At 41.6% G+C, this 288,358-nt stretch overlaps 10 protein-coding genes across 21 annotated transcripts; 6 read left to right on the top strand and 4 right to left on the bottom strand.

The window, feature by feature from the left end:
* The first annotated feature begins 78,685 nt into the window (after positions 1-78,685).
* Positions 78,686-108,287, top strand: s100p (S100 calcium binding protein P). Its single transcript, XM_020499181.2, has 5 exons — positions 78,686-78,953; positions 101,996-102,115; positions 102,716-102,886; positions 106,145-106,340; positions 106,838-108,287. Exons 2-5 carry the CDS (start codon positions 102,063-102,065, stop codon positions 107,120-107,122), a joined length of 705 nt encoding a protein of 234 aa, XP_020354770.1. The 5' UTR covers positions 78,686-78,953; positions 101,996-102,062; the 3' UTR covers positions 107,123-108,287.
* A 5,939-nt stretch (positions 108,288-114,226) lies between these two features.
* Positions 114,227-130,314, bottom strand: LOC109902988 (zinc finger matrin-type protein 3). 2 transcript variants are annotated; one of them, XM_020499661.2, is made up of 6 exons: positions 130,132-130,314; positions 126,034-126,572; positions 123,906-124,046; positions 123,429-123,598; positions 121,419-121,519; positions 114,227-119,572 (listed from the first exon to the last, which is right to left on the bottom strand). In XM_020499661.2, exons 2-6 carry the CDS (start codon positions 126,559-126,561, stop codon positions 119,364-119,366), a joined length of 1,149 nt encoding a protein of 382 aa, XP_020355250.2. In that variant the 5' UTR covers positions 126,562-126,572; positions 130,132-130,314; the 3' UTR covers positions 114,227-119,363. The 2 variants fall into 2 exon arrangements, with proteins under 2 accessions (XP_020355250.2, XP_031641807.1); XM_031785947.1 differs by lacking the exon at positions 130,132-130,314 and adding an exon at positions 129,972-130,128.
* Positions 130,315-130,683: 369 nt separating this feature from the next.
* pik3ca (phosphatidylinositol-4,5-bisphosphate 3-kinase, catalytic subunit alpha) lies at positions 130,684-142,929 on the top strand. Of its 3 annotated transcripts, none has more exons than XM_020499184.2 (21): positions 130,684-131,357; positions 132,128-132,206; positions 133,220-133,619; positions 133,721-133,930; positions 134,161-134,411; positions 134,531-134,776; positions 134,980-135,065; positions 135,243-135,348; positions 135,884-136,036; positions 136,135-136,269; positions 136,435-136,559; positions 136,646-136,727; positions 136,863-137,027; positions 137,135-137,238; positions 137,349-137,520; positions 137,741-137,847; positions 138,247-138,368; positions 138,509-138,758; positions 138,857-138,974; positions 139,072-139,223; positions 139,595-142,929. In XM_020499184.2, the coding sequence occupies exons 3-21, from the start codon at positions 133,268-133,270 to the stop codon at positions 139,863-139,865; spliced, it is 3,207 nt and encodes a 1,068-aa protein (XP_020354773.1). In that variant the 5' UTR covers positions 130,684-131,357; positions 132,128-132,206; positions 133,220-133,267; the 3' UTR covers positions 139,866-142,929. The 3 variants fall into 3 exon arrangements, with proteins under 3 accessions (XP_020354773.1, XP_020354772.1, XP_020354776.2); XM_020499183.2 differs by having other exon boundaries at positions 132,128-132,246; XM_020499187.2 differs by lacking the exons at positions 130,684-131,357; positions 132,128-132,206; positions 133,220-133,619 and having other exon boundaries at positions 133,827-133,930; positions 134,256-134,411.
* A 50-nt stretch (positions 142,930-142,979) lies between these two features.
* On the bottom strand, positions 142,980-153,608 carry LOC109902650 (kininogen-1-like). The gene is made up of 8 exons (XM_020499191.2): positions 153,390-153,608; positions 145,462-145,781; positions 145,199-145,315; positions 145,025-145,103; positions 144,645-144,817; positions 143,953-144,063; positions 143,640-143,738; positions 142,980-143,491 (listed from the first exon to the last, which is right to left on the bottom strand). Exons 2-8 carry the CDS (start codon positions 145,669-145,671, stop codon positions 143,159-143,161), a joined length of 1,122 nt encoding a protein of 373 aa, XP_020354780.1. The 5' UTR covers positions 145,672-145,781; positions 153,390-153,608; the 3' UTR covers positions 142,980-143,158.
* On the top strand, positions 146,541-150,114 carry LOC109902651 (lysosome-associated membrane glycoprotein 3). The gene is made up of 7 exons (XM_020499193.2): positions 146,541-146,598; positions 146,770-147,090; positions 147,433-147,656; positions 147,938-148,063; positions 148,372-148,426; positions 148,547-148,720; positions 149,622-150,114. Exons 2-7 carry the CDS (start codon positions 147,021-147,023, stop codon positions 149,762-149,764), a joined length of 792 nt encoding a protein of 263 aa, XP_020354782.1. The 5' UTR covers positions 146,541-146,598; positions 146,770-147,020; the 3' UTR covers positions 149,765-150,114.
* LOC109902649 (methylcrotonoyl-CoA carboxylase subunit alpha, mitochondrial) lies at positions 152,782-160,681 on the top strand. Of its 5 annotated transcripts, none has more exons than XM_031785946.1 (19): positions 152,782-152,957; positions 153,751-153,794; positions 153,936-154,075; positions 154,168-154,263; positions 154,386-154,507; positions 154,952-155,099; positions 155,194-155,315; positions 155,407-155,518; positions 155,705-155,786; positions 155,998-156,125; positions 156,340-156,523; positions 158,001-158,110; positions 158,203-158,419; positions 158,541-158,627; positions 159,147-159,196; positions 159,301-159,438; positions 159,534-159,638; positions 159,994-160,065; positions 160,204-160,681. In XM_031785946.1, exons 1-19 carry the CDS (start codon positions 152,914-152,916, stop codon positions 160,318-160,320), a joined length of 2,118 nt encoding a protein of 705 aa, XP_031641806.1. In that variant the 5' UTR covers positions 152,782-152,913; the 3' UTR covers positions 160,321-160,681. The 5 variants fall into 5 exon arrangements, 4 of the variants coding, with proteins under 4 accessions (XP_031641806.1, XP_020354779.1, XP_020354777.1 ...); XM_020499188.2 differs by having other exon boundaries at positions 152,785-153,111; positions 153,712-153,794; XM_020499189.2 differs by having other exon boundaries at positions 152,793-153,111.
* Positions 160,682-164,317: 3,636 nt separating this feature from the next.
* LOC109902652 (probable phospholipid-transporting ATPase IF) lies at positions 164,318-201,887 on the bottom strand. 4 transcript variants are annotated; one of them, XM_020499194.2, is made up of 31 exons: positions 201,516-201,887; positions 195,085-195,201; positions 194,846-194,935; positions 194,389-194,469; positions 194,134-194,241; positions 193,198-193,326; positions 192,524-192,627; positions 192,263-192,310; positions 192,062-192,126; positions 191,851-191,932; positions 191,575-191,725; positions 191,025-191,222; positions 190,769-190,927; positions 190,365-190,543; positions 190,003-190,071; positions 189,822-189,895; positions 189,381-189,484; positions 188,678-188,859; positions 182,417-182,620; positions 181,479-181,632; positions 179,066-179,168; positions 177,322-177,467; positions 177,155-177,214; positions 176,688-176,815; positions 176,410-176,548; positions 174,867-174,932; positions 174,583-174,686; positions 174,138-174,303; positions 172,382-172,512; positions 170,039-170,175; positions 164,318-167,584 (listed from the first exon to the last, which is right to left on the bottom strand). In XM_020499194.2, exons 1-30 carry the CDS (start codon positions 201,540-201,542, stop codon positions 170,070-170,072), a joined length of 3,474 nt encoding a protein of 1,157 aa, XP_020354783.1. In that variant the 5' UTR covers positions 201,543-201,887; the 3' UTR covers positions 164,318-167,584; positions 170,039-170,069. The 4 variants fall into 4 exon arrangements, with proteins under 4 accessions (XP_020354783.1, XP_020354785.1, XP_020354784.1 ...); XM_020499196.2 differs by lacking the exon at positions 172,382-172,512 and adding an exon at positions 173,373-173,458 and having other exon boundaries at positions 201,516-201,809; XM_020499197.2 differs by lacking the exon at positions 164,318-167,584 and adding an exon at positions 173,373-173,458 and having other exon boundaries at positions 170,070-170,175; positions 201,516-201,809.
* Positions 201,888-202,877: 990 nt separating this feature from the next.
* On the top strand, positions 202,878-221,888 carry impact (impact RWD domain protein). 2 transcript variants are annotated; one of them, XM_020499198.2, is made up of 11 exons: positions 202,878-203,079; positions 203,292-203,420; positions 203,510-203,562; positions 203,694-203,756; positions 203,987-204,072; positions 206,655-206,783; positions 206,964-207,058; positions 207,868-207,941; positions 208,242-208,332; positions 217,602-217,736; positions 221,259-221,888. In XM_020499198.2, exons 1-11 carry the CDS (start codon positions 203,035-203,037, stop codon positions 221,316-221,318), a joined length of 960 nt encoding a protein of 319 aa, XP_020354787.1. In that variant the 5' UTR covers positions 202,878-203,034; the 3' UTR covers positions 221,319-221,888. The 2 variants fall into 2 exon arrangements, with proteins under 2 accessions (XP_020354787.1, XP_020354788.1); XM_020499199.2 differs by lacking the exon at positions 217,602-217,736.
* A 9,048-nt stretch (positions 221,889-230,936) lies between these two features.
* Positions 230,937-243,074, top strand: LOC109902990 (histamine H3 receptor-like). Its single transcript, XM_020499662.2, has 3 exons — positions 230,937-231,624; positions 232,101-232,267; positions 241,271-243,074. The coding sequence occupies exons 1-3, from the start codon at positions 231,372-231,374 to the stop codon at positions 242,126-242,128; spliced, it is 1,278 nt and encodes a 425-aa protein (XP_020355251.1). The 5' UTR covers positions 230,937-231,371; the 3' UTR covers positions 242,129-243,074.
* A 19,162-nt stretch (positions 243,075-262,236) lies between these two features.
* LOC109902654 (zinc finger protein 502-like) lies at positions 262,237-279,212 on the bottom strand. The gene is made up of 6 exons (XM_031785943.1): positions 279,138-279,212; positions 269,500-269,588; positions 269,161-269,364; positions 268,850-269,083; positions 268,484-268,598; positions 262,237-265,990 (listed from the first exon to the last, which is right to left on the bottom strand). Exons 2-6 carry the CDS (start codon positions 269,557-269,559, stop codon positions 265,272-265,274), a joined length of 1,332 nt encoding a protein of 443 aa, XP_031641803.1. The 5' UTR covers positions 269,560-269,588; positions 279,138-279,212; the 3' UTR covers positions 262,237-265,271.
* Between the last annotated feature and the right edge of the window lie 9,146 nt (positions 279,213-288,358).

Here is a 288,358-nt window from a genome sequence, read left to right as displayed (position 1 = left end):
TCGCGCTGGTAGCTAGCTAGCTACTGAAGTTAGCAAAGGCAAATTTAAATAAATTGCACTAACTGGACACAAAATAAAGTTCTAAACCCAAGAAAACAATGTATAATTTCCATCCTCCATCTCCTGTAATTTGAAAAAACTCATTTGAGTTGAATAATGTCCCAAAAATGCTCAATTATCACTCTTAATTCTTAATCTCTATCAAATAATGTCACCAAGTGTCACGCCCTGACCTTAGAGATCCCTGTTTATTCTCTATATTTTGGTTAGGTCAGGGTGTGATTAGGGTGGGTACTTTTTGTATATTTATGTTTTCTTTTTCTTTGTTGGCCTAGTATGGTTCCCAATCAGAGGCAGCTGTCTATCATTGTCTCTGATTGGGGATCATACTTAGGCAGCCCTTTTCCCCACCTTCTGTTGTGGGATCTTGTCTTTGTTTGGCTGCATGCATTTTTGCATGACGAAGCTTTTCGTTCGTTGTATTGTTTTTTTTATTTTTTGCTAGTTCACATTTTAATAAAATATGATGAACCCAAATCACTCTGCGCCTTGGTCTACCCTTAACGACGAACGTTACAGAAGATCCCACCACCAACGGACCAAGCAGCGTGGTCAGGAGGACTGGACCTGGGAGGAAATCCTGGAGGGAGCAGGACCCTGGACAAGGGCTGGGGAGTATCGCCGTCCGAAGGAGGAGATGGAGGCAGCGAAAGCGGAACAGCGACGATACGAGGAGTTAGCTCAACGAAGCAAGCACAAGAGGCAGCCCCAAAAATTATTTTGGGGGGGCAACACGGGGAGATTGGCGGAGTCAGGGTTCAGACCTGAGCCAACTCCCCATGCTTACCGTGGGGAGCGAGTGACCGGTCAAGCACCGTGTTATTCGGTTCTGCCTTCAGTGCGCATCCACAGCCCGGTGCGCTCTGTGCAAGCTCCCCGCAGTTGCCATGCTAGAGTGGGCATTCAGCCAGGACGGATTGTGCCGGCTCAGCGCTCCTGGCCTCCGGTGCGTCTCTTCGGTCCAGAATATCCTGCGCCAGCTCTACGTACGGTATCCCCAGTTCGCCAGCACAACCCAGTGCGGCATGTGCCAGCTCCCCGCACTTGCCATGCTTGCCATGCATTCAGCCAGGACGCGTTGTGCCAGCTCTACGCTCCAGAGAATGACACAAATATTAATTTTCACAAAGTTTGCTGCCTCAGTTTGTATGACGGCAATTTGCATATATTCCAGAATGTTATGAAGAGTGATCAGATGAGTTGCAATTAATTGCAAAGTCCCTCTTTGCCATGCAAATGAACTGAATTCCTCAAAAATAATTTCCACTGCATTTCAGCCCTGCCACAAAAGGACCAGCTGACATCATGTCAGTGATTCTCTCATTAACACAGGTGTGAGTGTTGATGAGGACAAGGCTGGAGATCACTCTGTCATGCTGATTGAGTTCGAATAACAGACTGGAAGCTTCAAAAGGAGGGTGGTGCTTGAAATCATTGTTCTTCCTCTGTCAATCATGGTTACCTGCAACGAAACACGTGCCGTCATCTTTGCTTTGCACAAAAAGGGCTTCACAGGCAAGGATATTGCTGCCAGTAAGATTGCACCTAAATCAACCATGTATCGGATCATCAAGAACTTCAAGGAGAACGATTCAATTTTTGTGAAGAAGGCATCAGGGCGCCCAAGAAAGTCCAGTAAGTGCCAGGACCGTCTCCTAAAGTTGATTCAGCTGCCAGATCGGGGCACCACCAGTACAGAGCTTGCTCAGGAATGGCAGCAGGCAGGTGTGAGTTAATCTGCACGCACAGTGAGGCAAAGACTTTTGGAGGATGGCCTGGTGTTAAGAAGGGTAGCAAAGAAGCCACTTCTCTCCAGGAAAAACATCAGGGACAGACTGATATTCAGCAAAAGGTATAGGGATTGGACTGCTGAGGACTGTGGTAAAGTCATTTTCTCTGATGAATCCCCTTTCCGATTGTTTGGGGCATCCGGAAAAATGCTTGTCTGGAGAAGACAGGTAGAGAGCTACCATCAGTCCTGTGTCAGGCCAACAGTAAAGCAAACTGAGACCATTCATGTGTGGGGTTGCTTCTCAGCCAAGGGAGTGAGCTCACTCACAATTTTGCCAGTGAGAACACTGCCATGAATAAAGAATGGTACCAACACATCCATGGTACCAATACATCCTCCGAGAGCAACTTCTCCCAACCATCCAGGAACAGTTTGGTGACGAACAATGCCTGATGGAGCACCTTGCCATAAGGCAAAAGTGATAACTAAGTGGCTCGGGGAACAAAACATCGATATTTTGGGTCCATGGCCCGGAAACTCCCCAGACCTTAATCCCATTGAGAACTTGTGGTCAATCCTCAAGAGGCGGGTGGACAAACAAAACCCCACAAATTCTGACAAACTCCAAGCTTTGATTATGCAAGAATGGGCTGCCATCAGTCAGGATGTGGCCCAGAAGTTAATTGACAGCATGCCAGGGCGGATTGCAGAGGTCTTTAAAAAGAAGGGTCAACATTGCAGATATTGACTCTTTGCATCAACTTCATGTAATTGTCAATAAAAGCCTTTGACACTTATTAAATGATTGTAATTATACTTCAGTATTCCATAGTAACATCTGACAAAAATATCTTGACACTGAAGCAGCAAACTTTGTGGAAGTTAATATTTGTGTCATTCTCAAAACTTTGGGCCACAACTGTATTTTAACCAATTATTTGGTGACATATGAACATATTTTGTATAGTTCTATCTAAAAAGGAAAACTTTTTTAATGTTTCACTATTTTTATATTTATGAGGTTATTTCCCCCCTGGGTATTCTTGTGTAACCCATAGGAAGTTGGATTATTAACGTTTGTTTTTGTGACTGTATTTTGCGCATTTCTCTTTTGCATTTTGGCTGGAGGTTTGATGCTGTTGTGTCCGTATGTTGTGCTTTTGCCCAATAAAGAGGGCGCCTGATCACAACTCTCTACTCTCCTGCACCTGACTTCAACACCAGTAGCGCATACGCTGACAATTCCCACAGTAATTCTTTGTGGATCCATCAAGTTATGGAGAAGAAAACAGTGCATGCTTAATGTGTCCGCATGCTTCCCAACTAAAACAGTTCCAAAACATTATATACAGTACCAATCAAAGGTTTGGACACACCTACTCATTCCAGGGTTTTTCTTAATTTTTGACTATTTTCTACATTGTAGAATAATAGTGAAGACATCATTATTTGCAGCCCAAATAAATGCTTCACCGAGTTTAAGTAACAGACACATCTCAGCATCAACTGTTCAGATGAGACTGTATGAATCAGGCCTTCATGGTCGAATTGCTGCAAAGAAACCACTACTAAAGGACACCAATAAGAAGAAGAGACTTACTTGGGCCAAGAAACAGGAGCAATGGACATTAGACCGGTGGAAATCTGTCCTTTGGTCTAATGAGTCCAAATGTTTGATTTTTGGCTCCAATCGCTGTGTTTTTGTGAGACGCAGAGTAGGTGAACGGATGATCTCACACCATGTGTGGTCCCCACTGTGAAGTATGGAGGAGGAGGTGTGATGATGTGGGGGTGCTTTGCTGGTGACACTGTCAGTGATTTATTTAGAATTCAAGGCACACATAGCAAATAATGGCTACTTCTCAGAAAGTATTAAAGAGAAGTAAGAGTACATGGAAGGGGTGTAAAAACAAGGTTGTCCACTATTAGCATATCTATTTATTATGGCCATTGAAATGTTAGGTATTTAAATCAGATCCAGCAATAATATCAAGGGGCTAGAAATCCAGGGCTTAAAAACAAAGGTGTCATTGTACGCTGACGGTTCATGTTTTCTTTTAAATCTGCAATTTGTATCCCTGCATAACCTCTCTGGATTACAACCAAATTATGATAAGTGCATATTAAATATCGGATTGCAAAAAAATACAACTTTTACATTACTGTGTAGTTTACAAAAACAATTGTCCAACGGTGAAGTGAGCATACTCGGTATTCATATCCCAAAATAAATAAATTATCTACTACAATATATTTTAATAAAGTTAGCCAAATTAGAAAATATATTTTTGTGAAAAAATCACCCTGATTAATTCTTTAGTCACATCCCAGTTTACCTATTTGAAATATGTAACTTTCATACATTAACAGGTGCAATACACCAAATGAAAGATAAAGTTCTTGTTAATCTACCCATCGTGTCCGATTTCAAAAAGGCTTTACAGCGAAAGCACAACGTATGATTATGTTAGGTCAGAACCAAGTCACAAAAACACACACAGACATTTTTCCAGCCAAGGAGAGGAGTCACAAAAAGCAGAAATATAGATAAAATTATTCACTAACCTTTGATGATCTTCATCAGATGACACTCATAGGACATCATATTACACAATACATGTATGTTTTGTTCGATAAAGTGCATATTTATATCCAAAATTCTCAGTTTACATTGACGTGTTACGTTCAGTAATATTTTGCTTCCAAAACATCCAGTGATTTTGCAGAGAGCCACATCAATTTACAGAAATACTTATAATAAACATTGATAAAAGATACAACTGTTATTCACAGAAAGAAAGATATACTTCTCCTTAATGCATCCGCTGTGTCAGATTTCAAAAAAACTTTACGGAAAAAGCAAACCATGCAATAATCTCAGTACGGCGCTCAGACAACAAATCAAGCCAAACAGATATCCACCATGTTGGAGTCAACAGAAGTCAGAAATAGCATGATAAATATTCACGTACCTTTGATGATCTTCATCAGAATGCACTCCCAGGAATCCCTGTTTCACAATAAATGTTAGATTTGTTCGATAAAGTTCATCTTTATGCCCAAATACCTCCTTTTTGTTAGCGCGTTCAGCCCAGTGATCCAAATTCATGACGCACAAGCAGATGAAATGTAAAGGTTTGGTTACAGTCCGTAGAAACATGTCAAACGATTTATAGAATCAATCTTTAGGATGTTTTAACATAAATCTTCAATAATGTTCCAACCGGAGAATTCCTTTGTCTTCAGAAATGCAATGGAACTCAAGCTAACTCTCACGTGAACGCGCGTCATGAGCTCATGGCACTCTACCAGACTTCTGACTCATTCAGCTCCCATTCCCCCCTCCTTCACAGTAGAAGCATCACACAAGGTTCTAAAGACTGTTGACATCTAGTGGAAGCCCTAGGAAGTGCAATTTGACCCCGTAGACACTTCGTATTCGATAAGCTAAGAGTTGAAAAACTACAAACCTCAGATTTCCCACTTCCTGGTTGGATTCTCCTCAGGTTTTCACCTGCCATATGAGTTCTGTTATACTCACAGACATCATTCAAACAGTTTTAGAAACTTCAGAGTGTTTTCTATCCACACCTACTAATAATATGCATATATTAACAACTGGGACTGAGTAGCAGGCAGTTTACTCTGGGCACGCTTTTCATCCAAACGTGAAAATGCTGCCCCCTATCCCAAACAGCTTTTAACTGACTTGCCTAGTTAAATAAATGTTAAATAAAAATAAATACATTTGGAAAGACACACACCTGTCTATATAAGGTCCCACAGTTGACAGTGCATGTCAGAGCAAAAACCAAGCCATGAAGTCGAAGGAATTGTCCGTACAGCTCAGAGACAGGATTGTGTTGAGGCACAGATCTGGGGAAGGGTACCAAAAAATCTCTGCAGCATTGAGGGTCCCCAGGAACAATGTGGCCTCCATAATTCTTAAATAGAAGAAGTTTGGAACCACTAAGACTCTTCCTAGAGCTGCCAAACTGAGCAATCGGGGTAGAAGGGCCTTGGTCAGGGAGGTGGCCAAGAACCCGATGTCCACTCTGACAGCGCTCCAGAGTTCCTCTGTTGAGATGAGAGAACCTTCCAGAAGGATAACCATCTCTGCAGCACTCCAGCAGATGGAAGCCACTCCTCAGCAAAAGGCACATGACATCCCGCTTGGAGTTTGCCAAAAGGCACGTAAAGGACTCTCAGACAATGAGAAACAAGATTCTCTGGTCTGATGAAACCAAGATTCAACTCTTTGTCAGCATGCCAATTACACGCTCCTTCAAAACTTGAGACATCTGTGGCATAGTGTTGTGTGAAAAAACGGCACATTTTAGAGTAGCCTTTTATTGTGCCAAGCACAAGGTGCACTTGTGTAATGATCATGCTGTTTAATCAGCTTCTTGATATGCCACGCCTGTCAGGTGGATGGATTATCTTGGCAAAGGAGAAATGCTCACTAACAAGGATGTGGACAAAATTTGAGGGAAACACGCTTTTTGTGCATATGGAATATTTCTGGGATCTTTTATTTCAGCTCATGAAACATGTGAACATGTCAAGCTGCTGTCAACCCTCTTTCACACCCGGCTCATTTTTAATTTTTTTAATTGCTAGGAGAAGGATTGTCACAAAATATTGAATTTTATGCAGCCTTCTTAAGTGTAAATGCTCGGGGAGGGGAGGAAACCCCCCCCCCCCCCCCCCCCACACACAAACATCTGCACACACCGACACCCAACCAACCATGATGCACATGCAGACAAGGGGGTTATGATGGTGAATTAGTCATACCTTTCAGTTAAGTCAAGCGAGATGCATGAAGGCATTAGCCACCTCTAAATCCAAAGCAAACCATATGGGAAAAATAAATACATCTTGTGCTTTCAGACCTACAGTACCAAAGAAAGCCAGACCAGTTCATATTGGGTCTGAAAACACTGGCTTGTGTTGTGTATATGAAACAGAACCATAGATGAAGAGAGCACACAGGGCTGCAGCAATATGTCACAACAGATGGCTTGATTGAATCTACATCACTCATTGAAAGGTAAATAAGGACTGAAGAGGCACGTTTTACCTAGGATTCATATCAAGCCTCCAGTCAGATACCTGAGGATAACATTATTGTTACCTGACATTAACTGTAACAAATTGTTTAAGCCTCAAGATAAACCTGTCTAACTCTAATCTACACCTGGCAGTGACAAATTCTTGTAAAGTGTTTAGATAAAGAATTCAATCAAACTGCATTAATCATACAATATTATTTTGCCCAACAATGCCTAGGGATGAAAAAGTAAGACAGATGTCTGCACTCACTATTGTAAGTCACTCTGGATAAGAGTGTCTTCTAAATGACAAAAATGTGAAATGTAAATGTAGGGAGTCTACGGTTTAGAGTCTGCAGTTGGCATGAGCCCCAGCCAACAGCAGCAGTATAGGGATACTTGTCTGCCCTCTCTGTTTTTCTCTGTGACACTATCACACTGTCACACGTTCTCCATGCTGTACTCTCTCTTTGAAGATCCATACAACTATAGTGTGGCTTCTGAGTGAGTGAGTTCAGAGAGGTCTAGAGAGTGAGAGGGGAGAGGATTGTTCACTCCCCCTCCCCCACTCTACCTCTAACTCATCCTGCCCACTCCCTACTCCTCCTCACTCACTGGCACTTCCCCCCTCTCTCTATCTCACTGGCTGGCAGCTGGAGGGAGCGAACAGCAGTAATACATCATCTATATTTTAAACCTGCTTGTTGAGAGGGGAGGAGGAGGCGGAATCTGAATCTTAAAGATATAGCGGTCTCCTCTGTGACCCAAATTATTTCATAGTTAAGAGAAAAGAGACTTGGCTGGTTATAGGCCTATTCTGCCTGCTGCGGATCAAAACATTTTCAACAACACATTAGAGCGTTTTGCCTCTGTATGGTGTTGGTCCACATAGGAATAGCCTTTGCCTTTACCGTATTTGCCCCTTTGCCCACACCAGAATTTTGGCTTTTGTTCTAAAATCTATGGAAGGATGAATGAATGATAAGTTACAGTACATGCTTGGGCTAGTTCATCTCCCAGTTGGCTTTCCCTTCTGCAATACAAACACTGCAGGATGGACTGTCAGCTTACCCAGTTAACCTCTCTGGGACAAATGCTTTTAGCATTACAGCTTTAATATTCTAAATTCTTTGCACCATCTTTGTGTTTATTCCAATCAAACTCCATCCCAGCCAGCGCTCTCCTACTGTCCCCATATTTCATCTCATTCTTTTTAGAGGACCATGGCATGGAGGCTTGGCTTTCAATGGTTCCATATCCTCTGCCAAATCTACCTTTTGGCCTTCTAAACGTTGGCTCACACACACAGCTGTGTCTAACTGAAGCTGAATTCAAATATTATTGTGACCTTTTCCTAACAGAGATTAGTTTCCCAGGCAGGTTGCTGAGATGGAGGAACTCCAGGTAATTAACTCCCAAATATGGCCCTGGCGAAAATAGTGAGGGACATGTTGAGGGACAAAGAACACAATCATTCACTGTGAGAGCAGAGGGTGGTTACAGTACATGCCCTGGTGCTGGAGGTCAGGGTTGATCTACATGGAATGTCCTAGCTTACCCCACATCCCAACATCCTCCTTCCTTCTGGTGGAGTCATTGAGAGGCAGGCAAGGCAGCCTAGGCCTGAGAAGACCAGACAAGGCAGGGATCTTCCTCCCTGGGGACTGTCTACTCTACTGCATGGCCTCATTACCGTAATGAGAATGGCTCACTAAACTACGGCTCACAAGGGAGGCACAAGTGTTACTGGTCCAACTAGAATTCAGATCTTTCAGAAGATTTTCACACATACAGTACAGTGTTGTCAGATGATGTCTAACTTGTTAGTGACACATATCTCAATGGGTGGTGCCACTTTTCCAAGTATCTGTTGAGATCCAAGAATTATGTTGCTCCCCTCCATATGGATGCAAAAAGCAATCAGTGCAGACTACTTTCATAGTCTTTGACTTCAAATCTGGAATTGACTGTATTTACAGTGCCTTCAGAAAGTATTTATTGCCCTGGACTTTTTCCACATTTTGTTGTGTTACAGCTTCAATTCAAAATAGATTCAATTGATTTTCTTTACACACAATACCCCATAATGACAAAGTGAAAACATGTTTTTAGAAATGTTTGTAAGTTTATTGAAAATTAAATATCTAATTTACATAAGTATTCACACCCCTGAGTAAATAAATGTTAGAATCACCTTTGGTAGCAATTCTAGCTGTGAGTCTTTCTGGGTAAGTCTCTAAGAGCTTTGCACGCCTGGATCGTACAACAATTGTTCAAGCTCTGTCAAGTTGGTTGTTGATCATTACTAGACAGTCATTTTCAAGTCTTGCCATAGATTTTCAATCCAAACCAAGTCAAAACTGTAACTAGGCCACTCAGGAACATTCAATGTCGTCTTGGTAAGAAACTCCAGTATATTTGGCCTTGTGTTTTAGTTTATTGTCCTGCTGAAGATGAATTTAACTTCCAATGTCTGTTGGAAAACAGACTGAACCAGATTTTCCTCTATGATTTTCCCTGTGCTTAGCTCTATTCCATTTATGTTTATCCAAATAAACACCCAAGTCCCCGAGGACAAACATACCAAGAAAAGGATGCAGTCACCACCATGCTTCAAAATATAAAGAGTGATACTCAGTGACGTGTTGTGTTGGATTTGCCCCAAATATAACACTTTGTATGCAGAACATGAAGTTAATTTCTTTGCCACATTCTTTGCAGTTTTACTTTAGTGCCTTATTGCAAACAGGATGCATGTTTTGGCTTTCTTCTTTCCACTGTCATTTAGGTTAGTATTGTGGAGTAACTACAATGTTGCACCATCCTCAGTTTTCTCCTATCACAGCCATTCAACTCTGTAACTGTTTTAAAGTCACCATTGGCCTCACTGTGAAATCCCTGAGCATTTTCCTTCCTCTCCAGTAACCGAGTTAGGAAGGACGTCTGTATCTTTGTTGTGACTGGGTGTATTGATACACCATCCAAAGTGTAATTAATAACTTCATCATGCTCAAAGGGATATTTTTTATCCATTTACCAATAGGTGCCCTTCTTTGCGAGGCATTGGAAAACCTCCTTGGTCTTTGTGGTTGAATCTGTGTTTGAAATTCACTGCTTGACTGAGGGAACTTAAAGATACTGTAATTGTATGTGTGGGGTACAGAGATGAGGTAGTCATTCAAAAATGTTAAACACTATTATTGCACACAGAGTAAGTCCATGCAACTAGTATGTAAGCAAATGTTTACTCCTGAACTTATTTAGGCTTGCCATAAGAAAGGGGTTGAATACTTACTGACTTAAGACATTTCAGCTTTTCATTTTCAATTCTTTTGTAAGAATTTCTAAAAACATAATTCCCCCATGACATTATGGGGTATTGTATGTAGGCCAGTGACACAAAATCTAAATGTAATTCATTTGAAATTCAGGCTGTAACACAACTAAATGTGGAAAAAGTCAAGGGGTGTGAATACTTTCTGAAGGCACTGTATATATTACACTCCACATCTCTAGGCATGGGCAACGTGTGGCACTTATGACCCCCATTGGAAGGGATGTAGGTAGCTCTAACAGACATTAAATAGAGCATGTATTGCTATTTTTGACAGGATACTATATTTTGTAATAGTACACTTGTATAATCTCACAGTGGATAAAGGTGTGACAGTACATACATTAAGAATGATTAATTCATTTCCATCCTCATGCTCTTGAGGGACTTCCCCATCGCTCTTGCAGCAGGAAACTGGAAACTCCGCGAGGTGACCTTACAGCGGATGGTGGCAGGTAGCCAGGAAAGCTTCTTGTATTCTCTCCATAAAAGCACTGATTGAAATAGAAGAAGTAGGCAAGCAGGCTGTGCCTGTGGGAGAATGGCTGAGAAGTGAGAGAGGGGAAAAAGAGGGAGAGACTAGGGGAGGGGAAGAAGGAAATGTATTTTGTTCTACCCCAGACTAGCCTGTCTGGTTTCCCTATACACACTAGAAAATGGGGAACACCCATGGTAGCCGTCTCTCTCTACAGAGGACTATAAAACTAAATGAGTTTTCAAACAGATAGCTAGCTAACCTAGAAAATAAGTCAACCCTATCATTGTATGGTAATGTTAGAAATGATATGCCTCCTGTTTCCAACATTCTTAGAATATCTCACCGAGATGACCTCTCCTCCCCCCAGCCACTTGGCAACAATTGATATGGCTCTCTTTGGAAACCCTGAATGGGGGGGGGGCTTGTCTATAAACAAAACTTACTAATCAGCATCTTTGACTTTGTACTTGGTGCAAAAGCTGGAAGCCTCAAGGGAAACTGCCTAAAATAAACATGACTCTTTGGCCACTAAAGCACACTGAAAAACAAGGCTCTAATATCTAGCCACTGTGAGAGAGCTGCTAATAAGCTGTAGATGAGTGCCTGGGAGGCAGTGCGTTGGAGTCATTACATTGAGGGTGTGTGGAGTGCTAATCCTACTGCCTCATGTACAGTGTGAACCTGGCCTGCAAACATTGAAATATGTGGTGCTTCTACTGAGGTGCTTCAACTGGTATTATACTGTTGAGGGGAGGCTGTTAATTGAATGATTATGTAACCTGCAGAAAAGTGTTGACAATCAGTGGGTAAATGGTGAGATGGAAACCTACTGATTCGTTATGAATCTCATAAAGAACAACTGGCCTCAAGAGTTACTGTTGCTAATGACAATCTTACAGATATTGTTCATAATATCAACCTAGAGTCATTTGTCAGGCTTTGCAATCAAAGCATGATCCATGGAGTGCAGATTACTATTACATTCATAGCCAATTAATATAATCTTAATCCAGTATGTGTGTGTGTGTGTGTGTGTGTGTGTGTGTGTGTGTGTGTGTGTGTGTGTGTGTGTGTGTGTGTGTGTGTGTGTGTGTGTGTGTGTGTGTGTGTGTGTGTGTGTGTGTGTGTGGTGTGTGGTGTGTGGTGTGTGTGTGTGTGGGTGTGTATGTGTGCGCCCGCACATGTGCTCGTGTGTATGAGAGAGGGGGAGAGCTCTCTGCTTTGCTGGGCTTGTTTTCTTCCTGACTCATTCTGCTTCCCAGGCATTAATGGCACTAATATGTGCACCCATAGCCCACGAGAAGAGTGGGTGGATTTTCAATGCAAAATCAAACATTTTGTACACTGTTGCAGGATCCCTTATCTTCTAGCCATAGAGTATTAAGGTGTCAAGATACAACTGCAACATGACAGCCTCCTTTCCATTCATTCTGATTTATTATCTACTGTATAATATGTCTACGGTACAGAGTCCATATGGGAAATACTTTTAATATATTGGTACATTTAAGTGTACAAGCATTTTATTGATGGTTTACTATCCACCATGATGCAGTAAGTTATGCAAAGGCATGTGCCAGCAAGGTCCCAATAATGTAATTCAACAAAAATCTGTTGTTTTATGTCTGAACATTGAAACACTAGAGTGAACATTTCTGTGTGCAGTGTCCTAACTGAGAGACACAGCTTAATACATCCTCCAATACATCCTGTGATGGGGAGAAAACTGGGGCGAAAAGGTGCATGCATATAACTGATGTTCATTAGACAATAACTGGAAATCCAAAAGGTGTGTGTGTCTGCAGACTGCTCTCAGGTTGAGCCTGGCTGGGCTTTCTGGGGAATGTTTGAGGGGTGTGAAGGTATTGCCTAACTGCCTGGATACAGCTTAGCCAATAAAAGCCATCGCCGTTTCCTTAGCAACAGTATGTAAGTACTAGCTCTAAATGAATCAGTGTATGCTCTGAAAATTATAAAGGGAAAATCATTGAAGATCCTTACTTTCTAGGCATTTATTTACTTATTTAAGACTTAAACACATCCTGTATTTTCTTTCTTCCTTAAAAAGCATCGGCACAAACATGAATCTTATATCAAATACCTAGCGGAAACCCAAAGACTGTGGGGTGTGGTTGAGCAAGTTTGATATAAATCAGGGTCATTCTACAAAGGCGTGGCATATCACGACTCAGGATATGACCCAGATGCAGACACAGGAGGCAGATGGTTCAGTTCTCAGAATATTTATTATTATTGGATTGTATTGGCTAAGCTGTATCCAGGCAGTTAGGCAATACCTTCACACCCCTCAACCATTCCCCAGAAAGCCCCAGCCAGGCTCAACCTGAGAGCAGTCTGCAGACAAACACACACCTTTTGGATTTCCGGGCATTGTCTAATGAGCATCAGTTATAAAGGGCAGGTGAAGGGCAAGCAGAGGTTTGTAATCCAAGGCAGAGTCAACAAGGGACAGAACGGCAGGCAGGCTCAGGACAGGCAGAAAGATCAGAAACGAGAAGACTAGAAAGCAAAACGAGAAACGGTAAGACACGGAAAACACGCTGGGACGACTTGACGAGACAAGACGAACTAGCATCAGACAAACAGAAAACACAGGTATAAATACACAGGGGATAATTATTATCACAAAGGGTCAGGCAAAAGGGCAGGCCCAGTTAAATTGAAAATGGATTAAATATATACCCCATAATTACAAAATGAAAACATGTTTTTTTTCTTTTTTGCAAATATATTGAAAATGAAATACAGAAATATCAAATTTACATAAGTACTCACAACACTAAGTCAATAGTTTTTGGAAGCACCTTTGGCAGTGATTACAGCTGTGAGTATTTCTGGATAAATCTTGAAGAGCATTCCACACCTGGTTTGTGCAACATTTACACATTATTCTTTAAAAAATTCTTAAAGCTCTGTCAAATTGGTTGTCTATCATCGCTAGACAACAATTTTCAGGTCTTGCCATAGATTTTCTGGTCTAACTCGACCACTCAGGAACATTCACAGTGTTCTTGGTAAGCAACTCCAGTGTAGATTTGGCCTTGTGTTTTAGGTTATTGTCCTGCTGAAAGGTGAATTCATCTCCCAGTGTCTGGTGGATAGCAGACTGAACCAGATTCACCTCTAGGATTTTGCCTGTGCTTAGCGCCATTCCGTTTCTTTTTTATCCTGAAAAACTCCCCAGGCCTTAACGATTACAAATCAAATCAAATCAAATTTATTTATATAGCCCTTCGTACATCAGCTGATATCTCAAAGTGCTGTACAGAAACCCAGCCTAAAACCCCAAACAGCAAGCAATGCAGGTGTAGAAGCACGGTGGCTAGGAAAAACTCCCTAGAAAGGCCAATACCTAGGAAGAAACCTAGAGAGGAACCAGGCTATGTGGGGTGGCCAGTCCTCTTCTGGCTGTGCCGGGTGGAGATTATAACAGAACATGGCCAAGATGTTCAAATGTTCATAAATTACCAGCATGGTCGAATAATAATAAGGCAGAACAGTTGAAACTAGAGCAGCAGCACAGTCAGGTGGAAGTTGAAACTGGAGCAGCAGCATGGCCAGGTAGACTGGGGACAGCAAGGAGTCATCATGTCAGGTAGTCCTGGGGCATGGTCCTAGGGCTCAGGTCAGTTGAAACTGGAACAGCAGCATGGCCAGGTGGACTGGGGACAGCAAGGAGTCATCATGTCAGGTAGTCCTGGGGCGCGGTCCTAGGGCTCAGGTCCTCCGAGAGAAAGAAAGAGAGAAGGAGAGAATTAGAGAACGCACACTTAGATTCACACAGGACACCGAATAGGACAGGAGAAGTACTCCAGATATAACAAACTGACCCCAGCCCCCCGACACATAAACTACTGCAGCATAAATACTGGAGGCTGAGACAGGAGGGGTCAGGAGACACTGTGGCCCCATCCGAGGACACCCCCGGACAGGGCCAAACAGGAAGGATATAACCCCACCCACTTTGCCAAAGCACAGCCCCCACACCACTAGAGTGTTGCATATACAAGCATATGCATAACATGATGCAGCCACCACTATGCTTGAAAATATGGAGAGTGGTACTCAGCAATGTGTTGTATTGGATTTGCCCCAAACGTAACACTTTGTATTCAGGACAAAAACATTTATTGCTTTGCCACATTTTTTTGCTGTATTACTTCAGTGCCTTGTTGCAAACAGAATGCATGTTTTGGAATATGTTTTACTGTTTACATGTAACGGGATTCTTCCTGGGAAGGAGAGGCGGACCAAAATGCAACGTGGTTGAAGTTCATGGTTCTTAATAAGAAAACTAAACATGAACATGAACATGAACATAAATACAAAACAATAAACGTGGAAAAACCAAAACAGCCCTCTCTGGTGCAACAAACACAAAGACAGGAAACAACCACCCACAAAACCCAACACAAAACAGGCTACCTAAATATGGTTCCCAACAGAGACAATGACTAACACATGCCTCTGATTGAGAACCATATCAGGCCAAACATAGAAATAGACAAACTAGACACACAACATAGAATGCCCACTCAGATCACACCCTGACCAAACAAAACATAGAAACATACAAAGCAAACTATGGTCAGGGTGTGACAGTACAGGCTTACTTATTTTCACTCTGTCAATTAGGTTAGTATTGTGGAGTAACTACAATGTTGTTGATCCATCCTCAGTTTTCTCCTATCACAGCCATTAAACCCTGTAACTGTTTTAAAGTCACCATTGACCTCATGGTGAAATCACTGAGTCGTGTCCTTCCTCTGCGGCAACTGAGTTAGCAAGGATGCCTGTATCTTTGTAGTGACTGGGTGTACTGATACACAATCCAAAGTCTAATTAATAACTTCACCATGCTTAAAAGGATATTCAATCTCTGCTGGTTTTATTTTTACTCATCTTCTTTGCGAGGCATTGGAGAACCTCCCTTGTCTTTGTGGTTGAATTTGTGGTTGAAATCCACTGCTCGACTGAGGGACCTTACAGATAATTGCATGTGTGGGGTACAGAGATGTGGTAGTCATTCAAAAATCATGTTAAAAACTATTATTGCACACGAAGTGAGTCCCATGCAACGTCTTATGACAATGGTTAAGCCCATTTTAACTCCAGAACTTATTTAGACCTACCATAACCAAGGGCTTAGCCAAGGTAGGCCATCATTGTAAATGAGAATGTGTTCTTAACTGACATGCCTAGTTAAATTAAGGTTAAATAAAAAAATAAAAAATAAAAAAAGTGGTTGAATTACTTATTGACATTTCAGCTTTTCACTTTTAATTAATTTGTAAACATTTCTACAAACATATTTCCACATTGACATTATGGGGTATTGTGTGTAGGCCAGTGACAAGAAATCTCAATGTAATCTATTTAAAATTCAGGCTGTAACACAACAAATTGTGGAAAAAGTCAAGGGGTCTGAGTACTTTCTGAAGGCACTGTAGCTGTCTAATTCTCATTGGGATTCCCCAAGTGCATGCCTTTGTATTGAGGAAGTGCTCATGTATCACAGCACATTTAGAGAACACACAACCACACCAAGGTGCATTCTTGTGAAAACTGATGGTTCCAGTCTCTCCCTCATTGCACAACAGTGCCTGCATGCCTGCATTCCATCCCCCATGCCCCATCCCTCCCCAGGGGTGAGCTGTTACAGGAACCCAACCCAGCCCTGAGGAAGGTCTTTCACCTACATTTGAAAAGGGGCTGGGCATGCCTGGGCTTGAACGCAGAGCTGCGCCACAGAACATGAGTGCTCAGCAATCTGTTACTAAGGATGTGCATGACATCCTATTTAAATAGTGGAGGAGGACGGGTCTTATTCACAAATAATAATACCAAAAAGTATTTTTACTCACAGTTAAGAGTCCTGTGTAGGCTGTTACTTTTGTTAAACCTACTGCATAAAGAAACAATAAGCAATATGAATTAACGTGCATGTAAAAAAAAACGAATTGCAAAACATGAATTTATTAAGCAAAGTGACAGATATTTACAAAGTGAGTGCTATTCACACCTCTCACTCTGCATATGCTTGTTCTCAGTTGTAATGGTGTGACCAATGGTTTATATGACTGACAAGGGGTGGTGTTTTGAAGCAACCCTGACACCATCTAGGAGCTATAGAAATGCATTGATAAATGTCTACATTTGTTTTTGCCACGTTTATTCTATTACAGACACCTTAATGTACACGTTTTAATTACACTACCGTTCAAAAGTTTGGGTCACTTAGAAATGCCCTTGTTTTTGAAAGAAAAGAGTCACCTGTAAATGCATTTCAATTAACAGGTGTGCCTTGTTAATTAAAAGGTTCAAAGTTCATTTGTGGAATTTATTTATATCTTAATGCGTTTGAGCCCATCAATTGTGCTGTGACAAGGTAGGGGTGGTATACAGAATATAGTCCTATTTGGTAAAAGACCATATTGTCCATATTATGGCAAGAACAGCTCAAATAAGAACAGCTCAAATAAGAACAGCTCAAATAAGAACAGCTCAAATAAGAACAGCTCAAATAAGAACAGCTCAAATAAGCAAGAGAAATTACAGTCCATCATTACTTTAATACATGAAGGTCAGTCAATGCTCAACATTTCAAGAACTTTGAAAGTTTCTTCAAGTGCAATCACAAAGAACATCAAGCACTATGATGAAACTGTTTCTTATGAGGACCGCCACAGGAAAGGAAGACCCAGAGTTACCTCTGCTCCAAAGGATAAGTTTATTAGAGTTAACTGCACCTCAGATTGCAGACCAAGTTCAAGTAACAGACATATCTCAACATCACCTGTTCATAGGAGACCGCGTGAGTCAGGCCTTCATGGTCTAATTGCTGTAAAGAAACCACTACTAAAGGACCCCAATAGGAAGAGACTTGCTTGGGCCAAGAAACACAAGCAATGGACATTAAACCGGTGAAATCTGTCCTTTGGTCGGAATGTGAGATTTTTGGTCCAACCACTGAGTCTTTGTGAGATTTTTGGTCCAACCACTGAGTCTTTGTGAGATTTTTGGTCCAACCACTGAGTCTTTGTGAGATTTTTGGTCCAACCACTGAGTCTTTGTGAGATTTTTGGTCCAACCACTGAGTCTTTGTGAGATTTTTGGTCCAACCACTGAGTCTTTGTGAGATTTTTGGTCCAACCACTGAGTCTTTGTGAGATTTTTGGTCCAACCACTGAGTCTTTGTGAGATTTTTGGTCCAACCACTGAGTCTTTGTGAGATTTTTGGTCCAACCACTGAGTCTTTGTGAGATTTTTGATCCAACCACTGAGTCTTTGTGAGATTTTTGAAAATGTATTTCACTTTTATTTGATTTAACCAGGAAAAGCCTATTGAGACCCAGAGTCTATTTTTCAAGGGAGACCTGGCCAAGAAGGCAGCAACAAGATACAGAGTAAGTGAACGGATGATCTCTGCATGTGAATTTCCCACCTTGAAGCATTGAGGAGGTGTGATGGTGTGGGGGTGTTTGCTGGTAACACTGTCTGTGATTTATTTAGAATTCAAGGCGCACTTAACAAGCATGGATACCACAGCATTCTGCAGCGATACGCCATCCCATCTGGTTTGCACTTAGTGGAACTATCATTTGTTTTTTAATAGGACAATGACCCAAAACACACCTCCAGGCTGTGTAAGGGCTATTTGACCAAGTAGGAGAGTGATTAAAAGGGAAAGGGGGATACCTAGTCAGTTGTACAACTGAATGCCTTCAACTGAAATGTGTCTTCCGCATTTAACCCAACCCCTCTGAATCAGAGAGGTGCGGGGGGCTGCCTTAATTGACATCCACGTCCTCAGTGCCCAGGGAACAGTGGGTTAACTGCCTTGCTCGGGAGCAAAACGAGAGATTTTTACCTTGTCAGCTCGGGGTGCTGCATCAGATGACCTGGCCTCCACAATCACCCAACCACAACCCAATTGAGATGGTTTGGGTTGAGATGGACCGCAGAATGAAGGAAAAGCAGTCAACAAGTGCTCAGCATATGTGGGAACCCCTTCAAGACTGTTGGAAAACATTCCTCATGAAGCTGGTTGAGAGAATGCCAAGAGTGTGCAAAGCTGTCATCAAGGCAAAGGGTGGGTACTTTGAAGAAACTAAAATATAAAATATTTAGTTACTACATGATTCCATATGTGTTATTTCATAGTTTTGATGTCTTCATTATTATTCTACAATGTAGAAAATAGTCCAAATAAAGAAAAACCCTTGAATGAGTAGATGTGTCCTAACTTTTGACTGGTACTGTATATAAAAAATTCTTAAAGTGAAATATTTTTTAAGTACTAATGTTACTGACTTCAAACACACAGAAAAGGCTACTCTCCTCGATGTTATCCTTACAAATAATCCTGCTGTTTTCTGCAATGACCTTAGTGATCACTGTTTAATTAACATTGTGTGGTTGTAATGGTTGCTCAGTGAAACGACCTGTCTTGATCTGTCATAGGCACTTGCTAAAAAACTTTAATGAGCAAGCATTCCTTCATGACCTGGCCTCTGTAAAATGGTATAGAATCCGCTTGATCCCCTCTGTCGAAGACGCTTGGACCTTCTTTTTTTATATTTTCATTGATATTGTTAACAAACACACCCCATAAAGAAAATGAGAATTAAAAACAGGTTCAGCCCCTGGTTTGACTGTGATCTTGCAGAGTTACTACACCTCAATAATTTGGCGAAAGGCTCGGGACACGCATACTCAAGCTGACTGGCTCTTGTTCAAGCAAATGAGAAATAAGTGCACTCAGGCAATCCGGAAGGCCAAAGTTAGTTACTTTAAGGAGCGGTTCTCTCTCTGTGGTTCTAACCCCAAGAAGTTCTGGAAAACAGTTAAAGACCTGGAGAATAAACCCTCCTCCTCACACCTGTGCATGTCCCTTAAAGTTGATGATGTGGTTGTTACTGACCAGAAGCACATGGATGAGGTTTTTAATCACCACTTAATTCAGTCAGGATTCCTATTTGACTCAGCCATGCCTCCTTGCCTGTCCAACATTTCCTCATCTCCCACCCCTTCTAGCACGACTATCCCCGATGCTCCTCCCTCTTTTTCCCCTGCCCCACTACAAAGTTTCTCCCTGCAGGCGGTCACTGAGTCCGAGGTGCTAAAAGAGCTCCTTAAACTTGACCCCCAAAAAACATTTGGGTCAGATGGTTTAGACCCCTTTTTCTTTAAGGTTGCTACCCCTATAATTGCCAAGCCTGTCTCTCCTCTCTGGGGAGGTTCCCATTGCTTGGAAGGCAACCACGGTTCGTCCTTTATTTAAAGGGGAGATAAAGATGATCCTAACTGTTATAGGCCTATTTCTATTTTGCCCTGTTTATCAAAAGTGTTGGAAAACCTTGTCAATAGTCAACTGACTGGCTTTCTTGATGTCTATAGTATTCTCTCTGGTATGCAATCTGTGTCACTGCAACCTTAAAGTTCCTCAATGATGTCACCATTGCCCTTGATTCTAAGCAATGTTGTGCTGCTATTTTCATTGACATGGCCAAAGCTTTTGATACGGTAGACCGTTTAATTATTGTGTGCCGGCTAAGGAGTATTGGTTTTCTCTGAGAGTCTTTGGCCTGGTTTGCTAACTACAGTACCTCTCTCAAAGAGTGCAGTGTATAAAGTCAGAACATCTGATATCTCTGCTACTGCCTGTCACCAAGGGTGTACACCAAGGCTCGATCCTAGGCCCAACGACATATCTCAGTAGGCAGTAGGAAGCTCTCTCATCCATTTATATGCCAATGATACAGTGTTATACTCAGCTGGCCCCTCCCCGGACTTTGTGTTAAACGCTCTACAACAAAGCTTTTTTAGTGTTCAACAAGCTTTCTCTGCCCTTAACCTTGTTCAGAACACTTCCAAAGCAAAGGTCATGTGGTTTGGTAAGAAGAATGCCCCTCTCCCAACAGCTGTGATTACTGCCTCTGAGGGTTTAGAGCTTGAGGTAGTCATCTCATTCAAGTACTTGGGAGTATGGCTAGAAAGTACACTGTCCTTCTCTTAGCACATATCAAAGCTGCAGGCTAAATTTAAATCTAGACTTGGTTTCCTCTATCGTAATCGTTCCTCTTTCACCCCAGCTGCCAAACTAACCCTGATTCAGATGACCATCTGTTATGAGAATTTCGTTATCAATGTTCATAAACTTCAATTAATCTACTCAGTCTGCAACCCAGAGTATGTAAGGTTCTGGTTTAAATGAAACAGACAGAGTTCCCAGCTTACAATAGTCAAAATGTTTATTCACGAGAGCACTCTGAAGTCCATTATACAAAGACATCCATTTTATACACTGCTCCTTACTTACGCACATACTTCCACACAAACAGTAGATATCCTACGCACATACATACACACACACAGTAAGTCAGTTGTATCCTTCTCCAGAGTTCTCACCACTGTGTATCACTACCCAGCCGACAGTTCCATTCCCCCGAGATTAGGGAAACATTGAGAAGTACTCCCTGTCCTATCATAAGTTTCTCAGAGTTCTAGCCAGGTCAGGTCAAACACAGTTCAATTGTTCTCTGTATTTTCTTAGGCACACACATACACACACATTTCTCTCCCTCACAGGTCTCTTCTGAGCCATGTTGGACTTACATTTAATACTTTAATTATTCCTTATACCTGCTACATAAACTATAATCCCTAATAGTTAGGTTTCAGGGTGGAATTATTTAATCATTATCTTTAAACATATAAATTCCCTTATCACCATCCTACCCATGCTAGATTATGGAGACGTAATTTATAGATTGGCAGGTAAGGGTGCTCTCGAGCGACTAGATGTTCTTTACCATTCGGCCATCAGATTTGCCACCAATACTCCTTATAGGACACATTACTGCACTCTATACTCTTCTGTAAACTGGTCATCTCTGTACACCCGTCGCAAGACCCACTGGTTGATGCTTATTTATGAAACCCTATTCGGCCTCACTCCCCTCTATCTGAGATAAATACTGCAGCCCTCATCCTCCACATACTACACTTGTTCTGCCAGTCACATTCTGTTAAAGGTCCCCAAAGCACACACATTCCTGGGTCGCTCCTCTTTTCAGTTCGCTGCTCAGTTTGCTGCGGCTAGTGACTGGAACGAGCTGCAACAAACACTCAAACTGAACAATTTTATCTCAATCTCTTCATTCAAAGACTCAATCATGGACACTCTTACTGACAGTTGTGGCTGCTTTGCGTGATGTATTGCTTGTCTCTACCTTCTTGCCTTTTGTGCTGTCGTCTGTGCCAAATAATGTTTGTTCCCCTATTTGTGCTGCTACCATGTTGTGCTGCTGCCATGTTATATTTCTACCATGTTGTTGTCATGTTGTGTTGCTACCATGCTGTGTTATCGTGTGTTGCTGCCATGCTATGTTGTTGTCTTAGGTCTCTCTTTATGTAGTGTTGTGTTGTCTCTCTTGTCGTGATGTGTGTTTTGTCCTATATTTTTACTTAATTTATTTGTATTTTTAATCCCAGTCCCCGTCCCCGCAGGAGGCCTTTTGCCTGTTGGTAAGCCATCATTGTAAATAAGAATTTGTTCTTAACTGACTTGCCTACTTAAATAAAGGTGAAAAGAAAATAATATATATTAAAAATAAATAATACTAACCACCATCATTCCTGTTCCTAAGTTCTCTAAAAATGCATGCCACCATGACTACCGTCCTGTGGCACTCACATCTGTAATCATGAAGCACTTTGAATGGCTGGTTAGGGCACACATCAAATCCATCATCCCAGTCTCCCTGGACCCACTCCAATTTGCATACCGCCCAAACAGATCAATAGACGCCGCAAACTAATTTCCACTCCACACAGCCCTGACCCGCCTAGATAAAAGGAATACCTATGTGGGAATGCTGTTCATTAACTACAGCTTAGCGTTCAATACCATTGTCCCCGCCAAGTTCATCACCAAACTTAGGACCCTGGGGCTGAACACTCCCTCTGCAACTGGATCCTGGTCTTCCTGATGAGCTGACCCCAGGTGGTGAGGGTAGGCAACATCACCTCCGCTACAATGGCACTCAATACAGGGGTGTGTTCAGCCCCAACACCATCATCAAGTTTGCTGATGAGATAATGGCGGTAGGCCTGATCACTGGTGACAATGAGACAGCCTACATGGAAGAGGTCAGTGACCTGACAGTGTGGTGCCGGGACAACAACCTCTCCCTCAATGTTAGTAAGTCCAAGGAGCTGATCATGGACTACAGAAACTGTGCTGCAGTGGGGTAGGTACACACAGACACATTCATTCTCCCACACACACACACACACACACACACACACACACACACACACACACACACACACACACACACACACACACACACACACACACACACACACACACACACACACACACACACATAACATAACACACATTCACATACAATCATTATAAATATATATAATATATATATATATATATATATATATATATATATATATGACTGCTGCTACTCTGTTTATCATACATCCTGATGCCTAGTCACCTTACCCCTATACATATCTTCCTATATCACTCCAGTATTCCTGCACATTGTAAATATGGTATTGGAACTGACCCTGTACATAGATTACTTACTTCTTGTATTTTTATTTTTTATTTCTTGTGTGTTTTTGTTCTACCTTATGTTATTTTTAGTACTACATTGATATTGATTATTACATTGTTGGGTTTAGAGCTTGCAAGAAAGGCATTTCACTGTATTTGTGCATGTGACATTAAAATATGAAACTACTGATTGAAAAGTAAACTAATTTAACCCGAGGCAGATGTTTACCACTCACAGCGAGAACATCCTAAGGCCCCTACTGTATCTGTCTCCCCACACAGCCGCAAAGGCTGCTACATTTCCACATCACACAACTGTTATTTTCCTGGAATTACTTACACAATGCACCTGCTGGAGGATTTCACACTCCCACTCTCACTTCTATATTTGATGTGCTACTGTAGCTCATTTAGTTTTAGGTGTCTATGCTGGAATAGCATTTTTATATGAGATCCACTTTAATCTTGGAGACAGACAACAGACAGACACCATTGTTAAACAGCTTAATATTAAGCTGTAATCAGTTACATATTGTTCAGTGTTTAATTGCGAGTCATGATTTCCTGTAATTTGTTTGTTTCTGTGAGCAAACTCCTTGGAAACAATACTGAACCTTAAATAACACATTACATAACACAGTACTAAAAAACACCACTATGCTTTGGGCTATGATTAATGCTCATGAGGTGATGAGCATTTGCAAGGACTGCCCAACAAGACAGCTATAGCAATATAACAAGCTAAGAATTCTGCAGTGTGTGTGTGTGTGTTTGTGTGCGTGTGTGTTCCAGACAGATTGTTTTGTTGATCCATGTGGTTATAGATGCCTTCTCCCTGCACTGGGCTGGCAGGCGGAGAGGGAGTTAGACAATCAACAATCACAGGGGGAGGGGAGCAGGGTGAAAAATGAAATGAGGCTTTTGTGCTTGGTCGAGTTTAACAATGAATTGCTGAGTGAAGAGGGGGTTGGTGGTGACAGGGTTATCATAGGCCACTCCGTCTCACAGGACTTGTATTGGGCTCTGTAAACCCAGCCAGTAATTCCTCTTTAGATAAATAAGTAAAATGGTGCAGTATTCTCCCATTCCATTTCTAAGTATGAATGAGGCAAGTGTGACAATTGCTCCTCCCAAGCAGCATCACTTTAGAGTGGGTAAAGTATTAAGTCATATAGAGAGAACCAAGAATACCCCACAATTGAATTGGAAAGCTTTAGTCTGACAAAAGGAATGCATTTGCCTTGTGTCTGTGTTGCTATGTTTTCTCAAGCCTTTTTAGAATGTACATTTAGAAAAGCATGGCATTTTCACACAAACCTTTTTACATGCAATTACATGATTTTTCTTGTAATACAATTACAGTTTGCCATACTTTTATTTTTTTAAATGTACAGATAGCATTTTAGGTGTTATGGATAGGATCAAGTTTAGGAGTAATCCAGCTATAAATACTCTATAACTATTACCTTGAAAACCTAACCATGCACATTTTGAGAGCAGCAGGAAATGTAACATGTACAAAGTTAAATGTACATAATGTCATAGAACACGGATGAAGGTTCATGTTCTCGGTATTCAATTTTCAAAAACTAAACTAAATTCAATCCCAAAGTAAATTCTCCAAGCCTACTTTATATTATGTAAAAGTTAAGATTTCCATGCTACACCTATGAAATACGTTTCTCTGAGAATCTAATAAGGAACATCAAAACATTATGAGAACATAAGGGAAACAGGTACGAGACACTTATAGGTATAAATCCAGCTAATTTGACCAAGCTTGATGACAGGTACAAAGTATCTTCACATTTCCTTCACTGGGAAGTCATTCCATTCATGGAGGAAATAAATGAAGGCTTGGTTCAAGATTTTTTTTTAACCTTTATTTAACTAGGCAAGTCAGTTAAAAGAACAAATTCAGATTTTCAATAATGGCCTAGGAACAGTGGGTTAACTGCCTTGTTCAGGGGCAGAACGGCAGATTTTTACCTTGTCAGCTCGGGGATTCAATCTTACAACCTTTCGGTTACTAGTCCAACACTCTAACCACTTGGCTACCTGCCGCCTTAGTCTTTCCAAACACTTTTACACTTTTACATTAAACATCTGTCAGCATAGTCATTTCTGTGTGAAAAAACATAACAGAGAAAAAAAAAACTTGTCTGTAGGGGGACGTGACACCAAAACAATTTTGCAGCAAAACCATTATCTTCAGAGTACTCATATGTTACATTGTCCTCAAATGTGCTACTTTAAACTCTCAATTTGTCGAGTACATTTAGCCTTGAAAATTACCCCCTGGCTGCTGTATTTATTGTTTGCCTCCACCCGGATGTCTTGGGGTCAGTGAGAGTGGGATTCTATATAAGCTGTCCAACCATTCTACTTGCACACATTACCACAGTCTTCTGATATAAGAAGCAGATACACACAGTCGCCAGTTTATTACACCCATCTAGTAACGGATCGGACCCAATTGGCCTTCAGAACAGCCCAAATTCTTCGGGGCATGGAAACATTGCTCAGTTGGTATCAAGGGACCTAACGTGTGCCAGGAAAACATTCCCCACACCAAAACAGGGGGGCAGGCAGACGACAGGTCAAGGGCAGACAGAGGTCGGTAATCCAGGGTAGAGTTAGAAAGGTACACAACGGCAGAAACTGGAAAGAGGAGACAGAGGGCTGTGGGACAAAGATTTAATCCTTGATACATGAAAAGTGGTATGTATACGGAGGGTGCGGGGCAACAGAAGACTAACAGCAGAACGGCTAAGTATCTTAGAGATGGGGAAAGGACCAATAAAACAGGGGGAAAGTTTGCCGAACTGCACCCGGAGGGGCAGGTCACGATTGGACAGCCATACCCTCTGCTTGAGACGATAACGGGGAGCCGGGATTCAGTGGTGTTCCGCCTGTTGTCTATACCTGGAGGTGAACTTGAGAAGAGCAGACCGGGCTCTCTTTCAGGTACGGCGACAGTGGTTGACGAACATCTGGGCCGAGAGAATGTTGACCTCTTCTTCTTGCTCAGGGAAGAGTGGGGGCTGATAACCCATTGAACACTCAAAAGGCGAGAGACCAGTGGCTGAGTATGGGAGAGTGTTACGTGTGTATTCTACCCACACGAGTTGCTGGCTCCAGGTGGTGAGGTTGGCGGAGACAAGGCGATGAAGAGTTGCCTCTAGGTCCTGATATGCTTGCACCGACTGGCTGTTAGACTGGGGGTGAAAGCCGGAGGACAGGCTGGCCGACGACCAAATGTGTGTGCAGAACGCCTTCCAGAACCGGGATGAGAATTGAGGACCACAGTCAGAGACAATGTCCACCGGAAGTCCATGGATCCAGAAGACGTGCTGCACCATGAGCTTGGCCATCTCCTTGGCAGATGATAGCTTGGGGAGGGAAATGAAATGGGAGGCTTTGGAAAACCTGTCCACCACTGTGAGGATTGTGGTGTTGCCATCAGATGGAGGGAGACCAGTGACGAAGTCTAGGGATATATACGACCAGGAACTGTGAAAGCGTTGTTGCTCTGACGGGAGTCAGAGTGAAATGCACGACTGCAGGAATGAGCCCATTCCAGGACCAGGGAGCGAGCCGCGTATGGGACAAACATCACGTTAGCCGGGCCCCCCGCTGCGCCTCACAGACCTGGTTATCTATTCCACAGATGAGTATAGCCGCCAGAAACGAGGTAGGAAGGATGGTCTTGGGGTTCAAGGGTTTAGCATCAGGGTGAAAACGTATCCAGCGCAACATTCTTGGACCCCGAGCATAAGGAGATGGTAAAGTTGAACCGGGTGAACTGGGACAGGACAGCCCCTACTCCAACATCGAAGCATCTACCTCCACCACGAACCGATGGGACGGATCCGGATGGATTAATATGAGAGCTGTGGTGAAGAGGTGCTTAAGGTCCAGGAACGCCCGGGCAGCATCTGGGGACCACAGGAACGGGACCTTGGGAGAGGTGAGTACTGAAAGGGGGGAAGCCAGGGTGCTGTAACCCCGGATAAAACGGCGATAGAAATGGGCAAATCCTAAGAAGTGTTGCAGCTGCACTCTGGACGTGGGTTGGGGCCAATCCACCACCACTTTCACATTTCCAGGATCCATCTGCACATTACCAGCAGCGATGATGTATCCAAGGAAGGAGATGGTGGAGCAATGGAACTTGCATTTCTCCGGACAATGGAGAATCAAACACTGTACGTGGAAGTAAGTGGGTTCTCGGGGAAGCAGGTGTGAATTGGGGAGAAGCGCTGCTGGTAGTGGGGTAACTGACAGTCTGGGGGGTTACTAAATAACAGACAATCTGCGGAATTGCTCCAGCAAAGTATAAATGCACGGTCATGGCGTTCCGCCAAGTTCTGGAATCCTTCCATAAGCCCTTGAAGTAACGCCACATGTATTCCAATGGTGGCTCCTTGGAAGGAGAAGGTGTTGCGGAGCAGGTCTGAGTCTGCTGGGTCAGTTATAGCCAGTTCGTACTATCAGACCTTAGGTTAAGACAGTTCAAATCACAGATGTTTATTAACAAAATAGGGGGGCAGGCAGACGACAGGTCAAGGGCAAGCAGAGGTCGGTAATCCAGGGCAGATTCAGAAAGGTACAGAACATCAGGCAGGGTCAGGACAGGCAGAGGTCAGTAATCCAGGCTAGTGTCAGACAGGTACGGAACGGCAGGCAGGCTCAGGGTCAGGGGAGGCGCATAGCGGTCAAAACTGGAAAAACTAGAAAAACAGGGGCTAGGGAGGAACAGGAGTATAGGAAAAACACGCTGGTAGGCTTGACGATACAAGACAAACTGGCAACAGACAAACAGAAAACACAGGTGTACATGCATAGGGGATAATGAGGAAAATGAGCGACACCTGGAGGGGTGTGGAGACAAGCACAAGACAGGTGAAACAGATAAGGGTGTGACAATTACACCACCTCCGCCAGCCTGTACTGTTGACACCAGGCAGGATGAGGCCATGGACTCATGCTGCTTACTCCAACTCTCAAATCAAATTTTATTAGTCACATGCTCCAATCACAACAAGTGTAGACCTTACAGTGAAGTGCTTACTTATGAGCCCCTTACTAACAATCCAGTTAAAAAAATATATATGAATAAGAATAAGAAATAAAAGTAATTAAAATGCAGCAGTAAAATAACAATATACAATATATAACAATATACAGGGCGGTACTGGTACAGCGTCAATGTGCGGGAGCACTGGTTAGTTAGGTAATACGTAAGTAGAGTTATTAAAGTGACTATGCATAGATGATAACAACAGAGAGTAGCAGCGGTGTGGAGGGGGGGGGGGCAAAGTAAATAGTCTGGGTAGCCATCTGACTAGATGTTCAGAAGTCTTATGGCTTGGGGGTAGAAGCTGTTTAGAAGCCTCTTGGACCTAGACTTGGCGCTCCGGTACCACTTGTCGTGCTGTAGCAGAGAGAATAGTCTACGACTAGGGTGGCTCGAGTCTTTGACCATTTTTAGGGTCTTCTGACACCGCCTGGTATAGAGGTCCTAGATGGCAGGAAGCTTGGCCTAAGTGATGTACTGGGCCATTTACACAACCCTCTGTAGTGCCTGCAGTCGGAGGCCGAGCAGATGCCATTCCAGGCAGTAGTGCAACCAGTCAGACATTTTTCTAGATACTGGAAACGGCGCGTATGACACTGACGATCATACCATGCTCAAATTCGCTTAGGTCACTGGTTTTGCCCATTGTAACATTCAATCGAACAGTAAGTGAATGCCTCGATGCCCATTTGCCTGATTTACAGTTGAAGTCAGAACTTTCGATACACCTTAGCCAAATGCATGTAATCTCAGTTTTTCATAATTCCTGACATTTAATCATAGAAAGAATTATATGTCTTAGGTCAGTTAGGATCACCACTTTATTTTAAGAATGTGAAATGTCGGAATAACAATTGAGAGCATGATTTATTTCAGCTTTAATTTCTTTCATCACATTCCCAGTGGGTCAGAAGTTAATATACACTCAATAAATATTTGGTAGCATTGCCAAAAAATTGCTAAACTTGGGTCAAACTTTTCGGGTGGCCTTCCACAAGCTTCCCACAATAGATTGGGTGAATTCTGGCCCATTCCTCCGGACAGAGCTGGTGTAACTGAGTCAGGTTTGTAGGCCTCCTTGCTCACACATGCTTTTTCAGTTCTGCCCACAAATTTTCTATAGGATTGAGGTCAGGGCTTTGTGACGGCCACTCCAATACCTTGACTTTGTTGTCCTTAAGCCATTTTGTCACAACTTTGGAAGTATGCTTGGGGTCATTGTCCATTTGGAAGACCCATTTGCAACCAAGCTTTAACTTCCTGACGGATGTCTTGAGATGTTGCTTCAATATATCCACATTTTCTCTCCTCATGATGCCATCAATTTTGTGAAGTGCACCAGTCCCTCCTGCAGCAAACCACCCCCACAACATGATGCTGCCCCCCCCCGTGCTTCACGGTTGGGATGGTGTTCTTCGGGATGCAAGTCTCCCATTTTTCCTCCAAACATAACGGCCAAACATTATGACCAAACAGTTCTATTTTTGTTTCATCAGACCAGAGGACATTTCTCCAAAATATACAATCTTTGTCCCCATGTGCAATTGCAAACCGTAGTCTGGCAATTATATGGCGGTTTTGGAACAGTGGCTTCTTCCTTGCTGAACGGCCTTTCAGGTTATGTCGATATAGGACTTGTTTTACTGTGAATATAGATACTTTTGTACCTGTTTCCTCCAGCATCTTCACAAGGTCCTTTGCTGTTGTTCTGGGATTGATTTGCACTTTTCGCACCAAAGCAACGTTCATCTCTAGGAAACAGAATGTGTCTCCTTCCAGAGCGGTATGACAGCTGCGTGGTCCCATGGTGTTTATACTTGCGTGCTATTGTTTGTATGGATGAACGTGTTACCTTTAGGTGTTTGGAAATTGCTCCCCAGGATGAACCAGACTTGTGGAGGTCTACAATTTTTTTCTGAGGTCTTGGATGATATCTTTTGCTTTTCCCATGATGTCAATTAAAGAGGCACTGAATCTGAAGGTAGGCCTTTAAATACATCCACAGGTACACCTCCAATTGACTCAAATTATGTCAATTAGCCTATCAGAAGGTTCTAAAGCCATGACATAATTTTCTAGAATTGTCCAAGCTGTTTAAAGGCACAGTCAACTTAGTCTATGTAAACTTCTGACCCACTGGAATTGTGATACAGTGAATTATAAGTGAAATAATCTGTCTGTAAACAATTGTTGGAAAAATGACTTGAGTCATGCACAAAGTAGATGTCCTAACCGACTTTCCAAAACTATAGTTAGTTAACACGAAATTTGTGGAGTGGTTGGAAAACTAGTTTTAATGACTCCAACCTAAGTGTATGTAAACTTCCGACTCAAACCTTATATAGGAAGCCACGTCCACATCACTCACTGTCTGTGGGAGCTAACCATTTTCGTGGAAGGGGTGGTGTACCTAATAAACTGGCCAATGCGTGCAGGTCCCAATTCTTCACGAGTTCAGGGCACCAGGACCTTTCAGCAGGCAGTCCTATCACTCAGGCGAATATTTCAGCAACCCAGCAGAGGCAGAGGGCTGATAATACATTAGTAACAGGATAATTGGCTCATGTTGGAGAATGAGAAATGCAAGATGTTTAATTAGATATGCTGCAGAATTAGCAGAGAGGTGATTAACCTTTAGAGGCTTCCTTCATATCAATCTCTGCACTCCACATTCTCCAGGATATCCACAACATCTCACACAAGAAGATTCAATGCCACTAACTACTGCATTGAAGATAATACTTAGAGTTAAATATTTTTCTCATGTTTTAAATACTACATCAAATCAAATTGTATTAGTCACATGCTCCAAATACAACAGGTTCACCTTACAGTGAAATGCTTACTTACAAGCCCCTAACCAACAATGTAGATTTAAAAAAGGGATAAGAATTAGAAATAAAAGTAACAAGTCATTAAAGAGCAGCAGTAAAATAACAATAGCTAGACTATATACAGGGGTGTGCCGGTACAGGATCAATGTGCGGGGGCACCGGTTGGTTAAGGTAATATGTACATGTAGTTAGAGTTATTAAAGTGACTATGCATAGAGAGTAGCAGCGGTGTAAAAGGGGGGGGGGCAATGCAAATAGTCTGGGTGTCACGCGCTGACCATAGAAAGCTGTTTATTCTCTATGTTGGTTGGGGCGTGATAGTGACTAGGGTGGGTCATCTAGGTGAATTGTATTTCTATGGTGGCCTGATATGGTTCCCAATCAGAGGCAGCTGTTGATCATTGTCTCTGATTGGGGATCATATTTAGGTAGCTATTTCCTCATTTGTGGTATCTTGTCTACAGTTAGTTGCCTGTGTGCACACCAGTAGCGTCACATTTTGTTTTTACTTGTTTGGTGAGTTTCGGTTAATTAAAATATGTGTAACTCTATGCACCCTGTGCCTTGGTCCAATCATTATGAGGATCGTGACACTGGGTGGTCATTTGATTAGGTGTTCAGGAGTCTTATGGCTTGGGGGTGAAGCTATTTAGAAGCCTCTTGGACCTAGACTTGGCGCTCCAGTACCGCTTACCGTGTGGTAGCAGAGTTAACAGTCTATGACTAGGGTGGCTGAAGTCTTTGACAATTTTTAGGGCCTTCCTCAGGCAGTGATGCAACCTGCTCTCGATGGTGCAGCTGTAGAACCTTTTGAGTATCTGAAGTCACATGCTAAATCTTTTCAGTCTCTTGAGGGGGAATAGGTTTTGTTGTGCCCTCTTCATAAAATAGTGACATGTTCAGTATTTAAAATACAGGAATATTACCAACATTGTTTAACTATTGATAACATGCAACATTGAGATAAGCACTTAATGTAAATTATGTATTTGGATATTATAATGTTCTCACTTAATTTTCACTGAATTATTGTTTGTCCTTAGTGATGTTGGCTCATTGTTGTGGTACATAATTAAGTGTTGTTTAAATGACATGATTTTGAGAGAATCTTTAACACAACCAATTTAACATCAGACACAGTATTTTTGTCACCAACATCCACGCATCTTTCTCACACACACAAAGGGGAAATCTGTGCATTTAACTGTGTCGTTTTGATTATGGGAAGCCGAAGAGTTCGAGAGGTGTTTTTCCAATCTTGTTAGAAAAATTCCCTATTTCAACTGAGACTTACTGATCAATTTGATAAAATGTGTGCACTCTGCTGGCCTACGTCCGAAAAATATGTCTAAACTTTTCCGGTTGAATGTGGATTCTGTCATACTTGTGCAGACAGAAAGTAGTGAGAAGAACATAAGCCAAAAACTAACAAGCCAGCTTAGATAACGAATCAGGATGAGCTCACCGCATACTCAAACCACTCCTGGCATTACATTCTGCATCAGTCAGTCTCTTCTCCCCAGAATGAGAGTACAGAAACATTTCCATCCACAAACCCTTGACAAGTGACCCAGTTTGGGGAATATACTGATAACGAGAGGTCTTTGAAGCACGTCAACACTTATCATACCAGCGTGTATATTGTGGGATTTGTTAGCGTTGATATACAGGACCAGTCAAAAGTTTGGAAACACCTAATTATTCAACGGTTTGTCTTCATTTTTACTATTTTCTACATTGTAAAATAATAGTGAAAGCATGACTATGAAATAACACATGGAATCATGTAGCAACCAAGAAAGTGTTAACCAAATCCAAATATATTTTATATTTGAGATTATTCAAAGTATCCACCCTTTACCTTGATGACAGCTTTGCACAGTGCATTGTGGCGGCCAGGTCATCTGATGCAGCACTCCATCACTCTGCTTCTTGGTAAAATAGCACTTACACAGCCTGGAGGTGTGTTGGGTCATTGTCCTGTTGAAAAACAAATGATAGTCCCACTAAACCAAAACCAGAGCACCAGCAAAGCACCCCCACATCATCACACCTCCTCCTCACTGCTTCAAGGTGGGAAATACACATGCAGAGATCATCCGTTCACTTACTCTGCATCTCACAACGAGACGGCGGTTGGAACCAAAAATCACAAATTTGGACTAGATTTCCACCGTTCTAATGTCCATTGCTTGTGTTTCTTGGCCCAAGAAAGTCTATTCATGTTGGTGTCCTTTAGTAGTGGTTTCTTTGCAGCAATTCTACCATGAAGGCCTGATTCAGGCAGTCTATTCTGAACAGTTGATGTTGAGATGTGTCTGTTACTTGAACTTTCTGAGGCTGGTAACTCTAATGAACTTGTCCACTGCAGAAGAGGTAACTCTGGGTCTTCCTTTCCTGTGGCGGTCCTCGTGAGAGACAGTTTCATCTTAGCGATTTATGTTTTAAAGGCAATCCTACCAAATACTAATTGAGTGTATTTATGTGTCGGGGGGCTGGGGTCAGTTTGTTATATCTGGAGTATTTCTCCTGTCCTATTCGATGTCCTGTGTGAATTTAAGTGTGCTCTCTCTAATTCTCTCTTTTTCTCTTTCTTTCTCTCTCTCGGAGGACCTGAGCCCTAGGACCATGCCTCAGGACTACCTGACATGATGACTCCTTGCTGTCCCCAGTCCACCTGGCCGTGCTGCTGCTCCAGTTTCAACTGTTCTGCCTTATTATTATTGGACCATGCTGGTCACTTATGAACATTTGAACATCTTGGCCATGTTCTGTTATAATCTCCACCCGACACAGCCAGAAGAGTACTGGCCACCCCACATAGCCTGGTTCCTCTCTAGGTTTCTTCCTAGGTTTTGGCCTTTCTAGGGAGTTTTTCCTAGCCACTGTGCTTCTACACCTGCATTGCTTGCTGTTTGGGGTTTTATGCTGGGTTTCTGTACAGCACTTTGAGATATCAGCTGATGTACGAAGGGCTATATAAATACATTTGGTTTGATTTGATATATGTAAACTTCTGACCCATTGGGAATGCTCTGAAAAATAAAAGCTGAAATAAATCATTCTCTCTACTATTATTCTGACATTTCACATTCTGAAAATAAAGTGGTGATCCTAACTGACCTAAGACAGGGAATTTTTACTCTGATTAAATGCCAGGAATTGTGAAAAACTGAGTTTAAATGTGTTTGGCTAAGGTGTATGTAAACTTCCGACTTCGACTGTATGTATGAAGTTGTAGTCCATGTCGTAAATTTCATTCTCCTTTGACATTTTTCAAGATTTCTTCTTCATTGCACTCAGATCCTTCACAGATGAAGTAATGCTAAGTTGAATTCCATAATTCCAGTGGTGATGTAATAATCCATGTGGAATAGCATGCTATGTGCACCTTCCTGGAAAGGTAATTCCCTCCAGTCCTTAGGATTCTTAATAAAGGCTGAGGGGCTGGGCAGATGACTGGGGAGAAAGACAATGACATCCATGTTGGGTTAATTGATTATCTTCCCCCAATGGACTAAACTAAAAGACTAGTCTCTTCTGATTCATTGGGGTCTGCATGACAAGATGATTATCTTATGGTTTCTGTGTATACTGTCTACTACAGAGTAAGCAGAAACTGTGGTTTGTTTTATCAAGGTAGAAGTGGTATAAATCATCCACTAGCACATGATGAAAGATGTAGACTAAGGGAAAGCACAGAGAATAACAATATGGGGTTTAGGAGGGTAGATAAGTTATTCACATCTTCATATTTGCTTTGGAGATGCTTTAGTTGAAGGGGTATGAGACAATATACAGACAGGGTTGGGGAGTATCGGATTACATGTAACGGAGTACATGTAATCCGATTACAAAAAACTGTAACTGTAATCCGTTACGTTACCAGCAAAAGTATTGTAATCAGATTACAGATACTTTTGAATGACTAGTTGATTACTTCGAGGATTACTTTTAAATTCAGAAATCATGTTAATGAAATTTTTTTTTTGACACTTCTCTGTTTTCTCAATGACATTCAAATCAGCATTGAAAAAAGGCTCAACTTTAAATTTGTTCCACCTGAGTCGGACCACAAGTCAGACCCGTATGATGACACACCAAATGGGTTTGATGGATCGCGGGAAAAGATCAGGAATAGGCTTTTGTAGGCAACAGTCCAAGCTATATCTTCCATTGGAGTGACTGCTGCCACCATCCAAAGATTATCCAACTTGAATGAACGCTTGGAGGTAAGAATGACAGCAGTGGTGTAGTCTACGACGAGATGATATCAGTAATTATTGATATCCACATAGAGCATTGATGTGAATCGCACCGCTGCTATCTCATTTAGCTATTTGTACCTTACAGATTGTGGTTGTAGTGGATGGCTGTTCACATATCTAAATGTGTATTTGAACCCAATAATGATTTAAATCAAGAAGTTTTTAAACTGCCATTGTTTTTGAAACCAGTGGAGAGCCAGTGACAAATGTGCTCTTGCAACATCTGCATAATACGGATCCCAGCCTGTAGAATAAAAGTTGGTATTTTATTGCTCAATCTAATTCATGCTGATAAAAAAAAACATCCATATGACTAATGAACACATCCTCAAAATCGTACACTTTTGATAGACTTAAAGGGCCAATCTGTAGTTCCATTTTTGGATTTATAAATTACATATATATGTAGTAGAAAGCGATGGGTTAGAAGAAGACTACATAACTAACCCATAAAGTAACCTTGTCACGACTTCTGCCGAAGTCGTTGCCTCTCCTTGTTCGGGCGGTGCTCGGCGTTCGACGTCACCGGTCTTCTAGCCATCATTGATCCATTTTTCATTTTCCATTGGTTTTGTCTTGTCTTCCCACACACCTGTTTTCAATCCCATTCATTACCTGTTGTGTATTTAACCCTCTGTTTCCCCTCATGTCTTTGTCAGAGATTGTTTAATTGTCAGTGTTGTTATTTTGTTGTGTTGGTGCGCGACGGGTCCTCGTACCCATGTTTTTTCATATCTGTACGTTTTAGTGTTATGGAGCATGTTCTGTTGACATTTATTAAAAGACTCCATTTACACTCCATTTTGACTCTCAAACTACCTCAGCTAACCGGTGCCCCTGCACATTGACTCTGTACCGGCACCCCCCTGTTTACATTGTAGAACTATGAACTATGAAATAACACATTTGGAATCATGTAGTAACCAAAAAAAGTGTTAAACAAATCAAAATATATTTTATATTTGAGATTCTTCAAATAGCCACCTTTTGCATTGATGACAGCTTTGCACACACTTGGCATTTTCTCATTTTCTCATCCAGCTTCATGAGGTAGTCACCTGTAATGCATTTCAATTAACAGGTGTGCCTTGAAGTTCATTTGTGGATTTTCTTTCCTTCTTAATGCGTTTGAGCCATTCAGTTGAGTTGTAACAAGGTGTGTGTGTGTGTGTGTGGGGGGGGGGGGGGGGGGATACAGAAGATAGCCCAAGTCCATATTATGGCAAGAACAGTTCATATGAGCAAACGGAAATGACAATCCACCATTACTTTAAGTCATGGAGGTCAGACAATACGTACAATTTCAGTGCAGTCTTCAAGTGCAGTCACAAAAACCATCAAGCGCTATGATGAAACTGACTCTCATGAGGATCGCCACAGGAATGGAAGACCCAGAGTTACCTCTGCTGCAGAGGATAAGTTCATTAGAGTTACCAGCCTCAGAAATTGCATCCGTTCACCCACATGGTGTGATGATCTCCGCATGTGTATTTCCCACTGTAAAGCATGAAAGAGAAAGTGTTATGTTGTGGGAGTGCTTTGCAGGTGACACTGTATGTAATTGATTTAGAATTCAAGGCACACTTAACCAGCATGGCTACCACAGCATTCTGCAGCGATACGCCATCCCATCTGGTTTTTGCTTTGTGGGACTATCATTTGTTTTTCAACAGGACAATGACTCAACACATCTCCAGGCTGTGTGAGGGCTATTTGACCAATAAGGAGAGTGATGGAGTGCTGTGTCAGATTACCTGGCCTCCACAATCCCCCGACCTCAACCTAATTGAGATGGTTTGGGATGAGTCGGACTGCAGAGTTAAGGAAAAGCAGCTAACAAGTGCTCAGCATATATGGGAACTCCTTCAAGACTGTTGGAAAAGCATTCCAGGTGAAGCTGGTTGAAAGAGTGTGCAAAACTGTCATCAAGGCAAAGGGAGGCTGTTTGAAGAATCTCAAATATAACATATATTTTGATTTGAACACTTTTTTGGTTACTACATGATTCCATATGTGTTATTTCATAGTTTGGATGTCTTCATTATTATTCTACAATGTAGAAAATAGTACAAATTAAGAAAAACCCTTGATTGAGTAGGTGTTCCAAAACTTTTGACCGGTAGTGTAATCAGATCACTGAGTTACTGAGTTTGGTTAATCCAAAAATGATGCTACCGATTACAAGTTTGGACAGGTAACTAGTAACTGTAACAGATTACATTAACCTACCCAAACCTGTATACAGACACGCAAAGTTTGTTTGTTTCAACTGACATCAATGTCAACGTCTTATTGACATAATCCTGCTCTCATGGTATGGCACTCCAATTGATGTTGTGCTCTTGCTTCATGTCTACACCGGAGCTCAACCCTATCCCTAGCCATAACTCTAACCCCAACCCTAACCTTAACTTCATGTCTACACCGGAGCTCAACCCTATCCCTAGCCATAACTCTAACCCCAACCCTAACCTTAACTTCATGTCCACACCCCAACTCAACCCTATCCCTAGCCATAACTCTAACCCCAACCCTAACCTTAACTTCATGTCTACACCGGAGCTCAACCCTATCCCTAGCCATAACTCTAACCCCAACCCTAAACTTAACTTCATGTCCACACCCCAACTCAACTCTGACCCTAGCCATTACCCTAACCCCAACCCTAAACTTAACTTCATGTCCACACCCCAACTCAACTCTGACCCTAGCCATTACCCTAACCCCAACCCTAACCTTAACTTCATGTCTACACCGGAGCTCAACCCTATCCCTAGCCATAACTCTAACCCCAACCCTAAACTTAACTTCATGTCCACACCCCAACTCAACTCTGACCCTAGCCATTACCCTAACCCCAACCCTAAACTTAACTTCATGTCCACACCCCAACTCAACTCTGACCCTAGCCATTACCCTAACCCCAACCCTAACCTTAACTTCATGTCCACACCCCAACTCAACTCTGACCCTAGCCATTACCCTAACCCCAACCCTAACCTTAACTTCATGTCCACACCCCAACTAAACTCTGACCCTAGCCATTACCCTAACCCTAACTTCTACATATTACTCATTTTATATTTAGAACCTTGTGATAATTTCAACCTGTAAACACTGTGGGGATGTGTCACTTTAAGCCCTCCTGTGCATCAGTGTGTCAAAATGGCAGCACTCCTCTCCTTAGGAGCAGCACAAGGAAGAGGATTGTGAGATGACCTTGGTGTTGAGGTCAATGCATCCTCTGTCAGCTTCTGCAAAGCAAAGCAGGAAATCAATACCAAATGCACCAGAGATCAATAAGTGTAACAGAATGCCCATACAACACGGGTAGAAGTCAAGGGAAGGGAGAAGATATACTGTAGCAATAGGTGGATTTATACAGCTTTCCAGCTGTGTGTCATTTCCTTTCTGAGCATCCTTTCTGGATAATACGGCAGATTAAAATAGCAATTCATTTTGGCATAATTAAGATAATTGTTGAAGATTCAGTTGTCGGTTAAGTGTGATTTGAAATCATACCATCAAAGTATCAAGCTGCTTAGGAGCTGTGTGAAGGCACAGTTGAAGCTGTGACTAACAGAATGCCGAAAATCCAATTATCTCATAGCTTTTGTAGATTCTAAAGAAAATAGTATGAGCTGAAAACACAAACAACCCAGGGGACGGCACGTAGTCTAGTGATTAGAGCAGTGGGCCAGTAACCGAATGGATGCTGGATCGAATCCCTGAGCTGACAATGTAAAAATATGTAATTCCACCCCCACTGTTGATTGTCGATTAAGGCAGCCCCCCGCACATTTCTGATTCAAATGGTTGGGTTAAATGTGGAAGACCCATTTCAGTTGAAGGCATTCAGTTGAACAACTGACTAGATATCCTCCTTTCCCATTACAACATTAGATTCAGCTTTCCATTTATCCATTGGTTAGACCTTGTGAACTGTATTTTTCAAATTGCTTTGCTGGCTTAGTCTGGAGTCAATGAACAATAGAATAATACACTACTGTAGATGAATATGTTTTTATGTTCTCACTTACGGGCGTAAGTCTTTGAACATGGTGATTTTGTATCCATTGATTTCTGTACCCCTGATAAGCAAAATTAGGATAATCTCTGTTCCCCCTACCATTTGTGCTAACATAATGTAAATATCAAATAATCCACTCTCTCTCTCCCCTTGCCCTTTCTAATCAAAGGGAATTTGTGAATGGATTTTCCTCTCTATTGTTGGTGTGAAGCAGCATAAATCCCAATACTGGATCTCCACTGGGTCCTGCAGGTCTGCCTTCTGTGTTCATCTAATAAATCATATCTTTAACATCTAGGATACAGCTTGCGGCTAACTGTAGACACAAAATACCCCTCTGTATTCATAGTAGGGTAGAACGGGGAACAAAGTAACACTTTTAGGCTTTTTCTTATTATGAAAGATTATTTAAGTTAGAATAATAATATAAACAAGATACATATTTCAGCTACTATTACACACTGAAATTATGTTTTTAGGACATACCAGTCGTTTACATTTCAACCCAAAGTGGCGGAAGTTAAATGTTACAATGACCCAGTAACACTGTCTTCAATTATAAAAATGAACCGTAATTTTAAAAAATGATGATGTTAAAACTGATATTTGGATGAAAATACAATAAATTGAAAGGTTTTTCCATTTTTTATTTTAGATGTCATACATATATAGTCTATTTTATATTAGTATTCAAAAGTATGGTTTTTTCTAAGGCATTCGTTTTACCACTAAACTTTATGTAAAGAAGTTAAATGTGAATGTGTCTAAATACCACATAAAGTTTTGGGTAGTGGGTTACAACTAACCCCCCACATAGGAGCCTATAATAATCTGAATCTTGTGTGAAAATACAACAAGAATTATTGTCATCAACTATACAGATGTAGGATCATAATTTGAGTCAGTTTGCTTCAGCAGGGAAAGAAATCCTTACACTTTTAGTTTTCGAGTTACTAACAGTTAAAATCGAATTAAATCAAATTTCTTTGGTCACATACATGTGTTTAGCAGATGTTATTGCGGGTGCAGTGAAATGCTTGTGTTTCTAGCTCCGACAGTGCAGGAATATCTAAAAATTTCACAACAATACACACAATACACACAAATCTAAGTAAAGGAATGGAGTTAAGAATATATAAATATATGGACGAGCAATGTCAGAGCGTCATAGACTAAGATACAGTAGAATATAATAGAATACAGAATATAGATGAGTAATGCAAAATATGTAAACATTATTAAAGTGACTAGTGTTCCATTATTAAAGTGACGAGTGATTTCAAGTCTATGTATATAGGCAGCGGCCTCTAATGTGCTAGTGATGGCTATTTAACAGTCTGATGGCCTTGAGATAGAAGCTGTTATTCAGTCTCTCAGTCCCAGCTTTGATGCACCTCTACTGACCTCGCCTTCTGGATGACAGTGGAGTGAACAAGAAGTGGCTCGGGTGGTTGTTGTCCTTGATGATCTTTTTGGCCTTGCTGTGACATCGGGTGCTGTAGGTGTCCTGGAGGGCAGGTAGTTTGCCCCGATGATGCGTTGAGCAGACCGCACCAGTCTCTGGAGAGCCCTGCGGTTGCGGGCTGTGCAGTTGCCGTACCAGGCGGTGATACAGTCCAACAGGATGCTCTCAATTGTGCATCTGTAAAAGTTGTGAGGGTTTTAGGTGCCAAGCCAAATTTCTTCAGGTTACATACTTGAGGGTTGTGGGATTTGATCCCCGATGACGGGGCAACACCTAGGCCCAGCGGGTGCCAGGGCTTATGGCGAGTTTGCACCTCGTAGTAGCCCCACTCTGTTCCAGGTCGACCAGACAGGTACCGATGCGATTTCAGAAACCTGCTTTTCGACAACAAGAGATCCATGGCCTAGACTCTTGAGGGGGATCAGTTTATGTTACCCGTGTGCAGATATTAGGAAACAGACTATTTTGAAGGTGCTGGGTCCTTCACACACACGGTTCTCACCCCATAAAGACAGCCATCACCTAGGCGACCTCTAGGTCGGTCAGTTTCTCGGGCTGTGGTTCCGCGGGCGGGACATTTTGGGCTGGGCGTCTCAGCTCGGGTGCATCCGGCCATTTGGGACTGGGGATTTTTGGTTCCCATGTCCTTGATGAAAAATACTGGGCCGTCCTTAGCAGGGCTTGAAACGGCCTTCATGGCTGTTTAGGCTAACACTCTACCTGTTGACCCAGTAAGCCATGATGAACATAGAGGGCCCGAGGTAAGCTACGATTCCAATTTAAACTTCCGTGAGCTGAAATTTTGGGCTGGGCTGGGATGGGTGTTCCAGCTCGGGCTCGTGCGAGGCTTGAACTGGCCTTCTTAGATGATTAGGCTAACGCCTTACATGTTTACCCAGCGAGCCGTGTTGAAAGCTGAGGGCACCGGGGTGCGGTACGGTTATTATAATTAATGGACATTTTTGTAGGGGATGATACATTTTTCGTAAGGAATAATCAAGCCTGAAATTTCAAAGTGGAAATAACAAACGTTTAAAGCTCAAAGAGTCATTTTTAAAGCTCAAATAGACTACAGGTTTTTACATTTCCTGCATTGCTGGAAAGTTGTCCCGCAACAGGGTGATTAAGATCCAACATCTTTATTCTGTACCAATCAAAAGACCCCATCTTACTGATAAAAATTATAAACAGTGCTCTCCAAAAGTATTGGGACAGTGAATTTTGTTGTTGTTGTTTTGGCTTTGTACAATCATTACGAGGCTAAAGTGCAGACTGTCAGCTTTAGTTTGAGGGTATTTTCAACCATATCGGGTGAACTGTTTAGAAATTGCAGCACTTTTTGTACATATTTTTTTTTTTGGTCCCCTATTTTAAAAAGTATCAGGAAAAATTCACTTACATTACATGACCAAAGTATGTGGACACCTGCTCATCGAACATCTCATTCAAAAATCATGGAAGTTAATATGGATTTTACCCCCCCCCCCTTTATTGCTATAACATCCTCCAGTCTTCTGGGAAGGCTTTCCACTAGATGTTGCAACATTGCTGCGGGGACTTGCTTCCATTCAGCCACGAGAGCATTAGTGAGGTCCGGCACTGATTTTGGGCGATTAGGCCTGGTTCGCAGTTGCCGTTCCCATTCATTCCAAAGGTGTTCGATGCGTTTAAGGTCAGGGCTCTGTGTAGGCCAGTCAAGTTCTTCCACATCGATCCCGAATTTCTGTATGAACCTCGCTTCGTGCACAGAGTCATTGTAATGCTGAAACAGGAAAGGGCCTTCCCCAAACTGTTGCCACAAAGTTGGCAGCACAGAATTGCCTAGAATGTCATTGTATGATGTAGCGTTAAGATTTCCCTTCACTGGAACTAAGGGGCCAAGCCCGAACGATGAAAAACAGCCCCAGATCATTATTTCTCCTCCACCAAACTTTACAGTTGCCACTATGAATTTGGGCAGCTAGCATTCTCCTGGCATCTGCCAAACCCAGACAGGTCATTTTAAACACCTGTCAGCAACGGGTGTGGCTGAAATAGCCAAATCCACTAATTTGAAGGGGTGTCCACATACTTTTGTATATATAGTGTATATCTGTGTCAAAGTAACAGAAGTATTTGGTCCCATTTTCCTAGCACGCAATGATGACATTAAGCTTGTGACTGTACAAACTTGTTGGAGGCCTTTGAGGTTTGTTTGGGTTGTGTTTCAGGTTATTTTGTGCATAATAGAAATAAACGGTAATTAATTTATTGTGTCATTTTGGAGTCACTTTTATTGTAAATAAGAATAGAATATGTTTCTAAACACTTCAATATTAATGTGGATGCTACCATGATTACGGATAATCCTGAATGAATTGTGAATAATGACGAGTGAGAAAGTTACAAATCCAAATAATTGATGGATATAAACAAAACTTCTAGGCCTGTACACCAAGCATTAGCACATTTAATAACCACATTCTAAGAGGTTTCTAATTTGGTTTATTAAGCTCCCTTAGTCCTTTAAAAAAAGCCTTGAAAAGGGTTCAAATAAGTTCAATACCCATTATTGAAAGCTATTTGATTCAAGCCATAATACTTATCCACCCTTTAAAAACATATAAAAGGTTGGTTATAACTCTCATACTAATTGACTACATACAATCATATGTGGTTCTACACATGGGTATGTATTCTGCTGAGCAGAGATGCCTTAATCGACATTTACACATTTTAACCGTCATGACAGCCAGCCACAATAGACTGAGAGACCCAGCCAGTGCATATAACTGGGTATTTTTGGAATGAGGAGAGCATCAATCATGCATCAAGGACAAAGTTTAATTCTCAACATATTTCAGAAACCCCTCATAGTCGCTGCCTGGTGAAAGAATGATATGCAATATGAACAATAATGGCCAGAGATTTGAAATACAACATCACAAGGATTTACATAATGTACTCCAAAATGAATCCAGACCTTGGCATGACAGAAATGAATCACTATCTAATAGAAAATTCCATCTTGAAGTATAGTCTACTTCCATATAAACCCCAGTACAGCACTGACTTTTTTGAATAGCTCCATTTGAATATTGCCCGTTACATTTTGAGGAGAACAAAGTTGACAGACACACCTGGTTTTCGTGGTGCTCCTTAGTTCAGATTTATTCCAATGTTTCTATGGGAACAGAAACTCCCTGCCCTGGGGGAATGAAGGGACAGATCACTGCACCCTGTCACATGTCAACAGTGATCCTCTCTAACCCACCATCTATGGCAAGTTTCTCTGAGCCTAGTGGTGCCACGCCAGAAATGTAAACTGCTACAAACCTAGCCTGTTTGTAAGGATGGGACAAAACACAGCTCAGACAGACAGACAGACAGACAGACAGACAGACAGACAGACAGACAGACAGACAGACAGACAGACAGACAGACAGACAGACAGACAGACAGACAGACAGACAGACAGACAGACAGACAGACAGACAGACAGACAGACAGACAGACAGACAGACAGACAGACAGACAGACAGACAGGGAGACTAATCCCCAAAACGGAAAATTCCTATGCAGTTGAGTCCTTATAATTATTCCATACACTGACCTAAATGCATTGAATACCTCAACATCACTCTTTTACCCCTTCCCTAATGGATATCCAAAACCACACTACCATGGAAACATTGTAGGATACTGACTAACTGGATTTATATGATTTTATCTTGAAGATTGGCATCCAATAGGGTTGACCTACTGAAAAAATGTATTTGGTAAATTAAGTTATAGTCCTACTTGGCAAGCTCAGACTCCAGCTCCCTCTATTACCCAAAACCTGGCCAAGATGCCTTGTTGTTTTGTGCTGTTAACTCAGGAACCCTACTGAATGTTTAGTGTAAAAGTAAAGAATAAGATCCGCTTTAGTCTTTACCTTGGATTAGGAACATAATCATGATGAAACAATTATTTAGCATTGGATTCACGCCGATACTGTACATTAGACAGTACCTTAATAGTGGCTTGAAGACAGATGGACATGAACGGATTATTGGAATTATTTTGACATAGTTGTTTTCATGTTATACTCATGTGAGGTACACTACCGGTCAAAAGTTTAAGAACACCTACTCATTCAAGGGTTTTTCAACATTTTCAACATTGTAGAATAATAGTGAAGACCTCAAAACTATGAAATAGCACACATGGAATCATGTAGTAACCAAAAAAGTGTTTAACAAATCAAAATGTATTTTATATTTGAGATTCTTCAAACAGCCACCCTTTGCATTGATGTCAGCTTTGCTGACCTCCACAATCCCCCGACCTTAACCAAATTAAGATGGTTTGGGATGAGTTGCACCGCAGAGTGAAGGAAAAGCAGCCAACAAGTGCTTAGCATATGTGGGAACTCTTTTAAAACTGTTGGGAAAGCATTCCAGGTGAAGCTGGTTGAGAGAATGCCAAGAGTGTGCAAAGCTGTCATCAAGGAAAAAGGTGGCTATTTGAAGAATCTCAAATATAAAATACATTTAGATTTGTTTAACACTTTTTTGTGTTACTACAAGATTCCATATGTTTTATTTCATAGTTGTGATGTCTTCACTATTATTCTACAATGTAGAAAATGGTACAAATAAAGAAAAACCCTTGAATGAGTAGGTGTTCTTAAACTTTTGACCGGTAGTGAGTATAACATGAAAACAAGTATGTCAAAATAATTCAATCGGTTCATGTTCTGTCTTCAAGCCACTGTTAAGGTACTGTCTAATGTACAGTATCAGTGTGAATCTAATGCTAAATAATTGTTTCATCATGATTATAATAACTGTGGTATAGAGTGCTATCTGATATCCTGATCTCAAAGTGTACAATGTAGTGCAGCTATCATAACAGTTTCTATTTTTTACTGAGTGGGGATGAAAGCCTTTTCTGACATTCTGGATTTATTGTAAATGAGAGGGGTGGAGGAGGAGAGAGAAAGAAAGAGAAAGAGAGCTCAAAGAGCCTGTATGTCCCTGGTGGTGTCAGCAGCAGAGTTGAGCTGAGCTGTGTGCTCAGCAAGGCTATTTATAGAGCATTGGAAACAGGCAAAAGTCGACCAGGAGCACTGCAGATAAGAGAGCAAATTTATGGGGCCTAATCTGCCATTACAATGCGGCTGATTGCTCTCTCTCTCTCTCTCTCTCTCTCTCTCTCTCTCGCTCTGCTACAATTTCCCCACTGATAGATGGCTGCACAGTCTGGATTAATGCTACGTTTAATATAAGGATGTCTCTGGGTTTACATAAAATTGCAATCAATAGTGCATTGCAGAATATGCTGCTAAATGGTGCACATTACAGCGACTGGTGTTGCTAGGAAACATTCGCAGCAGCAAAGCAGGTCAACATTACAGACAGAGTTCTAAAACATTAAATTAAAATGGTTATGTAAGGGCTAGGGTTAGGGTAATGCAAGGGTTATAGTATGGTTAAGGTTAGGGTAAGGATAGTAACGTCCCAAGGACCCCAGATAGCACTAACCCTGAAAAAGGGATCTTAAGGGTATATTTCAGTTAAATAGCTTTCACCAACAACACAGAATGTGGTCTACCCCTTGCACCCAGTTAGACTTTTGACTGTTGACCAGTGATGACTACAGAATCACCTGATTGTCACCGGAGAGGACAACACACCCGGGAGCAAAATATGACCACAGGACATGGGCTTTAAGGCTATAATTCAGAGCCACAGTGCACTATTTACAGCTGGTTCAGGTAAGCTCTCTCGCTCTCTGATGGCATCCCTGGAGCAATGAAACAGAGTGTCTCTACAAAGTCATTCAGAGAATTTACACTGCATGATAACTGGACCGAGAGGAACTTTGCTGCATCTGTTATCACCGATTATTTTTAGCCTTAGCTTTAGTGGATTACACAACCGCCTCTGTCTGTCTGCTCCAGTGCTCAGGGCTCCCTTTCATTGGCCTGTTGTACTGCCTGCTGTCCTTCTTCTAACTCAGTGGCTACAGCGGACAACCATGGCATAGCAGTCTACAATATAGCTGCTGTCAGACCTCCAGACTACAGCACCCTTTTAAGTTGACTGGATCTTAATTACTCTAAAAATGGCCCAGGGCCAAGAGCATGGTGGTAGACATAACATGTTGGCGTAGACCTCTACTAATTCCCTTTAGAACAGCCCCCGCCCATCCCTCGACTAGTCGGGCCAGTCAGAAGCAATGTTTCCAGAAGTCACTCACCATTTTCAGGTTCAGAGAGCAGGACAGAAGGTGAAAATAGCCCCACGTCATTCATCAAGAGCACACAACTGCACTCAGTGCTCTCCGGCTACACAGGCAACACTGGAGTGGGAAGATGACCACTGTATATATATATATATACAGTATGCAAGCGTTATACTGGGATTGAATACCCATTGGCTCAAAGATGCTTGTATAATTTGTGCTTTTGGTAAGGACAAATAAAAGGGCAACAAAGAGATAAGAAATGTCCTCAGATGTTATTTTTTACATGGTGTCTTTTCTCACCATGGTTGATCAGTTACAGGAGCGGACAGTTAGACGGTGTGAAAAAGGACTGTTTCATTACATTAACACTCTGCTGTTGCTCTGGACATTCTAAGTCACACTTGGACTTGCTAATGGATACCCTGGTATTTTACACACTGTCCATCTGCTAGACGTATTTATCATGATGAAACCTAGGTAAAATTCCCATTGATTCACAGAGCAGTGAAATACAGTGCATTCATTATGCAGTTAGATGTTCAGTACAAAGTATGTGGAAATAAATCCAGCTAGTTTCATGCAGCATTCAGCCCTCGGGACCTCAGAGGCCAGTAGATTGCTTCTGGAATATAGCTTTCCAGTTTCTGAGAACCCTAAGATACTGACAGCAATAAATGGCACTAGGAAATCAACGATGGCACGATCTCAAGCTTAAATGGAGGTAAGCCAATGGACGTTTTAGGACAGTGATATGCAGGAACATTTAAGCCATCTGCAAGGTGAGGAAAATAACATTATGATATTGGATGAATAAAATATGATGCTGGAGGAACTCCGCCAAGTTCTGAGATGAAGAAAAATGTCAGGGCAGGATGAAGAAGAGGGCTGCCTACTCAAGCCAAACCCTGAACAATTTACTGCTCTCTAAATCTTCATCCAATATACAGTGCCTTGCGAAAGTATTCGGCCCCCTTGAACTTTGCGACCTTTTGCCACATTTCAGGCTTCAAACATAAAGATATAAAACTGTATTTATTTGTGAAGAATCAACAACAAGTGGGACACAATCATGAAGTGGAACGACATTTATTGGATATTTCAAACTTTTTTAACAAATCAAAAACTGAAAAATTGGTCGTGCAAAATTATTGTGTCCCACTTGTTGTTGATTCTTCACAAATAAATACAGTTTTATATCTTTATGTTTGAAGCCTGAAATGTGGCAAAAGGTCGCAAAGTTCAAGGGGGCCAAATACTTTCGCAAGGCACTGTACTTGTATTTTGCAATTCTTTACAAAATAGTTATTTTTTGTTGACTTAAAAAAATTATATGAACATGGTGTTTTCCAAACTGTGTTTGGTTATGATGCATTATGAGTGCATTTTAGTGCTTATGGTGAACTAAGTAGTGGATTATAGTGCATTATAGCATGTTATAAGCAGTCATAAACAATTGAAATCGATGTAGAACACTTAGCTTGGACAAACTAGTGTGACTAATCCCATAGAGTTTGTACGAGAAGTATGAAACGGTGCCTGGTGTGTGCATATGTATGTGTGTGTGTGTGTGTGTGTGTGTGTGTGTGTGTGTGTGTGTGTGTGTGTGTGTGTGTGTGTGTGTGTGTGTGTGTGTGTGTGTGTGTGTGTGTGTGTGTGCACGTGCATGCGTATGTGCATGTGTGTGAACATGCATATACTCTATGTGAGAATGAATGTGTGGAGTGAACATTGACATAATAGCATGTGACAGATCCAGGCCATACTCTAGCTATCATAAAAGAACAGTCAGTGCTATTGATCCTAGTATTATCGCTGAGGCTTTTCTGCTCTGGTCGATTACCAGACATCTACTAAAACTGTGGGAGAAGTAGGCTGCACTGACGCCTGCTCACACACTGTGGGTACTGTAAAGACTTTAAAAAGTGGAATGAAATGAAATAATATCTAGCATTGGCATAGTTTTATTAAAATAGTGTCAATAACTGGTTATTACAGATTAGGAGTGTTATGCATGACACTAAATGATATAAGCTGCCTGCCATGTTGCTATAACACTGCTAGGTCTTTATATTGAGGGCTACTGGCAATGTGATGATATGATGTTATAATCTATCATCACATGTTATGTCAAGCTCTAAGTCATGTTTATTACAACCTTAAGTAGGCATTATGACAGATCATTGAAATAAACAAATCCCTCCAGCATGGGGCCAGTAATTACTCTCTCACTATCTGTCTCACCTCCATCAGGCCTTTAATTACACTGCTCCAACATTTTATTTGTGTCACTCGTTTATTGCCCATAATGGAGAAATGAAGCTAGTCTAGAATAAATCTGCCAGGCAGTTACCAACAACCCTGCACTCAACACACAACTAATCCCACCTTTTCCTTCTCTAAACATTACCTTCGATTGCTGCTTTGATTGTCAAGAGCCCCTCTCCCTCCAGCTGAATCTCTCAGGGAAGTACTTTCGTACAAATTACATTTACGCACCAAATATTTTCATCTGAGAGAGGTCCTTTAAATCTGGGTAATTCCCAAGGGTAATGTTGACAACGAAAATAGCCTATTCCTTTCTGAGGGGTGGAGTGGACCCATGGCTGTCCTGCCACTTCACTATGGTAATAACTCTTACACAATCCCCTAATCTGCACATAGGTGACGCAGACTCTATTTTGATTATTACTGAATGATGAAAACAACTCAAACAAGTACATGTATACTGAACAAAAATAATACTGAACATAAGATTTTACTGAGTTACAGTTCATATAAGGAAATCAGTCAATTTAAATAAATAAATTAGGCCCTAATCTACGGATTTCACATGACTGGGCAGGGGAGCAGCCATGTGTGAGCCTGGGAGGGCATAGGCCCAACCACTTAGAAGCCATGCCCACCCACTGGGGAGCCAGGCCCAGCCAATCAGAATTAGTTTTTCCCCACAAAAGGGCTTTATTACAGACAGAAATACTCCTGTTTCATTAGCTGTCCAGGCGGCTGGTCTCAGACGATCCCGCAGGTGAAGAAGCCGGATGTGGAGGTCATGGGCTGGCGTGTGACGTGGTTGTGACGTGGTCTGCGGTTGTGAGACCAGTTGGACGTACTGCCAAATTCTTTAAAACGACGTTGGAGGCAGTAGAGAAATGAACATGAAATTCTCTGGCAACAACTCTGGTGGACATTTCTGCAGTCAGCATGCCAATTGCATGCTCCCTCAAATGTTGAGACATCAGGGGGCCTCCTGAGTGGCGCAGTGGTCTAAGGCACTATATTGCAGTGCTACATCACTACAGACCTGGGTTCGGTCCCGGGCTGTGTCGCAGCCAGCAACGACCGGGAAACACATGAGGGGGCGCACAATTGGCCCAGCGTCATTTGGCCGGCCGGGATGTCCTTGTCCCATCGCATTCTAGCGACTCCTGTGGCAGGCAGGGCACATTGACATGGTCTCCAGTTTTATGGTGTTTCCACCAACAGATTGGTGTAGCTAGCTTCAGGGAAAAGCGAGCAGTAAGTCAAGAAGCAATGTGGCTTGGCAGGGTTGTGTTTCAGAGGACGGATGGCTCTCGACATTTGCTGAGTCCGTACAGGAGTTGCAGCGATGGGACAAGACTGTAACTACCAATTGGGGTAAAAAAAAAAAAAACATCTGTGGTGTAATGATTATGCTGTTGAATCAGATTTTTGATATGCCACAACTGTAGGATGGATTGATTATCTTGACATAGGAGAAATGCTCACCAATAGGGATGTAAGCAAATTTGTACACAACATTTTGAGCGTAATAATCTTGTATTTTTTATTTCAGCTCATGAATCATGGGTCCAACACTTCACATGTTGCGTTTATATTTTGTTCAGTGTAGTACTGTATGGCACTGCTCACAGAGAGATATCCGATTCAAGCCACTTTAAGCCACTGAGGTTACAACCGTGAGCTGCATAGCATAAAGGGCAGTTAGCCTTCGGGGACAGCCTAGGCTGTAGATATAAACCTGTGTAGTATACGGCAAAGCAGAGACACTCTGGGGGAGGAAAGTTATTCATTAAATTATGAAAACTACTCAACCCAGAACCTCCCTGTGCATCCATCAGATCTGCTGTTTGTTTGTGAAGAAGAGGGTCTGCACAGGGATGATCATATAGAAGGACAGGCCAGAGGGACTTAAAACCTAAACAAGAATAGATAAAAGACAAGGAAGTGAGAGAGAGTTTACAGATTGCCTATCACTATCCCCCTCTCTCTATCTCTGACTGTCTGTCTCCTCCATGCTGCAGGGCCAAACTGGTCAGGCTGTTTCTTTGAGATTTAATGGTATTGCTGTTATGTTGCCGTGTCCTTATGTAACGCCCAGTGATCAGTAGCAATGTCAGCTATAAATACCCTCTCACCACAGGGCTGCCATGACATGGTGAAATGCATCTCCACCGCCCGCTGACTAGTGTGGGGTGTACACTGGCTTCTTGCAACTCAAGCTAAGAATAAATCATGAAGCATTTTGTGTCATGATTACAGAAGCCTGCTGAGACCATTAAGTGTCAGTACTTATTTTGTTCAGTATACTCAGTATACGGTGTATACGGTGTGGAATATGAATATTAGGACTCAGCATTAGCAACCACTGAGCCACAAGAGGAGGAAAGTGGTGTGCCGAGTCTTCCTGTTCATTTGGGAGAGTGCAGAATTAGAGTACTGAAATGTTTTATGTGGTAGCGTAGGAAGCCAAAAGAGAGAAGGAATGGGAGGAATGGAGGTTCATGTTGAATATTCAGGAGAAAAAAACATAAGCAATTTAAAAAATGCACCATGCTTTAGTTCAAATAAAAAAAAATATGAATAAAGTTATATGAATAAATGTACAGTGTCTATATTGGGCACAGACGTCAGTTCAAAGTCTAGTTTTGATTTACACTTGGTTGATTTTTCAACTAACCTGAATTCAACATGAAATCAACAAAACCTGTCATTGGATTTGAGTCAAAAGTTGGGTGAAAAAATTGAAAAAATTCCCTTACGTTGATTACTTTTTTCAAATCCAATCAGTTTTCCATGTTGACTCACTGTTATCACAAATCAAATGAAATAAGTTATTACGTGGAAACAATGTTGATTCAACTAGTTTTACCCTGTGGGTAGTTACTTGTTCAGACCAAAACATATTGAGCAAAGCACATCCATCACTCCTGTTTTTTCTCTCTCACACAATTTCAGTCTTCAATTACAATCCTCATTTTGTATTCAGAACACTGTTTGGAGAAGTATTTATTGATCACACAAAAAATCCTGACATGATCTCCTGATTTCCCCCTCACAACATCATATTTCACAGACTGTGTCAAAGCAACCCATGGGTTATTGGTCATGAATTTATAGTCCGGCAGCAGCTAAAAAAAAAGCCTGAAGTGCAGTGACATAGATAAGTTCCTCATTAGTAATCACTTGAAATATTCATTAGAGGGGGGCGATGCAGCAGGATGGGCAGAATGTTTGAAAATGCCCAGAGGTCAAGTCACTCAGACTGTTTCCTTTTTCCGGCACATTATTATTCTTATTATTTTTTTATTTTACCTTTATTTAACTAGGCAAGTCAGTTAAGAACAAATTCTTATTTTCAATGATGGCCTAGGAACAGTGGGTTAACTGCCTGTTCAGGGGCAGAACGACAGATTTGTACTTTGTCAGCTCGGGAATATGAACTTGCAACCTTTCGGTTACTAGTCCAAATAAATAGTGTATTCATTTTTCATTTGGAAATATATGCTCATCTTCATTTTCACTGTATGGTATTTCTTTGCTCTCTCCTGCCACTCCATAGTCTAGCCTGACATCCGCTCAGTAAATACAGAGACCGCAACCTGGAGACCAGATTCTGCTGGTGCTTCTAAACAGGACCATCTGAACCAGAATCCTGTGTTTGCTATCTGACAGACACAAAGTACTTTTTAATACCGCCATTAATCAGGATCTTTAGTAATGTTTTGGCCTAAGCAGTAGTGCTGAACGATTAGTGATTTTTGAAGACAGTCAGTTTCGGTTCGATTATTAAAAAAACAATCATGTTTTTTTGTAAAAAAGTTTACTTTAAATGCATTATATACATAGCCCCCTCAACATGCAACTTTTCAGGGAAGTTAGCAACCAATATACACAGGCAGTTAGGAAAGCAAAGGCTAGCTTTTTCAAACTGAAATTTGCATCCTGTAGCAAAAACTCCAAACAGTTCTGGGACACTGTAATGTCCATGGAGAATAAGAGAACCTCCTCCCAGCTGCCCACTGCACTGAGGCTAGGAAACACTGTCACCATTGATAAATCCACGATAAGGGAGAATTTCAATAAGCATTTTTCTACAGCTGGCCATGCTTTCCACCTGGCTACCCCTACCCCGGTCAACAGCCCTGCACACTCCACAGCAACTTGCCCAAACCTCCCCCATTTCTCCATCACCCAAAACCAGATAGCTGATGTTCTGAAATAGTTGCAAAATCTGGACCCTTACAAATCAGCTGGGCTAGACAATCTGGACCCTCTCTTTCTAAAAGTATTCGCCGCAATTGTTGCAACCCCTATTACTAGCCTGTTCAACCTCTCTTTCGTATCGTCTGAGATCCCAAAAGATTGGAAAGCTGCCGCGGTCATCCTCCTCTTCAAAGGGGGAGACATTCTAGACCCAAACTGTTAGAGACAGTCTATCCTACCCTGCCTTTCTAAGGTCTTCGAAAGCCAAGTTAACAAACAGATCACCGACCATTTCGAATCCCACCGTACCTTCTCCGCTATGCAATCTGGTTTCCGAGCTGGTCATGGGTGCACCTCAGCCAAGCTCAAGGTCCTAAACGATATCATAACCGCCATCGATAAAAGACAATACTGTGCAGCCGTATTCATCGACCTGGCCAAGGCTTTCGACTCTGTCAATCACCACATTCTTATCATGAGACTCAACAGCCTTGGTTTCTCAAATGACTGCCTCGCCTGGTTCACCAACTACAAAAGAAAGAAAGATTAAGATGGGCAAAAGAACACAGACACAGGACAGAGGAACTATGCCTAGAAGGCCAGCATCCTGGAGACTTCTTCACTGATGACATTGAAACTGGTGTTTTGCAGGTACTATTTTATGAAGCTGCCAGTTGAGGATTTGTGAGGCGTCTGTTTCTCAAACTAGACACTCTAATGTACTTGTTCTCTTGCTCAGTTGTGCAGCGGGGCCTCCCATTCCTCTTTCTATTCTGGTTAAAGCCAATTTGAGCTGTTCTGTTAAGGGAGTAGTACACAGTGTTGTACGAGATCTTCAGTTTCTTGGCAATTTCTCCAATGGAATATCCTTCATTTCTCAGAACAAGAATAGACTGACGGGTTTCAGAAGAAAGTCTTTGTTTCTGGCCATTTTGAGCCTGTAATCAAACCCACAAATGCTGATGCTCCAGATACCCAACTAGTCTAAATAAGGCCAGTTTTATTGCTTCTTTAATCAGCACAACAATTTTCAGCTGTGCTAACATAATTGCAAAAGGGTTTTCTAATGCTCAATTAGCCTATTAAAATGATAAACTTCGATTAGCTAACACAACGTGCCATTGGAACACAGGAGTGATGGTTGCTGATAATGGGCCTCAGTATGCTTATGTAGATATTCCATAAAAAATTAGCGATTTCCAGCTACAATAGTCATTTACAAAATTAACAATATCTACACTGTATTTCTGATCAATTTGATGTTATTTTAATTAATTCTTTAAAAAACAAGGACATTTCTAAGTGACCCCAAACTTTTGAATGGTAGTGTATATATTTAAATAAATATATATGGGGGATTGGAAATGATGCAGACAATTACATTGATGGATGCAAAAATCTATCTGCAATATAAAAGCTAATCCACCACTTAAAATATATATATATTTTTAAATATAAATAAAATACAAATAAATATATAACATTTAAAAAACTACAAAAAAAATATATAAGTCTGTCTGTCTGTCTGTGTGCGTGCGCAAAATTATAAAAAAAAGGTTGACTCACCCTACTTATAGACTAGTTGAATGTCAATGCCATCCTCCTCTCTTTCATGTTGGCAAAACAGTCTGTGGCTCTGTCATAGAGTACACTATTAGTTTTTGTTGTCATAGGCTACCTAGCAAAAATGCTTGCTAGCCTCACTTCTTCGCATGGGCAACACTGAACCAGCTAAGTCAGCTAGCTAGTTACGTAACGTGAGCCTACTAGGCTACATATTGAACTTCAATTGCCCCAGCCAGTGGCACAACATATGAATTTATGGTTAGATCAGAATCGCCATCATAATCATTGGCCAGTACAGAGAATTAAGTCAAAACCACAAATCCAAATCTCCATCTCCATCCAAAGGAGGCCAAATGCTTGCTGGCACCAATCAATCAAATGCTACGGCGGCAACATGTTTTATCTTTTGGTCCAGACTGCATCATATCCTAAGTGGTGCAGCGGTCTAAGGCACTGCATCACAGTGCTAGAGGTGTCACTATAGACCCGGGCTGTACCACAACCGGCCATGATTGGGAGTCCCAGAGGGCGGCGCACAATCGGCCCAGTGTCGTCCGGCTTAAGGGAGGGTTTAGCTGGGGTAGGCCGTCATCGTAAATAAGAAATTGTTCTTAACTGACTTGCCTAGTTAAATAAATAAAAAAATACATGGGCTACACATACTGAGACAGAGGGGTGTTAGTTTCCTCTGCTCTGATGATTTCTTCGGTGAGATTCAGCCACTTGTGAATTGACTGAATATTATGCAAACACAGAGAGAGACGAAATATATTATTTTATCATTTATAATTTAAAACATGTATGGGTAAAATATTTGGGGAAACCTGGCTTCCCTTGCCAAGCATGAAAACACAACATTGGTTGGGCTCACCAAAAAAACAGTGGAATTCAAGTAATTTAACCGACTTCGGTCAATTAGTTGTTTAAAAACTGGGGGGGAAATGATTCCTTCATAGCACAGCACTACTAATATGTGAACATGTTATTATTGGCTTTGTTGATCCAAGGTCCTCGTCATGTCTGGATGTGAATTGGAGTGTTAGGGAGGATGGAGGTACAGACGGAAGGAACACAGTCAGGGGATCAGAGCCACTACCTTAAACGGCACACTGGAACTTGAGGAGTTGGTTTTTTAAAACATTTGTTTCTAGTTCATCTAAAAAAACACTGTATGATTATGTTACAGTATCTTAGATTCATTCACAGATGTAGGATCTTCATTTTATCCAGTTTGCTACAGCAGGAAAATAGTCCGGCTGAAAAGGGACATGTGAATAATTATGGGGTTATAATTAATGGACATTTTTGTAGGGGATGATACATTTTTTTGTAACGGAGGTTCAAATCTGAAATGTCTAAGTGAAAATTACAAACTTCTCCTTCAACAGGGTGATCAAATTAAGATCCTACATCTGTAAAAGCAAAGCACCAACAGGCTAGCTAATTTGAACAGTTTCGTTCATATCAAACCTGTCTAATCCAGTGTTTGGTAGTGGTGTTACAGGTTTAATAAGGGATGTCCTGAAGGCATTATGGAAAAATACCTCTAATCCCATCAACAATTTTCATACATTGCCAGGTTCCATCCTGGGAGTACAATGTCTTTGACCACAACAGGTTTACCCACACTCTGTTATTGTCTCTCTTTAGATGTGGACAGGGGACTATAAATAGAGTGTTGCTGTGTACCGTAGGATCCTAAGAGCTCATGGTGACAGGGAGTGTGTGTGTCTAACAGCATGTTCCAGGAACCAGCGGCTTAGAGGGCTGGCCTGCTTATGGAGGTAACCAGGTTCTGCCCCCAGACCCCAGCCTCACCTCATCTGCTTTATCTCCCTGAACCATCAGTAACAAGGGATCAGAGTTCTATGACCTCCCTTGACATGCTGCAAAGGCCTCATGAGCTACGTGTCAGTAGCCCTTTCCTACAGTCAAATGCCTAGTGGCTTCATGGTTGGAATGTTATTACTATGTTTTATCATAATTAATAATATCAATTTTTTTTACGCAGAAAATCTGGTGTTTCTATGTCAAATGGTTTTGTTATACTTCAGTCTTCTGTGATGTATGTAAAGTGTAATATTGGGATGGAAACTCATCATTTAATACATTTGAACTGTATGGCACAGGTGTCTTTATTTTTAAACCCCATAACTATGTGTGAGGTGTATACTTCTGTTTCAAAGTAGATTTGTTTAAGACTACCAAGAAATACTCTGTGTGACCCTGATTTAGCCCAAAAGGTTTTAAGGAAAACATAATGGAGTGTATGTTGGGTCAGGCTTAGCAAGGTGATACAAACACACTGATGCATGTTTGCTGTATAATGAGCTATGGATACACTGTAAGACTGAAATGGGTTTGCACTTGAGATTTGTAATCTGAGGAGTTGTAGCTTTAAAGGTTTAGGGTAACTGTAATCACAGTTGACACACAACAACAAAGGAAAGGTATCCTTGAGATTAGAGGCAGAATATTCTTCCCCTGAGCAGATTTACCACAGTGCTGCCAATCATCTTAAAGTTAAATTCACTAAATTGTGAAAGCAGTATAGCCATGCATAACACATGGATTCAATAGTTTGCTCACCACAATATACAACAAAACACATGCCACTTCAGTAAATTATCAAAAAAAAATTAAATAAAAAATATAAATAACTATTTTATTTTATTTTACCCCCTTTTTTCCCCAATTTCGTGGTATCCAATTGTTTTAGTAGCTACTATCTTCGTCTCATCGCTACAACTCCCATACGGGCTCGGGAGAGACGAAGGTCGAAAGTCATGTGTCCTCCGATACACAACCCAACCAAGCCGCACTGCTTCTTAACACAGCGCGCATCCAACCCGGAAGCCAGCCGCACCAATGTGTCGGAGGAAACACAGTGCACCTGGCAACCTTGGTTAGCGCACACTTGCGCCCGACCCACCACAGGAGTCGCTGGTGCGCGATTAGAATTTTCTCAATATTATACATTTTCATGTCAGCTCTATGCCCGGAAATGCCCTTATCCGGAGCAAAGGATCTCAATTTCAAACTCTCCAAAGGTGTTAAAAAGGATAACAATAATGAGTATTAACTGGACAATGATCTTATGACTTCAAAGAATACAGTATTTCTCTCAAAACTGTGATTCCTGACAAATTTGACGGAGATTTGTTCAACACTGTCAGATTTGTATAAAATCCTATAAAGTCGCAATCAGGAAGAGCAGGGCCGGCTACACCATAAGGTTCCCTTCTTCATGTTCTCACATTACATGTAGTGCAACAAGAGTACTCATGTTCTAAAGTTCCTTAAACTGTTGTTTGATTAAATCTATCAAAAATACATCATTAATACATATTAATTTTGGTTCAAGTATGTTTATTTTAATTAGGTTTTACTCATGAAGCAACTGAGGAAAAACAAAATTCCTACTTTGTATACCACTTGAATGAAGAGGACAATTCAAAAATATGTCAACTCCATAACCCCCCTGTCCAACGTCAGATTTCTGAAAGATCTGACAAAATGCCCATGTTTTTATTGGAGATATTCAAATGAACCGTTTTCTATATACAACATGTCTTTTTAAGTATTTGTTGTCAACTCCATCAGTGATGGTTAACGATCGATTTTAATCACTGTTCTGTAACATGCTTATACAATTGAAACATTTTCTGTGCTAGATTATGTTTGGAATCTTGAAAAACATGCCAAAATGCTAACAAAATTTGCCCTGGAGCATTATATACGTCAATGCATTATTTAACAAAAATGTTGATTTGTATTTCATATTTGAATAATCTAATGTTAGAATTAAACATTCAAGGACTTTAAACAGTTGTTGGACAAAAATGTTACAAGTGAAATGCCTTTTTTGGTGTCTAAAGGAGTTGACAAATCAGTTAGTTGCATTTTATAAAGAACATTATTAGTTAGGTTGTTCCTTTACATGGTGTGATGGCTGATATTTGGTCAAAATATATGTTTCAAATGTTGTTAATATTAAGAAAAATTTACGTTTATTTCCAAAATGCTGCATTCACCAATTTTTTACATTTGTGTTTATACACTAGAAAGTATTTCATATGGGTACCTTCATGTGTGTATAAAATATTACTGTTCTCAGATTTTTTATTTATTGAATTTAGATGTGTTTTTTTGCAAAACGCTATATATCCATTGTTTAGCTGGAATGGAATGTTCGTATTTGACTGACATTTGGTTGTCTGACCTAACAACAGTGGAAGTTTACATACACTTAGGTTGGAGTCAACATTGATGAATACGCTGATTCGGTGAGCGGGTTTATTAGCAAGTGCATCGGCGATGTCGTACCCACAGCGTCTATTAAAACATTCCCAAACCAGAAACCGTGGATTGATAGCAGCATTCGTGCAAAACTGAAAGAGCGAACCACTGCTTTTAATCAGGGCAAGGTGACCGGAAACATGACCGAATACAAACAGTGTAGCTATTCCCTCCGCAAGGCAATCAAACAAGCTAAGCGTCAGTATAGAGACAAAGTAGAGTCGCAATTCAACGGCTCAGACACGAGAGGTATGTGGCAGGGTCTACAGTCAATCATAAAAGGAAAACCAGCCCCGTCGTGGACCAGGATGTCTTGCTCCCAGACAGACTAAACAACTTCTTTGCTCGCTTTGAGGACAATACAGTGCCACTGACACGGCCCGCTACCAAAACCTGCAGGCTCTCCTTCACTGCAGCCGACGTGAGTAAAATATTTAAACGCGTCAACACTGTGTCAACGTGTCAACACTGAAAAACAGAAAAACAGCTTCTATCTCAAGGCCATCAGACTGTTAAACAGCCATCACTAACATTGAGTGGCTGCTGCCAACATACTGACTCAACTCCAACTACTTTAATAATGGAAAAATTGATGTAATAAATGTATCACTAGCCACTTTAAACAATGCCACTTCATATAATGTTGACAGACCCTACATTACTCATCTAATGTGTATATACTGTACTCTATACCATCTACTGCATCTTGCCTATGCCGTTCTATACCATCACTCATTCATGTATTTTTTATGTACATATTCTTATTAATTCCTTTACACTTGTGTGTATAAGGTAGTTGTTGTGAAATTGTTAGGTTAGATTACTAGTTGGATATTACTGCAATGTCGGAACTAGAAGCACAAGCATTTCGCTACACTCGCATTAACATCTGCTAACCATGTGTATGTGACAAATAAAATTTGATTTGATTTGAGTCATTAAAACTTGCTTTTCAACCACTCCACAAATGTCTTGTTAACATACTATAGTTTTGGCAAGTCGGTTAGGACATCTACTTTGTGCATGACACAAGTCATTTTTCCAACAATCGTTAACAGACAGATTATTTCACTTATAATTCACTGTATCACAATTCCAGTGGGTCAGAAGTTTACATGCACTAAGTTGACTGTGCCTTTAAACAGCTTGAAAATTCTAGAAAAGGATATCATGGCTTTAGAAGCTTCTGATAGGCTATCTGACATAATTTGAGTCAATTGGAGGTGTACCTGTGGATGTATTTCAAGGCCTACCTTCAAACTCAGTGCCTCTTTGCTTGACATTTTGGGAAAATCAAAAGAAAAAAAATTGTAGACCTCCACAAGTCTGGTTCATCCTTGGGAGCAATTTCCAAACACCTGAAGGTACCACGTTCATCTGTACAAACAATAGTGCGCAAGTATAAACACCATGGGACCACGCAGCTATCATGCTGCTCAGGAAGGAGATGTGTTCCGTCTCTTAGCCACCGTGCTTCTACACCTGCATTGCTTGCTGTTTGGGGTTTTAGGCTGGGTTTCTGTACAGCACTTTGAGATGTCAGCTGATGTACGAAGGGCTATATAAATACATTTGATTTGATTTGATCCTAGAGATGAACGTACTTTGGTGCGAAAAGTGCAAATCAATCCCAGGACAACAGCAAAGGACCTTGTGAAGATGCTGGAGGAAACAGGTACAAAAGTATCTATATCCACAGTAAAAGGAGTCCTATATCGACATAACCTGAAAGGCCGCTCAGCAAGGAAGAAGCCACTGGCTACCAAATACTAATTGAGTGTATGTAAACTTCTGACCCACTGGGAATGTGCTGAAAGAAATAAAAGTTAAAATAAATCATTCTCTCTACTATTATTCTGACATTTCACATTCCTAAAATAAAGTGGTGATCCTTACAGACCTAAAACAGGGAATTTTTACTAGGATTAAATGTCAGTAATTGTGAAAAACTGAGTTTAAATGTATTTGGCTCAGGTGTATGTAAACTTCCGACTTCAACTGTATATTAAGATCAATACACTCTCTCTCTGGATAAGAGCAAATTTAAATGTAAATGTTTTACATACATATTTCATTTGACTGTACTGATTAATTTAATATATATATATATATATTAAATAGCCAAGCAGAATTTTTTGCTAATTTATCAGTTTAAAAAAAGTGAAATATCACATTTACATAAGTATTCAGACCCTTTATTTAGTACCTTGTTGAAGCACCTTTGGCAGCGATTACAGCATTGAGTCTTCTTGGGAATGACACTACAAGCTTGGCACACCTGTATTTGGGGAGTTCTTCTCTGCAGATCCTCTCAAGCTCTGTCAGGTTGGATGGGGAGTGTTGCTGCACAGCTATTTTCAGGTCTCTCCAGAGATGTTCGATCGGGCTCAAGTCCGGGCTCTGGCTGGGACACTCAAGGACATTTAGACTTGTCCCGAAGCCACTCCGAAGCCACTCCTGCATTGTCTGTGTGCTTAGGGTCATTGTCCTGCTGGAAGGTGAACCTTCGTCCCAGTCTGAGGTCCTGAGTGCTCTGGAGCAGGTTTTCATCAAGGATCTCTCTGTACTTTGCTCTCTTCATCTTTGCCTCGATCCTGACTAGTCTCCCAGTCCTTGCCGCTGAAAAACATCCCCACAGCATGATGCTGCAACCACCATGCTTCACCGTAGGGATGGGGCCAGTTATCCTCCAGATGTGACACTTGGCATTCAGTCCTAAGAGTTTAATCATGGTTTCATCAGACCAGATAATCTTGTTTCTCATGGTCTGAGAGTCTTTAGGTGCCTTTTGGCAAACTCCAAGCGGGCTGTCATGTGCCTTTTACTGAGGAGTGGCTTCCGTCTGGCCACTCTACCATAAAGGCCTGATTGGTGGAGTGCTGCGGAGATGGTTGTCTTTCTGGAAGGTTCTCCCATCTCCACAGTGGAACTAGAGCTCTGTCAGAGTAACCATCGGGTTCTTGGTCACCTCCCTGACCAAGGCCTTTCTCCCTCGATTTCTCAGTTTGGCCTGGCGGTCAGCTCTAGGAAGAGTCTTGGTGGTTCCAAACTTCTTCCATTTAAAAATGATGGAGGCCACTGTGTTTTTGGGGACCTTCAATGCTGCAGAAATGTTTTGGTACCCTTCCCCAGATCTGTGCCTCGACACAATCCTGTCTTGGGGCTCTACGGACAATTCCTTTGACCTCAGGGCTTGGTTTTTGCTCTGACATGCACTGTCAACTGTGGGACCTTATATAGACAGGTGTGTGCCTTTCCAAATCATGTTCAATCAATTGAATTTACCACAAGTGGACTCCAATCAAATTGTAGAAACATCTCAAGGATGATCAATGGAAACATGATGCACCTGAACTTAATTTTGAGTCGCATAGCAAAGGGTCTGAACACTTATGCAAATAGGGTATTCATGTTTTTATTTTTTTTATACATTTGAAAACATTTTTTTTTTAAACAGTTTTTGCTTTTTCATTACGGGGTACTGTGTGTTTAGATTGAGGAGAAAAATTCATCATGTTTTGAATAAGGCTGTAACGTAAAAAAAAAATGTGGAAAAAGTCAAGGGGTCTGAATACCTTCCGAATGCACTGTGTATTGATGTCACAAATGTATCATTTGTACATTTCTTTACAAAAAAATGTAGGTAGGCTATTTGTTATATTTGACTGTGTAAATCTTGGAGTATTGCTTATCTTTCTGAGAATTTGGCAGATATATAGTGTTTTGCTTAAAAAAAGTTTTCTTTCAAATGACAACATCAAGTGATAGATTTCAAACAAATACATGTCTGTCATTTAACAACCCCATTTATTTATTTAAACTTTATTTAACTAGGCAAGTCAGTTAAGATCAAATTGTTATTTACAATGACGGCCTACCCCGGCCAAACCCTAACCCGGACCACTTGTGTGCAGCCCATCGGACTCCCAATCATGGCCAGTTGTGATACAGCATGGAATCTAACCAGGGTCTTAGAACCAAGGTCTATCACTGAGATGCAGTGTCTTAGGCCGCTGCGCCACTCGGGAGCCCATGCCATGATTAGATCGTGGAAAAACACACCAATCTCAGTCTTAAGTTCTTTAAAACAATAAAAGCTAATTTAACAACATTTCTGAGAATGAATAGATAGCGTTTTGTGATTGTCCTGTCTTTCAAGAATCCCTGAGCTAAAGATGTCTCCAGTATCCTGGTCTTGAGCTGAGCTCAACAACAAGACTCTCCTGTAGACCAATACATTTTTTTTTAAATAAATAAATAAATTGCACCTGTAGTCGACATTCAGTAAGCTCAACCTACCTAGCCATGATACTTGTGCTGTGGGCATAGAGAGCAGAGTGAGAGGAGAGGGCTGCTACATGGTGCTCCAGTCTAGTTAATCCTCTGGAGCCTGTGGCCATGGGAGGTGTCACTGGTCCTTTGTAACAAGGACTCTGTATGGGGTGGTGTGGAGGTGGAGGAGAGTAACACGACACAGCACTCCCAACATGGTGACATCCCATTGTGGCATCTCTCCACGGCCAGGGTGTCCCTGAGGGTGATAGCTACCTCACATTACCACCCCTTTTTTCTCTTTCCCCATTTTCCCTCCTTCCCCCTTTTTACAACTTGTCCGGCTTGGCACAGTACAGCATCAAACTGCGGTGCTGACACATAGCCGGAGAACATTCTAGGTCATTAGGGCTTAAATGAAAGAGGTCTGAGACCAGCACCCACACTGGCACAGTACATTGTGTTCCAGCCAGAAAGGTTGGTTTTGGAACAAAGAGTCATGATGGCACATTCATCATTCTGCACACAGCCTCTACGTCAAGCGACCCCTAAGCTATGGCCTTGTTCCCAAAACATTTTATATTTATGCAGAGTGTACGTGCGTTGAGACTACTTAATCTCATCAGATCCAGAGTCAAAACAGAGGACAGTTTTGGCGTGTGCCCTGACAAAATAGGTTTATTTCCAGCGTTTTCAAAATCGGTAACAGGTGTGTTACAAAAATGCATAATTATCTGACTATATTACAGAGATGGGAAAGCTCTATGTTTCTTGTGTTGGAAATATCAGACAACTTTATATCCTCATCACAATCAAACCTGATGATAGAACATCCTGCTATTAAACATGTCCCAACCCCATCTGTCACAACCAACGTTCATTATGTCCTTTACCAAATGGTCCTACCCAGTAGTACATGCATTCCCATACTGTTTATAGAGTGGGTTTGGAGGTTTTGGTTTGTTTTGTCAGATGTTCCTGGCATGGTGCAGAATCTGCAGATGTATTCCCACAGCACTGCGAGGCGAGGGTGTTGTTCCACCTGAGGTGACCACTCTGTATCTCGATACTAGCGCTACACCAGCCATCTACAGCAGACCCAGTGTGGTTGTGAGGAGCATTGTTAGCCTGTCCCTGATGCCAACAATCAGAAGGCTGAAGCCAAGCTGCTACTAGAGAACAGACTCCTTGTGTAGGTGCCAGATGCACAAATGGTTCTTGGGGAGTTACTATGCTACGTAAAACAAAACTGAACAAAAAGTGTTACTGTTAGTCTGCCAGGGAACGATCACTGTTTAACCTCTTGGATTCAAACCTAACTTACAATGGAAATATATACTCTAACGCTACATAATTCACAATGGGCTTGTGAAATATTTTAACTTAGTAGGCATTAACATCAATGATTAGCCAATTTACTTTACATTTGGGGATGTAATGATTTCTTCTGAGCATTACATAAGTGCCTTCATTGTGTTCAAATGTGGCTTTCAAATGTTCTCCTGTTATTACGCATGTATGCCTCTACGCTATTTTATGGCCTGTCGCTGTGGATAAGAGTATCAACTAAATCAGAGAATGCAAATATTCCCCGGCAGGTTTTTCAGATTCAGGGAGGAGGCAATTTGATTTGCATCTTAGTTCCTATTTCCAGGTGTCCCACTTATAATTCATTGGACTTTCTCTCACCTCCAATATTCATAAAACAACACACCAAGATGGTCACATTTAATATTATACTGCTAACAACTGCTTATCAGACGAAGGTTCTCCAATTATATTTAATATGATAACTCCTCTGCTGTTGATTAAGAAGTAAATTGGGGTAGGCATTATTTGTGGTCCACTTCTCAAAAGAACACATCTCTGTTAAGAATTTCTGAGTAATTTATAATAATATATAATAATTAGGTTTCTATTATTGCTGCTCTTTCCCTTTTCTGAACACAGAACAAGTTAGGCAATCATTCAGGGAAAATAGGTCATTCACAGCAGACCCAAATATGCAATGCACAAAAAAATCCACCCTTTGGTTGGAGTAGCACAGAGCTCCAAGAGGAAAATGTCTGGGGCTCCAAAGCACTTCACTTTTCACAGAGATTTGAGGGAGAGGGGCACAGGGCAAGCAAACGTTTGAGAGGACTAACAGCACAATGACAACAGTGTGTGTTTATACAAAGAGAAAACAAAATCCTGTGTGGCTACCCCTTCAGGGAGTTATCCAGTCCTACTCTCCTTAGTCACTGATCACCCAAACAAAACATTTGAAGATTATCCGTTTTTTTGGAGCAAGTGACGGAAAAAGGGAGAAGTCTGGCATGAAATATAACCTCTTGTCTCAGGGGTGACTGTAATTCTGGACCCAAGATTGCAACAGAACAATCAATGACGGGTGAAGTGGGTTTCTATGCACCATTCCCATGGCAACCAGTCACATGGCTTCTGGGAAATGGCAGCATGGTCTCTTATTTCATTATGGTGAGACAGACAGCCCCTCCTCCACAGCTCCTCTCTACACTCTCCTTAGCTCTCATTCAATTCTCATATTGATTCACCAACACAAAAAGAGCTACACACGTAAAATGCTCCTTTAATGCAGGAGATCAATTGAAAAGCTCCGTTACTTGAATTCTCTGAAATATACATAAAGATTCTAGACACCTTCCATTCATTATTTACATGAGGTAACCCAGGAACATAGTGGTGAGAGAGACCACTATTGATCATGCTAGTACATTGTTAATGTAAAAGACCTGAAGAGTGGATTCAAAACAACATGCCTGGTTCATTAACACCTGTGGCCAGTCCAACAAAATAAACACTGAATGAATGAATCATTAACGTAATGTGCTCTACTGAAAACCACTGTCTCGGGGGGCCAGAGGTGGAGACCACTGGGGTGGGAGAGGAAATTGTATAATTGCCTCTGACCTAATAACACATGATATGGTTGTTGGTGGAGATGATGGGTGTGTATGTGATGAATGGAAAATATTATCTCCTCTATAAAGACTATGGTTTTCAGATGTCAAAGCACCCTCATCCCCCAACAACCAACCCCCCCCCCCCCCTTCTGTGAAGCAATCCCCATTTCTCTGTATGGCATAACAACTGGTACTATGACAAAATCTTGGAGTCCACAGCTGTGTACTACTTACTGTTCATTATACAACGCGTGGGTCTGATCCTGAATGCTGATTGGTTAAACTACATTCCAGCCAGTGTCTATTCTACAAGTTACCACCGGCTAAATCTATGACGTTAAAATAGCTTTTTTTGATCTGTTCCATCTGACTATGCAATTCACTGTCTCATCAGGCTACTTATAAACTTGATCTCCACTATAAAAAGCATCTAGACATTATCTCACATTTCTTTTAGACTAACACTTAGTTTACAACAGTGGAGATTTGTGTTAACCTTGCTGTCTCCCCGAAATTTGCAACATTGTTTCAATATTCAAATTCGATCTCCAGCTGTCCCATAGTAATGAACAGGACGAGACAGACAGGCAGGCAGCGTTTCTTAGCCAGTCGAAATCATGAATCAACTGACATAATTTTTATTGATGTAAACAAAGAAATGTCCATTGAAAACAGGTTCAACCAAACGAAGTGCAGCTAGTTTTCAGTCTTTCCAGCTTCAGTTTGAAGTGATTGTGTTAGCTGTGTTGTTGGTTAGCCTCTCTGAACAACAGTGTCCAGCTTCAGTTTGAAGTGATTGTGTTAGCTGTGTTGTTGGTCAGCTCCTCTGAACAACAGTGTCCAGCTTCAGTTTGAAGTGATTGTGTTAGCTGTGTTGTTGGTCAGCTCCTCTGAACAACAGTGTCCAGCTTCATGTTTTTTAATTAAAATATGTTGATCATTATCTCAATTATGTTGGTAACCCGTTGTATAAAAGTGATAATGCCCCCAAAGCCGGTGCTTGGATGATAAACACAGGCTTCTCGGGCATTATCACTTAATTATAAAACTGTTTTTTTGGATCTTGGATGCTGATTGGACAAGCAGCGTTCCAAGCTGTGCTATACTCACAGGTACACTATACCTGTTAATAACAGTTCACTGTGCCACCATAAGAATATCATGTTCATGTTGCTGTCTGAATCATCTCTTGTATTTATCTGAACTTGCATATTATTGCCCCTTGCTTCCAGCCTAGCATTTAGTTTGGTACAGAGGGGGTTCATTTAAGCCTCGCTGTCTGCCTGTCCGACTTTGGAAACAATGTTTCACTTTTGAATGTCGATCTAGAGAGTGAACGGTGACCAGATGAAACGAGACAACTTTTTCTGAACTAGGAAAAATCACCCAATAACGTCAATATCATGGACAAATCAAAATAAATGCCAATAGAAAAACTCAAATGAAAATACAGCTAATGTACTGTCTATCCAGGTTCAATGTTTGAAGTGACAGAGGTAGCTGAAGTTGGATAGCTAGCTAGCAAGTGAAAAGCCTGTATAGCAACCATTTTGTTTAGAATGGACAAGCAGTCATTTTGCATAGAAACTATGCAAAGAGAATTAAAGACTTGTGTCTGTAGAAACATGACCAAAAGATCAAACAACCAGATTTTAGTCCAGATCAGTGGCGTGTATTCATGAATGCCGAGGGAAGCCAGGCTTCTCCAAACAAAAAAAAACATACATATGTTATCTTTCATCTCTCTGTTTTCAGAATATTCCTTAAATTCACAAGAGGCTGAATGTATTTCACTGGAGAAAGCATCCGAGCAAGCAAAATAGCTTTGTATGTGTAGGCCATCTATCTTTGTATGTGTAGGTCTCCCTTGATAATTCAAAAATATATAATAATAGCCTATCAGTATTAAGCTAAACTGAGTGAGCTCAACTGTGAATGGTCCTGGTGCACCCAAAAAAATGTCAAGGGAAGTCAGTTTGGATTTGGCTTCACTCCTATCACAGAGAAATACGTCATGATAGAAACATCTTGAATTGTTGCATCTAGTTGTGTTGTTGTCCTCCGGGGGTTAGCTATAACTAGCTAAAATTGGCTCTTTCCTAAATTAGCCATGGATGCAGATAGGGATTTGGACTTGTGGTTTCACTTAATTCTCCGTACTGGCCAATGATTATAACGGCAATTCTGATCCAACCATAAAATACATTGTGTCACTGGGCTGAGAGGAAGGAAAATCAATATGTTGCTAGATGTAGAGGGATAATGTTAACTAGCTAACATTGCCCATGAAAGGAAGTTAGGATAGGGAGCAAGTATTTTAGCCAGGTGGACTAGGACAACACAAAATAAAAGCATGCACTGACGAGTCATAGACCTTTTTGTCAACATGACGATGGCATTGGTGATTCTCCACGAGTAGGGTGAGTCAACTTGTTTTTTCTAGGCTACTTACACTAACTCACACACTCACACACACATAAATCAAAACGATGGACAGCCACATCATATTTAGCTTACTTTGATTGGACTAAATTGTTTTTGTATTTTTTAGTTGTCATTGTATTAGACTAAGCATAGGTGATTCTACATTGAAATGGTGCTGAATATTGGAGGCAGCTCCTGTTTTCTTAGCAAATTGCAGTAACTCTTTGTGGTTCTAAATCAATAGTTGTTAAGTAGTCCAAAAATGTTGGAAACATGAACATTCTTAAATTTTTTTACCCCTTTTTCTCCCCAATTTCATGGTATCCGATTGGTAGTTACAGTTTTGTCCCATCGCTGCAACTCCCATACAGACTCGGGAAAGGGGAAGGTTGAGAGCCGTGCGTCCTCCGAAACACAGCCAAGCTTCTTCTTGACACAAAGCCAACTTAACCTGGAAGCCAGCCGCACCAATGTGTTGGAGGAAACACCATACACCTGGTGACCGTGTCAGCGCCCGGCCCGCCACAGGAGACACTAGTGCGTGATGGGACATCCCTGCCAGCCAAACCCTCCCCTAACACAGACGACGCGAGGTCAATTGTGCACCACCCCATGGGTCTCCTGGTCACGGCTGGCTGTGACAGAGCCTGGACTCTAACCAGGATTTCTAGTGGCACAGCTAGCACTGTGATGCAGTGCCTTAGACCAATGCGCCACTTGGGAGGCCAACATGAACATTCTTGACCATGCTGTAGGTCATGTAAGTGTTTGTCACTTGCAATATGCTTTGGGGCGGCAGGTAGCCTAGTGGTTAGAGCTTTGGGCCAGTAACCGAAAGGTTGCTGTATAGAATTCTAGAGCTGACAAGGTAAAAATCTGTCACCCTGCCCCTGAACAAGGCAGTTAACCCACTGTTCCCCGGTAAGCAGTCATTGTAAATAATCATTTGTTCTTAACTGACTTGCCTAGTTAAATACAGGCTACTTTTTTTTTCATTGTGGGCTTCACCGGGCAGAGGTTGCTCTCCGGTTTCTGTGATGAAACAAAGGTGTGGTTGAATTCATTCTGCCTCTGTGTATTCTTATTGTCTCGGCCTTAGGCATATATCATGGTTGCGAGGTATGAACTAACAGATAATAGAGCAAACAAAGTAATTATCAGAACACATATGTTGTAATATGTTTGTTTTTTCTATCTTGGCTACCCCAATGATTTTACTCATGCACTGCTACTGGTCCGGACTATATCTTCTGGTGGAAGAATGAAATCGTGTGAATTTAGTTGTCAAAATAACGTTTAAATTCAAATGAAATAAAAGCAATAAGGCACACAAGGCAGTGCTTTATCGTGAATACAGTCACAGGTAAATGGGTTGACTAGCCCTCAGCTATTGCGCCGGGCTGAACAACGTCATGTACCTTACTTTCGTTTCCACACACACACACACACACACACACACACACACACACACACACACACACACACACACACACACACACACACACACACACACACACACACACACACACACACACACACACACACACACACACACACACACACACACATCTTTGATAATAGAGCAGGCTTGACTGTGTTGCCATGCCGACAGGGTAGAACAAAGACTGGAGACATAATGCCAGCATTCATGCGAGATGTAACAACTATCGCTGTAGCCACCAGAAATAGAAAAGCAATTCAACCTTTCAATTAGTCTCTTTGCTTCTTAATCTATATTATTTATTTGCTTTGCATAGCCTAGATTGATTTCTCTAATATGTGTATTCTGTATTCGACTGTGACTTGAATGAGACGTCTTCTAATTAGTGAGAAAACCATTAATATGGTGGAGTTGTGAAACACCAAGAGCACGCAAAGAGGAATCGCCAAAGGCCTCGTCTTCCCCCATGCTGCTTTGAACTGGCAAATCCTAACAGGTTTTCCTTTCTTGCCTGATTAGTATTTAGGTCACTCCATTTGGAAGGCGGGGGAAGTGGAAGGGAGCATCGCCCCGCCACCCTCGCTGACGATTCGTTTTTCAGATGCCATTCACATCTCCCTGTGGGATAAGCCTTGTGTCCTCTGTTCTGTTCTGACTGCAGCAACATCTCATCAACAATCACACGATGCCACAGTTAAAGATCAACCCCCATTCAACAGCAACTAACCACTACTTATATATCAAACAATGACGACATGCTCATTACTATCTGAGCATGGCAAGCATGACCATAAAAACATACAGTGGGACCCATTTAATGCCATACGCTGCAATGAGCACATGGCCTCCAGGGCACATTCTTATGCTCTGTGTAGGAGTCTGCACCGATACATCCTCTGCATGAGAGATTTTCCGTGTCAAAAGTCCTAGCTATTTTTATTTCTTAGTCTCAGCTAGTTTTTTCAGTCCAGGGGGGATTTGCTGTTGTGATTTTTTCTTTTACGCTAAGGCTGTCAGCTGGAAGCGCAGTGCCAATGCTAAACATGCGGTTGTGTGTTTGTCATGGGTTAACAATGCAGCATATTATGTTTGGGTTTCATCCTCATCCATATCCAATCATATTATTTAATGTCCTGTAAATAATCTAGTGTCATGATATTTACTTCAAGCTGATGTGTAACAGTGGTACCAGTTATGCATTGGGCATACCCTCACCAGCTCTAACACAATGGGCCAAACCACACCATAGCAGAGCATGTTGAGTCAGCCACATGCAACCAAGGGAGGGAAGAGGAAGGGAGGGGCCTCTGGTGTCAGAGTATGCCACATCTCCCCATAGGCATCACTGCCACAGTTTCCCTCCCGCTAGACACTCCTTTACCTGAAAACAGACCCCGGGCCACATATGGTGTAGACAAAGCACTGCCAAGAAGAAAGTTAAACAACCCACATTGCAGCTCTCTGTACTCCCGCTCTCTTACACCCCACCCACCCCCGTCTCACACACATACTCTTTCCCTCCTCTGCCTCTCTTGCCCTCTTTCACTCCCTTTTCAGTCATGAGATTCCCCTTAGATGGTGGAGCCACTTGGTTGGTAGGTCAGCTTGCATTAATAAGCAATTGACTTTCCCTAGGCATGATCGTGGCTGGCCTATCTCTAGATTCCAGGCATTTTGGACAGAGGGCTGAGGGCAGGCATGTAAAAAGCAGCCTTATGGGTGGCTGAGAGGGGCCTGGCACTCCCTGCTCTAAGACTCCAAGTCTGAGTCCCTGGCCACGTGGCTCTCCCTCCACACTGCTGCTCCACTCCAACAATCTGACCTACATTCTCTGTAATACAGTACCTCTCGCTCCCTCCAAACTGAGCTCTGTAATACAGTACCTCTCGCTCCCTCCAAACTGAGCTCTGTAATACAGTACCTCTTCCTCCATACTGAGCTCTGTAATACAGTACCTCTCGCTCCCTCCAAACTGAGCTCTGTAATACAATACCTCTCGTTCCCTCCAAACTGAGCTCTGTAATACAGTACCTCTCGCTCCAAACTGAGCTCTGTAATACAGTACCTCTCCCTCCAAACTGAGCTCTGTAATACAGTACCTCTCCCTCCAAACTGAGCTCTGTAATACAGTACCTCTCTCTCCCTCTAAACTGAGCTCTGTAATACAGTACCTCTCCCTCCAAACTGAGCTCTGTAATACAGTATCTCTCCCTCCAAACTGAGCTCTGTAATACAATACCTCTCCCTCCAAACTGAGCTCTGTAATACAGTACCTCTCCCTCCAAACTGAGCTCTGTAATACAGTACCTCTCTCTCCCTCCAAACTGAGCTCTGTAATACAGTACCTCTCTCTCCCTCCAAACTGAGCTCTGTAACACAGTATCTCTCCCTCCAAACTGAGCTCTGTGATACAATACCTCTCCCTCCAAACTGAGCTCTGTAATACAGTACCTCTCCCTCCAAACTGAGCTCTGTAATACAGTACCTCTCCCTCCAAACTGATCTCTGTAATACAGTACCTCTCCCTCCAAACTGAGCTCAGCACAACATGACCCAAATGGATCCCCCACAACTACCTCTCATTACTGGTCATGGCATTTGTTTGCTTACACACGGATTACACTGGTTAGTGCTCTTAAAATGGTCTCCATAATGGGGAATGAATGGATATCTGTTGGGAGTTATCCATTACGGAGTCATTAAAACATGTGATTCCACTATTCTTATCCTTGTGTTCATTCCTCCAGTGCCAATGTTTGGAGACTTTTATGCGAGTATGACCGCAAAAAAGCCATTCTCATTTTGCGGTCCAGCTTTAGTGGCCTTGTTTTGATGAAAACAAAAAAAACACCTTGAAATCAATGTTCATGGTGTGGTTTTTGAAAATAGAAGGACAAAATCAAGGGAACATTATTCCAAAGAAAATAAGAGAAAGAGCACTTGAAGAAAACATCAGGCCACTGCTGGAGTTTTTATGGAAACATCAGACCACTGCTGGAGTTTTTATGGAAAACATCAGGCCACTGCTGGAGTTTTTATGGAAAACATCAGGCCACTGCTGGAGTTTTTATGGAAAACATCAGGCCACTGCTGGAGTTTTTATGGAAAACATCAGGCCACTGCTGGGTTTTTTATGGAAAACATCAGGCCACTGCTGGAGTTTTTATGGAAAACATCAGGCCACTGCTGGAGTTTTCATGGAAAACATCAGGCCACTGCTGGAGTTTTTATGGAAAACATCAGGCCACTGCTGGAGTTTTTATGGAAAACATCAGGCCACTGCTGGAGTTTTTATGGAAACATCAGGCCACTGCTGGAGTTTTTATGGGAAACATCAGGCCACTGCTGGAGTTTTCATGGAAACAGAGACACCAAATTAAGGCAGCTGAAGCATAAACTGTTCAGAAGGTAGGGCAGTAGGTTGTGCTGGAAGAGACAACACTGTAAATAAAGAGAACATATATCAACATACACCGTGAAATGTGCCATGTCAATTGAAGATATAACTGTTATTATGGCAGTGGAAAGAATGCTTCTAATGTAGCTATGTATCTAAAAGCCGGACTTTGCCTTACTTATAAATGTATTAAACTTCAAATTGTATTTTGTTGTGTGCTACTTACATGATTTTTCAAGATAAGTTGCTGGTGAAAGTCACTGGAAGAACAGGTAACCCTCCTGACCTGTATGAATCCATACATCCCCCTAGTGGACAACAATAAAATAACTACACAAAACGTTTTCGTTCCTTTCTTATCAGGTGTCTAACTGCTCCTCCTACTGATGAAAACAGGGCATTGAAATGTGGTTCTTAGTTTCCTGTAGCTCTTACAGGATTTACAGCAGTGGAGGCTGCTGAGGGGTGGACACCTCATAATAATGGCTTTGAATGGAGTCAATGGAGTGGTATCAACCACATGGGAACCACATGATTGATGTGTTTGATACCATTCCATTGACTCCATTCCATCCATTATTATGAGCCGTCCTCCCCTCAGCAGCCTCCACTGAATTACAAATGTGTAAAACAATAGGCCACCACTATATACACTATATATACAAAAGAACGTGGACAACCCTTCAAATGAGTGGATTTGGCTATTTCCGCCACACCCGTTGCTGACCGTGTATAAAATCAAACACAAGGCCATGCAATCTCCATAGACAAACATTGGCAGTAGAATGGCCTTACTGAAGAGGTCAGTGACTTTCAACCTGGCACCGTCATAGGATAACACCTTTCCAACAAGTCAGGTAGTCAAATTTCTGCCTTGCTAGAGCTGCCCCGGTCAACTGTAAGTGCTGTTATTGTGACGTGGAAATATCTAGGAGCATCAACGGCTTAGCCACTAAGTGGTAGGCCACACAAGCTCATAGAACAAAGCTCACAGAATGGGACCACCCAGTACTGAAGTGCGTAAAAATCGTCTGTCCTCAGTTGCAATACTCACTACTACCAACTTCCAAACTGCCTCTGAAGCAATGTCAGCACATGAACCATTCGTTGGGAGCCTCATTAAATGGGTTTCCATGGCTGAGCAGCAGCACACAAGCCTAAGATCACCATGTGCTATGCCATGCGTTGGCTGGAGTGGTGTAAAGCTCACTACCATTGGACTCTGGAGCTGTGGAAACGCGTTCTCTGGTGTGATGAATCACGCTCCACCATCTGGCAGTCCGACGGACGAATCTGGGTTTGGCAGATGCCAGGAGAACACTACCTGCCCCAATGCATGGTGCCAACTGTAAAGTTTGGTGGATGACGAATAATGGTCTGAGACTGTTTTTCATGGCTCAGGTTAGGCCCCTTGGTTCCAGTAGAAGGGAAATCTTAACACTACAGCATACAATGACATTCTATACAATTCTGTGCTTCCAACTTTGTAATAACAGTTTAGGAAAGGCCCTTTCTTGTGTCAGCATGACAATGCCCCTGTGCACAAAGCTAGGTCCATACAGAAATTGTTTGTCGAGATCAGTGTGGAAGAACTTGACTGACTTGCACAGAGCCCTGACCTGAACCTCATTGAACACCTTTGGGATGAATTGGAACGCCGACTGTGAGACAGGCCTAATTTCCCAACATCAGTGCCTGACCTTACTAATGCTCTTGTGGCTGAATGGAAGCAAGACCCTGCAGCAATGTTCCAACATCTAGTGGAAAGCCTTTCCAGAAGAGTGGAGGCTGTTATAGCAGAAAAGGGGGGACCATACTAATGCCCATGATTTTGGAATTAGATGTTGTCAGGTGTCCACATACGTTTGGTCATGTAGTGTATTTATCGGTATGATCAGTGAATGATTAATGTCAATAAAACAGTCCCAAAGAAACATAATACAGTGCCTTGCGAAAGTATTCGGCCCCCTTGAACTTTGCGACCTTTTGCCACATTTCAGGCTTCAAACATAAAGATATAAAACTGTATTTTTTTGTGAAGAATCAACAACAAGTGGGACACAATCATGAAGTGGAACAACATTTATTGGATATTTCAAACTTTTTTAACAAATCAAAAACTGAAAAATTGGGCGTGCAAAATTATTCAAGTTAATACTTTGTAGCGCCACCTTTTGCTGCGATTACAGCTGTAAGTCGCTTGGGGTATGTCTCTATCAGTTTTGCACATCGAGAGACTGACATTTTTTCCCATTCCTCCTTGCAAAACAGCTCGAGCTCAGTGAGGTTGGATGGAGAGCATTTGTGAACAGCAGTTTTCAGTTCTTTCCACAGATTCTCGATTGGATTCAGGTCTGGACTTTGACTTGGCCATTCTAACACCTGGATATGTTTATTTTTGAACCATTCCATTGTAGATTTTGCTTTATGTTTATGTCATTGTCTTGTTGGAAGACAAATCTCCGTCCCAGTCTCAGGTCTTTTGCAGACTCCATCAGGTTTTCTTCCAGAATGGTCCTGTATTTGGCTCCATCCATCTTCCCATCAATTTTAACCATCTTCCCTGTCCCTGATGAAGAAAAGCAGGCCCAAACCATGATGCTGCCACCACCATGTTTGACAGTGGGGATGGTGTGTTCAGGGTGATGTGCTGTGTTGCTTTTACGCCAAACATAACATTTTGCATTGTTGCCAAAATGTTACATTTTGGTTTCATCTGACCAGAGCACCTTCTTCCACATGTTTGGTGTGTCTCCCAGGTGGCTTGTGGCAAACTTTAAACAACACTTTTTATGGATATCTTTAAGAAATGGCTTTCTTCTTGCCACTCTTCCATAAAGGCCAGATTTGTGCAATATACGACTGACTGTTGTCCTATGGACAGAGTCTCCCACCTCAGCTGTAGATCTCTGCAGTTCATCCAGAGTGATCATGGGCCTCTTGGCTGCATCTCTGATCAGTCTTCTCCTTGTATGAGCTGAAAGTTTAGAGGGACGGCAAGGTCTTGGTAGATTTGCAGTGGTCTGATACTCCTTCCATTTCAATATTATCGCTTGCACAGTGCTCCTTGGGATGTTTAAAGCTTGGGAAAACTTTTTGTATCCAAATCCGGCTTTAAACTTCTTCCCAACAGTATCTCGGACCTGCCTGGTGTGTTCCTTGTTCTTCATGATGCTCTCTGCGCTTTTAACGGACCTCTGAGACTATCACAGTGCAGGTGCATTTATACGGAGACTTGATTACACACAGGTGGATTGTATTTATCATCATTAGTCATTTAGGTCAACATTGGATCATTCAGAGATCCTCACTGAACTTCTGGAGAGAGTTTGCTGCACTGAAAGTAAAGGGGCTGAATAATTTTGCACGCCCAATTTTTCAGTTTTTGATTTGTTAAAAAAGTTTGAAATATCCAATAAATGTTGTTCCACTTCATGATTGTGTCCCACTTGTTGTTGATTCTTCACAAAAAAATACAGTTTTATATCTTTATGTTTGAAGCCTGAAATGTGGCAAAAGGTCGCAAAGTTCAAGGGGGCCGAATACTTTCGCAAGGCACTGTATACTCCGTTTTAACATGCAAACTGCATCCCTCATGCCTGAATGTAATCATTGAGTTGACATGGGAGGTAACAGAGAGTAAAAAATACAGTAAAAGATGATGCTGTACCAACAATGACAGACAATGGTCAAAGTCCACTGACAAATGCCCACTGGCAAATTTGGCTTGGAATAAAATGTGTTACCATGGCTCTTATTAGCGACCTTCCTGCATTAACGTAAGAACTTCCTCTATTTCTTCCCTCTTGGAAAAAACACTGGAGGCCCTGCCAGAGTACAACGCCATGAAACAAGATAGTTACGCCAGACGACATCAAGGGAGAGTGGGGTGAGCTTAGGTCTTTCTTTCTCTATTTAGCCTTTCAGCTTTTGAAGAAATGACTACCCATAGACTTTATCTGTGATTGTGGCTCCTGTTCATGAACTTTTGTTCAGTCTAGCTGTCCTATGTTATTACTCTAGATCAGTGATTAACAAGAGGGTACTAATAGATTAACAATGAGGACAAACATGATGAGGAATGTAGAAGTTACACTGTAACTTCCATTGTGTAATCACAATTTAATTTAGGTCTTTTTATATATTTTATTTCACCTTTATTTTAGCAGGGAGTACCATTGATATTTAGATCTATTTTACAATAGATCATCAATAAGACTGATTTTAGGTGTGTAGACAAAAAAACAAGTCGTTTTGAGACTCCAATCATATATACCTGACATACAGCCACTTATGAATCTGGGTTCATGTTGATGTTCAGTTCCAGAACAGTGTCCTTCCTGGAGCACAATTGTCTCCTGTAACTCACGATTGCATTGGTGTACTTCTAACACTAGGTGGCAGTAGAGGAACGAGTGTAGGCATCCTCACATCATACATGGCACTGTGTTTATGCACCTCACAGTATACCCCGTTCAGTGAGTACAGTAGGAAGTTAGAATGTTTGGGATTGCTTAAATACGCTTGTATTTCGATATTTTTTCTAAGCTCTCTCTCACTTTTATAATGTATGACTAAATCTAAATTTCTGCAGTGAAAAAGTGTTTATTAATATTAAACACATTCCTGACATAAGATCCAAACTAGAAGTCCAAAATATAAACTTGAAGAGACAATATTCAGACGACATTCCTTCCGCCAGATATCCACTCTAAAGACACAGACTCTCTCTCTCTCTTTCTCACATACACACCAAATAATTTGAAGCATGAGCAAGGGGTAGTCCATTGTGCCTGTCACTCGTATGGCTCTGTAAGGTATGTCAAATATTTTGAGCACACAGGCTTACAACAGGGGTTAGCAGGGCTATGTCACTAATAGCCTACTCCAGAAACTGGCTTCACCAATAGGACATCTGCAGAAAAGTTAAAACAACTGCTGACAGTCTCTCCTGTCCTCAACTTGGTATGGGATTATCAATAAAAGACATTTGCGGCAAAATCTGGACGCCTAAAGGTAGGACCTGACAAAGTCTCAGCACCAAAACAAAACACTGTTTCAACTGCCGTCTCCAACTGCTTTGGGGGACTAGATAGATAGATGAAAAGTCTCTTAAACTGTTAATTGAATCACTGATAGATATGTAACTGATTTTCCTTCCATCAGCCCAGTGTTGCATGATGTATACTTGTTGTTGCTGCTTTTCCATGAATTGGCAATGCCACATTTCATTGTCATTATGTGAGTTTGTTTGATTGCTTGAAACGAGGCAGAGAGAGCAAGTATTAATGCCGTTATGTGCATCCATGCAAAATGTTAACAGCCTGGAGATATGAAAGAGCAACTATTTTCCACTTTTTACCCTCACAATTAGGATTCCTCTTCATCGTTAATTAGAGTTAAAGAATACTTTGAAGGTCCCTCCTCTCCTCTGGTCTGCCATTGTCAGACGCTGACTCGACCTCCTGACCCAGAGTGAAGTCACTCGCTGACCTTTAGAATGACAGCGATCCGCCAGGTGCAGCTGTGGCTCTATTTTCAGTCCTCTTATGGTGCTTTCAAGACAACTGGGAACTCGGGAAAAAACTAGATCTAATCATGACGTCAGTGATCTTCAGGTCGGAGAATTCTAGAAAGATGGTTGAGTTTCCGACTTAGAATTCTAAGTTGGATGACCATTCAAAACAATTTTCCCAGTCGGCGCTCTTTTTTTCAGAGTTCACAGTTGTCTTGAATGCAGTGAAGTCGGATATTTCTGAGTTCCCAGTTGTTTTAAACATGGTATTACTGCACACTCTGCCCAGATATCCAGAGCGGCACAGCCCATTAGTTCTTAGTACGTGGGGGAGACGCCAGCACTCTCACCACAGACATCATTAACGCTCCATTCTGTCACTTCAGCCGGGGTAATGAATGCTTCAGGCAAATATAGCCTATAGAGGAGGTAATGCCTCCTGCCTGCCTGCCTCTTACTCTAAACTGATTCTGAATGGATTTGTTCGTCTGGGGTTGGTACTGTAGCTCAATTATATTCAGTCATGTGAAGAGTAAATGATATAAAAATGTAATAAAAGCCTGCTGGTGAATAGATACAGCAATGGTCAAACTACGACCTCTATTTTTCAAAGCCAAGTTATCCTTCTCTTAAGGGTTCTTGATAAAAATCCAAAGATGTTATCACTTTTAATGAATAATGATAAATAATACATGAAAAACATGTGTATGCCTGTACGAGAGCAGTCCAAGGAGCGCACCTACACAGCCCGGCTGCTTCATATGTCCCCGATATGCAATACAGCTGTCTGTACTGTCTTCACTGTTACTATTAGGTACAGTTAACTTATCAAATAGCTTAAAAAGGTATGTTATTTAACATATAACACAAAGGAAAGAAGATTTCTGAGTAAACAGTCAGGTGCTTGTGCCTGTGCCTGTGCCTGTGCCATGTGCCAACTGCACAGCCAGCAGACAGAAATAGCATTCCAGAAACAGTCAATGACATCAATTCAAATCAAATTGTATTTGTCACATGCGCCAAATACAACAGGTGTAGACTTCACCGTGAAATGCTTACTTAAGAGCCCTTTCCCAACAACGCAGAGTTAAAAAGTAAGAAAAATGTGCTAAATAACAAAAGGAAATAGTAACACAAAATAACAATAACGAGGCTATATACAAGGAGTACTGGTACCGAGTCATTGTGCAGGGGTACGAGGTAGTTGAGGTAATATGTACATGTAGGTAGGGGTAAAAGTGACTAGTCAATCAGGATAGACAATAAACAGAGTAGCGTATGTGAAAAGCGGGAAAGAGTGGGAAAGTGTGTCTGTGTAAGTGTGTGTATGTAGTGTGTGTGTGTGTGTCATTGTAGTATGTGTGAGTGTATGGGTAGAGTCCAGTGAGTTTGCATAGAGTCAGTGCAAAAGAGTCAGTGCAAAAAAAAAGGGGGTCAATGCAAAGAGTCTGGGTAGCCATCTTATTAACTGTACAGTTTTATGGCTTGTGGGTAGAAGCTGTTCAGGAGCATTTTGGTCCCAGACTTGGCCCTCCGGTACCGCTTGCAGTGCAGGAGCAGAGAAAACAGTCTGACTTGGGTGGCTGGAGTCTAACATTTTGTGGGGACTTCCTCTGACACCGCCTGGTATAGAGGTCCTGGATGGCAGGGAGCTCGGCCAAGTACACACTACCCTCTTTAGCGCCTTACGGTTGGATGCCAAGCAGTTGCCATACCAAGCGGTGATGCAGCCAGTCAAGATGCTCTCAATGGTGCAGCTGTATAACTTTTTGAGGATCTGAGGGCCCATGCCAAATCTTTTCTGCCTCTTGAGGGAGGAACATCATGGGTTTTCTCTGATGGGCATAATGTGGGGGGGTGATGAACATGTCCACTATGATAGACACACAGTTTTAGCATATGACAACACCTGTCTGTGCAGTGTGCATTCTGTGTGCCACCTGATGCTCAATGTCTTCTCGGAAAGCCCTGGGTTTTATATATCAAAGCGACAAGTGCTGGTGGGTTATTTGTTGTTCTTGTGTTACACAGAGGGGTGTCTTGGTCTCCTGACAGACCTTTTGGCAAAAAAAAGAAGTGCATTCTCCACAGTATACACCCTGCACTGTTAAAAAAATTAAAAAACATTTAAAAAAAGAGTCAGCTGCCGCCCGCCATGCTGTGGTTTGGCTCTGCTATGAGGGGAATTCCTGTCCAACATGCAGACCATTTGAGTATTTGCCCACAGAGTAGTGCCGCCATGGCCCAATGGTATTACAGAAAGGCACATGTTGCCAGTGACCTTTTTAAAAGAGGTGAACATCTATTTAAAATAACATCAATCGCCAATGAAACCCGATAATATCACGCTATCTGATATAGCTTTTGTGAAAGGGTATACATAGTATTATTAGATACAATCATTCATTTATGCATTCGTTCACACACTCATTCAACAAACCATTCATTCATGCATTTGTTCTGCATTGTTCCTGGAATCTACGGAAGATACTGTGACATCTTTCTGTAATTCTGATTGCCACTATTTGAGGGATTGGGGTAGTGATTTGAGTGGAACATTTCTTGGGTAATACAGGGGGAAAAACTTATTTGTGTAAATACTGAACTATATCAAATAGATCTTGTGACAAAAGACAGAGTGGAGTAGATTAATGCTGTGGAGCTCAGAGAGGTTATTAATTGGTGGATGGTGCTTTTAATGATAGAGATTCTGAGAGTGGCTGAGTGGGAGGAGAAGTATCTAGGAACAAACCGAAAAAGCAGTTACTTCAAAATCAAAATCTATATACATGGTCATAAAAGAAGAGATGGTGATTAGAAGGTGGAGAGAAGGTGATGGGATGGTTTGTTTGTGTTCTACCTGTGTTTAGTATTTACTATAAGTGCTGTATGACTAATGGGAAATAGAGGATGGTATAATTGGCTAATTCCTGAGAGAGACTCAGGCAAATTACTGTGAATCAGTCATTACGAACTTCTGACAAGCAAAACAAAAGAGCTGCAGTTCAGAACTAAATCAACCAAACTTTTCCAAGAGACAAATTATTCATGTTGCTAATTTGCTTTAGGGCGCTATAAAAAATGTCAATTGTTCATTCAACCTTTGCCTCAATAGAAAACCAGTTGACAAGGACAGTTGAGACAGAGGCAATTGTGCTTCAGAATGTAGTGGAAATAGTGAGGGATATGAGGCTTTCAGGATGCATAGTATTGTCCCAGTCGTGATATAAGGTAATTGTTGGAGCGTCATTACCTTGTTGCTGCAGCGGGGCCTCTGTAAATGGGCCTGAAATGAGTGTTATTAACAGCCTGCGGAGTGAATTCCTGAGGAACACCCACAACATTCACCAATTGACGGCTGCTGCCGTGCGCCACCTCTATCCACTCACAACAATATTGACAAATACTCAGACTGCATTCACAAGAGTGGTGTGTAAATCTTGTTGCCAGTCGCTGTCAAATAATATCCTGGCAGACACTGCATGGCAAGTCCCAGTGGTAGTGTAGCAAGCGGCCATGTTGGATAACTCAACTGACCCCTGACTCTGACTCCCTCTTCCCTCTTCAAATCAAATCAAATCCAATGTTATTTGTCACATACACATGGTTAGCAGATGTTAATGCGAGTGTAGTGAAATGCTTGTGCTTCTAGTTCCGACAATGCAGTAATAACTAACGAGTAATCTAACCTAACAATTCCACAACTACTGCCTTATACACACAAGTGTAAAGGGATAAAGAATATGTACATAAAGATATATGAATGAGTGATGGTACGGCATAGGCAAGATGCAGTAGATGGTATCGAGTACAGTATATACATATGAGATGAGTAATGTAGGGTATGTAAACATTATATTAAGTGGCATTGTTTAATGTGGCTAGTGATACATTTTGTCATCAATTTCCATTATTAAAGTGAGCTGGAGTTGAGTCAGTATGTTGGCAGCAGCCACTCAATGTTAGTGGTGGCTGTTTAACAGTCTGATGGCCTTGAGATAGAAGCTGTTTTTCAGTCTCTCGGTCCCTGCTTTGATGCACCTGTACTGACCTCGCCTTCTGGATGATAGCTGGGTGAACAGGCAGTGGCTCGGGTGGTTGTTGTCCTTGATGATCTTTTTGGCCTTCCTGTGACATCGGGTGGTGTAGGTGTCCTGGAGGGCAGGTAGTTCACCCCCGGTGATGTGTTGTGCAGACCTCACTACCCTCTGGAGAGCCTTACGGTTGTGGGCGGAGCAGTTGCCGTACCAGGCGGTGATACAGCCTGACAGGATGCTCTCGATTGTGCATCTGTAGAAGTCTGTGAGTGCTTTTGGTGACAAGCCGATTTTCTTCAGCCTCCTGAGGTTGAAGAGGCGCTGCTGCGCCTTCTTCACAAAGCTGTCTGTGTGAGTGGACCAATTCAGTTTGTCCGTGATGTGTACGCCAAGGAACTTAAAACTTACTACCCTCTCCACTACTGTCCCGTCGATATGGATAGGGGGGTGCTCCCTCTGCTGTTTCCTGAAGTCCACAATCATCTCCTTTGTTTTGTTGACGTTGAGTGTGAGGTTACTTTCCTGACACCACACTCTGAGGGCACTCACCTCCTCCCTGTAGGCCGCCTCGTCATTGTTGGTAGTCAAGCCTACCACTGTAGTGTCATCGCTAAACTTGATGATTGATTTTGATGCATGCATGGCCACGCAGTCGTGAGTGAACAGGGAGTACAGGAGAGGGTTCAGAACGCACCCTTGTGGGGCCCCAGTGTTGAGGATCAGTGGGGTGGAAATGTTGTTACCTACACTCACCACCTGGGGGCAGCCCGTCAGGAAGTCCAGTACCCAGTTGCACAGGGCGGGGTCGAGACCCAGGGTCAGTGGGCAGTGTGCAGTGTGGTTGCGATTGTGTCGTCTGTGGACCTATTGGGGCGGTAAGAAAATTGGAGTGGGTCTAGGGTGTCAGGTAGGGTGGAGGTGATATGGTCCTTGACTAGTCTCTCAAAGCACTTCATGATGACGGAAGTGAGTGCTACGGGGCAGTAGTCGTTTAGCTCAGTTACCTTAGCTTTCTTGGGAACAGGAACAATGGTGGCCCTCTTGAAGCATGTGGGAACAGCAGACTGGGATAAGGATTGATTGAATATGTCCGTAAACACACCAACCAGCTGGTCTGCGCATGCTCTGAGGACGCGGCTGGGGATGCCGTCTGGGCCTGCAGCCTTGCGAGGGTTAACACGTTTAAACGTTTTACTCACGTCGGCTGCAGTGAAGGAGAGTCCGCAGGTTTTGGTAGCGGGCCCGTGTCAGTGGCACTGTATTGTCCTCAAAGCGAGCAAAGAAGTTATTTAGTCTGTCTGGGAGCAAGACATCCTGGTCCGCGACGGGGCTGGTTTTCTTTTTGTAATCCGTGATTGACTGTAGACCCTGCCACATACCTCTTGTGTCTGAGCAGTTGAATTGCAACTCTACTTTGTCTCTATACTGACGCTTAGCTTGTTTGATTGCCTTGCGGAGGGAATAGCTACACTGTTTGTATTCGGTCATGTTTCCGGTCACCTTGCCCTGGTTAAAAGCAGTGGTTCGACTTTCAGTTTGCAAAATGCTGCCATCAATCCACGGTTTCTGGCTTGGGAATGTTTTAATAGCTGCTGTGGGTACGACATCACCGATGCACTTTCTAATGAACTCGCTCACCGAATCAGCGTATTCATCAATGTTGTTGTTGGACGCAATGCGGAACAGGTGAGGTTCAAGCTGTTTCTATACTCAGGGTAGGGTTAGGGCTACCCTCAGTCTGGCTACACTTCTACTGCATAGTTATAAAAGGCTGAAAGCTTGATGAAACAGAACAGACAGGGCTTTACCACGAAGAGCCCGAGTCACCTGAGTGCACTCACCCTCAGACAAATATTTACAATGACCTTGCTTACATTGACCACACTCATTCTTTCAGCAGGTGTGTCTTTCGTGATGCATTTATTATTGGAGTGATCGTGCTGTTGAACTGTTCAAAGGTTTCTTTGTTCAATATTTACTCCAACATGTTGACTCCTGTTCCTATTATAGCCAGGTGCGTACAAATGGTCCCAAAAGACCAACCATGATCAATGGGAACCTACTTGTGTTTTAGTCTCATGATGTCACATGATTGTAAATTGGGAGTGATTGTGTATTTTATTCAACATTGAAACAAACAAGGATATGCACAAACAAAAAAATTAAGTTAACATTATAGAATATAATCTCTGTGAAGAATCACCAAGCCTTGAGCATGGATGGTCCAGGGTATATGGAGAAGGTGCATGTGTTTGTTGTCTTCTACTTTAACAGTGTCCTGTTTGACCCAAATATTTTAGAACATTTGTTGAACATCTACTGTCTGTGTTATGACATCCTACAGTATGTGATGCCCCAAAAATGAAGTAAAAAAATATATGAAGAGTTAATTTGAGCTTTATGTATTCTCCCATAAAAAGCAGAGTCCTCATCGTTTTAAATTAACAACATCCCTTCTAGATATAAACAGATGCTATGTGATGTGATCTTTATTCACTCTATGTGCCTCATTACAAAAATAGTAGTGTATAAACTTCATTCCAAAAACAACTACATTTCTTACCATGATTTCTTACTATAATAAATGCAAGCAAGCATAAATATTGGCACCGGAGGGGATGGCTACCGTTTTAAGAGCTCCTAACCAATTGTGCCATTTTGTGTTTTTTTCGCATAGTTTGTAACTTATTTTGTACATAATGTTATTGCTACCGCCTCTTATGACCGAAAAGAGCTTCTGGATATCAGAACAGCGATTACTCACCTGGAACTGGAAGAAGATTTTTTATTTAATGAGTCTGACGCGAAGGATATAATGTTGCTCCCAGACAAGGCCCAAATCCCTGTCATTCACATGAAGAAAATAAGGAAATACGGGGGGAAAAGATCGGGGTGCCTTGTGAGAATTAGTCGGCGAGTGGGTAACCTGCTTCTACCATCTGTTCTATTAGCCAACGTACTGGATGAGCGCCATTTGAGACTATCCTACCAACGGGACATTAACAACTGTAATATCTTACGTTTCACTGAGTCGTGGCTAAATGACGACTCGGATAATATACAGTTGGCTGAGTTTTCCATGCATCGGCCGGACAGAACAGCTACGTCTGGTAAGACGAGGGGTGGAGGTGTGTGTCTATTTGTCAATAACAGCTGGTGCGTGATGTCTGGTGCGCAATATTTTCGTAGCCGTCTATTTACCACCACAAACCGATGCTTGCACTAAGATCGCACTCAACGAGCTGTATAAGGCCATAAGCAAACAAGAAAATGCTCATCCAGAAGCGGCTTTCCTAGTGGCCAGGGACTTTAATGCAGGCAAACTTAAATCCCTTTACCTAATATCTACCAGCATGTCACATGTGCAGCCAGAGGGAAAACAACTCTTGACCACCTTTCCTCCACACAAAGAGACCGGTACAAAGTTCTAGAGACTGGTACAAAGCTCTCCCTCGCCCTCCATTTGGAAAATCTGACCATAATTCTATCCTCCCGATTCCTGCTTACAAACAAAAGCTAAAGCAGGAAGTACCAGTGACTCGCTCAATACGGAAGTGGTCAGATGGCGTAGATGCTACGCTACAGGAATATTTTTCTAGCACAGACTGGAATATGTTCCGGGATTTATCCGATGGCATTGAGGAGTACACCACCTCAGTCACCGGCTTCATCAATAAGTGCATCGACAACGTCGTCCCCACAGTGACCATACGTACATTTCCCAACCAGAAGCATGGATTACAGGCAACATTCGCACCGAACTAAAGGCTAGAGCTGCCGCTTTCAAGGAGCAGGCCACTAATTCGGACACTTGCAAGAAATCCCACTATGCCCTCAGACGAACCATCAAACAGGCAAAGCGTCAATACAAGACTAAGATTGAATCCTACTACCCCCCGGCTCTGACGCTCGTCGGATGTGGTAGGTCTTGCAAACTATTACAGACTACAAAGGGAAACTCAGCTGCAAGCCTACCAGATGGGCTAAATGCCTTTTATACTCGCTTCAAGGCAAGCAACACTGAACCATGCATGACTCTCTTTTCTGTATACATCAATGATGTTGCTCTTGCTGTTGGTGATTCTCTGATCCACCTCTACGCAGACGACACCATTCTGTATACTTCTGGCCCCTCCTTGGACACTGTGTTAACTAACCTCCAGACGAGCTTCAATGCCATACAACTCTCCCTCCGTGGCCTTCAACTGCTCTTAAACGCAAGTAAAACTAAGTGCATGCTATTCAATCGATCACTGCCCTCACCTGCTCGCCCGTCCAGCATCACTACTCTGGACGGCTCTGACTTAGAATACGTGGACAACTATAGATACCTGGGTGTCTGGTTAGACTGTAAACTCTTCTTCCAGACTCACATTAAGCATCTCCAATCCAAAATTAAATCTGCTGCCATGAGTGAAGGACCATCCTACCGATCGTAAAACTGACCATCCTACCGATCCTCGACTTCGGTGATGTCATCTATAAAATAGCCTCCAACACTCTACTCAACAAACTGGATGCAGTCTATCACAGTGCCATCCGTTTTGTCACCAAAGCCCCATACACTACCCACCATTGCGACCTGTAAGCTCTCGTTGACTGGCCCTCGCTTCATACTCGTCGCCAAACCCACTGGCTACAGGTTATCTACAAGTCTCTGCTAGGTAAAGCCCCACCTTATCTCAGCTCACTGATCACCATAGCAGCACCCACTCATAGCACGCGCTCCAGCAGGTATATCTCACTGGTCACCCCCAAAGCCAATTCCTCCTTTGGTCGTCTTTCCTTCCAGTTTTCTGCTGCCCATGACTGGAACGAATTGCAAAAATCTCTGAAGCTGGAGACTCACATCTCCCTCACTAGCTTTAAGCACAAGCTGTCAGAGCAGCTTACAGATCACTGCACCTGTACATATCCCATCTATCTACCTACCTCATCCCCATACTGGTATCTATTTATTTATTTATTTTGCTCCTTTGCACCCCAGTATCTCTACCTGCACATTCATCTTCTGCCGATCTACCATTCCAGTGTTTAATTGCTATATTGTAATTACTTTGCCACCATGGCCTATTTATTTCCTTAACTTACCTCATTTGCACTCACTGTATATAGACTTTTTGTTTTATTTTGTTCTACTGTATTATTGACTGTATGTTTTGTTTATTCCATGTGTAACTCTGTGTTGTGTAACTCATGTGTCGAATTGCTATGCTTTATCTTGGCCAGGTCGCCAGTTGCAAATGAGAACTTGTTCTCAACTTGCCTACCTGGTTAAATAAAGGTGAAATAAAAAATAAATAAATGAGAGCACCAGCTATTTCAGACAACTGTATGATCATGCTCTCCAAAGCCAATGTGAGCAAGACCTTTAAACAGGTCAACATTCACAAGGCCATGGGGCCAGACGGATTACAAGGACGTATACTCAGAGGATGCGTGGAACAACTGGCAAGTGGCTTCACTAACATTTTCAACCTCTTCCTGACCGAGTCTGTAATACCTACATTTTTCAAGTAGACCACCATAGTCCCTGTGCCCAAGAAAGCGAAGGTAACCTGCCTAAATGACAACTGCTCCGTAGCACTCACTTCGTTAGCCATGAGGTGCTTTGAAAGGCTGGTCATGACTCACATTAACACCATCAACCAGGAAACCCTAGACCAACTCCAATTCGTATACCGCCCCAACGGATCCACAGGTGACACAATCTCAATCGCACTCCACACTATGTGAGAATGCTGTTCATTGACTACAGATCAGCATTCAACACCATAGTGCCCAAAGCTCATCACTAAGCTAAGGACTCTAGGACTAAACACCTCCCTCTGCAACTGGATCTGGTGATGTAATGGACCGTGTTGAGAGTTTCAAGTACCAATACACTATCATCAATCAATCAAATGTATTTATAAAGCCCTTTTTACAACAGCCAATGTCACAATGTGCTATATAGAAACCCAGCCTAAAACCCCAAACAGCAAGCAATGCAGATGTAGAAGCATGGTGGCTAGGAAACACTCCCTATAAAGGCCAGAACCTAGGAAGAAACCTAGAAAGGAACCAGGTTTTGAGGGGTGCCCAGTCCTCTTCTGGCTGTGCCGGGTGGAGATTATAACAGAACATGGCCAAGATGTTCAAACGTTCATAGATGACCAGCAGGGTCAGACAATAATAATCACAGTGGCTGTAGAGGGCGCAACAGGTCAGCACCTCAGGAGTAAATGTCAGTTGGCTTTTCATAGCCGATCATTCCGAGTTAGAGACAGCAGGTGCGGTAGAGAGAGAGTCCTAAAAAGCAGGTCCGGGACAAGGTTGCACGCCCAGTGAACAGGTCAGGGTTCTATAGCCGCAGGCAGAACAGTTGAAACTGGAGCAGCAGCATGACCAGGTGGACTGGGGACAGCAAGGTGTCATCAGGCCAGGTAATTGTGAGGCATGGTCCTAGGGCTCAGGTCCTCCGAGAGAAGAGAGAAAGAGAGAGAAGGAGAAAGGGAGAGAAAAAGAGAGATCAAGAATTAGAGGGAGCACAGGACACCGGAAAAGACAGGAGAAATACTCCAGATATAACAGACTGATCCTAGCCTATATTGCAGCATAACTACTGGAGGCTGAGACAGGAGGGTTTGGAAGCCACTGTGGCCCTGTCTGACAATACCACAGGACAGGGACAAACAGGCAGGATATAACCCCACCTGTGCCAAAGCACAGCCTCCACACCACTAGAGGGATATCTTCAACCACCAACCTACTACCCTGAGACAAGGCAGAGTATAGCCAATGAAGATCTCCTCCTCGGCACAAACCCGAGGGGGGCGCCATCCCGGACAGGAAGATCACATCAGTGACTCAACCCACACAAGTGACACACCGCTCCTAGGAACGACATGGAAGAGCACAAGTAAGCCAGTGACTCAGCCCCCGTTATATGGTTAGAGGCAGAGAATCCCAGTGGAGAGAGGGGAACCAGCCAGGCAGATACAGCAAGGACGGTTTGTCGCTCTAGTGCCTTTCCGTTCACCTTCACACCCCGGGGCCAGACTACACTCAATCAGAGGACCTACTGAAGAGATGAGTCTTCAATAAAGACTTAAAGGTCAAGACTGAGTCTGCGTCTCTCACATGGATAGGCAGACCATTCCATAAAAATGGAGCTCTATAGGAGAAAGCCCTGCCTCCAGCTGTTTGCTTACAAATTCTAGGGACAGTAAGGAGGCCTGCGTCTTGTGACCGTAGCGTACGTGTAGGTATGTACAGCAGGACCAAATCAGAAAGATAGGTAGGAGCAAGCCCATGTAATGCTTTGTAGGTTAGCAGTAAAACCTTGAAATCAACCCTAGCATTAACAGGAAGCCAGTGTAGAGAGGCTAGCACTGGAGTAATATGATCAAATTTTGGGGTTCTAGTCAAGATTCTAGCAGCCGTGTTCAGCACTAACTGAAGTTTATTTAGTTCTTTATCCGGGTAGCCGGAAAGTAGAGGATTGCAGTAGTCTAACCTAGAAGTGACAAAAGCATGGATACATTTTTCTGCATCATTTTTGGACAGAAAGTTTCAGATTTTTGCAATGTTACAAAGATAGAAAAAAGCTGTCCTTGAGTTTTTCATATTTTGATACTTCATCAAAAGAGAGATCAAGGTCCAGACTAATGCTGAGGTCCTTCACAGTTGTTTTTTAGATGACTGTAAAACCATCAAGATTATTTGTTAGATTTATTAACTTTAAAAAAAAACTTTACTAGGCAAGTCAGTTAAGAACAAATTCTTATTTTCAATGACAGCCTAGGAACAGGGGGTTAACTGCCTGTTACAGGGGCAGAATGACAGATTTGTACCATGTCAACTCAGGGATTTGAACTTGCAACCTTCCAGTTACTAGTCCAACACTCTAACCACTAGGCTAACCTGCCGCCCCAGAAGATCTCTTTGTTTCTTGGGACCTAGAACTAGTATCTCTTTTTTGTCAGAGTTTAAAAGTTTAAAAAATGCCGCCATCTACTTCCTTATGTCTGAAACACAGGCTTACAGAGAGGGCAATTTTGTGGCTTCACCATGTTTAATCAAAATGTACAGCTGTGTATCGTCCGCATAGCAGTGAAAGTTAACATTATATTTCCGAATGACATCACCAAGAGATAAAATATATAGTGAAAACAATAATGGTGATAAAACGGAACCTTGAGGAACCTGTGGATGGTCAGAAGTCAAACCATCCACAGAGACAAACTGATATTTTTCCGACAGATAAGATCTAAACCAGGCCAGAACTTGTCAGTGTAAACCAATCTGGATTTCCGATTTCTCCAAAAGAATGTGGTGATCGATGGTATCAAAAGCAGCACTAAGGTCTAGGAGCAAGAGGACAGATGCAGAGCCTTGGTCTGACGCCATTAAAAGGTCATCTTCCACCTTCGCGAGTGAAGTCTCTATGCTATGATGGGGTCTAAAACCAGACTGACGCATTTCGTATAAATTGTTTGTCTTCAGGAAGGCAGTGAGTTGCTGCGCAACATCTTTTTCAACATTTTTTGAGAGGAATGGGAGATTCGATATAGGCCAATAGTTTTTCATATTTTCTGGGTCAAGGTTTAGCTTTTTCAAGAGAGGCTATTATTACTTCCACATTTAGTGAGTTTGGTACACATCCAGTGGTAGGGAGCGATTTATTATGTTCAACATAGGAGGGCCAAGCACAGGGAGTAGCTCTTTCAGTAGTTTAGTTGGAATAGGGTCCAGTATGCAGCTTGAAGGTTTAGAGACCAAGACTATTTTCATCAATGTGTCAAGAGATATAGTATAAAAAACTTGAGTGTCCCCTTGATCCTAGGTCCTGGCAGTGTTGTGCAGACTCAAGACAACGGAGGTTTGGAGAAATACGCAGATTTAAAGAGGAGTCCGTCATTTGCTTTCTAATGATCATGATCTTTTTCGTCAAGAAGTTCATGAATTTATCACTGCTGAAGTGAAAGCCATCCTCTTTTGGGGAATGCTGATTTTTAGTTAGCTTTAAGACAGTATCAAAAATAGATGTTGTATTGTTCTTATTCTCCTCAATTAAGTTGGAAAAATAGGATGAACGTGCAGTAGTGAGGGCTCTTCGATACTGCACGGTACTGTCTTTCCAAACGAGTTGGAAGACTTCCAGTTTGGTGTAACGCCATTTCCGTTCCAATTCTCTGGAAGCTTGCTTCAGGGCTTGGGTATTATCTGTATACCAGGGAGCTAGTTTCTCATGACAAATGATATTTGTTTTTAGGGGTGGGACTGCATCTAGGGTATTACGAAAGGTTAAATTTAGTTCCTCAGTTAGGTGGTTAACCGATTTTTGTACTCTGACGTCCTTGGGTAGGTGGAGGGAGTCTGGAAGGGCATCTAGGAATCTTTGGCTTGTCTGAGAATTTATAGCACTGCTTTTGATGATCCTTGGTTGGGGTCTGAGCAGGTTATTTGTTGCGATTGCAAACATAATAAAATTGTGGTCCGATAGTCCAGGATTATGAGGAAAATCATTAAGATTAAGAAAAATTAGGTCCAGGGTATGACTGTGGCAGTGAGTAGATCCGGAGACATGTATGACAAAACCAACTGAGTCGATGATGGCTCCGAAAGCCTTTTGGAGTGGGTGTGTGGACTTTTCCATGTGAATATTAAAGTCACCAAAAATTTGAATATTATCTGCCATGACTACAAGATCCGATAGGAATTCAGGGAACTCAGTAAGGAACGCTGTATACGGCCCAGGAGGCCTGTAAACAGTAGCTATAAAAAGTTATTGAGTAGGCTGCATAGATTTCATGACTAGAAGCTCAAAAGACAAAATCGCAGCCATTTTGTTTTGTAAATTGAAATTTGCCATCGTAAATGTTAGCAACACCTCTGCCTTTGTGGGATGCGCGGGGGATACAGTCACTAGTGTAACTAGGAGAGGCTTCATTTAACACAGTAAATTCATCAGGCTTAAGCCATGTTTAAATCAGGCCAATCACATGAAGATTATGATCAGGGATTAGTTAATTGACTATAACTGTCTTGGAAGTGAGGGATCTAACATTAAGTAGCCCTATTTTGAGATGTGAGATATTAAAATCTCTTTCAATAATGACAGGAATGGAGGTCTTTATTCCAGTGAGATTGCTAAGGCTAACACCGCCATGTTTAGTTTTGCCCAACCTAGATTGAGGCACAGACACAGTCTCTATGGGGATAGCTGTCACGTTCTGACCATAGTTCTTTTGTGTTTTCCTTGTTTTAGTGTTGGTCAGGACGTGAGCTGGGTGGGCATTCCATGTTTTGTGTGTCTAGGTTGTTTTTCTGTGTCCGGCCTAGTATGGTTCTCAATCAGAAGCAGGTGTCGTTAGTTGTAGGCTGGGTTTCACTGTGTTTTTGTGGGTGATTGTTTCCGTGTCTGTGTTTTACACCACACGGTACTGTTTTCGGTTTTCGTTATTCACGCTACGTTTATTGTTTTGTCTGGAGTGTTCAGTTTATGTGTTCAGTTTATGCGCATCCCACAAAGGCAGAGGTGTTGCTTAAATTTACAATGGCCAGCAGCATACCACCCTGCATACCACTGCTGGCTTGCTTCTGAAGCTCAGCAGGGTTGGTCCTGGTCAGTTCCTGGATGGGAGACCAGATGCTGCTGGAAGTGGTGTTGGAGGGCCAGTACGAGGCACTCTTTCCTCTGGTCTAAAAAATATCCCAATGCCCCAGGGCAGTGATTGGGGACACTGCCGTCTTGCTGTCTTTTGGATGGGACGTTAAACGGGTGTCCTAACTCTCTGAGGTCATTAAAGATCCCATGGCACTTATCGTAAGAGTAGGGGTGTTAACCCCGGTGTCCTGGCTAAATTCCCAATTTGGCCCTCAAACCATCATGGTCACCTAATAATCCCCAGTTTACAATTGGCTCATTAATCCCCTGTAACTATTCCCCAGGTCGTTGCTGTAAATGAGAACATGTTCTCAGTCAACTTACCTGGTAAAATAACAAAACATTTTTTTTTTTTTATAAATACCATGGACACTTACCACGCCGCATATTGGTCCTCCGATCCTTCTCGCCTCTCCTCTTCAGACGAAGAGGAGGAAAACCATTACAATAGCTGAGCTGATTACACTGACTATGCTAGTGGCAGACTCCACTAAGCTAGCAGGGTGGTCCAAACACACCAAGAAAGTCGTCAAGAGGGCACGACAACACCTTTTCCCCCTCAGGAGACTGAAAGGATTTGGCATGGGTCCCGAGATCCTCAAAAAGTTCTACTGCTGCACATTCGAGAGCATCCTGATCGGTTGCATCACCGCCTGGTATGACAACTGCTTGGCATCCGACCGTAAGACGCTACAGAGGGTAGTGCTACTCGCTGTTTATGGTCTATTCATAGTCACTTTACCCTCCCTACACTGTACACATTGACTCGGTACCGGTACCCCCTGTATATAGCCTCATTATTGTTATTTAATTGTGTTACTTTTTTACATTTTAGTTTTCATTTCTTACTTAAGTTAATTTAGTAAATATTTTCTTAACTCCATTTTCTTAAAATTGCATTGATGGTTAAGGGCTTGTAAGTAAGCATTTCATGGTAAGGTCTACTACACCTGTAGTATTCGACACGTGACAAATAAAATTCCATTTGATTTGAATTACTTCTTGTCGCATACTGTAAGTCCTCATGTCATGCTATTAGGTTATGTTTAATTAATGTCTTACAGATTTGTCTCTAATGGAGAATGATTGATATCAAAATAACAGAAGGAATAGAAGGATCGTTTGAAGATGCCTCAGAGCAAAAAACACACAATTACAATCATCATCACAAGAAGTAAAAATATGCCCTAATGTACAGACCACAGATAGTACAGAACCTGCCTTTCAAACACACCCCCTCACACAATACTTTGAACTTGACAAACTGGTTATCTGAGAGGGAAAATCCCATACTGGATTCAAGCCATTAGGAAAAATGTCAACATTGAGAGAGTAATCTCTTAGTTCAAACTGGCCCCTCGTGCAATAACAGGCAAGCAGACCTACTGTAGTTTAGGTGGACCCAGGGTAATGCTTATTAATATTTAAGCATTGTGGATTTATTTTTATTCGTGAGCACATTAAAGTCTCTCTTTGGGGAAGTTAATGCTTAATTAGAGGCATTTTGCAGATGCAATGCCTTGGCCAAGCTGGAAAGAACTGCAAGGTGACATGGGGCTTTTAGAAATGAAAAAAAAAAATTCTAAATGCCGAAGGATGAGAGAGAGGGCATGGAGAAACCTCCCTCAATTTCCCAGAAAACAGCTTTATTGAAAGCCATAAAACATTCTCAGGGATCCCCATGTTCGGTTCTTTTGCTTAAATGGTACAAGTCTGGCCGTTGATACACTTTAAATTCACTGCATGACTCATGCACTTTGGAGGCACTTTGAGTTCTGCTGAGGACACTATGGGAGATATGTTTAAGTCTCCAATATTAGCTAAAGAAAAGTCCAAAAGGGACATTTGTTGGTGTTGTACAGAAGACATGTCTGGGAGATCTTCTTTCTTAGTAACAATTTAGTACCTTACTGTGATTGTTTTTAATTAAAATGGTCAAAAATAAACAAATATTGTTTCTTAGCAAGAGAAACTTCTCAAGCTATAATTTTGCTAGGACTGTCTGGGAGTGGTTGAGTGGGAAGGGGGAAATTGAAAACTATCTGTTATTGGCAGAAAAGTTTAGAACTCTGTTTCTTATTGGTCTATTAACCGATGTCACTGGGCAGGCCAAAACTCCATCCCACCACAACAGATATGAATTTCAGGCGGTCTTTTCAAACAGCTCTCACACTGAAAGAACATTATCATCATTTTCACAATTTCACAGTATTATTCCAACCTCAGTATGGAAATATATATAAAACACAGAAAAATCATATTTGACTGTACTGTGCCTTTAAGGTGTTAATTTAAGGACAAATCTGAAAGTCACTGTGTGAGGCATAATGGTGTCCAGGGAGTGTTGTTCAGAAAGCTCTGGAGGAGTTTCACCCAGCTGATCTTTCTGAATGAACAACATGGTTTTTCCACCTGATCTTAAGGCTTAACAATGGCTAGTATGGCTAGTATGTGCCTGCATGTCAGCACCATCCGCTGTCTTAAAGCACTGTCCTGTTTTAGTGTGACACCCCCCTGAGTCATTGATGGTGGGCTCTGGCTGATGCCTCCTGGTAGGCCTCTTAAATCAGGGTTGTAAAACACACCTTGGTCATGTGTGTGGTGACACCTGTGTTTCCCTATGTGTACCAGACAGCAGACCTGTTGGGTGCTCTTGTTCACTCTGCAGCCATCAGCCTCCCCAGATGACCAGCGGTGGATAAAGTTTCCATAATTAAATTCTAATTAGGGTAATAGACCTGAAAAAATGCTCCCATTAAAATATAATTATAATTGCCTGATGATGACAGTAAATGAATACATGCAGACAGGACTAGGTTTGTTTCATTATTGTGTAAAACTAGTGAAGAGAGCATGACGCACCACAAGCATGTAAAGTAAACGTAGTACTAGTGTCACAGCTTCTTTCAATTGATCATTCTCTGTAGAACACATTAAAAAAGCTGCTTCCCATATTGCATACGTGCACAGACAGACTATAGTGAGACAGACAAGATAATGAGCAAGCACATTCCAATGAAGCCCCCTAGTGTAATTTATCTGTCATATTACCCAGAATCCTGAATTTTCTGTCACTATTTCATGACACGAGGCACAGACTCAAGATAAAGCAACAGTCTGTGATTTCTCACAATCATCTACAGTGTAATTGGTCTACTGTGAACAGAGATGGAGCTATTTCACAGTAGCCAGAAATAATGTCAGCGTCTAAGAAGTGAAAGCACAAATAAATAATAGGTTACAATATCGCTTTATCTCTATGTTTTAATCTCATCAACAATGCTGTCCTATGTTTACCTTCCATCATGTCATTAGTTCTATAATTTCATGCAAGATTAGGCATGTAATTATGTGTTAAATATGAGAGGTGAGCAGATCACAGGGTTAATGAAGTCAGCTTTGCTAATGGGAAACTATGGACACAGCTAATCATGCTGCTGAAATACTAGGAGGCAACAGGTTGCCCCTTTAAAACAGGATGCATTGTTTTCTACATTTGCTCTGACTCAACAGCAGGTATATAACTTGCCTTGTGGGTACACATTGTCAATGTGTATGTTGGTCTCATGTAACTAACCCCTCTTAATGAACAATCCTCCTTTTATAAAGACAGAGGTCATATGCAGGACTGTCCCAAACACACTGCTAGAACCTCCTATGTGCCACATCTGTGGGCCTTTGTGACATCCAGCACATAGTTAGTTGATGATAGTGCAATAATCTGTTCTCATTTCAATGTGTCAGTGTTCCAGAAGGCAGTATTATCACGTTTCTTGGCTAAAGACACAGTGACACAAAGGTACGCCCCCTGAATCTGCTCCCAGGCATCCCCTGATGAGTGTGTGAAGCCATCTAAATAATGTTTATTTAGAGAGAACCCTATTGAATGTAGAGACTGTAAGGTGACATGTACTGCTTGGTTTGAAAGTTAACAAACCATGAGCATTCCCAAGGTTTGATAAACATGCAATGTCTCTCGATTTCATATTTATATCGAATTCTCATGAAATAAATTACCTCTATTTAAATTTGTTGAATCGTAACAGTCAAAACAACTGATTGATATTGAACATTTGGTCTGGTACAACAAATATGTTTACAATCCACAGTAAAAACTGCACCAATAATCCAGATGTCGCTAGTACTTTGCAGATGGTTAGAATGCAGGGTGAGGCGTTGTATTTTCTACAAGGTGACTGGAAGGCCAAAGTTCCAGCTTAGCAACCATGCTTTTGTGTAATTGGTATTTCCATCGAAAAGGACTCATGAGCACCAACATGTGAAGTTCATAGGAGCCTATCAAATTGGGTGTCAAATGAAAGCTGAGAATCTATGTGTTGGGGAAATGAAGGCATAGATACATGTTTCAACCATTTTCCATCCCAAAAAATGTGACATGAGTAAAGACTTTGATTTGTGGATAAACAGATGGAAAAGAGGTATTATAAACACCTACCAGAAAGTCTTAAACAGTATCAGAAATACATCAAAACACAATCATGTTGACATAAAGACCTTTGCCAACTATTATCAACACTTCTATTTAGTTTTGGATCATTTTTTTTTACCTCTGTACATTTACGAAAGATTGCCTTTATCTTTATGATAGTTTCAAATGTCTCTCTCTCAGGAGGAGTGAGGATAATGAAAGTTCACAGACATAAGAAGCAATGGTAGACCCCAATTAGTTATAGTGATTTTACTGATATCAAATTTGTTTATAAATTAAGTAATTAAAACTCGTAATTCCGTTACCAACAAAATATGTAATGGAATTACTACAATTGAATTGGCTACAAAACCACAGTTGGGTCGACCGCTAGTGTCCTCCCTTCTACTGGCATACTGTTATGTTTAGCTGATAACTGTTTTCTTTCTGTTTGTTGTCTGGTGTTCAAACCAAGAGTCTGGACAACCCCTCTCTCTCTCTCTCGCTCTGCCTTTCTCTTTCACTTTCCATTTACTGTAACCAGCATCCTCACCCACTGAGCACCGACCGACACCGGACGTCCACGGACGTTGAAAAGTAGTTAAAATTTGGTCAGTCCACCCTGGCCTTGATGTTAACATACCCAGACGGACCAGCCTGGACCAAATCTGGACCTTTCATAGATGCATATTTCACAAGTTTGGATAGCACAGTACAATAGAGTACAGTGAGTAGACGACAGTAGAGTACAATACAGTATAATACAGCACAATACAGTACAGTGAGTAGAGCACAATAGAGTACAGTCTAAGGCAATACAGTAGTAGAGTATAATACAGTACAATACAGCACAGAAAAGTAGAGAATAGTACAGTACTCTACTGTACTGAACTCTACTCTGATGTGCTGTATTGTACTGCACTGTTGTCTGTCATATTATAATAGATACAGTAGATCTAGCTGGTCTGTCATATTATAATAGAGACAATTTGTGAAACATGAAGAGAATGACATTCATATCTATAATTATTCATATCCATAGGGCGGAAGGTAGACTGGGGGTTAGAAGCATTGGGCCAGTAACCGAAAGGTTGCTGGAGGAAATCCCCTAGCCGACAAGCTAAAAATCTGTCATTCTGCCCTTGAGCAAGACAATTAACCCGAATTGCTCCAGGTTTGCCGTAGATAATGGCTAATCCCATGGCTGTGACCCCATTCTCCGAGGGAGTCTTGAGGGGAGTAGAACATGCAAAAAATACATTTCCATTTCACACCATTTCAGTACAGGTTACCCACTTGTACATACAGTGAAACAAGACTATATAAGCACCCCCTAAAGATTTATTATGCATTTCTGTGTAGTACAGATCAGAGACCCATTATATAATTCTGATACCCTAATTCCATTACCGGATGTAAATCCACTTCACCTACTGTAGTTCAATAACCTTTTTTTTTAAAAATTTTTACTCAAGGCGCCATGTCATACACCCCATTCTTTCTTCCGACATCTCTGAATCTCACTCAATTCAGAGCAGATATTTAAACAGAGTTTTTGGAATAAGTGTTTGCATAAAAACCTGAGGGAGATTTTACTGTAATTCTGTTACTAAAGTTTGCTTCTGCATAGTTCTTCCATTAAATTCGTTTTTGTACATTTTCTGTGGAAATTGTTAAGTATTTCTTGTGCATAGAGTTCTATGGTTTGTTCAACTTTGAAATCAATAGTTTGTTTGGCATTCATTTTAAAGTGAAAAGTGAAAAAACTGAGTCAAACGTAATTCCTTTACTGTGGATTTGGCCTAATCTGTAATAAAAGCCCCAGCAGTTACAGCCTACATCCTTTTGAGTCCCCATTTGTTAAATGGTTTATCATCATGTATAAATAGTGCAGATTGCTTTATAGTTTACACATTCTGTAAATGTAAGAGTTCTGAGCCAGACAGATGAAGGCGAGAGAGGCGGTGAAAATCTAGCTGTAAGCTCTACAAGGACTTTAGCCCAACCAGCAGGAATCTACACTGTCAATCACCAGTAAAACCTGTCCACTCTTGAGTTAGATCTACCACGTCTGTCTCTGCAGATGTCTGCTCTACTATTTTATAGACATTGGCGATTCTCCCGCAACGTGGCCAAAAAAGGTATCTCAGATTGTTCTGGCAATAGCTTACTTTTAAACATATGCTTTGGAACAATATACTCTTGAAACACGTACATTATTCACATTTCATGCACAAAGGGACTCCATCCTTATTGACATCCACCACATTCTCCAGCAGTCTCAGTCCACACTTATTTAATATGGCTTATTAAAACCCCCCTCTTCATTGTGAAAATTCACACAACATTGAATTCCCCTGACACGGTGTGGAAGCAGGGTCGTCGCACATGTCAACAAATAACCCAGCCACGGCAGCACACCTCTGGCAAATACAATTACACGCATCTGAAAACAGAATGCATCACTTTGCATTGGCACATGAACTGTTATCTCTCCTAAAAATGCAGCCAGAGATCCCATGTGTGTGTACATGCGTGCTTTGACAGACCCAGAGGACTATGGAGGGGTTAATGAAATATTTACCACAGAGTCTTATCCCATGCCTTTAAGTTACAAGACACACACACACACACACACACACAATTATTTTTTAACCTTATCTACATAATGAGTGGATGTTTGTGTATTCTTTTAAATCTCCTAATCTAAGGCAACCAAAAGGGGCTGGGCAATCTTATTACTTTCCTTACTATGCCGAGCAGTTAGACATTTTCCCTGAAAACACCAGTGCAACTACGTTGCTAGGGGGCTCTCCATCAAGGACAATCAACAGAGGGAAGTTGGGGAGGAGGCACAGGGTAGGGCGGCTTTGAATGCCTCTTGCCTCTTACTGCTGAATAGTCGGAAGGGATCAATGCTGTTGCAGGTCCTCTCTGCCTGGAAACCTCATCATTATTCCACCAGCCTGCCGCTGTAGCTCGGACTATGAATAGTCAATAACAAATGAACAGGCAGGAAATGAAGTGCCAGACGAGTGGGCTTGACGCACACAGGGAGGCGTGTGTGCCATGAACGCTATGCGTGTGCCTCAGGTGCATAAGTGCTGCTGCTGCTCCCGCTCCAACTCTCCACCTCTGTGAACTCCAGCTCTTCAAACAGTCCAAGGATTATTTCTACCTTCACTTATCCCAGTGGGACGGTGATTATCCCAGTGGATGGCGGTGGCTCTGAACTCTGTGGGAAAGTGGCTTTTCCTTTCTGCAGAAGTTGAATGGAATTGATTTAGTCCTTCAGTGAGAAAACTCTTGTCACTTGGCTGTGGGGTGTCCTGACCAGGCTCTGTGGGGGTGGTACTGTCAGGACAGGCGTGTGGAGACTGAGGGGCATATGGGTCACTGAGTGTGTGTGTGTCTGTCCTTTGGAAGGTGGTCTCAGCAACCCTGTGTGGCGCCCTCTGTGAGTGGTGGCGGGCACAGAGTGTCCTCAGGGAGGATGTTTCTCTGGACAGGAAGTAAAGGAGCTCAGGGATCAGGAGGTGAGAGAAGGTACGGTACCCTTAATATTTTACACAACACAAAGCATCATGGGAACAATGTATGATGCACAAGTGAAAAGTTTATATTTTTGAAAGTCAAATAACAGACAAAACTTAACTTGTGCACTCAGCTTTCAGCAACAATAATTGTGTATAAAAGGGAAAAGCTAGTCAGTTTGTATTTGTAAAAACAGAATGTGCTTTCTCGTACAAAAGATCTAAGGGAAAATAACTATTACCATACTAGCCTCCAGACATCTCATTATCTATAGGTCTACCAGTCATCAGTATTATTAGCTATGACATTTAGACTATTCACATTATTCATGAGGGAAAATGTATCACATGATCAAAGTGAAAAATGTGGAAGATAATTGATTGAAAGCGTTACATGTTCATGCCTAAGAGAAGAGTTAAATACATACCCATAAAGGGCTATTGATTATGCATTGATATGGCTAATGCCATTTGATGAAGCCAGATGGCCGCATGACACATTCCCAGTAAATGTTAAAAGAGCTTTTAGGGGTGGAATTACTTGTCACTGTGTGTTTACAATTCTGTAATCACTAACTTGGTGTGGGTGTGTGTGTTGTAATGCATGTGTCAGGACTATTTATCAGAAGGTTCGGGAGTATGATGTGCTAGACAAGAGGAAGACAGTGACAGCACTGAAGGCTGGGGAGGACAGAGCTATTCTCCTCGGACTCAGCATGATCCTTTTCTCTGTGATGATGTACTTTGTGCTGGGCATCACCATGGTGCGCTCCTACTCGGACAGGTAATGTGCGCTCACTCACCTAGTCACTCACAACGTCCTGATGTTTGTTTTTCCTTTTGTATCGGCTGTTAGATGCTCATCATATGCCATCATGTGTATTATACTTTTGCTATAAGGATAATGGCTCATATGCCATCTGAACTGTTACTGAACCACACCACTTAGCCGAACTGTGTTAATGTCAGTCAGGCTGTGTTGTAAAGTGCATGGGAATCTTCATAATCCCCCTATATTAGCCCCTCCCCAGGAGCTAAAACTCGGGAGCTAAAACTGTGTATTCCAAATATTGTTGATATGAGCCATGACCAGCCTTTCAAAGCATTTCATGGCTACAGATGTGAGTTATTTGGGGAGATAGTCATTTAGACAGGTTACCTTGGCATTCTTGGGCACAGGGACTATGGTGGTCTGCTTGAAACACGTAGGTATTACAGACTGGGTCAGGGAGAGGTTGATAATGTCAGTGAAGCCACTTGCCAGCTGCTCAGCACATGCTCTGAGTACGCGTCCTGACAATCAATCTGGCCCTGCGGCCTTGTGAATGTTAACCACATCAGCTACGGAGAGCATGATCACACAGTCCTATGGAGCAGCTGGTGCTCTCGTGCATGGTTCAGTGTTGCTAGCCTTGAAGCAAGCATAGAAGGCATTTAGCTCATCTGGTAGGCTCGCGTCACTGGACAGCTTGCGGCTGGGTTTCCCTTTGTAATCCGTAATAGTTTGCAAGCCCTGCCACATCCGACGAGCGGCAGATCTATTGTAGTAAGATTTGATCTTAGTCCTTTATTGACGTTTTGCTCTATGGTTCGTTGGAGGGCGTAGCAAGATTTCGTATAAGTGTCCAGATTAGTGTCCCGCTCTCAAGTGAAAATTAAGTCATTCAAAATAGATGACATAGATATTCAAAAGGGACGCACGCTGCTGGATTACTAAGATCCATTTCCAAATATCCGTACATACACTATAAAGCATACTGGGCTATTCAAAAGGTTAAGAGACTTTGGAATTCAGCTAAATATAATCACTATAATCTGATATCTGCTAGTGTGGTCAATAATTTCTCCCCTTTCTACTATTCAACTGATTCACAGTCTGCTTCACATCGTGCAGTCCCAACTTCCTACAAAATTCCCCCCTTTTCTTTAAATCCAATGTTATTCATTGTGTTGTTGGATACAGTTGTTGTTGATGTTGAACTAATCTTGTGTGGCATCCAAACACCAATATTTGGAAAGGCACCTGGGTAGAGCTACAGTTGAAGTCAGAAGTTTACACACACTTAGGTTGTAGTCATTAAAACTTGTTTTTCAACCACTCCACAAATGTCTTGTTAACAAACTATAGTTTTGGTAAGTCGGTTAGGATTTGTGCATGACACAAGTAATTTCTCCAACAATTGTTTACAGACATATTATTTCACTTATAATTCACTGTATCACAATTCCAGTGGGTCAGAAGTTAACATATACTAAGTTGACTGTGCCTTTAAACAGCTTGGTAAATTATGTCATGGCTTTAGAACCTTCTGATAAGCTAATTGACATAATTTGAGCTAATTGGAGGTGTACCTGTGGATGTATTTCAAGGCCTACCTTCAAACACAGTGCCTCTTTGCTTGACATCATGGGAAAATCAAAAGAAATCAGCCAAGACCTCAGAAAAAAAATGTATACCTCCACAAGTCTGGTTCATCCTTGGGAGCAATTTCCAAATTCCTGAAGGTGCCACATTCATCTGTACAAACAAGTATAAACACCATGGGACCACACAGCTGTCATGCCACTCAGGAAGGAGATGTGTTCTGTCTCCTAGAGATGAACGTACTTTGGTGCGAAAAGTGCAAATCAATCCCAGAACAACAGCAAAGGACCTTGTGAAGATGCTGGAGGATACAGGCACAAAAGTATCTATATCCACAGTAAAAACGAGTCCTATGTCGACATAACCTGAAAGGCCGCTCAGCAAGGAAAAAGCCAATGCTCCAAAACCGCCATAAAAAAAGCCAGACTACGGTTTGCAACTGCACATGGGGACAAAGATTGTACCATTTAGAGAAATGTCATCTGGTCTGATGAAACAAAAATAGAACTGTTTGGCCATAATGACCATCGTTACGTTTGGAGGAAAAAGGGGGAGGCTTGCAAGCAGAAGAACACCATCCCAACCATGAAGCACGGGGGTGGCAGCATCATGTTGTGGGGATGCTTTGCTGCAGGAGGGACTGGTGCACTTCCCAAAATAGATGGCATCATGAGGAGAGAAAATTATGTGGATATTTTTAAACAACATCTCAAGACATCCGTCAGGAAGTTAAAGCTTGGTCGTAAGTGGGTCTTCCAAATGGACAATGACCCCTAGCATACTTCCAAAGTTGTGGCAAAATGGCTTAAGGACACCAAAGTCATGGTATTGGAGTGGCCATCACAAAGATCGGACCTCAATCCTATAGAAAATCTGTGAGCAGAACTGAAAAAGCGTGGGCGAGCAAGGAGGACGACAAACCTGTGTCACGACTTCTGCCGAAGTCGGTTCCTCTCCTTGTTCGGGCGGTGTTCAGCGGTCGACGTCACCGGTCTTCTAGCCATCGCCAATCCATTTTCCATTTCCATTTGTTTTGTCTTGTTTTCCCACACACCTGGATTTCATTCCCTCATTATGTGTTGTGTATTTAACCCTCTGTTCCCCCCATGTCTTTGTGCTGAATTGTTTGTTGTAAGTGCACATTGTTGTCTGGTGCGCGATGGGTTTTGTACCCATACGTTGTTATTCTGGATGCCGGTGGTTTGGTATATTAAACTGCTCCGGTTATTACCCAGTCATGCTCTCCTGCGTCTGACTTCTCTGCCACCAGTTACGCACCCCTTACAATCTGACTCAGTTACACCAGCTCTGTCAGGAGGAATTGGCCAAAATTCCCCCAACTTATTGTGGGAAGCTTGTGGAAGGCTACCCAAAATCTTAGACCCAAGTTAAACAATTGAAAGACAATGTTACCAAATACTAATTGAGTGTATGTAAAGAAATAAAATCTGAAATAAATCATTCTCTGTACCTATTATTCTGACATTTCACATTCTTAAAATAAAGTGGTGATCCTAACTGACCTAAGACAGATAATTTTGACTAGGATTAAATGTCAGGAATTGTGAAAAACTGAGTTTAAATGTATTTGGCTAAGGTGTATGTAAACTTCCGACTTCAACGGTATACGCAGGTCAGTAACTATTTAATTCTAACCCCTAACCCCATGTCATGTAGTGTGTGGACAGAGGAATCCAGCTGCTCTGTGCTCAACTCCACCATCGTGGCGGAGATTAACTGTACCTACAGCTGCGGCTCCGAGTGCTGGAAAAGCTCCAAGTACCCGTGCCTACAGGTGTTTGTCAGTCTCAACACATCTGGGAAGGTTGTCCGACTCTCACACAACGAGGAGGCACAGGACACCAACCCAAAGGTGAGACAGAGGACATGCTTAAACGTAACATTTCTAACAGCAAGCCTTTATTTCACTGTCCTGTTTCAGCTACAGTAATATATGCCTGGTTTTACAAATCATGTGGTAGCAATGTGCAATCAAATGATTCAACACAAACAGTGAGTACATAATAATACTGCTATAAAATATATATCTACCATGTAATTAGTGTAACAATGAGAAAACAATATGGTTTAATCCAACCTAATTCACTACAAATAAATAACTTTATCACAATACACCACATGAAAATAATTATAATTAAGGTAAATGAATGATTCATTGATGATAAATGATTAGGCCTGTATTTAATTGTGAATCTGCACAACATTAACTTAAGATGACTCCCCCTCAACACATTACATGAGGAGAGGGGAAATGGAGGAAAAATCCTTGCAGCTGAATAACATTTCTAGAAGTAAAATTTCAAGTCAACTCATCCAAGACTCTTAATGAATCTGTATTTGTTCTCTTAGTGCTTCTATGTGCCCAAATGTCGGAAGGACTACAACGCGATGCACACCGTAATCATGAACATCTCGGAGCGTCTGAAAACACAGCAGCAGGTGTTGTGTTACACGGACCCAGGTGAACAGCAGGACAGTGCTCTACTGACACGCATCTATGGCCGAGTGGCAGTGTTCCATTCACTCTTCTGGCCCACCTGCACCCTCATTGGTGGAACCATCATCATTGCCATGGTGAAGCTCACCCAGTACCTGTCCATCATGTGTGAACAGGTGGGCAGGATCAAAAGGTGAGCGACAGGGCACATAGGACAGGGGCCAGACTACAGTAGCAGCACAGCACTGGTCTTCATTCGCTCCCTAGGAACTTTATGAAAACTCTTCATGTTCCATTTGCGCTAAAGAGAGCTGAGAGCTGAGTGATAGAGTGACAGGGGATCTGGGGGGTTATATTCCTCACATGATTCCTCTGGTTCTTCTGAGGAAAGCAATATGACTGATGGGTGCTCCCGGCAGCTGTGGCAAGGCAAGTGAAACTCAATGACTTTGGGGCACACAGATTTGGTCCTTTTATGCACCTCTACAAGTGGTACAATCATACAAGGTGATTGCTTTAAAGAAGTGGCCAACAATGGACCTGATCTGCCCTTGAACCCAAGTCAGCTTTGGTGATCCATTCACACCGTGACGACAAGGCAGTGACGACAAGGGAGTTTGACCGAGACAACTGTGTCGAAGCCTTCCCCAAAATACATCCAAACTTGGCTCCTCACGGTACTGGTGTTGGGTAGAGGGTTACACAACCCCAGGCGGCTGGGACAAGTCTGGTCCTCTAAGCAAGCTGTTGACTATCTATGTTGTACTCCTGGGTCTGTAGAGACTTCATTCCAAGCTAACAGTTCAAGATCAACACTTTCTTGAAGTATGGTGTAGCAGTAATCACATATCACAATAGGTGTTAGTCACTAGGACGCTTAAGTACAATGCAACTTCCCAGGGCAAGTGGTCAATACAAAATGCCTTAATTTCAGGTCCCAACACTGTGGTAGATTGCTCAGAGTTTCAGAAATGAATTCTACAGGACTTTCTCTGAATGGGGTAAACATACTGTGAGGCCAACTATGTTTTCAGGGCCTGGAGCACAAGCCCATAATGGATGTGAGTCATGGTGTGTTTTACCACAAATATTTACAGAATGATGATTGATTGAACACATTAAGACCAAACTAGATATAAATGTCAATATTTCATTCTTGGTTGGTTCCATAATCGCTATTATTAGTTTGCTATTATTTTGCTGTCACAATCATCTCATGTTGTCATCAGCAGTTTATCCATGTCTATAATGTGCTACGTTATTGACTGTTTGACTTGCTTTCTTATCAATTAATGCAAACCAATGTAAATGCAATTTTGTCTTGCATTAATAAATTAAAAGGCAAACTCAGCAATTACAGTACTTCACTGGTTTGGATTTAGTGATTGGGTTGGTCAAAGTTGTTAAAAGGTTCAAGATAGGCATAATAAACTTAGCCTTAGTATAAGAGCAATGTTCATCACCTGTGAAACCAAGTAGAATGTACTTGTATAATGCCTTATTTTATGATTGATAGCGTCTAGGTGAACAATTCATGTCTTTCCTCCCTTTACCCTACAGTCTACTTAATAATGCTGGTCAGCTGATGTTCTTTTGAAGCACAGGTCAGTCCTTGGGATTTACTCTCTCCTCAGCTCAGCAGTATTTCCAGACAGACCATTTGATTTGACCATCCCGGATTTGCTGTGAATGGTACCTGAAGTGTCTTCAAAGGGCACCTTATTTAAAGTGCAATCAGCTGACTAGCTGTGATGAATCTGTAGTTTGGGAGTAATCAGTCACTGGGACTGTACGTGCCTTCCACAGGGGGTTGGACCCAGCTCTGGTGACAGTAATTCCTCACAAATAGACCCTCTGAAATCTACCTAGCTATGTTGGTCAGAGGGACAATTTTCAGTGTAGTGACTTTAATAGGAATGATTAAGAAAGGGAAATGCAGACTAAGTCTGAGTGCTTGGTGGATTGAGAGGGAGAGAGAATGGTAGTATGGTATAATGTCTTTAACAGGGGATAAATGCCCTGACTGATGCAGATGGTGATATGCTCCCGCTTCTTCTACGAGAGAGAGAATGGTAGTAAGGTATAATGACCATGTCATTTCCTTTTCTTTTCTTTTTTTGCCACGGGACAGACAGTCCTGCTGAGACCCAGACTGTGCTGTGGGGATTATAGAGTCTGTGAAATGAGACACTATTCAAACCAATTTTGACCAGATTTTATTCTTTCAATCAAAAAGACCCAAAAAATAACAAGAATACAATGCATTCAAGAAGTATTCAGACAATTTGACTTTTTCCACATATTGTTACGTTACAGCCTTATTCTAAAATGTATTAAATAAAACAAATTACTCATCAATCTATACACAATAACCCATAATGAAAAAGCAAAACATGTTTTTTAGACATTTTCGCAAATGTATATTTAAAAAAAATAATACCTTATTTATATAAGTATTCAGACCCTTTGCTAAGAGACTCGAAATTGAGCTCAGGTGCATCCTGTTTCCATTGATCCTCCTTGAGATGTTTCTATAACTTGATTGGAGTGTGCTAAATTCAATTGATTGGACATGATTTCAAATCAAATCAAATCAAATGTTATTTATCACATACACATGGTTAGCAGATGTTAATGCGAGTGTAGCGAAATGCTTGTGCTTCTAGTTCCGACAATGCAGTAATAACCAACAAGTAATCTAGCTAACAATTCCAAAACTACTACCTTATAGACACAAGTGTAAGGGGATAAAGTATGTACATAAAGATATATGAATGAGTGATGGTACAGAGCGGCATAGGCAAGATACAGTAGATGGTATTGAGTGCAGTATATACATATGAGATGAGTATGTAAACAAAGTGGCATAGTTAAAGTGGCTAGTGATACATGTATTACATAAAGATGCAGTAGATGATATAGAGTACAGTATATACATATACATATGAGCTGAATAATGTAGGGTATGTAAACATTATATTAGGTAGCATTGTTTAAAGTGGCTAGTGATATATTTTACATCATTTCCCATCAATTCCCATTATTAAAGTGGCTGGAGTTGAGTCAGTGTGTTGGCAGCAGCCACTCAATGTTAATGGTGGCTGTTTAACAGTCTGATGGCCTTGAGATAGAAGCTGTTTTTCAGTCTCTCGGTCCCAGCTTTGATGCACCTGTACTGACCTCGCCTTCTGGATGATAGCGGGGTGAACAGGCAGTGGCTCGGGTGGTTGTTGTCCTTGATGATCTTAATGGACTTCCTGTGACATCGGGTGGTGTAGGTGTCCTGGAGGGCAGGTAGTTTGCCCCCGGTGATGTGTTGTGCAGACCTCACTACCCTCTGGAGAGCCTTACGGTTGAGGGCGGAGCAGTTGCCGTACCAGGCGGTGATACAGCCCGACAGGATGCTCTCGATTGTGCATCTGTAGAAGTTTGTGAGAGCTTTTGGTGACAAGCCGAATTTCTTCAGCCTCCTGAGGTTGAAGAGGCGCTGCTGCGCCTTCTTCACGATGCTGTCTGTGTGGGTGGACCAATTCAGTTTGTCTGTGATGTGTACGCCGAGGAACTTAAAACTTACTACCCTCTCCACTACTGTTCCATCGATGTGGATAGGGGGGTGTTCCCTCTGCTGTTTCCTGAAGTCCACAATCATCTCCTTAGTTTTGTTGACGTTGAGGTTATTTTCCTGACACCACACTCCGAGGGCCCTCACCTTGGAAAGGCACACACCTGTCTATATAAGGTCCCACAGTTGACAGAGCATGTCAGAGCAAAAACCAAGCAATGAGGTCTAAGGAATTGTCCGTAGAGCTCAGTGGCCTCCATCATTCTTAAAGACTCTTCCTAGAGCTGGCCGCCATGCCAAACTGAGCAATCGGGGGAGAAGGGCCTTGGTCAGAGAGGTGACCAAGAACCTGGTAGTCACTCTGTCAGAGCTCCAGAGTTCCTCTGTGGAGATGGGAGAACCTTCCAGAAGGATAACCATCTCTGCAGCACTCCACCAATCAGGCCTTTATGGTAGAGTAGCCAGACGGAAGCCCCTCCTCAGTAAAAGGCACATGAGAGTACGCTTGGAGTTTGCCAAAAGGCACCTAAAGGACACTCAGACCATGAGAAACAAGATTTTCTGGTCTGATGAAACCAAGATTGAACTCTATGGCCAGAATGCCAAGCATCACATCTGGAGGAAACCTGGCACCATCCCTACGGTGATGCATGGTGGTGGCAGCATCATGCTGTGGGTATGTTTTTCAGCGGCAGGGACTGGGAGACTAGTCAGGATCGAGGCAAAGATGAACAGAGCAATGTACAGAGAGATCATTGATGAAAACATGCTCCAGAGTGCTTAGGACCTCTGACAGGGCTGATGGTTCACCTTCCAACAGGACAACGACCCTAAGCACACAGCCAAGACAATGCAGGAGTGGCTTAGGGATAAGTCTCTGAATGTTCTTGAGTGGCCCAGCCAGACCCCAGACTGAAAATAGCTGTGCAGCGATGCTTCCCATCCAACCTGACAGAGGTTGAGAGGATCTGTAGAGAAGAATGGGAGAAACTCCCCAAATACAGGTGTGCCAAGCTTGTAATGTCATACCCAAGAAGACTCAAGGCTGTAATCACTCGCAAAGGTGCTTCAACAAAGTACTGAGTAAAGGGTCTGAATACTTAAGTAAATTAAATATTGAAGTTTTATAATGTTTTAATACATCTGCAAAAATGTCTAAAAACCTGTTTTTGCTTTGCCATTATGGTGTATTGTGTGTAGATTGATGAGGGAAACCATTTGATATTTTTAGAATAAGGCTGTAACGTAACAAAATGTGGAAAAAGTCAAAGGGTCTGAATATTTCCGAATGCACAGTATATCTACTGTCCAAATTAGGCTCTTTCTATGTTAATGATCGTAACATGGCTCTGTCAATTACATATTATCTCAGAAGAGTGAGACTCAAAGGATGCGTTTTGATACATCTGGTATTTGGCTATATTGAACATTTCTTATACGTCACTGTGAATATGGAGTAACATAAAAGCCTTCTAGAAGAGGACCAAATGGCTCTTCAGCGCAGTTTGTTTTGTTGCATTGAAACAGATTAAATATCAATACAGATGTTTATGTTATTCCTGCTTGTACACCTATCTTTATTTTCTTACTGTAGCTGAAAACAGTGGTGGATAGAGGAGGCTGAAGGGATATGAGGACATGGTATTGAAATAATCCTCATCAGTGGCCATTGTGTCAACTGCCAAGGCCAATGCAAACAGCACAGCTCTAGGAAGCTGGAGGAAACTCAGCACTTCCTCTCCTCCCTCCCATTCAGCGGAAGAGAAGTTAAGCCAGTGCGAGACTTGCTTGCAAATGTCCACTTCCTCTGTATTGCCATGGGAACACTGTGTTTACTTGAGCTTTTTTCCTTATCTTTAAAGGAACCTGTTTAAAATCCAAAGTGTTATGCACTTACAGGCCAGGGGGGAATTTAACAGAGGGTAGATAGAGGATAGTGGGGGGGGTTAGCATAACAACAACTCATTTCATATTTCTAATGGTACTTCAGCCTAGAGAACAGAATTATCATGAAAACAAGTCCTCGTCTCTCATCCTAAATTGAACATATGGCACTCTCCAAGCGCAGATACAAACCCCTCCACCCCCCTGCATGTCTCTTGGATACAGAGGCCTTGGAGCCGGTTGGTTCCGGCTCTTAATGACTTAGTGTTTGTTTTACAGGACCCACTTTGCCTCTGTGTCTTTCCCTTCACCTTGGTGATCAAAAGTGTCCACAGTTAAACAGAACTAGCCGAGAGGTCACACGTATCACCGGCAGCTGTTTGCAGGTCCGTGACTATGTATACAAATGCCTGCTGATGTATTGTCCGTTGACCAGTGTAGACTAGTGATGGCCCCCTCCTACAAAGGACTCATCAGGTGCATCATGAGGCCTCCATGGAGCTCAACGTGACCATCGGGCACCCTCTGCTGTCCAGACAAGAGTCAGCTATACTTCTTACATAACAATTCACATAGCTAGTTAGATTGCTAATCCATATCTAAAATAATACTGGAAGTAGTTTGGTTGTGAATCCTGCCCATGCATTTAGGACAGTAGTTCTAATATCTGATAAAGAAATGACATTGATGTATTTCCTTTTTATGTTGCACTGACAATATCTCAATAGGCATCCTTGCTCTTTCACCCTCATTCCCCCAACAATCTATATGGTCATTCTCCAACTGGCAACTTTCAGTTTGGGTAAAATCATAAGTATTTTAACCAGACAGTAGATATGAAACATCTCTTTGTCAGGTTCCTGAGGTCACCCTTTGCTTCAGTAGGAAAATATTCTAAACTCTATCAGGGCTTTAATCTGACCAGCTGGCACCAGGCCCAGTACCCTCATGCTCTGTCATTTACTTTCCCTTTAAGAAAAAGTTAAACTCTCAGGAGACTTCAAAAGCATTTTTCAACAAGAGAGAATCATATACATTACTAGGAGGATGCCTGGAACATCTGGGTATCTGAAACTTAAGTTATTTATCGTTCAGGAGTGATTCATCAGTGGTTTTCCATTATGAGTAGGCTATTAGCCAAACTAAATCCACAAGCAGATGGTGAAATGATATACACAGCCCATGTAGATCATGACAAAAGCTTATTCCAACCTGATTTCCTGGGACTGCAGGTCCTGTAGTTTGAGGGTTCTTTAGATGGTTGATGGATGACTCTCTATGTAGACAAACACTGGATGGAGAACGATTATGCTTTTGCAGATTTTATGATGAACTGACCACAGCTAGAGCAGCAATGCATTAACTCAGCTACTTCCTTTTTCTCTTTCAACAAGTAACAAATATCTTACCAATCAAAATAGAGCAAAGTAGTTGCTAGGTAAATAATCAATTAGCACTACAATCCCAAAAAACTGATTCACCACATTATAGAACTAGACAACATTTAGAAAACAATGTATCCCATTAACTAGTCATTTCAATCATCCATTCAGAAAACAATCTTTGCCATTCTTTATTTGATCAGTAGAGGGGGTAAAAAACCAAGATATTTGAGGCACATATTTTGGCTTCTAACCAAGTTCAACATTTCACCAGAGAGATGCTTTACTTTTCTCACTGCTGAGCATTAGAACGGTTATCATGCCTTCAGGGCACACTCTGTAAACCACTATATTAACAGGGAACACAAGTTGGTCAGCTGACCATGTCAAACAATGTGCCCATACACACATGCACTCCCCAATGCAACTCCCAATCCCCCACCAAGTCTCTCAAGTAAATATATCCGGGCAAATAACAAGTATAACATTTTTTATTAAATAGTTAGCCAATATTGTACAGTGACTAAAATAAGTGTTCCAATAGTTTCTAAAACAACTGTTTTCATTCTGTTATTCTTCAAATATACATACATTCAATATGTTATACAATTATTTCCTCTAAAGGGAAGTCAATCCAAATGAATTGGTATTATTGTCATATTGTCCATATTGCACCAGCAGCGATATTTCTTCCTCCAATGGAAATTAAGTTGATTGTTCTGAAGAATCATGTTTGCGCCCAAGGCAGCCATGATATGAAATTGTGTGGCATTAGAAAGGCACTGCAGCTAACACTTATTTTATTCCCTTATCCCTAGATATAGTTTACTATCTCTGACATTTATAAAACCCTCTATCTTAGAGAGGTGATATTTCTGAGCAGCAGATAAAGAGCCAAACTCAGAGCCAGCCATACGTAGCTGAGGAGAGGAGGATATCCATAATGGCCTGAATACACAGAGCTCCATTTGGAGAGTGTTTGTTGTGCCTGTGTGGATCTCCCTGGGGTAAGTTCCCATGCCGGGTCACCACTTCCTGATAGAGCGGCAAACAGATGTGCTGCTGCAGCACTACACTACGCCCAGCAAGGAATGGCTCCTGACTCACGCCACAGAGGACAGAGCAGAGCCTGCACAGCTACTAGCACAGCCAACACAGCCTGCACAGCCTAGCATGGATGGATGTGTAGCAGCAGTCAAACACAACTCCACTTACTATAACAGAAATAGGGCATTGAATGAGATATGACTACTCACATTAGACTAATGAATTGCACTCAGACCCACAATATACACTCTGAGGAACTTCCTTGAAGTTTTGGGAGATACACACTCCCATTTTAAGTGGTATGTTACATCATTGTAAACTAGCATAATATTATGACTTCAAAGGTATCATTATGAAAGTGGTTCATTTAGCTGCTGTGCTAGTTCCAAATAGAAAAGGCTTCCTTGCTCTGGGTGGTTAAATTGAGCGATGAACCAGATGAAGTAGATCACTTCATGTGTAACATGATCAATGCAGCCCATTTAATTACATTGGTTTGAACTCCCAAGAAAAACACAGCCCTGGCTGCAGTCCATCACAAAAGTCGTGTTGAGGCACTGAATATGTATTAAAGCAGCATTTGAAAAAAGTGGATTTAAGATGACTGGAAGATTACTCTGCATTGTTGGAAAAGGACCCGTAAGTAAGCATTTCACTGTTGTTTACGACGCATGTGAAATTTGATTTGAAGAGTAAGAATAGTAGAATCAGGTGCAATTTAGAAATGTGATTGTGCATCAGACGTTTTTCTCTTGTTATGTCAGTCACTCAATTAGACATGTTAGCTGACAGTTTTTAGATTGGTAGTTAGTCTAGCCAGCTATCTAAACTTGTAGTAATCATGGCCTAATACCGACTGGGATGCAGGGCACGTGCCCAGGGGCACTAAACTCCAAGGGGCCCCCATTGATTTTGTTAGTCATTATCACTCACTTTTTTTCTCCACCCTCAAGAGGGGGGCCACTAAAATGTGTTGGCATGAGGTAGGGGGGCCCCCAACCAAATCACGCTTAGGGCCCCTAGAGCTGGCCCTGGATGGATCCAACATTAAATGTGATCGACTTCCCTTTAGACCACTCTCTGTAAACATTTGGTATGAATCAGATCGAGACGCATCAATAGAACTTCAACAAATAACATTAATCAAAGCAAATCAGTATAAAACTCCACCATCTCCTTTATAACAACAAGTGCAATACTAATGTAACTCATTCCCATTCAGTACTTTGTGTCCAATATAATGGACCCGTCTCTATCTCTGGAAAATTGGCCTAGTTCCTACACTCCCACTAGTAGGATATTCTGAATAATTAAATATATTTATATTCTAATAATATCATGCACAAATGTAAATTTCACAAACATAATTTATACAGTGAAATATTATAACATAATAATTTGTGTACAAATAAAGTGGTGTTACACATGAAGCTCAACTACATTAGATAACAGTAGATTTTTTCATACGGCTAATTGTCTGTAAAAACAATATATATAGAAAACAATATAAATCATATAAACCATTTAAAATATATATAATAATAATGATAAAAATACACTTCTTAAATTAAAACAAAGAAACTATGGTCAAGAGCAACAAAAAAGGCTATATTAAAATAGTTTACAAGGGCATTTATGATACAGAAAGCAAATCATCAGAGGCCCAGTGTAACCCAACGATGAATGCCTCGATTTATTTGTTCATGTGCCAATCAGCAGTTGAAACAATAACAACGTGTTTTCCCGGCCACTGTTTCGGTAAAAACACGGAGGAATGGTGCTAAAAAAATGTAATCTCTCTCAAATTCATGGATGTAAATTATAGTTTCAACAATGTTTTGAGGCTAAAAAGTGTTTGTTAACATTTACATTGTTTACAAACATTGGAGTAAAACAAGCTTATATGTTGGATTGTGATGGAGTACGAAAGCTAAATTAAGCTCATGAAGCTAAGTTATATTCTTCAAGAATCAATGGGTACGTATAATTATTTGTAAGTCCAAAGATTGATGTAGCAACTGCTGATTGCCCCTTTAAGGGGCAGATATATAGGAATATGAACTCAAGCTTTGGTTGTGGTTCTCATCTGAACAAATTGGGCTTGTATAAAATCCTAAACTCCCTTTGCTCTAAATGAGACAGAATAGAGGCCTTGTGGAAATAACCCTAAGCCACCCAATTAAAAATAGTCCTGCTCTGTATTCTCCTGAGGTACTCTGCTTTCGGAGAGCAGACCTCCCATAGGGAAGTCAGGAGCTTACAGCAGCTGGCTTTTACAGCATCCAAGAATAATAAGGGACCAGGACAAAAGGCTGAGTTTACTGGGATGTTCAGGATGCTTGGAATCGTACCAAACCCATGTAAACATGCATAAGGAAAGAGAACAGTCAGTCAGATTTTGTAAATAAATAAAAAAATATACATTGTTTGTTTGTGCAAAGCCTGCTGGGGGAAATAATTGTCACCGCAATCACAGTGCATTCACCTGGACCCGGTTTCCCAAAAGCATCTTAAGGCTAAGTTCATCGTTTGAACCATAGGATCCTACTGTAGTCACATCTCTGTAGTTCTCTATAAACTATAGACAACAAGATGTTTTTGGGAAACTGCCTCCTGGTCTGGTAGAAGTCTGGAATATAACTTTTCTTTCCTCTACTACAAATGCACTACATGACCAAAAGTATGTGGACACCTGCTCGTCAAACATCTCATTCCAAAATCATGGGCATCAATATGTTGGACGATTAGGCCTGGCTCGCAGTCTGTGTTCCAATTCATCCCAAAGGTGTTCAATGGAATTGAGGTCAGGGCTCTGTGGAGGCCAGTCAAGTTCTTCCACATTGATCTCGACAAACCATTTCTGTATGGACCTTGCTTTGTGCACAGGGGCATTGTCATGCTGAAACAGAAAAGGGCCTTCCCCAAACTATTGCCACAAAGTTGGAAGCACAGAATCGTCTCTAACATCATACTATGCTGTAGCGTTAAGATTTCCCTTCCCTAGAACTAAGGGGACTAGCCCGAACCATGATAAACAGCTCCAGACCATGTTTCCTCCTCCCACCAAACTTCACAGTTGGCACTATGCATTGGCATCTGCCAAACCCAGATTCGTCCGTAGGACTGCCAGATGGTGAAGCGTGATTAATCACTCCAGAGAAAGTGTTTTCACTGCTCCAAAGTCCAATGGAGGCGAGCTTTACACCACTCCAGCTGACACTTGGCATTGCGCATGATGATCTTAGGCTTGTGTGCAGGTGATCGGCCATGGAAACCAATTTCATGAAGCTCTCGACAAACAGTTATTGTTCTCGCATTGCAGTTTGAAACTTCATAGTGTGTTGCAACCAAGGACAGACAATTTTACGCGCTACGCGCCTCAGCACTTTCCGGTACCGTTCTGTGAGCTTGTGTGACCTACCACTTCACGGTTGAGTTTTTGTGGCTCCTAGACAGTTTCCACTTCACAGTAACAGCACTTGCAGATGACCGGGGCAGCTCAAGCAGGGCAGAAACTTGACAACTGACTTGTTGGAAAGGTGGCATCCTATGAAGTCACTGAGTTCTTCAGTAAGTGCATTCTACTGTCAATGTTTTTCTATGGAGATTGCAGTGTGCTTGATTTTATACACCTGTCAGCAATGGGTGTGGCTGAAATAGCAGAATCCACTCATTTGAAGGGATGTCCATATACTGTAGTGTAGAGATGTCCAGCTACTGAAACTCAGGTAATAACTAGGGCTGTGACAATACCAGTATAGCGATATTTTTTCAGTGGCAAACATGAAAACACAAAGCAGACCACACTCTTTGGTCATTTAAAAACCTGCCGTAAATAAAATATTATGTGCTATAGCTTGGAAATAAATAAATGTGACTCTGGTTGACAACATAATGATGTTTGTTTCCAACATTAGGGTTGTTTTCCTAAAGAAGTTTAACCCACTTCATTTTTTGTTTCCTTGCCAAGCTATTAACAAGTATCGCAATACTGGTATTGTCCCTGACCCTAGTCATAACAAGGTTTAAACAGGGGAAAGAAAACAGATTGTGAGATCAAATCTTCACCAATATACCCTACAGCATGGTGGGTTCTTCATGTAGGCCTACTATGGGTCAAATTCAGCGTGAAATATGGACAAATCCCTGGTTTCATCTGAGATGCAAAATGCATGGTAATCACACACAGGCTTGGGTCAGTACAGGCAAACAGAATCAAGCAAGAGTGAAACATCCACAAGTGTACCAGCAGGTGGACATTCTGTGCACACCTTAAAATATTTCTAGAAATGTCATTCAAATATGTACACTACATTAACAAACTAAAACAGGAACAGAAGAGCAATAACTTATACACATTAAAAGGAAAAGAGTGAAAGAGTGGTTTATGTATATAAATTACATAAATGTACCCTCCTCTTCCACACATTTTAGTTTGCTGCAGAACATAGTCTCTACCCATTCTACTGGCCTCTAGCGTACAGTGCATGATGAAGATAGTCGTTGTCTCCCCCTCCCTCACCCTCCATCCCCTCTCCTCCCCTGTGCTGCGGCACTGCCCTCCTAAGTGTAGCCCAGATTCTCCATCTCGCTGCGGTAGCGCTGCTCCGACACCTTGCTCTTGTGCTGTTTGCTCTCCAGGTGAAGGCGGAAGTCGGCCTCCTCGCTGGCCCCAGAATTGCACATGGAGCAGTAGAACTGGCCGCTGGGCGTCACACACATGGCCAGGTCCCTGGGGATCCTCTGCCTGGGCCGGGGGTTGTAGTAGGGGCCTGGGACACACACCAAGACATACACACCATCAGAGGAGTGAGCTCATTAAAAGGAGTGAGCTCCTCATTAAAATGATGGAGAGTGAGTGAGCTGCTGCTCACCAGTGAACACAATTCCAGAAGATGGGAGTGGCAGAAGGATGCCAGGTGCTACAGGGGATGGAAGGCTGGCTGTGCATAAATAGGAGAAGCTTTCCACTGCCGTGGTCATATGAATGTTACAAGAAGAAATACAAACGTGTCCCTCATAGAGTACCACAGTATGAGTCATAATACCCATCAAATCTAGCGGTCAAACAAGGAAATGGTTCCAATCGTTTTCCACCATTCATTTTTCTCATTTTAGAAACACTTATAATAAGGGCTGTGTTTTGTGTAGGCTTACGCTGGCGTGACATTTTGATAACCGTGTAAATCTCTCTAGGACAAGGTGACTTTTATCAATATTTGCCTGTATTTACCTCCCAAAAATGAAATTATAATTAGCTGCTAAGATGGCTATCATAAAGAACTACAAATGCCATGATGATGTGGACGAGAATGCCGAATCGAGGCAAAGGTAAGAATCTCTGGATTAACTATCTAAATGTTAGTTAAATGTAGTAATGAATAAATAGGCTACATTTCTTTAAATGGACAATTCTGTGAACTGTCTTGTGCAAGTTTTAAATTGACACAATACCTGTTAGCAAAATATTCAGCTGGAGATGACGTGCAGGAGCTTGCAGGGATTTGTAGTTTTGCATGTCTAATTTGATGCTAATTAGCCATTTCGAATCTGAGAGTAAACAGCCAAATATACTGATAAAAGTCACCTTGTCCGAGAGAGATTTACATGGTTATCAAAACGTCATGCCAGATTAAGCCTACAGAAAACACATTCCTTATTTGAAGTGTTTCTCAAATCCCCTATTGGAAAAATGAATGGTGGAAAAAACAATTGGAACTTATTCCCTGTTTGACCACTAGGTTTTTGGGGTATTATGACACCTCCACTGTGGTGCTCTCTTAGGAGAAGGGATGTATGTTGGATAGAGAATAAATGCTTTGCTGTATCTGCGTGTATGTCTGGAGAGAACCATCACAGGCCTTTGCAGAGTAACTCCGATAGACAAACTACATTTTCTCTCTGAGAGAGTTTTAAACAACTCTATTTCTGGAATTGTCCATAAAGGACATTTAAATCAGCAAAGTCTCTGAGCCCTGAGGGGAGGCAAGGGAAGGGAGGAGATGGGGTGCAGTTGTGTCCTATGATTAATCCAGAGGGAGCAGGCCATGGTGGAAGGTATGTGGAGTGGGGGATCGGAAGAGGATACTGGGCTGGACAATAGACAGTGAGGGGTCTGTCTAATGGAATCTCACCACCTGAGCAGGCTGTGTGACGTCTGTGGGGCAGCAGAGCTGACGTGGGTTGCTGTATCGGTTTACATATCCAAAGCCCTGGTGCCGGGCCTGTGCTTAGTGAGTTCACACTGACTGACCAGCCTCAGCCAACCCCTTAACTTTCTTACAGAGCATTTCCCCTTCAAAGGTGGGGATGAGAGGCAGCTGTTCACTGAAGAAGAAAACAATAGCCTCCACCAGCTGTCAAAAGCTTCATTGGAATCAATAAATAGGAAATGGGCAACCACCTCTGCTCTCAAACATAAAGTATACATTCTCAAGACTAGGAATATCCCTGAATCATCTGATCTTTATGAGCCGTTCTGGCTCGGTCAAGCCTTACTTACTTTACATCTGATCTTTACAACAAAATTGTGGATTTACAACAAGTTTTCACCTGTAAAGTAATTTGCTGTTTGGTCAAACTTTATTACCGGTATGTCTTTGTTTCAGTGTGCTGTACCTGGCACGGCAATAGGCACCTGTGGGGTCCTACGGTTCTTGATAAACCTGTACTCGCTCCCCTCTTTCCTCGGACGCCTCTGGACACACTCCGTCGACTCTCTGAAAAATTGATGGATCACGTTACTGAGAGCAAAGTCTCCCATATTTAGTTAATAAATCAAGCGGCCAACCTAACAATAATAGTTACTATGATGGACAAAATAATGGAATGCATCTATCACATGCTATGGCATTTTCTCTTTAAAACGGAAACATTAAAACATACAGTTGAAGTCAGAAGTTTACATACACTTAGGTTGGAGCCATTAAAACTTGTTTTTCAACCACTCCACAAATGTCTTGTTAACAAAGTATAGTTTTGGCAAGTCAGTTAGGACATCTACTTTGTGCATGACACAAGTCATTTTTCCCAAAATTGTTTACAGACAGATTATTTCACTTATAATTCACTGTATCACAATTCCAGTGGGTCAGAAGTGTGCATACACTAAGTTGACTGTGCCTTTAAACAGCTTGGAAAATTCCAGAAAATTATGTCATGGGTTTAGAAGCTATGGATGTATGTCAAGGCCTACCTTCAAACTCAGTGCCTCTTTGCTGGACATCATGGGAAAATCAAAAGAAATCAGCTAAGACCTCAGAAAAAAATTGTAGACCTTCACAGGTTTGGTTCATCCTTGGGAGCAACTTCCAAATGCCTGAAGGTACCACGTTCATCTGTACAAACAATAGCACGCAAGTATAAACACCATGGGACCACGCAGTCTTCATACTGCTCAGGAAGGAGATGCGTTCTGTCTCCTAGAGATGTACGTGCTTCAATGCAAATCAATTCCAGAACAACAGCAAAGGACCTTGTGAAGATGCTGGAGGAAACAGGTACAAAAGTATCTATATCCACAGTAAAACAAGTCCTATATCGACATAACCTGAAAGGCCGCTCAGCAAGGAAGAAGCCACTGCTCCAAAACCGACATAAAAAAGCCACACTTCGGTTAGCAACTGCACATGGGGACAAAGATCGTACAATTTGGAGAAATGTCCTCTGGTCTGATGAAGCAAAAATAGAACTGCTAGGCCATAATGACCATTGTTATGTTTGGAGGAAAAAGGGGGAGGCTTGCAAGCCAAAGAACACCATCCCAATCGTGAAGCACAGGGGTGGCAGCATCATGTTGTGGGGGTGCTTTGCTGCAGGAGGGACTGGTGCACTTCACAAAATAGATGGCATCATGAGGGAGGAAAATTATGTGGATGGAAAATTATGTGGATATATTGAAGCAACATCTCAAGACATCAGTCAGGAAGTTAAAGGTTGGTCGCAAATGGGTCTTCCAAATGAACAATGACCCGAAGCATACTTCCAAAGTTGTGGCAAAATGGTTTATGGACAACAAAGTCAAGGTATTGGAGTGGCCATCACAAAGCCCTGACCTCAATCCCATAGAAAATGTGTAGGCAGATCTGAAAAAGCGTGTGCGAGCAAGGAGGCCTACAAACCTGACTCAGTTACACCAGCTCTGTCAGGAGGAATGGGCCAAAATTCACCCAACTTATTATGGGAAGCTGTTGGAACGCTACCCAAAACGTTTTTGACCCAAGTTAAACAATTAAAGGCAATGCTACCAAATACTAATTGAGTGTATGTAAACTTCTGACCCACTGGGAATGTGATGAAAGAAACAAAAGCTGAAATAAATCATTATCTCTACTATTATTCTGACATTTCACATTCTGAAAATAAAGTGGTGATCCTAACTGACCTAAGACAGGGAATTTTTACGAGGATTAAACGTCAGGAATTGTGAAAAACTGAGTTTAAATGTATTTGGCTAAGGTGTATGTAAACTTCCGACTTCAACTGTATCTGGATTCAATTTCATATAACAGGGCTGAAGGGGCAGGATTTCTATGTTTAAGTATGGTTTTATTAGCCATGCGCATGTTGCATCTGTTGTTTGTCTTCCTGCTGTTGGGTGGGGAACCAGTAGTGACATCACAGACTCACAGGATGCTACTGCTTTGCTGGGCCTCAGCCAGCCGCAGTCTCTTGGCATGGTTCTTGCCCTGGTAGTGTGCCTGAGCCACGGCAGGGGAGCTGAACGAGGCATCACACAGCTTGCAGTAATCGTTCTCCGTGGCTAAGATCACCCTGCTGGCACCCATGAATGACACCGGCTGAACAAAGAAAGAAAGAGTGAGTTTTTAAAAAAGGGCTCTTCTTTTCACCAGCCTATATGATACTCCAGCCAGTTCAAAGCTACATACAGTATCAAAATAGTTAAAACATACAGTGCTGACAGTTTTCTACAAACCATCATGTTGTTTCTTATGAGCCGATTCTATTTGATTGCAGTTCTCCAGATCAACAACAGAGATCCAAACCGTGAATGTGCTGAAAATTCACAGAACTTGGACTTGTTCATACAGTATTATAGTTTCCTGAACAATAACACATTCATTGTGTGCCAACGCCAAGCTTTACCTGTTTGGGAGTTGCACTGTCAGTTGTTGGAGTCATGAGGAGCTGCTGGGAAAGTGGCTCTATTACCTCTGGAATCCTGATGGCAGGTGGCTGCTGGCTGCCTGCATAGAAATTTCTCAGCTTCTTACTGTGGTTTTTTCCCTGGAAAAGAGACAACGGATGATTCAATCCCACAGCTCAGTCCACTCATTGCACTGTCATCACCATAGCGTCATATTGCGAATTATGAGCATCATCACCATCATCAGTGAGCACAACTGTTAGGGTTTACATTTTCCACTTACATTCATGAGGGGATATCAGTTTTGGCTGATATGCCAAATAAACAAACACTGACATTTCATGTTTGACACAATGTAGTTGATGCATGATGAGAAGCATTTGCTGCCATCAAAACATACAGTTGAAGTCGGAAGTTTACATACACCTTAGCCAAATACATTTAAAATGTTTTTCACAATTCCTGACATTTAATCCTCGTAAAAATTCCCTGTCTTAGGTCAGTTAGGATCACCACTTTATTTTCAGAATGTGAAATGTCAGAATAATAGTAGAGATAATGATTTATTTCAGCTTTTGTTTCTTTCATCACATTCCCAGTGGGTCAGAAGTTTACATACACTCAATTAGTATTTGGTAGCATTGCCTTTAATTGTTTAACTTGGGTCAAAAATGTTTGGGGTAGCCTTCCAACAGCTTCCCATAATAAGTTGGGTGAATTTTGGCCCATTCCTCCTGACAGAGCTGGTGTAACTGAGTCAGGTTTGTAGGCCTCTTTGCTCGCACAAACTTTTTCAGATCTGCCTACACATTTTCTATGGAATTGAGGTCAGGGCTTTGTGATGGCCACTCCAATACCTTGACTTTGTTGTCCTTAAGCCATTTTGCCACAACTTTGGAAGTATGCTTGGGGTCATTGTCCATTTGAAAGATCCATTTGCAACCAAGCTTTAACTTCCTGACGGAAGTCTTGAGATGTTGCTTCAATATATCCACATAATTTTCCTTCCTCATGACGCCATCCATTATGTGAAGTGCACCAGTCGCTCCTGCAGCAAAGCACCCCCACAACATGATTCTGACACCCCCGTGCTTCACAGTTGGGATGGTGTTCTTCGGCTTGCAAGCATCACCCTTTTTCCTCCAAACATAATGATGGTCATTATGGCAAAACAGTTATATTTTTGTTTCATCAGACCAGAGGACATTTCTCCAACAAGTACGATCTTTGTCCCCATGTGCAGTTGCAAACTGAAGTCTGGCTTTTTTGGTGGTTTTGTAGCAGTGGCTTCTTCCCTGCTGAGTGACCTTTCAGGTTATATTGATTTTGGACTAGTTTTTACTGTGGATATAGACTTTTGCACCTGTTTCCTCCAGCATCTTCACAAGGTCCTTTGCTGTTGTTCTGGGATTGATTTGCACTTTGCTCACCGAAGTACGTTCATCTCTAGGAGACAGAACACGTCTCCTTCCTGAGCGGTATGACGGCTGCATGGTCCCATGGTGTTTATACTTGCGTGCTATTGTTTGTACAGATGAACATGGTACCTTCAGGCTTTTGGAAATTGCTCCCAAGGATGAACCAGACTTGTGGAGGTCTACAATTTTTTTCTGAGGTCTTGGCTGATTTCTTTTGATTTTCCCATGATGTCAAGCAAAGAGGCACTGAGTTTGAAGGTAGGCCTTGAAATACATCCACAGGTACACCTCCAATTGACTCAAATGATGATCAGAAGCTTCTAAAGCCATAACATAATTTACGGTAATTTTCCAAGCTGTTTAAAGTCACAGTCAACTTAGTGTATGTATACTTCTGACCCACTGGAATTGTGGTATAGTGAATTATTTGTGAAATAATATGTCTGTAAACAATTGTTGGAAAAATTACTAGTGTCATGCACAAAGTAGATGTCCTAACCGACTTGCCAAAACTATTGTTTGTTAATAAGACATTTGTGGAGTGGTTGAAAAACGAGTTTTAATGAATCCAACCTAAGTGTATGTAAACTTCTGACTTCAACTGTATGTGTTGGGGTAGGTCTACAAGTAAACTACCGCATATAGACAGAGACAGCCTGCTGGTGGATGAGATTACGGTACAAGCTACATGTCCAGTAAACCAGCTCACCTGGTAGTGGGCCTGTGCCTGCTGAGCAGAGTTGAGGGTGACGTTGCACAGTTTGCAGTACAGAGGCTTACACAGCTCCTCCAAGGTAGCGTCCTGGTCTGTGGACCCGATCTGAACATCTTTCTCCTGGGGCCTGCTGTTGAGGGTCGCCTGGGCAGTGGGAGGTGGGACAGGGCAGGGGGGCCCCTGCACCAGCTGGAGGTGAGTGGGAGGTTTGGCAGACAGAGGACTGGAGAGGGGGAAACGGTGGGGATCCGGGGTCACTACTACTGGTGGAGGGGGTCCGAGGGTCTGTGGAGGGGGTCCGAGGGTCTGTGGAGGGGGTCCAAGGGTCTGTGGAGGGGGTCCATGGGTCTGTGGAGGGGGTCCATGGGTCTGTGGAGGGGGTCCGAGGGTCTGTGGAGGGGGTCCAAGGGTCTGTGGAGGGGGTCCGAGGGTCTGTGGAGGGGGTCCGAGGGTATGTGTAGGAGGCATTGGCTGGAACAGTGGCTGCTGCTGGCCAAATAGGCTCAGTGAAGGCTTCAGCATAGACTCTGGTCCTGAGGGCCAATGCAATGATTGCAAAGCATTAGAATTAATCATATACTTTAAAATTTAGGACAGGCATGTAATGGTTATATAACATTTGGAGGATGCAATAACTATAGTAATCAACTGTGTTCATTTCTCCCTGGGGAAACAGACACTAACAAATAAAACAATAGTGGGTTTCACAGCTCTGCTCCTTGAGACAATAAGTTCCTCAAGCATTTCTTGATATGCCGCTGATTCAAACAGCCCATTGCCTACTTGACTGGGTACATTTCAGGCACTCATGTGTGGCCACATTTTTTCTGCATATAAGGGTGAGGGTTGGGTCAGCAGCTGCGCTCATGTCTGATGTTTCCACTGTATCAACTCCGATTGGAGACCCAACAACAGTGATTCATAGACCTAAAATAACAGTGTAGGATGTTTTGGATTCCAGCAGCCATGCAGTGACACCAAGTGAATGGCATGCTTCAAATGGAACTTTCCGATAACAACAAACCAAAGGATGCTCCGGCAATTGTAGGTCTTGAACGTGTACATCAATGTTATTCTGATAAATGTCATAATGTAGCCTTAACACCTAATAATACTTCAATATGAGTGTGAATATAAGAATTCAAGAAAATTGCTCACTTTTTAAATATTTTTTCTGGGTATTGCAATGAAATAGAAAAAACCCACTAATCTGCTTAGCCTTAAAACGCAGTATGCTGTATAACTGCTATTATTTCCCCTTGCGGAGTAATGAGGAGACAAACCTGAATCACATGTTCACTGGAGAATATAGCCTAATCCCAAAAATAGTCCCAGGAACCTACATTGTCATAGCCCAAGGTCAGAGTCTAAGTCCTCTTTTCTCATCTTGGGTACATAACACTCCTCCTGAGGCTTAACCCTGGGATTTCACATAAAATGTAAGTCCTGGGCATATTAATGAGTAGTCATTGGCCATGTATCAAGAGGGATGGGCTTGGGTCTCTGAGTTGGAGAAAAGTATTTTAAGGAAAGGTCTTCTTGGGTCTTAAAGTGGAGGGTTCTAATTCTTTCATTTGGTATGTGTGCAGAAGAAAGAAAGAACCAAAAACCATCAAAGGTTGAATAGCCCTTCACAAACATATAGTTATTTCATGCCTTTTACACTATGTTCCTCTGCCACATCAATTATGGAGCGAAGAGTATATGCCTCATGCACTGGAATGATGTGCATGACTAGTCTTTGAAGGGAACTCATAAAGACTTCCTGTTTAATTCTTATGTTCAATGCCTTGCAGGGACACACGATGGAGACTTGGTTTTAGCATTGAAATCTGTTGAAAAACCCTGAGATTTATGGTATTTTACTAACACTCAGTCATGCAGATAAAACAGATGAATTGAGGCTTAAATATTTACCCATTAGTTAGCCTAGTTAGAAATGGCAACAAAGCAGTTAGGCTATTGACAGCTAGCCATCTGAAAGGACTCATTATTGCCAGTTCAAGAGAGGGATGGTTGATAATTAGACTATACGCAGAGTTCCCCAATAGGCGGGCGGCCCACAGGCCAAATTTATTTTATTTGGCCTGCCAAGCTTTCTGAGAAAATATATATATACTGTACACACTTGTTCTTGGACACAAAAGACTGTACGATCACCAGGAAATGAGCTCAAAGTGATTTTAATTTAGGGAATCTGTTCCCAAGTATTCATACACATAAATAGAGAGGCATATGGGCTGAATGCAATTGGGGACTCTGGTAACAGGCAAAAATTAGTGTGTATCAATAAACAATGCTAAATTATCAATCTATCAATCTATATTTTTACCAATAAAGCCACAGCAAATCAGGGTAAAGCACACAATGAGGCTACATCACCAAGGATGTAAACCTACCAGACTCAGATCTGTCAACCTATTTCAGTGGACAATGCCATTGTATCTCATTACAACAGACAGAGTATGCAATCTATAACTGGCTTAATTACTTAAGACAACATTGCTGGATAACAAGGTTAACTCAAGTTCAGACCCAAGCTGTTATTCATCATAATTATTATCAGCATCATCAACTCCATCATCAAGTTCGCTGACGACATGACAGTAGTAGGCCTGATTACCAACAATGATGAGACGGCCTACAGAGAGGAGGTAGGCCCTCTGATGGTGTGGTGCCAGGTAAACAACCTCTCCACCAATATAAGCAAAACAAAGGAGCTGATTGTGGACTTCAGGAGGAACCCGGCAAGGCACACCCCTATCCTCATCAACAGGGCGGTCAACCGCGTCAATTTTCTCGGTGTACACATCTCAGAGGAGCTGAAATGGTCAAACCACACAGACACTGTGGTAAAGAAGGCACTTCAACTTCAGGAGGCTGAAGAAATTTGGCCTGTCCCAGAGGGCCCACACAGTGTTCTACAGGAGCACCATCGAGAGCATACGGTCAGGCTGCATCACAGCCTGGTATGGCAACTCCACCGCCGTTGACCGCAAGGCTCTACAGAGAATTGTACGCTCAGCCGAACGCACCATTGGGTGCACACTGCCTGCCCTCCAGGACACCAAGTGTCACAGGAAGGCCAAGAAGATCATCAAGGACCTCAGCCACCCGAGCCAGGGCCTGTTCTCCCCGCTTTCATCACTCCCCACTTCCCAAACAGACATTCACCCTGCCCCAACCCCCAATGGACATTTATCATTGTTACAGTTGTAAATATGTATACATTATTATTATTATATTATTGTTTCATTTATGACCTGCACTGTTGGAGCTCGGAGCTTAAGAATTCCACTGTACCCTGCAATTACATCTGTGACCCTGTGCATTTGATTAATAAACTAATCTAATCATCATCATCATCATCATCATGTGAATAATGTACACACAGCATGTTGTGTCAAGGAGCTTGTGCTATGAAAAGAGTTGACAGAATTCCATTTCAAGATTTGGGAACAGAGACAGTCAATAAAGACCATGCTCATCCCTCTAAACAAGCAGACCATAATGTACACCCACTGATCTGACCATTATCACTTTAGTTGGTTTTACATGAAACACATGTCCACCGCATCACACCTTCACTGGAAGAAGCACAGAGGGTGTCGTGGATATAACAAATCAACTAACTTAGGTTCGCATATCTTTGGGGTTGAATTGATCAGAAACCTAATATACCTCTAGTTTCAGATGTCATTTCAACATGGCTGTTGTTGGTCGAATCTCTTCAAATCAACGAGTAGGCTCTACCTCAACTAAATGTATTTATATCTGTATAGCCTACTACAACCTATAATATCAAGATGCCGGTTGGATAAACCCCCTTCAATCAGCACTGGTTGTTGCACTGTAGCTGAGGCTGCAAATATGCATCCATCAATTCGCAGTGTCACGGTCGCTGACAGCAATGAATGAGACCCTTTTCTTACCTGGTAATCGGGAAAAATAATAGCTGGTATCCCCATAGTTCAAAGGCTGCGAATTTCTGTAATAATCGGCACTCTGATAATAGGCATCTCTATTGTTGACATGTAACGCCATCATTGCATACTGGCCAACTTCGAACCAGCTGAGAATCCAGCAGCCTACCTTGCTTTCACCAGAGAAGAGGAGGGGTGAGTTTTCAGTGTCACGAGCAGAGAGGTGTGGGGGATATACACTATGCGAAAAAATAAATGGCTACATTTTAGTAGACTAAAGCCTATCATAATCAAACCCCCAGACAATAGTAACAACATATGTAAAACATTTAGAAAAAGGTGGGTCTTTGAAAAACATGTTTGTGAGTGTATTCTTCTCTTGTTGGTACAGTCCATGTACTGCATTCAAGCTATGCGACTCTCGGAAATCCACGGTCAAGATATCCGCGTCCGAATTGGTATGCGCCACTACACTACATTTACCGATCTGATATCACACGGAACTCATTGGATCTGGAGGATATATTTGAATGACGTTTTGGTGTCATTGGAATGCCATACTGACAATGCTTTATACTCAGTATAACGGTAGTATGGGCCTTGGTCTTCAATAATCCACAAAGATTGTCAACTCGACTAGTCTAGCCTATTTGATGTGTCCATTTCGCCATTCATGGAGTAGCAGGCGCACAGATTCAGTCGCGGCTAGCTTGATCATTCAATTCCGAGAGTCGGGTAGCTTGACCGCATGGTTTATTGCAATGGCTCATCTTCATAATATCTATACAGTTGAACACTTACAAGCTGCAAAATGCTAACGAAACCAAATGTTCATGCAATAAAACATATATTTTTAAATAACTAACATAGATAATTTTATTAGCTATTTTCTATATTATGGTTTGAGGTTGTAACCTACTCTCAAACTCATCAAAACTCGCGGGACAGCTACTCCTCTAAAAACAATTTGCTACCAAAATCCCCCAGTGCATGATCGTTGCAGCTGGTAACAAATGTAAATGTTTTACTGACTGGCCGTCATATAATTGAAGCTACTGCATTTGAACAAAACATGATTGGTAGGCTTCATGCCTGTGTATCTTATTTTTGATCATGTAATTTCATTGCAACTGATAGCTATGGTAAAATTGTAGACTGTTTAAAAATAAAACACAAAATTCATCATGGTTGCTATAGCGAAATCTGCTGTCAAGTCGTAGGTAGCCTAAAGTCTGGCGCTGCATGATCGAATGTACACAGCTTGCCCCGCGGAACACCCTTGGAACCCCGCTGACACATCCGCTGGAACACCCGCTGGAACCAAGCATGAGAAGGTGTTGGAAGCTAGCTAGCGCGAGCTGTTAGCCAACGAGGTCATATCGTAGACATGTCTTGGTAAGCATTCTCGCATTTAACTAATAATAGCTACATTCTTAGTAAAATAGCTAGATATATTTAGATTTAAATGATAAATGGCTGACAATAACCAGACCGACAGGAGCCTAGCTAATGTTAGCTAACGTTATGTTGTTGGCTAGTTAATATCAAAACAGATTATGATTTGGAACGTCAGCAAATGTCTTTCTTGTGAATGCCAACTAACGTTAGCTAGAAGCCAGCTATAACGTTACCTAACGAGTGTTTCTTATGTCAATTCTTTACATTTTTATATTAGCTATATCTATGACTAAAAATAATAGACGTTTTACAATAGGATACAATATGGACACTGGACTTAAAATTTAACTAACGTTATTTCTATATGATCTAGCTAGCTATATGGTTAATAGTCATACTGTAATTACAGTCGTGATTATAACGACTATACCAATCGCAGTATCTAACTAGCTAACAAAAATGAAATGATGGAAGCTAAACAACTATAGATTGCTACACAGCTTTAAGTAACGGTATGCTATAAATTGATTTGCTACAGAAGTATAACAGTCTCATCATGGACCTAACACCAGGGTAGACGTTAGTAAAATTTGCTACATGAATGATTGAAGCGTTATATATCTCCCCTTTGGCTACACACACCCACTCCTTGCTGCATGGTTTTCTTGCTCGAGCTAGATACATTTGTTGAGAGGTTGTATCACAGAATTTTGTTTACTGTTGGGCTTTTTGTGATAACGAGTCTCATGCTTCCTCTCTGTCTTCAGAGAATGGCACTGTGCTGATAGGTTACCTACCAATCAGCAGAAAACAACACTGGAGATCAGATGATCTGAAACATGAAGGGTGAGGGGTTTTAACACAAGATAAGACCAGCTCTTTTAAGGTAGGAAGCAACATTGATTTGTCAATTTGTCAATCAAATATTCATATTTTTCCCCCTTTTGTTAACGAGTCCACATTAGGTAGATAAAGTGTGGTACTGAGTTTCTATATCTTCCGTTTATATCCTCAGCCATACATGTTTCTGTATTCAAATAAACTAGGTTTAGTGTTTCCTTTCTCCACATCCTGTTTGAAGAAGCTTCCTCATTTGCCTTACATCCTGATGACAAGACTGGATGCCTTTCATATTGAACAGACCATGGCTGTTTTGCTAGTTGTTATTGTTAGCTGCATGTTTACTGACATTAATGATGTTAGACAGTGATAGCAGAAAAAGTTAAGTGCCTTTTATAGCATAGGGCTACATGTTGTTGCACTCTCAGAGAAAGGGAAAACTCTGGTATTTGGTCACAAATGTCATTGGCTCTCGCTGTATGTGGAGGAGAAATGACTTGACTCCCGGAGACAGAAATGCTTCTGTCTGTCATGTGACTGACTGAGTAGGCTAGATCATCATTGACATCGATGGAAATAAACATTATTTATCATCACAGTTATCATAACATAGACTAGTTTGTCATTAGGTGTAGTGTTTTGATGGGTCAGTTTCCACTGGTGAATTGTGGCTAGTTCCTATTCTGTCTAGTAGGGGTGAGGGCAAGAGGGTCTTAGGGTGGCAGGTAGACTAGTGCTTAGAGTGTTGGGCCAGTAAGCTAATGGTCTCAAGTTCAAATCCCTGAGCTGACAAGGTGTCTTGGGGAGAGTGGGATATGCAAAAATAAATAATTACTATTCACATGTGTATTAATACAGACTTGTACATGTGTGAAATAGGACAAATATAAGCGCCCACCAAATTATTATAAATTCAAATGAACTACAGTCACACGACAGCAAGAGGTGGGACTGCATATGTATGTATGATGTTTTTCTTCCATATAATTCTAATGCACTGTTACTCTTTTCCACTTCAGGAGATAAGGAACTATTTTCTATTAACTTTGTGTGTGAGGACTACAGAAATGCCTCCTAGACCTTCTTCTGGTGAATTATGGGGCATCCATTTGATGCCCCCCCGGATCTTTGTGGACTGCTTGTTGCCAAACGGGATGATCCTGACCCTCGAGTGCCTCCGTGAGGCTACGCTCATCACCATCAAACATGAAGTGTTCAAGGAGGCCAGGAAGTACCCCCTGCATCACCTACTACAGGAGGAGACCTCTTACATATTTGTCAGTGTTACGCAGGAGGCAGAGCGAGAGGAGTTCTACGATGAAACTAGGAGACTATGTGATCTCAGGCTCTTTCAGCCTTTTCTGAAGGTCATCGAACCGGTTGGTAACCGAGAGGAGAAAATTCTGAACAGAGAAATTGGTAAGACTTAATTACTACCCTCCTCTTTGTAGAGAGTAACGACATGCTTACATTTTCCTCCAAAACATACAGTATCAGTAAGTGAGTTTCTTTTGTTTTAGGATTCGCAATTGGTATGCCTGTTTGCGAGTTTGACTTAGTAAAGGACCCTGAGGTGCAGGACTTCAGGAGGAATATTCTTAACGTCTGTAAGGATTCAGTAGAACTCAGAGATGCCAATGGACCCCATAGTCGGGCTTTATATGTCTACCCTCCCAATGTTGAATCGACACAAGAACTTCCAAAGCACATCCATGGCAAACTGGACAAAGGTAATTCAAATCAAGCAATGTAATGTCAAGATGCTGCAAGATGCCTAAGGCACATTTAGTGCGTGTCAAACAACAACCTTTTCTACTTTGTCAACACATAGGCTGACACTTTAATAAGCAACAAACAAAATGATCCTTATTCCTTTTCATGATAATCTATTTCAAGGCTGTTCTCAGCCTGTGTGGAGTAATATTCTGATTTATTCTCTTTTCTGTGGCTTATTTTATAGGTCAAATCATTGTAGTGATCTGGGTGATTGTCTCACCCAACAATGACAAGCAGAAATACACCCTGAAGATCAACCATGATTGTGTGCCAGAACAGGTGATAGCTGAGGCCATCAGGAAGAAGACCAGGAGCATGCTGTTGTCCCCTGAACAACTCAAGATGTGTGTGCAGGAGTACCAGGGCAAGTACATCCTCAAGGTGTGCGGCTGTGACGAGTACCTCCTGGAGAAATGCCCCCTGAGTCAATATAAGGTTTGTTGGGCCCTAGTGTGCATTAAACCAATGCATACACGTTGAAGCCTAACATTAGTTCTGACTCAGGTCTATATTGCTTAATCATGTATCTTAATCCTATTCCTTTTCCCTTTCAGTATGTGAGGAGTTGCATCATGCTTGGCAGGATGCCCAACCTCATGCTGATGGCGAAGGATAGCCTTTATTCTCAGTTACCCATGGACAACTTCACCATGCCCTCGTACGCCCGGCGCATCTCCACCGCCACCCCGTACATGAACGGAGAGTCCTCCACCAAGTCTCTGTGGACCATCAACGGAACACTGCGGATACGAGTGCTCTGTGCCACATACGTGAATGTGAACATTCGGGATATAGATAAGGTACTTGACAATGGTTATTGTTTTAGATCAACTTTTTCACATTGGTTTTCTGTTTCTGTGCTTGGCTAGCCCTCAACTCCTCTTATAGGCACTTTTCAGTAATTCATTTTCTGTAAGACACCTTGGCGTGAATGTCTGTCATGCTGCTACTGCTGGTCGTTTTCAGGGGGTTTTGGTGTCTATTCTTCCTGTTGTCCATGTAGATTTATGTGCGAACCGGCATCTACCATGGAGGGGAGCAGATGTGTGACAACGTGAACACGCAGCGTGTGCCATGCTCTAATCCCAGGTATTACAGACACACAACACACATGGTGTCACAGACAGTATCTCGCTCATCAAGAGACATCACCATATTGTGACTATTTATCCCATGGTAATGGGGGAGGAGGGTGTGTATTGATCTGTGATATTAACACTTGTAATGGGTTCAGGGTGATTCATTGTGGCTGTGCTTGTCTCCCAGGTGGAACGAGTGGCTGACCTACGACATGTACATTCCCGACATCCCCCGGGCGGCCCGCCTCTGTCTTTCCATCTGCTCTGTGAAAGGCAGGAAAGGGGCGAAGGAGGTAAGCACCCAATTTAATCGGACACCCCAGACCTTTAATGATATAAATGATACCCACTGGCTAGAACAGTGTTCAAAGGTCTTACCTGAATGGCCTGAGGTGTCCTCTGTGGATGTTGAATTACTTATCGACTTGTGGCATGGAGCGATCGTGGCTGTGTAACGTAGGTATGAAGACTGTAACTGACACCTTGGCTGAGTGATGTCACCTAAAGGTCGGGGAGATGGGTTTTCGTGCCCATGATGAATTAGAGATAAATGCCTCTAAAGGCCGTCCTTTGTGAGCAACCTACTGTACAGCTTGAAGCCAATTAACTGAACTAAAACAAAGTCTGTTTGCTTGCCTACTAATCTTTTCAATTAAATTCAGTACGACTTTTAATCCCCAAGGGGCAATTAGGATGTTTGTGTTAGTTACACAAGTACCCCATATAAAATTCCCTCAAGCCTGTATTCACTGTTGTCTGTGGAAGGATCGCCATTCACAATTTGTGTAAATAACCAATGCCACCCTTTGGCTCTGATCCTCTACTCAGGAGCACTGTCCACTGGCGTGGGGGAACGTCAACCTGTTTGACTACACTCACACCCTGGTCTCTGGTAAAATGGCTCTGAACCTGTGGCCTGTACCCCACGGCCTGGAGGACCTACTCAACCCCATCGGAGTCACAGGCTCCAACCCCAACAGGGTAAACATGTTAGTTAGCATGTTAACATGACCAGTCTGTGTTTCTGTGGTCCTTATCATCAGGGTTTACAGTATAATGCCTCTCCTCCACACATACAGGAAACTCCTTGTCTAGAGCTGGAGTTTGACTACTTCAGCAGTCCTGTCAAGTTCCCAGACATGACCACCGTGGAGGGACATGCTAACTGGACCATATCCAGGGAGCTAGGTTTCAGCTACTGCCAGTCAGGCCAGGTATTGGTATACATGGATATATATATATATATATATATATATATATATATACACACACAGTTGTAACTCAAATCATTACAAACCATTTATTAAGACGGCCTAAGGATTCCTTACTAAATAATGACTCCATATATGGTTGTTGATGTGACGTCTGATCCCCTGCAGAGTAACAGAGTGGCGCGAGACCACGCCTTAACGGACAGTGATAACGAGCAGCTGAGACAGGTGTGCAACCGAGACCCCCTGTCTGAGATCACAGAGCAGGAGAAGGACTTCCTCTGGAGGCACAGGTACAGTCATAACTAGCTCTTTCACCATCATACTTAAACTTCTAGAGGCCTTAACTAACATGTCTACTGTCTCTCTTACTCACCAGGCACTACTGTGTAAATATACCCGAAATCCTGCCCAAGATCCTGCTGGCTGTGAAGTGGAACTCCAGAGATGAAGTAGCACAGGTGACTTATTTGTTTTTTAATTACTGAGACATTTCTTTCAAGAGAGCATTTTCTGAAACTCTTGTGGGAATTGTATCATTTTCTGCTGCAGCACTGCTGCAGTGGCGACGTGACTGTTGTTTTTCTTGCTCTTAGATGTATTGCCTTCTAAAGGATTGGCCAGCAATAAAACCAGAGCAAGCCATGGAGCTGCTGGATTGTAACTATCCAGACCCAATGATCCGTGACTTTGCTGTTCGGTGCCTTGAGAAGTACTTGACCGATGATAAACTCTCTCAGTACCTCATTCAGTTGGTCCAGGTAGGATTTATTTTGCTTTGGTGTCCAGAAAGTGACTTCCTCTCACATTTCTTTGATTGTTTGGACTGTTGTCAAATATAAAATGTCATAATTTCCACTCTTGTCAGGTTGTGAAATATGAGCAGTACCTTGATAACCCACTGGTACGATTTCTACTGAAAAAGGCCTTGACTAACCAAAGGATAGGACACTTCTTTTTCTGGCACTTAAAGTGAGTGACTTAGAGTTACTTTGCAGAGTAAATTCCATTATTTTCACAGAGTTGACTGACTGCAAATGCCTTTTAACTCAGCCACTTTCACTGTCCACTATGTGCCCTAGGTCTGAGATGCACAATAAGACGGTGAGTCAGCGGTTCGGCCTGCTGCTAGAGTCCTACTGCCGGGCGTGTGGCATGTACCTGAAGCACCTGAGCAGACAAGTGGAGGCCATGGAGAAACTCATCAACCTCACCGACATTCTCAAACAGGAGAAGAAGGACGAGACTCAGAAGGTAACCCAGCATTCCCTCTCTCTCCAATACACCCATGCTTATTGTGCAACATGATGATCTGTTAGAGAATCTCTGCTGTTTCAGCTTACTGTTCCACGTTTCTGTTTGACTTACGAAACTGACATCAGTGGCTTCGTTTACCTAATGTAGAGAGAACTAGGCTTCACATTTCTATTGGAGGCTTTATCTTCATTACAGCCTGCTCTGTGTGGTCCTGCAGGTGCAGATGAAGTTTCTGGTGGAGCAGATGAGGAGGCCAGACTACATGGACGCCCTGCAGAATTTCACCTCCCCCCTCAACCCTGCACACCAGCTGGGAAACATACGGTGGGCACGCCACATTGGAACTCCTATACCTTACTCACCCAATGCCTGAACATGGACACTATTGAAACTGTGGATGGGACACTCTGTTTCAATGGCTGCAAAGGCCAGCAATCGCTCTTTAGTGTCCCTAGTGGTAATTTTACATTAATTTGACCTAAGAGAGTGGAGGTAGAGAGAATGTAAGTATTCTATTTCCCCAGCATAACGTTCTGCTCATGCATGAACATGTGAAATGTTATTGTAACCGATTGTCAACTAATGTGCTCAGCCACTGGGCCCCTCAGTGCAGACCACTTGTATTCTAACACTGTTCATACAATTGATCAATGAAACTAATGTAGCTTGCCCCTTGTGATGACTCCCATTGTTGGCATGTTTTCCTCATGGTAAAATGCCCAGGCTTGAGGAGTGCAGAATCATGTCATCTGCCAAAAGACCACTGTGGCTCAACTGGGAAAACCCTGACATCATGTCCGAGCTCCTCTTCCAGAATAATGAGATCATATTCAAAAATGGAGACGGTGAGTCTGAGTCGAGTTTTATAATCAAACTGCGTTCTAAACAATAGCTTTACCTTGTAAAGTTCTACTTGAATAGTTTGGACAGATGGAATGTATTTAAATCCTGCCATGGACCACTGAATATGACTTGTTTGTTTCAGACCTGCGACAGGACATGCTAACACTTCAGATCATCAGAATCATGGAGAACATTTGGCAGAACCAGGGTCTAGACCTCAGGATGTTGCCGTACGGCTGCATGTCTTTAGGTGACTGTGTGGGGCTGATCGAGGTGGTGCGGAGCTCTCACACCATCATGCAGATCCAGTGTAAAGGTGGCTTGAAGGGGGCGCTACAGTTCAACAGCTCAACACTACACCAGTGGCTCAAAGACAAGAACAAGGGAGAGATGTGAGTAACCTGTATATGTTGTGTGGGTACTTTCCTGGTTTGAAAATTGTATATCATAGTGTTTCACGGCTCAGATTTGACGTAACTCTTGTCTGTAGGTATGACCTTGCCGTTGACTTGTTTACGCGATCCTGTGCTGGGTATTGCGTGGCGACTTTCATCCTAGGCATCGGTGACAGACACAACAGTAACATAATGGTGAAGGATGATGGGCAGGTAGGACCTGAGTTATCAACAAAATATTGTCATGATGCATATTTTTTGGCAAATGCTATGTGTTATATTTTCTATGCTAATCTGGGATGTTTTGCAGCTTTTTCACATAGATTTTGGCCATTTTCTGGATCACAAGAAAAAGAAATTTGGCTACAAACGAGAGCGAGTTCCATTTGTCCTAACTCAAGACTTCTTGATTGTGATCAGCAAAGGGACCCAGGAGTGCACGAAGACAAGAGAGTTTGAGAGGTAGCCATCTTCCTTTTCCCTTGTGTGAAATGACACATCTGTGGATGTCTGTCTAGTGTTGAATGTAAAGGTTGTGGAGTTGGCAGACAGCTAGTGTCTACACAGTAGGCAGCTATTATATAACAATGTGTGCTCTGTCTCCCTGGGTGTTTGATAGGCTACTGTCTGCCAATTTTCCAGACCCTCTACCATACTTCTGCTTTAACAAATGTACTGCTAAATCGACCATGTCCAGCCGAACACTATATATTTCAATGTCCAAATGTATGCTTTCAAAGGCTTATTTTGAGGCTATAGAGAATTCAGAGGGAACAATGGGAATGGTATATACTGATTCTTATGCATTTTGTCCTTCTCCTATTCGGTCTCAGATTTCAGGAGATGTGCTATAAGGCCTACTTGGCCATTCGTCAGCATGCCAACCTCTTCATCAACCTGTTCTCCATGATGCTGGGCTCCGGGATGCCCGAGCTGCAGTCCTTCGATGACATCGCCTACATCCGTAAAACCCTGGCCCTGGACAAGACTGAGCAGGAGGCCCTGGACTACTTCATGAAGCAAATGAACGATGCCCACCATGGCGGCTGGACCACCAAGATGGACTGGATTTTCCACACCATCCGCCAGCACGCGCTTAACTAAGTCCAGGCAGGACATCCGCCAGCCCTGCCCGGCCAGACACACCAGCCAGCTGTGAGTGGAACATCCAAACCTCATGAACTAATGGGTGATGCTTGACTATCCTATCGAGCACTTAACAATCCAGAGTGATTTATTTTTTATATTTTACTGTATTGGTTTTCCCTGCAGAAACTTACCAACTAACTCGCCTTGTCTAAAACGGTAGTTTTTTTGCCTGTAATATTTTTTGAACCTTTTGTGTGTGCTTTTTTCTTCGAATATAAATCTTCCCTCGTTCCTTTCCTTTTTGTAAAAGAGAAGAGTTTGCCGTCCCGTTTACAGGGTCACGTGTATAGATGTCTTCCTGTAACGTAAATGCCTTTTGAATATGCACGGAACATCCCAGAAAAAAAACGGTATGAATTCAGTCATTTTTAGATGTGCGGCCTACTCCACCTGTTGTTAAAAAAAAGATAACCCTGAAAGGCAGCACCTTGAAGTGTTACATTGTGGCCCAATAGCTCTACTGGCTGGTCATTTCTGGCACCACAGTTTTTAAATCCATTGTCATACTCCTTCCTTTGGCATCATATTTAGCAGTAACAGCAGGTTATATATACAGTATATTTTTAGAAACCTATACATGTATACCTCTGCATGTGTATACACACACACTGTGGGCCCAGCCTGTGATACTATGATAAAGTACAGCAGTACAGAAAGTAATGAATGCACTGTCAAGAAAACCTTGCAGTTTAAAAATGAAGCCTTAATGTAGTTGACGTACAATGAGCAAGGGCTGGATTTCTCCCTCTTGTGTCTTGGAGGTCAATGGTAAAATACCTCTGTTGCTCAGTGAGACGTCATCATAATGAATGTTGAGAAGTGCATTAAGCTAGACAGACATAGTCACCTCATGTAACTGATGCTTTCATCATGCATGTCAGTAGTGCAGTTGGATTGTGAACTATACGAATGTTACAGTGCTATGTGTTGGCATGGGGAGAATCAGCAGTACAGTATGTGAACATAAGACTATTTGTACACGTTGGAAAGTGGATGAAGGCTGTCCAAAGGCAGCTAGTCAGCGTTGTTTGTGTGGGCACCCCTCCCTCTCTCTGTGTGGAGTGGACCCCTCTGTTGATTCTTTATTAAGATACGCCCCATGTTTACTATTGTGTTCTTGGAGTAAACCTTTTGATAATTGTTGGACCTAGGCAACTCTGAATAGGAGCTATGGGAAAGGTTTCCATTCCATAATGGCTTCTCGAAGTCCAAACCCCTTTCAAATGAAGGACATTCATTTTTGGGTAAAAACCCTGTATTCTCATTCTCTAGCGTAACTCTGTGATATATGCTGTTGAGAAATAAGGTGGCATTTTAAAGAAGTGTCTCCTTTATGGCAGATTTTCCCCAACCCAAGAAAAAATACGCACTTTTGTTTTCCCTTTTCAAATATTTTTTGTTGATTCAATGAAAGCCAAAGTTAAGTCTCTAATGTTGTGTGAATCGCTCAATGGTTATCTGCATTACCATAGAAAGCCTAAGGACTAACGCATGCATATATTTGCCTCTATATGTATCAGTTATGTTATGAGGAAAGGGGCATGTAGTGAACAAGTGTTGTGACCAGAGGTTATAGGATTTTGGTGTTTAGATTGTAAACTGTCCTTTTTAAACCACCAGAAAAAAAATTGGGACACTTGTGCCTGCTTAGAATTCTGAAATACTAACTCTCAAATACAACATGTCACAATTAATATTTCTAATACCCTAGAGGTAATATACTTGACATGGCTTCAGACTGCATTATAAATGCCTATGTTTGCAAATGTCTCAAAAGTAGACCTTTCCTCCTAAAGATATAGCCTGGGAATGAGGTTCTCTAAAGTATACTATTGTGGTGGTATTCCAGACTTCATATGCATTCATGATATGGGAGTAGTCTTGTTTTGAAAACATGTTGTTCCCTTATGCAGTAAACCAATCAACTGGTATAGAGATGGACAGTTGCTGATGCAGGTGGATTTTGCACTTTTTTAACGCCTTTGGTCCTACAGTAGTTTGAGTGCAGGTCTTTTTTAAGCATAAGCAATAGTATCCCTTTCTATCTGAGATTTGTCAGATGCATTAGACGCTTATAGTAGTCACCAGCCTTTTGTTAGCTCTTCAAATGCCATTAATTGCATGGTTGTATTAACTTTGTGTGTGTGTGTGCATTAATATGGATCTGTACAGGTTATAGATTTTCTTGGGCTGGACCCATTTAAAAGCCCATTCATAATGTCAATGTAATACAGTGAGTGTTGTAAATGCTTTGTAAACCTTTTCCACTTGCTGAACAGCACCAGGGAAGATATTGTGATGCTGTACTTGAAACATCATTTGTTAGAAAAGATAACTTTTCATATTTCAGCTTCAAAAGTTTTACTTGAAATGGAATTGTTCTGAACCATGTTTGTATGTTGAAAACAAAGCTGTCATAGCCATGTGGTATATAGCACTGAGGGTTAGCACAGGCAAATCCATACCGATTGTGAATGTTAACATTTGGTCATCTTACAAGTCTCTACAGTTGGAGATTCTAAAATACGTGTTGACTTGGGCCATACGATGATGTAGAAGGAAATAACCAATTTAATGTGTAAATGATGTAAACAATTTGTTATTTAAGAAAAGGTTCAAGTGTCATTTTTTGTTTTACTGAAACATCTGGAGTGGTTAAATCTCTTCATTTAATACAGGTTTATAGACGTATTGAATTGTATTTTTCATATATTTTGTCATTACTATCAACAAAGCTACTATGATTGTATTATTACACAGCCATCCTGCATGAGTTTGTTAAAATAATATACTTTTATTTATTCTGCTAAGCAGCTATAAAGAAAGTTTGGCACTAGGAACAACTAATAATAATCCAACCTCTAACCCATGACATACTGTACCTGCATTATCAAATACAGTATTATTTGTTTCTGTTTGCTTCTAAGTTAAATACTTGCATTGTATCCAGACTGACTACAATTATTTGAGTGTTACGTGACAATGTACAAATAAACTTCTCAGTTACAGTAAGTACTTACTTTTGTGGATAGTATGTTGCTTTACAGAATAACACAGCACCCAGCACAATTTCGTACATTTAGTTATTTATTTTTAGTATCAAATTGCCAAACAGTTAATATGTACTTTGACAAATTTGAGGAAATGCAAAAGTGAGAACTGCATTGTCAAAAAGAGAATAAAATGATTATTTTTATTTCAAATCAGCAGGTGTGCTTATGATACAAATGCATTATACAAGCATTCACTTATTTTTTCCCCAGCAAGTCTAAATCACTAAAGCACCCCTCTACCACTGTTGGGGGTGTTGTGCTTTTCTCCTGTGCAGGGCTGGGGATTGTTAGAGGGACAAACTGCGTCCAGGGCTTGGAGGGGCAGTGGAAAGGGCTCTCTGCAGTAGTGGTGGGGGGCATGGTTGGCTCTGGGTCTCTGCTAGCTGTGGTGACAGCAGTCAGGCTGAGCTCCTGAGACTCCTCTAAAGACTCCTCTTTGGCTGAAGCAGTTGAGGCTGGAGTTGCTTCGGCAAAATTGTTGAAGTTCCTCAAGGGAGACCATCCAGGGGGCCTTCTTCTAAAGACTTCCTGTGAATGGAAAAATTTTCCTGGTCAAAATCCTCCATTTAGCACAAATTTCCAAAATATATAGCTACACATCACTACCCTATTAATGTATCATATTTTCAGAGCATCATTGATATGCTATAGTAGTATAGTTTGCAGAATGTCTCACAAAATTCTGAAGGGGACCTGGTGCACATTCCACATTTGCTTCTGCAGTCTCATGTCTCCAAGGTGCCACATCTACTGTAGAATTGCAGTGAGCAAGTTCCTAGAGAGACGGTACACAGGATGGCAGGGACAAGCATTCATGATACATAGCATTACAATGAAATGTTATGATACCACATTGAATGGTATGGGTTTTTTTCTCTCCAAAAAGTATAACTATTTAATTTCCTCTCAGAAGTATTACAACAGCAGAATCATATTATATATATACTGTAGCCTATTCAAAAAATACTATGAGCTCCATTGTGGTTTACCACATCTTCAGCATCTGGATGACATTCATCGTTCAGCTCTTTGTGGTCCGCTTTGGAGCAATTGCTTTTCCTCATATCGAACATCAGTCTATACCTGAATCCAGCAACCACCTAAGAGGAGCATGTGAAAGAAGTTACTCATTAGTTTGAGCCGCCCTCCCCCCAGTGGATTCTGGAATGACACTGCTACCGCAAACAAGTACAGTGCAGTCCAAGGGTCACACCCATAGAGGTAAATATAGTCACACCACACCCACTAATTCCAGAGCCAAGGAGATGATTTGGAATATTTCCATTGGAAGGGATGAGCAAAGACACTTAAATTAAATTATATTTTTTCAAAAGTAGATCACTTTAAAAGATTTGTGTTGTTGGTAACTGTTGTAGGGTCTAACACCCCTGATCCCAACTGGTCACTCGGTTACCTGATTCACACTTTAGGGCTAGAACTGTACCGTACTGGCTCTGATCTTCTCTTTTCACATGGTCGTTTCCAGTATGGTTCCAGCAGCTATCGTAGATGCGTAACCAGATCAGCCATGGCCTAGTTCAGCTCAGTTTGTCCCTACAGTGTGAATCAGGTTTGAATTGAACAAGGTATTTAGAGTCTTGCTCAACTTTCCACCAGGTGGCGTAGTCAACTAGCCTTTGTAGCATTCAATAACTCAGAGTGAGATTTGAAACTGATTTACCTGTCTCGTAGCAAAACCAACACTGTTCAGGACGAAGTGATGGCTGGAGTCAGAATCCGCATTGAACCTAGTGATGGAGTATGTCACAGGAGCCTTTAGGTCCTCACTGTCCACATCAATCTCCCTAGGACACCCCAGACATGTGGAGCGTTCAGCAACAACAGGGGCCTCCACTGGAGAACAGAGAGGGTTGTCAGTATAGAAATTAATTTTAACCACACATTTTTTGGTGATTCTAATCTAAATCAACAAATATAAATTCCTCTACATGAGTCAATCTTTGGTTGACATTCATCTGGTTGTCTGGAAAAACTCTAAGTATAAATAGACTTGTATGTGGTCTTTGGCTTGTCCTACTTTGTGTGAAGTGAAAAACTAACCAACTGGGTCACAGAAAACTGCCAGGACCTCTTTATCTGTCTCTGACATGTGGACTGTTGCATTACAAGGGCTTGGCACCTGATAAATAAACAGAACAATATATGTTTTTATTGTTATTTAAAAATCAGATTGCACAGAGATGTCATCTAATAACAATGTACCAGGTAAGTTACCTGGTTCCCAGTTGAGAGGTAGTCACAGTCTCTCCAGACTTTGTTTCCCCCTGCTGGACAGTCAGTGACCCTGCCATTGAATACCACAAAGTACTGAGTGCCTGAGTCACTCTGAGCCTAGAAGAGAGGAAAGCAATAAATACTGTGACTGTGTAGTAATGTTAGTATTTTCTCTTCATCAATACAATGAACTCAAGATGTACGCAAAAAGGACTGGATAAATAACTAAATATAAATAACAATATTCTCAATATGTCACCTACCGTTGAGGCCTCCAGAATCTGGTAGAGTGCTAGTTGATTTCCATAAGGAAGCTTCTCATTGTACTTGACAAGGGCCAAGTCCACAGCTGCCTCCACGTCTTTGTCATCACAGAACACAAGGACCTGCTCTGGCTCAAGCTCCTGCCTCTGTCCTAGAGCCCAAAGCTGGAGAGAGATCACCAGCACACATAGCCTCACTCCCAGCTTCATAACAAAGACATGTATGTCCCAGGTCCGGAGAGAAGGAAATGTGAGATCTCGTTCCTTACTGGACTCCTACCTCTGAAATGATTGACTGTAGTCTATTCGCCTACACAGACCTGTTCAAATAAAATGAGACAGTGCACAATCAGAAAGGCATCCAGGCAGTCCCAGTGACAACAGAGTAAATGTTTACTTATCTGCTGTCACCACCATGCCTGCATTCTTTGAAAAATCTATATCTGTCTCTGAGTTGTGGAGAGTTTATGGCATGCAAGAACAATGATGGACATGTTATAAATCATATTATCCTTCTACAGTCACTTGTTGTGACACCAGTTTGTTGTCTTTACCTATCTCAAAAGATCTATCAAGGAGTCAAGTGCCTGAGGAGGGTTTATTGTCCTGTCTCCTCTATAATTTATGGAATAAAACCTTGAACGTCTCTGTGAATGTGCTGGTCAAATGAAACATCACAAATTCATTTCCTGTAATAAATAGCCACTTCATGACTTTATCAAAACCTTTTGGTCTAACGAAAACAAATGTTTTATCTCTAAAGTAAACATACATATTACTTTAGTATTAGTGTCAGAAGGTAATACAATAGTAGAAGTCCGTGTTATTAAGATGTAAATGGAAGGCAATAGGACAACCTCTCTCCCATTATAAAGTACTTGGATGGGTGAACATGGACCCTTTCCAAAAATGCTTGTCAGTTTGTCAATCCAAAATGAATCCTGACTTGCATTGACACATTGCTGCAGTAGTGTGTATTTTAGGAGATACTTTGTCCCTCCCTACCTTTGACCCTAAATGCATCCAATGCCTGCTAACACACAGTTTGATTTCCCCAGCAGCGCAGCCATTCCCAGAATCCAACCACAGCTCCGGTGCAATAAACATGAACCAATGTATAAAGGCATCATGGTCCAGGTATGATACAAATACAATCTTTGATAAACCAATAGAAAAAAAAATTTCCTCATATTTTCAATTTAGAGCCTAAAGCCTGTAACTCAGGATTAATTCAAACAAGTAATTGTCATAGAAACTGCTCAATCAACATGTCCTTTGAACCAACCTACTTTAACGCTATCTTTTTAGATAAAGAGTTGAGTAGACACAAATAACAAGATATCTGACCTGCAACAGCACAAGGTAAAGTTAGTCACATCATATAGGGTATATCAGCCATTTAAAGATAGCTCATAAATCATTTAAAAAGAAAACCCTCTTTGCCCCTCCCCCTGAGCACTCATCTCTTGAACAAGGCGTTTTGGTCGTCTGGAGATGAATTCACCACATCACACCTCATACATTTGGTCACAACACAAATACTCAACTGAACACAGAAGATGACAGACAAACTCAGAAACAACATGCATCGTGAAACAATACTTTTTCTACTGGTTGCGATCATAATGGGTGAGTTGCATGCACCTCTATCTAATAATGTCTAATCTATTCGGTGGTAGTGGTAGTCTGATATAAGTTGATACTGCAGGCCATTTGAATCTGAATTTGATTCTTAGATAATGTTAGAAAAGAGTGGAAGTGTACTCTTAAAAAGTCTAAATCATTGCATGACATTTTACAGACATAATCATGGCTACTTCAACACATTTTTACAATCATTTATTTAATTGTATTGTAAAAAATAAGATGAACCTAAGGGGGATCTGTAATTGTGCATGTGAATGTTGCCCTGGGTTTATCGTTTCTGTAAACTGTTTCACTTCACACTTCACACACTACACCGCTTCACAGGAAACAGCCTTATAACTGCTGCATTGGACCAGACCATCATCACCACAGATGAGTCTGGCCTAAACAACCCTGAGCCTACCGAGCAATCAAGCCTCCCAGAGAAGCCTGTTCTTCAGCCCAAAGAGACCGCTCCTGTCACCGGAAACTATGTGCTGAATGACACCGCAGGAAAGCCATGCATCAAGGTCTCCATGGGAGTGGAGTACATAGTTATTGAGAAGAAGGTAGGGACAATCACTTTCTCAGCACTTTTTGTTTGTGTTTCAGCACTTCTTTATCAGGGGTGAGACATCATGTGGTTTGTCACCTAAGTCGTGAAAAAATAAAACGGCCATTGACATTCACATTACTATGTTTGGTCATGAGTTCGACCATACACTCATTATGATACTATATTATTAAGTAGCTCTAAATCTATAACAAGAATTACTTGTTCCTACATCATCACTTGTTTGCTATTGCTTTTGTCCTTTTCCAATCCAATGGTATGTTGATCCTTTTTCAGAAAGCTTCCTATTTCAACTTAGACCCTTCCACCACCCTCGCTACAGGGAGATGTGGTCAAAAAGAGGCCGTTCTTTCCCTGGCTATTGTAGGAGAGGGAGGCTATCTGGATCTCACCTTTGAAAAGGTACAAATTCAGAAGCTTCCATCTTCTCATGCCACACATGATGTCTAATGCATATGACCACATCACCTTATAACTGGAAAAGTTTTTTCCTCTCCGACTCTGAGATGATAACTAAGAATAATCACAGGTTGACCACAACTGTTCCACATAACGATCAGAAGCAAAGCAATACATTATATCTATATATGGCTCTGAGCAGAAGCAAACTCATTCAAATGCATTTGCATGATGATTTGCATGTTTGGCTTTTAATAAAAACAATGATTTATTTATTTAATGCACATCATTAACTATTTTTCCTCCCACAGGAAGGGAACATATCCTATGTGTCAAAGGTCAGAGCTAATTTGGCACCAAGCAAAGGTGAGTTGACCAACATGATCTCACAAGTAGACACATGATTTGAAAAAAAATGCATGGATATTTTTCAACTGATTTTTCATTGTTCGAAAAACAAGGCTGAGCATATTCTTTCACCATTAGGAAATAAAAACTATCCTGGGGTGATAGAACATGAAAAGCTGTTCCCAACCGCCGCTGACCACAGCCTCAAGTGTAATTCTCAGACCGAGTTTCATCTGGCTGAAAACCTTAGAGTGAAGCTTGGGCCTCTTCAGTTCCAAGCCTTCAAACTCACCAATGGGAAGTTTGGAGAGGGTATGTCAATTTTTACATTTTGCAGACCTTTTCGTTCATGATGTTCGAAAGCCTTCTGTTTATTATTTTTCTGCAAGCATATTTATGGTATAATGCTCTTTTAAATGTATTATTGTAAAGGTAATGTTTTACCGTTTTGGCCCCTCAAAAACAATTATCCAAGTGTTAAGATCTAGATTAAATATTATTATTTTAAAAAATATTGTAAAATGTAACAGAATCAGTCAAAACAAAATCAATACTGTGTTTCTATTTTTACATTACATTTACTTTACAAAGTTTTAAAAAACTTGCAAAAAAAGTTAACCACACCCTGGGGTCATTTTGAAGTTCTGGCTCTAATACATTTTGCTGATATATATTTTTTAAATGATCTAGGAAGGGAAAACTCCATAACATATGCAGTAAATCTCCTGTATTTATCTTACATCTAAGACATATGTCAGTTATTTTATTATCAAGTAAATGCAGTCTATGTGAAGTAAAATATGTGTTGTTCAATATATTGAATTGCATCTGTCTATGTTTGGTTGCCATCAAGTAGTTCTGAAAGGTTTCAAGCAAGTCATCCCAGTCTACTGGGTCATAGTTACAGCCTAGGTCTCTTTCTGTCTCATTTGCATGTTAGGTTATTATAAGTAGGTCAATTATTATTCCGTGTATTATACGTCAGTGAGATCAGACCTCAAGTTGACCAAGTACTATGAATACGATTTTCGGGTAGTGATTCCTTTGGAGTATTAGAGAAATTGTATTTTGTCTTTTCTTTGAACCAGTATTTAAGAAGCTAGTTTCAGGAAGCTCATGCTGGTCTTTGAGGTGTTGAAATTGCAGGACTTTCTTCCCTTTCAAGTTTCATAAACAATATATATATATTGTTGTCCCCCCTATGGCATTTCAGAGGTTGAGTGCTGGGCTGACTTCAACAAGAGGATCTTCCCCATCATTATTGGTGCCACGGTTGTGGGACTCCTCCTGATTGCTGTCCTGACCTTCCTGATCATCTGGAACAACCGTAGACAAGCTGGCTATGACAGGATCTGAGAAGACTTCATGCAAACATAACATGAATGCTTTTTATAGCCATGTTTTGTATTTCCTAGATGCTTTTTAGTATTTTTATCCATGACTCAATATGAACCTTTTTATTGTTGTTTTTTAATATTTAATTCTGTTTGCAAAGAAAATAGAAATAATATTATTACAGTAAAAAAAATATGTGAATGTGGTTAATACTTCTAGGAAAACACTCTGTAAGTTTACAATCATAATCAGCCAATATGGTCAGCAAATTGAATCATGATGCATGCTAATTATATTTTTTGGGGGAAATTATATTTTGTTTAAAGAGTGCTCATATTCCCTTATTAAAAGTGTGGCTTTATCCAGCACAATTGAAATTCATTACTTTCAAGTTCACATATAAGTATAGATTTCTTGCATGCTTTATTATAAAAACACACTGTCCAAAAAGAGCTAATTCTGTAACAGTAGCGTAGCCAGAAATTCGTTGGAGGGTGGGCCTGCAAAATAATCATCATTATTATTTAAAAAATAAGCGAACTTCCTGTAATTCTACACATTCTGCCATAGGGCAAAGAGAAAATATTGCAGTTCTAAAGCTGATTTACTGCAATTCTTCAAATTTTGCCATGGGGCAGACAGGAAAATGTGCAGTTTTATAGCTAATCTCTTGCTATTCTACACATTTTGCAATGGGGTCGAGATAAACATTTAGCATTTTTAAGCTAATTAAAGCTCAAATAAACTGACTGAGATAAAGGCACTGGGTTATGAGCCAAATTGTTTGCTAAATGAACAAATTATGTAGGCAGAAGCATGGTGCATATGTAACCGATGTGAAATGGCTAGCTAGTTAGCGGTGGTGCACGCTAATAGTGTTTCAATCGGGTGACGTCACTCGCTCTGAGACCTGAAGTAGTTGTTCCCCTTGCTCTGCAAGGGCCGTGGCTTTTGTGGCGTGATGGTTAATGATGCTTCGTGGGTGTCAGTTGTTGATGTGTACAGAGGGTCCCTGGTTCAAGCCCAGGTAGGGGAGAGGAACGGAAGCTATACTGTTAGCCATTGAAGCACAGTGACATATGCCTCAATGCGCATATGTCACTGATTGGGTGGGCCTACCTACGTGGCTGTTCTGCAAGATGGTGGAAATTATGTCTGGAACCTCTCAAAAAAATGTACTTCCAAAGTGTCAACACTGTGACCTCTCCTTATTGGATCACCACGCCCCAAGATTAGCTATTATATTGTAACTTTACAATATTCTTTACAATATTGAAAAGATAACCGATTTACTGCTCTAACAATGGAAAAATACATGTCCTCAAAGATGGAAGTCAGGTGGGAGGAGGCTAGATCAGGTGGGATAATTTTAGTCAATGAGAGGGCAGATATGCATGTGACCAACAGACCATAGAGATAGAAGACTCATCTTTGAATCTGTACCATTAAAGGTGTCTGTGACAGCACGGGTAGTGCCATTGAGGCTTTCTCCGTTTTAAATTAGGTCATTTCCTTCATCAACATTAGCTGATTGCCCCTAACTAATAGGAATCCACACCCAGTTGACTACTTTAAAATGGTGCAAGCCCTAAACGGTAATGTCCATTTTAAAACGGGTTATATCCATGATGAGTTCTCTATCTATGTATAACAACAGGCGCAACTCTGATATAAAGTATAATTGATGAAATGCCCCGTGCGTCCACTTATATCAGTACATGAGTAACAACCTAACCATTACGAAACTTCTATTATATCAAATAAGCCTCACGTAGTAAATTAGCAATTACTTTTTTTAGTTGACCAAATTCGACACGCTCATTGACCTCCATACAAAAATTCCTCACTTTGTGGGCTTCTTTTTTGTGGACAAACCAAATATGTGTCGTAACTAAAGTAACTAACGTTGTTCTATCTGTGGCACTACAGTGGTAAACTTGATTACCAACAACGACGAGACGGCCTACAGGGAGGAGGTCAGGGCCCTCGGAGTTTGATGTCAGGAAAATAACCTTAAACTCAATGTCAACAAAACAAAGAAGATGATCGTGGACTTCAGGAAACAGGAGAGGAAGCACCCCACTATCCACATCGACGGTAGTCAGTAGTGAAGAGGGTGGAAAGTTTTAAGTTCCTCGGCGTACACATCACGGACAAACTGAAATGGTCCACCCACCCAGACAGGAGGCTGAAGAAATTCGGCTTGTCACCAAAAACACTAACAAACTTTTACAGATGCACAATCGAAAGCATCCTGTCGGGCTGTATCACCGCCTGGTACGGCAACTGCCCCGCCCATAACCGTAAGGCTCTCCAGAGGGTAGTGAGGTCTGCACAACGCATCACCGGGGGCAAACTACCTGCCCTCCAGGACACCTACACCACCCGATGTAACAGGAAGGCCTAAAAGATCATTAAGGACAACAACCACCCGAGCCACTGCCTGTTCACCCCGCTATCATCCAGAAGGCGAGGTCAGTACAGGTGCATTAAAGTGGGGACCGAGACTGAAAAACAGCTTCTATCTCAAGGCCATCAAACTGTTAAACAGCCATCACTAACATTGAGTTGCTGCTGCCAACATACTGACTCAAATCTCTAGCCACTTTAATCATTAAAAATAGGATGTAATACATGTATCACTAGCCATTTTAAACAATGCCACTTTATATAATGGTTACATACCCTACATTACTCATCCCATATGTACTTACTGTACTCTATACCATCTACTGCATCTTGCCTATGACATTCGGCCATCTGTCATTCATATATTTGTATATACTTATTTCTATTAATTCCTTTACACTTGTGTGTATAAGGTAGTTGTTGTGAAATTGTTAGATTACTTAAATATTACTGCATGGTCGGAACTAGAAGCACAAGCATTTCGCTACACTCGCATTAACTTCTGCTAACCATGTGCATGTGACCAATAAAATGTTGCTTTGATTTGGTAAAACGTCTTGCTTTGCCTCCTTCCTCTCTGCCCCGCCTCTGTCTCGGCATTTTCTATTGGTTGATCATCCTACGCGTCCACAAGAGAGAAGCACGCAGCAAATTGAATTTAGTCGTTTACGTCACTTTGTAGCGATTTTCACCAAACTAAGCATGTTTCGGCCTATAGTTTCATATAATACCATTTCCACCGATCAACTTTAGTTGATAATATGTATTGTAAAGTGCAGTATCTTAACCAGCTACATTTTAAATGGTAAATCGAAATAATATATTTGAAAGGCAAACGCTTATTTTCTTATTCAGCTGACGCGTTAGCCAGCTACTGACTGTTTAGACTGCAAACGTTAACTTCACATGGCTTCTGTCCTGAATGTTCAAACCCTACAGGGTTTAAGAATATTTCAACAGTAAGTCGATAATGCTTGTCATATGTTATGTTTACGATAACTGCATGTTAGCTATTTTGAATAAATAAACTGCTAAGATTAGAAGATGTCGATAGTTTTCTGTCAAGACAGTTTGCTAGCTAGCTAGTCAGCAAACCCAACGCGCAAGATTGTAGCTAGTTTGCTTCTTGACGCTAGCTAACGTTAGTGTTAAAATGGTTAAACAACCCTAGCACATGTTGGCCAAAACGATTAAGCCATATGTTGTGTGTGTCAACATGGCTAACTAGACTACTTACCTTTCTTAAAAATTATCCACCGATTCTGGTTAAATAAAGGTAGCTGGCTGGCTAACTTAGCATAACAGCTAGGTAGTTAACCAGTTGAACGGTTAAATGTTTTGTTTCCAAAGCGATGGGCAGTTAATTGAATGCATTTAGCTCTATATCAACTAGTTATCTTCTTTGAGCAATGATCATTATGAATACGAGTGTTAGCCAGCTGTGGACAAACAAACTGCTCTTTAGTACATGGTACAGTTAGCATGCCCTTGAAAGCCATTCATTGATGTAAACAGCTGTAACAACGTGCTCTCTTTACATGACCTTTTCAACCATCAAGGTCCGTGTCCTGCCTTGTTCTTTTATTATCTCATCTTAGGAAATTGATATGGACCAAAGGATTTGTGCGGTTTGCCTCAATTTGTAAGTAACATGGAGCAATATTGAATATCTCTTTGAAGTTATTAATCGCCATGTAGATTGAACTGCAAAGGAAGCATTTTAGTTGTCTCGATTAGTATGCTTTACATCATCACTCATACCTCAGGTCTCTTTCCCTCTTAGGGCAAGGCAGGATAGAAAAAGTCCTCGTTGCCAACAGAGGAGAAATCGCCTGCCGTGTGATGCGAACAGCAAAGAAGATGGGTGTGCGCTCTGTGGCAGTATACAGTGATGCAGATCGTCATTCCATGCATGTGGCCATGGTATGTCAAGGCTAAAGGTTGAAACTTTGACCCCCCTGTCTGTATATGTTTGTAGATGCATCTGTATTTATGGGGCTTCTCATGTTTCTTAGGCAGATGAGGCCTATAACATTGGGCCAGCCGCATCCCAGCAGAGTTACTTGTCCATGGAGAAAGTCATGGAGGTTGCCAAGAGATCTGGATCACATGTATGTTGTCAAGTGCAGTATTGTATTTACAGTACTCATTCATTGTGGCAATCCTAGTTTCTCAAAGTCGCAATTCAGACTATAACTGACGAATACGTTTATGAATGGTATTTTTGTTATAGGCTGTCCACCCAGGATATGGCTTCCTGTCAGAGAACACAGAGTTTGCTGAGGCATGCAAACAGGAGGGTATCATCTTTATTGGCCCTCCATCATCTGCTATCAGAGACATGGGTATCAAAAGGTATAGTAAAAGGTAGACTCAGCGATATGACATAGATGCAGAAAGTAAACGGCTTAGTGGGTCAATTTCCTCAACAACTAAGAGTGTTGAAGCGCGAGGCACAACGTCTCTGCTGTGTTGGTGCCATGGCTACCACGCTGTAACAGTGTGAAGCAAACCCGTGAACATGCACAGATACTGTGTGACTGTGTTGCATTTCGCTCATCTCAATATCTGCGGGGCTGCTTGTGGGAACTTTATTTTGCTGTATCTACCTTTTAAATGACAGTGTGTCCCCTAGGATATTTTTTAGCAGCAGTTGTGAAGTTAGTGATGGGGATGTGGTGGGCGTGGCCAATGAATGACTTCTCTTTAAAGTCACTCTTCAGTGTTGTATGTTGTAAGTCTGATTTGAATACTAGTTATTAAAAAGTTACATCTTAGAAATCGATATATTTTTCCTAGTACATCAAAATACATAATGTCAGCTGCGGGTGTTCCTATCATCGAGGGTTACCACGGAGAGGACCAATCGGATGAGAAGCTCCAAGCTGAGGCTGTCAGGATAGGCTACCCAGTGATGATAAAGGCTGTGCGTGGCGGGGGTGGTAAAGTAAGTTAGATGCACACACAGAAAGGATTGTTTCATGGAATGATAGTGTTGTTGTTTGTCTTAAGGCTCCTACGGTTGTGATTGGTTTATCTAGGGAATGCGCATTGCACACACCGCTGAAGACTTCCACGAGCAGCTTGAGTCTGCGAGACGAGAGGCTCGCAAGTCCTTCAATGATGATGTCATGCTAGTGGAGAAATTTGTAGAGGACCCCAGGTATGTAGAAGACACTCTGTATCTATTTATGTTTAAGGTTCAGACTACACCCCTGTTTAGATGTTGTGACAGATCTTGCTTCACTCACCAGACATGTGGAGGTCCAGGTTTTTGGGGACCAGCATGGAAATGCTGTCTACCTGTTTGAGAGGGATTGCAGCGTGCAGAGAAGGCACCAGAAGATCATTGAGGAAGCACCAGGTGTAAGTGCTATGATATAGCTACCGCCATAATTTTGCTCTCAGCACCACATGTCTTGGTTTCCTGTGTGAATGGCTGTCTGCTGGATAGGAGGCTTGATGCACTGTGTTTTGCACTCCCTAGTCTGTGTGACTGTATGTGTGTGTTAATGATTTGTAGTGTTTTTGTGTTTGTACCTGTGCTTGCAGCCTGGAATTAGCAAGGAGGTGAGGCGGAAACTGGGTGAGGCAGCCGTGAGAGCAGCCAAAGCTGTCAACTATGTGGGAGCAGGTGAACAGAGAATTGACCTCAAACCTTACACAAATAATTAATATTTGCATGCTGGGATGCAGAGTCCTCAATTTCCATTGTCTTTTTTTGGGGCATTGAACACTCACCCACTAGAGGGTGTGAAAAAAATATTCTGTTGTAACACCTGTTTGCTTTGCACCATCCTGTGCACTGGTGTATTAACCACATGTATGTCCCTGTCTATATGCAGGCACTGTGGAGTTCATCATGGATGCACAGCACAACTTCTTCTTCATGGAGATGAACACGCGTCTGCAGGTGGAGCACCCTGTGTCTGAGATGATCACTGGTACTGACCTGGTGGAGTGGCAGCTCAGGGTAAGGCAGAAAGAGGGAGAGGAATGGCAACAGAAGGGTGTTGGGGACATCAATGTGTTGTAATATGTTGAGTGTATTTATTAGCTCTTTTAGAGGGCCTCATAATCTCACATAATCCCAGAGATAGCAGGATTTCAATCTGAATATAGATTTGGTTAACAATTTGTAAACGCATCACCCTGACGTTTGTGTACTCTTCTCACTTGTCTCTCAGGTGGCTGCAGGCGAGAGGCTGCCCCTCCTGCAGGAGGAGATAGAACTGATGGGCCATTCGTTTGAGGCCAGGATATACGCTGAGGACCCCAACAACGACTTCCTCCCTGGGGCAGGACCCCTCCTTCATCTGTCTACACCCCTGGCAGACGAGTGCACACGCATCGAGACAGGCGTCAGGGAAGGTACAGTACACCCAGTTCACCTGGACCTACTTACACCTATTTAACACAGCCGTCAGACAGTACTGTTGATATTAGAGGTCGACCGATTATGATTTTTCAACACTGATACCGATTATTGGAGGACCAAAAAAAGCAGATACCGATTAATCAGACAATATTGTTATTTTTATATATATATTTGTAATAATGACAATTGCAACAATACTCAATTAACACTTATTTTAACTTAATATAATACATAAATAAAATCTATTTAGTCTCAAATAAAAAATGAAACATGCTCAATTTGGTTTAAATAATGCAAAACATAGTGTTGGAGAAGGTAAAAGTGCAATGTGCCATGTAAAAAACCTAACGTTTAAGTTCCTTGCTCAGAACATGAGAACATATGAATGCTAGTAGTTTAATATTCCCAGTTCTTCAATATTCCCAGTTAAGAAGTTTTAGGTTGTAGTTATTATAGGAATTATGACGCGCAGACTATTTCTCTCTATACCATTAGTATTTCATATACCTTTGACTATTGGATGTTCTAATAGGTACTTTAATATTGCCAGCCTAATCTCAGGAGTTGATAGGCTTGAAGTCATAAACAGCGCTGTGAAGCAAGCATTGCTAAGAGCTGCTGGCAAATGCTCAGTCAGACGGCTCTATTGAATCCTAATATAATAAACACAGAAATATGAGCCATTGGCCATTAATATAGTCAAATCCGGATACTATCATTTCAAAAACAAAACGTTTTTTCTTTCAGAGAAATACAGAACCGTTACGTATTTTATCGAACGGGCAGCAACCCTAAGTCTAAATATTGCTGTTACATTGCACAACCTTCAATGTTGTCATAATTATGTAAAATTCTGGCAAATTAGTTCGCAACTAGCCAGGCGGCCTAAACTGTTGCATATACCCTGACTCTGCGTGCAATGAACGCAAGATAAGTGACACAATTTCCCTAGTTAATATTGCCTGCTAATGTTAATTTATTTTAGCTAAATATGCAGGTTTTAAAAATATATACTTCTGTGTATTGATTTTAGGAAAGGCATTGATGTTTATGGTTAGGTACAATTGTGCTTTTTTCGAGAATGCGCTTAAATCATTCTCCGTTTGGCGAAGTAGGCAGTGATTCGATGATAAATTAACGATTATATGCAACGCAGGACAGGCTAGTTAACCTAGTAATATCATCAACCATGTGTAGTTAACTAGTGATTATGTGAAGATTGATTGTTTTTTATAAGAGAAGTTTAATGCTAGCTAGCAACTTACCTTGGCTCCTTGCTGCACTCGCGTAACAGGTGGTCAGCCTGCCACGCAGTTTTCTCATGGAATGCAATGTAATCGGCAGCCAAAAATGCCAATTACCGATTGTTATGAAAACTTGAAATCGGCCCTAATTAATCGGCCATGCCGGTTAATCGGTCGACCTCTAGTTGATGTATCCACATGATTATGTACCTGTCTGTGTTCTCAGGAGATGAAGTGTCAGCCCACTACGACCCCATGATCGCTAAACTGGTGGTGTGGGGAGAGGACCGCTCTGCTGCTCTGAGGAAGCTCAGATACTGCTTACGTCAGTACAACGTAAGAGTATTAACATTATACACATACTGGACACATCCCACTGCGTATTTCTGTTTTGTAACTGTTGATTGATTGACCACTGATCCCGGCAGATTGTAGGCCTCAACACCAATATTGACTTCCTGCTGAGTCTGTCTGGCCACCCAGAGTTTGAGGCGGGGAATGTGACCACCAGCTTCATCCCCCAGCACTATGAGCAGCTGTTCCCCAAGCCCAGCCCTCCCTCCAGGGCCACACTGTGTCAGGCTGCCCTGGGCCTGCTGCTCAGAGAGAGGGCCAGCACTCAAACCTTCAGAGACCAGTCCAACGGTGAGGAATAACAACACAGGCCTGTCTACAGGTCGCTGAGAACTATACCACAACTGCCTGAAAAAGTGCTGTTGTCTGTTAGAGGATACCTTAAACTGTCTGTTCTTTTCTCCTGTCGCAGATCCCTTCTCTCCTTTTGCCTCCAGTAACGGCAGGAGGGTGAACATCCTATATAGTATGAATATGATGCTCCAGCTGGGTGAAACTAGTGAGTCCAAACCTCCTTCAATAGCTCAGAGGAAGCAGCCAGTATACCTTGGTTTGATTTAAATGCTCTTCACTCAGTCTTATGTTGATGAGGAGCCCAGCCAGGCCTCCTAGACCTCATTCTTGTTTCTCCTAGACCTCACTAATGACATTGATTAGTGTGTCTGATTCCGTCCAGACTATAAGTGAACCCATCTTAATACCATCTCCTCACTATAATGAAACATTCAGCAGTCCTTAATGCAAAGTTAGTCTCTCTCATCCTCATGTTTCACTGTTGCTGAAAATATTGATTGAATAGAGAAAAAAGTACTTTATTTGTCCTTTAAGTACTTTTAATCTACTTTTTGTTTACTTGTGACATGGAATTTATGTCGTAAAAGTTATTCATATTTTATGTCATACATAAAGTAATTTGAACAGGATCCATCATATGCATTTTTTATGAAGGCAAGTCTTCCATGAATCAAGTGGCAGAGAAAAGACTTAAAGTTCTGTGAAATGTTTTTTTTCTGTGCAGAAGTGGAATTAACGGTTACATATAATCCAGATGGGACCTACTCTATGGAGGTACATGTTCTGTGGGTGCTGAGTGTTGTAAAAATGTCTAATGGAAAAGGTTGAACATACCCAAACATGATTTCCTGCGGCTGATGTGTTGTCTCCTTCCTCAGATTGGAGGGGAAGTGTTCCAGGTGTCAGGGGAGGTGGAGACAGAGGGACAGACATCCTTCCTGCACTGCTCTGTGAACGGGGTGAAGTCCCGGCCCAAACTGGTCATCCTGGATAACACAGTACACCTCTTCTCTATGGTGAGTCCCCTCCTCTGGAACACATGTTCTCCATCAGGGTACCTTAGGTCCTCTAAGCCACCCTCTCCTCCAACCCACCCTCTCCTCCCCATCAGGAGGGTAGTGCGGAGGTGAGCATTCCAGTGCCAAAGTTCCTGGCTGGTGTGAGCACAGGAGCACAGGGAGGAGCTGTGGCACCCATGACTGGGACCATTGAGAAGGTAATAAATTACAGATTCTCTTCTCATTGCGGTCTCTCTCACCGCCATAATGTATCTGTCTATAAAAGCTGACCCAGCCACTCTGACTGATCTTTAATATGTTGCTGTGGGATGTGATTTCCTGCCAGATGGTCAGGCATGCTGATTCATGGGATATCTCTCATTAGCTCACTTAGCGGCTAATGTCGGAAAATGATTTAATCTATACCTCCTGTTGATGACATGGTGTGAATCGATAAATGTCAGTTGCAATGGAAAAACAGAATGTAGCCACACGGACTCTCTGTCCTAACATTAACAGGGCCATTTAGAATTGATAGGGAAGATCCTTAATATGATCGCATCTTTATTCCAGGTGCTGGTGAAGGCAGGAGACACAGTGCAGATGGGAGACTCCTTGATGGTGATGAATGCCATGAAAATGGAGGTGAGCTGACATTTCAGGCACTGGGAGGATTCCACTCCCAATACTACACATGGACTTTAACTCTGTAGCCACCCACTTATCACTCACATTGGGCTCTAAATGAACTATGGGTCCTCAGACTATTCTCTCTTTCTGCAGCACATCATCCGAGCACCCAAAGCTGGAATCATCAAGAAGGTGTTTTTCAAGGATGGCTCCCAGGCCAACCGGCACGCAGCCCTGGTAGAGTTTGAGGAGGCCGCTGAGGAGGAATAATCTAAATCTAATCATGTGTGAATATTTATTTGTGAACTTTGAGACTAAGTTACTGTAGAAATCAAATCAGGCATTTTAAAATTCAACCGGAAGGGTTGATGCATTTTCTACAGGAGTAGCAAACTGCTGTACAATCCTAAGGGAACACACTACAGGTCCATGTTTTGTGGCAGAAATGTCGATATATAACAATACTGGTATATTTGCTTAGGTTTTTTTTCTAATCCAAATTTTCTGATGGCTGTATAGAAGTCTGGCTTTTGTACTATTCTCCTCTTGCAGTTCTCTCTTTGCAGACTGCCATCATTGAAGTCGTTTGTGGTGTTGTCAAAATGAAGGGTGATGTTTTTTTTTTAAGTCATCAGTGATTGGTTCTTCTCTAACCAATCAGAATTTTAAAAATGCCACTTTACCATCAGTTTCTGGGACCAATTAGATGGTCTAGAATGGATTTCTATTCGGGGAGTTATTCAGATCGACTCATTGTGGGGAAGGGCATGGCGTCGCATTTGGCCAGAGCAAGGAATTTGGGTAGCCAGGCAATTTTCTTCTAGCTTCAGTTTTGTACATGCTGCCACATCTTCTATAGCCTGGTCCCAGATCTGTTTGTACTCCTTGTCATGATATCACAAACAGACTGACACTCGGGCTACATTTTAGTCTTGGAAATCCCAGACCTAGGGTAACAGTGGGAGCCTAGCTACATCTCACATGATTCAGATTCAATCCAGGATGTGAAATTACAGTAAGGGCTATTCACCGATAACTGCCTCCCCTTACAGGCCTACCTTGTATTGGTTACTTTAGTCCATAAAACTAATACCATGGAAGAGATTACCTATCATTAAACAACCAATTTGAGAGAAGGTTGGTGCTGAAATCAGTCAGGGTTATAAAGTGTTGAATCCCCCAAGCACACACTCCTGACAACTTGTTTGTGGTAAGTTATGTCTGCTAACCTGTGTGCTGTCATCCATTCAATAGTGAGCCTAATCGTTATCGGAGTGTTGCCAAATAATTTTTTTCTAAAAGATCATTTCATAGAGAAACTCAATATCCTGTCATTTCTTTTGTAGCTGTATAGAAGTATATTACTATTGTCATGACGTTGGCCTGTGGGATAGATTTATGACAGTCCTAAATACCTCTTCCCCCCGTTTCCTCTCTACCCTACATTTAAAAAACCTTTGGTTAACAGAGATTCTGGGAACATCAGTAGGTCGGGGGAAATGAACAATTGAACATACAGTGCATTGCGAAAGTATTCGGCCCCCTTGAACTTTGCGACCTTTTGCCACATTTCAGGCTTCAAACAAAGATGAAACTATTTTTTTGTGAAGAATCAACAAGTGGGACGATATTTATTGGATATTTCAAACTTTAACAAATCAAAAACTGAAAAATTGGGCGTGCAAAATTATTCAGCCCCTTTACTTTCAGTGCAGCAAACTCTCTCCAGAAGTTCAGTGAGGATCTCTGAATGATCCAATGTTGACCTAAATGACTAATGATGATAAATACAATCCACCTGTGTGTAATCAAGTCTCCGTATAAATGCACCTGCACTGTGATGGTCCGTTAAAAGCGCAGAGAGCATCATGAAGAACAAGGAACACACCAGGCAGGTCCGAGATACTGTTGTGAAGAAGTTTAAAGCCGGATTTGGATACAAAAAGATTTCCCAAGCTTTAAACATCCCAAGGAGCACTGTGCAAGCGATAATATTGAAATGGAAGGAGTATCAGACCACTGCAAATCTACCAAGACCTGGCCGTCCCTCTAAACTTTCAGCTCATACAAGGAGAAGACTGATCAGAGATGCAGCCAAGAGGCCCATGATCACTCTGGATGAACTGCAGAGATCTACAGCTGAGGTGGGAGACTCTGTCCATAGGACAACAATCAGTCGTATATTGCACAAATCTGGCCTTTATGAAAGAGTGGCAAGAAGAAAGCCATTTCTTAAAGATATCCATAAAAAGTGTTGTTTAAAGTTTGCCACAAGCCACCTGGGAGACACACCAAACATGTGGAAGAAGGTGCTCTGGTCAGATGAAACCAAAATTGAACTTTTTGGCAACAATGCAAAACGTTATGTTTGGCGTAAAAGCAACACAGCTCATCACCCTGAACACACCATCCCCACTGTCAAACATGGTGGCAGCATCATGGTTTGGACCTGCTTTTCTTCAGCAGGGACAGGGAAAATGGTTACAATTGATGGGAAGATGGATGGAGCCAAATACAGGACCATTCTGGAAGAAAACCTGATGGAGTCTGCAAAAGACCTGAGACTGGGACGGAGATTTGTCTTCCAACAAGACAATGGTCCAAAACATAAAGCAAAATCTACAATGGAATGGTTCAAAAATAAACATATCCAGGTGTTAGAATGGCCAAGAAAGTCCAGACCTGAATCCAATCGAGAATCTGTGGAAAGAACTGAAAACTGCTGTTCACAAATGCTCTCCATCCAACCTCACTGAGCTCGAGCTGTTTTGCAAGGAGGAATGGGAAAAAATGTCAGTCTCTCGATGTGCAAAACTGATAGAGACATACCCCAAGCGACTTACAGCTGTAATCGCAGCAAAAGGTGGCGCTACAAAGTATTAACTTAAGGGGGCTGAATAATTTTGCACGCCCAATTTTTCAGTTTTTGATTTGTTAAAAAAAGTTTGTCGTTCCACTTCATGATTGTGTCCCACTTGTTGATTCTTCACAAAAAAATACAGTTTTATCTCTTTATGTTTGAAGCCTGAAATGTGGCAAAAGGTCGCAAAGTTCAAGGGGGCCGAATACTTTCGCAAGGCACTGTATGCGGTGGTACTTAATGAATATGATGTCAGTTCGGTTGTCAGCAGACATTCTCATCAATGATAAGATGACAAACTACAGTGGAAAGTCTACACAGTTATCAGATTCCCATGAAATTGTGATGGGATGAAATGTGATTTTAGCTTCTAAAATGAGAGATTTGGATTTTCATAAGATGGATGCTCAATCAGTGGCCCGCCTCTGAAGGGACATGGGCTACAAAACACGCCCTCTTCTCCCTTCCTATATAAAGCCTTGACGACAACATAACTTCCTGTTCCGAGGACGTGAGGACGACAGTCCTATGTCAGAATGGTTCAGATAACTACAGAATGAAGCCAACATCAGCGCGAGCTTTGGTTGCGAATGGTATGAACTCATTCACTACAGAAGTGATACCTCCTAGCCGTCGAGTTAGCAGCAGCTGCAAACGCAGGTTAGGAAGGAACAGACAGAGTACCCCGTCTACCACAACGACGTTACTACAACATCCAATTGACAACCAGAGACATTCTTCAAAGGACAGAGGACTCGGTTTGGCAACACAGTCTTCCATCTACCACCAACCTACTGAAGCGCAGCTCAGAGTAAATATTTATTGCATTTTCCTTTTTCAAATGTGTGGGAATTTAGAATAGATACTATATTTACGATAGCACAGCTTTTTCCCTTTGTTCCTCAGTCTCCTGCTCTTTCACTCAACCCATCCCCTTTTCCTTTGTGTAACAAGTTGTCATATCTGTTCCGCCCGCTAGGGACGTTTTCCTTTATGCCGTAATCAAGTTATGATTGTGAGTATGTGAATTGTGTGATTATTTATTTACTAAATACCTAACCAAACAATTTTGTATTGCTGATTCAACTTATTAGCCATGGTTCGTGCAGATAAAATAATTTACAACTTTCAGATGAGACTGAATTGAGTTGACGATTGATATCGACTGCTATGGATGTAAAATATTACTAGGTCTTTAAGAGTATTTGGAAGATAACAGCTCTATAAATATTTTTGTGGTGCCCGACTCTAGCTAATTACATGATTAGCTCAATCAGGTAATATTAATTACGGAGAAATTATTTTATAGAATAGCAAGTAATGTCACTATGCTAGTGCTATCGAATGGTCAAGTAGTGTGTGTACATTTGTCGCATACACATTCTGCTGGAAAGGACAAAAGTTACATGCTTTTTAAAAACATTTATTCCATAAATAGAATTTGCTTTAAACATCAACCATTTCACTGACAGGAGTACAATAACATACCTTTTTTCTTCAATGAACATGATCAAGAGAAACAAACAGCTGACTTCACATCAGTGTCCTTGTAGAGATGTATCCATATTGCCTTCATAAATTGATTGAAATTGAAATGTGACAATCTGAACAAGATGCTGCATTTATATCAAAACTGAGTAGCAAACAAGTACAATCCATCATATGATCAATAGTAGTGCCAGATATAATTACGAATATTGGTACCATGCAAATAAATATCAAGCTCCACTGACTTCTTGGACAAGTGTCTCCCATTTCAAGCTACTGAGAGGTATGTAACGGCTAAAAATAGTAACCATATAAAATCCCATGATTATGTATCTCGGCAATATTCGAATAAATTTGTATGGTGATGTGCAAAATGTCACTGTCTTTGTTAGCAAGTTTAAAATGGTTGTCTCAATGACCCTCTTGACTCAGACATTTCCATTATTGTGGGCTAAAAGGCTACAGGATACAGGGAGCAAAAGCAGTTGCATTCAGTCCGTGAGGTTCTCTCGCCTGCCCTATTACCAGTAATATGATGGAAATAAATACAAACATTAACAAGTGGTTAGTAAGAGGGGGGGGAAAGACTAACAAATTAAATAAAAACATGATTCAAATGATAGGCAATGATTAGTGAAAGGCAAACAAAAACAATGTGGCTTTGAAAACAACTAGATGTGAAAGCTATTTCATGTCATCTTGGCAGCTATTATTTAATATCTGGGTTGTTCCACGAAAAGAGTACCTTTTGTGACCCTTTGATATTCTAAGTAGAAATTGTGCACCAATATTAAATGAAGTGCCCTTTAATATAGACCACATGGAAAATTCAATCAAATCAGATTTTAATAAAAAAATCCCTCTGCACCCTCTAAGATGATTTTAACCCACTTAACCTGAATATTTCTCCAAGTTTTACCATTGTAAAGCCCTACTTATTTAGTTGCTTTGCATTTCTGAAAATCATTTATTTTAAGTTATCAGTGATTCATTCAAATAAAAAATAAAAAAGTTTGAGTGGATTTTCCCTTTAATATGGTGAAACTGTTCCTTTATTTTTGGGGGGCCATTATCTGGTGTTTTGTGGTGAAAACTGAGTGTGTTGAGATTAACACATCAACCCTGTTATCTGTAGAGGCTAGAAATGTTTAAAAAAAAAATTATGTACATACAGTGGGGCAAAAGTATTTAGTCAGCCACTGATTGTGCAAGTTCTCCCACTTAAAAAGATGAGGCCTGTAATTTATCATAGGTACACTTCAACTATGACAGACAAAATGAGAAGAAAGAAAATCACATTGTAGGACTTCAATGAATTTGCAAATTATGGTGGAAAATAAGTATTTGGTCACCAACAAACAAGATTTCTGGCTCTCACAGACCTGTTACTTCCTCTGTCCTCCACTCATTACCTGTATTAATGGCACCTGTTTGAACTTATCAGTATAAAAAGACACCAGTCCACAACCTCAAACAGTCACACTCCAAACTCCACTATGGCCAAGACCAAAGAGCTGTCAAAAGGACACCAGAAACAACATTGTAGACCTGTACCAGGCTGGGAAGACTGATTCTGCAATAGGTAAGCAGCTTGGTTTGAAGAAATCAACTGTGGGAGCAATTATTAGGAAATGGAAGACATACAAGACCACTGATAATCTCCCTCGATCTGGGGCTCCACGCAAGATGATGAGTGAGCAAAAATCCCAGAACCACACGGGGGGGACCTAGTGAATGATCTGCAGAGAGCTGGGACCAAAGTAACAAAGCCTACCATCAGCAAGGGCATTGAAGATTAAACGTGGCTGGGTCGTTCAGCATGACAATGATTCCAAACACACCGCCCGGGCAATGAAGGAATGGCTTCATAAGAAGCATTTCAAGGTCCTGGAGTGGCCTAGCCAGTCTCCAGATCTCAACCCCATAGAAAATCTTTGGAGGGAGTTGAAAGTCCGTGTTGCCCAGCAACAGCCCCAAAACATCACTGCTCTAGAGGAGATCTGCATGGAGGAATGGGCCAAAATACCAGCAACAGTGTGTGAAAACCTTGTGAAGACTTACAGAAAACGTTTGACCTCTGTCATTGCCAACAAAGGGTATATAACAAAGTATTGAGATAACTTTTGTTATTGTCCAAATACTTATTTTTCCACCATAATTTGCAAATAAATTCATAAAAATAAAAAAATAAAAAACTACTAAAATCCTACGATTTTCTTTCTCATTTTGTCTGTCATAGTTGAAGTTTACCTATGATAAATTACAGGCCTCATCTTTTTAAGTGGGAGAACTTGCACAATTGGAGGCTGACTAAATACTTTTTTGCCCCACTGTGTGAAGCCTGCATTCAATTGCCCTCCCCCGATACTTTATTTGGCACTTACTATAGTAATTTCTTTATTTAACCTCTTGATGGGAAAAAGTTTATTTTATTAAGTTGAACATGTGCTTTTTATGACAAATTTTAAAATTAGGTGACAATTTTTTGGGGGACCAAGTTACACTTCTCAAAAGGCACTGTATTGGTGGAACAACACATCTCTCGTAGGAAGCTATTATACGGACATTCTCCTGTCGACATTTCGGAACAAACAACGCTAACAAATCTGAGCAGAAAAGGCATTTCAGGGATTTTTTGTATTTTATGTATTTATTTTTTTAAATAGCAGAGACCTGACCAAACTGCTTTCACATTTTCATACCTTGAAAAACAGGTAGTAAAAATGGAAGGTATGGCTTTAAAAAGGTCCACCTAATTTCCTCAGGAAAGGCAGCAGACCTTTCAGATAGTCAGGTGGTGAAGCAGGAGCAGCACTAACCTACAGGCGCAAAGTAGTAGACCATGCTTTTTTTTCACTTAAGTCTGACAAATCATTCTTTGGTCTGATTCCCTTTTATTATTTACAGGAACAGAACAGAGGCAAATGCAGCATCTCTGAAAGTGGTGGTGCAGAGCCTCATGGCTTTCAACGTTCTTCTCTTGAGATATAGTCTGACTGTCCACTGAGGTGGTCAGCCCTGGGCCGTGCAGTGAGTAGTCCCTCTGTTTGGCCATGGGGCAGGGCGGGACGGGGCACCTGGCGGGACAACTGCTCTCTGCTACCTTAGCAATGAGTGGCCTCCATGGGGGAGAGTGTCAAGATGCTCCGGTCGTTGGAATAGAAGGGGTCCGAGTTGCTCCTCGATCTAAAAGCATTAACGACAGAGGAGTGAGGGGTGGCGGTGGGAGAGGACTAAGCTGAAAACCTGCCTCTGGAGTGCTTCTGTCGGTCTCTGACCTGCCTAAAGATCCTTCATTTACTGTTGGATGGATGGCCATTACATGGTACAGTAAGGGGATGTCATGGCACAGGAGTGGTTGAAGACCTTATCTGTATTGATATGAGGAGGCCCTGCCTTGGATCTGAAGCCCTGTCATCCTGCTCATCTTCCACTGCCTCCCAACCCTGTCTCCTACACTACACTTCAACCTACAGAGGGAGCAGGACAAGCAAACAAAGTCAAACCAAAAAGGAGAGAATAAGGTGCGTACAGTGAGGGTTAGTACAGGATGATTTAACATGGATGACTTGAACACAAACAGTCAACGTCTCCCTTCTCTATCTGCATAATGTCATTGTATGAATAATACATCCTATGCATAACCAGGTATACTAAATACTGTTTATTTTTATAATATGAAGCTCATTTCTTGGCTGTACTATATATGAACTAATTTAGACTGAGTATATACTGCGAATACAAAAATAGGCATAATATCTAAAACAACTTAAATATATGTGCATATCTATAGTAAAAAAACAAACATAATATTTATCTAATATCTAAGAGCCCTTGAAAAGAAAGCTCAACTCTTACCTTCAAGAAAGGCACAAGGCCTCCCCCCATCTTTCATAGCCTGTATAAGCCAACACCACCACCAGGGGACATAGTAGAGACTCACCACTTCTCAACAATATTCCTGTAGAATCTCATTCATCATTAAACTATACCCATTATTTTATCTTTGGATGAAAAGTATCAACACCACCCAATACGTGCTATGTGGATTACGTCTTTCAGACAAAGACAACCGTTTAAGCTCTTATGTACATGGTGCGGTGTAACTTCAAAAATAAGTATTTCTTGATAAATGTGTATGTTGGTGTGAATTGTCTAGTGGCACTCCCTCTTGATATCAAGCTATTAGTCCATTGTCTATGGCCATCTAACAGAATAGAGAACAAGGCAAGCAGCAGAATATTAGATTGAATAGTGACGTCAAGGTGATAACAGCAGCATATAAATAACTTTGATGGGGGAAGTTGAATATTATCTAGATTTTAGACACAGTGGCAACGACGAGAGGTTCAGACAAAGTGCAGCAAAGCAAGAGGAGGAGTGACATTATAGAAAAGATCATGGGACACACACAACAACAACAACAACATCTGGTTACTCAGCATACAAAATACCAAAGGCAGTCCCATGCAACAAGAAAGTCATCTTCCTCTCAAAAGCACTTATAAGGCTTCAAGTACTTAACTGTATAAAATATATAGCAAAAACACTCTCCTATTCTCCTTTTGAGACTACAGTTTTCCAGTATCTTTATGTCAGGGAGTGTGGTCCCAGTGTTTCAGCTGTGGCACACAGACACCAAACACTGCAGCATGTCAAAACACAAGCATCAGCACTCAGTGATAGTACAGGGTACAGTAAAGTAGGGCTGATATATACCTCCCATGGCCCATGGTAGGGTCTATTTCTGCCCCTTTGCAGTGGCAGTATCTTAGCATTAAGGCCAGAACAAGTCTCAGTCTAACTTAGATCATTTTCTTTACCAGTGCTCGCCTCACCTCACAGTGTTGGGACAGTGAGGGTGTAGAGTACATGTGTGGGCAGACAAGGGAGGGGCTGAGAAAGCATCACACTGGCATCATGCAGTCATTCTCCATAGATAAACACATACAGTATAAACAGACTTTGGCAGGTCCAAGACCAGGAGTACAGGTAAAATGCAGAACGCATTAATAATGATCCAATAAATATACCTCGAGTAGCATTCTCTTGAAAAGATCTTTCAGCATAAATACGTTGTTGTAGATCAATAGCGACTTGGACTCTGAACCTGGGCTTAGCCTACACTGTGCAACACACTGACTCGGCAGGCTTTGGAAAAGTTAAAAGAAGCACAAAACTTCAGAAGACAAGGTCGATCAGCCACAAAGATAGGTTACAAAAAGCCCACGAGTGAAAGAAGATTTAAAAAGAAATCCATAAGAGTACAGACTTGGAAGGACAGATCGGATTACATAGACACATGGCTACATTGGTGAGCACGTTGTCCCACTGAATATGGAAGAAGAATAGACCATAAGAACCCCATGAAGCTGATCATAGCATACAAGATAAACAAATCTCCATTAAAGGTCATTTTAGATCCAGGATCCTGATACTAGTCTCCCTCCATACAAAACCTTTGGCTGTCACTGGGGTGCCTGTCCTACCAGTAAGACCGTAGTCTAGTCTACCTCTCTCGCTCTACTAGGCTAGGACCTCTCTCTATTCGGCTACTCCTGGGGAGCAGTGGGCTCGTCCTGCTCCAGCTTGTAGGAGATGCGCCTGCAGCAGTAGAGGCTACAGAGCATGGGGTCACACCTGTTAGCGCAGGCAGGGTCGCAGCGGCCCATTACTTGCTCCACCATCCGGCCCAGCCGGGTGCACCCATTCTCCCCCTCAGAGTAGCAGCACATGGAGTCCACGCAGCCGATGCCCTGGTAGTTGGTCTCAATAAGCTGCAGAAGGAGGGGAGATGACAGGTGGCAGAGCACAAGAGAATATTACAATCAGCACATAAAAAGGTCAAACCACTATCCAGAAGGAAACAGTCGAGGGAGCAAGGAGGGGGTGTTGGGGATTCTGAGCTCTACACAACAATAAGGGGTGGGTGATGTACAAGGTGTCAGACACAAATGTACACAGTAAAGCTGGGGAGGTAAAAATCAATCAAATAAAGACTTGAATCAATACATTTAAAAGTGATAAATGATGCAGTATTTGCCAAGGCAAGCCTGTCCATGTAATCAAATCACACAGTAGTTACAGAGTTATGTCAGTGTAATGTGTGCTTAAAAATACGTCTGCTCAGTTCCACATAATGATATAGAATGGCGATTCACTCGCAAACAAAAGACAATCTACAGATGCAAATGAATGGTGAAGGCAGAAAATTTTGCGAATTTAAAAATGCATTGCCTTAAGTGTAGGAAAGTCGATTCATAGACGGCTCTGATCTCTTACAGCAAACTCTTCATTTTCCTGAGTAAGCACTCATTGCGCAGAGCACTGCTGCAGAGGCAGACCTGAACACATCCCAAGACTATCGACACTGGTTTGGGGTTACAACGCTCAATTCCCCCCTCTCCCCACCACTCAGAAACTACTGCATATTTGCAACAACAGCAGAAACAGTGGTAAGAAGACTAAACCAAATAGTTATTAGGCTACATTGTCATGAATGTATCATTCTACTGTATCTTACATTACACACTGTCCTCCGAATCATAACTGTATGAAAAACTGGCAAGCAAGTTCAGGTGATATTGATATTCTTCTCATCATCAACACTGTACAAGGCCGATTACACAAAAATCCTTCATGTTTCCACCTTGACCTGTCACTAGGGAATCCCTCTAACATGGTTGGAGGTGGTGATGATTGACAGTTAAAGTAGCTGTCCAGTGATTCCACATTTATGAAATATGACCTATAATTAAATTACAATATTAATCCTTCCAAAAATGGGAATTAAGTGTGTTAAAAAAGCTGTTTTTCTATATTTGAATGTTGTGGGTGTAACCAACAACAGAATGGTGTGGGCGTATACTGGTCAATACATATACTCATGACAAGTAAACGCTGATTGGCCAACTTAGCCAAAAACATGACATCATCCTCTGAGGAAATAGCCATACCCTTTGAAACAGTCTGTTTGAGATACAAGTAAAGAGTGTTTTTTTCTGAAATGCATGCTTTGGCCACAAATATGAGAACAGGACGAGTCAACAACATTATTTGGGTAGGAGTTAACAGATGAGCTTTTAAAAGTTAAATTTTCACTGGACAGTTAGTTTAAATCAGCTGCCCCCCAATCATTTCCTACGTGATTTACCGCCCCTGTAAATTAACACCTTGTGTTAGCACAAACAGGAAAATCATACCAGTCAGTCACACAGAACTACACAATTCTCAGCTAGCTAGACCCATCAACAACATGTAGAACCCACCAAAAACAGACCAAAAATAATAAATCAGGAATACATAGGAGTTCGACTAAGGTGATATTGGTAACATTCATGTGAAATACATTTGATCTATTGACAATCATAATCTTTGTTATTAATGAGGTGAAATAGTAACCTTGCCATTGATTTGATTAAATGAAGTCAGGGATGAGGTATATGAAAGTTAAATGACGGGGAACACCAAAAAAAGAACAAAAAAAGACATTTAATCTAAAGAACAAGCCAAAGAAAAATAATAAATAATAAATAATAACAATAATTTTGCCATATGCTGGTAGGATTATTATATTTTGAAACAATGAGCTTCAGACTTTTGCTGGTTTAAAGGCATTTAGGCAAATAAGACATGCATAAACATTATTGCTTACATACACAGACAGAAAGGTGATCAATGACACAAATCATGATTAAGTGAGGTTGGGTTTTGTTATCACACAGGGCAGAATGCTGTAGTATCCAGACAGGAGAACGAACGGGGACGACATTGAGAGGACAGTTAAACGTGCCAGCATTCTCCCACCACCCAGGGTGATCATGCCCTGATAGGATCCCAGCTAAAGTCTCTAGGAGGGATGGCTCTGGTCAATGTGGCGGGGGGGGGGGGGGGCTATATGGGGATGGGTGGACAATGGTAGTTCAGGGGAGGACCCACACACACAGACGCCTGGCTGGGCCAGGGAAGGAGTAGGACTACTACCTAGGGGAGCATAGGGCTGGGCCTTGGGCGGGGGGAGGAGAAGCAGCTAGCAGTTGCCAATTGTCCTCCCCTCGGCTCCAGCTTTCAGCAGAGTCATATTCTGAGCTGACTGAACTCTTATCCTCTTCCATCTGGAAGCACAAAACAACCCATTAAGTCTCCCGGACAGAAGGAAACAGGAGAGAACAAGATGAATGAGCACAAAAACTACTCCCACATCCATTGGAGGTATGAGGATAGCCACATAGCAGTTACTGATCAATGTGTGTCCAAAACAATGTGTACACAAATCTTTTAATTAGGAGACTGGGCACAAAGATGTTCCAAAGAACCAATGAGCCAGTTTATTCATTTCAGTGTACTTTCAATTATGTAAATTGATCAACTATCTGGATGACTGAGGAATTAATTTAGAATTTGGATGATCAATTATTCCGTAAACAAGTCAATCCAATTAGGAAATTGATCACTTGCTTTTGGATGGAGTGGTCGTCATTTTCTCTGCTCATTGTGCATATCTTAAGAAACGAATGCTACTGTTTAAGAGCATGCTGTCCAGAATATGATCTTGAGATCGTGAATAAACTCATATGGAAATAGCATTCACCAGCCAGAAGCTTTGAAGTTCTTGCTAACTATAATTTTGTGCCTCAGAGTTACTGTATTAGCAGCAGCACACAAACAGACTCAAGCTGTGCTCCACATGCCGTTATGACTGGAGATTTATATTAGGGCTGCTGCACCATGCTGCAGTGAGGGGCTGCTCTGCCCAATGCAGAGAGCACTGGTCCTTCTATGCTAACCTGAAGTGACACACACTTGATAGAGGCTTTCCTAGGGCCAACATGCAGGGGTGCATAACAAAGTGCCTTAGACTTATCCTTTCCTCTCTTTTTTTACCCCCATTTCCCTTTCCCTAGAATGCTGGTTGGTTAGTTTGTCCTCTGCATGCAGACAAGACTTATTAGGCAGCACGGCCCTCCTACTCTACCTAATTTTGCCCAGCTGATTCTTGGCTCTGGAGAGAGGCTGCAGAGCGATGAAGTCGTCACTTATAGCGACTCGGTTGGAGTACATCTACAGAGCAGAGGGAAGGGCGGAACACACAGACAGTCAGTTAGGAGGGAAGAAGACATACATGGTAGACAGTAGTAAGACAGAAACATACACATGTGCACACACACACACACACGAGGACATCAGCCAGAGAAAGGAAGAAAGGTGCCTTTATCACAGAGACAGGACATGAGACTCAAGCCTGAGAAAGAAAGAGCTTTTATCTTCTAAGAACCACCGAGCAGCACTTTACAGAGTGGGGATACTAGAATTTCTGACTGAACTATTTGATGCAAAAAAGGCCAATACGTATAAACAAACAACAAAACAGGGCATATCAATGTAAACCTTTTAAGCAAAGAGGAAATTGTGACCACAAAAACAGAACAGTTGAAAAGTCTGTTTGAGGAGGCTGTTCAAAAAAACCATCTGGCATCTACAGTCTAGCTCTCCCACCTAGCAGACACACCGACACGCTACAGTAGGTTTAGAGCTGGAACAGAGAACCCGTTGTTTTGAGCGTGCCTTTGTCAGTTGCACAGTGAATTGTTGTTCTTGTGTTGTCTGTGAGGTGAAAAGCCATGCTGTGGTGCGAGTGTCATGCGTTTCCTGTCAGTGTATAGTCTGTTACCACAAACGTTGCTGTGAGGGTGTCCTGTGGGTTAGCAACAAGCCGCCCACCCCTCCCCCTCTGTCCTACCTGAGACTTCTGGGTGCTGGTGGGCTGGAGGTGCCTGTAGAACACCTTCTTGATGATGTCAGGGAAAAGGCAGGTGATGATGATGATGATGATTGCGAACCAGGCAGAGCCGCTGGACAGCAACTGGACGAAGACAAAGTACATGTCCTGGGTGTGGAGGAAAGGCCTGGAGGGGGGCAAAGGTCACAGAGAATCACAGTTAGTCAGCCAACATTTAAGGCTCAACTATCCCCGTGAGTAAAGCCTGGAATGGAACTTTTTGACTGTCTGAGATGACAATGGAGATAGTGATGCTAGCCACTGTAAAACAGGTGAAATCTGAGTAGACTGTATGCCACATGCAGTTCAATTACACTTGTTGGTCTTATCACATACTATATACTGGAGTGCCATGTGTACTAGACAAACACAGGTTGTGTGGGAAAGAGATGGCAGCTCAGCTCACCAGATGATTCCCCCATAAAAAAGGGAGAAGATGAAGTAGAAAGCGATGGAGCCCCAGGTAACAAAGTGATTCATCCACGTCCAGAAGTGGGTCTCCAAGGCCAGCTGTTGACAGAGAGGAGAAACGACATGTAGTTTGGTCAGAACAGCATGTGAAACGCCATAGGAGAGCAGAGAGGAGTGAGGTGCCAGTGACAACAATATCAAACATAGATAGATTTCATGTGGGATTGCTTTCAGATTTATGAATCAAACAATTGCAAAAACTCAAATAACAAGATTTACCTTCAGTGTAACAGTGATGACCATTACTGTGAATACCAAAGTGCCAAATGTCCAGTTTCCAAACATCTACAAGACAAATAAAATAAAACATTTAAGAAGTTTCACATAGAAAATACAATGGCATAACATTATCATAGGAATAATGCTTTAATAGGGATGTACACTGAGTATACCTAACACTAGGAGCACCTTCCTAATATTGAGTTGCCCCCCCCTCCCCCTTTTGCCCTCAGAACAGCCTCAATTCGTCTGGGAATTGCCTCTACAAGTTGTCAAAAGCGTTCCACAGGGATGCTGGCCCATGTTGATGCCCAAAAAAAAAACAGCAGCGTTGCAGTTCTTGACACAAACCGGTGCGCCTGGCACCTACAACCATACCCATTTAAAGGCACTTAAAATCAAACTCTGAATGGCACACACACAATCCATGTCTTAATTGTCTTAAGGCTTAAAAATAATTATTTAACCTGTCTTTTCCCCTTCATATACACTGATTGATGTGGATTTAACAAGTGACATCAATAACGGATCATAGTTTTCAGCTGGATTCACCTGGTCAGTCTATGTCATGGAAATAGCAGGTGTTCTTAATGTTTTATTCACTCAATGGAGATCAAGTGATGTGTTATTAGACAGCTTTCCAGAAGACTAGGCCTAACTTGTGGAGACAAAGTTACTGACTCTCCGAAAGCTATTGAAGTGAGCGTCTCCAACTAGCCATCACCACTCACACTGAGAAACATAGCACATCATCAAACGCATAACCAAGCAGGATGCTGATATAGAATGGACCAATGATAGTAACAGATGATAGGGTAGGAACTATGACGGGCATGCATCCACGGAAATTCAGTCAACTCTTACCAGTTGTCTGTTAGCTCTCAAAATCTGACGACATGCAGAGCATGAAAAGAGGGAGAAAAGAAAACAAAAAGCAAAAAAGAGCCACATGGTGAGTTCTTTTTCAACAACACGCTAGTACAGGTCTGTCAAACTCGTGTTGCCCCGGGGGCTACAGTAGGTCTTCAACGAGGGCCGCACTGAAGATCGGATATATTTCCTCGCCGTCAAGATTGTCAAAAAAAATTAAAATAGTCCTCCATACAATATTTAGGGAATTATCGATGCTCCCTGACTGTCTAGCTCAACATGCCATTATGAGTGAGCTGGACAAGAAACTGTATGAATGTAGGTCCTTTATCATTTCTTCACCATTTCAATTTGGTTTTAGTCATTTTAAAGTAAATTGAGTCTGTTCCCACCTCTGCTCTAGTAGAAAGACTGACACAGACAACCACAACAACACAGGCAGCCTCCTGGAACCGTCTAGAACTTACTGCCATCACACTGCCTAACAAACTGAAATATCAATATTTCATATTACTGTCTTGGTAAAACACCCAATCAATATTCCCAGAGATCTGCACAGAACATTCACAATCAGGTTCCCTGTCAGGCCAAGCCAGGTGGATCTCTGGCCCTCCCTCCTCCAAGCGGACCACTACCAGAGGTAGAGCAGATGGTACAGTACAGCCACCCTCACCTGTCCATTCCCCATGAGAGACGTGTCCTCCCCCATCAGGATGTAGGAACCAAAGAAGAAGGCAAATGCGTGGCAGAAGCCCAGCAGTGTCCAGTACAAAAAGGTCTTGAAGGAGAGGAGAGAGTTCTTGCTGATGTCTCTGTTGGTGTAGAGGGACAAAAACGGATGGTACTGTCTGTTATCAAATGCTTGTTGTGTTCAGGTAAATGCATCTAATGGAGGTACAGCCTCATTCTGTATGGAAAAAAATATATGTCAAATAGAACACCATGTCCTACCTGTAGAGCACTGGCTTACTCTGCAGCACATGAGGATGGACCAGTTGCTCAAACAGGCTGTACACCAGTATGGGCAGGGAGGTGAAACAGATGTTGTAGAGTGTCAGGTAGACGCTGTCATACAGAGTCTGGGGAAACAGGGACACAAAAACGAGGTAGGACAAGGTTGCCACATAACCCCAGGCCATGTACAGCACAGCACATACACCTGCCAAAAAAAATCACTTCCGTTCTTTATCCAGCATCAACTGGTGACGATATTTGGCTAATTTATACTGTATGTTGATGATCCAAAGCTGGACAGTTTGAGTTGTTGATCCCTCAGTGGAGATAAAGCTACACGTGGTACCTTCAGAACAACAGGGATGTTTATAACACAGAACACACTACACTGATACAAAGCAACAGTAATAAGGGACCACAAAAAATGAACAAATAGAACTAATGAGACATTGAAAGACACTTACTTGTTGTGAAAACAGACAGAAGAACTGGTATAAAAACTGGGGCGTAATAAAGCACACATTCTAAAAGAAGACAAAAAGGGATTTAGACCTGAGACAATAACATCTAGCTCCTGTATTGGTTTTCATTGTATAGGGCACTGCAAAGCATCCTTAAACATCGAACTCACCTTGTAAAAAAAGTACTGTACAAGGGTTGCTATTCTAATGTAGTAGAAGTGGCCATGGACAAGCAGCAATTTGGAAAGGAATTTAAACCTTGCTATTGCATAGTCACTGTTTTGTACTGCTTGTCTCCCCTCCTTGCCCATGATTCCTGGAAAAAATTATTATTAGCCACCTTGTATTGAAACTACAAACAAAATACAATATTGAGTAATTGATTATTGGGACATTCCATGTCATTTCAGAAAGCCATGACACCCACCATAGCAGATTGTTCTGAAATATCTTATGCTTCTAACTACAGAAACTAAGCATTCATGAAACATTTTGTTGAAATAAAATTAGATCTGAGAAATTAAGCTAATTCATTGCACCCAAATTGTCCATTTTAATTTATAGGATTCAGATAATATTAAATCATTATAGTATTTAACATCTAATTTGGACCAAATGTTTTTCTATTAATAAGTAAGACTTGGGGAATCCAAAGAAGTGGTCAAAAGCCATTAGTACTCAATGTTTAACAAGTGGTATGAAGCTGCGGCTTGGAGTATTGTTTCTTCATCCTATGTAATGTATTCTCAGTGAATTTGGTTTTTCCCTGTTCACAGAAATGTAGGATGGAACATAAACCTTCAATGACACATCGTGATATTTCCAGGTTCTGACGACTAGATGGTGCTGTTCCTGCTATTAGGCTTATTTTTTTAATTTTCTTAACTCTACATTGTTAAAGGGACCGTTCATCCCAATTACATATTGGTTTTCTTACCCCGTAAGCAGTCTATGGACCAGGTATGGGAGCAAACCACACTTTGGTTTTGTTTACCTGGCCACGGTTTGAAATGCTAAATGTTTAGCATTTGTAGCACAAATCCAATGCAAGTCAATGGTACCTATATTAGCATTTCCATGCTTCATATCCAAATCATCTATAAGTAACATCATTGAGTTACACAATCCATTTTTAGATACTTTAAATTTGGACATGATGATTTGGACATAAAGCACGCAAATTATAATATACGTACCATTGACTTGTACTGTTTACCTTGACCTGGCAAAGCATGAGTTGCTGTCATATCTGGTCCATAGACTGCTTACAAGGTAAAAAACAACAATGCAATTTAGTAATTTGGGTGAACGAACCCTTTAACAAGGCAGGGGGGTTCTTAAACAAATATATCACCTAATAGCAGGAACAGCACCATCTAGTGGTCAGAACCTGGTAATATCAGGATGTAGGATGGGACATAAACCCAACAACTACAATGACTAATTTCTATGAACAGAAAAAAATCCCCACTGAATACATTACATAATATGAAAAAACAATGCTCTGACCCGCAGCGCCATACTACTTGTCAAACAGAGAACCGATACATTCTATATACTCTTTGTTGGGGTGATATTTGTTGTGGGGTGTGGGTAGGTCTGTGGGTGGCTTTCGACCATTTATTTGGATTCCTCATGTCTAATTCATTATAAGAATAAAGTTTGGTCCAAATCAGATGCTTGGTCCTATATTTATTGAATATTATGTGAATCCTATAAATTTAAATGGCCAATTTGGGTGCAGCTTAATTTGTCAGAGACCAAATTATATTTAAACAAAATAATTTTGGGGGAGTGCTAATCTTAACAGAAACGATTTTAGAACAATCTGAGATGGTGGGCATCAAAATCCTCTTTCTTGTGCTTTTTGAGGTGGAATGACCCTATTGTAATTTGATGGGGTGAAGAATTTACCTATGCCAACATGGGCTTCTTGAATCATGCTGACATCATTGGCTCCATCCCCAATGGCTAAAGTGATGGGTTTCTCTGGAGAGGTTTTCAGCAATCTCACCACCTGCCAAGCAGCATAAAATACTCATTAATAAGCAGTCCAAATGAGACCAGGAGCAAGTCCACAGAAATGAACCTTTAATGTAACACTGCAGACAAAAATCACAGCACTGGTCAGATAATCTACCCTCCACAGCACTGATCACTAATACAAAAACCAGAGAAACCAAAATATAAAACTGAAATAACTTCCTAAGATTAATAGCTAACACAATTTGTACATGTCATGCAAGAGCGCACACTGTTGTGAGCAGTGTTGGGGGTAATGCTTTACAAGGTAACGGGTTAGAGTACTCAGATTACCACAAAAAGTAATGTTAGTTTTTCAATTTAAGTAATCAGTTACTTAGTTACTTTTTCTAATAAGTAAGTTGTAACTGTAACAATATTATTTAGCTTTTTCTTTCTTATTTCTCCAGCTCCATCTTCACCATAAACATAAAGGAAAGGGCACTAAAGACCTGTTTCCATTGGCACTTTGAAGTGAATCCGGGTTGGCCTTGGTGGGCTAGTTAGAATTGAGTTTCCACCTCCTCCAGAAATTAGAAATGTCACGTTGTTAGGTAACGTAAACTCACCCCATTCCGTACAAATGTGCTCAACCGCAACATTCAAACGAGGCTACAAAGAAAACTAATGGGACTGTAGCGACTGTGTTGACTTCAAAATCTGGGGTGTGAACTAGGTTTCTATTCAAGCGTTGATCTAAATGTTAATGGCTCTATAGTATTGGAGAAAAGTTGAAAAAAAACAGACCCTCCGTTACATCGGGACGTGTCATGTCGTAAAGTACAGCACACATAAAGCAACTATTTCTGTCTTACAATCTCATCCCCTACTCTCATCCTTTAAAAACAAGAAATGGACAGTGACGGGGGTAAGGGGGGATGGGATACCTAGTCATTTTTTTGAGTCATCATTGCATGCCATCATCCTTCTCAAAGCCGCTGTTTATTTCTAAGATCACTTTAGCACCGCCCTAAAAACCTGATTCAAATTCGACACAAACCTTCAAATAGGTATGTAATGACACATTATATAAACTCTTTAGTGTTTTATTTACATTTTAGAGGCGATAAGGTGATAAGATGGACAGATCGAGTGAAAAAAAGCTATTTTCCCCACACATCTCTCTGTCTCACTATCACGCATTAGTTTAGCTTCCCCACCCGCCCCAACGGGGCTCATTGCTGTATAATTCAAGCAGGCAACGGGCAGTGTTTAGGTCATGTAATTGATTATTTTGGAAAGGGGAGAAATTGTGCTTTACAATGGTATTGACATTACAGTTGATCTGGAAGTGTTACGTTTTTGGGGGCACTAAAATAAGGGCAATTGTACGGACCAAGGCGATGTACGCGTTTAAGCTAGCCAATATGTGACTGTGCAGCTGGCTTCGCTAATGTTGCTAGCTGTTGAATATAATAATAGTGACCATGCTGTAACTGCTGTACACACCTGCCAGGGCAAGCCAGACTGCGATCCATGTATTTAGCTTGCTAATGTTAGCTAGATAGCTAAACTGTTAGCTAGATAGCTAAACTGTTAGCATCGTCGCTAGCATAACAGGCTAGCTTAATTCCTACCTTCCTTGCCATGGCATTGGCTATTAGCTAGATAACCAAGCAAACCAGACAACAGGCTTGATATGATGTAGCTAGCTAGCTTACGTTAAAAGGGCACTAAAAGTTCACAATGTAGTCGTACAGGCCTAGTTTTACATATCATTTACATATAACCCAGTTCGTATCAGGTACAACAGATTGGTTGCCAGTTGTCCTTGTTAGCCATTTGAGCTCTCCTTTTACATATGTATTTAAGTATTGTAAAGGAGATATTGCGTCTGTCATGTCATGCTACATGAGTTGGTATAGCACAGAGTGATACAGACGTAGTGTGCTAACGTTACCTCTACTGGGCATAAGAATGATCAACACGTCTTCAGAGGGTTTTCTTTTTGGTTACGCAAAAGAAATGTAATAACTAATTAGTTACTTTCCATAGTAAGTAACGTTGCAAGTTACTTTCAATGGCCGTGATTTTGTAAAGTAACAAGTTACTTTAAAAAAGTAACGTTCCCCAACACTGGTTGTGAGTGAGTTGTAAGAGTGCACTGTTTTAATCATACAGTATGTTAATTCTACTAGAATATAAGTTGTAGCCTGTATAGTAGACAATCATCTTTAGACATTTGTTCTTAATTCTTGATAGAGCATGAGAAAAATCTGAATAGCGCCGTTCTCTGGCTCCATTCATAAAGGAGACCCCTAATAGGTTGGTAGTGACGTGAAGCAGTGACAGTAAGGGAACTTGCCTTGGCCTTCTGCAGGGGCGCCATCCGGCAGCACAGCACGGCAGAGCAGTTCTTGCACACCTCCATGAAGAGCTTCTCATGCCCCCGCAGTGCCAGAGACAGGCTGGCCCCGTCCACCACCAGGCCATGTTGGATCACATGGTCCTCTTTGATCCTACACACACACACACACACACACACACACACACACACACACACACAGGAGAGCAGGTATAAATAACTATACAGCCTTAGTATGGAGGTCCTCACGACACAGGATGTGTACACACACACACACACAACATCTCACAAATGGGCCATCACTGGGAGGGTTATGCATCATTTCCGAACATAATCAACCCATTTTAAATGGAATTTAATAAAAACATTAATGGTCTTGATTTCTCATAACCATATCCATCATTTGTCACCCAGCACGGGTGGTATGTGGGAGGATTCGGGTCGTGACTACCTCTACAAAAAAATCAATATCTTTCAAATTCAGTTCGAGTGCTATGGCAACTCTTCTCCACTTTCCAAACTGAGTCACCCGCAGCGCATCGTGCCTAATGATAATCTCCCCCCAGGGGACCTGCACCGAGACTCCCCCTTCACCATTAATAAGCCAAGGACCATTGAAAAAGGGACTGTATCAGTGCTGATACAGAACAGAAAGTTCCAGAGCTGCTCTGACAACATTCTGGCATGTAGAGAATCACTGTGTAGTGTGAACATTGGAGCACTGTCCTTAACACTAAATATGACATTAATCTCTGACTTCTATACTTATTTATTGTACCCAAACTTGTAGATTACCCTGAATACATCAACCTGCTGATGAGGGCATGTGGACAAGTCAACCCAGGACACAACATGGATCACAGACATAGTGAGTGAGTGACATGAAGATCATGGGGAAACATGGTGACTGTGACTGTATGTGAGTAAAAGTGTCCTACCTCCTTGCCAGTTGTCGGAGCTGCTCGGCACACTCGTTGTCAGACTTCTGCTGCACCAGCTCCAGGATGTTCATGGTGCGGTGGAAGTGGCCGCAGGAGAGGCTGACACTGACCGCTGTCTCGTGCTTGTCCCCGGTCAGCACCCACACCTTGATCCCAGCCAGGCGCAGCGCCTCAATGGTCTCCTGGACCTTCTCCTGCAGCCTGGGGACACAGACATACCAGTCACAGCACGTTAGCCTCTCTGCCATATAAAAGACCGAAAAAGGTAGAACCAGAGGTGGTTCATTTACTTTAAACAGTAGGGAGGGTTTCTGTGAGTGTACGCACACTGATTGCAGTACAAGAAACAGAGTTAGTTTATTTTTCTTTCAACCTCAATTTTCATCCTTCCACCACAGGAGGCAAACAACTTACTTCTTGGTGACAGGGGGGCAGTATTGAGTAGCTTGGATGAATAAGGTGCCCAGAGTAAACTGCCTGTTACTCTGTCCCAGATGCTAATATATGCATATTATTGGATAGAAAACACTGACGTTTCTAAAACTGTTTGAATGATGTCTGCGAGAATAACAGAACTCATATGGCAGGCGAAAACCTGAGAAAAATCCAACCAGGAAGTGGGAAATCTGAGGTTTGTAGTTTTTCAACTCTTTGCCATTCCAATATACAGTGTAAATGGGGTCATAGTGCACTTCCTAAGGCTATCACTAGATGTCAACAGTCTTTAGAACCTTGTTTGAGGCTTCTACTGTGAAGTGGGGGCAAATGAGAGCTGATTGAGCCAGGTGTCTGGCAGAGTGCCACAGGCTCTGAGGCACGGTTACGAGAGAGTTAGCTCTCGTTCCATTGCTTTTCTACAGACATAGGAATTCTCCGGTTGGAACATTATTGAACATTTATGATAAAAACATCCTAAAGATTGATTCTATACTTAGTTAGACAAGTTTCTACGGGCTGCAATATCACTTTTTGAACTTTTCGTCCGACGTTCGGCTGGACCTGAACGCGCGTTTGGATTGAACGCGCTAACAAAAGAAGCTATTTGGAAATAAATTATGGACATTATCGAACAAATTAAACATTTATCGTGGAACTGGGATTCCTTAGAGTGCATTCTGATGAAGATCATCAAAGGTAAGTGAATATTTAGAATGCCATTTCTGACTACACAATATGGCGGATATCTTTTTTTGCTGCTGTACTCAGATTATTTCTTGGTTTGCTTTTTCCGTAAAGTTTTTAAAAAATCTGACACAGCGGTTGCATTAAGAAGTATATAAAACACTTTTCATCAACATTTATGATGAGTAAAATACTTATTTTCCACCATAATTTGCAAATAAATTAATTTAAAAAATCCTACAATGTGATTTTCTGGATTTTTTTTCTTCTAATTTTGTCTGTCATAGTTGAAATGTACCTATGATGAAAATTACAGGCCTCTCATCTTTTTAAGTGGGAGAACTTGCACAATTGGTGGCTGACTAAATACTTTTTTGCCCCACTGTAACTGCAAACGGGTTTTCTAATGATCAATTGGCCTTTTAAAATGATAAACTTGGATTAGCTAACACAACGTGCCATTGGAACACAGGAGTGATGGTTGCTGACAATGGGCCTCTGTACGCCTATGTAGTTATTACATTTTCCAGCTACAATAGTCATTTACAACATAAAAAATGTCGACACAATATTTCTGATAAATTTGATGTCATTTTAAAGTGTTTTTCTTTGAAAAACAAGGACATTTCTAAGTGACCCCAAACTTTTGAACAGTAGTGTAAGCATTTTTTTATTTCACCTTTATTTAACCAGGTAGGCTAGTTGAGAACAAGTTCTCATTTGCAACTGCGACCTGGCCAAGATAAAGCATAGCAGTGTGAGCAGACAACAAAGAGTTACACATGGAGTAAACAATTAACAAGTCAATAACACAGTAGAAACCAAAGGGGGAGTCTATATACAATGTGTGCAAAAGGCATGAGGAGGTAGGCAAATAATTACAATTTTGCAGATTAACACTGGAGTGATGAATGATCAGATGGTCATGTACAGGTAGAGATATTGGTGTGCAAAAGAGCAGAAAAGTAAATAAATAAAAACAGTATGGGGATGAGGTAGGTGAAAAAGGGTGGGCTATTTACCAATAGACTATGTACAGCTGCAGCGATCGGTTAGCTGCTCAGATAGCTGATGTTTGAAGTTGGTGAGGGAGATAAAAGTCTCCAACTTCAGCGATTTTTGCAATTCGTTCCAGTCACAGGCAGCAGAGTACTGGAACGAAAGGCGGCCAAATGAGGTGTTGGCTTTTGCTACACCCGCGATAAGATCTGCAAAATGTGTATGCAACCAATAACATTTTATTTGATTATTCAGCCCTAATGTTTGAAACAAACATCATTATGTTTTCATCCAGAGTCACATGTATTTATTTCCCAAGCTATAGCATACAATATTTTACATATGGCAGGTTTTTAAAAGGACCAAAGAGTTTACTTTGCGTTTTCATTTTTTGCCATGGAAAAAATATTGCTATACTGGTATCGTCACAGCCCTAGCTGAGGCATTCCATGTAAGAAATGTAGTAATCAGCGTAGAGGTGGATAGTCTATACTATCCACGTCTACGATACTGGTGTCGTTACAGCCCTATCAAGCACGTTGTTCACAAGCGGCACTGCAGTATGAATACAGAGATGATGTTGCGATAGAAATGTTAAAGTTAGGTGGTAAAAGCCAGACTGATTAAGAGGCTAAGAGAGGGTGCTTAAGATTGATCATATCCTCAATAATGTAGAGGCTCGTTCCTTTTTTGGGGGTGAGCAGAGCAGCATCCTCTGAGCGAGAAGTTCTATAAGCACCTTGTTCGCCGGAGGGGGAATTAATTAGAGGAGAGAGAAAGAGAGAGGAGACTGGGCTGCGTCACAGGCAGATGGTGTGGTCTGTCTGGGTCTCACTACAGAGCAAGCACACACACACTCAAAACGTCAACAGTCTCTCCTGGATTGCCACTGACCAAACCCAGACTGCCTCTGCTTCACCAACAATGAGACAGCCTATAGGGAGGAGGTCAGAGACCTGGCAGTGTGGTGCCAGGACAACAACTTCTCCCTCAACGTAAGAAAGACAAAGGAGCTGATCGTGGACTACAGGAAAAGGAGGGCAGAACATGCCCCCATTCACATCGACGGGGCTGTAGTGGAGCAGGTCGAGAGAGTTTCAAGTTCCTTGGTGTCCTCACCACCAACAAACTATCATGGTACAAACACACCAAGACAGTCGTAAAGGGGGACGGCCAACACCTTTCCCCCTCAGGAGACTTGGCATGGGTCCTCGAATCCTCAAAAAGTTCAACAGCTCTACCACCGAGAGCATGGTTGCATCAATGCCTGGTATGGCAACTGCTCGGCATCCGACCGTAAGGCGCTACAGAGGGTAGTGTGTACTGCCCAGTATATCACTGGGGCCAAGCTTCCTGTCATCTAGGACCAATATACTAGGTGCTGTCACTCACCCATGTCATACTGTTCTCTTTGCTACAACATGGCAAACGGTACCAGAGCGATCTAGGTCCAAAAGGCTCCTTAACAATTTCTACCCCCAAGCCATAACATTGCTGAACAATTAATTAAATGGCGACTGGATTATTTACACTGCTGCTACTTGCTGTTTATTATCTATGCATAGTCACTTTACCCCTACCTACATTACCTTGATTAACCTGTACCCCCGTACATTAACTTGGTACCGGTACCCCCTGTATATAACTTCGTTATTGTTATTTTATTGCGTTACTTATTATTTTATTACTTTAGTTTATTTAGTAAATAATTTCTTGAACTGCATTAAAGGTCAATTTTTTTTATTTAACTAGGCAAGTCAGTTCAGAAATTATTTACTAAATAAGAACAAATTCTTATTTACAATGACTGCCTACACCGGCCAAACTCGGACAACGCTGGGCCAATTATGCGCCGCCCTATAGGACTCCCAATCACGGCCAGTTGTGATACAGTCTGGATTCGAACCAGTTTGTCTGGAGTGACCTCTAGCACTGAGATGCAGTGTCTTAGACCACTGCGCCCCTTGGGAGCCCCAAGTCTACACCTGTTGTATTGGGCGCATGTGACAAATAAACTGAATTGATTTTCAGTGTCTCCATGGCCACTGTTCAGCATGTGTGACTGACAGGGAGCTACACCAGTCTGAGGGATTCTATTTAATAAATGTTGTAATCAGCTTAGACATGATTAGTCGCCTTAAGATGTACTCAAAACCAACCTAGATGCAGATGGCAGTTGAGCCTTTGTTACATTATTGTTTTATTGGAGCATGCGTACGCCCAATCACATTTTATTTTGACAGGCCCCTTAACAACACAATCACATAAAAACTAGCTTGAATGTTGGATCCTGATCCTTTCTAGAGATCTGCCTCTAACCAATCTTAACAGAGCCTAGATCCCAAAATTCAGAGCACCATCTCATTCCAGCAGCACGTGTGCAATGTCTTTATGCTCAGCAGCACACTAGGTGACTGACACGTTGTAGGGCTGCATGAAGAAAGGCATGAGTCATGTTTGATTGGCTAAGTGCATTAGGTTCAGGAGGACTGAGCCCAGCCCCCGACCCAGGGAGGCTCCTGCTGCACGGAGGTGATGAGTCACAATGATCTGTTAAGGTAAACAATCTGTGGAAAAGGAACAGAGGAGGAAGTGATGTGCCTCTAGAGCCATGTTAAATCATTTTTCGATTCCATTGTATTTCTATTTTGAATTCATGCAGCATATCATTTGACCTCATCAGTGCATTTGTTACAATAATAATCCATATGAAGTACAGTAATGAGTTAAATTAGAGGCACGTGTGAAAGAAAAACCATTGTTGAAATACTATAAAAAGACAGCTACTGTGAAATCGAATGAGAGGCTGATTTTGCTCTGTTGGAAGATTTGGCACGCGCTGCATTTCGCAGAGAGCGCGTTTTTAGAGACAGATGGGACTTTTTTTGTAGAAAGTACAGATTGGCTCATCAGATATTGTTTCCTCAAACTAATCTTATAGGATCTTTGCGAGGATTTAAGACCTACTTTAAAAATGGCAAACATGACATTCCTGTGCAACATCCAAGCGCCATCCACCCTCGTGTTTTTGGCAACTAGCACTTTTCACGCGGTGCTGGTCGATTGGCATCTCACAGCCCTCAATGAGCTAATGTTCTGGATGCAATCATCAGCAAAACGAACTGTAACATACAATTTCCATACACCATCGCACAACAAGTTGAAGTCAAGAGGGGTTTCTTTGCCATCAATGGGTTCCCAAATACAAACGGAGCAATAGACAGCACCCACATTGCCATAAAAGCACCATCCCAAAACAAGTGCAACTATGTGAACAGAAACAGCTTCCACTCTTAATGTGCATGTGATAGCGTCTTTTGCGCATCACATAACCTACTGAATATGATGACAAGGTGGCCATGTGGTACGCACGACTCAATTCATTCTGCAGAACAGCAATGTTGGCCTATAAGGCTACAGGAGGGGGCTGTTGAGGATGGATGGCTCATTGGTGAGTGTTGCCTACTTATTTGAAGTACAATGACACTAGCACTTCGATTTCAGTCTTGGAGAATTTCACTTTTTTTGCTTGCAATGTATTTCATGGTACAGCATTGTATATTACACACAGGCTTTAAAGGGATGATTCTGACCCTTATTGGTTAATTAGGGACGTTTAGAAATGCAAATAGCCAAAGTCCTGCATGAGCACCGAGGTTAAGAACAATTGGTATTTATATCAATGGTTCTCTCGTACTGGTGTGCAAATTACTTTTTCTATGCATAGGAACATTCTAAATTCCGTTGGAAAGTAGTATTTTAGAACAGTTTCTACGCAATATTGATAAATGATGCCTCAGGTGTGCAAAGCCCTTAGAGACTTAACCAGAAAGACTCACAGCTGTAATCACTGCCAAAGGTGATTCTAATATGTATTGACTCAGGGGTGTGAATACTTATGTTAAACAGATATTTCTGCATTTCAAAAATCTAAAAACATGATTTAATCCATTTTGAATTCAGGCTGTAACAACAAAATAGGAAATCAGTCAAGGGGTGTGAATACTTTCTGAAGGCACTGTATGTTAAACTCTACTGATCGATTGTTCAAATAGCCCAACCCTTTCAGATAACATTGCTTGGTTTCACAATTAACTAACCCATGACCAGACATGCACCACAGTGTTGTTGACATACTTGTCTTCCACCCCAGTGGCTCCCAGCAGCTCCAGGTCCTTCTCTATGAAGCTAAATACTTCAGCCAGCCTCTCCTCTCTCTGCTGCAGGGCCGTGCGGGCCTTGTGGAGCCGCTGGTCCACCTCCTCATACTCCTCCACACTGAAGTGTCTGCAGGCCACCACCAACGTCCGCAGGCCCTTCTGGAGAGGGGAAGAGGGGAAATAGAAAGAAATGAGAAGCTGTCAGGGATGGGCTCTATATCAGATAACCACACACCTGCCAGTTACAAATCAAAAACAATCTCTCAATAGATCCTGATGTCTGGATAAATTAACCGTTAAGAAGCAGGATTTATTGATTTTGGTGGGGGAGTCTGGGGGGGAAAGGACCAAAATAATCTTTACAGTGCAATATTATATATATATATTTTTTTTTTTACGCCATCGAGAGCCCACACATGGAAAAATGTGTGGACTTTTTTCAGACAAGTGTGAAATGTATCTCCAATCTTGTGGAATGAAAATGTGGTATGTGAGGTTGTCCATGTGTGCGTGAGCAACCAAGTACCCATGTGTTCATTTCAGACAGAAAGTGTCCCAGCTGCACTGGTGCGCTCTTCACTACAGATAATAAAAGACAGCATTCAGCATAGCAAAAATCTGCTGCACATAAGGGCTGGAAATAGTTCCTAGTCTAATATGATTTGATGTGGTATACTCACCAAGGCAAATTCATCTACATGTACTCTTGTTTTGTTGATTTCTCCACTTGTAGTAAAAGGAAGAATAGCGGACTCCGCTCCCTTTGTAAATAGTACTTTTTCCCCTACAGCAATAGACCAAATATATTGCAAATTAGTTGTTATAATCAGTCTTGGCCTATATGAAATACAGGGAAATTGACTGAAACCACATTACAGGACTAAATCAAAAGGTGGGTAACATCTATCGAATTACATGCCATTTTAGCAGATGCTTTATTCCAAAGCGATTTACAGTCAGTCATAAGTACATACTCAAAAAAAATGTATGGGTAGTCCCGGGAATCAAATCCACTATCCTGACGTTGCAAGAGTCATGTTCTACCAACTGAGCTATAGAGGACCTCCTGTAATGAAATGCTAATACAACATTTATGAATGAGCCATTCAAGTCTAATATACCTGTGGGTGTCTGTAATATGACACTCATTCTCCTTCTGTTTGCATCAAACTCTAGTACATGGAGTAGTTTAAACCTGTGGGACAAGGAATTACAGGCATTACATCACTTGTTATGCACAGTACAGGTTCATCATCTACACAAAATGCCATGGACTCTTCAATCATACAAAATTATACTTACTTTTCTGGCTTTCCAAATGTTTTTATTTCCATAGCTTCTCCGTGGCTACCAATGAAGGTTACCCCCATCCTGCAATTCAATTTGATCATGTGACATTGCTGACCATAAATACTAACATGCAGACTGTTTCCCATACATGACCCTAACTGTAATGCATGGTCAACTAGCTCTGGAATGTGGTCTGGAATGTGCTGAACCTTGAAAACCATTTGTCGCAATAAATGTTAATTTGTCTGAGTGCTTGTATGTCCAAAATTATCTGGGAGACCAGCACTGGTCATATCTATAGATATTAATTTTATTCACCAACAACCGTACAAATGGGTTGAACAGCACGTCATGACAGCTATCCTCCTGGGTACCTTTTCGTGGCTTCCACCAGTGCTTTCTCGTCCGGCGAGGAGGCATAGTACTCCATCTGGGAGGAGAAGCCATTAGCGTGGGAGAAGGGATCCCCCGGGCCGTCGCCTGGCTGCTCGTAGCTGATCTGCACTGTGTGGCACAGTGACACTGCCTTTAGGAACAGCAACTCCTCCCGACTCTGAGAGGTGACAGACAGAGAGACAAACAGACAGACATGAGTACAGTACCTAGAGTCATCAAACCACTGACGGGCCAAAGCCAGGAGGATAGTCAATGAACACAAGTATAACACATGGGTAGAAATGCAGACATAACCTGTATATTTCATGAATGGACAGACAGTGAATGGATAAATACTGTCACAAGTCACTTGGGCAATATGTTAGGTTTTAATGGTGTTTACCAGAGGAGACACAGATCGGTCAGGCAAGTCATCCGTCATTCCCTCAGGTACAAGCTTTCCATTGATTTCCTGATATTTGATACCGTTGATTGAACATTCACGGAACAGCATCTCGTTCTCCGTCAGGGTGCCGGTTTTATCTGTAAATACGTATTCTACCTAGAATAGAAATAAACAGAGGCTGATCATTACACACTCACACAAACTAACTCAGCTATGATGTTGAGACCTACAGCGAAGTGCTTGGTGCCCGTACCTGTCCCAGCTCCTCGTTCAGATCGGATGTGTTGACCTGAGCCATCTGGTCACTCTCCTCGTGATAGAGGTCCAAGTCCCAGCCAATGAAAAACGAGCCCAAGAACTTCTGCATCTCCACAGTGACGTAGAGCGAGATGGGGATGATGAAGTTGTAGAGGACCAGAAATGCCAGGAAATCAGAGATGAACTTCAGGATCTGTCAACAAGGAAGTGGGTGGTAGATGAACACACGACAAATGGCTTGAGACCTCATTGGAAAGCAAACAGAGATTTTAGGAGAGCATCTTTCTTATTGACTGTCAGGATGAGAGGCACTTTCGCTTATATCCTGTCACAATACGTTGAGTCATACCCACTGCTACTGTATGGGAAGCCACACCAAGAGATGTTGGAAATATAACACATCTTCCCACCTCCTTCAACACATTATCCCCCAAAACCACAAACTATTTGCAAATAACAAGTATCCAAGAATCCTATGAAATCTAAGATCCTCTGTTATAGACCATAACGTATCAGCGTGAATAAAGTCTCAGACAGTGACTGACCTGGCTGCTGTTTCTCTCCTGCTCCGTCTTCTGGTTGTAGAAGGGCTCGTCCCATTTGTTCTCAGCCTGCCAGGCGTACTTCAGGATGGTGCTGAGGATCGCCTCAAACAGCAGGATGCCCAGGTATATGAGCAGAAAGGTGTTCATGGACCTGAGGGAAAAACAGCACAGATACACACACTGTCTGGTGTACATAGAGATGAACCTGAAACCTGAGAAGAGGAAACTCAGAAGTGTTCAGAGTTGTTTTAGAGGTGCAAATGTCCTAATGCGCACTTCTCTACTGCAGAGCGCTTCTGGGATTTGCACTTGTAGTTCAGGGCCATCTTGGACTCCATCCCAGTGTAAACTGCCACACCTGTAAATCAAGAGTGGAACTCTACTGAACCCTGCATAGACAACAACCAACTGGGAAACTGAGTTCAACAGAGGATAACTGAGGACAGACAACAATATGGATGGCAACAATGAGCCAGAAGGTACTTACCAAAAATTTCTTTGGTATTTTTTAGTCTTGCTCCCCGAAGCAGTAGGTTTTCGGGTCCAAGGGGTCTAATGACGCAGAGACAAATAGTGAATGATACAACAGAATAACTTGTTTTTTTTCAACAGAAAATAGAAACAATTTGTGCCATTCCACCCATGCAACCCAGATAAAAACTAGAATTGGCGAATTTTGCAATCTCACCTTACAATCTCTTCTCCTTGTTGTGTTACTGTTATTCGCCCGACAAACCTGAAAGTAGAAGCATTTCTGCTGAGTGGGGAGAGTAACAGAGAAACTGCAACACCAACAGTCACGTCATTCAACCCTAAAAAAATACCTCCATTCCAGCCAGTAGAAATGTGAATGTGAGAAATAATAAATAGTCCTGTTCAGTTCCGGGGTCAGTGAAAGAAGAGCTCAGCGTTCTGACTGGCGATTGAGCGCAGGGTGACTGTACCTTACCTGTACAGATCTGCATCTGGCTGCTGACACTCCAGCACAGCATGTAGTGCCTCCAGCCTGGACACCGACTGAGACACCAACGTCTCCGGCACAGAGTAGTGAGTCTACAGGACCACAGAGAGCAGAGCGTAAGGATACAATCAAGGAGAGGGACAGTAAGCCTTAAAAGCAAAGAAATGTCAGTGTACATTATAATGATTTAGAAAGGAATGCATCCCTTACAGCGCCAGCCTTTGTCTACTGGTGAACAGGTTAAAGAGGCCACGAGGCTTGCTAGGTTTACATTTATAATTTAACTGAATCACTGACTGCTTGAGAGGCAAAATCCAATCTGGTGCTAAAACCCACTCAGTGAGAAAGCGATTCCATCCCCCATTGCATTCTCATGTCATTATTGCAAACAGCCATAAAATACAAGTAGCTGGAACTGAATGCTGATGACAGAGAGGCTGCACCCCTAAGATTGCACAAGAAAAAAACTGACAAAAAATACATTTCACAAAATGTAAAAAAAAATTGATTAACTTATTTGGCACAAGCATTTTGATTAGAAGCAGATAATTAGATATATTGCCTCTGGCAAAAACATGAGATGTCTCAGACTGCACAAGTACTATCATGGAGGGGCTCAGAGAGAGAAAGTGAGAGTGGGGACGGAAGATTAAAAGCCCAACCTTTAGATTAGTCTCTCCATCCAGGCTGGTGGTGGTGATGTGACATGTCCCCTCAGCTCGGTCTGATGATAAGAGGACCAGGTCCACTGGGAACGTCTCATCTTTGGCCACCCGGACTATGTCCCCCACCTGAGCAGACAACACAGACAGACATGTCACAACAGATTAATGAGGAGCAAAACTCTCCCATGATATCCACGACCTCAGAATCCAATATTTTCTGAAGACTAGACAGTCTAGTTCAATAGTGAATGCCACCATGCACGGTTTTAAAAAGAGAAAACCTTTCCCCATGTGAAAACTGCTACATCGCATCTGCAGAACCGTGAAAGAAAAACAAACTAAAAGAGCACTTGAAATCACGTATTCTTCTGGCAGTTTAAAGCTAGAATACTTAATGGTGAAACTGCCACGCCCATTTGCTATATTACAACAAAGAAGTTCCTGCAAACAAACAGTTTTTCCCCTCAGACATCACTGCCCGTGCTATACAAGAGCACAATATGTACTGCAATAATTTTTACCATGGGGGGGGGGGGGGGGGGGTTCCCGTACTGCGGATTCCATCTTTAATGTGTGATTTATTTTACCTTTGAATTATTAGAGTACATGAATGGAGAGTGCTGATATTTAACATTGGCTAGCCATCTCTAACATTTGTTAATTGGGAACAAATCATCTTATTCAATAACTACCCAGTGAAGACATTTCACACGGAATAGTGAGTAACAACATTTAAACAAAGAATGTAACACCTGAGACTGTGGGTGGTACATTAGTTTTACATTCCTGGCTTTCTGACAAATCTTTAACACAGTGGTACAAAGCACCAGCCAAAAGTGGGAGATACATGAAATGTAGCCGTTTGTCTGAAATGTGGGTGTAGGGTATGCTAAGTGTTAAGGCAGGACTCATTATGACACCACGGTGACTCACTCGGATGTTCTTTGAGCGGGTCTGCACGAGGCTGCCACTGCGCACCACAAACACAGGCGCCCCGTTCACCTCGTTGTCCGCCTTGTGCCTCAGCCAGTCCTCATAGCCCTGAGTGATGGAGGAAGGGATGAGATTTAACCATCTAGACATTCTGACATCCAGACAAAGTACAGTATGTTTGATAAGTAACCACATTCAATTTCTTGGATCTACTGTTGATAAGAAAAGAGGAATTAAACCTGTTACTGCTCTCACCTGTTTGATGGCAGTTACTGTAATGACAAAGAACAGAGGAAGTCCGCTGGTGACAGGGGAAGTGGGGGTGTCTATCATTAGCTGCAAAATAAAGAGATTATGTCAAAGGAGAAAACAGTTGGCAATAGTGTCATTTCCTAATTTAACATGAAAGCACACTGGCCATTCGTAAGCTGAAGCCATTCTTATTGCAGAAAATGCTTCATGAATATTGACTAAGTATAACGAAACAACAAATTTAGAATTGGACACAGTGGCGGCCACAGAAAGCAGAAACCAAAGTGTGGCTTCTAAGAGTAGCCTGATGAATACCGAAGGTTAGCTGTTAGGGACCTCCGGGCACAGTACGCTCAAGAGCACACAGCAATATTTTTAGCACGATATTTAGTAATAGTATAGTATTTAGGCTAGTAACAGTTATAAATATGGTAGACTGGGTGCTGAGGCAAGCCCTTACCTGAACCAGGAATATGATGAGAAAATAAAAATTGGCTATTCTTCTGAACTGTTCAAACAGGTTTTTGGGAACAAAATTCCAAACGGTGTACTAAAGCGGGGATTGGGGGCCGGAAGGGGAGGAGAGAACAAGAACATCAAAGTGTGAGTTGTTTGGCACTGAAATAAAATGGTTGCGTAACTTGAACATTTGTTGTTGCTCTTGACACAAAACCTAGGTGTTCAACACCACTGCCTTACCTTGGATGATATGATTCTGTTGTCTGCAAACCGCTGAGGGACATAATGGCCATGTTGGGGAAAGCGGTTTGCGATGTAAACCGTTCTGGTGTCACTTTGATGGGGAGGGTCAAAGCCCTGGAGGAGAGAGAGAGGAGGGGGTAAGGAACAGGTCAAACTTCTACCACTCACTCAGGACCAATATGGGCAACTTTTATCTAGAGACTGGTCAGAAAAATTATACAATGTTTTTCAAAAGTTAGGGTGTTCACACTTTGTCCCTTTCAGACAATCTTTGTGAACTTACTGCGGTTTGCTTAATTTTTTTGTGCAGTGTGAACACTAAAGGAACTCAGACCAGTCTAAAAAGAGCCTCCGAAGCTAACCAAACTGAGACCATCAAGTGGTGGTCTGAGTTCGGTTTGCTTGAATTCCGTGGTCCGTTTCCCTTTTTTAGAGCAATGTGAACACAAAGCTCCCCAGGTTCCATTGTCATTCTTCCCACCCCACACACTAGACTACTGCAACACTGTTCCCCTGCTTAAAAGTATCTCACATTGGTGCCACAAGACAGAGAAGATGTGCAGTTTCCTGGGGAAAAAGTGTGTGCTGTTTTGGGGTAGGCCTATTGATTAGCAATTGTCAAGGATGCACAGAAATTCTAAAATATGTTTTTAAATTCAGAATATTTGTTTGCAATATGTGATCTATAAGCTAAGAGAGCTTCATAAGCCGTTTTTTCAATTGTGTGGTTTGAATAGTGTGAGAAGACACCAACATACTTGGTGAGAATCACAACATAGGGTACAAAATATATTCTAGGGGCAGTAGCCTACATTGGGTGTACAATTTTCAATTACAGTATTATTTAATCTGCAGTTTTCTGCTATTTATTCTCTTAACAATATTTACATGTTAATAGTATCTTCTGATTACAATTATTATGGATCATATTTTAAAGCTGCTATATATAACTTCTTTGGTGACCTGACCAAATTCACATATAAATGAAAGTTATAGATCTGTCATTCTCATTGAAGACAAGTCTACGCGGCAGATCTGTTCTATGCGATATTTCTATGCCTCCCAGGCTGAAAATACAATATTTTTGGTTATGGGAAAGATATTTCACAGGGGTTTAGATGGTACAATGATTATCTACACTATACTTGCTTGGTCACAAACTGAAATTAGGCAAACTATTAGAATTTAATCAACCAGGAAATGGCGGTGCGAAAGTTCATCTAACTAAATGCAATCTATTATCTTCCTAAATGTAAGTAGGTACATCTAGCTCTCCAATAAAACATTCTGATGGAAAAACCCAGAGTGCATGGAGTGAATATTGGAAAAAGATCTTGGGTCCTTTCTAAATATAGCAATGTGAATGTAAGTGGGTTGATTCACTGATGTGGTCATCCGGTCTGGGTTGGCGCCCCCCCTTGGGTTGTGCCATGGCGGAGATCTTTGTGGGCTATACTCAGCCTTGTCTCAGGATGGTAAGTTGGTGGTTGAAGATATCCCTCTAGTGGTGTGGGGGCTGTGCTTTGGCAAAGTGGGTGGGGTTATATCCTTCCTGTTTGGCCCTGTCCGGGGGTGTCCTCGGATGGGGCCACAGTGTCTCCTGACCCCTCCTGTCTCAGCCTCCAGTATTTATGCTGCAGTAGTTTGTGTCGGGGGGCTAGGGTCAGTTTGTTATATCTGGAGTACTTCTCCTGTCCTATTCGGTGTCCTGTGTGAATCTAAGTGTGCGTTCGCTAATTCTCTCCTTCTCTCTTTCTTTCTCTCTCTCGGAGGACCTGAGGCCTAGGACCATGCCCCAGGACTACCTGACATGATGACTCCTTGCTGTCCCCAGTCCACCTGGCCGTGCTGCTGCTCCAGTTTCAACTGTTCTGCCGTATTGTTATTCGACCATGCTGGTCATTTATGAACATTTGAACATCTTGGCCATGTTCTGTTATAATCTCCACCCGGCACAGCCAGAAGAGGACTGGCCACCCCACATAGCCTGGTTCCTCTCTAGGTTTCTTCCTAGGTTTTGGCCTTTCTAGGGAGTTTTTCCTAGCCACCGTGCTTCTACACCTGCATTGCTTACTGTTTGGGGTTTTAGGCTGGGTTTCTGTACAGCAGAGATATCAGCTGATGTACGAAGGGCTATATAAATACATTTGATTTGATTTGACTTGATTTGACTCGGACCACAAAATAGGTGAAGTGAACTGGCAAAAGAGTTGAGTCCTCATTCAAAGGCAGTGTGCATACAAAGAGAACATAGTTCTTCTGCTTTTTTTTTACCCCATAGTTCACTTTAAAGAGGACTGAGATCAATTCTTTTAAGAGGACGATATGTGAAAACACCCTACTCTATATTTAAATAGCCTAACACATTGATTGCAAACACTATTTTGCACCCTGATTATCTGTCAGAAAAACACTTAGGCTAGATTATCATAGCCTGAATATAGCCTGCAGCCAGAGACAAAGCACTGTACTGAACAGAATATGTTAAACTAAATTAGCTTATTTAAGTGAATGACACTTCTCTAGTCGGCTGGTCAATAACTTCAATAACCCCCTTTTCGTGGTATCAAATTGTTAGTAGTTACTATCTTGTCTCATCGCTACAACTCCCGTACGGGCTCGGGAGAGACGAAGGTCGAAAGCCATGTGTCCTCTGAAACACAACCAAACCAAGCCGCACTGCTTCTTAACACAGCGCGCATTCAACCCGGAAGCCAGCCGCACCAGTGTCGGAGGAAACACCGTGCACCCGCGACCTGGTTAGCGTGCACTGCGCCCGGCCCGCCACAGGAGTCGCTAGTGCGCGATGAGACAAGGATATCCCTACCGGCCAAACCCTCCGTAACCCGGACGACGCTAGGCCAATTGTGCGTCGCCCCATGGACCTGTCAGTCGCGGCCGGCTGCGATAGAGCCTGGGTGCGAACCCAGAGTCTCTGGTGGCACAGCTAGCACTGCGATATAGTGCCCTAGACCACTGCGCCACCCAGGAGGCCCAAACTCTAGAATACTAATCCTAGAATGCTATAGGCTGGCCCCATCTTAAAATTACATTTCTGTACACAATGTTCAAGAGGGGCGGCAGGTAGCCTAGTGGTTAGAGCATTGGGCCAGTAACTGAAAGGTTGCTAGATCGAATCACCGAGCTAACAAGGTAAAAATCTGTCGTTCTGCCCCTGAACAAGGCAGTTAACCCCACTGTTCCTAGGCCGTCATTGTAAATAATCATTTGTTCTTAACTTAAAAAGAGTAAATTAATCTGGGGCACGATGGGTAATAACAATAAAGACCGTTTGTCTGTCCATTGCATCATATTCATAAGTAGTGGGCCTATAGGCTGGTGCTTACTGATTCCTTGCCTGCACTGTGTGAGAATGAGTTGGCCACGTCACTGAGGCCAGACAGCAACACATGTATTCAATTACTGTCACAGCCTGCCCTCCTCAATGGGCTTTTGTGTTTGCACAACACTCTTACACACACACCATCTTGGTCATGTTCACTGCACCCAGGCAAAAGCTCTCATCTCATGATCTGCCTCTGCTGTTAACCCCCAAGCACATTTAAAAGTACAGTCTTTGTCCTCCTTGGTGAGCAAACATCTGTTATCATAGGTGATGTATACAGTATGTGCTGCTGTCTAGAATTTTAGAGGGAGTGAGCTGACAATGTCACAGAGAGTTATATTTTTCACCAGACAGGCATGTTGAGAGAGTTTCTGGAAATTATTGTGTGACCACTAAGCAGTATTCTGAGAGACAAGTGTCAATATGGCTGTCTGGGCCAGGGAATTACTAATTCATTGCATACAGTAACTCCTTGTTCTGCGAAAAAATTAAAGTTTGGACACACCTACTCATTCAAGGGTTTTTCTATATTTTTACTATTTTCTACATCGTAGAATAATAGTGAAGACATCAAAACTATGAAATAACACATTTGGAATCATGTAGTAACCAAAACAGTGGAAAACAAAATGTATTTAGTATAGTTAGGTTTGCCTACTACCTGTGACAAGCTACAACTTCGATGAAATTTATTTTGTCACCTGGTCTGACATGAACATCCTATGCCTAGAAAGAAATATCAAGTTAATTCATGCGTTAACAAAGCCTGTAACTACCAGCATGAAGGAAACCCAGAGCCCAGCTACATGGAGGGGATAATGAATGACGAGCTGTAATAATTCAAAATAACAAACCACAACATGAAGAAGCTCATTAAAAACTAATGCCAACTTAATAGGATGCCAAATTGCACACTTTCTCTCCCTCTGCAATGCTCAAGGCTGCCTTGAGACGCATGTAAACCACAGGTTGTTTCACACAGTGTTGTAAGATATGGTTTCCTTTGCCCATTTCAGTATGCTCGGAGTTGAGCAGTCAGTAAACCGACACTCCTATGGTAGCATTATCATTACTGACTGTTTTACTTCTGTTGACACCAAAACAAAGTGGATAATTGGTTCCTGCATTTGAAAATCTTTCAAATCAGACATAGGTTACAATCTCAATGACATAAATATTTTCTCAAGTAAAAACAAATCCCTCACACAGTTGTACCCCCAGGTAGTCATCATACAATGTAGGTTTCTAGGTCCTGGAAAATATCAAACTTTAAATGGCTACTGTTGCTCTCTACACTACCATTACTCATCAATATACCCTAACTTGTAGATGGCTCTCATGATGAAAAACAGCCTTCTGATAAAATAAAATGTATTTCACATCCTGGGGCTCAGTCTGATGGCACAGCTGTGAGTGGCACCCCATCAGTGTGAAGCTAATGAGGTGAGGACTGGGATTGAGTGTGGTGCAGGTAACAGCAGCTGGGATAGGATTGGCCACCCCCCTCCCCATACTATCCAAATCTATAGCTCCAAAAGGTCAGCTCAGACTGGGCATTCCCTGCCATGTTCCCATTTAGCAAGAAAATTATCTCATGTCATATTATTCCGATTTACAGTGGATTAGGCTGGTTGGTGATAGTGACAGTTACTGTGTGTAGCCTGAGCCTTCTATGATAACATTCAGCCCATTCTATGAAAAATAATGTTCCGTGGTGTATTAAATCAGCGTTTCCAAACCCTGGTCCTCGAGTAAACCCAATAGCATACATTTTTACTGTAACCTTGGACAAGCACATTTGGTTCAACTAGTCATCAAGCCCTTGATGAGTTGAATGAGGAATGTTGTTCCAGGGCTACAAAAAAAGGTGTACTGTTGGATGTTCTAAAGGACTGGAGTTGGAAAACACTTATATCAATGAAATCACTCAGATATCTACTCCCCTCAGCTGCTTGTTTTTCCTGAAAGCAAACATTCACATGAGATCAAGGTCACTGCGCAGTCACTTGCATTATAATCTTCTCAAATTCTGTATTCATTAAGAACTGTAAGCTAAGCAGTTGGCTGAATTCCACTTACTGCAGGTGGCAGACAGTATGTTAGTATATGTTAGTCCATAAGTAACTACTAGGGCTAGGTCACCAAGCGGGCTGTTTTTTTAGTTCTGCACCACAACTAAAAAAAGCATTCATTCATTATTCATGACAAAAAGGGGAGAGTTGGTTGATTGTTTCTGTACACTAGCTATGTATTTAACAATTGAGTTTAGGGTCAATTCAGGACTTTTAATTGAAATTCCATTAATTAAATGAAAAATGCTAAATGAAGACTCGGTAAGTGCCACATTAATAGAAATTTCACTTAATCTCTAGAACTGATTTAAATTCATCTTCACCCTGATTCATTGAGAGAAAATAGTAGATGTTCTAGCTAGCCGTATCCTTCTAGAATCTGATTTAGTTAGCTAATGCTGCTGTAGACAATTAGGTAGCTAGGCGTTGAGGCTAAGATTTAGGCAAACTACGTGGTACAACGACAATGCTGGGCTAGTTCTAAACATATACCTGCGTGTCTGGCTTTTCAATGCAGCGGCTAAAATGAATGTCTTCCTAGTTAGTTAGTTGGTAGTAAGTTAACCATTGATAACGACTCGTTACATATCTGTGGCTAAACTGTCCAATGCCAAATATATAGTTAATTACACTAGCTGGCGGGTTAGTTTTTAGCATAACTATTACTGTCAAAACAGCTTAACTACTACTAGCTAGATCATCAGACACACCAGCGAACAAACTTGACAGCCAAAATAAGTTTGAGTAGAATGTATAAGTGGGCCTGGCTGGCGTCATGTACCTACTACTAGTTCGCTGCTAGCCACGCCAATGTTTGGTAAACAAACAAGCTAGCTAGCTTGCTAACTAACGTTATCTACTAAGCGAACTTAGGTACTAGCACCCAGTTCTGGTTGGATGTTTAACTCTTCAAAAACAACCACAACATATTGTTTCATGTGCATCAACGTCTTTCTCAATAGCGAAGTAACGTTACACTTACTAGCAAGTTAGCAAAGAGGCTCACTTACCAGCTGTTGCCTTATCCACCGTAGCATCCTTGCAAAATGTCCTCCGACGAGCCAGCAAAGTTGCTAGCTAGCTACTCCCATAAAACCTTCCCAAACCATAAATAATTCCTTTTACAGGCACGTCTTCTTGTGTCCGTTACACAAAACATCCAGGCTGTGTGATTATATGATCAAATATGATCTCTCCCATGACGTGAAGTAATATTTCTGATGTGACTGACACACTGAGCTATATTCTGACAGCTACGAAGTATGTCTAGTGAGTGTCCTGTACTGTGCGCTTCCTGCCCAGCTACATCCCTCTCTGCGAATCTCGAGCAATCGGTTTTCAGCTCTGTGGCTCTCCTTTCGACGTCGCAGCACCGATTGGCACCACATCGTCCCAGTTGTAAAGGGACAAACACACAATCTATATTATTTTCTACAGTCCAAATTTGCGCAATACAACATAAATACAGTTAGTCAATACATTTCCAAACTGCATCCTTCCAAATAGTGATTTCTATGTTTCTATTTTAAATATTTTAATGTTCATTACATTCATATACATAGACGCCAACCATTTCTCAATGTGCTCCAAATAATAATATTATTTATCTTATAAAAAGTAAGACCACTCTTGAGTTTATATTTTCCCCAGATGTAGTTATATTTTTGTATCACAATGCACTATGACTATAAAGCACACATTATGGCTGACCCTGTAAAAGAACACATTTCACTGCACCTATCCGTTGTATGTGACAATAAAAACGTAAAATCATGCACGATGCAAAATTGCAAACAAATATTGATTCGTATCATACGCATAGCGTTTTATTGCGGGCTTTTATTTTGAAAGCACAAAACTAAAGTCCTAATATTGCCAACTGTGGTGAGGCCTAGATATACACAATTGGGTGAGGTGTGTATATATAAATCATTGTGTGTGGCCCATATAATTAGAAATTAGAACAACCTATATTAATAATTTAATATGATCTATATGCTGTGACCACGGGTTGCAGACGTGGCGATAATTCCCCAAAGTTTTAAAACGTCTAGCTAGAGGACCTTTCGTAATTCATACCAAGTGTTCATGATTTAAACTACCATTTCCGGGTCAAAAGGTGAATACATTTCATTGTAAAAGTCCTTGTTCAAAAGATGAAATGGTGGGGGGAAAGTGATTGATATGGAATTTTACATTGATTTACATTTCTTGAATTTAAAATGAGTGATAATTGCTATAATATTTGTTTAGCTAATTAATCCACTTATTGCACCATGTGTTTCAAACAATGATGTATATATGACTGGTTTCAAATAAGGACTCTTATTTTGGTAGTACGTGAAAACCTTGACCCGGAGGTGGTTCTTTGTCCTGTCAGAGCAACAGCTGAGTTGGTGATACAGAATGTCAAGCAAGCCTCTTATCGAGCTAATTTTGTGTTGATACTGTACGAATAGACTGCTGTAACACTACTACTTCTAAGTATGAACTGAAGTGTTTGTCTGCTTACTTGCTTTGGATAAATTAATGGCAAACATAAATGTTGGGAATGCAGGGGATCTTCAATCTCAAGTAAGTACCCTACTGTTGAACAGAACTCAGGGCTGGGCATGACTGAAGTTCACATTAGTGGAGAGTATGTCCCATTTTGTACTTTGATTCATATGTTTATATATTTGACTCAACTATAAAAACAGACATGAGAGAAAGCTTATAGATCATTTGCTTTTAGATGACTACATTATTATTATTATAACACAATATTACACTATTTTCTTCATCAGATCGAAGAGGTCGAGGCACTTTCCTCCATATACGGTGACGAATGGTGTGTTATTGATGAAGCAGCAAGAATATTTTGCATCAAAATAACGGATGATATAGACTATCCAAAACTGAAAGCATGTTTACAGGTAATTGTTTCATTACATTTTTGTGTGTTTAAAATGTTTCCGAGCAGTGTATGATAGCATTAACTCAAGAGTTTAATTTCCATAATTAGATCATTCTCCCACATGATTACCCGAGTGCAGCACCACCTGTCTACCAAATAAAGTAAGTCTACATGTTGGGTTTTACAGTACAGTACACTTACACTACCTCTGATAAACATGTATCAGGCATAAAAAAAAGCTAAGTATTAAGACTAACATTTGAGACATATTCTGCCTTCTCTCCTCATGCAGTGCAGCATGGTTGCGAGGCCCTGATAGAAAGACCCTGTCCAACAGCCTTGAGGAGCTCTATGTGTGAGTGGATTTCATAATCACTGACTACTGTACATGAAGCACAGAATAGTTATCCCTGAACATGGAGGGGATTCCATCATAATGCTAACCTAAAGATGGATTGCCTGATGGTGAAGCCAAATTTGCTTGCGGTATTGCTGATTTACAGTCCATTACCCTGTCTCACCCATGTCTCTGAGTAGATATGTCTCCACTGACATCAAACTAACCAGTGGTGTCTTTCCTATCAGGGAGAACACTGGGGAAAGCATCCTCTACCTCTGGGTGGAGAAGGTCCGGGAGTTCCTCCTGGAGAAATCCCAAAGCACAGACACAGGTGAGAATCGCATGTCACGTCTGCTTGATAGTATGCTTTATTTTTTCACTAGAGGGCAGTAAAATAAATAATTTTTCCAACTCCAGAAATCCAATTATGAAAGTGTGCACCCATTGGCATTAATATATACCTTTATGAGGAAGGCAATGAGCTCAGACAGAAAAACTATTGAGAAAGCTTGATTTCAATCTCTTTCCTTTCTTGGAGATGACAGTCAGAATTCTTGGGGTCTTTCATTCAGGTCTTTGATGTGCTCCCATGCATCATTGTGATAAGATGAACACAAGACTTGGTGGGTGGTATATGAAAAGCCCTCTTTCCTGTTTCTGTAATTTAACTGAATGAAGATCAGTATCTGAGTAATAGCTTTCAGTGCTGTGAGCCTGTGACGAAACCTTTGTCAAATATTTTTTCAAAGAGGCTGAGGAAAGAGAAGTACATTTGGTTGTTTGTTGTATTGTCTTTGAAAATGTTTTTCTATGAATGGATGAGTTTTAATGCTTTTTATTCCCCTTTTTGAACACTAAGGAAAACAGGATACCATTTTATTCTAACTCTTCACTGTTTTCTAAAGCCGTTAAACTTGTTAGCTAATTAAGCACAGTGCTTTAATTTAGTACTATTTCAATTAATAACCATGGAATCCATCAATATGGATGCAGTCCTATCGTTGTAATTATGTTCTTTCTCTCTGTACAGTTGTTATGATCAACTGAAATGGGAGAAAGCAGAGAATGTGTATGCTGTGAAAATGAGATGCTGGGTATAGGTCACAGAGCATTCTTGCTTTAGAGGAAATCATTCAGTTTGGAGCACATTCATAAAAGTATAAAAGGCAAGTTGAAAATTGTATTTTGTATTCAAATTGCAGCTTGTGTCCTCTTCCATAACGAGCAACTGATGTGAGAAATGATTGGTGTTAATGCCCTCTGAACCTTCATTTAAATGTATTCTCATTGCAAAGTTTTCCCCCTTTTTAATGAACTCCTACTATTCTAAATGCAATCATTTTACTTGTGGAAGCATCCTTATCTAGATTCAAAACTGTCAGAGAAGTGATTTGGGATTATTTGATGAAAAGGCCTATACAGTGGGGTCTGAAATTATTGACACCCTTGATAAAGATGAGCAAAAATGACTGCTTAAAATAAATAATTCAAATACTGAGCTACATTGTGTCCACCACCATATTTTACAGTAGGTATGGGGTTCATTTCTGTTCATGCATTCTCATTTCAATGCCAATCCCACCACTGGTGTGCGTGGCCAAAAACCTACATTATTATTTCATCTTAACATATGTAAATGTCTGGAGTTTGCTAAACGGCATTGGCACTCGAATTGGAACTGGTACTTTGGTCAGATGACATGAAAATTGAGCTCTTTGGCCACCCACACCAGTGGTGGGTTTGGTGTTGAAATGACAATGCATAAGCAGAAAATAACCCCTTACTGTAAAATATGATGGAGGATCTTTGATGTTATGGCATTATTTTGCTTCCACTGGTCCTGAGGCCCTTGTTAAGGTCAATGGCATCATGAACTTTACCTAGTACCAGGACATTTTAGCGATAAACCTGGTTGCCTCTGCCAGGGGCTGAAACTTGGCCACAAGTGGATCTTCCAGTAAGACAATAACCACAAACACATATTAATCCACAATGAAATGGGGACTAATCTGAAGGTAACCGGTACCGTTTTAAAACATGATTGTGCCTACCCAAAAAAAGGGGTTAAATATGTGTAAAATAATATATACAGTATTAGTCAAAGGTTTGGACACACCTACTCATTCCAGGGATTTTCTTAATATTTCATATTTTCTACATGAATGATCCTCAAAAAGTTAAGACAGCTGCACCATCGAGAGCATCTTGACTGGCTGCATCACTGTTTGGTATGGCAACTGCTTGGGATCTGATCGCACGCTCACACATACTTACACACACACACTTATTTATTTTTCTCCCCAATTTCGTGGTATCCAATTGTTTAGTAGCTACTATCTTGTCTCATCGCTACAACTCCCGTATGGGCTCGGGAGAGACGAAGGTTGAAAGTCATGTGTCCTCGGATACACAACCCAACCAAGCCGCACTGCTTCTTAGCACAGCGCGCATCCAACCCGGCAACCTTTGTTAGCGCGCACTGCGCCAGGCCCGCCACAGGTGTGGCTGGTGCGCGATGAGACAAGGATATCCCTACCGGCCAAGCCCTCCCTAACCCGGACAGCACTAGGCCAATTGTGAGTCGCCCCACGGACGTCACGGCCGGTTACGACAGAGCCTGGGCGCGAACCCAGAGTCTCTGGTGGCACAGCTAGCGCTGCAGAACAGCGCCCTTAACCACTGCGCCATCCGGGAGGCCCATTGTTAGAACATTTAGTTAATTTTACGGTCATGCAATGGTAATTATCTGAAGATGGGACCTGCGTGGTAGGTGTCCATGTAAATTAGGCATATGGTCAAGGCAGAAAGGACCTTCAAAGTCACTCAAACGCATCATGGGACACAAAGATACACAATCACAAATACACATTGAATTCATTTCACAGCCTGTCCATCTTTCTACTTCTCTCACAGTGGAGCAACCAGAGGTGAGAAAGATGGCAACAGAGGAGGAGGAAGTGGCGGATGATGTAGAAATGCCTGATTACCGCAATCTGAAGCTGAACAAAGAGAATGTACACCTCTTCGAAAATCACTCAAGTGGTATGGCACGGACTGAATATTCTTGAATAGAGAAAGAATAAAAAAACAAGTAATTTCTAAGCCTTAATAATAATCGTATCTGAAAGGAAAGAACAGTTTTGTATATAAACTGAATTGTGCTTGCTGCCCACGTGTTAATTGGTTCTTGCCTTTTATTTTTGTGTTTATAAATCTTTGTAGATGAGGAACTACCTCATATAAAACTGGGGGAGACGATAACAGAAAGACGCAGCACCTTCCAACCACACTTAGCCCCTGTGGTAACACCTAGACAGGTACTGTGTAGGCCCTCTCCTGTCTCCCTCCTCTCTCTGACTATAAAACATTCATATTCTCACATCCATCACAGAACAAGTTAGGGAAGTAAATCACAAGCCTTAAAATCTTCAAAATCATGCTAGACAATGCTACCCTGTTGGGAGAGAGAAGAAGCTGTGAGTTAAAGCTCATGTGGAGAGGATGTAGTTTCAATGCTAATGTGCTTCCAATATGGAAAACGAAACATCCTCAGGCTGTGCTCCTGCTGCTAAATGTTCTCAGGATGAAAACGGAAAGAGCTGCTTTAAACATATCTAACCTGCCATCAATTGCAATTTAGACAGTGATAATTATGTAATTTCCTGGAGAGTACATGAACTGTGTAGATGTAATTACAGTGCACATTGTACCATAAGCATTAACAGTTAACTATTACACAACTGTATGGTTCTCTTTTTACATGCTGTACATTTTCAGTATTATGATTACCCACCCAATAAACAAGTAGGCCTTTTTTTATAAGAAAACTGTTTATACAAACTTTTAAAATAAAGTTACCTAATATATTGTCAAGAGTAGGAGTCACCCGAACCTGTTTGGGGTTTTATCTTAGTCTTTCTGTTGGATATGCCATCTGTTTGAAGAGGAATCAATGATTACCCTCATCTTTATGCACCACACAGGAGTTCTCAGATGAGTGGGCTACCGTTCTGTCTTTAATGCAGAAGTTGTACTTTAGGGATGGACGTACCCACCATACTTCTAATGTTAAGAGTATGATTAGAGGAAAGGAGGCAATTCAAACAGATTTGTTTTTGTGTTTCAGGTTAGAATGGTTCTTGACAAGCTGTTTGAAAACAAGAAGATTGCAAGCGCCACTCACAATATTTATGCATACAGGTAGAGCATCCAGTTTTGAATATACATAACAAGTTGTAATATTCACAGTGGGTTTATATCTCTCGAATCACACAGTGGATCAATTGTTATTTGACAATGTGTGTGCTGTAAGTAGGCTAGATTTAATGAGTTACATTGAGTCTTTATAAGATGCTTGATGCTTTCTGGGTGGTCATTAACCCAACAGGAGATGCTGACATTCAGAGAATAGAAAAGTTTCCTTCAAGGAGACATGCAGTTTAAGTACATTCTCATACTAAAAGTCTCAACCAACTAAAACTTATATTCTCTGTATTGTAGGATATACTGTGAAGAAAAGCAGAGTTTCCTGCAGGACTGTGAGGATGATGGAGAGACCGCAGCGGGAGGACGACTGCTTCACTTACTACAGGTGCTTTGCTCTATGTCCACTTTGCTCCGTACCCTCTAGTGCTTCATTCAGTATTCACACGGTTGCCTTATGCCTCAAGGACCCATTTTCCGTTTTCAAACCAACCCTCTGTGGTCTTGAGGTTCACTGACCCTCTCCTGTTTATAACTTGAATATAATCTTAAATCCAAGGTAATGTACAATATATCCTGTTTAAGATTCACTTTGATAAGTAGCCATGCACAAGCCTTGGCAGGAGCCTATGTCCTGTTTCTGTAGCGTGAGGCAGCTTGATGTACAAGTACACCCCCTGTACGCTAGTCATATGGAATTGTTTTAAGATGGTCATCCTATGGTTAAATAAAGGTGAAATAAAAAAAATGGCCATACTATGACTTTTTGAATGAAAAAAAAGATTTGATAAAATATAGAATTTGGCCTTTACTACTAAAGCCCAGAGAAACACATTGAATAACATTAATAATTGGCAAAAAAAGACAGTCAAAAAAGAAATCATAAGAATCAAGGTTTTGCAGTGTTTGTCCTATATCTTGGAGATAAGAAAGCTGAGGAAACACAGTGCATTTGGAAAGTATTCAGACCCCTTGACTTTTTCCACATTTTGTTGCATTACAGCTTTATTCTAAAATGGATTATTGTTTTTTTTGCCCAAATCCATCTACACACTACCCCATAATGACAAAGCAAAAACAGTTTTTTTAGAAGTTTAGGCAAATTTATTTAAAAAAAAAATACAAAGCCACTCCTGCATTGTCTTGGCTGTGTGCTTAGGGTCGTTGTCCTGTTGGAAGGTGAACCTTCACCCCAGTCTGAGGTCCTGAGCGCTCTGGATTTAATTTAATTTAATTTGAAACTCTCTTTTAGTCCCAATTTGGACTAATCTTCCAAGAGTCCTGCTCTGGAGCAGGTTTTCATCAAGGATCACTCTGTACTTTGCTCCGTTCATCTTTCCCTTGATCCTGACTAGTTTCCCAGTCTCTGCCTCTGAAAAACATCCCTTAGGAGTGGCTTCTTTCTGGCCAGTCTACCATAAAGGACTGCTTGGTGGAGTGCTGCAGAGATTGTTGTCCTTCTGGAAGGTTCTCCCATCTCCACAGAGAAACTCTGGAGCTCTGTCAGAGTGAACATCGGATTCTTGGTCACCTCACTGGCCAAGGCCCTTCTCCCGCAATTGCTCAGTTTGGCCGGGCGGCCAGCTCTAGGAAGAGCCTTGGTGGTTCCAAACTTCTTACATTTAAGAATGATGGAGGACACTGTGTTCTTGGGGACCTTCAATGCTGCAGAATTTTTTTGGTACCTTTCCCCAGATCTTTGCCTCTACACAATCCTGTCTCAGAGCTCTACTGACAATTCCTTCGACCTCATGGCTTGGTTTTGCTCTGACATGCACTGTCAACTGTGGGACCTTTATATAGAGAGGTGTGTGCCTTTTCTAAATCATGTCCAATCAATTGAATTTACCACAGGTGCTCCAATCAAGTTGTAGAAGCATCTCAAGGATGATCAATGGAAACAGGATGCACCTGAGCTTAATTTCGAGTCTCATAGCAAAGGGTCTGAATAATTATGTAAATAAGGTATTTCTGTTTCATTTTTTATAAATTTGCAAAAAGACTTACTGTTTTTCCTTTGTCATTAAAGGGTTTTGTGTGTAGATTGATGAGGGGGAGAAACATTATTTAATTAATTTTAGAATAAGGCTGTAACGTAATAAAATGTGTAAAAAGGTAAGGGGTCGTGTGTGTGTGTAAGTATATATATATATATATATATATATATATATATATATATATATATATATATATATATATACAATATCTTTTTTTTAACGTACGGGTTACCTTCAGACAAGTTCCGTGACACTGGTGGGGGTCATAGAGTAAAACAGAGAACACCATCGTGAGAGTCTCTTCTTTCCATAATGGTTTTTATGTCAAACCGTACGGATGCTACAGACGTTTTCGTGAGAAGACTGATTTACTCGATGCTGAGTGGCAAGCGGGATGCTGAGTGGCAAGCAGAGACTCATTTTTACAGTCTTTAAAACAAATGTTTTTAACTTCTTATGGCTGGGGGCAGTATTGAGTAGCTTGGATGAATAAAGTGCCCAGAGTAAACTGCCTGCTACTCAGTCCCAGTTGCTAATATATGCATATTATATGGGTATTTGGATAGAAAACACTCTGAAGTTTATAAAACTGTTTGAATGTCTGTGAGTATAACAGAACTCATATGGCAGGCAAAAACCTGAGAAAAAATCCAACCAGGAAGTGGGAAATCTGAGGTTGGTCGTTTTTCAACTCATTCCTTATTGAAGATACAGTGGGATATTGGTCATGTTGCACTTCCTAAGGCGTCCACTAGATGTCAATAGTCTTTAGAACCTTGGTTGATGCTTCTACTGTGAAGTGAGGGCGAATTATAGGGGAATGAGTCAGAGGTCTGCCAGAATGCCTTGAGCTCGTGAAGCTCGTTCACGTGAGAGTGAGCTCTGTTCCATTGCTTTTCTACAGACAAAGGAATTCTCCGGTTGGAACATTATTGAAGATTTATGTTAAAACATCCTAAAGATTGATTCTATACTTCATTTGACATGTTTCTACGGACTGTAACTGAACTTTTTGACTTTTCGTTTGCTCCTAGTGAACGCGCTTCGTGAGTTTGGATTTGTTTACTAAAACACGCTAACAAAAGGAGCTATTTGGACATAAACAATGGACATTATCGAACAAAACAAACAGTTATTGTGTAACTGGGATTCCTGGGAGTGCATTCTGATGAAGATCATCAAATGTAAGTGAATATTTATAATGTTATTTCTGACTTCTGTTGACTGCACAATATGGCGGACATCTTTTTGGCTTGTTTGGGCTCTGAGCGCCGTACTCAGATTATTGCATGGTTTGCTTTTTCCGTAAAGTTTTTAAAAAATCTGACACAGTGGTTGCATTAAGGAGAAGTGTATCTAAAGTTCCATGTATAACATTTGTATTTTCATCAACATTTATGATGAGTATTTCTGTAAATTGATATGGCTCTCTGCAAAATCACCGGATGTTTTTGGAACTACTGAACATAACGCGCCAATGTATACTGAGATTTTTTTATATAAAAATGTACTTTATCGAACAAAGCATACATGTATTGTGTAACATGAAGTCCTATGAGTGTCATCTGATGAAGATCATCAAAGGTTAGTGATTAATTTTATCTCTATTTCTGATTTTTGTGGCTGGAAAAATGGCTGTGTTTTTCTGTGACTTGGCTCTGACCTAACATAATCGTTGTGGTGCTTTCGCCGTAAAGCCTATTTGAAATCGGACACTGTGGTGGGATTAACAAGAAGTGTATCATTTAAAATGGTGTGAAATACTTGATTGTTTGAGGAATTTTAATTATGGGATTTCTGTTGTTTAGAATTTGGCGCCCTACACTTTCACTGGCTGTTGTCATATCGATCCTGTTAGCGGGATCTCAGCTCTAAGAAGTTTTTAATATACAGACGTTCAATTTTTCATTTATTCTGCCTGTCCTTTGGAATTTTCCAAATGGATTAACAATTCCACATTGAACACTGCATGGTGATGAATTACGACCACAACATCTGTTTGCTGAGTAGGCCTATGCTTAATGATTCTGATGGAACTTGTCTGTTTAGGGGGGTTAAAGCCTAGGTTAACCAGTTCTAAATGGCACTAGCAGTTTTCAAAGTAGCTTAAGCGGAAGATAGACGGAAAGCAATTATTCCAAAACTGCAGCTTGTTGTGGAACATATTTTCCTACTTCCGTCAACCAGTCCATTTTGAATTTGTGATAAAACTTTCGTCATTTGGTAAGGAATCTAGCTTGTGTATGTCATCGGTAGGGTTGCCAACTTTCTCACTACCAAATAAGGGATAATGGTGGCGTGCCAGTGCACGGTGCCACGGCGGTGTGGGTATGGTGTTGTGTGAATGAATATAGTGTATAGTCTTATTCAATTGGAAAGGCAAAACATTTGTATATTCCATTTAGTCTATAGCTTTACTAAAACTGTATCATTATGTAAACTTATGTGAGTAAACCTCAAAATGAATGATCAAAGAAATCACAATTTGGGACTTTACAGCAAAAAACAACAACATTTAAAATGGAAAAGAGGGGTATGAGTCACTCACCAAGTCTACTTATTTTTTTGCTGCACTTGACTGATTCAAGCAGTCCTTTGTCCTTTTGCATGGCCAGAGAGAAGTCCTTACATGACAAGTCACAGTTCACAGATATTTGAAGTTCATTTTTGATCAGCTCTGTGCTGCATCTGTTTCTTGAGTCGGACCATTTAATGGTCATCAGAGAGAAAATCCTCTACAAAAGCATTTGAGCCTGGCACACTGAGGACAAATGAGACAATCCTGAACATGTTGATCAAGTTGGCTTTCCCTAGGTTTTGGAAAACTGCCATCCACTTCTCACTGGTGGATTTTGTGGTATCCTGTCTGGCTTTCTGTATTTCCTCCCGGCTAGCACAACACTCTTCATAGAGTTGGTCCATACTGACTGTCTCTGTCATTTTGAGGGCAGCCACCACCTGCTCCAGGTCAGTGAAGGAGTGCTCCTCATAGAGTTGGTCCATACTGACTGTCTCTGTCATTTTGAGGGCAACCACCACCTGCTCCATGTCAGTGAAGGAGAGCTCCTCATAGAGGCTGGTCAGTGAAGGAGAGCTCCTCATAGAGGCAGGCCAGTGAAGGAGAGCTCCTCATAGAGGCAGGCCAGTGAAGGAGAGCTCCTCATAGAGGCTGGTCAGTGAAGGAGAGCTCCTCATAGAGACTGGTCAGTGAAGGAGAGCTCCTCATAGAGGCTGGTCAGTGAAGGAGAGCTCCTCATAGAGGCTGGTCAGTGAAGGAGAGCTCCTCATAAAGGCTGGTCAGTGAAGGAGAGCTCCTCATAGAGGCTGGTCAGTGAAGGAGAGCTCCTCATAGAGGCTGGTCAGTGAAGGAGAGCTCCTCATAGAGGCTGGTCAGTGAAGGAGAGCTCCTCATAGAGGCAGGCCAGTGAAGGAGAGCTCCTCATAGAGGCTGGTCAGTGAAGGAAAGCTCCTCATAGAGGCAGGCCAGTGAAGGAGAGCTCCTCATAGAGGCTGGTCAGTGAAGGAGAGCTCCTCATAGAGACTGGTCAGTGAAGGAGAGCTCCTCATAGAGGCTGGTCAGTGAAGGAGAGCTCCTCATAGAGGCTGGTCAGTGAAGGAGAGCTCCTCATAAAGGCTGGTCAGTGAAGGAGAGCTTCTCATAGAGGCTGGTCAGTGAAGGAGAGCTCCTCATAGAGGCTGGTCAGTGAAGGAGAGCTCCTCATAGAGGCCGATCCGTTTCAGTTTCACCATTACATGTTCTGGTGAGAAATCAAACCACTTGTCAATGTATGTAATGACAGCGTCATAGAACTTCAAAGTCCTGTTGCTGCTTGGACCTTTGATGACAATTGTTTGTCCATCAGCTGCTTGGTCTGGTATCCAAAAACGCAGTCCTTTTTCCGCTGAAGCATCTTCATTTTGAACTTTTGGACTTCCTCGTAAACATCTGTGATGCAGAGCGTTGTTTCCTCCAGCTTTTTTACGAGTTGGTCATAAACACCCCCCACATTGTGGAAAAAGCACAGATACATCTCAGCTACTTCTGTTTTTTCTTCATACTCAAAAATACTCTTCAGTGCCACAGGACAGGCCTCCTCAAGGGACCTAAAGTATGAAGTAAGACCTGGCCAGCTTTGCAGGAGACGATCGAAAGCTGGATGAAGTGCGAGCCATCGTGTGCAAACATGTCGCAGAGTTTCACGCCACTCAATGTGAACAAAGGTGAAAAATGCATGCGGTTCCTCACGCAGTTCCTCTCTTCGGGAAGCAGATACTGATACGTGGCTGTAGCTCATTAAAACAATTGTCTCAGTATCCACTGACAGCTGAACGCAAGCGTGCTTGCAGGCATTATAAGCTATGTAATTAGCTTTCAGAATGCAATTGTTGGCACTGCTCAAAAACTGGTAAACGGAGTGGTGCTTTCCAATTATGTTAGTTTCCGCAGTAGACGTCAAGAAGAGTGCACCGATATTGCTAGCACCTTTAGCTAGGGGGCCTTGTGCATTTCTGTGGATGCATGCTGAGTTAGGTCATTCTCCCCTCCATGGCCAATTGATAACGACATGCAGTACAGAAAGCTTTCGTCGAGTCACCACTGACGGGCTTAACCCACGTCTTTTTTACTTCACATTGTTTGTTGTAGCTGCACAGTCTTTTCTTTTTTGCAGGTTTGTCCATATTTCCTTGATATGCCAAACCGACCGAACAACAACAGAAATTACATTGCAGGAATTGGCGCATTTAAACTATACTGTGATTGGATGAATATACAGGACAAGAGGGGTCCCGTATGGGACAAACCAATTTAGCGCAATATAAGGAACATCCCGGCTAATACGGGACAGTTGGCAACCCTAGGACTCATCAGTTACATACTTTTTTATAGCCATTTATTTGTGTAGGCCTACCGGGAGCTTGTGTGCGCAGGGAGTGGCTGGAATGCAATTGAGTGAACGAGACACGGAGGGGAAAGGGAATTTAGGGAGAAGAACGGTGTGATGCTTGGCTTGAAGTTGGTTTCGTTTTTGTTGTGACCCGCAAATGCACATGTACAAATGGAACACTAGAGTCAAAGCAAATTAACATTGACTTTAAGAAAAAAATGTACTTGCTCGTTCGGGCAGCCACAAAGCACATTCCACCAAATCGTTTTATAGTATTTTTTAAATATTTTTTTATATATCTTGTTAAAGATTGATCTTTGATGTCCATTCGAGTACTCATGCCTATACATAATTCAAGCAAGCATTCATTCCTGTTTCAGTCAATATTAGTGGGTACAGACTGAGGCTCTAACAATCAAATCGTTTTCATGCATTCTTATTCATCCATAACATCAGCTTGCAAGAATGCCAAATGTCAGACTATGAGTGCACCACAGTGAAATGTCTCTTTGGATTTCTCTGCTGGAGTCCAGAGTCTTGTTTACACGTTTCTCAGATTAATCTGCCTTTGATGGTAGCCCCTTTTCAAAAACAATAGCAATGTCTGAGTGGGATAAGACATCTTGAGAGGAATTTGTACTGAGCTGAACGGTTCATCCTGAACCCCACAGGACGTTGTTCCATCTATGCTCTGGACAATCTGATTTTGGATTATAGGTTGCACTGAGTCTGTTCAATGAAGACCGATTTATGACCATAGCACATGTTCCAATCCAAGTGCCAATGCCGTTTATCAAACTCCAGACGGTGCTAGGTTCAGATGACATGAGCTCTTTGGCCACAAACACCAGTGGTGTCGAAAAACGGAAGTATACAGAAAGTACCTCATACCTACTGTAAAGTATGGTGGCGGATCTTTGATGTTCTAGGGCTATTATGCATACCCTGGTGCTTTGGCCCTTGTTAAGGTCAACGACATCATGAACTTTACCAAGTAGCAGGACATTTTAGCCAAGAGGCTGACACTTGGCTGCAAGTGGATCTTCCAGCAAGACAATAACCCCAAGCACAAATCAAAATCCACAAAGAAATGGTTAATTAAGCATTATAAACTGGGTGGTTCGATCCCTGAATGCTGATTGGCTGACAGCCGTGGTATATCAGACTATATATCACAGTTATGACAAAATATTAATTTGTATTGCTCTAATTACATTGGTAACCAGTTTATAATAGCAATAAGACACCTTGGGTGTTTGAGGTATATGGCCAATATACCACGGCTAAGGGCTGTATCCAGGCACTCCTTGTTACATTGTGGGTAAGAACAGCCCTTAGCCGTGGTATGTTGGCCATATACCACACCTCCTTGTGCCTTATTGCTTAAATAGCATTCAGGGCTTGAACCACCCAATTTATAATTTACATTTTGCAATGGCCATCTCAGTCTTCGGACTTGAACCCAATTGAAAACCTGTGGTTTGAATTGAAGAGGACAGTCCATAACCGCAGACAAAGGATATCAAGGATCTGGAAAGATTCTGTATGGAGGAATGGTCTAAGATCCTTCCCAATATGTTCTCCAACTCATAAAACATTTTAGAAATGTATTAAAATGTATTGATAAACGGGGTGTCAATCATTTTTGACCCTACCTTTTTGAGTAAAAAAAATATTACTTGTTAAACAAAATCTCTTTCTTTGAGCAATTTTATTAGTATAAAAACAAAAATCCCCAATTTATTGAGCATACAATAGCTCAGTATTTGAATTATTTTATAGTCTTTTTCGCTCATCTTTCTCAAGGGTGCCAATCATTTTGGACCTGACTGTATGTCATCATTCTTCCATTGTCACTGAATCTGACCTAACAAGTGAAGAGAAGAGCCTTCAGTCTAATGCTCACCCCCACCACTACCACCCAGGTGCTTTTGGGTAAGATTCTGATTAATGTTCTACTTGAACCTCTCAACACTGACAGGCAATTTACTTTGAGGGCTGATTCTTAATCTGTTTTTCTCTCATATATTTTCCTCTCAGACCCCTTCTTCGTTTTGAATTTAGCATTTACTCATTTTGGCAGTACGAATGTGAAGTGCGGAGCTGAGAATAAAGGGAGACGTTTATTATTACAGTAAATAGAAAGATGGCATTGGCGTGGTCTCCCATAGCCAAATTCTCCCCTGCTGCGTAGAGGGCTGTTGATTGACAGCGGAGGGACCGAGGCAGATATTCTCCTGGATAAAGGCTTATTCTTTATGATGCATCCTGTGTCAGCTGCAAAGGTGAAATCAGGCTTCTAGGGGGTGTTCACTAGTCATCCCCTGTCACATGTGGTCTTTCAATCGTCTTGCTAATCGTCACATCCTCTTTGATATGACACATGAGGAGGTGCTTGGGTACATGGACCAGTGACCAGAATGTTGCTCATCCAAATCTCCAAGCACACTTGTTGACATAAATCATCTGTTAAGGGAGATGCCAGCTATTAAGTCTGTTATCTATATTTTGCCGTGGGAGCAATCCTTGCACAACAATTATCTCTGTATCTGTATGCTGATGTCTTTATCTTGGGAGAGGAAAACATGTCTGTATGCCTCTCTGTATTGCTTAACATCGGTTTTATAATCATTCCCAAACAGCCATTATTTGTGATTCATATCTGTCATGTGATTTGAGTCTATGCCAAACCGATCATCAACATCCACACATACAGTAGCTACCACATCCATCATGTGCCTCTGTGTCAACACCACTCTGTTGTTCTACCTCAGATCCTGGATGTGCGAAATGTGCTGGTGGTTGTGTCTCGCTGGTATGGAGGGATCCTGCTGGGTCCAGACCGTTTCAAACATATCAACAACTCTGCCAGGAACATCCTGGTCCAGGAGGGGTACACATCCTCTGCGGTGAGACCCTCTCTCCCTATTAGTAATGTGTCCAAGTTTGGCATAAGTCCACACTAAAGTATATACATTTAGTGACTTTAGTCTGAATGTTGAACAAGACCTTGGATGTAATTCAAAATGAATACTGTGTGCAAAATGTATCTTCCATCTATATATAAGTTTAAATGTTTGTTTGTAATATCAAGCTTGATGGGGAAATGTTTTTACGTTCCTCGTTGTCGGACGCTTTTGACATAAGCAGGCATATACATAGAATCTAATCTGAAAGTCTAATGGAAACTTTCTCCTCTACTTACCTGAAACAAATTTTATTTATTTATGGAAAGTGGGACAAGGTCAGAGCGGATTCAGTTAAACTGAATGATGTTTAACTACAAAACACCAGTTTCAACGTCAACAGTGAAGAGGCGACTCCGGGATGCAGTTCCTCTGTCCAGTGTCTGTTCTTTTGCCCATCTTAATCTTTTCTTGTTATTGGCTTTTTCTTTGCAACTCTGCCAAGAACGCCAGCATCCCAGAGTTGCCTCTTCACTGTTGATGTTGAGACTGGTGTCTTGCGGGTACTATTTAATGAAGCTGCCAGTTGAGGACTTGTGAGGCGTCTGTTTCTCAAACTAGACACTCTAATATACTTGTCCTCTTGCTCAGTTGTGCACCAGGGCCTCCCACTCCTCTTTTTATTCTAGTTAGAGCCAGATTGCGCTGTTCCTTGAAGGGAGTAGTACACAGCGTTGTACGAGATTTTCAGTTTCTTGGCAATTTCTCCCATGGAATAGCCTTCATTTCTCAGAACAAGAATAGACTGATGAGTTTCAGAAAAAAAGTACTTTGTTTCTGGCCATTTTGAGCCTGTAATCAAACCCACAAATGCTGATGCTTCAGATACTCGACTAGTCTAAAGAAGGCCAGTTTTATTGCTTCTTTAATCAGAACAACAGTTTTTAGCTGTGCTAACAAAATTGCAAATGGGTTTTCTAATGATCAATTAGCCTATTAAAATGATAAACTTGGATTAGCTAACACAACGTGCCATTGGAACACAGGAGTGATTGTTTCTGATAATGGGCATCTGTACACCTATGTAGATATTCCATAAAAATGTGTGTGTGTGTGTGTGTGTGTGTGTGTGTGTGTGTGTGTGTGTGTGTGTGTGTGTGTGTGTGTGTGTGTGTGTGTGTGTGTGTGTGTGTGTGTGTGTGTGTGTGTGTGTGTGTGTGTGTGTGTGTGTGTGTGTGAAAGTATTCAAACCCGTTGACTTTTTCCACATTTTTGATACGTTCCTAAAATTTATTCAATTTTTTTTTTCCCTCAGTCATCTACACACAATACCCCATATTGACAAAGCAAAAACAGTTTTTTAGAAATGTTTGCTAATTTCTATTTAAAGAAAAAACTGAAATATCTCATTTACATAAGTATTCAGACCCTTTACTCAGTACTTTGTTGAAGCACCTTTGGCAGCGATTACAGCCTTGAGTCTTCATGGGTATGACACTAAAAGCTTGGCACACCTGATTTGGAAAGTTTCTCCCTTTCTTCTCTGCAGATCCTCTCAAGCTCTGTCAGGTTGGATGGGGAGTGTTGCTGACCAGCTATTTTCAGGTCTCTCTAGAGATGTTCGATTGGGTTCAGGTCTGGACATTGAGACTTGTCCCAAAGCCACTCCTGCTTTATCTTGGCTGTGTGCTTAGGGTCGTTGTCCTGTTGGAAGGTGAACCTTCGCCCCATTCTGAGGTCCTGAGCACTCTGGAGCAGGTTTTCATCAAGGATCTCTCTGTACTTTGCTCTGTTTATCTTTGTCTCGATCCTGGCAAGTCTCCCAGTCCCTGCCTCTGAAAAACATCCCCACAGCATGATGCTGCTACAACAATGCTTCACCATAGGGATGGTTCCAGGTTTCCTCCAGGTGTGACGCTTGGCATTCAGACCAAAGAGTTTAATCTTGGTTTCATCAGACCAGAGAATCTTGTTTCTCATGGTCTGAGAGTCCTTGAGGTGCCTTTTGGCAAACTTCAAGCGGGCTGTCATGCGCCTTTTACTGAGGAGTGGCTTGCGTCTGGCCAGTCTACCATAAAGGCCTGATTGGTGGAGTGCTTCAGAGATGGTTGTCCTTCTGGAAGGTTCTCCCATCTCCACAGAGGAACTCTAGAGCTCTGTCAGAGTGACCATTGGGTTCTTGGTCACCTCCCTGACCAAAGCCCTTCTCCCCTGATTGCTTAGTTTGGCTGGGAGGCCAGTTCTAGGAAGAGTGTTGGTGGTTCCAAACTTATTATATTTAAGAATGATGGTGAAAACTGTGTTCTTGGGGATCTTAAATGCTGCAAAAATGGTTTGGTACCCTTTCCCCAGATATGTGCCTCGACAACAATCCTGTCAAATTCCTTCGACCTCGTTGCTTGGTTTTTGCTCTGACATGCACTGTCAGCTGTGGGAACTAATATAGACAGGTATGTGCCTTTCCAAATCATGTCCAATCAATAGAATTTACCACAGGTGGACTCCAATCAAGTTGTTGAAACATGTCAAGAATAATCAATGGAAACAGGATGAACCTGAGCTCAATTTCGAGTCTCATATGTAAATAAGGTATTTCTGTGTAACTTTTTTATAAATTTGCAGAAATGTCAAAAAACCTGTTTTCGCGTTGTCATTATGGGGTATTGTGTGTAGATTGCTCATGATTTTATTTATTTAATCCATTTTAGAATAAGGCTGTATTGTAACAAAATGTGGAAAAAGTCAAAGGGGTCTGAATACTTTCCTAAGGCACTGTATATTTGAATACATTTTTTTACCCCTTTTTCTTCACAATTTCGTGGTATCCAATTGGTAGTTAGTCTTGTCTCATCGCTGCAACTCCCCTATGGACTAGGGAGAGGCGACGGTCAAAAGCCATGCGTCCTCCGAAACACAAACCTGCCAAGCCGCACTGCTTCTTGACGCGCTACTCGCTTAACCCGAAAGCCAGCATAACCAATGTGTCAGAGGAAACACCGTCCAACTAACGACCAAATTCAGTTAGCAGGCACCCGGCTCGCCACAAGGAGTCGCTAGAGCACGATGAGATAAGGAAATGCTGTCCGGCCTAACCCTCCCCTAACCCGGACAACGCTGGTCCAATTGTACGCCTCCTCATGGGTCTCACGGCCATGGCCGGCTGTGACACTTTTTCAATAGAACACTTCTTCAGACTTTCAAAGCTTTCCAAAACAACAAACCAAGCTCTCCCTCGTTCAGCGGGTTGTCTGGCCAATGTGGTCTTGTGGAATAATGAATGCAACATGATGGTCACATCTCATTTCCTGATTCAAATCAGGGGAATATGCGTATTAAGGTGAAACATTGGTAGTCATTTGCTATGCAACTACACTGAAGGCGTATACATCTAATATGCTGATTATAAGGTAAACAACTCACTGGTTGAGGATAATTACTGTATGTTTTCCAGCTTTGTCATGAAGTGGTACTCTTCGTCTTTTCTATTTTCCCTCTTTTATTCAATGATCTTTTATTGTTTTGCAGGATGAGGCATCCAAAGCTGGAGGGAAGAATAAAAAGTCAAAAAGCAAGAAGACAAAGTAAAGTGATATACTCTGAATGCTAGTCATTGGCAATGCTCTCTGTAATATTGTTGAAAGGTTTACAGAATCGAACAGACATTTCTGACCTCTATGAGGACTTCAATCTCAAAAAGGTTTTGTTGTGCCTTAAACTGAAAATGGGAATTTGATGGCAACTATGTAATGTTAGTGTCGAACATTCAGGCTTAAGGGAAAGTTAGCCCATCTCCTCATAACCATAATGAAAACTGATTATGTGAGTAATTTATATTAATTAAAAAAGGGCTGCATACATGACTAGGAAAATGCATTAATTTGTTGTAAATCTGATTCTCCTTCTAAGAGCATAGCTGTAATTTTCAGGAATGTCTGAAATTATAACCAAAATGTCTTAATTTCCAAAAAGTCTCTTTCTCTCCCTCACCCTCCCTTCTGTCACGCCTGTATTTAGATGCTTTGATATTTGAGTTCCGCTGTGGTTGAATCCCCACAACTTCTGTCATCCAAAGTACTGTTGAATCAGTCTGAGAGTTCAGGGGACACATCATCTGGGTTTCACAGACAATAAAATCTCATTTCCAAATTCCCTGTACATCATGCTGAAACAGAGACAGTTTCGCTTTCACAGCCTTGATGTCATTATTACCATGCCAACTACAGTGCCTTCGGGAAAAGTTTTCAGACCCATTGACTTTTTCCACATTGTTACGTTACATACAGCCTTATTCTAAAATGGATTTAAAAATTAATAATCACACAATACTCCATAAAAACAAAGCAAAAACAGGTTTTGAGAAATGTTTGCAAATGTATTAAAAACAGAAATACCTTATTTACATAGGTATTCAGACCCTTTTCTATGAGACACACAGCTGTCTATATAAGGTCCCACAGTTGATAGTGCATGTAAGAATAAAAACCAAGCCGTGAAGTCGAAGGAATTGTCAGTAGAGCGCCGAGACAGCATTGTGTCCACTCGTGTCAACTCCTCCTAGAGCTGGCTGCCCAACCAAACTGAGCAATCGGAGGAGAAGGGCCTTGGTCAGGGAGGTGACCAAGAACCCTATGGTCACTCTGAAAGAGCTCTAGAGTTCCTCTGGAGATGGGGGAACCTTCCAGAAGGACAGCCGTCTCTGCAGGACTCCACCAATCTAGCCTTTATTGTAGACTGGCAAGATGGAAGCCACTCCTCAGTAAAAGGCACATGACAGACTCTCAGACCATGTGAAACAAGATCCTCTGGTCTGATGAAACCAAGATTAAACTATTTGGTCTGAATGCCAAGCATCACGTCTGGAGGAAACCTGGCACCATCCCTACGGTGAAGGATGATGGTGGCAGCATCATAGTGTGGGGGTGTTTTTCTGTGCCAAGGACTGGGAGACTAGTCAGGATCGAGACAAAGATGAACGGAGCTAAGTACAGAGATATCCTTGATGAAAACATGCTCAGTACCTCAGACTAGGGCAAAGGTTCACCTTCCAACAGGACAACGACCCTAAGCTTGTAGTGTCATACCCAAGAACACTCGAGGCTGTAGTTGCTGCCAAAGGTGCTTCAACAAAGTACTTAGTAAAGGGTCTGAATACTTATGTAAATGTGATTATAAATTAGCAAACCTTTTTTAAATTTTTTATTTAAAAAAATTAAGTGTTTTAGCTTTGTCATTATGGGGTATTGTGTGGGGAAAAAATTATTTAATACATTTTAAAATAAGGCTGTAACCTAACAAAATGTGGAGAAAGTCAATGGGTCTGTAGATGTTGAAAAGAGGTGCATCAGCAACTTGTATGTGTGGAGGCCTGGAGATGCTAAACGTGTTTATGTTAATTAACGGTAAATTACCGTGGACCGGCAGTCTTTTGCATGACAATAACCGGCTGACAAAATTTCATGACCACCACAGCCCTACTTGTGACTGTGACCCATTCTTGCTGCCAAAAAGGTTTTGGATATAGATTGGTTTTAAGCCATCTCTTTCTCACACGCACGCACGCACGCGCACGCCTTTCTCCCTGCTTTTGTCATCCACCATCACACCTGTTGAATATCAATTCAACTTTTCACTGCTGCTTCTATTCTTTAAGATTTTTTCTCATCTCTCCTGTCAATATTGTTGCTCTTCCCTGACTTTTGGTGTGTCAATCAACCCTCGGGCTACAAGACATTGGGTGGCCTCCATACACATTACATGTAGGCCACCATAGGAGAAGTGTTGAAGGTAGTATGTATATCTAACAGATTTCATATGTGTAGATTTTCATAGGTGCATAAAAGTTCATAAGTGCATAAATATTAATATCAAAACATTTTCAAACACTAAGAAACATGTCATTATCTCAGAGGCTCATTTTTGTACATAATAATAGTTTCTTCCATTTCTCCATCAGGGTTATCACTTAATAACTGTCATTACATTATATTACTATGATACTTAAACTGATCGTCTCTTTTGGCTGAATCACTGACAGCGAAATGCACACTAGAGAGCATAATGGCTTTTTGCAAAAACCCAGTGATCCGAAAATGATTTTCAAATACAGTGTTCCATCCACACACACAACTGTGGTGTGTACTGTGTACATGCTAATGTGTTTCCTGTTTGACTAAGTGCCTTCTAGGAGAACAGAGATTCTTCTTGTGGGTGATGGTGTTTGCCTGAGTGAAGCCTACTTCCAAGGCCTTCAGTAGCAAGAACATTATTATTCTCAGGGTATGGATCGTTTTCATTTCCTGACTAAAAAGTAAATTATTATGAGAGTGGACCTTTAAATTAACTGACACTACACATTACTGTCAGTTTTACCATACATACATATGTTTGAGTGTATTTCTTACAATAGGATGTTTGAGTGTATGTCTCCCATAGCACACACACACACACGTAAACACACCACCTGGTTGATGGACTGCTGAATCATATAACATTGGATGGTCAATTGTAATAGTCAAGTCATATTGACAAAGTTGTTGTGAAGATGCGGGGGGGGCATGTCTGTTATAAAAAATATGTTCTGCGTAGTTTACACAAATCAACTGTACTAGTTGTTAAGGCTCTGTTCTTGCCCTAATTTTGATTACTGTCTGGTAATATGGTACAGTGCAGTAAAGAAAGACCTAGCAAAGCTGCAGCTGGCTCAAACAGAGCAGCACACACAGAACTAACATCAACAACAAGCATGCCAGTCTTTCCTGGTTGAGGGTTGACAAGAGAGGAACTGCTTCTCTTCTAGTTTTTATGAGAAGTATTACTGTGAGGAAAAATCCAGATTGTCTGCATAATTAAATAACATTCAGCTCAGACACCCATACATATGCCACCAGGGATTTCTTCACAGTCCCCAAGTCCAAAACAAATTCACTGCAAAGCACAGTATTTTACAGAGCAATGATGCCATGGAACTCCCTTCTATCTCCAATTACTCAGACAAATAGCAAAATTACCTTTAAAAAAAATTATTAAACAATATTTCATGGATTGACGGGGACTGTGAGGGGTTAAACACACGCAAACATTTTAGTTGTTGTTGTTGTATTGTTTGTACATTTATTATATATTTTTTATTGTTGTATTGCTGGTATATTGTTGTATTTTAAGTTAGTGTGACTGTCCTTATCTATCAGTGAATCAGTGTTTTTTTCCATGTCCTGTTTTGTGTTTTTTTGTGGACACCAGGAAGAATAGCTTCTACTGCAGCAAAAGCTAATAGGGATCTGAATAAACCAATAAACCAAGAGTAGTAACACATTAGATATATTCAATTGGGAAGTGTCAATAGGATGGGAGGCATTTTGCATGAAAATGCTTGATTTGAATTTCATATCCAACATGCCTTTCATATGGTGATTCACAATGATGTAAAAACAATCTCCATAATTGGGGCGAGGAAATCAAATCAGTATTTTACTTTTGCATGAAGAAACCTGGAGTAAAAGAATAAAGGGATGGTAATGCATCAGTTATTTTTCATCTCTTTGAAGTGGACCAATGAGGCTCAAACATCATAAGGGTCTTTAGGAAGGAAGTGTTAGTAGAGAGCATAGAGAGAGTCTATAGTACTACACAGAGAGACCATAGAAGCACATACAGGGCCGGGGAAAGAAATATGCCTTTTAAACCACAAATCGCAAATTTAGACTCATCAGACCAAAGGACAGATTTTCACAGGTCTGATGTCCATTGCTTGTGTTTCTTGGCCCAAGCAAGTCTGTTCTTATTATTGGTGTCCTTTAGTAGTGGTTTCATGGCAGCAATTCAACCATGAAGGCCTGATTCATGCAGTCTCCTCTGAACAGCTGATGCTGAGATGTGTCAGGTATGCCAAGCTTGTAGCGTCATACCCAAGAAGTCTCGAGGCTGTAATCGCTGCTAAACGTGCTTCAACAAAGTACTGAGTAGAGGGTCTGAATACTTATGTAAATGTTATATTTAAGTTTTTATTTTTAATAGATTTGCAAAAATGTCTTAACCTGTTTTTGCTTTGTTATTATGGGGTATTGTGTGTAGATTGATGAGGGAGAATAAACAACTTAATCAATTTTAGAATAAGTGTTTAACGTAACAAAATGTGGGAAAGGTTAAGGGGTCTGAATACTTCCCGAATGCACTGTATGTCATAGGCTACAGTAGGATACTAAATAACATTTCCAGTGGCACACTGACTCTACTAATTATGAAGATGAAACCATACGCTACTTATTGTGATGGCTGATGCACTCGTTGTGGCAATAGCCTATTTTAAGATGATCTACTTTGAAAAACGGTGCTGCTGTTAGCTACAAATTGGGAGTTGTGGAGGCATTTTTTTCTATTGGTTCTACAGACACATTAGTGTTCTCTTTTCAGCAGTAGGCATTTTCTTTCTGTACGTTTTTCCCTCGATTGTATTTTGAAATCTGCAAAAGGCAAACCGACAGCCGAAACCAACCATAGAAATAAAATCCCTAAATGGTAGTTCCCATTCAAGTCAGGACTGACACCCTTTGATAGCGTAACCATGAGTTTAACAGTCAAATTATCAGGGTAAAGTCGTGCGTACACTACACGATTTCGGCCCCGAAGTTTAGCTTTCCCAGACAAAGTTTTGAGATCCGAGACAAAATCCACGTCTTTGCCTACTCAAGGCGCGCGGCCGTCACCAACGCACGTTTAATGTAAAGCAGTTCAGAGACGCAATCTGAGGGCTACCGAGCTCATATTTGAGCAGTCCCAGAGGTCCCAATATTATATGTTTGATTTTATTCACACAAAATCTTCAATGTTCTTGTAGTGTGAGATGTGCAACGACATGTTTTGAGAACAGTGGTGAGCAATAGCCAATGAGAGCTCACCTGAGAAGAAGCCAGTGAGATGATTACGTTGTTTCACATCACCCAAAATGTGTGGACTCGAGATGGAGCGATGACTACTACTAGTATGCGTTTGTACATGCCTTTAATCAAACCCAAAGTGTCAAATCGTTACAGCTCTGTAGTTCACAATGTTATTCAATTCAACATTTTGGCTAGATGTTTCAACTCTATATGGCAAGCGTGAATATATGACTAAAACATCTGAGGCTGCTTTCAGCCACAGCTCGTTGTAGCTACGTTAAATTGAATCAGATCATTGTTTTCTTGAGACAGTATGGTATCTAGAATCCTCAAGACCAAGTGAAGAATCGTGTAGTGTGTGACCCTTGTCTGTACCACATCGTTTAGTGTGCGCACCACTACGTTAGCAAGACGAAAAAAATACAGGAAATAGTTTAGCAACGTTCGGATTTTGAAAGTCGGTTTAAGAGGTTACAAAACTCTTCTATGGATTATATATTTATGGCAAACATGCTGTCCAACCGGCAGCCTTCCTGACTGTAGGCATACCGATACCTGGCAAAATAAAGGAAACACTTGGGTAAACAAATGATACATTTTATGGTATGGGGTGCTTTTTCCTTGCATGGTTTAAATCCACTTGTAGATTTTATGCTAAGGCGCATTGAAGCTGTTCAGCAACACCCTTTTAAGACCATTTATGTTGGTGTTTCCTTAATTTTGGCAGATACCACTATGTGCTTGTCATAACCACATTTTTTATATAAACTATTGATCCCCTGTGGCTAAATTATGCTCTCTGCTGAATTTTGAACATTGAGAGCGGGCTCCTGTGGTTGGATTTAAAATTTAAATAAAAACACGTAACTACGGGCTTGGGCCCAGCCCCTGACTAACACAACTGACAAGTCAGATTTATTTATTATGCAGTTTCTTTATTTGAATTGTATTAATCAGTCACCCAATCAACGCAGGGCCCCCCAGTTACCCACATGGACCCCCTACCTACTCCTCCTCCCATCTGATTAGCAGAGTGGAAGCAGCAGGCTGTCTACACTCACTGAAAGTGGACTCCTGAGTCTTCCTGTGGTTGTATATATGGGAAAGGGGGATACCTAGTCAGTTGTACAACTGAATGCCTTCAACTGAAATGTGTCTTTCACATTTAACCCAACCCAACTGAATCAGCGAGGTGTGGGGGGCTGCCTTCATCGACATCCACGCCTATGGAGCACAGGGAACAGTGGGTTAACTGCCTTGCTCAGGGGCAGAACTACAGATTTGTACCTTGTCAGCTCATATATACTGTATGTATATGTGTGTGTGTGAGTGTGTATATACAGTTGAAGTCGGGAGTTTACATACACTTAGATTGAAGTCAATAAAACTAGTTTTTCAACCACTCCACAAATTTCTTGTTAAAAAAATATAGTTTTGGCAAGTCGGTTAGGACATCTAATTTGTGCATGACACAAGTGATTTTTCCAACAATTGATTACAGACCGATTATTTCCCATATAATTCACTGTATCACAATTCCAGTGGGTAAGAAGTTTACATACACTAAGTTGACTGTGCCTTCAAACAGCTTGGAAAAGTCCAGAAAATTATGTCATGGCTTTAGAAGCTTCTGATAGGCTAATTGACATAATTGGAGTAAATTGGAGGTGCACCTGTGGATGTATTTCAAGGCCTACCTTCAAACTCAGTGCCTCTTTCTAGACATCATGGGAAAATCAAAAAAAATCAGCCAAGACCTCAGAAAAACAATTGTAGACCTCCACAAGTCTGGTTCATCCTTGGGAGCAATTTTCAAACACCTGAAGGTCCCAAGTTCATCTGTACAAACAATAGTATGCAAGTATAAACACCATGGGACCACGCAGCCATCACACCGCTCAGGAAGGAGATGCGTTCGGTCTCCTAGAGATTAGCGTACTTTGGTGCGAAAAGTGCAAATCAATCCCAGAACAACAGCAAAGGACCTTGAGAAAATGCTGGAGGAAACAGGTACAAAAGTATCTATATCCACAGTAAAACGAGTCCTATATTGACATAACCTGAAAGGCCGCTCAGCAAGGAAGAAGCCACTGCTCCAAAACTGCCATAAAAAAGCCAGACATGGTTTGCAACTGCCGATGTGGACAAAGATCATACTTTTTAGATAAATGTCCTCTGGTCTGATGAAACAAAAATATAACTATTTGGCCATAATGACCATTGTTATGTTTGGAGGAAAAAAGGGGAGGCTTGCAAGCCGAAGAACACCATCCCAACAGTGGACCACGGGGGTGGCAGCATCATGTTGTGGGGGTGCTTTGCTGCAGGAGGGACTGGTGCACTTCACAAAATAGATGGCATCATGAAATAATAATAAAATAAAGTGATGATCTTAACTGACCTAAAACAGGGAATTTTTACTTGGATTAAATGTCAGGAATTGTGAAAAACTGAGCTTAAATGTATTTGGCCAAGGTGTATGTAAACTTCCAACTTCAACTGTACATACAGTTGAAGTCGGAAGTTTACATACACCATAGCCAAATACATTTAAGATCAGTTTTTCACAATTCCTGACATTTAATCAAAGTCAAAATTCCATACCAGGCAGTGATGCAACCAGTGATGCTCTTGATGGTGCAGCTGTAAAACCTTTTGAGGATCTGAGGACCCATTCCAAATCTTTTCAGTCTCCTGAGGGAGAAGAGTTAGCGTGGGATGCCCTTTTCACGACTGTCTTGATGTGTTTGGACCATGACAGTTCGTTAGTGATGTGGACTCCAAGGAACTTGAATCTCTCAATCTACTCCACTACAGCCCCGTCAATGAGAATGGGGGTGTACTCACCCTTCCTTTTCCTATAGTCCACAATCATCTCCTTTGTATTGATCAAGTTGAGGGAGAGGTTGTTATCCTGGCACCACACTGCCAGGTCTATGACCTCCTCCCTATAGGTTGTCTCATATTTGTCGGTGATCAGGCCTACCACTGTTGTATCATTGGGAAACGTAATGATGGTGTTTGAGCCGTGCTTGGCCATGCAGTCATGGGTGAACAGGGAGTACAGGAGGGGACAGAGCACGCACCCCTGAGGGACCCCCGTGTTGAGGATCAGTGTGGCATATGTGTTGTTACCTACCCTTACCACCTGGGGGCAGCCCGTTAGGAAGTCCATTGATCCAGTTGCAAAGGGAGGTATTTAGTCCCAGGGTCCTTAGCTTAGTTATGAGCTTTGAGGGCTCTATGGTTTTGAACGCTGAACTGTAGTCAATGAATAGCATTCTCACGTAGGTGTTCCTTTTGTCCAGGTGGGAAAGGGCAGTGTGTGGTGCAATAGAGATTGCATCATCTGTGGATCTCTTGGGACGGTATGCAAATTGGACTGGGTCTAGGGTTTCTGGGATAATGATGTTGTGAGCCATGACCAGCCTTTCAAATTGCTAATTTTAAAATGGCTTTTTACTGTCCCCAGCACAAGGTGCACCTGTGCAACGACCATGCTGTTTAATCACCTTCTTGATATGCCACACCTGTCAGGTGGCTCGATTATCATGGCAGGAGAAATTCTCACTAACAGGGATATAAACAAATTTGTGCACAAAATTTGAGAGAAATAAGCTTTTTTGTGCATAGAACATTTTTGGAATCTTTTATTTCAGCTCATGAAACATGGAACCAACACATGTTGCATTTATATTTTTGTTCAGTATATTATATATTTCCTTTCCTCTTGGGCCCCCATGGGCCTGGGCCCCCACGGGCCTGGGCCCATGGGCTTCAGCCCTGGTAAGCCCCTGCATTAAACTGTCCCTGAGTACACAGAGAGACCATAGAGCAGAGTTTCCTAATAGGCAGTCTGCGGACCAAATTCGGCACTTTTTTTAAATTGAACAATGGTACATTTAAGCCACTCCACCTGGGAAACAGGTGCATTTCATTGCAGTATTGATGCACTAGTATTTAACCATAACTGTGGTCATGCAAATTTGCAGAATGGTTTTGGCCACAGTTTAATTTACTTCCCTTACAGAGTTAGCGTGGGATGCTTCCAGCTGTCCGGGGACATAGGCCTATACTCAGACAGGAACCATGTGTCAAGTGCACCTGTTTTTTGTGTGTTTTATTCTAGGATGAAAATCTACACAAAAACAAAGCTACATGAAACCACCTTATTTTACATTCTCAATCCGTGTTAGATTTCTTTTCTCAGTCTACCTCGATAAAAAAAATCCAGCCATCATTATATTCAATCTTTTTATTCCAAGTAGAATACCTTTTAAATCAAAATATTCTGTTTCGTTTTCCATGCACATCCAGTCTACACTCTTTAGTGACAATTATTGCTCCCGTGCAGGGCAGCGAACAGTAAATGCGCTACAAAGAACCTACTAGATATACTGTTGCGCGCTGTAGGTTAATTTAGTTTTCCATAATACCATAGACGCACCCTTCTCCATTGCACACTGAATTCAAAGCGCTCGCGTCGCTCACTAAAAAGTAGCACAAGAACCTATGCTCCCGTAACCCGCCCGGTCACCTTCGAGGACAGGATAAATCACGTCCTCCTGCACGACAGCAGACACTGACAAATATAGTTTTAAATCTGTCGGAAGAAATTCCTTTCATTCAGAAGTCAGCTTTCATTTTCAAGACGACTTTCGTATTCGCTTTTCTGCGTCTCTTTTAACATATCTATGGAAATCACATTGATTAGTAGTTTCATAACGAAGGCAAGTGTAATGGTTTTATTATAAGATTAACTATGGGTGCTAATATCCTGGAATCTAATATAAGCACCAACTTCACTCCCGGCGGCTACACGGGGACAGTCCACGAAACTGGAGGGGCTCACCCGGGCTATATGATGGTGATTCTTGCCGTGCTTATGATTATTCTGGTAGTCGTGGTTGTGGCTGGCAACGCACTTGTTATCCTGGCTTTCATTGTTGACAAGAGCCTACGAAATCAAAGCAACTACTTCTTCCTCAACCTTGCCATTTCTGATTTTCTTGTTGGTGAGTAGTCTATTTTATTTATCTATTTTATCTATCCTGTCTGTGGGTCTGCTATCTAATCTATTTGTCTGTCTAGTATGGCTCTGGTGGGATAATACCATTTTTTTGTTCATTAAGCTATATAAGACACTGTCAAGTGCCATCATAATGGACAATAATTGTGGAAAGTAAAGAAATGTTTTTTTTTGCATTAACTTTGAAAGAATCTTCGCAAAAGGTTTTCCACAAGGACATTTATAACAGATTTATAGAGCTCTTGAATAATTGATGGTTCATGAATGCAAATTAAAACCCAACACACCTTTGGTAATAATTTTTCACACACAATGCTGCCAATACTTTTTCACACATAATGCTGCCACTTGCCAGCAGGCTTGTTTAGAAATTAATTTGCTGTGAAAATGATTTCTGGCGTTGATTATGGAGCTATGGACACATTGTTCGGGGTTCAGTCTATACACAGTGTGTCCTTGCAGGTGCATTCTGCATCCCTGTATACATCCCCTACAACCTGACAGGCCGCTGGGTGCTGGGCAGAGGTCTCTGTAAGCTGTGGCTCCTCATGGACTACTTGCTCTGCACTGCCTCTGTCTTCAACATAGTCCTCATCAGCTATGACCGGTTCCTCTCCGTCACCAGAGCAGTGAGTATAGAGAGCTACCGTGCCACATGCAGGCATGCATGCACAACGTGCACACATGCACCCACATGCACGGTAACATTTGAAATGCTGTTTCAAATGCAGGTACTGCATGTTTTACTGTTCATATGGCCCTCCTGCCACTACGCAACTGCTTTACAAGGCCCATTACCAACACAGAGGTACTGCAGAATGGTTTGACAGTCACTGCCAGTAGGACTAAAGGTTGACTCAGCGACGTGACATAGATGCAGAAAGTAAACGGCATGGGTCAATTTCCGCAAAAACTAAGAGCGTTGAACCACGAGGCTCAAATTCTCCACTGAAGCAAACCCGTGCACATGTAAAGATATTGTGTGTGACCGTGTGAGAGCCAAGTATTGCATGTCTCATCTCATCTGAGTCTACCTTTAATACGTGTCTTGATAGGATGCACCGTGTTGCGGTGGCACTGACTCTGAATGAGCTCTGTTGGAAGTCCAGACAAAGTGGCTCGGTCCTTGTCGACCAGCGTGCTACTCTTTGATCTTCATCTGCTTTTGGGATGCAATCCCTGGATACTCTGGTCTGAATACTAAACTGGACATTGCTTTATCAATCGTATTGAGGTCTCCCTTGTAAAATACCTCAACGTCCTGGATAAATAAAACATATTATACCCCCTATGTTTTTTTTTGGGGGGGGGGGTCAGTGAAGCTAAAACTTTTCATTTGTCTGTATACTCCAGCATTTTGGATTTGAGATCAAATGTTTTATATGATGTGACAGTACAGAGTGTCACATTTTATATGAAGGTATTTTCATACACATCTGTTTTACTGTTTCAAAACCAATGCAATTGTATCTAGTCCCCCTATTTGAAAGTGTCAAGTATTTGGACAAATTCACTTGTAGTGTATACATTTAGTCAAATGTTTAGTATTTGGTCCCATATTCCTAGCACACGATGACTACATCAAGCTTGTGACTCTACACATTTGTTGGATGTATTTGCAGTTTGTTTTGGTTGTATTTCGGATTATGTTGTGCCCAGCAGAAATTAATGGTAAATATTGTATTGTCATTTTGGAGTCACTTTTATTGTATAGAATGTTTTTGAACAAAATGAATGTGGATGCTACCATAATTACGGATAGACATGAATGAATCGTGAATAATGATGATTGAGAAAGTTATGGATGCACAAAGATCATACCCCCAAAACATGCTAACCTCACACCATTACCAATAATGGGAGATTATCATTTTTTGGTGGGGGTATGATATTTATGCCTCTGTAACTTTCTCACTCATCATTATTCAGGATCTGTTATCATGGTAGCAGCCGCAGGAAGTAGGGGAGCTGCCGCATCGCCTGGAAAATCAGAATAAACAAATAATAATAATGAATGAATAAAATATGACTGCCTAGGGCCTAGGGTTGCAAAGAGTCGGAAACTTTCCAGTCATTTTCTGGAAATTTTCCATGGGCAGTTATGTTCGGGAACTTTGGAAATTTAGCTTAAATTCATCAAAAAGTTAGCTTATAAGAGTGAACCTTTTGTTGTGGGATAAACAAGGCAATTCTAGGTCTTCTGGCATATTTTGGTTAAACTGTCCCCAATTCAATGGAATTGCAACTCTCTGCAGCCACAGTGCATTCTTCCATCACATGTACAGCTGATTCTCAAGATCTTTCACACTAATGAGATGCTATTGAGCCCACACTACTACACTGTCTGAGCCAAGGACTACATGCTTTCTGATAAGTTTTGATTACAATACTGGGTGGGGTGAATATATTGTACATGACATACATTGTTTTTTTGTTATTTAGTAAATAGTAGCCTACAGCAAAGTGTGTTTAAATCATTTCTAACAATTTCTGTTACTTAGTTTTTGCTACCATGTGGGTTTTAGCTTGCTTAAGCCTGCTAACTGAGGAGTGTTAACTCACCTGTTTCATTTTAAAACATTTATCTTACAAAGGAGTTGTTTAATCTAACTGCTTAACTATTTATCTGATCATGGAATTGTATTGGTTGTTTTTTTACTATTATTTTCCTAATCTTTACAGGAGAATGCCACGGGCGCTATCTGATGTGTGGAGACATTTCACTGCAGCTAATGTAGAAGGAAAAGCTGTGTACATTTGCAAATACTGTGCCAAATCATATGTGAAGAATGCAACAAAGATGCAGACTTTCCCACAGCACGACTTTCCCACAGCACGTTCCCACAGCACTCACAACAAGCAACCTCTGACAAAAGTCCCTCTACTTCTATTCGAGGTGAAAATGATGAATCAGACACCTTATCGATAGCAACAGCTCATGGTCCTCCTGGACTCAGACGTTGTTTGACTCAATGGAGGAACGTAGTCAGAGAAATGATGAATGTCTTGCTCAAGCTGTGTATGCAACTGGTTCACCTCTGATGCTCACAGGCAATGTGTTGGAAGAGATTTCTGAATGTTCTTCGCCCAGCATACACCCCTCCAACTAGACTTGCTTTATCTACTCATTTGCTGGATGCAGAGTTCAACAGAGGTCAAGTGAAGGTCAAGCAAATCAGAGAAAGCAACCTGTATTGCAATCATCTCTGATGGGTGGTCAAATGTTCGTGAGCAAGTAATAATTAACTACACCATCTCCACCCCTCAACCGGTATTCTACAAGAGCACAGACATAAGGAACAACAGGCACACAGGTCTCTACATTGCAGATTAGCTGAAGACAGTCATCAATGACCTTGGACCACAGAAGATATTTGCACTGGTGACAAACAATGCTGCGAACATGAAGGCTGCTTGGTCTAAAGTGGAGGAGTCCTACCCTCACCCATTGGCTGTGCTGCTCATGCATTGAATCTGCTCCTCAAGGACATCATGGCACTGAAAACAATGGATACACTCTACAAGAGAGCCAAGGAAATGGTTAGGTATGTGAAGGGTCATCAAGTTATAGCAGCAATCTACCTCACCAAGCGAAGTGAGAAGAATAAGATCACCACATTGAAGCTGCCCAGCAACACCCACTGGGGTGGTGTTGTCATGTTTGACAGTCTCCTGGAGGGGAAGGAGTCTCTCCAGGAAATGGCCATATCACAGTCTGCCGATATGGACAGCCTCATCAAGAAGATCCTCCTGGAGGATGTATTTTGGGAGAGAGTGGTAAGCAGCCTGAAACTCCTGAAACCTATAGCAGTAGCTATTGCACGGATTGAGGGAGACAATGCCATCCCGTCTGATGTTTAGACTCTGCTTGCAGATGTAAGAGAAGAAATCCATACTGCCCTGCCCACTTCACTGTTGCTCCAAGCAGAGGAAACTACAGTTCTGAAATACATCAAAAAGCGTGAAGACTTCTGCCTGAAGCCCATACATGCTGCAGCATACATGTTGGACCCCAAGCACGCTGGCAAGAGCATCCTGGTGCAGAGATCAACAAGGCCTATGGTGTCATCACTACCGTGTCTCGCCACCTCAGCCTGGATGAGGGCAAGGTTCTTGGCAGTCTGGCGAAGTACACTTCCAAGCAAGGGCTTTGGGATGGAGATGCAATACGGCAGTTGTGCCAATATATCTCATCAGCCACCTGGTGGAAGGGACTTTGTGGATCTGAGGCTCTTTCCCCTGTTGCCTCCATCATCCTCCAAATCCCACCAACATCAGCCACCTCAGAGCGCAACTGGTCCTTGTTTGGGAACACACACACCAAAGCGCGCAACAGGCTGACCAATACAAGGGTTAGAATATTGGTGGCCATCCGGGCAAATTTGAGGCTTTTTGAGCCTGACAATGAGCCACCCTCAACAATTGAAGATGAGGCCTCAGAGTCTGATGTTCAAGAGGTGGACATTGAGGAGGTCCAGGGCGAAGACATGGAAGTCTGAGAGGAAGACAACCAAAGTTTTAGTTTCTAGACTATCATTTTACAGATGTATGTTGAAAATGTTTTTGGGAGATGCGATGGATCATTGGGGATCATTCAATATTCCCTTTCTTTTGTTGTTCAGTGAAATCATCCCATGTGGATAGTCAACTAATTTAATTAAGGTTAAATTTGTAACTAAATCGTTGTTTTATTTCTATTGGAAGGATTTCATCATTTGCAATTGTCTACTTATGATTTTTTTTATTTTTTTTATTTAACCTTTATTTAACCAGGTAGGCAAGTTGAGAACAAGTTCTCATTTACAATTGCGACCTGGCCAAGATAAAGCAAAGCAGTTCGACACATACAACGACACAGAGTTACACATGGAGTAAAACAAACATACAGTCAATAATACAGTATAAACAAGTCTATATATGATGTGAGCAAATGAGGTGAGATCAGGGAGGTAAAGGCAAAAAAAGGCCATGGTGGCAAAGTAAATACAATATAGCAAGTAAAACACTGGAATGGTAGATTTGCAATGGAAGAATGTGCAAAGTAGAAATAAAAATAATGGGGTGCAAAGGAGTAAAATAAATTAATTAATTAAATACAGTAGGGAAAGAGGTAGTTGTTTGGGCTAAATTATAGGTGGGCTATGTACAGGTGCAGTAATCTGTGAGCTGCTCTGACAGTTGGTTCTTAAAGCTAGTGAGGGAGATAAGTGTTTCCAGTTTCAGAGATTTTTGTAGTTCGTTCCAGTCATTGGCAGCAGAGAACTGGAAGGAGAGGCGGCCAAAGAAAGAATTGGTTTTGGGGGTGAATAGAGAGATATACCTGCTGGAGCGTGTGCTACAGGTGGGAGATGCTATGGTGACCAGCGAGCTGAGATAAGGGGGGACTTTACCTAGCAGGGTCTTGTAGATGACATGGAGCCAGTGGGTTTGGCGACGAGTATGAAGCGAGGGCCAGCCAACGAGAGCGTACAGGTCGCAATGGTGGGTAGTATATGGGGCTTTGGTGCCAAAACTGATTGCACTGTGATAGACTGCATCCAATTTGTTGAGTAGGGTATTGGAGGCTATTTTGTAAATGACATCGCCAAAGTCGAGGATTGGTAGGATGGTCAGTTTTACAAGGGTATGTTTGGCAGCATGAGTGAAGGATGCTTTGTTGCGAAATAGGAAGCCAATTCTAGATTTAACTTTGGATTGGAGATGTTTGATATGGGTCTGGAAGGAGAGTTTACAGTCTAACCAGACACCTAAGTATTTGTAGTTGTCCACGTATTCTAAGTCAGAGCCGTCCAGAGTAGTGATGTTGGACAGGCGGGCAGGTGCAGGTAGCGATCGGTTGAAGAGCATGCATTTAGTTTTACTTGTATTTAAGAGCAATTGGAGGCCACGGAAGGAGAGTTGTATGGCATTGAAGCTTGCCTGGAGAGTTGTTAACACAGTGTCCAAAGAAGGGCCAGAAGTATACAGAATGGTGTCGTCTGCGTAGAGGTGGATCATGATAAGGTCAAATGTTTTTGTTTCTGTCTCCATATTATATGGTAAATATATAAAATGCAAAAAACATCTACATTTAAATGGTATTAATATTTATATGCACATATATCCGTTAATTCCCATATATTCCCACGGAAAGTTTCCACCGCTGAATATTCCCCAAAATGTGCAACCCTAATTGGTCCTTTACTAGTATTAGTGGACCGATATAGACATCTGTAGCGTAGGCGCAAATATATATTTTTTCAGCATCTTCACTTTGCCACAAAAGGTAGTTGCATAATTAAGCAATAAGGTCCGAGGTGTTGTGGAATATGGCCAATATAACCACAGCTAAGGGCTGTTCTTAGGCACGACGCAACGTGGTAAATTGGCCATATGCTACAAACCCCCGAGGTGCCTTATTGCTATTATGAACTGGTTACCAATGTAATTAGACAGGTAAAAAATACATGTTTTGTCATACCTGTGGTATACGGTATGACAAATCAGCCAATCAGCGTTCAGGGCTCGAACCACCCAGTTTATAATTAAGAACATTATCTTGCAGGATTCAATAGTTGGAATTGTAAGAGTTGTTGCCCTGTCCATTTCTCTGTGATTGCCATTCTAATGGAATCCAGAAAGAACAAACCCTTTCCTCAAACATCCACATCAAACGGTGCAAAGCTATGGGCAAAGACACAAAACATCTGCATCAAATTCAATATTTTTCTTCATCAAATAACAGTATTTGTGCAGTATTAATATACCATCCTTACAAACCACTTAATGGAAAATGGAAAAGGAATGAATAGACCTTTTCAGTTTTCACGTTGAAATAAGTTGCATTTCAATGTGTTTCATGAAACTGGAAAACAAATATCAAGCAAGTATTTCTATATTCCACAAGCAATATCAGATTAACTGTTTAGTACAGATAATTATCAGACTCAAGTTGCAAATGCTGGTAAACACTCAAATACTGTACATTTTGTTTAAATATTTTAACAAAAGTTGTGCACTTGGCCTTTACTAGTCCTGTATTAGCAGACCAGATATAGACATCTTCAGTGCAAGCATTGTTTTCTCAGTGAACCCCCCTCCCCCCTCCATCGTCAAAAAAATGCAGCACCCCCACCCCCAAACGACTTCCCGCGGCTATGGTAGCATCCACATTAATGTAGAAGTGTTCAGAATGACACAATACATGATTTACCATTCATTTATAATGGGCACAACCATAATCTGAAACACAAACAAAACAAACTGCAAATGCATCCAACATTTGAGTCCCAAGCTTGACGTAGTCATTGCATGCTAGGAATACGGGACCAAAAACAAAAATTTGGACTAAATTTAATACATTATAAATTAATTTGTCCAAATACTTATGACACCTTCAAATTGGGGACTAGATACATAAAGTGCTTTAATTTCCAAATGATAAAACAGATATGTATGAAAATACCCTCAAATAAAAGGTGACATTCTGTACTGTCGCCTCATATAAAACATTTGGTGTCAAATCCTAAATGCTGGAGTACAGCTTTACTGTCCAAATATATACATAGGGGTGTGTACTTCATATATATTCCATGTGACTATGCAGAGCATTCAGAAATGTAATGTTAACTAAATAGTTTTGTTGCCCTATGAAGGGGCACTCTCTAAGGATGATATCATAGCCCAATCTCTCTCAACCATTCATCTTAAATGCTAGTTTTGGCCAATCAATATTGTTCATTACAATACAAATATTGATATTTATTACACAGCACCAGCAAGACTGCCACCTTATTGTGACCATAGAGGGGTTTTGTCACTTTGTAACTGCTGTAGTTAATTTCCTTGTGGAATTTAATATTAACTATTATATACGCACTCACCCACCTAGACAGAAGACACTGATTAATGGACAAACAGTTTACTGAAGGACATGGAAACAACATTACTTTTAATGAAAGTACAAGGAGAAACTTTGATGAACATGCTCAGGGAGGCAAGTTGACTAGTTGTCCTAATGTAAATGCTGCTGTGTACTTTCACAAGTTAAACAAAGCACATTTGAATCAATGCTCTTTGTAGTTTTTACATTTACATAATTTAGCTGACACTTTTATCCAGAGCAATTAGGGTAAAGTGCCTTGCTCAAAGGCACATCAACAGATTTTTTTACCTAGTCAGCTCAGGGATTCGAACCAGTGACCTTTCGGTTACTGGCCCAATGCTCTCAATGGCTAGGTCACTTGAATTTTTTTCTTTGAAGACTAATGCAAAATAGTCAATTGTTTTGGTGGAAAATGTATTGTTTGATGTACTTTCTTAGAATATGTCTCCAATCTATTTTCTGTTTCGGTCATTTGCTTATCAGCACAGTGGCTTCCTGAGAGAGGAATGAAATGCACATAGTATTAAAGCTATGTTTATGTAGTATGTTGATGTAGATATTCAAAGTCTCTATATGTATAGTAAAGAACATGCAGAACATCTGTGACTGGTAGGTATCAGTAGGTTCTCGATTTTGGGTATGTAAAGGGTCACTATACTTTATCTGGAGCTGCATAAGTGAATGTGTCATACAATATTTTATTATAATAAAATATTGTTTTTTACATTCAAACATTCTACAACGTTTAAAAGGGTACTTTACAGTGGTTGTAAAGTTTTCTAGCGGAATATCTTTCTGGTTCCCTGATTAACAATGAATACATATTAATACATAATAAAACAAGTACAGTACAGTGCTTCATGTAGTGTTTGATAATGAGTTACAATGATGGAAAATAACCCCTGTCTGTAGAGTGTATGTTTGATCTTGTTATTGCTCCCAGTGCTCACAGTCTCCATGATTGACAGCAAAGTCAGTATACCTAGACGCAGCCATGACAAACAACAAAGTCAAGTTGTTCAGTTTGATGACATTGATTTTGATGACATCTCAGCAATTGTTGTTTATTTGATCGCCAGGAAAAAGACTGCGAGAGACAGAGGTAGGTGGGGAATCGGGGACAGAGAAAGGGAGGTGAAGATGAACAAAGCAAACAGAGAGATAAGGTGAAATGGAAATGGAAGGTGAAAAGCTCATTCCTGGGTGAAGTGAATGGTGAAGATGAGAGGGAGAGAGAGAGCAGACAGACAGATGTGCCTCCACACTCTCCTGTATTATTATTCAGTATCACACTCAGCCTAAAGCTCTCCTGCTCCTCTGGCTTCACTGACACACCATGGAGGAGGGGCTCTTGAACCCGATCACCCAAGGAAATAATACCTCCCCCATAGGTCTAAATAAGACCTTAAAGTAATGGATCCAATACACCTTTACAAATGTTTATATTTATTTTACCTTTATTTAACTAGGCAAGTCAGTTAAGAACAAATTCTTATTTTCAATGACGGCCTAGGAACAGTGGGTTAACTGCCTTGTTCAGGAGCAGAACAACAGATTTTTATCTTGTCAGCTTGGGGATTCAATCTTGCAACCTTTCTGTTACAAGTCCAACGCTCTAACCACTAGGCTACCTGCATTGAGAGACATGGAATTGATTATGCAGTTTATTACATCTGTATTTTTTTATTTTTAATATGGTGATATTATTATTAAATGTTACTGTGAGGTTTTGTATGCTATTTTTCTCAGTTCACTTCTCTACTTCCAGGTGAAATATAGAGCTCAGCGGAGCATGACCCACCATGCTGTGGTGAAGATGGTGGCTGTGTGGGTGTTGGCCTTCCTTCTCTATGGCCCTGCCATTATCTTCTGGGAGCTGGTTGTGGGTAAAAGCATCGTCCCTGCCGACGAGTGTTTCGCTGAGTTCTACTGCACCTGGTACTTCCTACTCAGTGCGTCTACGTTTGAGTTCTTCACCCCCTTTATCTCTGTGACCTTCTTCAACCTGTGCATCTACCTGAACATCCAGAGGAGGAACAAGAGCAGGGCTATCCGTAAGGAGGACACCAAGGCACACAGGGACAGGGGCAGTCTCAGGGACGGGGGTGCTACCTTGTCTGTGTTTTTTGTCAAGACTCGCAAGGTGTCATCGAGCGAGCCAACCGCTGTTTCAGAGGTGATAGAGGAGGACGAGGAGCTGTCGCCATCCTCCAGTGGGGAGCCCAGCAGCGGACACACCTTCATTCAGAGAAACAAGGGCCCTTCCTGCAGGAAAACTTCCAGGCTCCTCCAATTCCAGGCCCCCATCGTGCCATCCAGCAGGAGCTCAGAGGGTTCCCGCCTCTCCCGCGACAAGAAGATTGCCAAGTCGCTGGCCATTATAGTGTGCATTTTTGGGATCTGCTGGGCACCTTACACCCTACTGATGATAATACGAGCGGCCTGTAGCGGGCGATGTGTGGAGCACTACTGGTATGAGGTGACGTTTTGGCTCTTGTGGCTGAACTCTGGTATTAACCCTTTCCTTTACCCTCTCTGCCACAGCAGCTTCCGAAGGGCTTTTGCTAAGATACTGTGCCCCAAGCGTCAGTCTGTCCAACCTCACATTGAGACCCAGTCTTGCTAGTGATGCAACGTATGGCTGGCTGGGAGTCACTGGAGTGAGAAGAGTACTGCAAATGGATATGGATTTTTTTCCTCAGGCATTGTGGAATGTTGTGTACATAGCTCAGCCATGAATAGGAGTGTGAAACCCTTTTTTAGATACTCACTTTGGTCTTTGTTATTCAAATATGATAGAAGAAATGTTATTACTGATATCCCTGTTTTTTTGTTTCAGACACATCAAATCCTTCTATGTGCCAAGTTTGAAACTTGCACTTAGAGGGTAAAACCAAGTGTTTGTAATTACATTTCAGAAGTGAATCTACATATACTGTAATATTGAAATACTAGTTGTTGTAGATATATTTGTTGTGTTGTTGCTAATGCATTCGGGTGTGAATCCTAGGACTGGGAGGAAATCTCAAATCTTATCAGTGCTTCGTGTCTCTGCCAGTTATAGATCTGAATGGTACTGGTATACTTGTAAATGTGCTATGTAGAAAAATATTTTCACTGTTATTTTCAGTGAAATGTGAAAGAATAGTTTAGTGTAATACCAAATCAAGTGTTCCTTGGTGTGTGTGATTTCCATGTGTTTACCCCTACTTCTACATCACTTTGTTGCGAACATGGTGATGACACAGAGGTAATATACAGATGTAGGATCTTAATTTGAGCCAGTTTGCTAGAGCAGGAAAATAATAATGCAGCAACAGGAAATGTGAATGATGATGCAAATTATAATTAATGGACATTTTGGTAGGGGTTCATACATTTATAAGGGTAAATCAAGTCTTCAATTTCAATGTGGAAATTACAAACTTCAGAAGCCTTTTTAAACCTTTTTTAAATAGTGGGTTCTGTACTAATGTTAAAGAAAGGCTGAGGCAGTGATACTTTATCAATAAATATATTAACTAAATAATAAAAAGTCTAAGGATGGTGCTACACCATCTGGCATAAAAAGAAAAGGGGACAGTTTGATGCAAAATATTTAAATAAAGGTTAGAATCTAATAACAATAATGGTTTAAAAAAAAAGAAGGGTTAGAAAATCTACACATAATACCCCATAATGACAAAGTGAAAATAGGTTTTTAGAAATTGTTGCAAATGTATTACAACTCAGAAATACCTTATTTACATAAGTATTCAGACCCTTTTCTATGAGACTCGAAATTGAGCTCAGGTGCATCCTGTTTCCATTGATCATCCTTGAGATATTTATACAACTTGGAGTCCACCTGTGGTAAATTCAATTGATTGGACATGACTTGGAAAGGCACACACCTGTCTATGTAAGGTCCCACAGTTGACAGTGCATGTCAGAGCAAAAATCAAGCCATGAGGTCGAAGGAATTGTCCGTAGAGCTCCGAGACAGGATTGTGTCGAGGCACAGATCTGGGGAAGGGTACCAAAGCATTTCTGCAGCACTGAAGGTCCCCAAGAACTCAGTGTGGCCTCCATCATTCTTAAATGGAAGAAGCTTGGAACCACCAAGACTCTTCCTAGAGCTGGCCGCCTGGCCAAACTGGGCAATCAGAGGAGAAGGGCCGTGGTCACTCTGACAGAGCTCCAGAGTTCCTCTGTGGAGATGGGAGAACCTTCCAGGACAACCATCTCCGCAGCACTCCACCAATCAGGCCTTTATGGTATAGTGACCAGACGGAAGCCACTGCTCAGTAAAAGGCGTATGACAGCCCGCTTGGAGTGTGCCAAAAGGCAATGAGAAAAAAGATTCTCTGATCTGATGAAATCAAGATTTAACTCTTTGGCCTGAATGCCAAGCGTCACATCTGGAGGAAACCTTGCATGGTGGTGGCAGCATCATGCTGTGGGGATGTTTTTCTGCGGCAGGGACTGGGAGAATAGCCAGGATTGAGGCAAAGATGAACAGAGCAAAGTACAGAGAGATCCTTGATGAAAACCTGCTCCAGAGCGCTCAGGACCTCAGACTGGGGTGAAGGTTCACCTTCCAACAGGACAACAACCCTAAGCACACAGCTAAGAGAACGCAGGAGTCTCTGAAAATCCTTGAGTGGCACAGCCAGAGCCCGGACTTGAACCTGATTGAACATCTCTGGAGTGACCTGAAAATAGCTTTGCAGCAACACTCCCCATCCAACCTGACAAAGCTTGAGAGGATCTGCAGAGAAGAATGGGGGAAACTTCCCAAATACAGTTGTGCCAAGCTTGAAGTGTCATACTCAGGAAGACTCGAGGCTATAAGCGCTGCCGAAGCTGCTTCAACAAAGTACTGAGTAAAGGGTCTGAATACTTATGTAAATTTGATATCAGTTTTTTAATTTTAATACATTTTAAATAATTTCTAAAAACCTGTTTTGCTTAGTGATAGTGTGTGTAGATTGATGAGGTGAAAAAAAGATTTCATCCATTTTAGAATAAGGCCGTAATGTAACAAAATGTGGAAAAAGTCAACGGGTCTGAATACTTTCCGAATGCAACGTATATAACAGTATTTTTACTATAGGCAAGATCAACACTGATAGCAGCAAACATGTATGGCAGCAAGACTTTGGGGTGACCATCACTAATTGTGAATAGGAAGCTATTCTTGCCAATGCAAAGAAAATATGTTGTTCCTATACAACTCATCAGCTACAGTTTAAGATGTAAATATGACCCTGCATGTTTTCGGGTATGTCCCAAATGTAAGCAGCAGAAAGGTACTAATGCACATCTCATCTGGTACTGTCCTATTGTTAAAGATTTCTGAAAAGAGGTGAAAAGGGCAATTTCAAATACTTTGGGCTCTCCAATTGGTTTTCAGCCTCTCCAATACCTTCTGCATCTACACTCAGCTAACCCTGCACTGAAATGTCATAAAAACTATTTGATCTAATGTGCTACGCTGCTAGATTAACAATTCTTCAATCATGGATAGATGACACTAAACCAAAACAATTCCTGGTGGTTCAGAAATCTGTTATGGTTGTTTCCCCTGGAAAGACTGACTTTTGTCCTGAAATGACGTTGAACCAAGGTGGAATAGATGTTGAATTGACGTCTGTGCCTATTGAGTTGATGAGATTTTTGCATATCTGGAGTCCTGTAGGTTCAATTTATAGGAGAACAGTGTGTGAATATATTGTTGAAGGGGATTGGCAACCCATAACCCACCAAGCATCTGAGTGTTGCTGTTTTGGTACCATTGGAAATCAGTACTTTTAATAATTTGTTTGGGCGGGAAGTGGAATAGGGAGAGGGGTGGGAAATTATTAGGACATTGAAATAAGCTTTTTCTTTATCATGGAAGCACATTTGTCAAAAATATAAATGGTAGATTACAGATTTTTTTTTTTTTTGTCCCCCGCGATAAAATCGGGGTGGGGACTGTGCATCTTTCGCCATCTTTTTTGAAAAATGTGTCTGTATTTTGTATATGTCGATTGCTCCGTGTTATTGTTGGTTTTGTCTGTATGGAAAACGTAAAATAAAATGATTGAAAGCCTTGTGTCCTAAACACAGGGCCCTACTCATGAGGTCCAGTGGTAGCCAGGTGCTAGGTGTGGATACACAAGGCTAGATAGAGAGGGTGGAATCTGTATAGATGGATATTTTCTGCAACAATATTGTCATAAACAGAATTAGCAGCATTTTCCATAACATAAACAACCAGAAACAGCAGGGCTTTTCACATATACCCATCAAAACATGTTCTGTTCATTTGGAAATAATAATTGGAGTCTGCCAGTGTGAATGGCTTTTTGAAGGGATGAGAAAGTCAATAAGATTTTGGGGCACTTTTAAAAGGTTAGCAGATGTTGGGGAAAAATCGACGGAGGTTTTAGTAACCTGGACAGAGACGGCGGTGGACTTGCAAATGGAAAACAAATTGAGCAGTAGCACCATTGACATTTGTTTCTGTTCACAGCAGGAGACCTGGAAATCCAATACTGTCAGGCTCTCAAAATAGTGTGAATTGAGAGTACATGGTCTAGCTACACCCGTGCATATTCTACATCCAACTTACTATTGTAACCAACTGAGCTAGTGGGTCCTTTTTACCACAAGTGTTGGACCATAGCAGGTTTTTTGTTCATTTATGAGAATTTCACAGGTAATACACTATATATACAAAAGTATGTGGACACCTCTTCAAATTAGTGGATTTGGCTATTTCAGCCACCGACAGTGTATAAAATCGAGCACACCGCCATGCAATCTCCATAGACAAACATTGACAGTAGAATAGCCTTACTGAAGAGCTCAGTGACTTTCAACGTGGCACCGTTATAGGATGCCACCTTTCCAACAAGTCAGTTCGTCAAATTTCTAACCTGCTTGAGCTGCCCCGGTCAACTCTAAGTGCTGTTATTGTGAAGTGGAATGTCTAGGAGCAACAACAGCTCAGCCACGAAGTGGTAGGCCACACAAACTCACATAATGGGACCGTCGAGTGCTGAAGCACGTAGCTACACTCACTACCGAGTTCCAAACTGCCTCTGGAAGCAACGTCAGCACAATAAATGCTCGTCGGGAGCTTCATGAAATGGGTTTCAATGGCTGAGCAGCCGCACACACAAGCCTAAGTTCACCATGCAAAATGCCAAGCGTCAGCTGGAGTGGTGTAAAGCTCGCTGCCATTGGACTCTGGAGCAGTGGAAACTCGTTCTTTGGAGTGATGAATCACGTTTCACCATCTGGCAGTCCGATAAATGAATCATACTTTTGGTCATGTAGTGTAGTTAAGTGATGATAATGATAATGCTGTGTAATCACACTCACACAACATTTGTGAATCCTTCTTTGTGTGTGTGCATGCGTGTTGTGTTACCATGCTAATTATACTCCCATATCACAATAAGAGCTGTGATCTGAGGACGGACATTAGTACTTTGCTGGCAGAGAAGGTTTGTGTCTCCCTACATTCTAAAGGGTGAACAGTCAATTCTGAGTGAGTGACAATTGCTGGTAAAAAAGTGGAGATCTTTATATTTTGTGTTCTTGATGACTCAGGTAAGTAATATAACAACACTTAGTCATAGTAATGATATTGTGTTATATAAGTTATTGTAATGTCTGAAATTGTCTTTCAACAAAAAATGGGGGCCAAATGGACATTTGTCTTCCTGCTGATTGTCTACCACACCAAAGTGTTAGAATCTCAGGGAGAAGGTAGTACAATATATAATAATTTTCAATAGTTTTACTATATTTAGTTAATTTCTAATGTTACACTATCATCAAGTCTACCCTTTTTTTCAGTCTGCCCACAGGGAGTGAAGGCTGATGTTGCTATACTTATGGAGGACTCTTTTAGCATACCACCAAAAGGCTTTATGATTATGAAGAAGTTTCTGGATACCGTGGTTCGTGCTTTTTTTTCGGGCACCGACCATATCAGAATTGGCCTGATAAAGTGTAGTAACTCACCACACGTTGTGTTCAGGCTCAATGACCATATGACCAGAAGGGAAATCCTGAAGGGTATACAGTATACACCGTTCTACAACTGGGAGGTAACACATATACTGGAAAGGCCTTGCGGTCTATGGTGGCTCTCAGAAGGGTAAAGGCAGCAGGGCAAGTGAGGGTGTTCCCCAGATTGGGATGGTCATCACAGATGGACAAGCCACGGATCCCTTTGACATGGAAAGGTCAGCAAAGCTGCTGAGGAAACATGGTGTTTCTCTCATGGCCATTGGTATTGAAATTACTTCAAAGCAAGATCTGTTCAAGATCACTGGCACCTGGCAGAGAAGGTGTCCAACACCCCAACAGGTACTTACAGTCACCAGTGAAAGTCTACAGACCCCTTGCACAGTCTTCACATTTTGCTGCCTTAAAATTATATCCAAAAAGGGAATAAATTAGATGTTTTTCCTACCGATCTACACAACCTACTAAATTTTCAAAGTAAAAAAATGTAACTAAAACTAAATTAATACAAAATAAAACAACAATGATGTCTTTATTGCGCACACCCCAGGGTTAATACTTGGTGGAAGCACTTGACAGCCATTACAGCTGTGAATCATTTTGAATGAGATTCTACTAACTTTGCACAAAACCTATGGCAACATTTATCCATTGTTTTAATCAAACTTACTCAAGCTCAGTACGTTTGGTTGGGAATTATTGACGGACAGCAATATTCAAACCTTGTCTCTGAATTTCTCATGAATACGAAACAGCTCTTAGAAAGCCATGATGGTGTGTCTTTGGCATTTACTTTTGTCTACTATCCCAGGGTTAACAAAAGACTGAGGTGGGATTTCCTATAACTTTTTTACCTGGGCTTAGCTCCTTTCATATTTATTTTGATCCTGACAAACTCCCCAGTCCCTGCTACTGACAAGCATACCCATAACATGATGCTGCCACCAAAATACTTGAAAATACATTGGATTTCACTCCGTGTTGTGTAGTATTGAATTTGACCCAAGTCTGTAGTAAAAGGACATTTCTTTACCATGTTGTCTTGCAGTATTACTTATGGCCTTGTTGCAAACAGAATGGATGATTTATTAACACACGCCTGTGTGCATATGTATGTGTGGGTGTGTGCCTGTGTATGTCTCTTCACAGTCCGCGTTGTTCCATAAGTAGTGTAGTAGTGTAGTTTTATCTGTTTTTAAAATCAGATTTTACTGCCTTCTACATCTTAAGTTACATGTTACATGGCTCATTGTAGTACTGTGCGTTTCCCAGAGACTGTTCTTGACTTGGGGACGGTGTGAAGACATGCGGAATCAAGACATCTTCGTTAAATGTAAGAAAATATATATATATAATACTAAAATAAAATAAATATACTTTTAAAGAGCGGAGTAGGAAAAAATATAATTTAATCAAAGTTTAGTTTTATTTATATGGCAACAAAAGGTGAAGACAAGGAGTGTGTTGACTTTCACTTGGTACTGTACACCAGCCTGGATTGTGAATGAGTAGGATTTTTACCCAGGTTTCCTTCCCCTAAAATTTATGTTGATGACAATTTGAATTTCCAGGTGAAAGCTATGGTCCCTTATTGATGTCACTTGTTAAATCCTGAAAAACCTATAAATTATATTTTAAACAATTAGGTAGACTTGCAATTCATGTTTGTTCTGTTAGTCTGTTCCCAGGGAGCTGCCATCAATATCATGATTGTTCTGGAAGACAGATCCCAGAGCATCAGCTCTCAGGAGCTTGAGCGTATCAAGGACTTCCTCAGATCACTGCTCCTACCTGGGGCAGGACCAGGTTTGGGTGGGCCTGGTTCCATACAGTCGACATAGTGATGTGGCTGCGTTCAATGTCAGCACTTCCCTGAACAACAGAGAGATCCTACAGTACATCTGGGATCTGAAAGTCACACAAATGGTTCTGCCACAGAGACTTACCCACACCGGGAAATTATGAGTGGGACTGACGACGGTGTGAGAGGAGTGAGAGGAGAGGAGAACAAATGACTAAGGTTGGGTTGGTAATCATGGGCAGCGAGCGCCATGAGAAAAGTGTCTCTTTAGAGGAGCTGAAGAATCTTAGTGTCTCTGTATGCCATCGGGGGTTCCAATTTATCAGTGATGGGTCTGATTAAAATAACTGGTTGTCCCAAAAATGTGTTCTTCGTCCAGAACTTCTCAGGCCTGCAGGAGATCTCTGAACATATCAGCCAGGAGATCTGTAGCTCATTCAGAGGACAGTAGACAACAGGTTGTCTACGTGCCACCACTAGGTAACCTGCTTAGTCCTGCATGAACACTGCCCTTCTTATTATCTCATCTTTGTCCACAGCAATCCAAGTCTTTATCACAATTACTTCCATTGAAGAGCTGAATCTCATCATTATGTCTCCCATGAGTAACATTAGTAAACCCATGTGGATTTTGATTGTCACCCTTCTGGTTCTTAATGAGTTTTCATAATCATAATGTGTTCATTACAGAAGACCACAGCCAGGTGCATGCCAAAAATACCAGGGCAACAGCAACTTTCAGCAGAATATCCAGATATCTCTCCCAGTCCCAGCTAGAAAACATCAAAATATTTCCCCAAATTAGCCTCATTGTTACAGTATATCTACACTAATACAAAATAATGGTTTCATCTTCACCTTGGGTTATTATCATCCATTTCTCTCAGTCAAGACCAAAGTTCATGTTTGGAGGAGATATTGTTGTAAAAGGAAAGGAAAAGTACTTCATTAGAGTTCGACAGCAAGCACCACATGCTGGACACTTGTAAAAAAAAAAGTAAGACTATTAAATCAAATCAAATCAAATCAAATTTATTTATATAGCCCTTCGTACATCAGCTGATATCTCAAAGTGCTGTACAGAAACCCAGCCTAAAACCCCAAACAGCAAGCAATGCAGGTGTAGAAGCACCTCTCTTCCTTCAATTCTCTTCCTTCAATAGATTTCTCTTGAAAATGAAATATTTTAAAAAGTACAATGGTTTTTCAACTGCATTATTTGTCAACTGAAGGGGACGACAAAGCCTGATATGTGATAGACCATCACAGATTCACTATCAGCTGACACGCGTTGAATGCATTGAGGACCGAGGTGAACACCGAGACATGCTGGTCTCCTGCTATGCATCAGTACCCGTCTGTGTCGTTAATCTCCAGGTGTCTCATTGTCACAGTGAAGGTGCGATTCTCCCTATCTATAAGCAGGTTGATGCGGTCCTGAGACACTTGTTCTCCCTATGCAGTGAGGTAGGAGCTTCAGTTCGCAGCAGCTGTCCCGTTCTTACACAACATCTTCTCACTCTCTTCCAGGATATTGCTATAGAGACACTTAGCTGTGATGATGTGCCCATTCTTACCAGACACCATGTTGCTCCTTACTGACACACCTGGGAAGCCTGGAGTATGGAAACACAGAAACGATACACACAAAGCAAGCATACTCTTGAGGATCACACAGAGGTGTTAATGAGATCTTATTCTGAAAGAGTAACTAAAATCTGTAGATTAACTAGACATATAACTGCGAGAAGCAATGAACAGGGTTCACAGGATGACAGAAAGGACTAGATTTGTTGGACAACAAAGCAAGCACTCTATCATGTAGGAACCAAGATTTGCATATCAAATCTCATGGCCCCATGTCCATTGGTTCAGTTCTTATAGCCCTGGTGTGATATGGTGCCATCTAGTGGTGTAGTGTGTCGGTCTTTGAATAGCGCAGCTAATCATTCTCAAATTCATTAGAGACTAATTCATTGAGTCTATATACCAAATCTGGAGTCAATATGACTTATGGTTGATGAGAAGAAGAATTTTAAAGTATTTTTAGCATTAGCATATGTACTAATGTGCATCTATTGGTACAGTGTGGCTATATTTGAATGCAGCAACAATCCAAAATCTGGAGTGAATCTGATGTATGGTTCATGAGGAGAAGATGATTGTAGATGATCTTGAGGATTAGCGTTACATATGCAAAGAATTACTTAATCGTTTCCTTGTTTTTTTACATATCAATACCAAATTCAGTGTGGTTCATATCTTAGGGACATCTGTGACAGCGATGAAAATGTTCAAGTTGATAAGCCACTGTGGAGTGGATTTACACTGGTTTAAATTGACACATAAAATCCGATTTTTGATTTGTCAATAACTCAGCCATCTTTTGACCAATCCCTTACCTTTTATGAAACTAAGTTAAGGAATGTACCATGGGCCTACATTCCAAATTTGGCCCTATGGTTCATGAAGATTTAAAAATATATTTTTAGCATATTTTTGCATATTAGCGTATGTGCTAATATGTATCTACTGATATGCATCAACGTTATTTTCTCAAACTCTTTAGTGACTATTGTGTTAACCCCAAATTTGGAGTGATTCTGACTTTTAGTCCACGAGAAGAAGATGTTGTAGGATTATTTTAAGCATTAGCGTTACATAGTCAAAAAAGGGAATTGTTAATAGTTTCCTTTAAAGAAAAATGTATGGACACAAAATTGGATTTCCTGATTCATCAATAACTAAGGCATCTCTTAACCAATCACTTTGCTTTTCTTAAACTAAGTTAAGATATGTACCATGGGCCTACATATAACATTATTTGGACATATGGTTCATGAGAATACACTTTTCAAAGGTTTTCCAACATTTCCAAAACCTATCCTGATGGACCAAATTTGTTCAGCATGAGGAAAGGCACCTACATACAAAGTTTCAAGTCTCTAGGTCAAATGGGGCGGTGTGTATGAGTGTTTAAGTGAGACTGCCTATAACAGCGCCACCTATAAGCCAACCAGTACCATTCTTTTTGACCAAGTTACTCATAGCCTCTAGTTTCTGTGTGCCAAATTAGAAAAAAGGTTAATTGATTCTTGAACTATTTGACCATGTCAAGGAAACAAATAATCTAAGAATAACAATAGGTGAACCCCTAATAAGTACTATATTACCTGCAGTGACAGTCAGAGACAGAGATGCCATGTAGCAGGGGGTTCCTCTGTTGTCCACAACACACACATACTCTCCTGTGTCCTGAGTCTGCAGGTTCTGCATGGTTAAAGTGAAGACAGTCTCAACCTCAACAGTGAAGAGGCGACTCCGGGATGCTGGCCTTCTAGGCAGAGTTGCAAAGAAAGAGCCATATCTCAGACTGGCCAATAAAAATAAAAGATGAAGATGGGCAAAAGAACACAGACACTGGACAGAGGAACTCTGCCTAGAAGGCAAGCATCCCAGAGTCGCCTCTTCACTGTTGACGTTGAGACTGGTGTTTTGCGGGTTCTATTTAGTTTCAGAAGAAAGTGATTTGTTTCTGGCCATTTCGAGCCTGTAATCGAACCCACAAATGCTGATGCTCCAGATACTCAACTAGTCTAAAGAAGGCCAGTTTTATTTGCTTCTTTATCAGAACTACAGTTTTCAGCTGTGCTAACATAATTGCAAAAGGGTTTTCTAATGATCAATTAGCCTTTTAAAATTATAAACTTGGATTAGCTAACACAACGTGCCATTGGAACACAGGAGTGATGGTTGCTGATAATGGGCCTCTGTACACCTATGTAGATATTCCATGAAAAAAATCCAGAGCCTCCGTTTCCAGCTACAGTAGTCATTTACAACATTAACAATGTCTACACTGTATTACTGATCAATTTTATGTTATTTTAATGGACAAAAAACATGTTTTTCTTTCAAAAACAAGGACATTTCTAAGTGACGCCAACCTTTTGAACGATAGTGTATGTATGGACTTATTTAAGTGAAATTGAACACACTATTCATGTCTTTGCAGACACAAACAGGAAACAACTATAAGGGTCACAAGAAACAGGTAAATCAACATGTCTCTGCATTTGTATTTATTCCTCATTTAAATGTACAAAATTAATGGAACGTGACAATGTTTTAATAATTTTACCCCCCTCAGGATGCAGTCTGCCTGGTGATCCATATCATCTCCAGTATGTCAGGTAGCGTAGCCTAGTGGTTAGAGCATTGGACTAGTAACCGGAAGGTTGCGAGTTCAAACCCCCGAGCTGACAAGGTACAAATCTGTCGTTCTGAACAGGCAGTTAACCCACTGTTCCCAGGCTGTCATTGAAAATAAGAATGTGTTCTTAACTGACTTGCCTGGTTAAATAAAGGTAAAATTAAAAAATTAAAAAAATAAAAAGGTCTATGGAAGACACCTTACCGAAATTATATTCAAATGTTTATAGCTCTTCAGTTCTGTTATAAAGATACACATCTTACCTGAAGATGTATGTTTATGTACAACATGTTTGGAGTGACATTGCTTTTTCCTGTACTTTTAAAATTCAGTAATTGATTTGTTTCATAATGTTAGCTAATTACACATGATTTCTATTTACTGTATATGTGCTCAAATGATGACAATTCATTTGAATGGTTTTTCATGATTTTGCAGCCACAACAGAAGAAATTGTGTTATGCTTCTTGTATTTTATTAATCTGTTCTCTAGCTTACTGCATGCTATTGCTACAATTCATTTACTGTACAAGTATTTTGGTTGACACTAAAGCAAACTTACATAATTCTTTAATATATATCTTGATTTATCACTAGCTGCGTCATCTCTCCTTCCACAGGTCTGATATCTGACAGGAGAGAAGAGAGAGAGAGGGAGGGAGTAGCTTTGTAACAGTGATGATTTTGTCAGGGTAACACATGAAAAAGAGTATGTTCAAAACATATTTATTTGATTAATTTATTTTGTAGGAGAAAGACACTTTCTAAAGTTGAAGGAAGACAGCACTTACTATTCCCAGATCTATAGATGTTCACTGCAGCCAAAACAACAATCACCAACAGCACCATGGCCAACATGGTGTGAATAGGAGCATGCCAAGGCAGGTTTTAGAAAATTGATTAAAACATACAACCATGACCACATCACAACTACTGACCACAACTCCAGACCTTCTGACCACAACCACAAAACCTCTCACCACAAGCACAAAAATACGGACCAAAACCACACCGCACAACCAAAACCACACCTACAAAACTACTGACAAACACACAACTTTTGACAACATAACTACTGACCACACAACTTCTGACCACAACCACACAACTGCTGATCACATCGAGTGACCACAGCCACACAACTACTTACCACAAAACTTCGGACCACAAGCACAAAACTGACTACAAGCACAAACCTTTTGACCACACAACTACTGACCACAGCCACACAACTTCTGACCACATTTGGGGAACAATGCCAAACAACCACTGACCATAACCACACAAATTCTGACCACAAACACACAAATACTGTACACAACCACACAACTTCTGAACAAACAACTACTGATCACACATCTAAATCAACATAACTACCGACCACCACAATTACTGACCACAAGCACCTATCCACAACTACTGATCACAATTACTTACTACTCAACTGATCTCAACTACTGACCACTCAACTACTGACCACAACCACACAACTTCTGACCACAACCATAAACCTACTGACCACAACCACACAACTCCTAACCACAACCACACAGCTTCTGACCAACCACACAACTTCTGACCACAACCACAAAACTCCTGACCACAAGCACACACCTTTTGACCACATAACTACTGACCACATTGGGGACCTTTGATCACTCAACTACTGACCACAATGCCACAACTTTTGACCACTCAACTACTGCCCACTACCACATAATTTCTGACCAGAACCACACAATGTTTGACCTTATAACTACAAACTACACAACTACTGACCACAACAACACCACATCTGACCACAACCACACAATATCTGACCACAACCACAGAACTGCTGACCACATCTAGTGACCACAACCACACAACTACGGACCAAGACCACACAACTACTGACCACTCAACTACTGACCACACATCTAAATCACCATAACTACTGACCACCACAATTACTGACCACAAGCACCTAGCCATAACTATTGACCATATATACTGACAACTACTGACCACAATTATTTACCACAACCACCGACCACAACCACACAACTTCTGACCACAACCACACAACTGCTGACCATATCTAGTGACCACAACAACACAACTACTGACCACAATCACACAACTTCTGAACACACAACTATTAACCACACAACTATTAACCATAAATACTAACCACCATAATTAGACCAGAACTACACAACTACTGATCACAACTACTGACCACACAACTGCTGACCAGTTATATATTCAGAACGTTATTTATTGCCATTCTCTGACACATACACACTAAAGATCATATTTGTACTTCTACAGAATAGTTGGTGACGTTTTAAGTTCCGTCCTGATTGAATCCTTTCCCCACTCGAGCATTTATATGGTATCTCACCAGTGTGAGTCCATCTGTGTCTTTTAAGTGCATCAGCGTAGACAAAGCTCTTCCCACAGTCTGCACAGTGATGGGATTTCTTCCCTGCATGAGTCCTGTGATGCGTTTGCATAACATACAGTGCCTTGCGAAAGTATTCGGCCCCCTTGAACTTTGCGACCTTTTGCCACATTTCAGGCTTCAAACATAAAGATATAAAACTTTATTTTTTTGTGAAGAATCAACAACAAGTGGGACACAATCATGAAGTGGAACGACATTTATTGGATATTTCAAACTTTTTTAACAAATCAAAAACTGAAAAATTGGGGGTGCAAAATTATTCAGCCCCTTTACTTTCAGTGCAGCAAACTCTCTCCAGAAGTTCAGTGAGGATCTCTGAATGATCCAATGTTGACCTAAATGACTAATGATGATAAATACAATCCACCTGTGTGTAATCAAGTCTCCGTATAAATGCACCTGCACTGTGATAGTCTCAGAGGTCCGTTAAAAGCGCAGAGAGCATCATGAAGAACAAGGAACACACCAGGCAGATCCGAGATACTGTTGTGAAGAAGTTTAAAGCCGGATTTGGATACAAAAATATTTCCCAAGCTTTAAACATCCCAAGGAGCACTGTGCAAGCGATAATATTGAAATGGAAGGAGTATCAGACCACTGCAAATCTACCAAGACCTGGCCGTCCCTCTAAACTTTCAGCTCATACAAGGAGAAGACTGATCAGAGATGCAGCCAAGAGGCCCATGATCACTCTGGATGAACTGCAGAGATCTACAGCTGAGGTGGGAGACTCTGTCCATAGGACAACAATCAGTCGTATATTGCACAAATCTGGCCTTTATGGAAGAGTGGCAAGAAGAAAGCCATTTCTTAAAGATATCCATAAAAAGTGTTGTTTAAAGTTTGCCACAAGCCACCTGGGAGACACACCAAACATGTGGAAGAAGGTGCTCTGGTCAGATGAAACCAAAATTTAACATTTTGGCAACAATGCAAAATGTTATGTTTGGCGTAAAAGCAACACAGCTCATCACCCTGAACACACCATCCCCACTGTCAAACATGGTGGTGGCAGCATCATGGTTTGGGCCTGCTTTTCTTCAGCAGGGACAGGGAAGATGGATGGAAAATTGATGGGAAGATGGATGGAGCCAAATACAGGACCATTCTGGAAGAAAACCTGATGGAGTCTGCAAAAGACTTGAGACTGGGACGGAGATTTGTCTTCCAACAAGACAATGATCCAAAACATAAAGCAAAATCTACAATGGAATGGTTCAAAAATAAACATATCCGGGTGTTAGAATGGCCAAGTCAAAGTCCAGACCTGAATCCAATCGAGAATCTGTGGAAAGAACTGAAAACTGCTGTTCACAAATGCTCTCCATCCAACCTCACTGAGCTCGAGCTGTTTTGCAAGGAGGAATGGGAAAAAATTTCAGTCTCTCGATGAGCAAAACTGATAGAGACATACCCCAAGCGACTTACAGCTGTAATCGCAGCAAAAGGTGGCGCTACAAAGTATTAACTTAAGGGGGCTGAATAATTTTGCACGCCCAATTTTTCAGTTTTTGATTTGTTAAAAAAGTTTGAAATATCCAATAAATGTCGTTCCACTTCATGATTGTGTCCCACTTGTTGTTGATTCTTCACAAAAAAATACAGTTTTATATCTTTATGTTTGAAGCCTGAAATGTGGCAAAAGGTTGAAAAGTTCAAGGGGGCCGAATACTTTCGCAAGGCACTGTATCTATTGGTGAAGCTCTTGCCACATTGCGGGCATGTGGCTGGGGTCACCCGTAAACTCCCTCTTTTATAGGCTTTGATTTTCCCAGTCTTCAGCATTGCGATGTAATCTTTAGGTTGGTCCCTCTTCAGGTGCCCGTGGAAAAAGCGTTCTATGGTGAAGCCGATTGCACAATGGGGGCAGGAGTAGAAGGTCACCTCTTAAAAGCCACCTAAAGGAAAGACAGAACTTATCAAATTAATTACAGTTTACTTCATTGTAGACCCATAGATAATGAGCAATGAAACACATTATTATATTTCTACACTGTCATGGACATTTTATACATGTGCTTTTCTTATAACTAATTTCAGTGTTCTATTCATGTGCTGTTCTATAAATCAATTTCTGTGATCATGTGAGTCATGTGTCCAAAGGGGGGATTACCAGTCCCCTGGTGCCCTTATATAAATATGCAAATACATTTTCTCCAGATGCCTGCCTGTAAAAGGAAAAAGAGATGTTGGTAATGGTTGACAGTTACTCCAGAAGAATTGAAGTTTTCCCCACCTCGAGTGATATATGTGTATTATTCTTGTTTTCTTTGTCTGTCTTGATTCAATAACAAATCTTACCAGATTGGGTCTGCTGGATGGTCAGGATTTCTCCCTAAGGATTAGCCCTTTGACTCCCTGACCTGTAACTCTGCAGTGAGATCGCCAAGATGATATGGGAGTATAAGACAATTTGGAGGGTTGTGTATTTCCCACATGTGTATTTCCCACCGTGAAACATGGAGGAGGAGGTGTTATGGTGTGGGGGTGCTTTGCTGGTGACACAGTCTGTGATTTATTTAGAATTCAAGGCACACTTAACCAACATGGCTACCACAGCATTCTGCAGCGATACGCCATCCCATCTGTTTTGGGCCTAGTGGGACTATCATTTGTTTTTCAACAGGACAATGACCCAAAACACCTCCAGGCTGTGTAAGGGCTATTTTAACAAGAAGGAGAGTGATGGAGTGCTGCATCAGATGACCTGGCCTACACAATCCCCCAAACTCAACCAAATTGAGATGGCTGAGAGAATTGCAAGAATGTGCAAAGCTGTCAAGGCAAAGGGTGGCTATTTGAAGAATCTCAAATATAAAATATATTTTGATTAACACATTTTTGGTTACTAAATCAAAATCAAATCAAATTTATTTATATAGCCCTTCGTACATCAGCTGATATCTCAAAGTGCTGTACAGAAACCCAGCCTAAAACCCCAAACAGCAAGCAATGCAGGTGGAGAAGCACGGTGGCTAGGAAAAACTCCCTAGAAAGGCCAATACCTAGGAAGAAACCTAGAGAGGAACCAGGCTATGTGGGGTGGCCAGTCCTCTTCTGGCTGTGCCGGGTGGAGATTATAACAGAACATGGTCAAGATGTTCAATGTTCATAAATGACCAGCATGGTCGAATAATAATAAGGCAGAACAGTTGAAACTAGAGCAGCAGCACAGTCAGGTGGAAGTTGAAACTGGAGCAGCAGCATGGCCAGGTAGACTGGGGACAGCAAGGAGTCATCATGTCAGGTAGTCCTGGGGCATGGTCCTAGGGCTCAGGTCAGTTGAAACTGGAACAGCAGCATGGCCAGGTGGACTACTGTCAATGTTACATGATTGCATATGTGTTATTTCATCATTTTGATGTCTTCACTATTATTCTACAATGTAGAAAATAGTAAAAAATAAAGAAAAACCCTTGAATGAGGTGTTCTAAAACTTTTACAGGTTGTGTATATACAAAAGTATGTGGTCACCCCTTCAAATTAGGAGATTTGGCTATTTCAGCCACACCCGTTGCTGACAAGTGTGTAAAATCAAGCACACAGCCATGCAATCTCCATAGACAAACATTGACAGTAGAATGGCCTTACTGAAGAGCTCAGTGACTTTCAACGTGGCAACATCATAGGATGCCCCCTTTCCAACAAGTTAGTTCGTAAAATGTCTGCCCTGCTAGGGCTTCCCCAGTCAACTGTAAGTGCTGTTATTGTGAAGTGGAAACATCTAGGAGCAACAAAGGCTCAGCCGCGAAGTGGTAGGCCACACAAGCTCACAGAACGGGACCGCCGAGTGCTGAAGTGCATAGAGCGTTAAAATCGTCTGTCCTCGGTTGCAACATTCACTACCGAGTTCCAAACTGCCTCTGGAAGCAACATCAGCACAAGAACTGTTCGTCGGGAGCTTCATGAAATGGGTTTTCATGGCTGAGCAGCCGCACACAAGCCTAAGATCCCCATGAGCAATGACAAGCGTCGGCTGGAGAGGTGTAAACCTCGTCGCCATTGGACTCTGGAGCAGAAGAAACACGTACCCTAAAGTGGCGCCATAGAAGAAGGCAGACATTTTACGTGTCCCCAACTGATTGTTTTTTTTTGTGTTAAAAAACTAACATTTCCACTGCTTTTCCTGCCACAAAAGGACCAGCTGACATCATGTCAGTGATTCTCTCGTTAACACAGATGTGAGTGTTGACGAGGACAAGGCTGGAGATCACTCTGTCATGCTGATTGAGTTCGAATAACAGACTGGAAGCTTCAAAAGGAGGGTGGTCCTTGGAATCATTGTTCTTCCTCTGTCAACCATGGTTACCTGCAAGGAAACACGTTCCGTCATCATTGCTTTGCACAAAAAGGGCTTCACAGGCAAGGATATTGCTGCCAGTAAGATTGCACCTAAATCAACCATTTATCGGATCATCAAGAACATCAAGGAGAGCTGTTCAATTGTTGTGAAGAAGGCTTCAGGGTGCCCAAGAAAGTCCAGCAAGGGCCAGGACCGTTTCCTAAAGTTGATTCAGCTGTGGGATCGGGGCACCACCAGTACAGAGCTTGCTCAGGAATGGCAGCAGGCAGGTGTGAGTGCATCTGCACACACAGTGAGGCGAAGCCTTTTCGAGGATGGCCTGGTGTCAAGAAGGGCAGCAAAGAAGCCACTTCTCTCCAGGAAAAACATCAGAGACAGACTGATATTCTGCAAAAGGTACAGGGATTGGACTGCTGAGGACTGGGGTAAAGTCATTTTCTCTGATGAATCCCCTTTCCGATTGTTTGGGGCATCCGGAAAAAAAGATTGTCCGAAGACAAGGTGAGCGCTACCATCAGTCCTGTGTCATGCCAACAGTAAAGCATCCTGAGACCATTCATGTGTGGGGTTGCTTCTCAGCCAAGGGAGTGGGCTGACTCACAATTTTGCCCAAGAACACAGTCATGAATAAAGAATGGTACCAACACATCCTCCGAGAGCAACTTCTCCCAACCATCCAGGAACAGTTTGGTGACGAACAATGCCTTTTCCAGCATGATGGAGCACCTTGCCATAAGGCAACAGTGATAACTAAGTGGCTCGGGGAACAAAACATAGATATTTTGGGTCCATGGCCCGGAATCTCCCCAGATCTTAATCCCATTGAGAACTTATGGTCAATCCTCAAGAGGCGGGTGGACAAACAAAAACTCATAAATTCGGACAAAGTCCAAGCATTGATTATGCAAGAATGGGCTGCCATCAGTCAGGATGTGGCCCAGAAGTTAATTGACAGCATGCCAGGGTGGATTGCAGAGGTCTTGAAAAAGAAGGGTCAACATTGCAAATATTGACTATTTGCATCAACTTCATGTAATTGTCAATAAAAGCCTTTGACACTTATGAAATGCTTGTAGTGTTCCATAGTAACATCTGACAAAAATATCTAAAGACACTGAAGCAGCAAACTTTGTGGAAATTAATATTTGTGTCATTCTCAAAACTTTTGGCCACGACTGTAGGTAAAAGGACTTCATATTAATAAAGGAAATAAGAAATAACAGTACATGTATTATAAAAATAAAGCGAATTGGATGAAACATTTAGAAAAATTCATAGAAATGCTAGGAAAAAGTATTTACTTGTTACAAATGGAGTCATCCTTGATTCACCAAATTATATTTTGAAAGAGGATGCAAAGTACTTTAAGCATTCGTTCTCTTTTCAGTCTCCTCCAGTTCCACTAACTGAAGTTAATTGTAAGTATTCTTTGAATAAGAATAGTGTAAAATGAACAGCTGTACAGAAAAACGTCTTGATGCAATTAAAGCCTTTAGTCTATCGGGAAAATTCCAGGGCTGGATAGCATAACAGTTGAGGTATATTAAACCTTTTTTGATCTACTCAAATATCCACTATTAGCATGTTTTAACCACTCCTATAAAAGTTGTAAACTATCAGGTACTCATCAAGGTTTGATTTCACTATTACTGAATCTGGACCCAGGTGTGGTAAGTTTAAAGAGCCAGTCTATCTAAAAACTGGAGGCCCCTTACACTACAGTGTTGTGATCCAAATATCTTAGCAAAATGCACAGCACATAGAATTAAAAAGGCCTTGTTAAAAAGGCTCTGCTACAAATTGGTATAGGTATTGTGTCTCTGAATCAAACAGACAAGTTGTGACTGTCTCAGATGTAAGGAGTGAAATGTTACAATATACCCCACTTAAGGGGTCAGTTGTAATAGGGTTTGCGGTGAAATGTAACAGTTTGAAAAAGATTCATCAATCATGACATGCAATGAAATATTAAAAGCCTTTATTGAGAACATGAGAACAACATTGCCATGTTTAACATTTTGTGCAGCAGAAATAATAAAAATAATAAAACTATATTTTTATTTTATTATTTTAACATTCCATTAATTGGCACTTCTCAACTAAACAATAGAAAACTAAACAACATCTGGACTAAACAATTTAATGTTTGTGGTGTCCATTATGGAAAAAACTAATGCATTCCACATGTGAACAAGTGAGTTCTTGTGTGATCACATGTGAAGTTAATGTGATAACATGTCCAACATGTGAAGCAATGTGATAATATGAAACTACACGTGACAACGTGATCTCATGTTAAATAAATGTGACATGGAGATGCAACATTTCAACATGTGATACCATGAAGCTACACATCGCATTTCACGTGTGAAAATGTGCTTTTGGAACACTTAACATTTGTACAATTTCACGTGAAGTCACGTGCAAGTGAAATTTCACATGTGAATTCATGTGCACATGTCTTTTTGGAAGACTTCACATGAGATATTGAATGGATTTGATTATCTGACACAGGTTGCCCAAGCGGGAGGAGTTTCCCAGGGTAAAAAGGGATTGCATTCATTTTGGAAATGGGCTGCCTCCCGGGCAAAAGTAACGTAGATTAGCACGTGGGTGCAAGACTGTTTTACCAGTTGTCAGGACGTCACGTGATGGTCCTAAACCATTATAAGTATAGTAATGGTATGATTATGAGAGATGTGGACACTCGTTAGTTTCCCGCTGCTTCAGTTGAAGGGTACTATTCTGTTGCGGTTAAACCACACACGGTTATTATGAGGATGACAACATATAATGTTCCCTTCCACTTGGCTTTCCATACAAATCTGTCCCTTAAAATAGGAATCTGGTTTTTGGTCACCTTTTCATTATATACTGAACAAAAATATAAACACAACAATTTCAAAGATTTTACTGAGTTACAGTTCATAGAAGGAAATCAGTCAATTGAAATAAATTCATTAGGCCCTAATCTATGGATTTCACATGACTGGGCAAGGGCACAGTCATGGGTGGGCCTGGGAGGGCATAGGTCTACCCACTGGGGAGCCAGGCCCAGCAAATCAGAATGAGTTGTGAGTGGTCTGCGGTTGTGAGGCTGTTTGGATGTACTGCCAAATTCTCTAAAACGATGTTGGAGGCAGTTATGGTAAAGAAACAAACTAATTCTTTGGCAATAGCTCTGGTGGACATTCCTACAGTCAGCATGCCAATTGCACGCTCCCTCAAAACTTGAGACCTCTATGGTATTGTGACAAAACTGCACATTTTAGAGTGGCCTTTTATTGTCCCCAGCACAAGGTGCACCGGTGTAATGATCATGCCGTTTAATCAGCTTCTTGATATGCCACACCTGTCAGGTGGATGGATTATTTTTGGCAAAGGAGAAATGCTTACAAATAGGGATGTAAAGAAATGTGTGCAAAAAAATTGAGAGAAATAATTTTTGCGCGTATGAATGATTTCTGGAATCTTTTATTTCAGCTCATGAAACATGGGACCAACCCTTTACATTTAACTTTTGTATTTTTGTTCAGTACAAAAAGAGCGATGGCGAGATTCAAATGGTGAGATTAATGCTACCGCTATTCATGGCATTATTATGTGCGCCTGGGTCGTTGGCCACAGAGGCTACAGAAATTGCCTTCTTTTTTTACACTTTTTGCGTTCTTTTTTTGGTGGGTGTCTATATTAGACCCTATGTGTACAATTATACACAGCTCAAAAAAATAAAGGGAACACTAAAATAACACATCCTAGATCTGAATGAATGAAATATTCTTATTAAATACTTTTTTCTTTACATAGTTGAATGTGCTGACAACAAAATCACACAAAAATGATCAATGGAAATCAAATGTATCAACCCATGGAGGTCTGGATTTGGAGTCACACTCAAAATTAAAGTGGAAAACCACACTACAGGCTGATCCAACTTTGATGTAATGTCCTTAAAACAAGTCCAAATGAGGCTCAGTAGTCCTGGACAGTCTGTGGTGCAACAGTCTGTTGGTGGATGGAGCGAGACATGATGTCCCAGATGTGCTCAATTGGATTCAGGTCTGGGGAACGGGCGGGCCAGTCCATAGCATCAATGCCTTCCTGTCGCAGGAACTGCTGACACACTCCAGCCACATGAGGTCTAGCATTGTCTTGCATTAGGAGGAACCCAGGGCCAACCGCACCAGCATATGGTCTCACAAGGGGTCTGAGGATCTCATCTCAGTACCTAATGGCAGTCAGGCTACCTCGGGCGAGCACATGGAGGGCTGTGCGGCCCCCCAAAGAAATGCCACCCCACACCATGACTGACCCACCGCCAAACCGGTCATGCTGGAGGATGTTGCAGGCAGCAGAACGTTCTCCATGGCGTCTCCAGATTGTCACGTCTGTCACGTGCTCAGTGTGAACCTGCTTTCATCTGTGAAGAGCACAGTGGCCAGTGGCGAATTTGCCAAACTTGGTGTTCTCTGGCAAATGCCAAACGTCCTGCACGGTGTTGGGCTGTAAGCACAACCCCCACCTGTGGACATCGGGCCCTCATATCACCCTCATGGAGTCTGTTTCTGACCGTTTGAGCAGACACATGCACATTTGTGTCCTGCTGGAGGTCATTTTGCAGGGCTCTGGCAGTGCTCCTCCTGCTCCTCCTTGCACAAAGGCGGAGGTAGCGGTCCTGCTGCTGGGTTGTTGCCCTCCTACGGCCTCCTCCACGTCTCCTGATGTACTGGCCTGTCTCCTGGTAGCGCCTCCATGTTCTGGACACTACGCTGACAGACACAGCAAACCTTTTAATTTATAAATATTTTAAAACATAAATATTGAATATATATAATTTCGATGTAGCAAATTTTTCAATATATTGTTGAACTTTACATAACATATATACTACAGGAATATCAAAGTTCCAGAGTTAATATACTCTTCAGGCATATCAAGGTTCCAAGTTATCAAATCTTCCAGCCAGTAGAATGACTTCTTACCCCGGAGGCAATCATTAGGTGTGGGTCATTTTATGTCTTTTTAGATGGGCTGGTCTTCGGTATCCTTTTGCACACTGAGAGCATTTATACGGTCTCTCTCCTGTGTGGATAAGCTCATGGCTAGTCAGTTGGGTTTGTTCGACGAATCCTTTGCCACACTCAAAGCATTTATATGGTCTCTCACTAGTGTGAGTCCATCTGTGTCTCTTAAGGTCTCTGGAAAAGACAAAACATTTGTCACACTGAGAGCACTGATAAGGCTTTTCTCCTGGGTGGGTTTTCTGGTGTGCTTTTAGACTGGCGGGTGTTCGGTATCCTTTTCCACACTGAGAGCATTTATATGGTCTCTCTCCTGTGGGGATCGTTTCATGGCTGGTCAGTTGGGTTTGTCTTCGGAATCCTTTCCCACATCTTTTTTTATGTTTTTTGAGTGAATCAGCAAAGACGTAGCTCTTCCCACAGTCTGCACAGTGATATGGCTTCTCTCCTGTGTGACTCCTCTGATGCTTTTCCATAACATATTTATTGGAGAAGCTCTTGCCACATTGTGGGCATGTGGCTGGGGGCAGCTGTGAACACTTTTTTTTTGTTGCAATTATTTCCCCAGACTTCAGCAGAGCGATGTACTCTTCAGGGTGGGCCCTCTTGAGATGCCCATGGAAAAAACGTTCTATGGTGAAACCAAGTGTACAATGGGGGCATGGGTAGAAGGAGGACCCCCCTTTAGATTCACCTAAAGGAAAGAGAAAAAAACATCAAAAATAGAACCATAGTTATTGAGCTATGAAACGTGCCACGTGTTCTGTACATGTAACACATTATTTTATCTCTATACCCATAGACACAGAAAGTAGGGATGCTGAAGGTGCTGCAGCAACACCTTAAAAAAATCTGAAAAAAATATTAATACAAAAAAAAATCGTATTTTTTGAAGAAACACCCCCCCCCCACAAAAGTAGTGCACTGGGCCTTTTACTAGTATTAGCGGACCAATAACATCTGTAGTGCAGGAAAAACAACTATTCAGCATCTCTGCTTTGGCAAAAAAGGAAGTTAAAATAATTAAGAACATTATCTTGCAGGATTCAATAGTTGAAATTGTAAGAGTTGTTGCCCGGTCACTGCGATTGTCACCATCGATCACCACATTCTTTTGGAGAGATTGGAAACCCAAATTGTTCTACACGAACAAGTTCTGGCCTGGTTTAGATCTTTTCTGCGGAAAGATATCAGTTTGTCTCTGTGGATGGTTTGTCCTCTGACAAATCAATTGTACGTTTCGGTGTTCCTCAAGGTTCTGTTTTAGGTCCACTATTGTTTTCACTATATATTTTACCTCTTGATGATGTCATTCGGAAACATAATGTTAACTTTCACTGCTATGCGGATGATACACAGATGTACATTTCGATGAACCATGGTGAAGTCCCAAAATTGGCCTCACTGGAAGCTTGTTATTCAGACATTAGGAAGTGGATGGCGGCAAATCTTTTACGTTTAAACTCGGACAAAACAGAGATGCTAGTTCTCGGTCCCAAGAAACAAAGAGATGTTCTGTTGGATCTGACAACTAATCTTGATGGTTGGTTGGTTGGTCATCTCAAATAAAACTGTGAAGGACCTCTGCGTTACTCTGGACCCCGATCTCTATTTCAAAAGACAGCTTTTTTCCATCTACGTAACATGACAAAAACGCAAGAAAAGTTCATCCATTCTTTTGTCACTTCTAGATTAGACTACTGTAATGCTCTATTTTCTACTGTAATGCCCTACCTATCTTTCCGATTTGGTCATGCTGGACATAAAGACACATACCGTACGGTCACAAGACACAGGACTCCTTATTGTCAATAGAATTTGTAAGCAAACAGCTGGAGGCAGGGCTTTCTCCTATAGAGCTCCATTTTTATGGAATGGTCTGCCTATCCATGTGAGAGAAGCAGTCTCAGCCTCGACCTTTAGGTCTTTATTGAAGGCTCATCTCTTCAGTAGGTCATATGATTGAGTGTAGTCTGGCCCAGGGGTGTGAAGGTGAACGGAAAGGCACTGGAGTGACAAACCACCCTTGCTGTCTATGCCTGGCCAGTTCCCCTCTCTCCTCTGGGATTCTCTGCCTCTAACCCTATTATGGGAGTCACTGGCTTACTGGTGCTCTTCCATGCCGTCTCTAGGAGGGGTGTATCACTTGAGTGGGTTGAGTCACTGACATGATCTTCCTGTCCGGGTTGGCGCCCCCCTCGGGTTCGTACCATGGGGGAGATCTTCGTGGGCTATACTCAGCCTCGTCTCAGGGTAGTAAGTTGGTGATTTGAAGATATCACTCTAGAGGTGTGGGGGCTGTGCTTTGGCAATGTGGGTGGGGTTATATCCTGCCTGGTTGGCCGGGTCAGGGGGTATCGTCTGACGGGGCCGCAATGGTTTGTGTCGGGGTTCTAGGGTCAGTCTGTTATATCTGGAGTATTTTTCCTGTCTTATCCTGTGTCCTTATCCTAAGTATGCTCTAATTCTCTCCCTCTCCTCCCGGTGGACCTGAGCCCTAGGACCATTCCTCAGGACTACCTGGCCTGATATCTCCTTGCTGTCCCCAGTCCACCTGGTCGTGCTGCTGCTCCAGTTTCAATTGTTCTGCCTGCGTGCCTATGGAACCCTGACCTCTTCACCGGACGTGCTACCTTGTCCAGGACCTGCTGTTTTCGTCTCTCTCTACCGCACCTGCTGTCTCTGAATGCTCGGCTATGAAAAACCAACTGACATTTACTCCTGAGGTGCTGACCTGTTGCACCCTCTACAACCACTGTGATTATTATTATTTGATCCTGCTGGTCATCTATGAACATTTAAACATCTTGGCCATGTACTGTTATAATTTCCCCCTGGCACACCCAGAAGAGGACTGACCACCCCTCAGAGCCTGGTTCCTCTCTAGGCATCTTCCTAGGTTCTTGCATTTCTAGGGAGTTTTTCCTAGCCACCGTGATTCTACATTTGCATTGCTTGATGTTTGGGGTTTTAGGCTGATGTAAAAGGATGTTCCCCAATGCTGAAAGGGGTGCCTTGATTGAACATTTTTGGGAACCCCTGATATAGACATCTTCAGTATTGGCCCCCCCCAAAAATTCTTCGCCCCCCCCCCACTGCAAAACAATCACAGCACCCCCACCCCCAGACTACTTCCCACAGCTATATCTACACCACAACTGCAACCCACCCCACCAATGGTACTCACTGAAATCGACAGCATTAGCTTTCACATCTGTATCTGGCGTCATCCCTGGATCAATCCTGCTACAATCTTCAATCATTAAACCTCGTGAAATGTCACTCTCATGGTTTTCACAGTCCTTTGAAACAGAGAAGCGGATTCAGTTCAGTCAGAAAGTCAGTTACCTTCAAGAATTGGGGAAATACTAACTTGGCCCAAGAGCTAGGTTTGTGGATTGGGGTACACAGCTTTTAATAGGTAGGGTGTCAAAACAGTCAAAACAACTTGTGGAATGAAGAAACTTTTAAATTGACCCTACAAGAAGCTAACCCTACAAAACATCTCAAAGTGTGTATTTCACTCAGTACGTTATTACATGCTTGAACTCACTTTCACATTATCACTTTCCATCTCACTGTCCTCTGTATCTGAGCATGATGATGATGGTGATGTTTCCAACAGCTCCCAAGGCACTGACACTTTCACAACATCCTCATCTTCTGACTTCAACCAGTCTTCATTCTCTTCTTTCTTCACTGTAATTAAGGCAACTTCCTCTTCATCTACTGGCAGATGGGAGCATTCTTCAGAGTCCTCTTTGACTGGGACTGGAGAAGGCGGCACCTGACACAAAAAAACATAATTCTAACAACAACTCTGGGCTTGTAAGTGGGCTTGCAAAATGTTGAGTAGATACAAACCTTTACTTTGAGATATGTCATGCCTTTATGTCCACACTCCTGCTCTGTGACTCTATGCATGTCTGAAACTGTGTCAAAGGAAGGATCTTGTTCATCGGGGTCCTCCTTTTGACAAACCTGGGATGTTTCAACTCCTAACGACACAGCTGAAATCGGACATTCTTCAGCCTCCTCTTTAACCTCACTCCAATGTAGTGAGTGATCCTAGAACAGACCATGGTTGGTGAATAAACTCAACTTGACCAATAAAACTTGTTAGTGGATAGCCGATTGTTTAAGCTATTGTAAAATGTAATTGTTTCTCACTTTGAAGAATGCATAAAATACGGTTTAACATACAAAAAGCTCTTCTGGTTGACCACTGTTTTCATATGTCCCATATTTATCCATTGGATCCATCTTCAGTAGATGATGAACAGACCCGTGACCTGTCAATAACAAAACAAACCACCCAAATGTTAAATAAGATCAAAAGGCTCAACAAAGCCCATATGAAAGTCAACAATGGCACCGATGTTGACGTAAGCAAAGGGAAATTCCATAGTAACGGAATTATGCTGAGATTGAGATTTTTCACTTTGAAATGTATGTCAAACAAAAACAATTAATTGCAAAGTTTAAAGATGTGCCCCAGCGATTTTTTTACTTTTAGTGTTGAAAAGCGATATCCCAAGTATACAGTGCATTCGGAAATTATTCAGACCCCTTGACTTTTTCCACATTTTGTTACATTACAGCCTTATTCTAAAATGGATTCAATTGTTTTCCCCCCTCATCAATCTACAAACAATACACCATAATGACAAAGCAAAACCAGGATTAGGCCAAAGAGTTCAACCTTGGTTTCATCAGACCAGAGAATATTGTTTCTCATGGTCTGAGAGTCCTTTAGTGCGTTTTGGCAAACTCCAAGCGGGCTGTCATGTGCCTTTTACTGGGGAGTGGCTTCCATCTGGACAACTCTACCATAAAGGCCTGATTGCTGGAGTGCTGCAGAAATGGTTGTCCTTCTGGAAGGTTCTCCCATCTCAACAGAGGAACTCTGGAGCCCTGTCAGAGTGACCATCGGTTTCTTGGTCACCTCCTTGATCAAGGCCTTTCTCTCCCAATTCCTCAGTTTGGCCGGGCTGACAGCTATAGGAAGAGACTTGGTGGTTCCAAACTTTTTCTATTTAAGAATGATGGAGGGCAATGTGTTCTTGGGGACCTTCAATGCTGCAGAAATGTTTTGGTACCTTTCCCAGATCTGTGCCTCAACACAATCCTGTCTCTGAGCACTATGGACAATTCCTTCGACCTCGTGGCTTGGTTTTTGCTCTGACATGCACTGTCAACTGTGTGACCTTATATTGTGTCAATTGAATTTACCACAGGTGGACTCCAATCAAGTTGTAGAAACATCTCAAGGATGATCAATGAAAACAGGATGCACCTGAGCCCAATTTTGAGGGTCTGAATACTTATGTAAATAGGGTATTTGTTTTTTATTTTTAATAAATTAAATAAAAAACAGTTTTTGCTTTGTCATTATGGGGTATTGTGTGTAGATTGATGAGGAAATTGTTTTATGTATCCATTTTAGAATAAGGCTGTAAAATAACAAAATGTGGAAAAAGTCCAGGGGTCTGAAAACTTTCCTAAGGCACTGTAAATACAGCACTAAAGGGTCAACAGTTTAGCAAAATAGTATTTTTAGACACAACCGCAAACTTCAAGGAGTAGGGCATTTAAGGAGTTGGTCTAATGGGAATCAGCGACGTCGTCGGCCTCCCCCCATGCTTGAGGAACAATAAGGAGAACAAAAAAGCAAAGGCCCCACTATGTAATGACATATCTGGAACACCTATTGAGATGTGCCTTTAGTCAAGTAAATCAGGTGTTAAATGAGGTGAAAAGAAGTTTGGAGTGCCACTTTAAGTAGATGTGTTTTTGTAAAATGTTCTGTTAAAAGTAAGCCTTGTTCATAGAGTTGTACGGTTTGTTAAATAACTGTGCAGATGCACAGTTTGTCAGAAGTTTGCACAGAAGTTTTCCAAAAACGGTTAAATATCTATTTAAGCCCATTTCCGCCATCAATTTTTCATTTAATGTCGAAACTATCTAAACATATTGAGATACGCATGTCAAAATACATAAGTCAAAAATACATAGACATGATTTCAGGTCTATTGACTGTTTAGTGAAATTGCTTATCTATATAACCTATTTGTAGTTTTTGATCATATTGGAACTCCTTGCTATATGTTGCTCTGATTGTTAATGTCTAATAACATCTGGAAATATTTTAAATATAATGATATTTATAGTCATTTTACTCCAATATTTTTCTGTTGTTCAAACATCCCATTCGGCAAAACCAGTCCCACCATCACAGTTGAAGTTGCAGCTCCGGCGACTATTGCGCACTTTACAAATAGGCAATATTTTTGTAAACTTCATACGTTTTATTACATTGAAAAAAAAAAAATCGCAACTTGGTCCCATGTTTCATGAGGTGAAATAAAAGAACCCAGAAATGTTCCATATGCACAAAAAGCTTATTTCTCTCCAATGTTGTCCACAAATTTGTTTATATTCCTGTTAGTGATAATTTCTCCATAGGCAAAGATAATCCATTTACCTGACAGGTGTGGCATATCAAGAAGCTGATTAAACAGCATGATCATTACACAGGCACAGCTTGTGCTGGGGACGAGAAAAGGCCACTAAAATGTGCAGTTTTGTCACACAACAAAATGCCACAGATGTCTCAAGTTTTGAGGGAGCTTGCAATTGGCATCCTGCAGGGACGTCAACATTGTGAACAGAGTGCCCCTGCATACTCACCAGACATGTCACCCATTGAGCATATTTGGGATGCTCTGGATCGACGTGTACGACAGTGTGTTCCAGTTCCCGCCAATATCCAGCAACTTCGCACAGCGATTTAAGTGGGACAACATTCCGCAGGCCACAAACAACTGCCTGATTAACTCTATGCGAAGGATATGTGTCACGCTGCATGAGGCAAATGGTGGTCACACCAGATACCGAATGGTTTTCTGATCCACAACCCTACTTTTTTTTTGATAGTATCTTTGACCAACAGATGCATATCTGTATTCCCAGTCATGTGAAATCAGAAGATTCTGGTTTAATCAATCCATTTCAATATATTTTTATATATATTTCGCATAATGGCCCTGGGGGGGATGGCTGCCGTTTTATGGGCTCTTAACCAACCGTGCTATTTATTTTTATTTTTTTTGCATTGTTTGTAACTTATTTTGTACATAATTTTGCTGCTACTGTCTCTTATGACTGAAAATATCTTCCCGACATCAGATTACTCACCTTGAATTGGACTAAGAATTTTCTTTAATGAGACGTACGAGAGGGATTTTCTCCAGTCATCCAAACAGGCCCTCATCCCCGTCATTCGCAGGAGAAAGAGACCAAGGTTTCACGGAAGGAGAATGAGGTGCCTTGTGTGGATCCGGCAACGAGTGGCTAATCAGTCCGTGCCATCGGTACTATTGGCCAACGTACAATCGCTGGATAATAAAATGGATGAACTAAAAGCATGTATATCCTACAAATGCGACTTTAAAAACTGTAATATCTTATGTTACACCGAGTCGTGGCTGAACAACAACATGAATAACATACAGCTGGTAGGTATTACACTGTACTGGCAGGATAGAACAGCAGCCTCTGGTAAAACAGAGGCTACATATTCTATGTATATTTGTAAACAACAGCTGGTGCACGATATCTAAGGAAGTCTCTAGGTTTTGCTCGCCTGAGGTAGAGTATCGTATGATAAGCTGTAGACCAAACTATCTACCTAGAGAGTTTTCATCTATATTCTTTGTAGCTGTCTATTTATCACCACAAACCGATGCTGGCACTAAGACGACACTCAAATAGCTGTATAAGGCCATAAGCAAACAGGAAAACGCTCATCCAGAGGTGGCGCTCCAGGGAAACCAAATCTGACCATAATTCAATCCTCCTGACTCCTGCTTACAAGCAAAAAAGGAAGCACCAGTGACTACATAAATTTAAAAAAGTAGTCAGATGAAGCAGATGCTAAACTACAGGACTGTTTTGCTAGAACAGACTGGAATATGTTCCCGGGGTTCTTCCAATGGCATTGAGGAGTACACCACATCAATCACTGGCTCTATCAATAAGTGCATCGATGACATCATCCCCACAGTGACTGTACATATATACCCCAACCATAAGCCATGGATTACAGGCAACATCCGCACTAAGCTAGAGGGTAGAGCCACCGTTTTCAAGGAGTGGGACTCTAACTGAGATGCTTATAAGAAATCCCGCTATGCCCGCCGACGTACCATCAAACAGGCAAAGCATCAATACAGTACTAAGATCGAATCGTACTACACCGGCTCTGACGCTCGTTGGATGTGGCAAGGCTTGCAAACCATTACAGACTGCAAAGTAGAGGTCGAGCGATTAATTATGGCCGATTTCAAGTTTTCATAACAATCGGAAATCGGTATTTTTGTACGCCGATTTGTCCGATTTTTTATTTATTTAACTGGCCAAGTCAGTTAAGAACACATTCTTATTTTCAATGACGGCCTAGGAACGGTGGGCTAACTGCCTTGTTCAGGGGCAGAACGACAGATTTTTACCTTGTCAGCTCAGGGATTCATTCTTGCAACCTTACGGTTAACTAGTCCAATGCTCTAACCACCTGCCTCATGAGGGGGCCTGTTACGCGAATGCAGTAAGAAGCCAAGGTAAGTTACTAGCTAGCATTAAACTTATCTTATAAAAAAACAATCAATCAATCAATCATAATCACTAGTTAACTATACATGGTTGATGACATTACTAGTTTATCTAGCATGTCCTGCGTTGCATATAAATCATTGAAAAAGGACTGTCGTTGCTCCAATGTGTACCTAACCATGAACATCAATGCCTTTCTTAAAATCAACACACAGAAGTATATATTTTTAAACCTGCATATTTAGCTAAAAGAAATCCAGGTTAGCAGGCAATATTAACCAGGTGAAATTGTGTCACTTCTCTTGCGTTCATTGCACACAGAGTCAGGGTATATGCAACAGTTTGGTCTGCCTGGCTCGTTGCGAACTAATTTGCCAGAATTTTACGTAATTATGACATAATATTGAAGGTTGTGCAATGTAACAGGAATATTTAGACTTATGGATGCCACCCGTTAGATAAAATATGGAACGGTTCGGTATTTCACTGAAAGAATAAACGTTTTGTTTTCGAGATGATAGTTTCCGGATTCGACCATATTGACCTAAAGCTCGTATTTCTGTGTGTTATTATGTTATAATTAAGTCTGTAATTTGATAGAGCAGTCTGACTGTGCGATGGTAGGCACCAGCAGGGTCGTAAGCATTCATTCAAACAACACTGTCGTGCGTTTTGCTAGCAGCTCTTCGCAATGCTTCAAGCATTGCGCTGTTTATGACTTCAAGCCTATCAACTCCCGAGATCAGGCTGGTGTAACCGATGTGAAATGGCTAGCTAGTTAGCAGGGTGCGCGCTAATAGCGTTTCAAACGTCACTCACTGAGACTTGGAGTAGTTGTTCCCCTTGCTCTGCATGGGTAACGCTGCTTCGAGGGTGGCTGTTGTCGATGTGTTCCTGGTTCGAGCCCAGGTAGGGGCGAGGAGAGAGACGGAAGCTATACTGTTACACTGGCAATACTAAAGTTCCTATAAGAACATCCAATAGTCAAAGGTATATGAAATACAAATGGTATAGAGAGAAATAGTCCTATAATTCCTATAATAACTCAACCTAAAACTTCTTACCTGAGAATATTGAAGACTCATGTTAAAAGGAACCACCAGCTTTCATATGTTCTGAGCAAGGAACTTAAACGTTGGCATTCTTACATGGCACATATTGCACTTTTACTTTCTTCTCCAACACTTTGTTTTTGCATTATTTAAACCAAATTGAACATGTTTCATTATTTATTTGAGGCTAAATTGATTTTATTGATGTATTATATTAAGTTAAAATAAGTGTTAATTCAGTATTGTTGTAATTGTCATTATTACAAATAAAAAAGTTTTTTTAATAAAAAATATATATATAAATCGGCCGATTAATTGTTATCTGCTGTTTTTAGTCCTCCAATAATCGGTATCGGCATTGAAAATTCATAATCGGTCGACCTCTACTACAAAGGGAAGCACAGCCGAGAGCTGCCAAATGACACAAGCCTTCCAGACGAGCTAAACTACTTCTAAAGTCACTTCGTGGCAAATAACACTGAAACATGCATGAGAGCACCAGCTGCTCCGGAAGATTGTGTGATCACGCTCTCCGCAGCCGATGTGCATAAGACCTTTAGACAGGTCAACATTCACAAGGCCACAGGACCAGATGGATTACCAGGACGTGTACTGCGAGCATGTGCTGACCAACTGGCAAGTGTCTTCACTGACATTTTCAACCTCTCCCTGTCCGAGTCTGTAATACCAACATGTTTTAAGCAGACCACCATAGTCCCTGTGCCCGAGAACACTAAGGTAACCTGCCTAAATGACTACCAACCCGTAGCACCCACCCTCTGTAGCCATGAAGTGCTTTGAAAGGCTGGTCATAGATCACATCAACACCATTATCCCAGAAAACCTAGACCCACTCCAATATGTATACCGCCCCAACAGATCCACCGAAGATGCCATCTCTATTGCACTCCAGCACTGCCCTTTCCCACCTGGACAAAAGGAACACCTATGTGAGAATGCTATTCACTGACTACAGCTCAGCGTTCAACACCATAGTGCTCTCAAAGCTCATCAATAAGCTAAGGACTCTGGGACTAAACACCTCTCTCTGCAACTGGATCCTGGACTTCCTGACGGGGCGCCCCCCAGGTGGTAAGGGTAGGTAACAACACACTACTCTGATCCTCAACACGGGGGCCCCTCAGGGGTGCGTGCTCAGTCCCCTCCTGCTCAGTCCCCTCCTGACCTTCACGTCTTAAAGTAATGATGGACTGTCATTTCTCTTTGCTTATTTGATCTGCTCTTGCCATAAAAAGGACTTGGTCTTTTACCAAATAGGGCTATCTTCTGTATACCGCCCCCCAACCTTGTCACAACACAACTGATTGGCTCAAACACATTAAGAAGGAATGAAATTCCACAAATGAACTTTTAAGAAGGCACACCTGTTAATGGAAATACATTCCAGGTGACTACCTTATGAAGCTGGTTGAGAGCATGCCAAGACTGTGCAAAGCTGTCATCAAGGCAAAGGGTGGCTATTTTGAGGAATCTCAAATATAAAATACATTTTGATATTTTAAACACTTTTTTGGTTACTAAATGATTCCATATCTGTTATTTCAGTTTTGATGTCTTCACAATTATTTTACAACATAGAATATAGTTGAAGTATGATGTTTACATAAACCTTAGCCAAACACATTTAAACTCAGTTTTCACAATTCCTTACATTTAATCCTAGTAAAGGATCACCACTTTATTTTAAGAAAGTGAAATGTCAGAATAATAGTAGATAGAAATATATATTTCAGCTTTTATTTATTTCATCACATTCCCAGTGAAGAAGCCACTGCTCTTCTTTTTTAGGTATCTTTCTTAAGACTGCATTGTTGGTTAAGGGCTTGTAAGTAAGCATTTCACTGTATAAGGTTGTATTCAGCACATGTGACAAATAACATTTTATTTTATTTATTTATATGAACTGTAACTCAGTAAAATCTTTGAAATTGTTGCATGTTGGACTTATATTTTTGTTCAGTGTAGTTCCAATAGGCCTACAGTGTTGTTGGATGGTTGCTTGGACAGTCGCTTAGGCTGTATTTGGCTGTTATTGTTGAAAACACTATTTCCGATGCAGCAGCTGGGTTAGCTACTTAGCTAGCTAGCATTGCTAATATTAGCAACAATGATACAGGCTTCAATCATGAGAGACTAGTGATTTGCCTGTACATTTTCTAATACATGTTATGTTCTAAAAGCCCTACATGTTGTTAGGACTGTTGTTAAAGACAGTTGCTTAGATTAAATTGAGCTGTTATTGCTGCAAACACTTATTTAGGACGTAGCAGTCACTGCTAGCATGCTAGATAACCATCAGATACATTAACTTATGGTTAGTATTCGTTAGCATCTAAATTTGAATTATTTCTTAGTGTAATGCAGTTGATTGGTGACAATGACATGAACATATATTCAGCGTGATATTCATGCAAGCATTAAAATATGATTACAACCCAAAAGCAACCCCCACCCACCACTCTGGGACCTGTGGGGACATCTGTGGAATTCCCACACAATGTTACAAATGAAGAAACATATCCTATAAGAATGGTCAACGATCTCAAACTCTTGAGTTAGATTTAGTATCTTAAAATGTTTGACATTATATCTAAACATTTTGAGATATTACCGAGCATTTTATTAATTTGCGGTGGCGGGAATGGGCTTCAATAAATATCTGCTCTGATTCAAAGATGTCTGCAGAAAGAATGGGCAGTCTGCTTTAAAGCCAACTTTAGTTTGAAAAAATTTTTTGATTATCAAACTACATTAAGTGAAGTGGATTAACACGGGTAACATCCTGGGTACCTGATTTGTACTACACAGTGATGGATACTTATGGATTTATTTATTTTTTACCCCCTTTTTCATGGTATCCAATTGTTAGTAGTTACTGTCTTGTCTCATCGCTACAACTCCCGTACGGGCTCGGGAGAGATGAAGGTCGAGAGCCATGCGTCCTCCGAAACACAACCCAACCAAGCCGCACTGCTTCTTAATTAACACAGCGCGCATCGAACCCGGAAGCCAGCCGCACCAATGTGCTGGAGGAAACACCATACAACTAGCGACCTGGTCAGCGTGCACTGCGTCCGGCCCGCCACAGGAGTCGCAAGTGCGCGATGAGACAAGGATATCCCTACCGGCCAAACCCTCCCTAACCCGGACGACGCTAGGCCAATTGTGCGTCGGGTCGCCCCATGGACCTCCCGGTCGCGGCCGGCTGCGACAGAGCCTGGGCTCGAACCCAGAGTTTCTGGTGGCACAGTGCCTTAGACCACTGCGCCACCCGGGAGGCCCCTACTTATGGATTTTAATGTAATTCTATTCATGATGATGTAGCCTGAATAGGTACAAAGAGGAAGAAATAGGTCATTTATGCTCTCATCAAGGTAATAACTTAGCAATTTGTATGGACATCTGAAAGGGTACTTAATAAAACTCAACGCAATAAATCTATTTTCTTGGGCTTTTAGCCTGTGATTTTCTCAAACATATATTCATTTTATGTTTCTACTTTACCTCCTCATAATACTCCTTCTCCTTTGCTTTTCATAATTTGTCAGTGGCATGGTGACAATCTGTGAATAATACATGAGTGGAATGAACGATGGAATTGTATTCCATACAATGGAATCCATTTTTATTACAGAACTACTAGTATCAAGATGATAACAATCAATTGATTCCCCATTCAAAACTGCATTTGAGAAAGGACACACAACTGTACGTCCCTCTCCTGCCAATCAGAGACCCTCTTCATAGTCAAAAGCCATCAAGTGGATGTGTTGTATTCGAAATGTCCTAAGAGGGATAGATCTACCAAGATATCCCAGCTACATTTTATTATGAAGGACCACACACAGAGAGACACTGTTTGCTTTCATTTGACACCCAATATGCTCTTATAAACTTCACATGTCGGTCCTTATGGGGTTTTATACCTACAGTTTGCAAACACGTAACGTTATAGCTACACTCTTTGTTATACGGTACTAGCACCATCTTTGGTTAAGCACTAGTACATTGAATTGCCCTATGCTAACTAGCTAACTAACTAGATTAGTTATAGCTGGCAAACAGATGGCTTGAATAGTTAGCTACACACCCAACTTATCATCAAATGACAATATTATAAAGCTCATATGTTTAGATAAATACATAAAACATATTTACCTTTCGGTAGTTGGTTACATGGATGCTTAACAGGAGTATCGGAGGGTCGTGGAATATTATTGTGGTTGTATATACGGAAACTCAAAAAGACCAAACTACCACCGAGTTTGAAAACACTTTCCTATTTTACTACCACCTACTGGGCATACATGAAAGTGAATCATACTGCCCTACAGTTGTGTCAGATAACGAAAAGGCCTAGCTTGAATGATTATGAAATAGAGACCAATGTACCAAGAATAACAGACCCTTAATGAGGTGGTATTGTACTACATGATTATATATTCATAATTTATTATTTATTCCCATCCTCCGACACCTACTCATTAAAGAGTGGTGGAGCGGTCTAAGGCACTGCATCTCCGTGCTAGAGGCATCAATACAGACCCTGGTTCAATTCCAGGCTGTATCACAACTGGCCGTGATTAGGGGTTCCATAGGGCGGAGCACAATTGGCCCAGCGTTGTTAGGGATTGACCCGGGTAGGCCATCATTAAAAAAAATATATATTAAAACATGTTCACCTTTATTTAACCAGGTAGGCCAGTTGAGAACAAGTTCTAATTTACAACTGCGACCTGGCCAAGATAAAGCAAAGCAGTGCAACAAAAAAACAACACAGAGTTACACATGGGATAAACAGAAATACAGTCAATAACACAATAGAAAAATCTATATACAGTGTGTGCAAATAGAGTAAGGAGGTAAGGCAATAAATAGGCCATAGTAGCGAAGCAATTACAATTTAGCAAATTAACACTGGAGTGATAGATGTGCAGATGATGATGTGCAAGTAGAAATACTTGTGTGCAAAAGAGCAGAAAAGTAAATAATAACAATATGGGGATGAGGTTGGTAGTTGGATGGGCTATTTACAGATGGGCTATGTGTCACATTCTGACCATAGTTCTGTTATTTTATTCTTTGTTTTAGTATGGTCAGGGCGTGAGTTGGGGTGGGCAGTCTATGTTGGTTTTTCTATGTTGGTTTTTGTGTTCGGGCTAGTATGGTTCTCAGAGGCAGGTGTCGTTAGTTGTCTCTGATTGAGAATCATACTTAGGTTGCCTGGGTTTCACTTTTGGTTTGTGGGTGTTTGGGCCACACGGTACATTTTTGGTTTTGTATATTTCACATTTATTATTTTGTTCCAGTGTTCTTGAATAAATCAATATGGACACTTACCACGCTGCATTTTGGTCCGATCCTTACTCCTCCTCAGACGAAGAGGAGGAAATCCGTTACACTATGTACAGCTGCAGCGATCAGTAAGCTGCTCAGATAGCTGATGTTTAAAGTTATTGAGGGAGATAGAAGTCTCCAACTTCAGCAATTTTTGCAATTCGTTCCAGTCATTGGCAGCAAAGAACTGTAAGGAAGGGCGGCCAAAGAAGGTGTTGGCTTTGGGGATGACCAGTGAGATATACCTGCTAGAGCGCGTGCTAAGGGTGGGTGTTATGGTGACCAGTGAGCTGAGATATGACGGAGCTTTACCTAGCAAAGACTTATAGATGACCTGGAGCCAGTGGGTCTGGCGACGAATACGTAGCGAGGGTCACAATGGTGGGTGGTATATGGGGCTTTGGTGACAAAACGGATGGCACTGTTATAGCAAACTGGATGCAGTCTGAGTAGAGTGTTGGAGGCTATTTTGTAAATGACATCCCTGAAGTCAAGGATCAGTAGGATAATCAAATTTACGTGGGTATGTTTGGCAGCGTGAGTGAAGGAGGCTTTGTTGCGAAACAATTTGTCCCCTGTATGTGTCAACTGATGTCTTCTAAGATCTCTGGAAAAGCCCAAACATGTTTGACACAGAGCACTGATAAGGCTTAGGCTTTTCTACTTTGTGTGTTTTCTGGTGTGCATTGAGAATTTCCAGCTGGCAGGAGGACTTCTTACACACCTTGAAAAAACATCTAGCTGGAGCTGAGCCCCCCCATCTGTTTTGAATTGTTATTTTGGCATGAATACGTGTCACATATTTGTTTGCAAACAACGTTAAAAAAATAATTGAGTTAATAAAGCCTCATGCAAACATGGTCTCTTTGTTTTCTTGTGTAAGGCAGCTCAAAATGGGTTTTCAGCCTAGCTCAGTGCTTTCTGTGACGGTGGGCAGCCAGTGAAAAATACGGAGCGTAGGGGTTGGTAATGTTCTCTACTTGCGCCGTGATTGACTCAATGTTCTGTCACTCATGGGGACACTACACAATCTACGGGGAGAGCTCAAATTCAGGCCCCTTGGGTACTGCCATAAAGTTACATTAGAAGTGCCCATCCAAGAAGTCTCAAGTTAATTGGCCACAGATAAAATTACGTCAAATCACGTTATATCTACTGTACCATAGCGTTGATTGGACTGATCATGTCAACGTCATACTTTCAAAATCTTAGCTAGCAAGCTAGCAGTCATCATGAATCAAGTTGACAATCTACTGGCAAATCCTATTCAAGCCTTGTCTTATGAAGAGAAATTATAAAGAGAAACTACAGATAAAAATGTATCGTGCTCATCGGCCATAAACATTACACAAGTTGGAAATCGCAAATTCAACAATGAGTGGTTTGGAAGGAATCAGTTTCAACTGCAAGCATAGCAAAGCAATCACTAGCCTGCTATTCATTGGAGTGGTTGTGTGGTCCAAAGTCTGGGTTTAAGTATCTTTCCCATGCTTAAAAGGATAAACAATCAACATTGGCCATGCTGTCCATACAGCATGACTTCTGCCGTGTTCAAAACAACTGGAAACTCACAACTGGGAAATCTCAGACTTCAGTGAGTTTACGACAACTGGCAACTCTGAAAAAAACAAGCTCCGACAGGGAAAATATGTTTTGAATGGTCATCCAACTCGGAATTCCAAGTTGGGAACTCGGGCCTCTTTCTAGATCTCCGACCTGAAGATCACTGACGTTATGATTTGACCTTGTTCTTTTCAGAGTTCCCAGTTGTCTTGAAAGCACCATAAATCCAGAGAATCTGAGACTTTGATGACAAAATTTGCCCATAAGGACCGCCACCCCACCTTCCTGTTCAAGTGAGCACAGCACAACAAGGTATTGTGTGCTGCTGCATAAATTATGTAATATGCCAGGGAGATATATATACTGTAGCTAAGAAAGTAATACTAAGTATATGTTGTGTAGTAGGCACGTGCCTCACCCTAATAATAATAATTATTATTTGGTCCCTTTTTCCCTCATAACTTTGCCTACTGTCCTGACTTGGAGAAATGTCATCATTGAATATTGTAAGAGCTTTCATTGTCTGCTTATATGCCCATGGTGGAAATTCTTACACAGGGACACTCAGTCAATCTTAATTGAATCATTGTTTATTGTCAGCGCGCAGGAGAGGTTCCAACAAACTTGATGCACCATGGTGAATGTCTGTTACGAGCTCTAACGGGGCAGTCGTATTAGTTCCCTTATATACTGACAAGTTATATTTGCATGATTTAGCTTATTCATCATTCATAATCAATGTTTGCTTCATTCATGTGACGACCAATACTGGGTCATGCATGTGACAGACTGATACCTCACAAGGCTTCTTCTCTCTAAGCTGAGACCTTGAAACTGAGATTCCCCTTTCTCGAAGGTTCTGGGCGTACTGCCAAATTGCAGATCCTGAAAATGAGGATTCGTTCAATCAGTCATTTGCATGAACACAGAAATTGATTTATACAAACATAACACAGAAATGTATTATTAGAAAGGCACAAACATAAAAATGTCCATCTCATCTTATCCTACAGTTCTGACTTGGTGTACAGGGAGAATACTGTAAGAAAGGCCCATGTTCTGAATTCTGTCGCTGTACATTTCAAAAGTGCTGAACAAATAGTTATATTGACTATGTCTGTCCTAGCTCCTCATGTCTTAATCGAAATGACAGATTGCCTCTTATGCGCTCGTCATCCCCTTATGCCATAGTTTGTACATCTCAATTGTCAGTAGAAACCACATTTGTTTAAGCAAGTCAGCTATGTTTTTTAAAGGCAGTAAATTAGACTGAATGAACTATTTCGCTGCCAGACAAGGCTCCGCTTATAGCCAGGTGTAGCAGTGGTAAGGTGTTGGGACTACTGTTGGGACAGCTTTATGTAGGCCCTAACAGTTTGTGGGCACCATCTACCACCCTTATAGTGCAATTTATGTATTGATTGGTGTTGTGTTGTGTAGTGCCTTTGCTAGCACGCACCCAAAACATTTTTGGGGACTTAGCCCCGCCAAGATTTACATGCTAAAATCGCCACTGGAAATTATCTTCATGGTTCTAGGTCTTGCCGGATTTAGCGACCAAAATTATTTTCATGGTCCTTCGTATTCTGACCTGCTATAGTAGAGATACCATGAAAAAATGTCTAGCTGGAGCTCATCTGAGCGGTTGGCTATGAATGCCCTCGCCCGCTAGTACACTTATACTGGCTCTGACTGGATCTGCCCACTATAATGTTGTCCGGTTAGAACATGATGATGAGGCCCATAACTGTACTTTTGCATGGCCACGACTGGCCACGACTGCATGGCCATGCACGCCTCCAACTCAATCATCAAGTTTGCGGACGACACTACAGTGGTAGGCTTGATTACCAACAACGACGAGACGGCCTACAGGGAGGAGGTGAGGGCCCTCGGAGTGTGGTGTCAGGAAAATAACCTCACACTTAATGTCAACAAAACAAAGGAGATGATTGTGGACTTCAGGAAACAGCAGAGGGAGCACCCCCCTATCCACATCGATGGGACAGTAGTGGAGAGGGTAGTAAGTTAAGTTCCTCGGCGTACACATCACAGACAAACTGAATTAGTCCACCCACACAGACAGCGTTGTGAAGAAGGCGCAAGCAGCGCCTCCAACCTCAGGAGGCTGAAGAAATTCGGCTTGTCACCAAAAGCACTCACAAACTTCTATAGATGCACAATCGAGAGTATCCTGTCGGGTTGTATCACGGCCTGGTATGGCAACTGCTCCGCCCACAACCATAAGGCTCTCCAGAGGGTAGTGAGGTCTGCACAACGCATCACCGGGGGCAAACTACCTGCCCTCCAGGACACCTACACCACCCGATGTCACAGGAAGGCCATAAAGATCATCAAGGACAACAACCACCCAAGCCACTGCCTGTTCACCCCGCTATCATCCAGAAGGCGAGGTCAGTACAGGTGCATCAAAGCTGGGACCGAGAGACTGAAAAACAGCTTCTATCTCAAGGCCATCAGACTGTTAAACAGCCACCACTAACATTGAGTGGCTGCTGCCAACATACTGACTCAACTCCAGCTCACTTTAATAATGGAAATTGATGGAAATTGATGTAAAAATATATCACTAGCCACTTTAAACAATGCTACTTAATATAATTTTGACATACTCTACATTACTCATCTCATATCTACAGTGGGGCAAAAAACTATTTAGTCAGCCACCAATTGTGCAAGTTCTTCCACTTAAAAAGATGAGAGAGGCCTGTCATTTCCATCATAGGTACACTTCAACCATGACAGACAAAATGAGAAAAAAAATCCAGAAAATCACATTGTAGGATTTTTTATGAATTTATTTGCAAATTTGCAAAATAAGTATTTGGTCACCTACAAACCAGCAAGATTTCTGTCTCTCACAGACCTGTAACTTCTTCTTTAAGAGGCTCCTCTGTCCTCCACTCGTTACCTATATTAATGGCACCTGTTTGAACTTGTTATCAGTATAAAAGACACCTGTCCACAACCTCAAACAGTCACACTCCAAACTCCACTATGGCCAAGACCAAAGAGCTGTCAAAGGACACCAGAAACAAAATTGTAGACCTGCCCCAGGCTGGGAAGACTGATTCTGCAATAGGTAAGCAGCTTGGTTGGAAGAAATCAACTGTGGGAGCAATTATTAGGAAATGGCAGACATACAAGACCACTGATAATCTCCCTCGATCTGGGGTTCCACACAAGATCTCACCCCGTGGGGTCAAAATGATCACAAGAACGGTGAGCAAAAATCCCAGAACCACACGGGGGGACCTAGTGAATGACCTGCAGAGAGCTGGGACCAAAGTAACAAAGCCTACCATCAGTAACACACTACGCCTCCAAGGACTCAAATCCTGCAGTGCCAGACGTGTCCCCCTGCTTAAGCCAGTACATGTCCAGGCCCGTCTGTAGTTTGCTAGAGAGCATTTGGATGATCCAGAAGAAGATTGGGAGAATGTCATATGGTCAGATGAAACCAAAATATAACTTTTTGGTAAAAACTCAACTCGCCGTGTTTGGAGGACAAAGAATGCTGAGTTGCATCCAAAGAACACCATACCTACTGTGAAGCATGGGGGTGGAAACATCATGCTTTGGGGCTGTTTTTCTGCAAAGGGACCAGGACGACTGATCCGTGTAAAGGAAAGAATGAATGGGGCCATGTATTGTGAGATTTTGAGTGAAAACCTCCTTCCATCAGCAAGGGCATTGAAGATTGAACGTGGCTGGGTCTTTCAGCATGACAATGATCCCAAACACACCGCCCGGGCAATGAAGGAATGGCTTCATAAGAAGCATTTCAAGGTCCTGGAGTGGCCTAGCCAGTCTCCAGATCTCAACCCCATAGAAAATCTTTGGAGGGAGTTGAAAGTCCGTGTTGCCCAGCAACAGCCCCAAAACATCACTGCTCTAGAGGAGATCTGCATGGAGGAATGGGCCAAAATACCAGCAACAGTGTGTGAAAACCTTGTGAAGACTTACAGAAAACGTTTGACCTCTGTCATTGCCAACAAAGGGTATATAACAAAGTATTGAGATAAACTTTTGTTATTGACCAAATACTTATTTTCCACCATAATTTGCAAATAAATTCATTAAAAATCCTACAATGTGATTATCTGGATTTGGTTGTCATGGTTGAAGTGTACCTATGATGAAAATTACAGGCCTCTCTCATCTTTTTAAGTGGGAGAACTTGCCCCACTGTATATACTGTACTCTATATCATCTACTGCATCTTTATGTAATACATGTATCACTATCCACTTTAAACTATGCCACATTGTTTACATACCCTACATTACTCATCTCATATGTATATACTGTACTCGATACCATCTACTGCATCTTGCCTATGCCATTCTGTACCATCACTCATTCATATATCTTTATGTACATTCTTTATCCCTTTACACTTGTGTGTAAAAGGTAGTAGTTTTGGAATTGTTAGGTTATTTTTTGTTGGTTATTACTGCATTGTCGGAACTAGAAGCACAAGCATTTCGCTACACTCGCATTAACATCTGCTAACCATGTGTATGTGACAAATAACATTTGATTTGATGGTCACCACCATACTTGTGTGGCTTTATTGAATTAGGAAACAGCATGTGAACAGTCCGTCAGCATCATACGTTTTCCTTCTTACAACGGCATGTAAACACACAATTTTTTGACCCCGGCAGGTGAAGGTTATTGGAGAAACAGAGCGCACAGTGGAAAAGGAGGTTTTAAAGAACAAAGGAAAATAGTATTTCAACACAGAATTAACTCCCAAAGACAAAGCTTGGCGGACGTTCCACTGGTGGCGAAGTGTTTACTATGTTTGTTTTGGCTTTTGTATTTCAAGAACGCTGCCAAAGCCTGATAGTAATAAACCAGTTTAACCCTTCACTTGGACTGGTGTTGTGTGTCTATGTGTAAACCCTGCCTTACAAGAACCCGGCGCCGAAAATGCTACAGTGGCCTTACATCTCGTTATTTAACAGCAACAGTTTTTGTGACAAAACTATGGGTAGAATTGAAAATGCAACAAACACATTGAAGTAGAGTATATTGTGATAAATTGCAGGCCGCACTACTTGCCGAGAGTTCTCAGCTATACTTTTCGTGGCTGTTTATTTACCAGCACAAACCTATGCTGGCACTAAGACCGCACTCAGTCAGCTGTATAAGGAAATAAGCAAACAGGAAACCACTTACCCAGAGGCACATCACCCCCACAGTGACTGTACGTACATACCCCAACCAGAAGCCATGGATTACAGGCAACATTCGCACTGAGCTAAATGGTAGAGCTGCCGCTTTCAAGGTGCGGGACTCTCACCCGGAAGCTTACAAGAAATCCCGCTGTGCCCTGCGACGAATCATCAAACAGGCAAAGCGTCAATACAGGGCTAAGATTGAATCATACTACACCGGCTCCGACGCTCGTCGGCTGTGGCAGGGCTTGCAAACTATTACAGACTACAAAGGGAAGCACAGCCGTGAGCTGCCCAGTGACACAAGCCTCCCAGATGAGCTAAATCACTTCTATGCTCACTTCGAGGCAAGCAACACTGAGGCATGCATGAGAGCATCAGCTGTTCCAGATAACTGTGTGATCACGCTCTCCGTAGCCGACATAAGACCTTTAAACAGGTCAACATACACAAGGCTGCGGGGCCAGACAGATTACCAGGACGTGTGCTCCGGGCATGTGCTGACCAACTGGCAGGTGTCTTCACTGACATTTTCAACATGTCCCTGATTGAGTCTGTAATATCAACATGTTTCAAGCAGACCAACATAGTCCCTGTGCCTATAGGGAGGAGGTCAGAGACCTGGCCGGGTGGTGCCAGAATAACAACCTATCCCCCAAAGTAACCAAGACTAAGGAGATGATTGTGGACTACAGGAAAAGGAGCACCGAGCACATCCCCATTCTCATCGACGGGGCTGTAGTGGAGCAGGTTGAGAGCTTCAAGTTCCTTGGTGTTCACATCAACAACAAACTAGAATGGTCCAAACACACCAAGACAGTTGTGAAGAGGGCACAACAAAGCCTATTCCCCCTCAGAAAACGAAAGATTTGGCATGGGTCCTGAGATTCTCAAAAGGTTCTACAGCTGCAACATCGAGAGCATCCTGACCGGTTGCATCACTGCCTGGTACAGCAATTGCTCAGCCTGCGACCACAAGGCACTTCAGAGGGTAGTGCGTACGGCCCAGTACATCACTGGGGTAAAGCTGCCTGCCATCCAGGACCTCTAAACCAGGCGTTGTCAGATGAAGGCCCTAAAAATTGTCAAAGACCCCAGTCATAGACTGTTCTCTCTACTACCGCATGGCAAGCGGTACCAGAGTGCCAAGTCTAGGACAAAAAGGCTTCTCAACAGTTTTTACCCCTAAGCCATAAGACTCCTGAACAGGTAACCAAATGGTTACCCGAAGTATTTGTATTGTGTGCCCCCCCAACCCCTCTTTTACACGGC

The sequence above is a fragment of the Oncorhynchus kisutch genome, linkage group LG13 (genome assembly GCF_002021735.2).
Source record: "Oncorhynchus kisutch isolate 150728-3 linkage group LG13, Okis_V2, whole genome shotgun sequence".
NCBI lineage: Eukaryota > Metazoa > Chordata > Actinopteri > Salmoniformes > Salmonidae > Oncorhynchus > Oncorhynchus kisutch.
Note: the sequence above shows the minus strand (reverse complement) of the source record. Positions and strands in the feature narration are given on the sequence as shown.

Excerpts from the sequence above, each read along its gene's own strand:
- impact (XM_020499198.2), top strand. The coding sequence starts at position 203,035 with ATGGCAAACATAAATGTTGGGAATGCAGGGGATCTTCAATCTCAA. Across the intron at positions 203,421-203,509 it reads AACTGAAAGCATGTTTACAG|ATCATTCTCCCACATGATTA; the intron begins GTAATTGTTTCA and ends TTCCATAATTAG. Across the intron at positions 207,942-208,241 it reads CACAATATTTATGCATACAG|GATATACTGTGAAGAAAAGC; the intron begins GTAGAGCATCCA and ends TCTGTATTGTAG.
- LOC109902651 (XM_020499193.2), top strand. The coding sequence starts at position 147,021 with ATGACAGACAAACTCAGAAACAACATGCATCGTGAAACAATACTTTTT. Across the intron at positions 147,657-147,937 it reads ACATAGTTATTGAGAAGAAG|AAAGCTTCCTATTTCAACTT; the intron begins GTAGGGACAATC and ends ATCCTTTTTCAG. Across the intron at positions 148,721-149,621 it reads CAATGGGAAGTTTGGAGAGG|AGGTTGAGTGCTGGGCTGAC; the intron begins GTATGTCAATTT and ends ATGGCATTTCAG.
- LOC109902650 (XM_020499191.2), bottom strand. The coding sequence starts at position 145,671 with ATGAAGCTGGGAGTGAGGCTATGTGTGCTGGTGATCTCTCTCCAGCTT. Across the intron at positions 143,739-143,952 it reads ATCCAGATGCTGAAGATGTG|GAACTTGCTCACTGCAATTC; the intron begins GTAAACCACAAT and ends CCGTCTCTCTAG. Across the intron at positions 143,492-143,639 it reads CAGGTCCCCTTCAGAATTTT|GAAGTCTTTAGAAGAAGGCC; the intron begins GTGAGACATTCT and ends TTCCATTCACAG.
- LOC109902654 (XM_031785943.1), bottom strand. The coding sequence starts at position 269,559 with ATGGATCCAATGGATAAATATGGGACATATGAAAACAGTGGTCAACCA. Across the intron at positions 269,365-269,499 it reads GTCAACCAGAAGAGCTTTTT|GATCACTCACTACATTGGAG; the intron begins GTATGTTAAACC and ends GGTCTGTTCTAG. Across the intron at positions 269,084-269,160 it reads TGACATATCTCAAAGTAAAG|GTGCCGCCTTCTCCAGTCCC; the intron begins GTTTGTATCTAC and ends TTTTTGTGTCAG.
- pik3ca (XM_020499184.2), top strand. The coding sequence starts at position 133,268 with ATGCCTCCTAGACCTTCTTCTGGTGAATTATGGGGCATCCATTTGATG. Across the intron at positions 134,412-134,530 it reads GCCCCCTGAGTCAATATAAG|TATGTGAGGAGTTGCATCAT; the intron begins GTTTGTTGGGCC and ends TTTCCCTTTCAG. Across the intron at positions 137,239-137,348 it reads TTCTTTTTCTGGCACTTAAA|GTCTGAGATGCACAATAAGA; the intron begins GTGAGTGACTTA and ends TATGTGCCCTAG.
- s100p (XM_020499181.2), top strand. The coding sequence starts at position 102,063 with ATGTTTCTCTGGACAGGAAGTAAAGGAGCTCAGGGATCAGGAGGTGAG. Across the intron at positions 102,116-102,715 it reads GGATCAGGAGGTGAGAGAAG|GACTATTTATCAGAAGGTTC; the intron begins GTACGGTACCCT and ends TGCATGTGTCAG. Across the intron at positions 106,341-106,837 it reads CACAGGACACCAACCCAAAG|TGCTTCTATGTGCCCAAATG; the intron begins GTGAGACAGAGG and ends TTGTTCTCTTAG.
- LOC109902988 (XM_031785947.1), bottom strand. The coding sequence starts at position 130,086 with ATGATGGCGTTACATGTCAACAATAGAGATGCCTATTATCAGAGTGCC. Across the intron at positions 121,520-123,428 it reads CAGCAAAGCAGTAGCATCCT|AGAGTCGACGGAGTGTGTCC; the intron begins GTGAGTCTGTGA and ends TCAATTTTTCAG. Across the intron at positions 119,573-121,418 it reads GGTGCCTATTGCCGTGCCAG|GCCCCTACTACAACCCCCGG; the intron begins GTACAGCACACT and ends TGTGTGTCCCAG.
- LOC109902649 (XM_020499188.2), top strand. The coding sequence starts at position 153,059 with ATGGCTTCTGTCCTGAATGTTCAAACCCTACAGGGTTTAAGAATATTT. Across the intron at positions 155,519-155,704 it reads TCATTGAGGAAGCACCAGGT|CCTGGAATTAGCAAGGAGGT; the intron begins GTAAGTGCTATG and ends CTGTGCTTGCAG. Across the intron at positions 156,524-158,000 it reads CGAGACAGGCGTCAGGGAAG|GAGATGAAGTGTCAGCCCAC; the intron begins GTACAGTACACC and ends CTGTGTTCTCAG.
- LOC109902990 (XM_020499662.2), top strand. The coding sequence starts at position 231,372 with ATGGGTGCTAATATCCTGGAATCTAATATAAGCACCAACTTCACTCCC. Across the intron at positions 231,625-232,100 it reads CATTTCTGATTTTCTTGTTG|GTGCATTCTGCATCCCTGTA; the intron begins GTGAGTAGTCTA and ends GTGTCCTTGCAG. Across the intron at positions 232,268-241,270 it reads TCCTCTCCGTCACCAGAGCA|GTGAAATATAGAGCTCAGCG; the intron begins GTGAGTATAGAG and ends CTCTACTTCCAG.
- LOC109902652 (XM_020499194.2), bottom strand. The coding sequence starts at position 201,542 with ATGCTACGGTGGATAAGGCAACAGCTG. Across the intron at positions 191,933-192,061 it reads AAATACCAAAGAAATTTTTG|GTGTGGCAGTTTACACTGGG; the intron begins GTAAGTACCTTC and ends CTTGATTTACAG. Across the intron at positions 176,816-177,154 it reads TCTGTCTGTTTTCACAACAA|ACTCTGTATGACAGCGTCTA; the intron begins GTAAGTGTCTTT and ends CTGTTTCCCCAG.